General features: G+C 43.8%; 2 protein-coding genes and 1 long non-coding RNA gene across 3 annotated transcripts; 2 read left to right on the forward strand and 1 right to left on the reverse strand.

The window, feature by feature from the left end:
• Nucleotides 1-3812: 3812 nt before the first annotated feature.
• On the forward strand, nucleotides 3813-44519 carry arhgap5 (Rho GTPase activating protein 5). Its single transcript, XM_039009772.1, has 7 exons — nucleotides 3813-4041; nucleotides 5686-9590; nucleotides 11503-11653; nucleotides 30643-30720; nucleotides 32353-32484; nucleotides 40636-40741; nucleotides 42281-44519. The coding sequence occupies exons 2-7, from the start codon at nucleotides 5877-5879 to the stop codon at nucleotides 42606-42608; spliced, it is 4509 nt and encodes a 1502-aa protein (XP_038865700.1). The 5' UTR covers nucleotides 3813-4041; nucleotides 5686-5876; the 3' UTR covers nucleotides 42609-44519.
• On the reverse strand, nucleotides 44481-46495 carry LOC120060446. The gene is made up of 2 exons (XR_005478227.1): nucleotides 45447-46495; nucleotides 44481-44932 (listed from the first exon to the last, which is right to left on the reverse strand). It is a non-coding gene; the product is annotated as an uncharacterized LOC120060446 (long non-coding RNA).
• A 21301-nt stretch (nucleotides 46496-67796) lies between these two features.
• akap6 (A kinase (PRKA) anchor protein 6) lies at nucleotides 67797-237940 on the forward strand. Its single transcript, XM_039009773.1, has 14 exons — nucleotides 67797-68144; nucleotides 83481-83732; nucleotides 99164-100834; nucleotides 109494-109616; nucleotides 118888-118984; nucleotides 120743-120918; nucleotides 155312-155451; nucleotides 160707-160827; nucleotides 195170-195316; nucleotides 198748-198963; nucleotides 217682-217897; nucleotides 221363-224791; nucleotides 235035-235151; nucleotides 236768-237940. Exons 1-14 carry the CDS (start codon nucleotides 67797-67799, stop codon nucleotides 236813-236815), a joined length of 7101 nt encoding a protein of 2366 aa, XP_038865701.1. The 3' UTR covers nucleotides 236816-237940.
• Nucleotides 237941-254104: the final 16164 nt, after the last annotated feature.

The raw sequence follows: 254104 nt of genomic DNA on the forward strand, positions 1-254104 counted from the left end.
CACCTGGTCAGTCTATGTCATGGAAAGAGTAAGTGTTCTTAATGTTTTGTATACTCAGTGTATAGTGCACTACTTTTGACCAGGGTCCATCTACTTTTGACCAGGGCCCAATGGTTCACTATACATGTATAGTGAATAGGGTGTAATTTGGGATGCAGGCCATGATATCACAGAGAAGATTAGGCTTAATAAACAAACACATCAATACACCCAAGCTTATTCACCACCCACTACCATTTTTCCATGCCTTTACAGTGATTGCAGTGCCATTGAGGCTTGTGGGAATGAACTGTGTAATAAATCTGCATGCTGTCGTGTTGAGAAATAATTTAGCTGACAGGCTGTCTTCACTGATGTTATCTCAGAATAATTTATTTTGTTGGCCATTTGCACTTTTTTCTGTAAGAAGCAAATTGCACGTGTATACTAGCAAATGATAAGTGCATACATTTCCAGTTCAACATGGGAGGCTGTCATTAAGGCCTTTTAACATTAGTATCTCCCATAGCCAGCTGTTTCATGCCTTCTGGAGGGCACCCCATAGAGCATGGAAAACCTCTCTCACACTGTGACCAACTAGTTTTCAATCAAAGAGGAATTAATTATTTCCCCTATGATATCAGACAGCGAACACCACCCACCATCATTGGCTTGAAGAGGGCCAAAAGCAGTTTGTCACAGTTTATTTAAAGGGTATACTGTAGGATTTCAAACATGTATAACCCATACATACCACATCCATAAGCAGGACATGAGCGTTTCATAACAAAGACAAAACAACAAAAATGTCAATCTGCAGTTGTTGACATGATGTATTGCTTATAATTGTGGTATGAAGGGTTATGAATGTGTTATGTAGACCTTAAGTCCATTTTTTGTAAGAGGTACCAATATGAGTAAAAGGTGAGCTGAGACTTTACTTTATTAAAGCGGTACAGTTGTATACCTGCAGTCCCTCTCTGGCAAGAGCAGAGACATTTTGCATATCGCTCTAGAGGATGCGATGTGATCAAAGAGACAACAGTGAAGCAAGTAGGGGCTCGACAGCACCTGATGCAACGGTAACAAACACTAGCAACGAGCTTTAACTTTATACACATCATCCACCCATACCCTCAGTATTTGCGCTCTGCTATAATGTCAATCGGATCTGTACAACCGCTCAGTTCCGAGTTTGTCTTTTCATAAGGAAGCTTTTAGCAATAGATTTTTCCAACACCTTGTGACATTTATTGATCATAAGGGCTATGTTTGCATCCCAACTGGCACCCCATTCCCTATATAGACTCAGACTATATTGATTGTGCAGGGCTGAAAGAGAAGGCTATTACTAAGGAGGGTGTAAGGACCAATGGTTGAGATTCACAAACAACACTTACATTAGATGAGAACAGACACTACTGTCTGCTGCATCATGTCTATTTCCAGGTTGATACAGCATGATCTTCACACTTGCATGACATGGGAACCTCACACATTGTCTGCTCTTGGAACTGATTTGAATTTAACTATTGGCTTATAAAACAATGGTATTCAGTGTTATTCAGAGAGCGTCAGGTTACAAATAGGTTTCTGCTATCAGGTTTCTGGTAATCCATTGGATGCATAAAGTGCTCACAGATCACTGCACCTGTACATAGCCCATCTGTAAATAACCCATCTAACTACCCCATCCCCCATACTGTTATTTATTTTGCTCCTTTGTACCCCAGTATCTCTACTTGCACACTCATCTTCTGCACATCTATCACTCCAGTGTTTAATTGCTATATTGTAATTATTTCGCCACTATGGCCTATTTATTGCCTTACCTCCCTTATCCTACCTCATTTGCACACACTGTATATAGACTTTTTCTATTGCATTATTGACTGCATGTTTGTTTATTCCATGTGTAACTCTGTGTTGTTGTTTGTGTCGCACTGCTTTGCTTTATCTTGGCCAGGTCGCAGTTGTTTTTGAGAACTTGTTCTCAACTAGCCTACCTGGTTAAATAAAGGTTAAATAAATACAAATAAATTAAATAAATAAAGAATCGTGGTTTTGTTTTGAAAAGAGTAAAATCCGATTTTACTATTTCCCCATGACCTCTTAAATTAGAAACAAAACAGCAGGCATAATGACTCCAGGATCAAGTCTGTACTTAAAGTAAAAGCGTCATCCTTCTTTAGAAATATATTCTCTCCTCCTATTTTTACTACAAAACTTGTGCCAACAATGACACGGGGTTAAAGTTATGTTGATTGACCTTTGACATGTAAGCTGCAATGCTCTGAGCGAGCGAGATTGTGAGAGAGAGATATAGAGAGAGAGAGCTCTGAGTGTTTTAAGTTTGTAATGAACAGGCACTGATTCCAATGCCTTGTTCTTCATATTGACAGATGGAAAGGTGCCAATCCAGAACACTAGGATCCTGTGTGAAACAACTCCCACTTGTTCTCCGACATTCAGCGTTGGTTGGAAGAGAATGCGCACCTTCCCTAGAATATTTACGCTCTGTTTCAGTGTAGTTTGAAGGATAACATGAAAATATGAACACTGAAGCGACATAAACAATTGGACAAAGCTTCCTCAGCCTTCCTGCTCGTCCCTGGTGTTTTGTGTCACTACAATTGCAGAGGGACAGCTGAGCCTGAGCCCACACCCAAAACAGACCCAGACAATGGAGCTTGGACTCCTAGCTTCACTGTTAGAGATATTGCATTATGACTGACAACAAAACAGCACAGCAATGTTTGGATTTCCAACTCAATGTAGAAAAGGCTTGTCTTAAAGGGTTGATAACTTTGTGTCAGTTGTGAGTATCACATTTTCTTTGATACGATGATCAGTCCTCTCATAAACTTCCTAGCACATTTTAGCGTTTTACATGTACATTACAACACGCAAGTTGACCATCACATACCATGATTGCATATGGATGTTCTATCTACTAGCCGTCAATCCTTCTGGAAAGAACCAAATACATCAGTTTGAAATGAATTCTACAATGAATTTCCACTTCGATGACAAAAGAATCATCAACCGCAGACACACAAGTAGCAATGACACTAATGTGTATAGAACAGTGTATAGAAATATAGGCTATTGGTGAGTGAGAGACAAGCTGTAGTGGATTCCCCCTCCCCTCTAAGTCAAGATAAAAGCAAGAGCTTAGCAAACAAGGTTTGGCAAATCTGCTTAAAATCCACTAGCGGAGCATTGAAAGTAAAGGCCTTAGGGTGAGCAGCATACTATCTAGTATTAAAAACCTCGCATTGCATTGCTCCAGAGAGCTGCGCACTATCCTTGAAAGAAAATGTCTGTCATATAAAACCCTCATGGAATATTATTGTAATTCACATGGAATGTTAATGAAATTCTTCAGATTGACTATTTCGTGTGTACATATCCCAATAATGAACATGTTATAACCATGTAATAACATGGTTTGGCTCCACGTTACAACATAACCGCCAATATGTGTCCGTAGCCTTAAAAAGTCTACTGTATTTTCAAGTAAGAAAATCAGACAGGCCAGGCTGATGCACCATTGAAAAATATACCGTATAAATGCTACAGTCTCAATGAATGAATATGTTTATTCTTGTTGACAATGTGCCATCTCCTGGTGATGATCCCCAGTCCTCGGTATGTTATCAGTATCACACAAATAGGCACACCAAACATTCAGACATTAGTTAATACATTGAAATTCTTCATTTACACAATTACATAGCAACCATGCACGAGCGTCGCGCCCCCGCTTTGAGCACTAATGGAAAAGTTACTGAGAGCGATGGTGAGAGCATTATGTATCAGTCGCCATTACTGACTGGGATGAGAGGGGAGGGAGCAATGTCTCGGATTACACGCAGCTAACACCAATAACACTAAATATATGAAAACAATCACATTTTGAATAGAAAGAGTATACACCGAACGCTCCCTGTGATTTAAAGGACACGAGCCGTTGAGAAATCGAATTTGCTGGAGTAAAATAATACACTTGGAATGCTATCTTTTTTTCGTGGTCTCGGGAGCTGGGAGCGACCATGTTAGGTAGGGGAATGTAATTTGGAATGGACTGCATCGAGTTTCTTCATTAGCTACACTCTGGATAGCATTATCTGTGTCAAGTAAATTCCAAATGGTTATATTCACGATCAAGGGAGGTAACGAAATATTCCGGCAAGGTCCTTGTAGTTTATATTTTGCGCTCAGTGAAATGTATTGTTCGACTAACACTATCTTGCTAGCTAGCTAGCCAGCGTTAGCTACAGCTTGCTAGCTAACGTTAGCAGGCTAACCTCAGTCAGAGAGGACTGGAAGCGAGCATTTTTTTTGCGTGGTTTCGGGGCAAGGCCCGCGAGCTGGCTAGTCATTCTTTCATGCAAATATCATTGATGGGTTGTCATTGTCATAGTCATAGTTTCTGAATACAATGGCATAGTCAGACGGAGCCTTTTATTGCATGGGTTATTTTAATTGTACCAATATTGCGCAGATTAAGCACGTCAGCTAGGTCAATTATTAACTTGCAAGCTAACGTTACTGTCAAGCTAATGAACCTATCTATGATTGTTGCAAGATGATCGTTCATGTGTTGGTTACTCGCAAATTGTCTAGAACAGCGTTCTACTTTTAAATAACCTCTACATCTCCTGGTAGTGGATTGCTTCTAGTGAGTTTAACGTGTGCCTCTCCGGCGATGAAATTCTTGGTTGTATGTCATTATCATCAATGACGGGGGTTGAGTAGGGCTCACAGTTCAGAACGTAGTTAGCAGACCTTGAATGAAATGTAGCCAGGTACTAGCTACAACTCATAATGAAAGGAAGTCAACGACAGAGTGAAGGTGGCGATGGTTTGCTATTGGCTACCTTCTCACTTGGATACTGATATTCACATATCTCGCTAATAACTAGAACTGCAATAGCTATGTCATAATAGCTACATTCCTGTCTAATAAAAGCGTGGGACCGTTGTAGCTATATTATTGTGTCGGACGTCAATTTGACTGATTTACTAGTCTGTTTGCTATGTAACATGTCATGATGGGGTGTGTTGCATGATTCTTACGACCGTACACAGTGGAACAAATAATAGCCAGTATTGTTGTCAAAATATTCAATAGATGGCAGGTGCAACAGTAACCTGCAACAATAGTATTGCTTGGAGTAAACTGACACGTAATCCATATTGAATGATGATGAATAGTAGTTTATTTCAGTTTATTTCTAAGTTATTTGTGGGTCACTGGTCATTCAACTCAAAGTGGAAGAAATACGTTTTTTGTGGAGTTACCAATATTCTGTGGGGAAAAAATACACTATGAAAAGAGTCACTGACACTGAACATGGGGTTTATTTGTTGTTTAACTCTGACAGACAGTACAGGTTTTATCAAAAATGGTATTTGCTACTAACAGAGTCATTTCTGTAGGTTTGGCTTATGTGACACAGTCTCTAGAGAGGAAATAGCATACTGTTGCTGTTCAGATTTGATCATTAGGCCTGTGGACCGTTTGCACCATGACAATGACTCACTGCAAAAACACCAAATGCACCCTATTCCCTTCATAGTGCAAAAGTTGCGCACTATAGGGAATAGGGTGCCATTTCGTATGCAAACCATATTAGGCCTATGAAATCAGGTTTTTGGGGTTCCTATGTGTGTTTTTCAATAATACACTTTGTTTTTCAGGGAGGTGATAATAGGGGAGAACCAGCTTCCCTATCGCAGTACGAGGATCTAGGAGGAAAGAGGGATTCACCACTAAAGGGAAGAAGCCATGATTGTGCAACACTACCCTATCTAACCAATGGGAGTGGAATGGTAGCTGTGCTGGTAGAAACCTTTCCTGAAAGTGACAAAGCAATGACAGGGGGAATATAATGGCCAAGAACAAGGAGGCACGCCCCCTAACATATGCTGTCAGTGTTGTTGGCCTCTCAGGGACAGAGAAGGAGAAGGGCAACTGTGGCGTGGGCAAGTCCTGCCTATGCAACAGATATGTGCGCTCCAACGCGGACAGCTACTACACTGAGCACACTTCTGTGTTGAGCACAATTGACTTTGGAGGTCGCGTGGTGAACAATGATCATTTCCTCTACTGGGGTGAAGTGCCACACCGAAGTGATGACGGGCTCGAGTGCAAAATTCAAATCATTGAACAAACAGAGTTCATTGATGATCAGACTTTCTTGCCCCATCGCAGCACAAACCTGCAGCCCTATACTAAAAGGGCTGCAGCCTCCAAGATACAGTCTGCTGAAAAGCTGATGTACATTTGCACCGACCAGCTTGGCCTGGAGCAGGATTTTGATCAGAAGCAAATGGCCGATGGGAAACTGAATGTTGACGGTTTTATATTGTGTATAGACGTGAGCAAAGGCTGCAATAGGAAATTTGAAGATCAGATGAAATTTGTCAACAGCCTTTATTCTCAAATGGTCAAATCGAAAAAGCCCATCGTCATTGCTGCAACGAAATGTGACGAGTGCGTGGAGCAGTATCTAAGGGACCTTCAGGCATTCGCTGCAAGCAAAAAGAACCTCCTGGTGGTAGAAACGTCGGCTCGATCTAGCATCAATGTAGACCTGTGTTTTAATGCGTTAACCCAGCAGATGGACAAAACACGAGGCAAACCCAAAACCATTCCTTATTTGGAGGCCTACAAAGTTCATAGACAGTTAGTAGCCACAGTGTCCGACAAGTTTGAAAAGCGGATTGTACAAACCGTCAGAGATTATCACACAAGTTGGAAAATGGTGAGTAACACGTTGAAAAACCACCCTGACTATGAGGAATACATCAACCTGGAAGGCACCCGAAAAGCTAGAAACACCCTCAACAAGCACATAGAACAGCTGAAGCAGGAACATATCAGGAAAAGGAGGGAAGAATACTTCTTGAGCCTGCCAAAAATTCTCAATAACTTGCTCAACAACTTGGAAGAACTTGAGAACCTGAGCTGGTCAGAGGCTCAAAGCATCTTGAAGAGCAGGGCCGAGTTTCAATTCTGGTTTGTGTTGCTGGAGCACACCCCGTGGGATGAGACGGACCAAATTGACAAAGTCAATGACAGAAGAGTGCCCTTTGATCTCCTCAAAACGTCGGAAGGGGAAAAGATTTATCAGAACCATGTCCAACATCTGTTCTCAGAGAAAAGACGGTTAGAAATGAAGGATAGATTCAAGAAGACGTTGGATCGAGTCCATTTCATCAGCCCTGGACAACCCTGGGAAGAGGTCATGTGTTTTGTCATGGAGGACGAGGCCTACAAGTATATCAGTGAATCTGATCGCAGGGATGTTTACAGCCAGCATCAGCAGGAAATAGTTGAAAGGGCCAAAGAGGAATTTCAGGAAATGCTTTTTGAACACGCCGAGCTGTTTTATGACCTTGATTTAAACGCCACCCCAAGCTGTGACAAAATGAGCGAGATCCACACTGTGCTCAACGAGGAGCCCAGATACAGAGCCCTGCAGAAACTGGCCCCGGACAGGGAGTCGCTTCTCCTCAAGCACATCGGGTTCGTCTACCACCCCACAAAGGAGACGTGTCTGAGTGGACAGAGCTGCGTTGACATGAATGTCGAGCAGGTACTGGCTAACAGGCTAGTTCAGCTGGACCACAGTCGCTCTAATCTCTACTATAACAGTGCCAACATTGATAAAGTTAATCTGTGTCTCTTGGGAAGGGAGGGTCTCGCACAAGAACTCGCAAATGAAATCCGAGCTCAGTCCACTGATGATGAGTACACCCTGGATGGGAAAATCTATGAACTGGAGCTTCTGCCTGTTGATGTCAACTCAACGTTGCTCTTTAGCCATACATGGGCGTCGACCTTCAAACCTCATGGAATCTTCTGTGTCTTCAGCTCCATAGAGTCGCTAAATTGTATTGGCGACTGCATAGGGCGAATCAGGGGAGAGATTGCACAGAACAGGAGGGAGAGATACGCTCAGCCATTGCCATTCATTCTAATCCTAGCAAACCAGAGAGACAGTGTTTGCAAAAATATGCCTATCTTGAGGCATCAGGGCCAACAGCTTGCAAATAAGCTACAGTGCACCTTTGTAGACATACCCTCTGATACTTTTCCGCGGAAGTTTAATGAGTTACAAATTAAACAGGCTCTCAGAGGAGTATTAGAAGGACTAAAGCACAACTTTGATGTGATGAGCCCTCTGCCTTCCATCAAAGACATGTCAGAGACCGACTTGAGGATCGTTATGTGTGCCGTGTGTGGGGATCCATTCAGCGTGGACCTCATCCTTTCACCTTTCCTGGATTCACATTCCTGCAGCGCAGGGCAACCTGGCCAAAGTAACACTCTGATCCTCAACAAAATCATCGGCGACAGTCGCAGAAGAATACAGGTCACAGTCCTCTCCTACCACTCCTCCATCGGAATCAGGAAGGACGAGCTTGTCCATGGATACATCCTGGTCTACTCGGCTAAACGCAAGTCCTCCATGGCGATGCTCAGAGCTTTCCTGGCAGAGGTCCAAGACGTCATCCCTGTTCAAATGGTGGCCATCACAGACAGTCAAGCCGACTTCTTTGAGAACGACGAAATCAAAGAGCTCATGACTGAAGGGGAGCACATCGCTACGGAGATAACCGCCAAATTCACAGCTCTATACTCTCTGTCTCAGTACCATCGGCAGACGGAAGTCTTCACACCGTTCTTCAACGAGGTGCTAGAGAAGAAGAGCAGTATCGAGAGCGCCTTCATGTACGACAGCTCTCGAGACTGCATGGGTGCGAGCGAAGATGTCTTCCCCCAGTCTCCCCACAGTCATTCCCCTGCTTACAATTACTACCCTGACTCAGAGGATGACACCGAGGCTCCTCCACCTTACAGCCCCATCGGGGATGACGTGCAGCTTCTTCCAACGCCTAGCGAACGTGCTAAGTACAGGATCGATCTGGAGGGAAACGAGTACCCTGTCCATAGCACACCTCTAAGTGACCACGAGCGCAACCACAGAGTGCCTCCCCCAGTTAGGCCCAAGCCTATACTACCCAAGTCCAACGTCAAGAAGCTGGACCCCAATCTCCTGAAGACCATCGAGGCTGGGATGAGGAGCAACAGACGACAACGCGGCCCCATGGCCCACGGTGAAGACGTTGAGGCGTCCGACAATTACGCAGACCCCATAGACACTCTCCTGAAATCAAAAGGCTTCAGCGACGACATCTACGCTGTCCCGGAGGACACCCAGAGCAGGATTGTCAAAATGCGCAACTCGTTTGGAGGGCTTCACGTCTTGCACGGGGATGAGGAGAACGGCTTCGACCGCAAGGCACAGGCCAGCAGGAGGCCCTCCAAGTATAAGCACCGCTCAAAAATACTCTTCAGCAAAACCAAGATGTACCACAGACGTGTCCACTCCGACGTCAGCGACGATGAGTCTGGGCCGGCCATGCAGAAGAAGAAGAAGGGCAGGGCCCATCGGGGCAGTGAGGAGGACCCCCTGCTCTCCCCTGCTGACCCCTGGAAGGGAGGGATAGACAACCCTGCCATCACCTCCGATCCAGAGCAGGATGACATGAAGAAGAAAAAAAAGAAAACGCCAAAGACAAAGGAACCTAAAAAGGTAAGTGTTCTGATTCTTCATGTTCTGTGTAATCGTTTCTTATATCATTTTTTTTATGTTGTTTTAGATAGGCCTAATACTTACTGTAAAGAGAAATCAAAGCTATTGTACATGTTATATGTAATTGTACATTGTCTAACAGCTGGTCATACAGTCCAGTGATCTCAAGCACTACACATGATTACTATGAAAGAGATTCAGAATCGTCTGCACTCATGCAGTGAAGCAAGTCGATGTTTTATCTATCACACTGAGAGCAAACGTGACTTGCAATTTCTGTTCAATATTGCAACATCACATATTCCTGGCCAAACATGCACTCCCATTCCTCAGCAGTTAAGACAAGCTACAACACAAGCAGTGACAAGATAATCACGGTTAAATATGACTGCCATATTGCGGATAGCCCCTTCTGTTGTCATAGTTGAGGAGTGAGAGGAGATGTATGCAGTTGAAGAATATCTGGGCATCCCACTGTATTGTAGTCTGGTCTGGCTACAGTTGGCCAGGTGTTAAAGGCATTTGGAGGCAGGCAGGGTTCCCAGGGCTTGGAGGAAGTGTACTGAGGCATGAATCAGTGGACAGCGATTATGTTCAAAATGGCACCCTATTCCCAATTTAGTGCACTACTTTGACCAGAGCCCTATGGACTCTGGCCAAAAGTTGTGCAATATATAGGGAATAGGGTGACATTTGGGACATAAGGGAGAGATTGGCCTGTTAGACTATATTCTCCCAAACTTTATATTTTCACAGAAATACAGTAGGTAAACCATCACAATTACGTTTCAAAGAGCTTGCTTCATTCTTCATTTTGTAAATTATTTTGTCTGCATATAACAGGGCAATCTATCATACAAAAATGTTTTGGCTAAAAGCCAAACTTCATATACACTGCTCAAAAAAATAAAGGGAACACTTAAACAACACAATGTAACTCCAAGTCAATCACACTTCTGTGAAATCAAACTGTCCACTTAGGAAGCAACACTGATTGACAATAAATTTCACATGCTGTTGTGCAAATGGAATAGACAAAAGGTGGAAATTATAGGCAATTAGCAAGACACCCCCAATAAAGGAATGGTTCTGCAGGTGGTGACCACAGACCACTTCTCAGTTCCTATGCTTCCTGGCTGATGTTTTGGTCACTTTTGAATGCTGGCGGTGCTTTCACTCTGGTGGTAGCATGAGACGGAGTCTACAACCCACACAAGTGGCTCAGGTAGTGCAGTTCATCCAGGATGGCACATCAATGCGAGCTGTGGCAAAAAGGTTTGCTGTGTCTGTCAGCGTAGTGTCCAGAGCATGGAGGCGCTACCAGGAGACAGGCCAGTACATCAGGAGACGTGGAGGAGGCCGTAGGAGGGCAACAACCCAGCAGCAGGACCGCTACCTCCGCCTTTGTGCAAGGAGGTGCACTGCCAGAGCCCTGCAAATGACCTCCAGCAGGCCACAAATGTGCATTGGGGGTGTCTTGCTAATTGCCTATAATTTCCACCTTTTGTCTATTCCATTTGCACAACAGCATGTGAAATTTATTGTCAATCAGTGTTGCTTCCTAAGTGGACAGTTTGATTTCACAGAAGTGTGATTGACTTGGAGTTACATTGTGTTGTTTAAGTGTTCCCTTTATTTTTTTGAGCAGTGTATTACAATCATGAATCGGTGACAGTACAGTAGCACTACTGCCATGAAGAATACTCTCATTGTTTGAACATTTTGCTTCCTTTGATAATCAGGCAACAGAACATTAAACAAAGAACAAAATATTATTTCTTGCAAGGTGTTTTACACTTGTGGAGGATGACAACTCTTGAAGAATTGAAATTCAAAGGATTTACTTTTTTCTCTCTCTTGAAAACAATGCTGTAATGTTTTCTTTCACTTTGTGTTTTTGTGTTATTCACAGCCAAAATCCAAGCCCCCAAAGCCTTTGTACCCACCCACACGGAGGAACTGGGACAGCAACTACTTTGGTGTTCCCCTGCAGAACCTGGTCACCCCGGACCGGCCAATCCCCTTGTTCATTGAGAAGTGTGTGGACTACATTGAACGCACTGGTAGGTTACTTTTTATCAGTTCTCCCTCATCTCTGTTTTGGGTTGTTGTTACTATTTGAGTGTGTGAGCATGACGCTGTAGTTGTGAGTGTGGGCCATTTCTCTCTTGATCATAGGCAACCCCAAGTACTGTATGTTTTGCTATTTGGTTGGAATTCACTTGAGCTTTTTGTGACCGCTGCTAACAAAATGTGGGATTTATTCCTGCTGCCTTTTCACTACTAGCTGACAGTTCTTGGGAGTTCAGTTCTATGATAATACGATAAGTCCTCTCCCCCAACAGACTGGCATGACCTTTATGACAGACCATCATTGGGGTTTTGGTTATTGTTCAGTGTTTCCCCTATATTTATTTAGCAGCGGCACACCGCCACTGTTAAATCAGTCGCCACTGAAAAAAATAGACAAAAAAACAAATATATACATATATAGAGAGATTTTTTAAATTCTGCTGAGACGTGCTTTTAAGATCAGTGACAAGTTACAACATCCGATCCTCCGAGAAACCGCCAAGGTAACTAGCTAGCTAAATCAAATCAAATTGTATTGGTCCCATACACATATTTTAGCAGATGTTATTGCGGGTGTAGCTAGCTTGTAATCCTGGAAGTGTAGCCAACCCTATTAATAGATGTATAAATGTATGCCCCAGGAAGACCAAAGCCATCAACCCACCGCTGCTTAAAAAAATCCTAGGGGAAAGACTGCCGTTATTGCATTACAAACCACTGAATTCCAGGAAGAAGAGAGGATGGATTTATTAGAGCTATGGTGTAGTTCCTTGTAAGGGTCCCCTCCTGTTTGTATTGACTTAACCTTGCTTAAGATCTTCTGAAGCGCTTACTTAGCTCACTTGATCCTTTTAATTGTTGGATCTCATATAATGTTAGGGGTTAGTCTAGTGATTCATTAATTTGGCCCATGGGTTTTAAACAAGCTTATTCACTGAGATGCCCAGCTACATTTGTTCATAATCCTTTAGTAGTCAAACGTAGCATTGTAGCAATATTGTTTCCCTTTGCAATGAAACAAAGGTCTTGACCCGCCTTAATTTCTGCAACGTGTATCAGTCACCAGCTACAAGCAATGACTGGGGAAAGAAGACTCTGCTAACTGCTTACACACTCAATCGCGGTTTTCTTTAAACTTGTCCTTTTTCCTCAGTAATAAATTGCGTTTCAAGGGGGGCATAAGAGGGGAGGGCGAGCGACTGGGCATGGTGAATGATTAAATGGAATTTGATGTTGATGCATTTGGAAATCTCATTGGCCATTATTGTCTAAGCGAGAGATGCGAGAGAGGGCAATATTTTGAAGGCAGCAGCAGAAATCTCCCTCTAGGGTATTGGTTATGATATCTGATTTGTAAATCTGCAGTTCACAGTAGTGTCTGGAGCTGGAAACGATATCCTCTCTGAGCTTAGTGAACCCGCCAAGCAGCATTCGTTTTTTCCCTAGATATAAGAAAGTGCTTTTCCATAAATTTTGGGGGGTTGAACGTAATCTCAGAGCATATGTTAACCCAAACTGGGTAAAAAAGCTGATTATTTTTGTTTGCTTTGAAGTCAGTGGAGTAGAGTAAAAGTCTGAATTAATTCAAGTAGTAGTCATTGGAAACTGCCTGCTATTGCTTTCAGGGGCGTCGTGCCCCCCTACTTCCCTTTACCATGCTTTGTAGTTGACCACCATATTCAATGGAAACATTGACTGGTAGGCCTACTAATCAATACCCAGTGAGTGAGTAGCTTAGTAGTCGGTCTCAAACAAACCAACATGGTGGTGAATTTCACACGGGTCCGAGTAGCCTAGTTTGTGGCCAAAAGAGTTTGGTTTCTGTTGGTTTCTTATGACAATTGTGATGAGACTCAGACAGGGCCTGAATTTAGCTCTGGGGACCTTGGTTTCCACTGGACTGGAAGTCCTGTGCTAAGAAAATAGTTATAATAGGTGGCAGACTAACATCGGATCACTGAACATAACATACAACAGCACAGTGCTGCAGAGTGCAGGAAGAGAGTGGCTGGTTTCATCAAGAGCCTGAAGAATGCTGAAACAAAATGAGCAATCACCTTCAATTAACAGACACCCATGGCAGCCCATTTTCTCTCGCCATCTCTCCTCTCTCTCTCTCACCCTTTCTCTCCCCTGTTGCTATGGGCCCTCTCATCTCTCCACATCACAAAATGGAGGAAAGAAAATGAAAGAATTAATGACATGATGCATAAAGAAGCATGTTCAGACTGGCTTGCTGACTAGTAGCTAATCTTGGGTTATATATACAGTTCCAGTCAAAAGTTTGGAAGCACCTACTCATTCCAGGGTTTTTCTTAATTTTTTACTATTTTGAAGACATAAAAACTATGAAATAACACATATGGAATCATGTAGTAACCAAAAAAGTGTTAAACAAATTTAAATATATTTTATATTTGAGTAGCCACCCTTTGCCTTGATGACAGATTTGCACACTCTTGGATTCTCCTCAACCAGCTTCATGAGGTAGTCACCTGGAATGGATTTCAATTAACAGGTGTGCCTTGTTAATTTGTGAAATGTCTTTCCTTAATGCTTTTGGGCCAATCAGTTGTGTTGTGACAAGGTAGGGGTGGTATACAGAAGATAGCCCTATTTGGTAAAAGACCAAGTCCATATTATGGCAAGAACAGCTCATAAAGCAAAGAGAAACGACAGTCCATCATTACTTTAAGACATGAAGGTCAGTCAATCTGGAAAATGTCGCAAAAACCATCAAGCGCTAAACCATCAAACTGGCTCTCACGAGGACTGCCACAGGAAAGGAAGACCCAGAGTTACCTCTGCTGCAGAGTGTAAGTTCATTAGAGTTACCAGCCTCAGAAATTGCAGCCCAGATAAATGCGGCACAGAGTTCAAGTAACAGACACATCTCAACATCAACTGTTCAGAGGAGACTGTGTGAATCAGGCCTTCATGGTCAAATTGCTGCAAAGAAACCACTACTAAAGGACACCAATGAGAAGAAGAGACTTGCTTGGGCCAAGAAACACAAGCAGTGGAGATTAGACCAGTGGAAATCAGAGTACAAATTGGAGATTTTTGGTTCCAACCGCCGTATCTTTGTGAGACGCAGCCGTGTCTTTGTGAGACGCAGAGTAGGTGAACGGATGATCTCTGCATGTGTGGTTCCCACCGGGAAGCGTGGAGGAGGAGGTGTGGTGGTGCTTTGCTGGTGACAATGTCTGATTTATTTAGACTTCAAGGCACATTTAACCAGCATGGCTACCACAGTGTTCTGCAGCGATACGCCATCCCATCTGGTTTGCGCTTAGTCCCACTATCATTTGTTTTTCAACAGGACAATGACCTCCTGGCTGTGTAAGAGCTATTTGACCAAGAAGAAGAGTCATGGATTGCTGCATCAGATGACCTGGCCACGACAATCAGCTGACCTCAATCCAGTTGAGATGGTTTGGGATGAGTTGGACCGCAGAGTGAAGGAAAAGTAGCCAACAAGTACTCAGCATATGTGGGAACTCCTTCAATACTGTTGGAAAAGCATTCAAAGTGAAGCTGGTTGTGAGAATGCCAAGAGTGTGCAAAGCTGTCATCAAGGCAAAGAGTGGGAAATGGTAAAAATAAAGAAAAACCATTGAATGAGTAGGTGTGTCCAAACTTTTGACTGGTACTAGTACTGGTACGAGAGAGAGATTTGTTTCCCCAGGGATTCACAATAGTAAGGAAGGAGTAGCCTGCTCCCTTGATGCACTTTTTCCATTAGTGGTAATGGAGGCCTGTGATGTTCACAAACAGCCATGGGCAGATAAAGCCGTCTCACTGGATCACAGAGAAAGTCAACAGTCAAGTTAACTCACACCAGATGGATGAGGGGGGGTCACAATAAGGGATGACTGTCATCTCTGAGTGACATTTGTGTACATAAAATGTAGGCTATACAGTAAGTAAAGGAGATTAATGCATTGGTATTCTATGAGCAAACCAGTATTTACTCGTAGCTACACTGAACAAAATATAAAAGCAACATTCAACATTTTCAAAGATTTTACTGAGTTACAGTTCATATAAGGAAACAAGTCAATTTAAATAAATTCATTAGGCTCTAATCTATCAATTTCACATGACTGGGAATACAGATATGCATCTGTTGGTCACAGATACCTTAAAAACAAGGATCAGAAAACCAGTCAGTATCTGGTGTGACCACCATTTGCCTCATGCAGCGCGACATGCATCTCCTTCGCATAGTTGATCAGGCTGTTGGTTGTGGCCTGTGGAATGTTTTTCCACTCCTTTTCAATGGCTGTGCGAAGTTGCTGGATATTGGCGGGAACTGGAACAAGCTGTTGTACACGTCGATCCAGAGTATCACAAACATGCTCAATGGGTGACATGTCTGGAAGAACTGGGACATTTTCAGCTTCCAGAAATTGTGGACAGATCCTTGCGACGTGGGGCAGTGCAATGTCATCCTGAAACATGAGGTGATGCCGGCGGATGAATGGCACGACAATTATCCTCAGAATCTCATCACGGTATCTCTGTGCATTCAAATTGCCTTAGATAAAATGCATTTGTGTTTGTTGTCTGTAGTTTATGCCTGCCTATACCATAACCCCACCGCCACCATGGGCCACTCTGTTCACAACGTTGACATCAGGAAACCGCTCACCCACACAACACCATACACGCTTTCTGCCATCTGTCCTATACAGTTGATTTGTCCGTGAAGTGCACACTTCTCCAATGTGCCAGTGGCCATCGGAGGTGAGCATTTGCCTACTGAAGTCGGTTACGACGCCGAACTGCAGTCAGGTCAAGACCCTGGTGAGGATGACGAGCACACAGATTAGCTCCCCTGAGACGGTTTCTGACAGTTTGTGCAGAAATTCTTTGGTTGTGCAAACCCACAGTTTCATCAGCTCTCCGGGTGGCTGGTCTCCAATGATCCCGCAGGTGAAGAAGCCTGATGTGGAGGTCCTGGGCTGGCATGGTTACACGTGGTCTGCGGTTGTAAGGCCGGTGGACGTACTGCTAAATTCTCTAAAACGACGTTGGAGGCAGCTTTTGGTAGAGAAATTAACATGACATTCTCTGGCAACAGCTCTGTTGGACATTCCCGCAGTCAGCATGCCAATTACATTCTCCCTCAAGACTTGAGACATCTGTGGCATTGTGTTGTGACAAAACTGCACATTTTAGTGACATTTTAATATCCCCAGAACAAGGTGCACCTGTGTAATGAGCGTGCTGTTTAATCAGATTCTTGATATGCCACACCTGTCAGGTGGATGGATTATCTTGGCAAAGGTGAAATTTGTGCGCAAAATTTGAGATGAATAAGATTGTTGTGTGTATGGAACATTTCTGGGATGTTTTATTTCAGCTCATGAAACATGGGACCAACACTTTACATGTTGCGTTTATATTTTTCTTCAGTATACATTTGTTAGACACACAAGTAACTGAGACCAAATGATATTTTGCAATACTGACCTGGTTAACACTTCTGTATCAGCCTGCATGTTAAGCCCTCAACCCTCAGTATGTGTCCAGATTAGTTGGTTTTCCAATCGGACCACCGCTGCTGTACTTACAGATACCAGGCAAGAGGGAGCAGAGAGAGGACTCAGACCAACTCAGTGGGGATGCAGTTACAATAACCATGAGCTTTTTCAGCATTCAAAGTGACTTTATGTTGAGTGGAAAAGCATCCGTCAGCTCTGTCCCAGCAGTGTGTGTGCGTGTGCATGTTTAGCCCCTGGATCTGAAGATTGGGAGGGTGGCGACTGAGCCGCGGCGTCCTGTTTATCATTCTCCTCAGTCTCAGGGATTACTCTGCTCCTCAATGGGCCAATGATTGTCAGGCGCCAGCCATGCTAGTTTGAGTTACTCGCGCTAGCCGTCAATGTCAACCAAGACGAGGAAACGGATCTCGCTCTCGAGAATACTCACTGTACTACAGTCAATATTGAGTAGGAAAAAGTAAAAGATTTGTTGACGTATTCTAACTTTGATTAGGCCTCTTCTATTCTTATCTAGGTTTGTTTGTATGTGTTTATTACCTTTGTTTTGTTGAAGTCTTTTTCTGAGTGTCAGTTGAGAGGGAGGGATAAGGTGGTAATGCGACAGTAACAGTAGCGGCCATAATTAATCATCTTTCCCTTGTTCTTTTGAAGTGTCATCTCTGGTGAGCTGTGATACTGCATTGAAGTGTTGCCATCTCTTTCTTTCTCCGTCTCCGTCTGTGTGTATATTGCCCTGAGGTCAGTCACAGCCTGTTGTTCAGGTGATTTGTTAAGGTCAATCCAGGCAGGAGCTTTTAGCCAGGGCCTCAGTGAGCCAGGCCCAGGGGGAAAGCTCAGAGCTGGGTGGAGGTGCAGTAGTAGGGCCATGATCAGATGTACAGTATTAGTCAAGCCTCTTTTCAATCCAGCTCCAGCAGTAGTTTCGGGGTGGATGGGCGTCATTGCAGGCCCTGTGGCCCTGTGCTGTGTACTACTGGGGCATGACTTTGCCTTGTGGGGTTGGGCATGACATGGCAGGCCCTGTGCTCCAGCTAGCAACCTCTGGGGCATGGCTCTGCCCTGTGATGTGCCTCTAACTACCACCTGCCTGGCTCTCTCCCCTCCAGTCAGATGAACTATGACTCACTTACCCCCCCCCCCCCATGACAATGGGGATCTGTGTCCCTCCAGACTGACTGAATGATTCGTCAGTTCACACAAACAACAATCAGTTATGCATGGGACTTTGGGACACGCTCTTCTCTTTCTACAGCAATACTGGAACTGAGGGTCTGACCTCTGCTGTGCTGCTGTTGTGTTCTACTCTTCCTGCTCCACTCCCCTGACCGTTGTGACTCAAGCACCTTGCTGGAGGCCAGCTGCAACTGGGGAATTCTGTGATGATGTGGCAGACTGCTTTTTCAAGGTCTCCACGGACGGGGCGAACGCTTAGCGGTCCATGTTGAACAAGACAAAGTCCTGTTATTCCCTTTGGCAGCTTGCTCTGCTCCGCTCTCTCCCCTCAGTCTGGGGCCAGAAGATGTCACAGAGGGAGCTTGAGTGAGTTGGATATGACAGAGCTGTCGACTCGACACACATCAGGTCCTGTTCTTCTCTAGCTGTGGCTGCAAGCAGGCTGGGCTGGGTGGTATTAAGCACTCTTCTTCATCCTACGCCTCTTGCTCTTCTTCCTTTTCCACCTCCTCCTCCACCTCTTCCTCCTCCACCTCATCTTGCCTGGTGCTGGCCCTAAGAGGCCCCAGTGTTTTTGGGTCTGTGTATAACAGCAGGCCTGGGTCTTGTTCAGTAGAACACAGTGTTTGCAACGCAAAACAAAAATCTGTATTCTTATTGGAAAAGCTTAGGTAGTGCCGTCCTGTTTCACTCCGATTCCAAACGTTTTCTCACTACGCAACATGACCCTGTTCTGAGCTGCCTGCCAGTGCCACCGACCCTCCCTAGTGAGTCCCCACCACAGGCACCAGGGGTGGCCCTCCCCTTCCTCTTCTGCTGGCAGTCATGTCACATCAGCCTCACAATGGAAGAACAACACAACACAGCCTGAACAGAACACTCTCTGCCAACAGGCCCTAAACACTGTACTGGTTCCATCAACCATCAGCCAGCCCTACCCACCCCATAGCAAGGAGCTCAGAAGAGTTCCTATTTTCTGTTTATCAACACTTAACTGTTGGTATGGTAACCAGGGTCAAATTACCCTGAGTAATGCACTACTGACACACACCATAGGACATTACTTCTTGTTTATGTAACAGTTTTCATGGCTCTAGGCTGGCAGTTGATCGGCGCTGGCATAGTGGCTTGGCTTGTAATCCTCCCCACATCACAACGGCGTTAGTATGACAGCGTTAACCAGCGTAGCTACTACACCTTAGGTATTAATACTTCTCAGGGCTGCTGGAGTGAAGTGTTTGAATGAGCGGATCATTGTGTTAAGCCTCTCTAACACTCCTAGCGTGATTAGCCTGTGTGTGTGTGTGTGTGAGCATATACTTGGTACTTTTCAGAAACATTTTCTAGGCTGCCAGCAAAAACAAAAAGTATTGAAAAAGTTTTATTAAAAGAATGTAGGTAGCTAGCTGTTCCAATGTGTCATCACCATCAATATCTTTGGCTGATGTCGTCAAAGCCTGAAAAAGTCAATTTTTAAGAGTAGAATATCAGCACGGCCTTATCATATACACTGTGTTCCTATTAGTTAAACTTTAAACCGAATTCTTATTACAAGCCTGTTTTTGTTGCTGGCATAATCCATCACATTTATCTCATTATATTCAGGCCAGGATTTTTAATGGGCCTCGCAGCTGTTAATCTTTTACAATAAGGCAACTAATGTAGCTTTGCTCTGCTGCTGCTGTCCCTGGTGAGAGAAGAGAACGAGAGCGAGAGGAAACAAAAGGGAAAGGGGCAGGGGGGTGTAGGGAAAGTGATGTACATCTTTCTCATTTACTGTCACATGCACAGATATATCAACTATAAACTCAGCAAAAAAAGAAACGTCCTCTCACTGTCAACTGTGTTTATTTTCAGCAAACTTAACATGTGTAAATATTTGTATGAACATAACCAGATTCAACAACTGAGACATAAACTGAACAAGTTCCACAGACATGTGACTAACAGAAATTGAATAATGTGTCCCTGAACAAAGGGGGGGGGGTCAAAATCAAAAATAACAGTCAGTATCTGGTGTAGCCACCAGCTGCATTAAGTACTGCAGAGCATCTCCTCCTCATGGACTGCACCAGATTTGCCAGTTCTTGCTGTGAGATGTTAACCCACGCTTCCACCAAGGCAACTGCAATTCCGGACATTTCTGGGGGGAATGGCTCTAGCCCTAATCTACACACATTACCCCATAATGATAAAGCAAAAACAGTTTCAGACATTTTTGCTAATTTATAAGAAAAACACTGAAATATCACATTATACATAAGTATTCAGACCCTTTACTCAGTACTTTGTTTTAGCACCTTTGAAAGCGATACAGTCTCGGGTGTTCTTGGATATGACGCTACAAGTTTGGCACACCTGTATTTGGGGAGTTTCTTCCATTCTCTGCAGACCCTCTCAAGCTTTGTCAGGTTGGATGTGGAGCTTCGCTGCACAGCTATTTTCATGTCTCTCCAGAGATGTTTGATCAGGTTCATGTCCGTACTCTGGCTGGGCCACTCAAGGAGATTCAGAAACTTGTCCCGAAGGCACTCTTGCGTTGTCTTGGCTGTGTGCTTAGGGTCGTTGTCCTGTTGGAAGGTGAACCTTTGCCCCAATCTAAAGTCCTGAGTGCTCTGGAGCAGGTTTTCATCAAGGATCTCTCTGTACTTTGCTCCGTTCATCTTTCCCTCGATCCTGACTAGTCTCCCAGTCCCTGCCACTGAAAAACATCCCCACAGCATGATGCTTCCACCACCATGCTTCACTGTAGGGATGGTGCCAGGTTTGCTCCAAACGTGACGCTTGGCGTTCAGGCCAAAGAGTTCAATCTTGGTTTCATCAGACCAGAGAATCTTGTTTGTCATGGTCTGAGAGTCCTTTAGATGCTTTTGGCAAACTCCAAACGGGCTGTCATGTGCCTTTTACTAAGGAGTGGCTTCCGTCTGGTCACTCTACCATAAAGGCCTGATTGGTGGCGTGCTGCAGAGATGGTTGTCCTTCTGGAAGGTTCTCCCATCTCCACAGAGGAACTCTGGAGCTTTGTCAGAGTGACCATCAGGTTCTTGGTCACCTCCCTGACCAAGGCCCTTCTACCCCGATTGCTTAGTTTGGCCGGGCGACCAGCTCTAGAAAGAGTCTTGGTGGTTCCAAACTTCTTCCACTTAAGAATGATGGAGGCCACTGTGTTCTCGGGGACCTTCAATGTTAGTATCTCGACACAATTCTGTGTCGGAGCTCTATGGACAATTCCTTTGACCTCTTGGCTTGGTTTTTGTTCTGACATGCACTGTCAACTGTGGGACCTTATATATAGCAGGTTGAGAGCTTCAAGTTCCTTGGTGTCCACATCACCAGCAAACTAACATGGTCCAAGCACACTAAGACAGTCGAGAAGAGGGCACGACAAAACCTATTCCCCCTCAGGAGACTGAAAAGATTTGGCATGGGTCCTCAGATCCTCAAAAGGTTCTACAGCTGCACCATTTAGAGCATCCTAACGGGTCGCATCACTGCCTGGTATGGCAGCTGCTTGGCCTCCGACCGCATGGCACTACAGATGCTGGAGGAAACGGGTACAAAAGTATCTATATCCACAGTAAAACGAGTCCGATATCGACATTACCTGAAAGGCCGCTCAGCAATGAAGAAGCCACTGCTCCAAAACCGCCATAAAAAAGCCAGACTACGGTTTGCAACTGCACATGGGGACAAAGATCGTACTTTTTTGAGAAATGTCCTCTGGTCTGATGAAACAAAAATAGAACTGTTTGGCCATAATGACCATCGTTATGTTTGGAGGAAAAAAGGGGAGGCTTGCAAGCCCGAAGAACACCATCCCAACCGTGAAGCACGGGGGTGGCAGCATCATGTTCTGGGGGTGCTTTGCTGCAGGAGGGACTGGTGCACTTCACAAAATAGATGGCATCATGAGGTAGGATTATGTGGATATATTGAAGAAACATCTCAAGACATCAGTCAGGAAGTTAAAGCTTGGTCGCAAATGGGTGTTCCAAATGGACAATGACCCCAAGCATACTTCCAAAGTTGTGGCAAAATGGCTTAAGGACAACAAAGTCAAGGTATTGGAGTTGCCATCACAAAGCCCTGACCTCAATCCTATAGAAAATGTGGGCGGAACTTAAAAAGCATGTGCAAGCAAGGAGGCCTACAAACCTGACTCAGTTACACCAGCTCTGTCAGGATGAATGGGCCAAAATTCACCCAACTTATTGTGGGAAGCTTGTGGAAGGCTACCCGAAACGTTTGACCCAAGTTAAACAATTTAAAGGCAATGCTACCAAATACTAATTGAGTGTATGTAAACTTCTGACCCACTGGGAATGTGATGAAAGAAATAAAAGATGAAATAAATTATTCTCTCTACTATTATTCTGACATTTCACATTCTTAAAATAAAGTGGTGATCCCAACTGACCTAAGACAGGGAATTTTTACTAGTATTAAATGTCGTGAATTGTGAAAAACTGAGTTGAAATGTATCTGGCTAAGGTGTATGTAAACTTCTGACTTCAACTATAGGGGAAAATGTATGTCTAGGAGCTGATTGGTCGTCAGAATTGTGGAATAATACTAATGTTAAGGTAGGATTTGAATGGAGAAAGCTGATCCGAGAGCATCGCTGCCTTTTTTCATCCTATCTGTATCGACACATGCGCCAACGACACACTTAATGAATGTTCTCTCCGCGAGGTGTTCTTGTGACCCTAGGTAACATGATCAGCTTGTCAAACTTGTCATTATGGATTCCAATACCTATGTTTCTGTTCCTTCCTCTCATAATTAGCCCGGTTCTGCCCAGGTATGCTGTGTGGCAGTTAATACAGTCAGCCTGGCTACAATCCAGTCAGCACTGGAAGAGGAGGATCGAGAGAGGAGGGAGGTAGAGAGGGATGAGTGAGAAGGAGTTCATGTTAATGACTGTCCTCTAGTCAGTGTAGTAGCAGTGTTAGGCCTCAGTTGCCGTGCCTCCTCTCCTCCCTCCATCCCTCATTCTGCTAAGTCTTCTCGAGTACCAGGGGAGCTGCTTCTTACTGTCTGCTCTAGGTGTACACATTCTTGATGGCACCTTATGTCCACAGACAGACCGATACACAGACAGACTCCGCTCTGCCAACTGGGCTTGATGTCTATGAGCTCATCCTTCACTCTTTTACTCCTGGCCCAAATGCCTCTGCATGAAGGTAGTGCACTATATAGGGAATAGGGTGCCATTTGGGATGAACCCTGGGTCAGTGTGCTCACTCAGCCCCAGAGAAGAGAGGAGCAGTTATGTGTCTTGTCTAGAGTATCTACCTAAGCTTGTCATCAACGTTTACAGTATAATTGTTTAAACCCTGGCCTGCTGGCTTAAAGTTCATAGAAGGAAATCAGTCACTTGGAAGCCAGGCCCAGCCAATCAGAATTCGTTTCCCCCCACAAAAGGGCTTTATTACAGACAATTTTAGAGTGGCCTTTTATTGTCCCCAACACAAGGTGCACCTGTGTATTAATCAGCTTGTTGATATGCCACACCTGTCAGGTGGATGGATTATTTTGGCAATGAAGAAATGCTCACTAACAGGGATGTAAACAAAGTTGCGCACAACATTTTAGAGGAAATTAGCTTTTTGTGCATATGAAACATTTCTGGAATCTTTTATTTCAGCTCATGGTACACTTTTCATATTTTTATATTTTTGTTCAGTATGGTTAGCGATGGTATCCTACTGTATTATGTATTTCTCCCAAATGCCTACCTATTTCCTTTTCTTTATTACATTTTTTCATTTTTTTACCCCTTTTTCTCCCCAATTTCGTGATATCCAATTGTTAGTTACGGTCTTGTCCCATCGCTGCAACTCCCGTATGGACTCAGGAGAGGTGGAGGTCGACGCAATGCGTCTTCTGAAACATGACCCTGCCAAGCCACAATGCTTCTTGACACACTGCTCACTTAACCCGGAAGCCAGCCGCACCAATGTGTCGGAGAAAACACTGTACAGCTGGCGACCGGAGTCAGCGTGCATGCGCCCGGCCTGTCACAAGGAGTCGCTAGAGCGCGATGGGACAAGGACATCCCGGCCGGCCAAACCCTCCGCTAACCTGGCCGACGCTGAGCCAATTGTGCGCCGCCTCATAGGTCTCCCGGTTGCGCCCGGGTTAAAACAGCCTGGGATCGAACCGGGGTCTATAGTGACGCCTCTAGCACTGCAATGCAGTGCCTTAGACCGCTGCGCCACTCGGGAGACCCTTCTAGTGCACTACTTTTGACCTCGGCCTATAGGGTGGGCTATTTGGGATACAGACTAGTTCACCCGTCCCATCTCCTTTCCTCCTGCATTGCATGGGGCTGGTGATTTATGGGCACAGAGGGCTGCAAGGAAGGACAATTATTAATACACTAGGCTGGAAATGTATGAGTTGGCTAGGATGCTCTGGTCTCTTAATACAATGTAGTTAGTTACTGTTACCCCTGCATCCCAAATGACACCCTATTCCCTACATAGTGCACTACTCTGTGCTGTTGTCAAAAGCCTAGCACTATGTAAGGAATAGGGTGCCATTTGGGAAGTAAGCAAGCACTGGCCTGAGCCTCAGCCTCCCTCCACTGAAGATGGAATAGCGCCCTAGACTCCAGTTCAGACAGAGTAGGTACTAGTTACAAACGACCAGAACATTTCACCACCACAACAGTCAAGTTCATTTTGGCGATATTAGCTTCCTTCTTTTATTTCTCTGACTGAATTAGTTGAGTCCTTGTCATGATCAATGGGTTTAATAAAACACTGTTTATTTTGTTATTTTTGTGGAATATGGATGGGAATCTATGGCCTACTGTAGATACTGATGTAGGATAGCATTAGGTCAGGAGGATTGTGAAGATGGGCAATGATGGTGAAGTTCTCAACTCTCTCAGCTCTGCCACCTGACTGGTTTAACACGGCATATTTCTCATGCCATTGTTGCCTAGAAGAGTTTGGCTTCTATTTGGTTTCAATTGACAATTTTGATGCCAGAGGTCCTCAATGTTATTTAGCCTGGAAATTAAACTATGGGAAATACTGCCTACAGCAGGGTTCCCCAACTAGCATCAGCTCCAAGTGATTTTAATTTAGCAAATCTGTTCAAAAAGTATTCCCATGGATAATATATATGATTATATACAAATGTAAGCAAGGTTTGAATTAAAATGTTTTAGTCAAACATATATGTTAGGGCTTCTTGCGGTCAATTTGCAGTCTACAAATTATTTGTAATTATGTTTTGGCCACCTGACCATCCGCTCAAGAAAAAAAATTGGCGACGTGGCTGAATCTAGTTGATGATCCCTGGCCTGCAGGTTACCATATCTAAGCCTAAACTCGATCTTTGTGTTCAACAACAGTGTTAACTGTTAAATCTGATAACTAGCTAACTGCTGACCTTTTTGTACTGTCATCATGGGACAACCAGAGGCCAGGTGGAAGAGGTTTTTATTCAGTTATTGGATTTTATTGTTGCCATGGTAATAAAACGATCCTGGCAGCTGTCCAGCAGTTAAACTGAACACTGTAGTGGATCGTTCCACAGTTTCTACGGGGTTATGACTTCTGAGGAACTAACTGTCACACCCATCCAAAAGGATATCAGAAAAATGTATCTACCGCTGGAGGTTCCATTTAATCAGATTTTGAAATGCAAAGATTCCAGTGCTGCCATCAGTCTCCTCAGGTATTTCCTGAAGTTGTAGTTGTAGGGTGAGCCTATGTTCTGTACTAGCCTGGTCCCAGATCTATTTCTGCTGTCTTGCACCTGCAAACTCCATAGGAATTGGCATTGACAAGACTGCACAAACAGATCTGGGTCCAGGCTAGCTCCAACTTCCAGACCCAGACAGAGTGAGTGTAGTGTTGGTGGAGATGGTGGTGCTGAGTTAGAGTATTTAGGGAGGAGGACAATAGAACATCCGGCTTGTAGAACACATCTAAATTCGGATCACTTCCCCGTAGCACTTCCCTCCCTCACTCATTTGAGTTCATTTTGTTCTTATTGTCTTTGGCTGCAACCTTCCTCCCAGTCATTCGACTAAATAAAGCAGGAAGGGTCACGTCCAGTCAAAAGCCTCGACCCGTTGGCATACACACACACTAACACGCAATAACTAAAGCTGCATCCTGGTACAGATGAACTGGTGTCTAAATTACAACCATGAGGCGTGTGCATATATCAGCTCGACAGGACTGTTTGCTTGCCAGTCCCACAGTTTGAGGTCCGTTTCTCCTTAAAACCAGGGTCACACTCTTCTGTGAGTGTTGTTTCAATGATGGCATGGCAACAGTCAGAAAAGCCATGATGTGGGGTGGAACTAACAGGCGCTGTGACCATAGAAATAGAATGACTAGAACAATTAGGCTACATTCTATTTCTATGGCTGAGACCTGTGTCTATGTACAGTGCCTTCTCGAAAGTATTCACTCCCCTTTACTTTTTCCATTTTTTGTTGTTACAAAGTGGGATAAAAATTGATTGTCATTTTTTTTGTCAACGATATACATAAAATACTCTGTCAAAGTGGAAGAAAAATGTGAACGTTTGTAAAAATGAAAAACTCTTGATTAGATAAGTATTCACCCCTGAGTCAATACATGTTAGAATCACCTTTGACAGCAATTAGTGTCTTTCTGGGTAAGTCTCTAAGAGCTTTGCACAGCTGGATAGTACAATATTTGCACATTATTTTAAAAATTCTTCAAGCTCTGTCAAGTTGGTTGTTATCATTGCTAGACAGACATTTTCAAGTCTTGCCATAGATTTTCAACCAGATTTAAGTCAAAACTGTAGCTTAGCCCTCAGGAACATGCAATGTTGTCTTGGTAAGCAACTCCATTGTATATTTGACCTTGTGTTTTAGGTTATGAAAGGTGAATTTGTCTCCCAGTGTCTATTGGAAAGCTGACTGAACCAGGTTTTCCTCTAGGATTTTGCCTGGACTTAGCTCTATTCCGTTTTATTTTTATCATACAAAACTCCCTAGTCCTTGTCGATGACAAGCATGCCCATAACATGATACAGCCACCACCATGCTTGAAAATATGAAGAGTGGTACTCAGGGGTGTGTTGTTGGATTTGCCCCAAACATAACGCTTTCTATTCAGGAATAAAGTACATTTCTTTGTTACATTTTTTTTGCTGTTTTACTTTAGTGCCTTATTGCAAACAGGTTGCATATTTTGGAATATTTGTATATCATGTTAAACACCATTATTGCACACAGAGTGTATCCATGCAACTTATTATGTGATTTGTTAAGCACAATTTTACTCCTGAACTTATTTAGGCTTGCCATAACAAAGGGGTTGAATACCTACAGCTTTTCAATTTTAACGTTACAGCCTGAATTTAAAATCGATTACATTGAGATATTCTGTCACTGGCCTACACACAATAACCCATAATGTCAAAGTGGAATTATGTTTTTAAACATTTTTACAAATCCATTAACTTCTTACGGCTGAAAATCCATTAACGGGATCGATTTGACAACAGCCAGTGAAAGTGCAGGGCGCCAAATTCAAACAACAGAAATCTCATAATTAAAATTCCTCTAACATACAAGTGCTATACACCATTTTAAAGATAAACTTGTTGTTAATCCCACCACAGTGTCCGATTTCAAAAAGACTTTACGACGAAAGCATACCATGCGATTATGTTAGGTCAGCGCCTAGTCACAAAAAACACAGCCATTTTCCAGCCAAAGAGAGGAGTCACAAAAAGCAGAAATAGAGATAAAATGAATCACTAACCTTTGATGATCTTCATCAGATGGCACTCATAGGACTTCATGTTACACAATACATGTATGTTTTGTTCGATAAAGTTCATATCCAAAAATCTCAGTTTACATTGGCGCGTTATGTTCAGTAATGTTTTGCCTCCAAAACATCCAGTGATTTTGCAGAGAGCCACATCAATTTACAGGAATACTCATCATAAACGTTGATGAAAGATACAAGTGTTATGCATAGAATTAAAATATATACTTCTCCTTAATGCAACCGCTGTGTCAGATTTCAAAAAAGCTTTATGGCAAAAGCACATAATCTGAGTACAGCGCTCAGATACCCGCCATGTTGTGGAGTTAACAAAAGTCAGAAATAGCATTATAAATATTCACTTACCTTTGATGATCTTCATCGGAATGCACTCCCAGGAATCCCAGTTCCACAATAAATGTTAATTTTGTTCGATAAAGTCCATCATTTGTCCAAATACCTCCTTTTTGTTTGCCTGTTTAGTCCAGTAATCCAAATGCACAAGGCGCGAGCATTAAGTCCAGACGAAAAGTCAAAAATGTTCTATTACAGTTCGTAGAAACATGTCAAACGATGTATAGAATCAATCTTTAGGATGTTTTTATCATAAATCTTCAATAATATTCCAACCGGACAATTTCTTTGTCTTTAGAAATGAAATGGAACGGATCTCGCGCTCACGGCGCGTGACTAAACTAATGGCTTTCTGCCAGACCCGATTCAAACAGCTCGTATTTTCTCCCCCTTCACAGTAGAAGCCTGAAAAAACTTTCCTAAGACTGTTGACATCTAGTGGAAGCCTTAGGAAGTGCAATCGGACCAAATTTACACTGTATATTGGATAGGCAATCACTTGAAATACTGCAAACCTCAGATTTCCCACTTCCTGGTTGGATTTTTCTCAGGTTTTTGCCTGCCATATGAGTTCTGTTATACTCACAGACATCATTCAAACAGTTTTAGAAACGTTAGAGTGTTTTCTATCCAAATCTACTAATAATATGCATATCTTAGCTTCTGGGCCTGAGTAGCAGGCAGTTTACTTTGGGCACACTTTTCAACCGGACGTGAAAATAGCGCCACCAAGCCATAAGAAGTTAACATAACAAAATGTGGAAAGTCAAGGTGTGTGAATACTTTCTGAAGGGACTGGATGTAGAGCAAGTCATTAGACTGTGGTATTTAGCTTACCGCTGTCTTAGCATGCCTTCGGTCACCTCTCAGAATAGATCCTAACTTACATTGAGTGGCTTTTTAAATGGCTTCTAATGGTGGTTACAGGAAACATTATCTTCACATGAACGAGTGGTTAGAGGAAATCAGAGCATAAGTCAGGAATCAGTGGGAGTCAGTGTTACGCTCTATAAAATGGAAGCTCTTATCTCTATCTTATCATGCCATGGAAATGTCCTCAGTGCTGCTCTTGTGCAGTGTTTTCTGTGTGTGTGTGTGTGTGTGTGTGTGTAGCACGCTTGTGTTGATGCTCCTGCCCTGCCTGTGAGCTTACAATCTGCTGACAGTGTCAGGAGGGGCCTTACACCGCCGACCAGACTCACACACAAATTGCACAAGGACCAATTGGGAAAGGAAATGAATACTTTCCATAAGACATTAATGTCATAACTAAGCTAGAGCTGTGTCCCAAATGGCCCTATGGGTTCTGGGGCACTATATAGGGACTTTGGGACGGAGCCTAGTCAGTCCTGTGCAGTGTGTGATTCACCTGGATTGCCACCTGCCATTTATCTGGCTGCCGGTGAGCAAGAAATTCAGCTCCTACCTGTTCCTCTGCACCTGTACTGCTGTGCTACAGTATTATAGAGTATGAACCCAGTGTGTCATCACATCAGTCTCACCTTGAGTGCTGTAAGAAAGGACCTGCTCTGACATGTTACAGCGTCTCAGGAATATATAAGCCCACGCTGTGTGTGTGTGTGAGTGGGAGCGCCTGGCTATACTATAAACTGCCTCAGTGCTGCTGCTCAGTGTATGTGCTGCAAGGTCACACCCATTGCAGTTTGTCATTGCAGCGAGCACAGACAGAGTGCACATTTACTGCTTATACACACACACCCACAGAGCTTGCATTATGCAGCTGATTAGATGCTCCCCAAGCGCTGTCCTCAGATCAGCTGGTGTGATCTGAGGACATCCATACAACTGGAAAACCGATCAGGGTAGCCGCTAGGCTGCTTGTTGCTGCCTCCTCAAAGCATGGCCTCAGGATCCACAAGCTTTAACTGTGTCTGTCCCTTCCTCCCTGTCAACGTACACACGTGTGTGTGTGTGTGTGTGTGTGTGTGTGTGTGTGTGTGTAAGATGGTTCAGCCATGCTTAATGTGGCTGTGTCTGCATTTACATTTTTCTCTGATCTGAAATCACTGCTGGAGGGAAAACTGCTTTAGACTTCTCCTACCCTTTTCCCAGTGGAAATCAAACTATGTTGATAGCAGGTCAGCCTAGTAGGCTGTTTTTTTCTACTTCATAATATCTCTAAATATCTCTTATTTTGTCTTCCAGGACTTAATACAGAGGGCCTGTATCGTGTGAGTGGAAACAAGACTGATCAAGACAATATTCAGAAGCAGTTTGATCAAGGTAAAACACGTCTGCAACTGTCAATTCTCTTAAACTGTCAACTGCTCTTACATTATTTTCTCTTTTAAAAGCTAATTTTTCCCTTATCGTCTTCAAAATACCATTGTCCTGTCGATTATTGTTACAATGTCCGTTGGTTCGTGTGAGTACCTGTGCTGTGTGTTTTGGGCTTTCGTGCCCTTGTGGATTGCGCAGATGATTACGGCTCTCGTCCCGTGTGTTATTTATTGGAAGTACTCCTCGCTCTTTTGTTTGGGTATCAACCCTGTGTTTTTGTTACGTGTTTGTTTGGTCCCCGTGCCTTTACACGGCACGCCGTAATTTGGGTACAATAAAAAAAACTATTACGCATTCCTGCGCCTGTCTCCCGATCTCTTCATACCTACGTGACATTTTTGCCCTTAGTCTTTTTCTCTTGTTATTTATAAACTGAACACACATTTAAATCAAACTGGTTCATTAAGATGTCAGAAGGAAAGGGATTGGTTGAGAAAACCAATAATGACTGTTCCCAAGGACTTTAAATTTCCCTTCTAATTGTTTAAATTCAGCCACAAGTATTATGGATGTTTGTCCATGAAAGAGCTGGACTAGGTACAGTATTTGAGTGAATTACTGTGAATCAATGGGAGTCTTAAAACACACAGGGGAAGGCTGATTGTATTAACCTGCCAATTAGGGATGGATGGGGTATGTTGCATAATATGATTTAGAGTAGATGTTGATATAGTCACCACTCGGCTGCATAGAGATCCTTCTGCTCCCTTCTCTCGCTTGCTTGAAAAATACTGGTATATATATAGTGCAATTTGACCTGGACCGGGTCAAATTGACTTACACAAGCAATCAATTAATTGCATTTTTATTTTCTGTCTGGAATTGAATTACTGCATAGGCCCATCGGTTGGTTGTATTTCCCTGAGGGGAATGATGGCCATAGATTTAGTTTCTCCCGTCTGTAGCCCCATTGTAAGACCCGTTTCCCTTTTTGTTTTCATCCATCTTTCAAATCCAATACCAGTCAATCTGAGCCATCGAGCTGTGCAAAGGGGCTGGGTGGAAAAAATCTTCCTTCCACTGAGTGGCCAAATGACTTCCTATCCATGAGACACAGTTTGCCCAAAAGAGACACTATGGGCATCAATCTGCCTGCTGGCCCGGAACCATTAGTCCTCCTTCCACCCGCTCTTCTTCTTCCTGTCTCACCCGCCCCTTCTCTATTTCTCTTCCTCTCTCTCCTTCTTCTCTTCTCTCTTTCCACCACAGGAATTTGTGAATTAAGTGCATTTTTCTCCCTCTCTTGCCCTTTCTGCTGTCTGGGAGAGAGATCTACTCTGACAGCTGTCAGTTCACCTTAGGCCCTGTCCTGCCCTCACTAGCGCTTTCTCTCTCTCGGCCTCTTCCTCCTCTCACCACTCTCTTATCTCACCCCCCCTCTCTCCTCTCTCTTCTTATCCTGCTCTCTCTTACTCCCCCGCTCTCCTTCACTCGCTCCCTCTCTCTAATAATAATAATAAGTATTAATACATGATTTTTTTGTGGTTTTCTAAAACCCAAAGACGCTTTGTGAGTACTGTTAACTTTCTCCCCCTCACCAATCAAACCCTGTCCCTCTCTCTCTCCCCCCTGCAGACCACAGTGTGGACCTGATAGTGATGGACGTGGCTGTGAATGCTGTGGCGGGGGCTCTGAAGGCCTTCTTCGCTGACCTTCCTGATCCTCTCATCCCCTACATCCTGCACCCGGAGCTGGTGGAGGCAGCCAGTGAGTACTGCACTGTTAGTTACACATGCTCTGTCTGTCAGTCTGGAGAGCTGACCTGGGTTCAGATACTATTTAGTTTCTTTCAAATGCTTTTAGCTACGCTTGGTTGAGCTTGCCTAATTCAATACTCCCAAAAGTGGCAGAGCAAACCCCGCCAATCTGGCACTCTCAGGCAGGCTAAATTAAATGCGATTCAAAGAAAACAAATCTTATATATCAACCCATGTCTGGTCTGTAGAGGCCAGTGTCCTAACTCAGTAACTAACAGCTGCGGGGAGGGTTGACACCCAGCACCTCAGCCCTCCTCCCCTCAAATCACACCCAGCAGCTAGAGAAGACGAGGTCAGCCAGTTCTCTCTCTCTCTCGATGGGTTTTAACAGTACCCCAGTTTTTCCTTTTGTCCTGCTCAGTTCATTGTGTCGTTTATTTTACTGTCACATTTCAGGTGCAGCCTGTTCTGTTTTTGAACCTCAAGTGTACTTTAGCTGGTAGAATGTAGCAACGCATCATGATGTTGGATGTTTGCCAGGAAGAGTGATGGTGCTATATTCCACAGTTTATAACTACAAGCAGATGTGAACGAAACTTAGTATTACCCCGTGGCGTATATGCTTTATATTACGTCTCAGGCAGTGTTTCTCCTACCATTATACACTGAGTGTACAAAACCTACTCTTTCCATGACAGACTGACCAGGTGAATCCAGGTGAAAGCTATGATCCCTTATTGATGTCACTTGTTAAATCCACTTCAATCAGTGTAGATGAAGGGGAGGAGACAGCGGCAGGCCAGTGGTCGAAAACGGTCATTGATGAAAGAAAAGGAGGCTGCCACGAATTGTTCAGAGCAACAGACGGGCTACAGTTGAACTGCCAGTCCAGTACAACATTGGTGCCCAATGACTCATAAAAGAATGCACAACTCGTCGTACCTTGACACGAATGGTGTATGGCAGCTGACGACATTACAGAGTTCCACTACTTTGAGCAAAAAACAAGAAACTGCAGTTGCAGTGGGCTAAGGAACGAAAACGCATGACACTGGAAAATTGGAAAAACATTGCCTGGTCGGATGAATCCCAGTTCCTGCTGTTTCACGCTGATGGGAGGACTAGGGTATGGAGAACCACATGAGTACATGCATCCATCATGCTGCATGTCAACATTGTAGGCTGGTGGTGTGGTGGGATGTGTTTTCATGGCACACATTGGGCCCCTTGATAAAAGTAGAGCAATAATTAAATGCCACAGGATATCTGAACAACATTGCCAATTAGATGCATCCCTTCATGGCAGCAGTGTATCCATTTGCTAATTTACTTTTTCTGCAGGATAATGCCCCATGCCACAAGGCTAGGATTGTCTAGGAATGGTTCCACGAACATGACAGTGAATTCAGCTTAGTGCAGTGGCCTGCCCAGTCACCAGATCTCAATCCAGTTGAGCATCTGTGGGATGAGATGGAACGAGCTATTCGGAGTAGAGATCTACTACCAGCCAACTTGACACGACTGTTGGAAGCATTGGAGTCAACGTGGGACAACATCCCTGTGGAAGGCTTTCGACACCTTGTAGAGTACATGCCCCGACAAATTGAGGCTGTTCTGAGGGCAAAATGGGTGCAACTCGATTTTAGGAAGGTGTTCCTAATGTTTTGTACACTCAACATATATTAGGATTACCTCTGTCCCTTCCTCTCCCATCGAAAAGCTTTTGCCTTCAGTTGAACATTTTGGTTAAAGAGGCATTAGATGTTGATTTGGGGACCTTTGCGGCGTGTTTGCAAAATTATCAAGGTGAAAAACTGGTGCCAGGGCAGGGTATTTCACTACATTCGCAATAACATCTGCTAACCATGTGTATGTGACCAATTAAATTTGATTTGGTAGGGCAGGTCTGTGCCCCTTGAAGAACTAGTTGGTGAGTGGGTGTGGTTTCCTCCATGCCCCTCATAGTGTCTCCCTTAGTACCATCCAGTCACCTTCTCTCATAAAGTCAGCTGGAAGGAAAGCAAGAGATAAATAAGAGATGCTGCTGAGATACTCGCCCTTTCCTGTCAGTACAAACCGCTCACCTTCTCTCTGAATGGATGTATACACACTTGTCTCAGTGTTTCTGCTGTAGAACTACATGCCTGCATTAATATTCTAACCCCAGTTATAATTCACACCTTTAAGTCGCATCACACTCAGCTCACAGCCGTCTTCCTGAAAGACGAATTCCTGCCCAAGGATGCCAAAAGATTTTCATGCATCTGCATTATTTCCCCCCTGCCTGGTTGTTTCTGAGGGCGGCCCAAATGGCACCCTAGTCTCTATATAGTGCACTACTTTTGATAGGTCCTGGTCAAAAGTAGTGCACTAAATAGGGAATAGGGTGCCATTTGAGCCCTAAACTGTGTGTTGCTGTAGGATATCATCCTTGCTTGAGTCATCTAATCCTGGGCCTGCAGTAATGTATTACTGATCACTGTTGAAACCAACCCAGCAGCCTCCTTCCTCACTGTCTGTCTCGCTGCTGCAGATTAATGTCCCAGAAATAGGTCCCCTCCCTCTCTCTCCTCTCCCCTGGAGGAGAGAGATAGAGGCCATTGGTTGGTTTCAATGAGGGGGGAAGATGGAAGTAGACAGACCTGGAGCTTGTCTCTCGGGGGTTTGAGCAGCTCTGCAGAACTGAGCGTTTCCCTCTGATAATTGTGCAAGCAGCGTAATGTGGAGGTGTTTGGAGGACCTCCAAGTAAATAGCACCCTTTCCCCTATGTAGTGTACTACTTTTGACCAGGACCATAGGGTAGTAGTATCACTATATAGGGAATAGGGTGCCATTTGTTATGCAGCCTGTCTCAGTCCGGGCCAGCCTTGGTGCACCACGCTCAGTTCTGGGGCAAGTAGCACACACACTCATTCCTTTTGTGACGTTCTGACTTAGGGATCTTAACGGTTAACCACTAATCGGTTAGCCGCCAAAAACTACATTTGACCGGTCATGCTTTTCAGTCTAGGTTAATTTGCATAATTCAGTGGAATTAAATTGGCTCGTGTGTATTTTTGCTAGTCGTCATGCACACAGCATAGAGTCTAGTCTGAGGAGCGGAATGGCCTATCAGCTGTCAGTCAGCGCGAGACCAGCTGGTACTGGAGTGAAACGTGCTTTTATAAGCCCAGTCATTGCGCAACAAATAACAGTTCTAAATGCAGTTGCGTGTTAAGAATTGTTTTGATGGCCATGATTAAAAAGAGCTACTATTTCTCAATCTCAGCTCATAGTTAAAACACACTTCCCATTTGCCATGAGTGCATAGGCTATAGTCAACGGTAGGCAGGCTATCAGCAGGTCACCCACCACTTTACAATGGGAGCTTGAGGCTGTATAAATGTTTGAAACCTGAACTTAACTTCAAATAATGAGGAATGTCTTACCTTGCTTCAAAGTAGCCTAGTCCAAATCCAACCAGAGAAATGTGGACGCAAGACTTCCTCATGCAATTAACCAGCATTTCGCTCCTGTTTTATTGGTTTTCATATCAACTTTATTTTGTTGTCCAGAAGCCAAAGGCACCATCCTAGTCATATTAGCAGCCCATCCTAGTTGTTGCTATTAGATCAAATCAAATGTAATTTGTCACATGTGCCGAATCCAACAGGTCACCTTACAGTGAGTGACATGCTTACTTACAAGCCCTTAACCAACAATGCAGTTAAGAAAAATACCTAAAAAAGTAAGAAATAATTAAAGAGCAGCAGTAAAATAACAATAGCGAGGGGTACCGGTTAATTGAGGTAATATGTACATGTAGGTAGAGTTATTAAAGTGACTATGCATAGATAATAACAGAGTAGCAGCAGTGTAAAGGGGGGGGGGGGGGGGGGGGGACAATGCAAATAGTCTGGGGTAGCCATTTCATTAGATGTTCAGGAGTCTTATTGCTTGGGGGTAGAAGCTGTTTAGAAGCCTCATGGACCTAGACTTGGCGCTCCGGTACCGCTTGCCGTGCGGTAGCAGAGAGAACAGTCTATGACTAGGGTGGCTGGAGTCTTTGACAATTTTTAGGGCCTTCCTCTGACACCGCCTGGTATAGAGGTCCTGGATGGCAGGAAGCTTGGCCCCGGTGATGTACTGGGCCGTACGCACAACCCTCTGTAGTGCCTTGCGGTCGGAGGCCGAGCAGTTGCCATACCAGGCAGTGATGCAACCCTTTAAGATACTCTCGATGGTTTAGCTGTAGAACCTTTTGAGGATCTGAGGACCCATGCCAAATATTTTCAATCTCCTGAGGGGGAATAGGTTTTGTCGTGCCCTCTTCACGACTGCCTTGGTGTGCTTGGACCATGATAGTTTGTTGGTGATGTGGACGCCAAGGAACTTGAAGCTCTCAACCTGCTCCACTACAGCCCCGTCGATGACAATGAGGGCTTGCTCGGTCCTCCTTTTGCTGTAGTCCACAATCATCTCCTTTGTCTTGATCACGTTGAGGAAGAGGTTGTTGTCCTTGCACCACATGGTCAGGTCTCTGACCTCTTCCCTATAGGCTGTCTCGTCGTTGTCGGTGATGAGTCATGAGTGAACAGGTAGTACAGGAGGGGACTGAGCAAGCACCCTTGAGGGGCCCCCATGTTGAGGATCAGCGTGGCGGATGTGTTGTTACCTACCCTTACCACCTGGGGGGCGGCCCGTCAGGAAGTCCAGGATCCAGTTGCAGAGGGAGGTGTTTAGTCCCAGGGTCTTTAGCTTAGTGATGAGCTTTGAGGGCACTATGGTGTTGAACACTGAGCTGTAGTCAATGAATAGCATTCTCACATAGGTGTTCCTTTTGTCCAGTTGTGAATGGGCACTGTGGAGTGCAATAGAGATAGCGTTCATCTGTGGATCTGTTGGAGCAGTATGCAAATTGGAGTGGGTCTAGGGTTTCTGGGATAATGGTGTTGATGTGAGCCATGACCAACCTTTCAAAGCACTTCATGGCTACAGACGTGAGTGCTACGGGTCGGTAGTCATTTAGGCATCTTACCTTAGTGTTCTTGGGCACAGGGACTATGGTGGGCTGCTTGAAACATGTTGGTATTACAAACTCGGACAGGGAGAGGTTGAAAATGTCAGTGAAGACACTTGTCAGTTGGTCAGCGCATGCTCGGAGTACACGTCCTGGTAATCCGTCTGGCCCTGTGGCCTTGTGAAAGTTGACCTGTTTTAAGGTTTTACTCACATCGGCTGCAGAGAGTGTGATCACACAGTCATCCGGAACAGCTGATGCTCGCATGCATGTTTCAGTGTTACTTACCTCGAAGCGAGCATAGAAGTCATGTAGCTCGTCTGATAGGCTTGTCACTGGGCAGCTCTTGGCTGTGCTTCCCTTTTGTAGTCTTAATAGTTTGCAAGCCCTGCCACATCCGACGAGCATCGGAGCCGGTGTAGTACGATTCGATCTTAGTCCTGTAATGACACTTTGCCTGTTTGATGGTTCGTCAGAGGGCATAGCGGGATTTCTTATAAGCTTCTGGGTTAGAGTCCCGCTCCTTGAAAGCGGCAGCTCTACCCTTTAGCTCAGCGCGCATGTTGCCTGTAATCCATGGCTTCTGGTTGGGGTATGTACGTACGGTCACTGTGGGGACGACATCATCGATGCACTTATCGATGAAGCCAGTGACTGATGGGGTGTACTCCTCAATGCCGTCGGAAGAATCCCGGAACATATTCCAGTCTGTGCTAGCAAAAAACAGTCCTGTAGCTTAGATCCCCCCTCTTTGTACATTTCTCCCGGAGGTTTTCATCTCTGTCAGATGGAACCGCTCGCATTAGGTGTGCTGTTTAACAGTGGTTTCCTGCTAATAGCATTTTGGCAAATTACGTTTTATTGGCTGCTTCATTACAGTAGTTGCATGCTCAATAATAGTCTATAGCCTTTTGACTGGAAGACGATAGGCTTGCTGTTGTTGCGTGTGTTCATGAAAAATGTCCGTTCCGTGTATGCATGCATAGTATTTTCTGTTGGTCACGTAATTTTACTGTTTGGAAAAAATGTAACTGTTTGTTGACTGGTTAATGAGGGTCGGTTAGTCAGCAACAAAATTGACTGAAGTTTGCATCCCTAGTTTTGACAATATTGATTAGCTTAGTAGTCTCAGCCAGGTGACCTCCACAACAGTCCTGGGGTCAGAGTAGTCCTGGGGTCAGAGTTCTTGACAGGCTATGATAAGGTATAGTGGGGAGAACAAGTATTGGATACACTGCAGATTTTGCAGGTTTTCCTACTTACAAAGCATGTAGAGGTCTGTAATGTTTTATTATAGGTACACTTCAACTGTGAGAGACGGAATCTAAAACAAAAATCCAGAAAATCACATTGTATGATTTTTAAGTAATTAATTTGCATTTTATTGCATGACATAAGTATTTGATACATCAGAAAAGCAGAACTTAATATTTGGTACAGAAACCTTTGTTTGCAATTACAGAGATCATACGTTTCCTGTAGTTCTTGACCAGGTTTGCACACACTGCAGCAGGGATTTTGGCCCACTCCTCCATACAGACCTTCTCCAGATCCTTCAGGTCGTGAGGCAATACGGACTTTCAGCTCCCTCCAAAGATTTTCTATTGGGTTCAGGTCTGGAGACTGGCTAGGTCACTCCAGGACGTTGAGATGCTTCTTATGGAGCCACTCCTTAGTTGCCCTGGCTGTGTGTTTTGGGTCGTTGTCATGCTGGAAGACCCAGCCACGACCCATCTTCAATGCTCTTACTGAGGGAAAGAGGTTGTTGGCCAAGATCTCGCGATACATGGCCCCATCCATCCTCCCCTCAATACGGTGCAGTCGTCCTGTCCCCTTTGCAGAAAAGCATCCCCAAAGAATGATGTTTCCACCTCCATGCTTCACGGTTGGGATGGTGTTCTTGGGGTTGTACTCATCCTTCTTCTTCCTCCAAACACGGCGAGTGAAGTTTAGACCAAAAAGCTCTATTTTTGTCTCATCAGACCACATGACCTTCTCCCATTCCTCCTCTGGATCATCCAGATGGTCATTGGCAAACTTCAGACGGGCCTGGACATGCGCTGGCTTGAGCAGGGGGACCTTGCGTGCGCTGCAGGATTTTAATCCATGACGGCGTAGTGTGTTACTAATGGTTTTCTTTGAGACTGTGGTCCCAGCTTTCTTCAGGTCATTGACCAGGTCCTGCCGTGTAGTTCTGGGCTGATCCCTCACCTTCCTCATGATCATTGATGCCCCACGAGGTGAGATCTTGCACAGAGCCCCAGACCGAGGGGGATTGACCCGTCATCTTGAACTTCTTCCATTTTCTAATAATTGCGCCAACAGTTGTTGCCTTCTCACCAAGCTGCTTGCCTATTGTCCTGTAGCCCATCCCAGCCTTGTGCAGGTCTACAATTTTATCCCTGATGTCCTTACACAGCTCTCTGGTCTTGGCCATTGTGGAGAGGTTGGAGTCTGTTTGATTGAGTGTGTGGACAGGTGTCTTTTATACAGGTAACAAGTTCAAACAGGTGCAGTTAATACTGGTAATGAGTGGAGAACAGGAGGGCTTCTTAAAGAAAAACTAACAGGTCTGTGAGAGCCGGAATTCTTACTGGTTGGTAGGTGATCAAATACTTATGTCATGCAATAAAATGCAAATTAATTACTTAAAAATCATACAATGTGATTTTCTGGATTTTTGTTTTAGATTCCATCTCTCACAGTTTAAGTGTACCTAAGTTTAAGTGTACCTATACATGCTTTGTAAGTAGGAAAACCTGCAAAATCGGCAGTGTATCAAATACTTGTTCTCCCCACTGTATATCTGAAAGGTCTAATATTAGACTTTGTTAAATGCTTTTTGAAAGGTTTGATATGCTAATGCATGGTTTGTCCCTACGTCTTTTATTACTTGCCAATATTACATGGGAGTTAGGCCCACTTATCTAAGATAGTGCTGCTATTATTAAACAGATAGTGACAAGAAAATCACTGAGACATTGTGCCCCCAGATGATACGGACAATGCTGTATCTGCTTAAGGCCCTAGCTAGTGTTTTAGTGTGTTTGTTGTGTGGGTGGTTATTAGCAGCCCCCTCGCCTTTGTGCTATTCCTTTTCTTTTTTTCTTCTCCCGAAAGAAGGAATTAGTAAAAAGCTAACTCTGTTCTCCTCATTTCAGAAATTGTGGACCACATAGAAAGACTTCAAGTGCTGAAAGAAATAGTGAGGAAGTTCCCTGCCGTGAACTATGAGGTGTTTAAATACGTCATCACTCATCTGAACAGGTAAGAGACAACACTGTGAAACTGGATCAGAAAGTGTCTCAGGCTGTCTTTAACTGACTGATACTGGGTGGAATCTGAAGTAAGCTTTGAAGTATACACGATGTTAGTTACGTGACAGTAATCATGAAAACAACCATGTCATGTAGTTGGACCGAGTCGTGTTCAGTGGGGAGAATTTATGTTTGAAACGGAGAGATACTACCTGAACATCTGTTTTCCGTTGTGATACACTATATGACCAAAAGTATGTGGACATCTGCTCGTTGAACATCTCATTCAAAAATCAAGGGCATTAATATGGAGTTGGTCCCCCCTCTGCTGCTATAACAGCCTCCTCTCTTCTGGGAAGGCTTTCCACTAGATGTTGGAATATTGCTGTGGGGACTTGCTTCCATTCAGCCACAAGAGCATTAGTGAGGTCGGGCATTGATGTTGAGCGATTAGGCCTGGCTTGCTGTTGGCGTTCTAATTCATGCCAAAGGTGTTCACGTCTGGGCTCTGTGCAGGCCAGTCAAGTTCTTCCACACCGATCTCGACAAACCATTTCTGTATGGACCTCGCTTTGTGCATGGGGGTATTGTCATGCTGAAACAGGAAAGTGCCTTCCCCAAACTATTGCCACAAAGTTGGAAGCACAGAATCCTCTAGAATGTCATTGTATGCTGTAGCGTTAAGATTTCCCTTCACTGGAACTAAGAGGTCTAGACCGAACCATGAAAAACAACCCCAGACCATTAATTCTCCTCCACCAAACTTTACAGTTGGCATTATGCATTGGGGCAGGTAGCGTTCTACACCAAACCCAGATTCGTGAAGCATGATTCATCACTCCAGAGAATGTGTTTACATTGCTACAGAGTCCAATGGCGGCGAGCTTTACACCTCTCCAGACGACGCTTGGCATTGCGCATAGTGATCTTAGGCTTGTGTGCAGCTGCTCGGCCATAGAAACCCATTTCATGAAACTCCCGACGAACAGTTCTTGTGCTGACGTTGCTACCAGAGGTAGTTTGGAACTCGGTTGTGATTGTTGCAACCAAGGACAGGCGATTTGTACGCTCTTCAGCACTCGGCGGTCACGTTCCGTGAGCTTGTGGCTTGTGTGGCCTAACTCTTCATGGCTGAGTCGTTGTTGCTCCTAGACGTTTCCACTTCACAATAACAGCACTTGCAGTTGACTGGGGCAGATCTAGCAGGGCAGAAATTTGACAACTGACTTGTTGGAAAGGTGGCATCCTATGCCGGTGCCACGTTGAAAGTCACTGAGCTCTTCAGTAAGGCCTTTCTACTGCCAATGTTTGTCTATGGAGATTGCACGGCGGTGTGCTCGATTTTAAATACCTGTCAGCAACAGGTGTGGCTGAAATAGCCGAATCCACTAATTTGAAGGGGTGTCGAGATACTTTTGTATATATCATGTATATATTGTTCCGGAGACCAGGGTTCACTTCTCTGTATCCCACTCTAATTCTGTACCTGTCTAAATAAAGTACAACATAAGTAAGGTTGGAATAAATCAATGAAATTGTGTTTCCCCAGGGTGAGCCAGCAGAGTAAGACCACCCTGATGACGGCCGACAATCTATCCATCTGCTTCTGGCCCACATTGATGCGTCCCGACTTTGAGAACAAGGACACACTCTCTACCACCAAGCTCAACCAGTCGGTCATCGAGTCTTTCATCCAGCAGAGCCACTACTTTTTCTACGGCGGAGACATCCAGGAGAGCTCCAGCACTGAGAGCACCCCACCACCCCATCACTGTCACAGCATGGTGGAGGCCCTGCTGCCCCTGCAGCTGCCCCCTCCTCTCCAGCCCCAACAGATCCAGCACAGTATGTCCCTACAGCCTGACCCACTCATATAGACCCCCCAGAGCCCAGGCCCCACCACCCAGGCCTCGAGCCCCAGGATCGGAGGACCCAGGTGGGGTAGGGAGTAGGCTTGGCTGGGAGTGGTGCTGCCTGGTGGGGTTGCATAGGGTGACGTGTCCTCCCTTCCCCCTCTCTATGGAGTCCCTCTGACTACAAAACAACAACATTACATTATCACCTTTGTTTTCTGCTCCCTTTGACTGACTGGATTCAGGGGTGACTAACTGATATAGCTATCCCCCAGGAATAAATAAAAAATAGCATTTTTCTTCTTTCAGTGCTGTACCTTTACCCGGTTTCAGACAGATATGACATTGAGGGTTGAGACTGTCCACCCGTTACTCTGGTGATGAACACTTACCTTAATAAAGACACTGTATGCCTCCAGGAGAGGGGGGCACAAACATGTGATGCGGAAATGATTTGTTCAACTCTACACCTTGCAAAATATGAGGAAAATATATTTATGATAGTTGTTTTTTTGTTTTTGTTTATTCGATTAAAAAAAGAAAGTCTGACTGTCAAAAACCCTCCATTCATTCAAGTGAACTTGACATTACATGATGCACAATCTGTTATAATGCTTCTACCAGTGTAGACATTTGGCCATGATGATGATGGATTCTTGTTTTTTTAGCAGTATGATTTTTGTTTTTAAAGGGTTCGAGGGAAAGAAAGACAGTGAAAGTTAGCAGGCTGGTGCTGTGGTCTTTGTCTCTCGCCTGGCTCTCAATGCCTCGTAGGGGACTCTACGTGAAAGACTGACGGTGTCACTGATGCTGTACTGCACCAGGCTGGGACATAACAGACAGACAGACTGCCTGGCCTCCTCTCTATCTCCTATTGGAGCAGAACTCATGCAATTCCTGAAGCTTATGAAGGGAGCATCCCACTACTAGAACCCTAATGGCACATCTCTGCGTTAACTCTGAAACAAACGCATTACAAAGCAGTCTGGGGTCTTTTTCTTGTTCTGTTCTTTTCTAGGTAATTGTTTGTTTGTTTAATTGATTGAATGTCTCCGTGGTGGTGCTACCCACCGAAAAGAGACATTTGTGTTGTTGTTCTGTTTGTTGAAAAAAATGTGCATGTCTTTTTTGTCACTTAAAAATGACGATGATGAACGATTCAAAAAAGAAAAAAGACTGAACTTACAACTCAAGATTAACAGCTTTCATTCAGATCATATTTTTTATCTAACTTGATTGAGGGAACATTGAAACGGGGGTCAAATTGTATGTATTGTTAATTCATTATTTTTGTCATGCAAAGATGTCAATTCTTAATATCATATTTTGGTTATGTCTAATTGTTTCTCTTAAATAAGGGGGAAAGTATATATATTTATCAGCAAATAAGATTGCTGATATAGCAAAATACCATGGGGTACTGAAATTCTGTATAATCTTGTAAAACCTACTATAATCAGATTTCTTTGTTATGATAAACAAACATTTTGGGTTAGATTAATTGTACTTAATTCCCTTCATTTTATGAATACAGACTCATTGCTTCTTTGTAGATGGTACTGCATTTTGTTTTGCTGTAAGTAAAAGATGCTGCTTAGAAAGTTCTGGAAAGGAAAAGTTTAAGTTTTTGTGATGGAGTGAAACAGATTGACAGATAGAAGACATCTTCAAGACTATGCCTGTGACTGAAATGGCACACTATTCCCTACGTAGTGCACTACTTTTCACTAGAGCCCTATGGACCCTGGTCAAAAGAAGTGCACTATATAGGGAAGAGGGTGCCATTTCAGACGTATCCGATTGTTATTTTTCTCTATAGAGACACTCCAGATCTGGGGTTGGGGAGAGAAGGGATGGCGTAAAGAAGTGTGAAGCAGCTGCTAGGTAGAATATACCTTTTGTGTAGTTTCAATAAAAAGCAACTTTATTTGTTCATAAGATCTGCCTCATTCAAGCCAGTGTACAAACTCTTAAGATTTTAACATCTGCTATGTATTATAGTAAATAAATGATTTTGAGAGAAAAAAAATCAAGAGTTTTGTTTCATTTTTTCCCACCTTAAGTCTAAATGGTGTTGAAATATGCTTTTATGTTTCTAATACAGCTGGGAATATTATTACAGGGTTTGGTCAGTGCTGGACTGACATGCTATAGTATGAAGGTCATATTTGATAGCTGAAGAGCAATGCAACACAATCAACATATGACAGGACTAGAGTTATATTCATTCATTCTTCAAGCTGATATCTGTTTACTGCAGTGAGTATTGAGTTCAGCAGGTTCAGCCTAATTATTTTGATGTCCCGGTCACACAGCTCCCCAGGTGAGAAGTGATGAAAGTACGCCACCTAGTGGGGAAACATGTATTATATGTATTTTACAATCAAATAAAGTTTGATTTTCTCAGATTTAAATGTCTTTCAATAGAATGATCACAAAAAATAAAATAAAAATAAAAACTAGCAGCAACATGCACAATCTGTCTTTCTGGTAAACAGGTCAGTTTGGAAAGGTCATTTCCATGTAAATTGACTGAACAGTTCTCAGTTACATCAACAACCTGGGGAATAGTTACAGGGGATTTAGTCATAACACATTTTACTAGGCAAGTCAGTTAAAAACAAATTCTTATTTTCATTGAAGGCCTGGAAACAGTGGGTTAACTGCCTTGTTCGGGGGCAGAAAGACAGATTTTTACTGGCCCAACGCTCTAACCACTAGGCTACCTGTCGCATAACAAGCTTCTAGTCAACATTCCATAGCAGTCTGAACGGTAGCTACTATTGTGCCCCCTACAGTCTCCCTCCCTCCACTTCTCCACAACAGTCTTCCAAAGAAGTTTGCAATGAAATGTCCACTTACAATCGTCCACTCTCCTCCCCTTAGCAGTCGTCACTTCCGGTTCTCGTTCCAGTCTTCCAATAATCACTATTTTTCGGCATTGCCTTGTCCAGTTGTTAGTTGAATTTTACATTTTACAATCGAGGTATAGACACGTATAATGCTTCGTAAGGGAGGAAGAGGCAAAGCAAGAGGGATTCTCCAAAAGGGTTCAGCTGTGACATCATCTCTCAGAGCAGTCATCCCTCAGGGTCTCTATGCTGCCACCTACTGATATGTCATCTCTCAGAGCAGTCATCCCTCAGGGTCTCTATGCTGCCACCTACTGATATGTCATCTCTCAGAGCAGTCATCCCTCAGGGTCTCTATGCTGCCACCTACTGATATGTCATCTCTCAGAGCAGTCATCCCTCGGGAAAAATGGGGGTGTCGAAAGGTTTGGGCGTTTAGAAAGGAACCATATAAGGAGAAGTGGGGATTTCAAAAGGAGTATTTTAACACTAGAAGCACTGGAAGATAACTACTAGAACCGCCATGACTTGATATTTCAATTATTAGTATTATTTCAAATATTCGACCATAAATAAAATATTGTAAAATGAATGCATTTTTTATAAGTGAAGGTAGCTAAGATTAGCTAGCGTTTCCATTTACGAAAAACGTAACGTTACATACATGGCTAGCGTTACCGATAGGTAACGTTCAAAGACACAGCTCAAAATTAGTGAATATAATTTTTTTTTACTGTCATCTCTGCAGACCATGCCTAACGTCCGATAACCCAAACGACGTCTTGATTGGCACCTTTCGAAACCCCACTTTACCTGAGCGATGCAGTGTACTGAGCGATGACATATTCGTAGCTGGCAGCATACAGACCCTGAAAGATGACTGCCCTGAGAGCTGATGTCGCAGCTGGACCCCTCTCGGATAACCCGGCCCAAAATCTGTCTTCTCCATCAGGTGGCGTTTTTTTTTTGCTCACCAAGCGAGGAGTTTTTGTATGGAGGTTAATGAGAGTGTCGAATTGGGTTAACAAAACATTTCATGGCTTATTTGCTACGTGTGGTTTATTTGATCCTATTTCAGTTTTATAATGATTAAGTTGTTAAGAGTGTACTGATATAAGTAGGACACGTGACATCCTGGCAACTTCGAGAAAAAAAATACTTTATATGGAGTTGGGCCTGGTCGCCACTAGTTACCAAAAGCGTAAAGTCATAAACCCAGCATATTTCAAAAATGTACCTTCTTTAAAATGTGATTTCAAACCTAACCGTAACCACCCTGCTAACATTATGCCTAACCCTAACCTTAAATTAACACCAAAAAGCACATTTTGGTTTTCATTAATGTTTAGGATGTAGACAATTTGGACTTTGTGGCTGTGGTAACTAGTGGCAACCGTTGCGCCTGTTTTCCCCAAACGTTTAACTGCCCTCTCATTGGCTAGAATGGTCCCACCTAATTTGAAGACATTTCTTTTAATTATTAAATAGGTCACTAGAGTATCTGGTCAATATAATGTATATGTTATGTATTGTATTAATGTTATGTATTGGCCAATGAGAGGCTTTGAAGTAACCCGTCGGCCCTATTGGCACACCTCAGAAAAGCATAGGAATGAATGGAATTCTACAGTATTTCATTTAAATGTTTGTTGTTGAAGTATTTGTTGTTGTTGTAGTGGTGGACAGTAACATTAGTACTTTCTCAAAATGATCCTTTAAAGAAAAAACATGTATATATGTTTTTATGTTTAGCTCACATAATATAATTTAAAGTATGCATTAAGGTGTCTGTAATACAATAAATGTGGCAAAGACAAATGTAGAATTTAATAAATGCATTTCTATAGCTTCCAAAATACTTTTACAATGGTGGGGTGTCAAGATGGAGGCGCGGGGGCTTCAAAACAGCGCCCCCCCCCCCAAAAAAACCTGCGCAATTCGAGCTATAAAAAACGAAGCAAAATTGTAGTGAGTTTGCTGTTTTAATTCTAATGAGAGAAGTGTAAGAAAGGCACAGCTATAGTATTGTAACGACCCTGGGTTTATAAGCGCGGAATGTATGATAGCCAACATTTCTAATGTGCAGTTGACAATCCTTTTTCAGTCTTTATCGAGTGCGTGACAAGTTTTAAATATCGCCTAGCAGTAGTCCAACGTATGCAACATGAACCTTACGGTACAACAAGCAGGTAAATGGATTTAGACTTGTGTCCAAGTACAGGTAAGGATGGTTGATACAAAAAGTTACAGTTATAAAATGCAAGTATGTTACAGGAATAAAATGCAATTATACATATTTCATCGACACTGTAAAAGCCAACTCCACTTTTGAAATGTAAACCATGAACCACAAGCAGCATGATGGAAGCTTCTCTGAACAGTTGTTCCCTATGATATTCCTTGACGATAGCACATGGCCGCCATCTTGTGTATTGGCTTGGTATTGCCTCATCATTAGGGTATGAATCATGAATTGAAAAGCTTGATGCTTTTGGGATGAATATAAAATATAGAATACAGAATAGATATAGTAGACTAGAATAGATTTGTGATAATATTGCAATGAATAATTTTTATTTATTTTAAAAAAGCATTATGTTCCATCGCATTCTATGTCAATTATCACATAATATGGTAATGTACAAATTACTCCTACATTACCAAGGAGATGCAAAAAATAATATGTTGAACTAATATTATATATTTTTTTACATCAATTGTTTTTTGCAGATAAACTATTATTTTGCTGCATATGACAATATTTGATTCAAAATAAAATCCTTATACTGTAAATAAAAAATAGCATCCCAAGTCGATCTGTAATATCTGTCATAAACTATCTTTATCTTATTGTTCTAATGTAGGTCTATTGCACAGTGCAATTGGCAAATATAATTGCTCCTTTCATAATTCAACAGTTACATTAGACACATAATAACACATTTTAATGTATAATTTGGATAAATCAATCTATGCTTACTTTGAATAAGTGTTAGAAACAAGAACCATTCACCAGTGTTGTGTTCCATGCTGCTGTTACAGAGACAGGTGAGATAAGAGGAGGGGAGATGTGTTGTATTGTCTGTGCTGCTGCTAGATGAGGTTGTTGTTTTTACCAGAGAGATCACTTCCTCCTCTGACTAAAAAACCCAGCTCTTTTTATTACTCAGCCTGCTCTGTTTCTCTCCTCTATAGCCCCTCCCACCCCCAACCAGGGAGCTCCTGTGGGAGGGGGAAGCACAAGCACCACACTGCCTGGACCAATCATCATGCAGCACCACCTCTCCATTACATCTTAGTTTCCAAGGCGACAGGCAGGGCCTTTCTCCTGAAAGGCACCGCATCATCACCATCCATCCACCCAGGGCTGGTCGAGAGGCAGCAGTAGCAGGCAGCAAGCAGCAGCCCCGCAGTGGGTCACATCAGGCACCTCCCTCCTCCCTCTCTCTCGCCTCATGTCGCGCTGCAAATCTGTCTCCACCAACACTCAGGAAAAGGAAAATGGAGTAAGAAGAGAAGAGGAATGTGGTAGGTAGGTGCTGGATTTTTTGTTATGTCTGTGTTTAGCTATTTGTGTTGCGTTAGTGCTGTGTTTTACAGCGAGGCAGTGGGGAGGGTTTGTGTGCCTAATCCTCTCTAGCAGGCTGATTTAATGGGCTGTTTGCCGTTAGAATGAGAGAAGGAGGCAGTGGAGAAGGGGGAGCCCCTCTGCTTTGTTAAAGGGGCCTGGCCTGCAGAGCTAGGAGGCTGCCTGCCGCATACACAAACACCCCTGTCCCAGCCCTAGCCCCAGCCCTTGTCCCCAGCTGGGATGGACAATAGCCTGATCATTACCTCCTTTGACCAGCTACAGGCTGTAGCTATAGGCACTAGGTATATGTGTGTGAGGTAGTTGCCCTACCCTTCCCTTCCTTTCTGCAGCTGTATTGGAGTGTGTGTGTGTGTTTTGAGCATGACGAAACAAAACTCCCAGTGAGCGTTATTTAGTTAGTTAATACCCCCGGATCCACCACCCTTTCCTCTCCTCTTGCCTCGCTGCTTTTCAATCCCACCCTGAAAGGGGGAAGAAGAGAAAGGTTTGGCTGAATGTTGCTGCCCAGTAAATGCTGAGCATAGTGGGGTGGGGAGGGGATGCCTCGGTATCTTCATCATCATGGCTCTGGCTTGGCTAGCCTCAGACCTGGGCTCGTTTTTATAAACCATCTCATCCGGCTCACCTTGGATCAGGTTCCTCCTGTACAAATAATCATATTTATTATGATCTAAAAGGCTAAACTGATCCTTGATCAGCACACCTTTTCGAGACACTTTATTAATACAGACCCAGACCAATACAGACCCAGACTGTAGCATCTGTCATCCAGCCACAGCCAGCACAGCCAAAGAGATCTGAGAGGAAGGATGTCCATGTTCACTGTCAGATTCATTATCACAGCATGGGATTAGTACAGCCAGGTCACCCGTGATACAAGTTAGTATTTGATGTCCGTCCATGTCTGAGGATGTCGGGAGAAGATGTAGAAACCGGCCACTAGGTTTTGGTTTTGCTAGGGCGTTGTGGACTGCAATGGTGAATGGGCATAAGCATCTGCCTCTGATTCCACAGGTTGCAAGTTCAAATCCAGCAATAGAAAGTTGTTTTTGATATATATTTTTTAAGCCTATCCCAAACCTTAACCGTTACCTTAAAACCACTTGGAGTTAATGCTTAACCTTAAGAATTTGAAGTCAATGCCTGAACTTAACCCTCACCTTAAAAATTAGAGTTAATGGTTAAACTTAATCTTAAACGCTTCAAAATTTGACGTTTGGAACAACTTTGAAATTTGATGTTTGAGAAACATGGATGAACGTCTAATTCTGACATGAGAGAGTGAGAACTGGTAGAATTAGTATGGGGCCTGGCTCACTATACATGCTAGGATGCTGGGTTATTATTAGCCTAGCCCGTTGCGCCTTCAGTATGTGCTGCAGCTCCTACGTTGTCAATGTTACAGCCTGGTACAGGACTCGACTGTATGATGTGATTTGGAGGTGTGGTGTCAGATTCAGGAACCATTACCGGAGCGAGTCCCCTGTGTCCTTTTCTCCACCTCCTTCCTTCCTCACACCTCTGTTCACCACAGGATGGGAATTAAGTGTGTGTGTGTCGCCTGTGTCTGTGTGTTGGGGTGGGGTCTCACTTGAGGTGGGCTCTCTCTCTGTCTGTTTCCACCAGCCCCAGAATCCTATTTGATCCTTTCTGTTGTTGTTATTGTTGCTTCAGTCATGACAGGAAAGAGATTAGAGAATGAGTCTGCCATACTGTCTCCTCATCCTGTTGTAACTCTGTTTCCAGTAGCCTTTATCCTCTCCATCGTTAATTTATCAGATCACTGGGACTGGGCTGATAATGGACAACATTTAATATAAATAGCACCTAGGGTGTGGCAGTCACCACTGATCACATTCCTACCCTTTTTACACTATCGTGCTGACCCAAACTAAACCCTGCTGGCTTGCATATTCTCTTGACTTTTTCCTTTTCCAGCATATATGTTGCATGCGTAACTAGGCCAGCTCAGTACATTTTGATTTGGCTTGACTCAGTTAGGTTAATCACGTGATGTGTGTCAGGACACACTAGAATATTAATAGATGGATAGTAGCCTAAAGGAAGGGGTGATTGATTGATTGGCTGATTGATTGATTGATGAGGTCAGGGGTTAACAAACTATTGATTGAGATGAATGAAGTAAAGTTTAGACCTCGGGCCATACTATAAAACAACAGCCTGGTGACATTCTGTCAGAATATATACACACAGTGGTGGAAAAAGTAGCCAATTGTCATACTTGAGTAACAGTAAAGATACCTTAATAGAAAATGACTCAAGTAAAAGTGAAAGTCACCCAGTAAAATACTACTTGAGTAAAAGTCAAAAAGTATTTGGTTTTGAATATACTTAAGCATCATACTTAAGAATGCCCTGCTAAGCATTCAGAATGTAATGAGTACATTTGGGTGTCAGGGAAAATGTATAGAGTAAAAAGTACATTATTATTGTTAAATATAAATAGTAAAGTACAGACACCCAAAAACACTACGTAAGTAGCACATATTTTTACTTAACTTTACACCATTCCATACACAATATAAGTAGTATAGAAGAGTAACAGATTATCTGATTAAAAAATACATTAACACAATGCAAATTATGAGTAAGTAAATATGGTGTCTAGTGAGTATCTAGCCAATCTACTATTTGAGTCAGATTTGTCTGGTTCTGGTCAGTATTTTGGTCAAGTATTCACTAAGATATGTTGTATTTATATTTGGAGCTCTACACTGAAACAGTGAGAGTGGGTCTAATCAGTGATTCCAAAATAGCACCAGTCAGTCAGAGAGGGAGGAAGGACTGACTGGCCACCATTATCTCTGACTAATGAATTATTGAACAGTGACTGACTGATCCTGCACAAAGCAAAGCAGGCAAGCAGATCTCTGGTTGAGCCAAGCCTTGAAATAGCAGATCTGTGTGCATGCGAGTCTGTATGTGTGTGTATACGTGTGTGTGTGTGTGTGTGAGAGAGAGATAGATCTCTAAAATCATATTTGAAATTGTGACTTCCATGCGGTCTCCTCTCCTCCATGTCACAGTGAGCCACTCCCTCCTCCTACTCCTCCACTTCCTCTCTCAGCCAGCCTGGCTCCCTCTCTCAGCCAGCCTGGCTCCCTCTGCTAAGCTGAGCCCTGCTGGGAGGCTGAAGGGGTTTATACTGTACTGTTGAATGCTGCTGTACCACGACTTCAATTATCCATATGAGGTTACCTTATCTCTGCAACCGAGAACCACATCTTGTTCCTCAGAACCCTCTTATATTACTCCCATGTAACATTTCAATGCTTTTTGTTTGTTAGGAGAGACAACCTTAAGAGATTGCTCGTCATCCAAATATACAGTGCATTCGGAAAGTATTCAGACCCCTTCCCCACATTACATTACAGCCTTATTCTAAAATTAAATAAATAGAACTTCTCATCAATCTACACACAATACCCCATAATGAAAGTGAAAACCGATTTTTATACATTTGTGCGAAGGTATTAATATATAAAACAGAAATACCTTATTTACATAGGTATTCTGTTTCCATTGATCATCCTTGAGATGTTTCTACAACTTGGAGTCCACCAGTGGTAAATTCAATTGATTGGACAAGATTTGGAAAGGCACACACCCGTCTATATAAGGTCCCACAGTTGACAGTGCATGTCAGAGCAAAAACCAAGCTTTGAGGTCGAAGGAATTGTCCGTAGAGCTCCGAGACAGGATTGTGTCGAGGCACAGATCTGGGGAAGGGTACCAAAACATTTCTGCAGCATTGAAGGTCCCCAAAAACACAGTGGCCTCCATCATATTTAAATGGAAGAGTTTTGGTACCACGAATACTCTTCCTAAAGCTGGCCTCAGGTGACCAAGGGAGGGGACCAAGAACCCGATTGTCACTCTGACAGAGCTCCAGAGTTCCTCTGTGGAGATGGGAGAACCTTCCAGAAGGACAACCATCTTTGCAACACTCCACCAATCAGGCCTTTATGCTAGAGTGGCCAGACAGAAGCCACTCCTCAGTAAAAGGCACATGACATCCCGCTTGGAGTTTGCTAAAAGGCACCTAAAGACTCTCAGACCATGATAAACAAAATTCTCTGGTCTGATGAAACAAAGATTGAACTCTTTGGCCTGAACGCCAAGCGTCACATCTGGAGGAAACATGGCACCATCCCTACGGTGAAGCATGGTGGTGACCACATCATGCTGTGGGAATGTTTTTCAGCGGCAGGGACTGGGAGACTAGTCAGGATCGAGGGAAAGATGAATGTAGCAAAGTACAGAGAGATCGTTGATGAAAACCTGCTCCAGAGTGTTCAGGACCTCAGACTGGGGTGGAGATTCACCTTCCAACAGGACAACAGCACTAAGCACACAGCCAAGACAACACAGGAGTGGCTTTGGGACAAGTCTCTGAATGTCCTTGAGTGGCCCAGCCAGAGCCTGGACTTGAACCCGATCGAACATCTCTGGAGAGACCTGAAAATAGCAGTGCAGTGACGCTCCCCATCCAACCTGACAGAGCTTGAGAGGATCTGCAGAGAAGAATGTGAGAAACTCCCCAAATACAGGTGTGCCAAGCTTGTAACGTCATACCCAAGACGACTCTAGGCTGCAATCGATTCCAAAGGTGCTTCAACAAAGTATTGAGTAAAGGGTCTGAATACTTATGTAAATGTGATATTTCCATTTTTTTATTATGAATTTGCTTTGTCATTGTGGGGTACTGTGTGTAGATTGATAAGGGATTTTTTTTATATTCAATTTTAGAATAAGGCTGTAACGTAACAAAATGTGGGAAAAGTCAAGTGGTCTGAATAATTTCCGAATGCACTATATACAATATTACTATCCAAGAAATGTGAACATGCATTTCAAACATGGACTGGCTTAGACTCATCATTCAGTGATGCCAAGCCAGAGAAAACAACGGTGTGCCACATAAAAGGAGAACTATACTGCGTGCATTGTACAATCTATTCACAAGCAATAATGATGTCAGAGAGAGCTCTCAAGGTTAAAGCCTGCCCTAGCTAACCCATTGTCTTTGTACAGTATCTAGAGATACCACTCTTCATACAGAGAAATGTGCCATAATGACCTCAGCCTCTCGCCCCTAGGTCCCTGATCAGAAGAGATCTATCTGTCCGTCTGTAGAGAGAGTGAAGGAGGGAGGGAGAAAGGGAGAGAGAGAGTGGAGAGAGAGAGACGGAAAGAGAGCGAGAGAGAAGCTGGAACTACTCTACCTGATCCAGTGTGGGGGAGAACACAGCTTCCAACAGAGCTGCTGTTCCTGCTAGAACTAGGGTGTGATGTAGGTCACAGAGAGAATGACCTTTCCCATCACTAGCTACGCTAGCTACACACAAAAGTATGTGGACACCCCTTTAAATGAGTGGATTCAGCTATTTCAGCTACACCCGTTGATGACAGATGTATAAAATCGAGCACACAGCCATGCAATCTCCATAGACAACAAATCGGCAGTAGAAAGGCCTGCACTGAAGAGCTCAGTGACTTTCAACGTGGCACCGTCATAGGATACCACCTTTCCAACAAGTCAAAGCTGCCCCTGTCAACTGTAAGTGCTGTTATTGTGAAGTGAAAATGTCTAGGAGCAACAACGGCTCAGCCTTGAAGTGGTAGGCCACACAAGCTCACAGAATGTCACCGCCGAGTGCTGAAGCACGTAGCACATAAAAATCGTCTGTCCTCCGTTGCAACACTCCCTACCGAGATCCAAACTGCCTCTGGAAGAACAATAACTGGTCGTCGGGAGCTTCATGAAATGGGTTTCTATGGCAGAGCAGCCGCACACAAGCCTAAGATCACAACGCGTAATGCCAAGCATCGGCTGGAGTGGTGTAAAGCTTGCCACCATTGGTCTCTGGCGCAGTGGAAACGTGTTCTCTGGAGTGATGAATTGCGGACAAATCTGGGTTTGGCGGATGCCAGGAGAACGCTACATGCCCCAATGCATAGTGCCAACTGTAAAGTTAGGTCGAGGAGGAGGCACCTTAGTTCAGGTGAAGGGAAATCCTAACACAATCACATTCTAGATGATTCTGTGCCTCCAACTTTGTGGAAACAGTTTGGGGAAGGCCCTTTCCTGTTTCAGCATGACAATGCCCCCGTGCATAAAGCGAGGTCCATACAGAAATGGTTTGTCAAGATCGGTGTGGAAGAACTTGACTGGCCTGCACAGAGCCATGAACTCAACTCCATCAAACACCTTTTGGATGAATTGGAACGCCGACAGCGAGTAGTGTATCACGACCTGTGGCCCCCAGTATTAATCATAACCGTCACAGAGGGAACAAACATTGGATTCTACAATGACATTGCAGGGGCACAATCGTTTTGTTGTTCTTTAAATAACTTCAATTTCAATAGCTCTCCTATATTAGTATAACTAATTCTCATCGGTACTGCCAAACTATCCTGACCTATTTATAAGGAAAAGGAAACTTAGATTTTCCAAAATTTAGGAATAATAGTTCAAATCACCAACTTTATAGTAACCAATGCAAAGTAATTGAAGTTGCTAATGTTTTGCCCTCAACAATTGACATTGAATGAATCCTCTGTATTTGTTTAGGTGTTGGCCTACACAGCTGATGATCCAACCATACCAGTAGCTAGTGAGTGACAACAGTACTGGGACCCAGCTAGTACATTTGGTTCCTTGGAAGCTGTGGGAACGTATGTTTTTGGTTTCCAATTGGTTCTGGGGACGAAGCCATAAGTTTCCTGACCAGTAAAACTGAATGTTTTTTAAACGTTCTGAGAATGGAACTGAAAAATGTTGCCTAAAACATGACTTTTTAGGTAGCAGGGAGGTTCTGAGAACATTTTACTATCGTTCTCTAAATGTTTTCCTGGAAGGTATTATTAACGTTCTGAGAACAGAAATTATAGGATTTTGACATTTTTTAATAACTTCCTTTAGCTTTCACTGAATGTTTTAAAAATACTTTTAATAATACTGCTAGCTTATGTTAACTGTTTTGAACTCCAAGCACAGATAGGACACCTGGAAATTAATTTGCTTCGGCATTAATTCATGCATAAACCTGTATTTTTTTATTGTGGCACAGCGTCAGTAAGATTCAACCCTATGATCTTCTGGTAAAAATAAAATCCATACGTGATAAGGAAACTAACTTAATCCACCCAAATAAAAACAGTACACTGACAAAACAAAACTCCTACTGCTTCCAATTCTCCATATCTACCTTCTCAGGCTCTGGGCCTAGGGCCTGATAGGGTGGTACAGCTTATGACAATATTCCATGTAACTCCTTCGCCGAGAAATCTTTCAGCCCCAGGAAACGCTCCACAGCTTCCACAATGATTTGTATCTTCCTGGACTTTCTCTCCACCTTGGCAGTGCCATTTATCACCATAGCTATGAAGGCCACAAAGTCAACCTTCCTAACCTTTAAAAATGTCAGGATTCTGCTGGTGAAAGGCAACCCCTGCAGCCTGCAGTGAAGGCCTATCCACCACCATGGACTTCAAGTGCACCATTCAAACCCTCAACCTGTTGAACAACTGCTATGCTCTGGATAGCCTGGACTTTGGCCACTTCATTCTCTTTCCCCCTTGTGAGGCACTTGAAAGACGTGGCTTTGTGGTTCCCACCACAATTGCAACATGTCACATTTTCATCACTTTTATAACACGTGATATTTTCCACAACTTGAACATCTCGGCTTCTCCCTTCTGCAAACACTTGATACATGACCAAAAGCTTTACAATGATCACACTGCATTGGTCTTGGGATGAATGCTCTGACTCTGTAGTTAATAGACCCTAACTGCACTTGAGTAGGGAGACTCCATATAAAAAATAAAAAAAAGTAAGACAAAACACTTTTTCTTCATTCACCACACGATTCATCCGACATGCATCAAACACTCCAGGAATATTTTTCATCTCTTCAACATCTACTTCCCACGAGACTCCAGATATAACCCCCTTGAGGAGTACCCTGTTCCTAACACACACACACACACACACACACACACACACACACACACACACACACACACACACACACACACACACACACACACACGACACTTCAAACTTATCAAATCGGTTGAGACACAACACACGTTTCTTCTGATCCTCAGAAGCACAAAAAATCAAAACCAACCCGCCTCTCGTGATCATCACAGCCTTCACTCTACCCAGCACTCTCTCCACCAGTTTGGATATCTCAAATGGATTCCTCAAGATGGGTAATTCGATCAGCTGCTCCTCATTTACAAACCGTACTCCTACAAGATACGTTGTGACATTCTCATCACTGTACTCTACTTTGCTCAGTTTTCCTTTCTTTTGGACAATATTCCAATTCTCCTTGATTTTACCGCCATTAGATTCAGAATCCACTCCATTATCCGCTTCCGCCATCTTTTTTCCTATCCGAGCCATGTTCCTGTTTTTCATTTCAAGTCTATTCAAACAGACCCCATTTCAAAGTAAACAAGCACTCATTAAGATCAGGTGTGGCCAATTAGTGGGCACGGCTAACACACCTGAACACACTTAACAAGATAGAGGCTAGAGAGAGTTTGGTGACGCTGAGAACGGAATGTATATGTTTTTAAATAGCATTCTTAGGATTTTACTAATGTTTTCTTGTGGTTTTTATAGAAAGTTGTCTTAATGTTCTGAGAATATGACTTTAAAAAGAACCATGAGGAAACCTGCAGAAAACGTTATACTGAAGTGCTGAAGTGCCCACAAAAGAACGTTGTTTCTTAACATTCGCTGAACGTTCTGAGAACATGACTTTAAATAGAACCATGAGGAAACCTGTAGTACATTTTATGCTGAAGTACTGAAATTCCCACCTAAGAAACATATGGTTTTCAGAACATTATGAGCTAGAAGGTTCCCAGAACCTTTTGGGAAGGTTGTATGCAAAATAACCATAGGGCAACCATGCTCTCACCAAGCTCTAAGAAACATATCGGAACGTTTTGTGCTAGCTGGTTAGTAACTATACATGCATTAGCTTTGAAACAGTTATCCTCTGTACTGTGTTCAGCTATATTATAGCAAGCTACTGAAATATAATTTATTAAGGGAGCAACAAAACAACTGTGCCCTTGCATTGTCATTGTAGAATCCAGTGTTTGTTCCCTCTGAATGTTATGATTAATTTTGGGTGCCATAGGACATGTAACATATCTTCCTCATGAATAGTAAATGATGAATCTGTCCTGGACTGCCTGGGCCACAGAGAGATCCTGACAGGATAATAGTCACATTGTTCCCTGTGGGATCCCTATTCCCAACAGCTTGTGACCGGGTTGTGTTCAGTAGAGAGATAGTTTCGAAACGTAGTGAAACGAGGAGGTACTGCATGAATTGTCCAATGCAAATTGTTTTCTATTGCAAAATATTTCTCTACATTGTGGCCTATTGAACATGAGCCTGGTGTTACTCTCCAAGCCTGCAACAGTGTTCACTAGCTATTTTATTTGAAGGGGAACTGATGCCCCCCCAAATATCAATATCTTTGAATTCATTATGCATAAAATAAATTCAAATGTGTGGCCTTATTTCCATATTACCTCTAGAGTTAGATGTATCACCCATAAGTTTCAGTGTACTATTGGATAATAGGTCATGATGTGCCTGCTTGCTCACCACCATACTGAGCCATAGTCTCCTCTGCCTTGTCATACCCACTATGGCCTATACATCTCTGGGTGATGCTCTGGGAATCAGCCCCATATTACGTAACCCAAGTGATGCTGTAGCCATGCATTTGTGAATCATGGGTGGACTGGAAATCGGTTTTAAATGCAATTAAAGGGGCTTAATGTCAATGTTAAAGGCTTTACTGTAACTGCACTCTGCCGCTATTAAAGTCACCAGAGACATGGGTGATTCAACTCCCACCAAGGTGCTTTGGTGTAGGGTTTCTCTCATGACTCCAGGGTGGTTTTATGCTGCTAGAACCTATAGAGTAGAGGAAAAGATTCTGAATGCGTCCCTGATGGCACCATATTCCCTGAATAGTGCACTACTTTTGACCCTGTGGGCCCTGGTTGAAAGTTGTACACTATAAAGGGAATAGGGTGGTATTTGGGACAGTTTATGGCTGTTTGATGTGCAACTGTGCTTATTAATGGTATATACTGAACAAAAATATAAACCCAACATGTAAAGTATTGGTCACATGTTTCATGAGCTGAAATAAAATATCCCAAAAGGTTTATTTCTCTAAAATGTTGTGCACAAATGTATTTACATCCCTGTTAGGTAGCATTTCTCCTTTACCAAGATAATCCATCCACCTGACAGGTGTGGCAGATCAATAAGCTGATAAAAAAAAAAAAATCATGATCAGTACATAGGTTCCCCTTGTTCCAGTGGACAATAATATTCCACTCTAAAATGTGCATTACAAGCATTTCTAGGCATGTTAGAGAGCTTGCTGGACCTACATTTGTTCTCTATAGACTAAATCTGATCATATCCTGGTTATTGCTCTTGATTCAGTGTTAAATAGTCTAATACATGTGTGTGAAAGGTGTTTCAAGCAACCTTCTCTGTCACAGGGGTAATGAGTTATGATGATAGGCTTGTCTATTCCAACGCTGCAGTATACTGTTGTTATTGTTGGCACGTTGTTGTTTTTACCCCTCGGCTGATTCCATGTCACTGCATGAACACTGAACATGACAGGCCTGTCATTTGCATTTGGCAGAAGCCAGGGGAACGAGAGGGTGACACATTTAGGGACTGCTAATTGAATCATTAAGGGACAGAGTTTTGCAGATTAATCAGAAATGGTGATTAGGCCTAGTTTACAGTGACTGTCACAAAGAATAGTACTCTCACACTCACTCACTCACTCACTCACTCACTCACTCACTCACTCACTCACTCACTCACAAAGATTGTTGTTAGTTTTGGATGATTTGTAGCCTATGAAAGCATACACATTAAATTAATAACTATGAAATTGTAGTTTGTTCAAGATGTAAGGGCAACATAAGCAGAAACAAAAGCCTTATTGTATTCTTAATGAGACTTGGTAATTGTTAGTACCATGCCCACTGACTGCCCTGAAGGCTAATATGCTGCAGTGCTCACACTGGTTCTATCTATGTCCTCCTTTGTCTTTATGGCTGGCATTGGCAATCCTACTATACAGTAGTAAAACGAAGTTGCCTTTTAGATGCTGATCTAAGATCAGCTTTTGTTTTTAGTCCTTAACGGTTCAGATTTAGATTGGTGTTAAGGTAATCTAATACTAGATCTGTGGTTATGAGCCCTTTAAGAGGCTGAGGCTGGTAATTTCCTGACCCTGCCAGGCAGCATACAGCTCACAGCCCAGAGTGAGACAGGGCCTCATTCAGCAAATCAAGCGTAGTGATGATGATGATGATGATGGTGGTGGTGATGATACAAGTCTTAGCTCATAGACATCCATATGAATCACAGGGATGGAGTCAAAGTGGTCCAATTCTCATCCGGCCTAGTAAGACAGTAATAAAATGACTTAAATGATGAGGTTCTGCAGGCAGACAGGATGTCGGTGCCTGACCAATGATTAGCTAATAGGCTCTGATTTACAGACTCTATTTACTTTGACCCCCTTCCATGTTCTCGCTCCCAGTCAATATCTAGCTTAGGCTAAGGCTACCCCCATAACAACACAATGCCTGGTTTACAGAGAGAGGAGGAGAAAAGACAGGTATACATGAATACCAGTGAGTTCCATACTGTCCCCCTCAGCATCATCTCAGGGGTGTCATAATAAAGGCCTCGGCAGAAACCTTTGACCTGGGCTGTTACTGTCAAGAGGCAGGGGAGGAGAGAGAGATGGAGAGAGAGAGATGGAGAGAGGAAGCAGGGAGGTTTCAAATGGGAGTGGCTTGGACTTGCAGAGATTCTCTTTCTCTCACTCACTCACATTTACACGACCACATGGCTGAGGGCAGTGCTAAGCGATGTTTGTCACTCTGGCCTGGCAGAGAGGCAGGCTGACTGTCAGTCTGACAAACAGGGGGATTGGATACTCTTATCTGGAACCTGATGTTGCCTGGCCTCTCTTTATCCTCACATGGAACTCGGTGAGCTCTGCTCGACTTCTCATGGGATTTCCTTTTTTGGGCCGAGGATTTGAAATGAGGTATGCTGGGCCATATGGTCTGTGGACTTAGCACATCTGTGGTATGTGATCCCTCATTGTCGGCCTGGAATTCTTTTGTCAGGAGAGTGTGTAACCCGTGAACGGGATTGTGTCAGCTGCACTGCCTCTGGATGTTATTATGTGTGTGTGTGTGACTGTGTTTTAGCTAAGTGCTATTCTAGCTGCCAGTAATATGTGTTAACATGTGATGCTCAGTCGGGAAGGAGCGTTTCTCAAGGTGCTTTACTAATGTCCACATTGTAGATGAACCTCAGGGTGGAATGAAGAGCAAAATGGATGCTGTCAGACCAGAGGCATAAATTGCTGCCTGTGCAGTTTTTCGCGCATGAACAGGAGTGTTAGTATTGTACCATGTCTGTGTGAGAGATTGATGAGAGATGGAGGGGGTTAGACAGATCGTTAGAGAAAGAGAGAGGGAGAGAGAAGGAGAGGGAGAGAGAGAAGGAGAGGGAGAGAGAGAAGGAGAGGGAGAGAGAGATGGAGAGGGAGAGAGAGATGGAGAGAGAAGGAGAGGGAGAGCGAGAAGGAGAGAGAATGGAGGGAGAAAGAGAGGGAGAGAGAGAGAATAGAGAGAGAGGGAGAAGGTGAGCGAGAATAGAGAGATGAGAGAGGTGGATGGAATTGATTTATATTTACAAGGTCTCTCTGTCTGGCCCTGTGTGTGTGTGTGTGTGTGTGTGTGTGTGTGTGTGTGTGTGTGTGTGTGTGTGTGTGTGTGTGTGTGTGTGTGTGTGTGTGTGTGTGTGTGTGTGTGTGTGTGTGTGTGTGTGTGTGTGTGTGTGTGTGTGTGTGTGTGTGTGTGTGTGTGTGGGTGCATCAATGTGTGCACGCGTTTGTGTATGTGCTTGTGTGCGCCCGCGCGCGTGTGTATCAGTAGCAGCAGCAGTAATAAAAAGGCTTTGTCATCTCCAGAATGAGCAGAGTGATATTTCCAGATGAGACTGAAAGGTCAGGAGGGTAAAACAGATGCAGAATTGAGTCATTCTTTTATCGTGCGAGCTACTTATTGGTAGGTTGAGCCATCAGTCAGCGTATAATGATTTCTCATTGGTAGATGGGAGGCCTCTCACTGTAATAGTGTCATAATAAAGCAGCAGGATGCGTCTCCTCATCCAAGCCATTGATTTCCAGTGACGTACTGTAATGTTTCTCTATTCTATTAACTAATGTTGTTTCCAATCACACTGCTCTGCTGTACTGGTGTAGAGGAAAGTTTACCTTTTGGGCAATATTGTTAATCACTGCAACATGGACTGATGTGATCAGTCCATATAATATTTAGTTGTACATACAGTGATATAATTTGACGCTAGAGGATGTAGGGTCTCTGCTGTTTGTTGATGACCCACTATGTGAGGTTATGTACAGAGTTAGGAGCGTGGCTTTAAGGTGGGTTTTAATACAAGAAGAAATGGGTCATATACAGGAGCACATTGTTCCGGATGACTGGGATATCATTTAGTGCCTTCTATAGGTCAAATATATTAGGTATTAGATGTTAAGCCTAGAAATAATTGAGAGAGACGAGGTTCATTAGACCACTGAAGGAATGTGACCTTCCATGTAGGGATGTGCATCTTTCCCTTTCAAGATGATTCAATGCTTATCTAGATACGACACGATACAGGAACGATACGTTTTAGTTTGAAGTGATTTGGTTTGAATAGAGGAACGAATCGATGCGAGTTAATATAGCACTAACATTTGTTGCATAAACACATTCATTTTCCATTCTAAATTCAAATATTCGGCTCAGTGGATGTGTGTGTGTGTGTGTGTGTGTGTGTGTGTGTGTGTGTGTGTGTGTGTGTGTGTGTGTGTGTGTGTGTGTGTGTGTGTGTGTGTGTGTGTGTGTGTGTGTGTGTGTGTGTGTGTGTGTGTGTGTGTAGGCGCCTGAGCTGAGCCATAAGAGAAACAATACTGATTGTGTAAAGCAAAACTACCAAAACCATTGCTGATGGTGAAGCTGAACAATCATAATAAAGCCCCGAACAGCATGTAGCCTTCCTATAGCATGTAGCCTTCCTATAGCATGTAGCCTTCCTATAGCATGTAGCCTTCCTATAGCATGTAGCCTTCCTATAGCATGTAGCCTTTCTATAGCATGTAGCCTTCCTATAGCATGCATGTAGCCTTTCTATAGCATGTAGCCTTTCTATAGCATGTAGCCTTCCTATAGCATGTATCCTTCCTATAGCATGTAGCCTACCTATCGCCAGATGAGAGTTGTGTCTCTGGTGGTAGCTTAGGCTACTTTTATTCCGGAAAACACAATTTTCAACAGTGCATTTGATAAAAAATAACCTGGCAAATTATATTGGTTGTCGCTCAAGGAATAAAGCCTACTATTGCACAAGCTATTTTACAAACATTTGTATGCTGAAGGTGATGCGCAGATGTGCCAGATCAGGAATATGCCGACCTCTTGTTGGTCCATGTTTGACTAAGCTACTGATATTGCCTGGGGTTCTTCTGCATGCAAAATGACTTGTAGATCAATGATGTCAACATAATTGCATGCTTAGTTCAACACTGAAGGAGAGGACACAGTTGTCACAAAAGTTGAGTGGTATTTTCAAATGGTAGAAAGTACGTTTATTTTATTATTTTTTAATTAAAAATAAATAATTCTCCCCAATTTCGTGGTATCCAATTGGTAGTTACATTATTGTATCATCGCTGCAACTCCCGTACGGACTCAGGAGATGCAAAGGTCGATTTCCGTGCGTCCCCCGAAACACAACCCAACCAAGCCGCACTGCTTCTTTACACAATGCCCACTTAACCCGGAAGCCAGCCGCACCAATGTGTCGGAGGAAACACCGTACACCTGGCGACCGTGTCAGCGTGCACTGCGCCCGGCCTGCTGCAGGAGTCGCTAGTGCGTGATGGGACAAGGACATGCCTGGCGGCCGAACCCTCCCCTAACCCGGACGATGCTGGGCCAATTGTACGCTGCCCCATGGGTCTCCCGGTTGCGGCCAGCTACGACGGTAGAAAGTCATTTGAGCAAAAAAACTTTTGTAACGTTTGAATCGATTTTCAGACTGATGCATGCTACATTTGGATCAGTTTGAGGTCCCACAGTCTGATGCACTCATCTTAAACACTTAAACCGGGACCGATGCTTATCAGTGAATGTGATATCCCTACAGGGATTTTCTTGGGCTTCGACATTGTGTGATATAAGAGACGGTGATCTGAATGAACACTGACTGTGATTCAATCTCACATTCTCACTGCCTTTGATTCACCAACATTCATAGAAAGAGGCCTGAACCCATGATGTCACAGGTTCTTCAATGCCAGAGAACCAGAGATGCTTGAAGGGCACACCAACTCCCAACTAAGCTTTTCTTTAGATAGCATAGTTTTGCTTCAAGAAGCAGGGAGAAGCACTCGTCAATTCTAGTATACCATTACCAAATGTATTATCTGTTGAAGAACCACTGCCACTGCAGTACATCTAGGATGTGGTTTGGGAAACAAACGTTCGTGCCAGTAGTGAGGGGGTGAGGATGAAGTACTAGATCAAATGTCAATCAAATTTATTTATAAAGTCCTTCTTACATCAGCTGATGTCACAAAGTGCTGTACAGAAACCCAGCCTAAAACCTCAAACAGCAAGCAATGCAGGTGTAGAAGCACGGATTAAGGCGTCCGCATGCTTCCCAGCCGTAACATTTTGGAAGAGTTTGTACTTTATGACGACATTTTGTGACGTTTTTGTTAGTTTTGGTTGTTCCGGCACATTACATTTTTGCTTGAGGCAAGCCGAAGTCGGTAGCCGAAGTCTACGCCCCTTCGTCGGTGATTGGTCAACAGTAAGGATTCTTCAGTAAAGTCTTTGTTGTCATTCAACGACAGACGACTCGTTTTCATGCACGTTTTTTCACTGAGAAATACTGCACCAAACATCTTAGTTAGATGTAAAATTGCTCGACTATGATCTCCTCGGCAACAACGTCAAAATGAATGACAGATTTCTTGAGTTATCTTAGATTAATTGACTTGGACAAATAGCACTATTGACGCTTTTTTCTAGTTTTTCAAGCAAAGGTGTTTTAAGGGAGTATGAGAGCACACTTGTTCGGTTCGCCTAGCCGACTTTGGCTAGCCGCCAGCCAAACTGAAGCTTGCTGACGCCTTTACAGAGGAGGAACAGGAACCGGAATCTTCCCCTTATCCTGTCGATGCTTCTCCTCTCCTCCTAACAGCTGGGCACTCCGTAGCCATCTTAAACAGCTGGGGAGCAGGACAGTTACTGACTGACTGACTGACTAACTGTTTTTGCTGCCAGTACAATCAAAGAGAATTATAGAGGGGACAGTGATTGAAGATGCAGTCAAGGATCTTAAGCACAACAAATTCATAACATATTGTACGTATTGGATTCGTAACATAGCATACGAATTGCAAAAAAAAATATATATATATACAGTATACAGTGCCTTGCAAAAGTATTCATACCCCTTGGAATTCTTCACATTTCATTCTGGGATTAAATTGGATTTAATTGTAATTTTTTTGTCAACAATCTACACAAAATACTCTAATGTTAAAGTGGAAGAAAATTTGATTTTTTAAAAGTTTGATAGAAATTAAATAAGTATTCAGCTCCCTGAGTCAATACATGTTAGAATCATCTTTGGCAGTGATTACAGCTGTGAGCTTCTTGGGTAAGTCTCTAAGAGCTTTACACACCTGGATTGTGCAATATTAGGCCATTATTCTTTTCATCATTCTTCAAGCTCTGTCAAGGTGTTGGGTTGGAGATCATGGCTATAGACAGCAATTCAAGTCTTGCCATAGATTTTCAAGCAGATTAAGTCAAAACTGTAACTTGGCATCTCACTGTCTTCTTTGTAAGCAACTCCAGTGTAGATTTGGCCTTGTGTTGTAGGTTACTGTCCTGCTGAAAGGTGAGAATGCTGATCATTGACTACAGCTCAGCGTTCAACACCATAATGCCCACACAGCTCATTACTAGGCTAAGGATCCTGGGACTAAACACCTCCCTCTTCAACTGGTTCCTGGACTTCCTGACGGGCTGCCCCCAGGTGGTAAGGGTAGGCAACATCACATCTGCCACGCTGATCCTCAACATTGGAGCCTCTCAGGGGTGCGTGCTCAGTCACCTCCTGTACTCCTGTTCACCCACGACTGAGTGGCCAAGCACGACTCCAACACTATCATTAAGTTTGCTAACGACACAATGATGAGACAGCCTATAGGGAGGAGGTCAGAGACTGCCAGGACAACAACCTCTCTCTCAATGTGAGCAAGACAAAGGAGCTGATCGTGGACTATAGGAAAAGGAAGGCCGAACAGGCCCCCCATTAACATCGACAGGACTGAAGTGGAGCGGGTCGAGAGTTTCAAGTTCCTTGCTGTCCACATCACCAACGAACTATCATGGCCCAAACACACCAAGACAGTTGTGAAGAGGGCACAACAACACCTTTTCCCCCTCAGGATACTGAAAAGATTTAGCATGGGTCCTCAGATCCTCAAACAGTTCTACAGCTGCACCATCGAGAACATCCTGACCGGTTGCATCACCGCCTGGTATGGCAACTGCTCAGCATCTGATAATAAGGAGCTAAAGAGGGTAGTGCGTGTGGCCCAGTACATCACTGGGGCCAAGCTTCCTGACATCCAGGACCTATATACTAGGCGGTGTCAGAGGAATGCCCAAAAAAAATTCCAAGACTCCAGTCACCCAAGTTATAGACTGTTCTCTCTGCTACCGCACGGCAAGTCTAGGACCAAAAGGCTCCTTAATAGCTTCTACCCCCAAGCCATAAGACTCCTGAACAACTGAACTAATCAAATGGCAAACCACACGTTTTACATTGACCCCCCCCCCCAGCATATGTGGGAGGTCCTTCAAGACTGTTGGAAAAGCATTCCAGGTGAAGCTGGTTGAGAGAATGTCAAGAGTGTGCAAAGCTGTCATCAAGGCAAAGGGTGGAGTCTTTGAAGAATCTCAAAGTTGGATGAAGAAGTACACACAAAATGACCCGTTTTGGCTCATGAGCAATACTTTCAAAACTACTGGCTGAAATTATACAAACGTTCTGGAGCATCACTTTAAGCATAGGGTGTGACATAGGCAGGGATACTGTGTCCAACCAGATAGACAGACAGTCAGACAGTTAGACAGTTAATGTGGGTGGTTTGTGCACATTGTTGGGTCTAACTTTTCCTATGTCTTAAGATAATATTTGAATATGGTCATACGTTCCCCCACAAGACAGCGAGCTGAGCTGTCTGATTAAGAAGCTCTCATTGGTATCTGTAGCTCTGCTAATATTAGACGTCTGGCTGTAGAATGATGGCTGATTTATTCCCCAGCAGAGCATGAAAGGAACTGCTTATGGATTTGCATCTGAAATTACCCAATTGGCTTCTCTCAGTATAAATTAAACATTCTCTGGCAGCTCTACAGTTACTAATGAATGTTTCTGTCCTTTCTTCCTTCCCTCCTTCCTTCCGCCCTGTCCTCCCTCCCTCCCTTCATCCATCTCTTCCGCTCTGTCTCTCTGCAGCTTATTGAGAAGGGATCTAGCTGTTATTCACCATGAACGCTGCTGTGTCTCCCATGGCCTGTGAGGCTGTCTCGCCCATGATCACCTCCGTCACGCCCACCCTGGAGTCCATCCCTAAGGAGGAGGAGGAGGCAGGCCTCAGCCCCAGCCAGGGTGGTCTCTGTGGGGAAGGTCTGGCCAAGGAGAGGGACCCGGCCCAGAGGTATCAGAACAAAAAGCCCCCTCCCCTGCACACGGGGGCGGACTGGAAGGTGGTGCTGCACCTGCCTGAGATCGAGACGTGGCTGAGGGCCACTACTGACAGGGTCCGGGACCTCACATACTCTGTCCACCAGGACTCAGTCAACAAACACGTGGACGTGCATCTAGTGCAGCTGAAGGTGAGTGGGCCTCCACACACGATATACTCTCATCTCATATTCTGGTTTCAGACGGCCTAGTAGCAAGGAACTACCCTGAGCCCGTGGTCACAAAGTGTCTCAGAAAAGCAATGGTGATCTATGGTTGATTTTCCCTTTTGAATAAGATTATATGGACAGGGTTTGACCGGCAGGGATGTCCTTATCCCAACGCGCATTAGCGACTCCAGTGGCTGGCCGGGTGCAGTCCACACTGACACGGTCGCCAGGTGTACGGTGTTTCCTCAGACACATTGGCTTCCGGGTTAAGTGGGCATTGTGTCAAGAAGAAGTGTGACTTGGTTGGGTTGTGTTTTGGAGGACGCACGGCTCTCGACCTTCGCCTCTCCCGAGTCTGTACGGGAGTTGCAGAGATGAGACAAGACTGTAACCACCAATTGGATACCACGAAAAAGGGGTAAAAAATCAAATTAAAAATGATTTCTCCAACATCATGTCCCAGTATAATGACCCTGTAGGAGGAAGATGTGATTAGATGTAATGAGGGGAGCTGTACCTTCTCAATAGCCTTGGAGCTGGACTGGTGGAGCACTATGTAGGGAATAGGATGCCGTTTGGGACGTAGCCTCAGATCAATGTTGAGAATCCCTTCTCCCTCCCACCCCAGCACAGCCAGTCCAGGCTGGGGCTGTGGATGATGTGTGCTGATGATTTTGCAGATAGCAGCTATTTTGAAGAAGGTTTTACGTGCAATGATTGTTGTATGGTTGTTTTATCTGCCTTAGTTGAATGCATTGATTGTAAGTTGCTATGGTTTCATGACTAAAATATAAGGGTGAAAGTAGGCTACTGGGCTGATCAGTGACTGGCTGATCAATCAGCCAATGGTCTTATTGGATTCTGTTAGAAGGTCATGGTGGACCAGCCCTCAGCCCTCTAATTAAACAGGAAATGGAGGAACAGAATTAGTTCAGCCAGCCAGCCTCAAAGCACTGGGAAGGCTCAATGTGAGTCTCAAATGGCACCCTATTCCCTAGTGCACTATGGGCCCTGGTGAAAAGCAGTGTACTAAAAAGGAATAGGTTGCCTGTTGGGACATATCCTCAGTGAACATGGTGTGGTACTGTAAGAACTTGTTTTTAGGGATCAGTTTGGGATGAGATACTCAGTACTGAAAACCCTCTTAGTGTAAACATCAAACCTCTAGTGAAGTAATGATGTGAACATACAGTACCAGTCAAAAGTTTGGACACACCTACTCATTCAAGGGGTTTTCTTTATTTTTACTATTTTCTACATTGTAGAATAATAGTGAAGACATCAAAACTATGAAATAACACATATGGAATCATGTAGTAACCAAAAGTGTTGAACAAATCAAAATAGCCACCCTTTGACTTGATGCCAGCTTTGCACACTCTTGGCATTCTCTCAACCAGCTTCACCTGGAATGCTTTTCCAACAGTCTTGAAGGAGTCCCCACATATGCGGAGCAGTTGTTGGCTGCTTTTCCTTCAGTGATGGTTGCTGATAATGGGCCTCTATGTAGATATTCCATAAAGAAATCTGCCATTTCCAGCTACAATAGTCATTTACAACATTTCAACAGTGTTGAAAGCTCATCTGTGGACTGTGATATATATAGCTACCTTTGCCATCCCAGAAAGGTTTCTGTCAGTGTGCCTGCTCACTAATCCTCCTCAATAATCACCTCACCATAAGACGCCATTTGCGACACCACAGACCGTGATGATGTAGGCTAATGTTGGTATGAATGGTGCTAATAGGTGGACGTTACTTATCTCTTTTCAGCCTGTGTCCTCTCAATCATAATAGACCGTCTTCAGAGGGAGCCTTGTCACTCTGTACACTATATAGAGACTGAGTATGAGTATTAGATTGTATGAAGGATACAGAGGATACACAATGTGAATGATGTGATGTCTCAAGTAGAAAAGATGCCTGATGCCTGATGCTGTGTCTGTGTACACATTACTGAGGTGTTTTAGTTTCGAATCATCTCCATGAAGTGATGCATCATAGTAGGCTGCTACATTTACCTGAAAATATCCTGAAGGAGGATTATGGTAGATTTGGTTACATAAGTATACAGTATTCTATTTATTGTTTTGACAAAAGACGGTTGCCTTAGAATAGTGTTAATGGGGAGAACAGCATTACACCTGTGTTTATAGATGGATGTGGGCTCTGGTCAAAAGTAGTGCACTATATAGGGAATAGGGTGCCATTTGAGATTAATACTTGAGATCAAAGGCAAATGAAATGACCATGCCTAAATTGTTCAAACTGTATGTACCCTTCCATAATCCCTTCCTAACCCTAGTCTTGGATGATGTAATCCCTATTCAGTCAACTTTGCACCTTTCAATTCATATCACTTCAGCATGAATGGACAAATGGCCATCTCTCTTATCAATGCACTGATTAGGCCTATCTTTGAGTATTAACTTTTAGATCTACAGTAAAGTTGGTCCTTTGTTAAAATGCAGTCTTTGTGAACAGTTTTAGTGCAGTAGCTAATGCTGGTGTTTTTTATTTTATTTTTTATTTTTTATTTTTTAGGGGTGGATCAGCTTAATATTGCGGAAAGAATGTTGCTTCCAATGTAATTGTCTGCATCATTTCCAATCCCCCATATTTTTTGGGGTAAATATATATATCCATACACGTATGCATACATATACACATATATACATACACATACCTATATAGACATACATACTTTTTTAAAGAGTATACCTTTATTATTATTCCCCGCAAACCCTACCACCGATCCCCCAATTGGAGTAAACTGATAAACATTTCTGTTTTTACCTTCAATTTATACATCTTATACACATTTTACAGACACAGTCTACTTTATAATAGTTCTCTCTTGTTTGTTCTTAGTCCTTCCTCTATTTCTGTTGTCCATCCAGTTTGATTTCCACTTGTAACTGTGCTATTTCACAAAGGCTCCGCACCTATACACATTTCACAGATCCCGTATGCCCTACATTGTTTATCTTGTTATTAGTCCCACCCTTCAGCTCCACTCAACCCTTCCCATCTATCTTCCAACATCATCCATTTCGGATTTTTATTTGCCATATATTTTTCAACTGTGCTGTGATGCTTCACAAAAGATTTGAATCTTCCTATTCTCATAGCTTCCACGGATTGTAAATTAAAAATAAACATTTTTGCTAAAATAATTATTATATTATTGATTGATTGACTATGGCTTTTCAAATCCCCCAGTATTGCTATCTGTAGCGTTAGTTCTACGCAAATGTTGCAATTCTTCAACCATTCCTGGACCTGTGACCAAAAACGAGCTACATACGGACAATACCAAAATAAATGATCTAATGACTCTGCCTCCTCACAGCAGAATCTGCAGAGCTGGGAAGATTGTATCCCCCATATATATAACATTTTATTAGTTGCAAGAATTTTGTACAATAATTTAAATTGAAAAATTCGAAGTTTTGAATCCGGCGTTGTTTTGCGTATCAATTCATAAACCATGTGCCATGGAATGGGTACATCGAAAATCTCTTCCCAACTATTTTGCAATTTATATGGCACAGCTGTCAGTTTTTTGGTCCTTAAATTAAATTGGTATATGTTTTTATTTATCACACTTTTCTTTAACCATTTATGTTCTTTAATATAGGGCCGACATACAAGTTCCTTACTTTTTTCCCCTTCTACTTGCCTCTTCCATTTTTGTGGTAATGCTGCAATTAATTGGTTGTAATTTTGGGTAGAGCAGACATTTCCATATGTCTGTGTTAGCTGCATGTGTGACATTACTCCACCAGTCCTATTTATGATATCATTCACAAAAATTATACCTTTTTTAAACATTTCTTCGATAAATACAGTTTTTTTTATCAATTACTATATTTGAATTTAACCACAATATTTGTTGTACTATTTGTTCCGTCCTTTCAGGTGGATTAAACTGAAATTGCAACCAACTTTCTAAGGCTTGTTTAAAAAATAAAGATATTTTGGAGATTATTTCCTTTTCAAACAACCGAAAGTGAGCAGGTGTAATCTGAATAAAGGGAAAAAGGCCCTTCTTGAACATAGGATGAGACATTCGTACCAATCTACTAGAGAACCAGTTTGGATTTAAGTATAACTTTTGTATGACTGATGCCTTTAGTGAGAGGTCTAATGCTTTAATAACGAATTCATATTCGTTATATAAATAGGCCCTTTTAATTTTATCTGGCTTGCCGTTCCAAATAAAATTGAATATTTTTTGCTCATATAATTTAAAAAGCAGGTCACTAGGTGTAGGCAAAACCATAAGCAAATAGGTAAACTGTGATATGATTAAAGAGTTAATCAGGGTGATTTTCCCACAAATAGACAGGTATTTTCCTTTCCATGGTAGCAAGATCTTATCTATTTTTGCTAACTTTCTATAAAAATGTATTGGAGTGAGATCATTTCTTTCTTTTGGGATTTGTATACCGAGTATGTCCACATCTCCGTCAGACCATTTAATTGGTAAACTACATGGCAATGTAAAATGTGTATTTTTTAGTGATCCAATACGTAATATGGTACATTTATCATAATTTGGTTTTAATCCAGAGAGGATAGCATGCTGGTGTTTATTACTAGATTCATTATGGTACAGTGAGATGCTCTCCAGTGGCTAACCCCTGAGGCTTAATGCTGTGCTGCCTAGCTGGCTGGCTGGCTGGCTGGCTGGCTGGCTGGCTGGCTGGCTGGCTGGCTGGCTGGCTGGCTGGCTGCTATTATCTTGCTCATCCCCACCTGCTGAGATGTTCCCTCTAATCACTGGGCATATTTTATGTGGGATTGAGATTCACATCATAGATTATCATTGAGGCTTGTGCTGCACAAATGGGAGCGGCCCATGTCACTCTGATAATAGAGTGACAGCGCTCGAGATTACATTTCATTTATAGAGCATCCGCACTAAAGAAATAGCTTAGAAAATAGACGTGTTTATGCTATTTTAAAAACAAAAGTTTGGTCAGTGTGTGTCTCTTATACAATCACAGCTAACATTGAGACTTCTGCTGCAGAAATGGGAGAGAGGCGAGGCCCATGTTATTGTGCGACTAAGTGAAACACACAGAGAGAGTGGACGATGCTAGCTAGTCTCCCTGATGGTGTGAGGTCTTTATATAGCCCGTCCTCTCCTCTCTGCTGTTTCTGGATACTGTGAATAAAACATGCCTTTGGCGTGACAAAGAGAGGGAAGGCTTCCTGTTAGAGCACACACACACACACACACACACACACACACACACACACACACACACACACACACACACACACACACACACACACACGCATGCACGCACACACTGCAGCATCATCTCTAAGAGCTTTCACCTCTCGTAAGGTTACCTCTGTTTACGCACCGAAATATTCACAGGGAGAAAGAAAAGGCAGTAAGAGAGAGAGTGTGTGTGTCCGTGTGTGTGTGTCTGTGTGTGTGCCCCATTTGTCCTGTTAGTGCTGCTGAGTCATCATGTATTCCAGTTTTTGGACCAGTCAGAGAGGCGTAGTCAGTCCGACTGTCCCAACCTTCACGTTGACCTTTGGCATTATAAAGGACACACTGGAGACCTGAAACTTTGGACCCGTCCCAATCACCTTCCCCAACCTTTCAGTCGATGGATAGTCTAGCTGAACTCGGTGCCTGGGTCTGAAATGGCACCCTATTCTCTATGTTGTACACTACTTTCGACCAGGGAATGGAAGTAGTGCACTATATAGGGAACAGAGTGCCATTTCGGATGCACCCATGCTTGCTTACAGACAGACCTCTCCATTCTCTAGCTGAAGCTGTGCATTGTCTGTCTGGAGAATGCTGAACATGTGACATCCTGAGTCAGTGTCTGGTCCCGTATTCACAAAGCGTCTCAGAGTAGGATCGCTGATCTAGGATCGGTTTTGCCTTTCACGTCGTAATGAACAAGACAAGGAGGACCTGACCCTAGATCAGCTCTATGAGACGCATTGTGAATACAGGCCCTGGTTGTGAGAGTGAGTGACTGATCTCTTTGTTGCGGTGGTTGGCTTCCTATGAGAAAATGACACAGACAGGTTGACGTATTGCCTGGCCAGGGGTCCACTGCCTCTTGCTCTGTGTGTCATTGATAATGCTGTGTTCCCAGCTAAATATTTTCTCCTCAAACAAGAGTACAAGGGTCTTGCTGCTCTCAAAGGTGTCTTCCAACAGCGATGAAGACGTTGCGTTGTTGATATGGTATGTGTTTCTTGAGGACACCCGTAGCGGTGAAACTAGTATGCAGTTATGAAGCTGTAAATATATTGAATAGGAGTTATTTAAATGAGCGTTGTGGTTCAAATGTAGATGGCGGGAATTGCGGTTGATCTACTGTTTGATCTTGAGACAATCAGAAATTATCCATGTCATGCGTTTCTCTTTAGAGGCACTATCTTTCTCACTCTCAGCTGTTATAGGGGATGACATCATGCTTTTTCATCTGCCAATCCTGTTATTGGCCCAGTAGGTTTCATTTCCTCCTCTGTGCCTTTCATTCAAATCTCTTAATCTCCCTCAATCTATTTAAAACATACCGTTAGAACCCAAGACCTGGCCAACATCTCCACTGTAATCAATATGCTGTAACAACATCAGACACAGGACATTCTGTTATCTGCATTCTGGGGACTATTCCTATTTCTAACTGGGTCTTTCAGGATGAGCATGTCTGTTTTGATTCAATGTCGGTTTGGGTTCATTGGTAAAGTCTGCCATCTAGTGGGGTTTGGTGGACATGTTACAATGTTATAATATTCACTTTTCATCATTCCAGTAGGTGGCACGTCTGAAGACCGACAGACAATTGATTTTGACTGAATTTGAAACTTCACTTTGATATTTTAACTTTGAAATAGAATCATGTGTACTGTATCTGAATCGACTGAATTGTATTGTACACAAAGAATGTTGATGCTGAAATGTTTGTTGTCAACTACTGTTTATATGTACAGTTGAAGTCGGAGGTTTACATACACCTTAGCCAAATACATTTAAACTCAGTTTTTCACAATTCCTGACATTTAATCCTAGTAAAAATTCCCTGTCTTAGGTCGGTTAGGATGACCACTTTATTTTAAGAATGTGAAATGTCAGAATAATAGTAGAGAGAATGATTTATTTCAGCTTTTATTTATTTCATCACATTCCCAGTGGGTCAGAAGTTTACATACACTCAATTAGTATTTGGTAGCATTGCCTTCAAATTGTTAAACTTGGGCCAAACGTTTCGGGTAGCCTTCCACAAGCTTCCCACAATAAGTTGGGTGAATTTTGGCCCATTCCTCCTGACAGAGCTGGTGTAACTGAGTCAGGTTTGTAGGCCTCCTTGCTCGCACACACTTTTTCAGTTCTGCCCACAAATTTTCTATAGGATTGAGGTCAGGGCTTTGTGATGGCCACTCCAATACCTTGACTTTGTTGTCCTTAAGCCATTTTGCCACAACTTTGGAAGTATGCTTGGGGTCAATGTCCATTTGGAAGACCCATTTGCAACCAAGCTTTAACTTCCTGACTGATGTCTTGAGATGTTGCTTCAATATATCCACATAATTTTCTTTCCTCATGATGCCATCTATTTTGTGAAGTGCACAAGTCCCTCCTGCAGCAAAGCACCCCAACAACATGATGCTGCCACCCCCATGGTTCACGGTTGGGATGGTGTTCTTCGGCTTGCAAGCGTTCCCCTTTTTCAACCAAACATAACGATTGTCATTATGGCCAAACAGTTCTATTTTTGTTTCATCAGACCAGAGGACATTTCTCCAAAAAGTACGATCTTTGTCCCCATGTGCAGTTGCAAACCGTAGTCTGGCGGTTTTGGAGCAGTGGCTTCTTCCTTGCTGAGCGGCCTTTCAGGTTATGTCGATATAGGACTTGTTTTACTGTGGATATATATACTTTTGTACCTGTTTCCTCCAGCATCTTCACAAGGTCCATTGCTGTTGTTCTGGGATTGATTTGCACTTTTCTTACCAAAGTACGTTCATCTCTAGGAGACAGAACGCATCTCCTTCCTGAGTGGTATGATGGCTGCGTGGTCCCATGGTGTTTATAATTGCATAATATTGTTTGTACAGATGAACGTGGTACCTTCAGGCATTTGGAAATTGCTCCCAAGGATGAACCAGACTTGTGGAGGTCTACAATTTTGTTTCTGAGGTCTTGGCTGATTTCTTTTGATTTTCCCATGATGTCAAGCAAAGAGGCAGTGAGTTTGAAAGTAGGCCTTAAAATACATCCACAGGTATACCTCCAATTGGCTCAAATTTTCTGGAATTTTCTAAGCTGTTTAAAGGCACAGTCAACTTAGTGTATGTAAACTTCTTACCCACTGGAATTGTGATACAGTGAATTATAAGTGAAATAATCTGTCTGTGAACAATTTTTGAAAAAATTACTTGTGTCATGCACAAAGTAGATGTCCTATCCGACTTCCCAAAACTATAGTTTGTTAACAAGAAATTTGTGGAGTGGTTGAAAAATGAGTTTTAATGACTCCAACCTAGCTCCATGAATAATTATAGCACACAGATGCCCATTCATCATTCCATATCTAATGTTCTCTCCTGATTTTTGCATTACCCTTTCAAGCATTACCTTTGTGACTGTTTAAAGGTCTGCTAAAAAGACTACGTTCTAGCATCTATCCCCATCATCCCAGCCTGCGCTTCCTGCATCTCTGCCCTTGTCTGCTGTCTATATTTAGGAGGCCTGTCTTAGTCCTGACCTTGCCATTGTATCATGGAAGATTTATTCAGTTATAATCATGGGACATAGACCCTGGTGGAGCCAGCCCTAACCCTGTCAGAGAGACAAGGCTCAGGACATAAAGACTACATTCATGACAGTTATGATAAAGTTACAAGTAAATGATTGACCCTCTGTGTATAACTTGATTAAGTGGACCGCTTAAGCAATCTGTTATGCTACAAGACCTGACATCATGGTGATGGGTGAGAAATGAAGGAGGTTGTTACTATAGTGATACTTTCATTGTGTGTTTGGAAAGAATTCTGCTGTTAATGTAGACAATATGTGACTGAAGGGAAGTCGATGACTGCCCTTAGGTGTTACATAGCTGTTATATCACCCAGTCTAAGTAATAGAGCCTTGCTTAGACCTGGCGACTGCATGTAGCGTGTGTGTGTGTGTGTGTGTGTGTGTGTGTGTGTGTGTGTGTGTGTGTGTGTGTGTGTGTGTGTGTGTGTGTGTGTGTGTGTGTGTGTGTGTGTGTGTGTGTGTGTGTGTGTGTGTGTGTGTGTGCGTTTGTTTGTTTGCAGTGTTAATGTTAAGAGAGAGAAATCCAACTGTGATACAGCCTAGTAATGTGATCACACCCTTTCCAATATACACACACACACACAAACACACACACCGGTGCAGACGTACAGAGACGCCTCTGTGGGAGACAGTTCAAACTCCTACAGTTTTATTTATACTCTAGGATCAGTGTTCAACGAGGTGGCTTGCAGCTGTTTGTAAAACTGTATTTCTAGTGATGTAATCCCAGCGCCGCGGAGAATCCCAGGAATTCAACCATCTCATGTCTCGTCTCATGTCTCTCTGCAACAAGTGTGTGTGTGTGTGTGTATTTGTGTGTTTTTGCATGCAGATCTGGCTTTGTGAGGTTGTGTGTGCTTCCATTCTTGTGTGTCTGTAACGCTCGTCGTTGGAATGAGAGGAGGACCAATGCGCAGCGTGGTAAGTGTCCATATTCAATTTAATAACTGAACACTAAGAATACAAAAATAACAACGTGAATGATACAAAACGAAAACGAAACAGTCCCGTATGGTGAAAACACAGACACAGGAAAACAACCACAAAGGAAAACAGGCTACCTAAATATGGCTCCCAATCAGAGACAACAACTGACACCTGCCTCTGATTGGGAACCATACTAGGCCAAACACATAGAAATATAACCATAGAACAAAACATAGAAAAAACAACATAGAATGCCCACCCCAACTCAAGCCCTGACCAAACTAAAATAAAGACATAACAAAGGAACTAAGGTCAGAACGTGACAGTGTCTGTGTGTGTGCGTGGCTGGTATTGCTGGTAAAGGCTAGTTTGTGGAGTTTGGCTAGCTGAGTACCTTTACTTAGCAACATTAACACCCTGTTAGTTCAGGCTCCACAAAGGAAACGTAAGCTGTGACTACTGAGGGTGCCAATGGTAAAACATGGTAATAATGTTATTTGTAATTATAAACTGGGTGGTTCGAGCCCTGAATGCTGATTGGCTGTATACCACGGGCATGACAAAACATGTATTTTTACTCTTCTAATTACATTGTTTATAATAACAAATAGGGCACCTCGGGGGTTTGTGATATATGGCCAATATACCACGGCTAAGGGCTGTGTCCAGGCACTCCGCGTTGCATCATGCTAAAGAACAACCCTTAGCCGTGGTATATTGGCCGTATACCACACCCCCTCGGCCCTTATTGCTTAATTATAGCACGTACAGAGATTGCTTGCACAAACCTGCCATGTAGGATAAGAGATGTGTGCTGTCGCCTTCTACCGTTTTGCATTAACTTCTTTGCAAAGTTATGCAACAACATTTGAAACAAGTGATTTAACAAACAAGGACTAGAATCACAGGGCATTAGAAATGACTCAGATACCCTTGAACTCCCCCTACACCCCCTCTACACCCCACCCACTGCCCCCTGTGGCAGCTGCACCCACTTGGCGGGGGGGTTGGGTTAACTCAGAGAGGAGGGTGAGGTCAAAGCCTAAAATAGCCCCCCTAGTGTTGTGAGAGGGGAGGGAGCCCAACCCTGTCCTTCTCCTCCAGTGAGAGATTCAGGTCAGTGTGGATAGAGAGAGACACTCACACCAACCAGAACCTTCTACATGAGAGACAAGCTCTGATACCAGTAGTCAGAGGTACTGAACACAGCTAGACAGTACTGGTTGACTTTGCTTTGAATTAAACTTTCATCAGAATAGTGTAGAGGAAAACCCAGAGACTATCTCACGTCTGTGACAGGTAAGGCTGGCTAGAACTGTTGGATTTGGACAATATGTGAAGGAATTGTAAATGAATGGGTTGTATAACCACATGATCTTTGAACAGGATGTGTTTTGTAAAGAGACCTCTGGACAATATTTGATTTGGAATGGTCAGATAATCTTGATGGTGGTTACTGTGTTTGGGGAAAGTTAACGTTATCGCAATTACAGTGGACTTTATACTAGTGAACAAAGTGTGTGTGTGTGTGTGTGTGTGTGTGTGTGTGTGTGTGTGTGTGTGTGTGTGTAGGTGTGTGCTTTTGTCATCAAAGTCAGTCGTGAGCATGCTGCAAAGGGACAGCAGTACAATACCTTTAATTAAACAGCAGCGGTGAAATGTCAAGTAGCTTCAAGAAATGTTTTAAGAGGCTTCAATTATTCAAAATCTTTTAAAATGCTAACCAGAGCCATAGGGTATTCACTTTGAAGGGTTGCTTTTAATTCATGATGTTTTGTCTGTTATCTTGTGAATATAAATCTGCTGTGTATTGAAGACCCATACATAACTAATCGCATTGGATTTGTATGTCTTTTTAGCAATGTGTGGTTAGTAATAATAGGACACATTGCATAGCTGATAACACTGAGATATGATAGTTTCACCTCATATGCCCTATCGACAGGTTAGCTGACAGTTATGCAGATACTTTAATGGAGCGTTTACTGTGTTAGCTAGAGGTGAACTGCTGTTGAAAGACTTACCAGGAAATACATTTTATGATCCTTCCCTGATATTTATACCCATTCTTTATTCCCCTGTGACCAGTACTGTACTGTATGTTTATTTTGGAGTTGTGTGGAGCCCAGTCTGAGGGGGAATCGATGGTAGTGATGCGTTGGCTATGTGTTTGACCTACATTCAGAGATGCCGTGTTATTTAGAGACCAGGAAGCGACAGAGCCAAGATACCTCTGGCACAGGAACCACAGGCATATTCTGTTGTTAGACCTGTTGTCATGGAGACCCTGCCTGCCTGGCGCTGGGTGTAGGACAGGTCAAGAGCATGTTCAATTCCGTTTTTTCCTGATCTAAATAGAGCCTAGGGCTTTGGCGGTCATTACATTTTGTCAGCTGGTTATTGTCATGTAAAAGACTCTCAGTCTCACGGTAATTGACCGTTAATTAACATAAACATGTTTAGCATCTCCAGGCCTCCACGCTCACAAGCCACATACAAGCTTTTGGAACATCTACATTAAAAAAAGTATAATACATCAATTTATTATACACCATCACAATAAATCCATGATTAATTTTAGGCAGGTCTAAAGAGACATTAGGATAGGAAGAAAATAGATTTCAGAAGAGCAGAATATGAGTTGGGCTAGGTTATCTGGCTATGCGCCATGCCATAGGCTGTAGGCTTGTTCATTTAGCTGACAAGATATGCTAATAAGTCCTGTGACATTATTTTACTTTATATGATTTTTAGTAAGAAGAATATTATTGAACTTAGATTAATAAAATGGAAAGGATATTTTTCCCATTCCGGAGCGAGTGCGCATATGAAGTGGCTATGTTGAGCGTAAAAGTGGTCATTTGGAACAGGTCCTATATGCTAGATTTAGAGTTATTTGGCAACTTTGGCTGTGAATTATACAAACCTTAGAATGTCTTAGAAATCAAGACATATATGGGCTGCATGATGCGACTATAGACTATTGATGATTTGAGAAAGTTGCAAAAAAAGCTTGCTCTCTTAAAAACACTATACTGTTTTGATGATAAGTGTTGATGTGATTTTAGATTGCATTTTGCATTGATTTAAGAGTGGTTAGAGGGACAATAGAGCCATGAGTACCAGGCCATTAGGACCTGATGGTACTACCAACGTATGTCCAGAGTGCATAAAAGGAGATTACCGTGAACAGTCACATAGAATTTAACTGCGGTCAGCGGCCTAGCCTACTGCGGCATAGCCTACTGCGGCCTAGCCTACTGCTGTTATGATAATCTCCTCAATAACCTTCCACTCTGATGTAAACAACTTTCAGTTGTTTCCTAATGGAATCTGGTCTGGTGTTAGGGTAGGAGGGCATCTGTCAAAGTGTTGGGTAGGAAGGCATCTGTCATAGTGAGTCAGCAGCTGATTCCAACACTGTCCCCAAGTCTCACCCCAGGACTGGTGGAGGGGGTAAAGGTCAACCAGAGCCTGACTAAACAGATGCGACCAAACGTGTGCTGTGGTGCTGCAGTAGAAACTCATTTATTCAAGATGGCTGCCATAATGAAACCCCTTAGAACAAGGCTCTGGGGTGAAGTTGGCCCTAGGTACAAATCTAGGGTGAGTTTCCTCTCCCCAAATCCTAACCTTAACTGTTAGTGAGAGAATGTCAAAATTGACTCAAGATCACTGTCTTGGGGAAACTTCACCCTAGTCCTTGAACTAGAGGAAAGAGGAAGAGGAAGTGGCTCTCTAGGAGATGAGATGACTCAGCAGTATTTTCAGCAGCAGAGCTGAGGGTGAGAAGAGGTTTTAAACTGTGGTGGAGCCCAACTGTCTTCGTCTGGTTTTTAACGGTCGGTCGTTGGAAGGCTGAAATTAGCATCTTAATATTAAATGGCCCTGCCCACCCCAGCCTGCATTATGCCCTCAGCACCATGGTGACAGGGTGGGAGTTAGGCAGGCTTAGACAGACACTATTATCCTGTTCCTGAGATAGACCAGTATTACCCTGGGTGTCACTGCACTGACATGCTGCCAGTCTTCCCCTTCGTTTCATATCAAATATCATTCATCGTTAGCCTGTAATAAGTAAATGGGGCAGTATTGTGTATGATTGTGTTGTTGTAATGTGTAATTGGCCGAAGGGAATATATTTATTCAGTAACTTTTCAGTGTTCAGTACAGTATGTGAATCAGTTTCTCCTATCATCATTGCTACAGTATATCCACTGTCTGTCACTGTATATACAGTACAGAGGAGGCTGGTCGGAGGAGATATAGGAGGACGGGCTTGTTTTAATGGCTGGAATGGAAGAATGAATGGGTATGGTACCAAACACATCAAACACATGGAAACAACGTGTTTGACTCTGTTCCATTACAATGAGCAAGTCCTCCTATAGCTCCTCCTACCAGCCTCCTCTGGTACAGTATGAGTCTGGCTTGACAGTCCAGTCCTGGCCAGGCTGGGCCAGCAGCTGTGGTAGGGAGGGGCTGGGTGGGACAGGGTCAGTTGTCATGGAGTTGTCATTGTGCCGAGACTGACCAGTTAGGTCCAGATCAGACGTGCTGTCACTGGTACTGTAGTGGAATGACTCCTCCTCATAGCTTCATTGCAAAGAATATAAGTAATTTAAAAAATATAAAATTTCAATGTGAGGCTCATAGTCTCAAAGCACAGAGACACGTCGGTCTACAGTTCAATTTACAGGCCTCACATTTGGTATTCGCGCCCTATGAATGCTGACTATGTTCATGCAACCATGTTGTCAGTACTAACCATGCGCCACCTGCTTCTATTCAGGAAATGGTTAGCATTGGCTAAGAGTCATATGCTACTGTGGAAGTGGATGGTGCCATCAGTAATGGTAGGCCATGGTTGTCTATGTGTTCTCAAGGGTATCCATTTTCTCTGCAATGTGCACTATGTGTAGATATAAATACTCCATTCTTGTGAATTTGACTCATATTTTAAACATGGAACTTATGACTTAATCGTCACCTGCTTCTGCTTTTACTGTCCTGGCAGTGGCACTCACAATCCTAACATGTTTGTCTGCTCCGTATTGAGTCTGATAACTTCAAGTTTATTTCGAGATGTTTTTGTTGTTGTAATTCAGCATATACAAAGATTTCTCATCTCAGGATTGATTTCTCTCTGGTTCTCTTAAAAGATATGTGACATGCCGAGTCCACTTCAGGGTGCGTACACTGGCAGCCTATAGATACTTTGATTGAAATGTGTACGTTTGTATTGCGTGAAAAAGTGAGCTAACAGTTACTTTGGTGTTGTTATTCCTGTGTAATTACATCTGTAAGTACAGTGTAACAAGTATTGTGATACATAGTAAAAACTCGTTGTTATACTGTAAGTTTATTTTGTAGTTGAGCATATAAAAACACTTGTCTTTGTAGGAGATGTTAGGATTTCTTTCTCTCTGGTTCTCTTAAAAGACATGTTATCATAATCTAAAGATCCTCTCTCCCCTGTCTATGTGTTGTCTCCGTGTGTGTGTGTGTGTGTGTGTGTGTGTGTGTGTGTGTGTGTGTGTGTGTGTGTGTGTGTGTGTGTGTGTGTGTGTGTGTGTGTGTAGGACATTTGCGAGGACATCTCGGACCATGTAGAGCAGATCCACGCGTTGCTGGAAACTGAATTCTCCCTGAAGCTGCTGTCCTACTCTGTGAACATCATCGTGGACATCCGCAGTGTCCAGCTGCTGTGGCACCAGCTCCGTGTCTCTGTCCTGGTACTGAAGGAGAGGCTGCTGCAGGGCCTCCAGGACTCCAACGGAAACTACACCCGACAGACAGACATCCTCCAGGCCTTCTCCCAGGACCACGACCAGGTAAATAGTACACACAACCTCTGGTACAACACTACATGTACTACTACTGTACAGTTACACAACTATAGCTAGCCTGAACTACACCCGACAGATTTATATAGGCTACACAACCCTGGCATGCACTAGTCTACAATACACACAACAGCTTTTTGTTTGGGGGGGGGTCAATTGTTTATTGAATAAGCATAAGCATAAAGAACACTTGTACAAAATGATAATGACAAATTAAACAATTGATTGAAAGATACATTTGTACAGTATGATATCCAGTTCATAAATCTCTGTTCCTCTTCGTTATTAATGATCACCAGGTCTGCAAGTTTTGGCTTGACTGGTGACATCCCCCGGCGGTATAAGTTAATATACTAGACCAATAACAGAGAGTAACAAAAAACTAAAACTTAAACAAAATCACTTTTGCAGGTAAAATAAAAATAAAAGAGAGAAAGTTACAAACCTCTCTGCCAATAACAGCTAGTTTATTTTTCAGATTACATATCCCAGTCCCTCCCTACTCAGGGCATGCCCAGACAGTCCTAGCAAAATTATGGCTTGAGAAATAGATTCTTTTTTCTTGTGAAAGGGATTCAGTGATTCAGGCCTCACCTTTTTTCTCATAGTTTGTGTTGGGAACTGTTTGTGACTACTCTTTAAAGCAGAGATGGGTTTGAGGCTTGTTTAACTCCAGAGAGTTGGAACACAGGAGTGATGGTTGCTGATAATGGGCCTCTGTACGCCTATGTAGATATTCCGTAAAAAATCTGCCGTTTCCAGCTACAATAGTCATTTACAACATTAACAATGTCTACACTGTATTTCTGATCAATTTGCTGTTATTTTAATGGACAAAAAATTTGGTTTTCTTTCAAAAACAAGGAAATGTCGAAGTGACCCCAAACTTTTGAACGGTAGTGTATATGGGGGGCAGCTATGCAACAGACCTCTTAAATGGTCAATGTCGTCTTACAAGGGCAATGAAATGCTTTGTAATAGAAACAAACGAGCAAATATTTTTTGAATGAATAGTAATTCATAATGATGTGTACAGTGCATTCGGAAAGTATTCCAACCCCTTGACTTTTCCCACATTTTGTTACATTATAGCTTTATTCTAAAATTGATTAAATACACATTTTTCCTCATCAATCTACACACAATACAGCATAATGACAAATAAAAATCAGGTTTTTAGAAATGTTTGCGAATGTATTAAAAAGGAAAAATATAAATACCTTATTTACATAAGTATTCAGACCCTTTGCTATGAGACTCGAAATTGAGCTCAGGTGCATCCCATTTCCAATGATCATCCTTGAGATGTTTCTACAAACACCTGTGGTAAATTCAATTGATTGGACATGATTAGGAAAGGCACACACCTGCCTATATAAGGTCCCACAGTTGACGGTGCATGTCAGAGCAAAAACCAAGCCATGAGGTCGAAGGAATTGTCCGTAGAGCTCCGAGACAGGATTGGGTCGAGGCACATATCTGGAGAAAGGTACAAAAAATGTCTGTAGCATTGCAGGTCCCCAGGAACACTGTGGCCTCCATCATTCTTAAATGGAAGAAGTTTGGAACCACCAAGACTCTTCCTAGAGCTGGCCGTACCGACCAAACTGAGCAATCAAGGGAGAAGGGCCTTGGTCAGGGAGGTGACCAAGAACCTGATGGTCACTCTGACAGAGCTCCAGAGTTCCTCTGTGGAGATTGGAGAACCTTCCAGAAGGACAACCATCTCTGCAGCACTCCACCAATCAAGCCTATATGGTAGAGTGGCCAGACGGAAGCCACTCTTCAGTAAAAGGCACATGACAGCCCGCTTGGAGTTTGCCCAAAGGCACCTAAAGGACTCTCAGACCATGAGAAACAAGATTCTCTGGTCTGAATGCCAAGCGTCATGTCTGGAGGAAACATGGCACCATCCCTACGGTGAAGCATGGTGGTGACAGCATCATTTTGTGGTAATGTTTTTCAGCAGCAAGGACTGGAGACTAGTCAGGATCGAGGGAAAGATGTACGGATATAAGTACAAAGAGATCCTTGATGAAAACCTGCTCCAAGACCTCAGACTGGGGCGAAGGTTCACCTTCCAACAGAACAACGACCCTAAGCACACAGCCAAGACAATGCAGGAGTGGCTTCGGGACAAGTCTCTGAATGTCCTTGAGTGGCCCAGCCAGAGCCCAGACTTGAACCTGATCAAACATCTCTGGAGAGACCTGAAAAAAGCTGTGCAGCGACGCTCCCCATTAAACCTGATAGAGCTTGAGAATAATGGGAGAAACTCCCCAAATACAGGTGTGCCAAGCTTGTAACGTCATACTCAAGAAGTCTCGAGGCTGTAATCGCTGCCAAAGGTGCTTCAACAAAGTACTGAGTAAAGGGTCTGAATACGTATGTAAATGTTATATTTCACTTTTAATACATTTGCTAAAATTGATAAAAACCTGTTTTTGCTTTGTGATTATGGGGTTTTGTGTGTAAATTGATGAGGGAAAAAAACAATTGAATCCATTTTAGAATAAGGCTGTAACGTAACTGTAACGATGTGCGCTGAGAGTCGGGAAGCAAGTTCAGGGAGTGAGTGATTTAATAAATGAACACAACATAATACAAAATAAGAAACACGAACAACGCACAGACATGACACAGAAACAGAAACCATAACGCCTGGGGAAGGAACCAAAGGGAGTGACATATATAGGGAAGGTAATCAGGGAGGTGATGGAGTCCAGGTGAGTCTGATGATGCGCAGGTGTGCGTAACTATGGTGACAGGTGTGCGCCACAACGAGCAGCCTGGTGACCTAGAGGCCGGATCAGGAGCACACGTGACAGTAACAAAATGTGGGAAAAGTGAAGGGGTCTGAATACTTTCCGAATGCACCCTTACTTTTTAAAAATCTATTTAACCTTTATTTAACTAGGCAAGTCAGTTAAGAACAAATTATTATTTACAATGACGGCCTACACCGGCCAAACCCGGACGAAGCTGGGCAAATTGTGCGCCGCCCTATGGGACTCCCAATCACGGCTGGTTGTGATACAGCCTGGATTCGAACCAGGGTGTCTGTAGTGACGCCTCTAGCACTGAGATACAGTGCCTTAGACTGCTGCGCCACTTGGAAGCTCCACAGCTACTTCCCGTGACTGTAGCTGCTGGCAAAGTAATTCAAAGCCTATACTTCATCACTCAGGATTTAACTTTCCAGTGCTACTATTTTTGCCATATTATGTTGTTATTAAAACTAAATCAGACAACCCCATAGTAGAATAGCTTACCTATTTACAGAGTTGGCTTGTTGTGTGTTCTATGCAAGATAAATATTCCTCTCCGGCCGCATTCAAGTTGCAAGAGCCATACTGACAAGCAGTAAATGTACTACAATTTGTGGGAAAACACTTTTGTAAATAGTTTTGGCAAATGTATTTTGAAAGCAGTTTTGGCCTTTGTTAAAAAAGAGGGGGATCCCAGTTTTACATTGCTACCACGTTTATTTCTCTACTCCTTCAATTGCGCGTATGGCATCATTATACAAATGCAGTTTTACAAACTGTGTTTCAAGCATGGTTATGGGGCAGCTGTGCAACAGAGCTCTTAAAGGGGCAATATTGTCTTAAAAGGACAATGTCACTGTGTAATAGAAACAAAAAAAAACATTTGTGTGAATAAATACATTCCATGTAGAAAATGATCGATAATGTCAAAAGCTGCACTGAAGTCTAACAAAACAGCTCCCACAATCTTATCAATTTATCTCTGCCAATCATCAGTCATTTGTGTCAGTACGTACATGTTGAGTGCCCTTCCCTATAATCATGCTGAAAGTCTGTTGTTAATTTGTTTACTGTGAAATAGCATTGTATCTGGTCCAACAGATACGTTTTTTTCTCCAAAAGTTTACTAAGTATCGATAGCAAGCTGATTGGTCGGCTTTTTGAACCAGTAAAGGGTGCTTTGCTATTCTTGGTAAGCGGAATGACGTTTGCTTCCCTCCAGGTCTGACGACATAAACTTTCCAGTAGGCTTAGATTGAAGAGATGAGTCATTGCACCTCAAAAAGCACAAGACGATCTCAGATTGTTCTGAAATCATTTCTGTAGTTAGAAACAGATAAGATTAGCATTCCTGAAACATTATTTTATTGAAAGATAAATTGAATATTACGAAATTAAGCTAATTGATTGCACCCAAATTGGCCAATTAACTTTTCATTTTTAGCACCATATGGTCAGAACCTGGTAATATCAGGATGTATGATGGGAAATTAACCTAACAACTTCAATGACTGATTACTCTGAACAGTGGGGAAAACCATCACCAAATTCCCTGAAAATACATTGCATAGGTTGATTAAACAATTCTCCAAGTCGCAGCTTCATACTACTTGTCAAACATAGAGAACTGATACTGCATACTGGCCATTGGGGTGGGCTTGTGGTGGGGGGTCTATTGGTGGCTTTTAACCATTTATTCCTCACTTCTTAATCATTATTAAGAAGAGTTTTGGGCCAGATCTGAAGTTGGATACTATATTTATTGAATATTATATGCATCCTATAAATTGAAATGGCCAAGTTGGGTGCCATCAATGAACTTTATTTCTTAGAGTTCAAATTGTCTTTCAATAAAATAATGTTGCAGGAATGCTTATCTGTTTCTGTCTAACAACAGACACCATTTCAGAAAAATCCGAGATGGTGGGTGTGGCTTGCTGAAATAAAATGGAAAGACCCAGATGGCAAATAGGAGTGTCAATATAGTCCGGTAACATCCTCAGTAATTCTCCATTCAAGTTGTCAGTACCAAGGGCCTCATTTATCTACGTGCATGCGCACAAAAAATACTTTAAACCTTGCGCGTGCCAGTTTTCCGCAAAGGTTGGTATTTGTAAACGTTGAACTTGACGGGAAGTATGCGTATCTTCCACGCAAATCTAAAAACTTCGAGAAAGCTTGATCAACTGTATTTCAAGCAAATATGCGTATTGTTCGTTTGGGGGATTTTTATTTATATTTTATTTATTTTAATTTTATTTTTATTTCACCTTTATTTAACCAGGTAGGCTAGTTGAGAACAAGTTCTCATTTACAACTGCGACCTGGCCGAGATAAAGTAAAGCAGTTCGACACAAACAACAACACAGAGTTACACATGGAATAAACAAACATACAGTCAATAATACAGTAGAAAAAAAGTATATATACAGTGTGTGCAAATGAGGTAAGATAAGAGCGGTAAGGCAATAAATAGGCCATAGTGGCGAGGTAATTACGATATAGCAATTAAACACTGGAGTGATAGATGTGCAGAAGATGAATGTGCAAGTTGAGATACTGGGTGCAAAGGAGCTAAATAAATAAATACAGCATGGGGATGAGGTAGTTGGATGGGCTATTTACAGATGGGCTATGTACAGGTGCAATGATCTGTGAGCTGCTCTGACAGCTGGTGCTTGAAGTTAGTGAGGGAGGTAAGAGTCTCCAGCTTCAGCGATTTTTGCAGTTCGTTCCATTCATTGGAAGCAGAGAACTGGAAGGAAAGGCGGCCAAAGTAGGAATTGGCTTTGGGGGTGACAGTGAAATATACAGTGGGGAGAACAAGTATTTGATACACTGCCGATTTTGCAGGTTTTCCTACTTACAAAGCATGTAGAGGTCTGTAATTTTTTATCATAGGTACACTTCAACTGTGAGAGACGGAATCTAAAACAAACATCCAGAAAATCACATTGTATGATTTTTAAGTAATTAATTTGCATTTTATTGCATGACATAAGTATTTGATCACCTACCAACCAGTAAGTAAGTCGCTCTGGATAAGAGCGTCTGCTAAATGACTTAAATGTAAATGTAAATGTAAGAATTCCGGCTCTCACAGAAGCCCTCCTGTTCTCCACTCATTACCTGTATTAACTGCACCTGTTTGAACTCGTTACCTGTATAAAAGACACCTGTCCACACACTCAATCAAACAGACTCCAACCTCTCCACAATGGCCAAGACCAGAGAGCTGTGTAAGGACATCAGGGATAAAATTGTAGACCTGCACAAGGCTGGGATGGGCTACAGGACAATAGGCAAGCAGCTTGGTGAGAAGGCAACAACTGTTGGCGCAATTATTAGAAAATGGAAGAAGTTCAAGATGACGGTCAATCACCCTCGGTCTGGGGCTCCATGCAAGATCTCACCTCGTGGGGCATCAATGATCATGAGGAAGGTGAGGGATCAGCCCAGAACTACACGGCAGGACCTGGTCAATGACCTGAAGAAAGCTGGGACCACAGTCTCAAAGAAAACCATTAGTGACACACTACGCTGTCATGGATTAAAATCCTGCAGCGCACGCAAGGTCCCCCTGCTCAAGCCAGCGCATGTCCAGGCCCGTCTGAAGTTTGCCAATGACCATCTGGATGTTCCAGAGGAGGAATGGGAGAAGGTCATGTGGTCTGATGAGACAAAAATAGAGCTTTTTGGTCTAAACTCCACTCGCCGTGTTTGGAGGAAGAAGAAGGATGAGTACAACCCCAAGAACACCATCCCAACCGTGAAGCATGGAGGTGGAAACATCATTCTTTGGGGATGCTTTTCTGCAAAGGGGACAGGACGACTGCACCGTATTGAGGGGAGGATGGATGAGGCCATGTATCGCGAGATCTTGGCCAACAACCTCCTTCCCTCAGTAAGAGCATTGAAGATGGGTCGTGGCTGGGTCTTCCAGCATGACAACGACCCGAAACACACAGCCAGGGCAACTAAGGAGTGGCTCCGTAAGAAGCATCTCAACGTCCTGGAGTGGCCTAGCCAGTCTCCAGACCTGAACCCAATAGAAAATAACCTGCCCAGGGACTGCGGTTGAAAATTAGCCGGCTGGCTAAAACCGGCACTTTTACTGAAACGTTGATTAATGTGCACTGTCCCTGTAAAAATAAACTCAAACTCAAACTCAAAATCTTTGGAGGGAGCTGAAAGTCCGTATTGCCCAGCGACAGCCCCGAAACCTGAAGGATCTGGAGAAGGTCTGTATGAAGGAGTGGGCCAAAATCCCTGCTGCAGTGTGTGCAAACCTGGTCAAGAACTACAGGAAACGTATGATCTCTGTAATTGCAAACAAAGGTTTCTGTACCAAATATTAAGTTCTGCTTTTCTGATGTATCAAATACTTATGTCATGCAATAAAATGCAAATTAATTACTTAAAAATCATACAATGTGATTTTCTGGATTTTTGTTTTAGATTCCGTCTCTCACAGTTGAAGTGTACCTATGATAAAAAATTACAGACCTCTACATGCTTTGTAAGTAGGAAAACCTGCAAATTCGGCAGTGTATCAAATACTTATTCTCCCCACTATACCTGCTGGAGCGCGTGCTGCGGGTGGGTGCTGCTATGGTGACCAGTGATCTGAGATAAGGCGCAGCTTTACCTAGCAAAGACTTGTAGATGACCTGGATCCAGTAGGTTTGGCGACGAGTATGAAGCGAGGGCCAGCCAACGAGAGCGTACAGGTTGCAGTGGTGGGTATTATATGGGGCTTTGGTGACAAAACGGATGGCACTGTGATAGACAGCATCCAATTTGTTGAGTAGAGTGTTGGAGGCTATTTTGTAAATGACATCGCCGAAGTCGAGGATCGGTAGGATAGTCAGTTTTACGAGGGTTTGTTTGGCAGCATGAGTGAAGGATGCTTTGTTGCGAAATAGGAAGCCGATTCTAGATTTCATTTTGGATTGGAGATGCTTAATGTGGGTCTGGAAGGAGAGTTTACAGTCTAACCAGACACCTAGGTATTTGTAGTTGTCCACATATTCTAGGTCAGAACCGTCCAGAGTAGTGATACTGGACAGGCGGGCAGGTGCAGGCAGCGATCGGTTGAAGAGCATGCATTTAGTTTTACTAGCATTTAAGAGCAGTTGGAGGCCACGGAAGGAGAGCTGAATGGCATTGAAGCTCGTCTGGAGGTTAGTTAGCACAGTGTGCAAAGAAGGGCCAGATGTATACAGAATGGTATCGTCTGCGTAGAGGTGGATCAGAGAATCACCAGCAGCAAGAGCGACATCATTGATGTATACAGAGAAGAGAGTCGGCCCGAGAACTGAACAATGTGGCACCCCCATAGAGACTGCCAGAGGTCCGTACAACAGGCCCTCCGATTTGACACACTGAACTGTATCGGAGAAGTATTTGGTGAACCAGGCGAGGCAGTTATTTGAGGAACCAAGGCTGTTGAGTCTGCCGATAAGAACGTGGTGATTGACAGAGTCGAAAGCCTTGGCCAGGTCGATGAATACAGCTGCACAGTATTGTCTCTTATCGATGGCAGTTATGATATAGTTTAGGACCTTGAGCGTGGCTGAGGTGCACCCATGACCAGCTCGGAAGCCAGATTGCATAGCGGAGAAGGTACGGTGGGATTCGAAATGGTCGGTGATCTGTTTGTTAACTTGGCTTTCGAAGACCTTAGAAAGGCAGGGTAGGATAAATATAGGTCTGTAGCAGTTTGGGTCTAGAGTGTTTCCCCATTTGAAGAGGGGGATGACCGCGGCAGCTTTCCAATCTTTGGGGATCTCAGATGATACGAAAGAGAGGTTGAACAGGCTAGTAATAGGGGTTGCAACAATTTCGGCAGATAGTTTTAGAAAGAGAGGGTCCAGATTGTCTAGCCCGGCTGATTTGTAGGGGTCCAGATTTTGCAGCTCTTTCAGAACATCAGCTATCTGGATTTGGGAGATTTTTGATGCACGGGAATTATACAGTGGTGGAAAAAGTAGCCAATTGTTGTAACGGCTGTCCTCCTCCTCTTCAGACGAAGAGGAGGAGTAGGGATTGGACCAAAGTGCAGCGTGATAATTTGACATAATGAAGTTTATTAAAGTAAAAACGAAAACCGAAAACACTTCAACAAACTACAAAATAACAAAACGATGTAGACAGACCTGAACATGGAACTTACATAAATACACGAAGAACTCACGAACAGGAACAGACTACATCAAACCGAAACAGTCCCGTGTGGTGCAACATACACAGACACAGAAGACAATCACCCACAAACAAACAGTGTGAACAGCCTACCTTTATATGGTTCTCAATCAGAGGAAACGTCAAACACCTGTCCCTGATTGAGAACCATATAAGGCTAATTAACCTGACCTAAACATAGAAACACAAAACATAGAATGCCCACCCCAACTCACGCCCTGACCAACTAAACACATACAAAATTAACAGAAAACAGGTCAGGAACGTGACAGAACCCCCCCCTCAAGGTGCGAACTCCGGACGCACCACCAAAAGTCTAGGGGAGGGTCTGGGTGGGCATCTGTCCACGGTGGCGGCTCAGGCTCTGGGCGTGGTCCCCATCCCACCATAAAAAACCCCCGCTTTTTTATCCCCCTCTCAATGACCACCCTCCAAATAACCCCACCTAAATTAAGGGGCATCACCGGGATAAGGAGCAGCACCGGGATAAGGGGCAGCTCCGGACTGAGGGACGGCAGCTCCGGACTGAGGGACGGCAGCTCCGGACTGAGGGACGGCAGCTCCGGACTGAGGGACGGCAGCTCCGGACTGAGGGACGGCAGCACCGGACTGGATGGCGGATCCTGGCTGGCTGGCTCTGGCGGATCCTGGCTGGCTGGCTCTGGCGGATCCTGGCTGGCTGGCTTTGGCGGATCCTGGCTGGATGACGGCTCTGGCGGATCCTGGCTGGATGACGGCTCTGGCTGGTCATGGCTGGATGACGGCTCTGGCTGGTCATGGCTGGATGACGGCTCTGGCTGGTCATGGCTGGATGACGGCTCTGGCTGGTCATGGCTGGATGACGGCTCTGGCTGGTCATGGCTGGATGACGGCTCTGGCTGGTCATGGCTGGATGACGGCTCTGGCTGGTCATGGCTCGCTGACGGCTCTGGCTGGTCATGGCTCGCTGACGGCTCTGGCTGGTCATGGCTCGCTGACGGCTCTGGCTGGTCATGGCTCGCTGACGGCTCTGGCTGGTCATGGCTCGCTGACGGCTCTGGCTGATCCTGTCTGGCGGAAGGCTCTGGCTGATCCTGTCTGGCGGAAGGCTCTGGCTGATCCTGTCTGGCGGAAGGCTCTGGCTGATCCTGTCTGGCAGAAGGCTCTGGCTGATCCTGTCTGGCGGAAGGCTCTAGCGGCTCCTGTCTGGCGGAAGGCTCTAGCGGCTCCTGTCTGGCGGACGGCTCTGAAGGCTCATGGCAGACGGGCGGCTTTGCAGGCTCATGGCAGACGGGCGGCTTTGAAGGCTCAGTACCGACGGGCAGTTCATGCGGCGCTTGGCAGACGGACAGTTCAGACGGCGTTGGGCAGACGGGCAGTTCAGGCGACGTTGGGCAGACGGGCAGTTCAGGCGCCGCTTGGCGGACGGCAGACTCTGGCCGGCTGAGACGCACTGTAGGCCTGGTGCGTGGTACCGGAACTGGAGGTACCGGGCTAAGGACACGCACCATCAGGCTAGTGCGGGGAACAACAACAGGGCACACTGGACTCTCAAGGCGTACTATAGGCCTGGTGCGTGGTACCGGCACTGGTGTTACCGGGCTGAGGGCACGCACATCAGGGCGAGTACGGGGAGAAGGAACAGTGCGTACAGGGCTCTGGAGACGCACAGGAGGCTTGGTGCGTGGTGTAGGCACTGGTGGTACTGGGCTGGAGACACGCACCATAGGGCTAGTGCGTGGAGGAGGAACAGGGCTCTGGAGACGCACTGGAAGCCTGGTGCGTGGTGTAGGCACTGGTGGTACTGGGCTGGAGCGGGGAGGTGGCGCCGGAAATACCGGACCGTGCAGGCGTACTGGCTCCCTTGAGCACTGAGCCTGCCCAACCTTACCTGGTTGTATGCTCCCCGTCGCCCGACCAGTGCGGGGAGGTGGAATAACCCGCACCGGGCTATGTAGGCGAACCGGGGACACCATGCGTAAGGCTGGTGCCATGTAAGCCGGCCCGAGGAGACGCACTGGTGGCCAGATATGTAGAGCCGGCTTCATGGCACTTGGCTCAATGCTCAATCTGGCCCGGCCGATACGAGGAGCTGGTATGTACCGCACCGGGCTGTGCACACGTACAGGAGACACCATGCGCTCTACTGCGTAACACGGTGTCTGCCCGTACTCTCGCTCTCCACGGTAAGTACAGGGAGTAGGCGCAGGTCTCCTACCTGACTTCGCCACTCTCCCTTTTAGCCCCCCCCAAGAAATTTTTGGGGTTTACTCACAGGCTTCCTTGCTAGTCGCGTACCCTCATAACTCCGGTTCCTCTCTCCGGTTGCCTCTGCTCTCCTAATCGCCTCCAGCTGTTCCCATGGGAGGCGATCTCTTCCAGCCAGGATCTCCTCCCATGTGTAGCAACCCTTGCCGTCCAAAACATCCTCCCATGTCCACGAGTCCTGTTTTTTTTTCCGCTGTTGCTGGTTCCTCTCACGCTGCTTGATCCATGGTTGGTGGGTGATTCTGTAACGGCTATCCTCCTCCTCTTCAGACGAAGAGGAGGAGTAGGGATTGGACCAAAGCGCAGCGTGATAATTTGACATAATGAAGTTTATTAAAGTAAAAACGAAAAACGAAAACACTTCAACAAACTACAAAATAACAAAACGATGTAGACAGACCTGAACATGGAACTTACATAAATACACGAAGAACTCACGAACAGGAACAGACTACATCAAACGAACGAACAAACCGAAACAGTCCCGTGTGGTGCAACATACACAGACACAGAAGACAATCACCCACAAACAAACAGTGTGAACAGCCTACCTTTTTATGGTTCTCAATCAGAGGAAACGTCAAACACCTGTCCCTGATTGAGAACCATATAAGGCTAATTAACCTGACCTAAACATAGAAACACAAAACATAGAATGCCCACCCCAACTCACGCCCTGACCAACTAAACACATACAAAATTAACAGAAAACAGGTCAGGAACGTGACAATTGTCATATTTGAGTAAAAGTAAAAATACCTTAATAGAAAAGGACTCAAGTAAAAGTAAAATTAACCCAGTAAAATACTACTTGAGTAAGTCAAAGTATTTGGCTTTAAATATACGTAAGTATCAAAAGTAAATGTGTAAATAATTTCAAATTCCTTATATTAATAAGCAAACAAGACGGCACAATTTTCATATATATATATTTTTACCGATAGCCAGGGGCACACTCCAACACTCAGACATTATTTACATAAGAAGCATTTGTGTTTAGTGAGTCCACCAGATCAGCGGCAGTAGAGATTACCAGGCATGTTCAATTGATACTTGCATGAATTTGACCATTTTCCTTTCCTGCTACGCATTAAAAATGTAACGAGTACTTTTGGGTGTCAGGGAAAATGTATGGAGTAAAAAGTACATTATTTTCTTTTAGGAATGTATTGAAGTAAAAGTAGAAGTTGTCTTTACACCACTGGAATTATAATAATGGTAAACTAATAAAAACATTAAAACGTGGGCCTAATGATAAAACAGATGCATTTGCCATTGGTAAAGAGATCGCATTGCAGTATGTCGTCTGTTTATTTTACTTTTATTATATAGGCCTAAATCATAATCATATTGCAGTACATGTAGCTCCTTTTCTGACATAACTGGTTTAAATGATTCCCGCTACACAACAAATAGTAGGCTACCATTTATCAATCGCTCATTCAATAGCCAAGCTTGACTGTATTGGTAGGCTACAATATTGCTGTGCAATAGGATTAGGAGCGCGACATCATAGCCTATTTCATTTCAGAGCCTACACCAAGGCAGGAGATAGAAACACAATAATGTACTGATAAACAAAATATTGAACAACAATTCGTCTTTTGCATAGAGGTGTGGGCTGTAGCATTTACTTTTGAATTGTTCTAAATTGCGCGGCCAGTGTTTGGCACTCGCTTTGCGGCATGCATTTTTAGTTTGGAAAAGTCACTGCATCATTCTTTCCACACCTCAACAGATATATATATCAAATTTGCCTTCTTTTTTTTTTTACTATCATGGCCCAGTTCCAACATCTCCAAATCATACAGCAAATGAGGATGTTTCTATTACCATAAAAGGTGAATGGAGGGCGTTTTCCAAGCGAGGCTGTAGCACTCGTTCATGACCGCACAAATATAATATGGCTCTGATTTGTCATTGAAAACATTTGTACACTGAGTATACAAATCCAGGTGAACGCTAAGATCCTTTATAGATGTCACTTGATAAATCCACTTCAATCAGTGTAGATGAATGGGAGTAGACAGGTTAAAAGGAGGATTTTTAAATATTGAGACAATTGAGACATGGATTGTGTACGTGTGGCATACAGAGGGTGAATGGGTAAGAAAAAGATTGAAGTGCCATTAAACAGGGTATGGTAGTTGGTGCCCGGGCACCGTTTTTCACGCTAAACAGTTTCCTGCGTGTATCAAGAATGGTCCACCACCCACATGACATCCAGCCAACTGGACACAACTGTGGGAAGCATTGGAGTCAACATGGGCCAGCATCCCTGTGGAACACTTTTGACATCTTGTCCATGCCCTGATCAACTGAGGCTGTTCTGAGGGCGAGGGGGGGTGCAACTCAATATTAAGAAGGTGTCCTTAATGTTTTGTACACTCAGTGTATATGTTACTTGCGACAGTTTGCTAAATCAATAGAGGAAGAGGTGAAACAAGAGGGAAAACTGGGACCAAATCAGTCTTCTCCAGCAGGTGGAGTTTTTCATTTTTTTTACTTCACCAAGCGAGGAGTTTTTCTACGGAGGTCAATGACAGTGTCGAATTTGGTTAACAAAAAATATAATTGATTATTTGCTACGTGTGTGTGGCTTATGTAATCAAATAGAAGTTTTGTAATGCTTATGTTTTTACGAGTGTAGGACATTTGACATCCTGGCAACTTTGAGAAAAAACACTTTATATCAGAGTTGTGCCTGTTGTTTACATGCGTATCTGCCCTCTCATTGGCTAGAATGTTCCCACCTGCCTTCCATTTTTGAGGAAATGTATTTTCATTGTTACAGCGGCCACTAGAGTATCTGATCAATATAATGTATAATCTGTGATAAATCCCAATAATTTATCAATTCTAGAATCTCCACGTATGCCAGAATTGTGTAAGAAATGTATGCACGGTCGATAAATGAGGCCCCAGGTGGTTTGTCATTATTGATAGACAACAATACATGTTTTTGCTTCTTCCACACTCACTTTACAAAATAAAAAATGATCATGCTTGTCTTTCATAATTTGGTCAATTATGCATGGTTATGAAGGTTAAGTTTGTCTAAATGTCTAAATGTTCTAATTCTGCCAATGAAAAAGTAATTCAAGTAGTTGGCAATATCAGAGGGTTTCGTGATGAATGAGCTGTGTTCGTCTTTTCGCCTAAAATGTCATTTAAGGTGCGCCAAAGTTTTTTACTATCATCCTTTATATCATTTATCTTTGTTTCCTAGTGCACTTTCTTCTTCTTTTTGCTTATTCAATTGTATGCCAAACGGAAGGGTCATCAGTTAAAGCAAGTTTAGCTAAGGTTCTGAGCAGGCCTTGTTAAATGATATGGTTACACAGACAGAACAATGGAAGGATGTGTGTGTGTTCACTGGATCTCCTGGCCTGTCCACAGGACATGCTGTTCTCTTCAGTCGTCCACTGGATATCCTGGCCTCTACGCTAAGCTTTTGGTACATTTTTGTTGAGGAGACTAACTCCCACACACTGTGTACATAAAACACCAGGTAAATGGAGAGAAACATTTTGAGAGAAAGAAAAAATTGCCAAGTTGCACGTCAAAGCTTCTGTCCATCCAGTGTCTTTTACATAGAGAGTGCAGTGCACACCACCCCGTGGCCCATGCAGGAATTACTACTGATAACTCCATGGATGTGCAATTTGATTTACTGTAGTATAATGTAGACTCTTAGGAGTTGCTCCTCTTTTATGTTGGAAAACACAACCCCTTTTGGTTAATTAAGAGGCAATCTGCGATTGATACATAAATGCTTTTACTTTTCATTTCATGATATATGCAGCCTTTGATTATTGAAGAGTATAACGTATAAATCCCTCATGAGCTTAGTTCAACTGTCATACCCTATCAGAACCCAAAATATCAGCTTGTTTTACTATGTAATATAAGCAATTTTAAATAAATACTGTATAGCTTCAAAACGTGGTTAAAGCTATACTTTTGATCTAATGGATGGTCAGTCCTTGTATCCATATCTTTGTCTATGAATTTGGGAGTGGTTACATTTCTCCAGCTCCATCCCTCAGCTGTTTACCAAAACAGTAGCAGGCCGGCGCTTTGTTGTTGTTTTGAACTGCAGATTGTCCATCTAAGGCATTGTAACTTGAATATTCGGAGTTAACTTAAGTGGTGTGTTAATCATATGTTTCTCTCCCCTCCGTGTGTCCCCCCCCCCAGGCTCGCCTGGATGCTCTGACCGAAGTGGACGACTGTGGCCAGCTGACCATTAAGTGCAGTCAGGACTACTTCTCCCTGGACTGTGGCATCACAGCCTACGAGCTCAGCGACTACAGCCCCAGTGAGGACCAGGAAGGTACTAGGGGACCAGGCCAGGGCCAGGATCCCCGGTGTAGCTACCCCGAGCTGGAGAGAGACTTCCCAGAGCTCATCCAGAGTGTGGATCTCCTAACCATCACGGTCAAGCAGAACCAGAACCAAGGGGTCGTCCCAGAGCAGGAGGAGGAGGAGCCAGGGACTTACATAGAGAGACTGAGAGACACACTCTGTAGCGGAGGAGAGGTCAACAATCCTGCACCAGGACCCACAATGCACTGCGGTGCGCCCCAGAACGAGAGCACTCTGCTCTCCAAGCGCCCACTCCAGGGCAGCGTGAGTAACGAGGTGTCCCCCACCCAGCCCTCCCTGCCTAAGAAGCCCATGTACCTGGAGGGAGAGACTGAGACCAGCCTCAGCCTGAGGAGATCCACACTGCCTTCCTCTCTTCAGTTCCAGGCAGACCTGAGCCGGAGCACCCCCTCCCTCCTGGACCCTCCGGACCGCTCCAAGTTCTGGCTGGAGCTGGACGCTGTGTACCCCAGTAACGCCAGCCAGTCCTACAACAGCCTGCATGCAATGAATGACAGGAACCTGCAGGCCAGCAGACAGAGCGAGGCTGGACGGTACCAGAGACAGGGGGGCCCTGCTGGAGCTCACATCCCCCTGCAGAGGAGCTCCTCAGAGGCAGGGCGGGGAGGCCATTTCCCCCAAGACATCTCCCCCATCCCCATCCCCTTCTCAGGCACTGGGGAATGCAACAGGGACATGGATGATCCACAGACAGTCAGAGACACAGACAGCCCCCTACTTTCTCCCATGAGGGGGCCCTTGGACCACGAATCCCATGACGAGGCCTCCAGCGAGGACTCCAGTCCCCTCACCAAAGCAGCCGACTGGATCATCCAGCGCCCGGGGCCCCAGGGGCCCAAGCTCCACCACCAAGCTCAAGCCTTAGCCGAAGCTAGCCCTAACCCCAGCGAGGAGCGGTGGTTCGGGTCAGATGAGTTCTTGGCTCTGCCCGCACAGCTGAAGAAGACAGAGATGCTGGCTATGAAGCTGGAGACCCTGGCCAAGGCGCTGCCCCAGAGACCCGGCCACCAAGGACACCACGAGTCCATCCAGGATGTGGACGACTGGGAGCTGACTGAGGTCAACTCAGATTGGGAGGGCGACGGCCCGGGCAGCCCCAACCCCACTGTGGGCCTCCAACAGCCCTACAAGAGGCCCTTCCGGGTGGGGATGGGGCGTTTTTCGCCGACCTCGTCCAGCGACATGGCTCCGTCCCTGGATGAGAGCCTTGAGTCGGGCCCCCTCAGTGACCTACTGTCTGAGGACGAGGCCTGGAGCTCCGGGGAGAGTAGGATGAGAGACAACAACAGGGGCTGGAGCTCCGGTGAGACCCGAGGGAGCTCTACTGGCTCCAGAAGGAGAGACAGCAACAGGTTACCGCTGCAGCCCACCACCACTACCATGGCCCCCCACATAGAGACACAGTGTAAACCCCTCATCCAACAGTTACAGGATGACATCCAGCACCACGACAACCACCCAGACATATGGGGCAAGATCGAGGTAAGGAGAGCCACAGCTTCTGTCACAAACAGTTTTACTGTGAGGATGTTGTTGTTTCAAGCATTGGTTATTCTAGTACCTGACATTTACAGTAGATGGCTCCAACGTTCATGTATCCCCAACTAGAAAGTGTTGCTAAATCATTCCTGCTCATAATGATGGTGTCTATATGAATTCAAATGTCAACACATATTGACCCGTGTGGCTACGAAAAAAAGTCTGAAAGTGTATGAACTCACTACTGTAAGTCGCTCTGGATAAGAGCGTCTGCTAAATTGCTGAGATGTAAAAAAATTAATAAATATTCAAAGGTCAGTTGTTAAGTGACAGGTGCAGTATTGATGAAGTGATTTATGAACAGATCAATCATTGCTGTCACCCTGCGTATGGTAATATGACATTAGTACACAACATACAAGGAAAGGTTTCCTCCACCGTCAGACGGAGGATTGAAGTTATTTGACAATGCTTTAATACCTACACATCAGAGGAGACGGTTTAACCTGCTTTTGAGGATCATTCAGCAAATTGTTGCCAAGTAGAAAGCATACTGCATTCCTGTATCTTCTGAGCCAATTCTTATATGTACATAATCAAAATAATCAAACTTGACAACAAACCCAGCCAGCACATCAAAAGCTTAGTGAAACACTTGTCTTCTCTCTACTCTCACATAGAGTAGCCTCATAGAAACCACTAACCAGTGCATTGCGACCTTCCTTCTCCTGTCTGCCTCTCATGTTAATGTCTCCCATCCAACGATGTAATTAGACCATTAGGTAAATAATGAAGAGCATGTAATCAAGTCTCTGAAGGAGCTGGGAGCTAATTGATGATTTGATGAGAGTAAGAGACCCAGGAAACCTGCAGGACAATATACTCAGAGAGAGAGAGAGAGAGAGAGAAGTAATGAGAGAGAGAGGGGGAGAGAGAGAGAGAGAGAGAGAGAGAGGGGGAAAAAAACAGAAAACTAGAATGCTATTTGGCCCTAAACAGATAGTATACAGTGGCAGAATACCTGACCACTGTGACAGACCCAAAATTTAAGGAAATCTTTGACTACTGTATGTATAGACTCCGTAAGCATTGCTATTGAGAAAGGCCGCCGAAGGCAGACCTGGCTCTCAAGAGAAGACAGGCTATGTGCACACTGCCCACAAAATGAGGTGGCACTTCCTAACCTTCTGCCAAATGTATGACCATATTAGAGACACATATTTCCCTCAGATTACACAGACCCACAAAGAATTTGAAAACAAATCCAATTTTGATAAACTCCCATATCTATTGGGTGAAATACCACAGTGTGCCATCACAGCAGCAAGACTTGTGACCTGTTGTCACAAGAAAAGGGCAACCAGTAAAGAACAAACACCATTGTAAATACAACCCATATTTCTGTTAATTTATTTTCCCTTTTGTACTTTAACTATTTGCACATCATTACAACACTGTATATAGTCTTTATTCTTTTGGAACGTTTGTGAGTGTAATGTTTACTGTACAGTTTTTAATATTTATTTCACTTTTGTTTATGATCTATTTCACTTGCTTTGGCAATGTTAACATATGTTTCCCATGCCAATAAAGCCCCTTAAATTGACATTGAATTGAGAGAGACAGACAGAGACAGACAGAGACAGACAGAGACAGACAGAGACAGACAGAGACAGACAGACAGACAGACAGAGACTTTTGAGCTGTCATTCTTTAACACATGAGGGGCCCTCAATAGAGGCTGCTGCCTTTCAGAGATATTATATTCTCCTCCGTAGTCAGTGAACCTCAGGCCTGATGAGCCTCGGTCCTGAGTGACTCCATGGAATCCTGTTCATCCTCCCCAGCGGGTCTCTGCCATCACAGATGTCTGAATGCCATTTTCTCCACAGCCCTGGACAATGTCAATGTTGGTAGGGTTTAATAAGAGCCAGCCTGTGAATCCTACCTAAACATAACTAGTACTGTATAATCCTTTAGTATCAACATTCTCCACAGTATATGATTGAAGTTATATTGAATGTTATCTGTAGTTTCAGTCGGGTCCAGTCAGTAGTTTCCCACGGTCTGTAGCTATTCTGCCATGTAAATACTCTGTGTCTCAAATGGCTCCCTATTCCCTATATGCTTCTGACCAGAGCATTACGGGCCCTGGTCAAAAGTAGTGCGCTAAATAGGGAATAGGCTGCCATTTGGGACGCATTCTCAGTCTGTTGACTAGACGGTCTCTTCCTATTTATCTCCACTGTTAGTCAGTGAGTCACATAGTGAAATCTCTCCCGTTGGTAAAGCCTGATTAGCACAGTGGGGTTTTATTGCCACCTGCTGGCAGGAACGGAAAATTATGACTTTCTTCTCTTTGGGAAAAAAAGATAGAATTCACACGTCGTCTCCTCTACAATGCCCACATATCAATAGAGCAACATGTTGTTGCATATATAATGCGTTCATTTTATGCATTGAAAAAAAGGAATTGACATCAAATGATTGTTGTTATTATTCTGTAATGCATAACCCACCTTTTATCTTTCCATTGCTTATTACTGAGTGTTAGATACTAAGGTTGCCACTTTGGCGAATACATAGGATTATATGTACAAGACAGTCAGACATCTCCATGGTTCACGTACAATCTGAGGATTAGCATATCCTCTCCTCCTTCTCCTCTCTGTATCAGGATGGAAGGCTGAGGCTGAGGCGGAAGCTGATACTGAGGCTGATGCTGAAAGAGAGGCAGCCAGGCTGGGGCTGTGAGGCTGGGGCCGAGAGAGAGATTAAGACGGGCTGAGGCTGGGGCTGAGAGAGAAAGTTAGGGCTGGGGCTGAGAGAGAAGTTAGGGCTGGGGCTGATGCTGGGGCTGAGAGAGAAGTTGGGGCTGATGCTGGGGCTGGGACTGAGAGAGAAGTTAGGGCTGGGGCTGAGGCTGTGGCTGAGAGAGAAGTTAAGGCTGGGGCTGAGGCTGGGACTGAGAGAGAAGTTAGGGCTGAGGCTGGGACTGAGAGAGAAGCTAGGGCTGGGGCTGATGCTGGGGGTGAGAGAGAAGTTAGGGCTGGGACTGAGAGAAGTTAGGGCTGAGGCTGGGACAGAGAGAGAAGTTAGGGCTGGGGTTGTGAGTAGGGTTTGACGTATCTAGATTTTCATACCGTCATACCGTTTCTGTACCATACCGGGGTATACGGTATTACCGGATGTGCAAACAAGGGGCGCTATTTAAAACAAAATAATAGATGTATGTACAGTTGAAGTCGGAAGTTTACATACACTTAGGTTGGAGTCATTAAAACTCGTTTTTCAACCACTCCACAAATGTCTTGTTAACAAACTATAGTTTTGGCAAGTAGGTTAGGACATCTACTTTGTGCATGACACAAGTAATTTCTCTAACAATTGTTTACAGACAAATTATTTAACTTATAATTCACTGTATCACAATTCCAGTGGGTCAGACGTTTACATACACTAAGTTGACTGTGCCTTTAAACAGCTTGGAAAATTCCAGAAAATGATGTCATGGCTTTATAAACTTATGATAGGCTAATTGACATCATTTGAGTCAATTGGAGGTGTACCTGTGGATGTATTTCAAGGCCTACCTTCAAACTCAGTGCCTCTTTGCTTGACATCATGGGAAAATCAAAAGAAATCAGCCAAGATCTCAGAAAAAATTGTAGACCTCCACAAGTCTGGTTCATCCTTGGGAGCAATTTCCAAACGCCTGAAGGTACCACGTTCATCTATAAAAACAACAGTACGCAAGTATAAACACCATGGGACCATGCAGCCGTCATATTGCTCAGGAAGGAGATGCGTTCTGTCTCCTAGAGATGAGCGTACTTTGGTGCGAGAAATGCAAATCAATCCCAGAACAACAGCAAAGGACCTTGTGAAGATGCTGGAGGAAACAGGTACAAAAGTATCTATATCCACAGTAAAATGAGTCCTATAACGACATAACCTGAAAGATCGCTCAGCAAGGAAGAAGCCACTGCTCCAAAACCGCCATAAAAAAGCCAGGCTACGGTTTGCAACTGCACATGGGGACAAAGATCGTGCTTTTTGGAGAAATGTCCTCTGGTCTGATGAAACAAAAATAGAACAAAACATTGTTATGTTTGGAGGAAAAAGGGGGAGGCTTGCAAGCCGAAGAACACCATCCCAACCGTGAAGCACAGGGGTGGCAGCATCATGTTGTGGGGGTGCTTTGCTGCAGGAGGGACTGGTGCACTTCACAAAATAGATGGCATCATGAGGCAGGAAAATTATGTGGATATATTGAAGCAACATCTCAAGACATCAGTCAGGAAGTTAAAGCTTGGTCGCAAATGGGTCTTCCAAATGGACATTGACCCCAAGCATACTTCCAAAGTTGTGGCAAAATGGCTTAAGGACAACAAAGTCAAGGTATTGGAGTGGCCATCACAAAGCCCTGACCTCAATCCTATAGAAAATCTGTGGGGAGAACTGAAAAAGTGTGTGCGAGCAAGGAGGCCTACAAACCTGACTCAGTTACACCAGCTCTGTCAAGAGGAATGGGCCAAAATTCACCCAACTTATTGTGGGAAGCTTGTGGAAGGCTACCCAAAACATTAGACCCAAGTTTAACAATTTAAAGGCAATGCTACCAAATACTAATTGAGTGTATGTAAACTTCTGACCCACTGGGAATGTGATGAAATAAATAAAAGCTGAAATAAATCCTTCTCTCTACTGTTATTCTGACATTTCACATTCTTAAAATAAAGTGGTGATCCTAACTGACCTAAGACAGGGAATTTTTACTAGGATTAAATGTCAGGAATTGTGAAAAACTGAGTTGACATGTATTTGGCTAAGGTGTATGTAAACGTCCGACTTCAACTGTATGTAAGAATGCTGTTTATTGACTACAGCTCAGCATTCAACACCATAGTACCCTCCAAGCTCATCATTAAGCTCGAGTCCCTGGGTCTGAACCCCACCCTGTGGTGTGTATGAAAGGTCTATGTAAACTTCCGACTTGTAAACTGTATATAAAAAAATTTGGGATGCACAAAACAATTTAGGCAACAGAGATGTTTATCCAGGAGGGGATTGAATGTCTCTGCTGTAACCAAGAAGCTTGATCTTGACATCTAGCCACTTACCTAGCAAGTCAGCAAACCAAACGCATAGCAGGAGCCCTGAGATGGATATCATTTATTTGACACATCTTAGATTTGTTATAGTTATATTTAACTATATTTAACTAGTTATAAGCAGTGGCGTAGCACGCACCCCTGCAGCCCCTGAAAAATACTGTAGTTATTTCGAAATACCCGGTATACGGTATAAATGGTATATTGCCCAAGCCTAGTTGTGAGGCTGAAGCTCAGACTGAGACAGAGGCTGATGCTGAGAGAGAGAGACAGCCAGGCTGAGATTGGGGCTGTGAGGCTCGGAGAGAAGCTGAGGCTGTGAGGCTGAGTGAGAGACAGCTAGGCTGAGATTGGAGCTGTGAGGCTGGGAGAGAAGCTGAGGCTGTGAGGCTGAGTGAGAGATAGCTAGGCTGAGGTTGGGGCTGTGAGGCTGGGAGAGAAGCTGAGGCTGTGAGAGTGAGTGAGAGACAGCCAGGCTGAGGTTGGGGCTGTGAGGCTGGGAGAGAAGCTGAGCCTGTGAGGCTGAGAGAGGGGCAGCCAGGCTGGGGTTGGAGCTGTGAGGCTGGGGGCTGGGGCTGAGGCTGGGATTGAGAGAAAAGCTGAGGCTGTGAGGCTGAGAGAGAGGCAGCCATGCTGAGGTTGGGGCTGTGAGGCTGGGGCTGAGGCTGGGACTGAGAGAAAAGCTGAGGCTGTGAGGCTGAGACAGAGGCAGCCAGGCGCACCACCTGAGATGATACGTGTCACACAGGGAGGTGATTGATTACATTAGCATGCGGGCCTCTGGAGATGACTTCATCCTCATGGCAACAGACAGCTGGCAGCTGAAGGTTCTACTGGGAGCGTCTCAGGGGCCTAGTCAAGTGTGACGCTACTGACGAGCAGAGCCTTACTTCCCTCCATCCTTCCTCTCTCTCGGTCTCTCTCTTCCTCTCTTCTTTTTTTTTATCTCTCCTTTCTCCGCCTGTCTCTCTCTTTCTCTCTCTCTCTCTGCCTCTCTCTCTCTTTCCCTTGGAGAAGTTCGGAGGGGATAGATGGGAAGAGAAGGGATGTTGTTCATTCATGTTATTCATATGCTTTTCCTCCTGCCTGCCTGGCGCATTACACTGGCCCACAAACCCATTCTGTGACACGCTAGGCCCTGCCGTTAATGCTGTTGTGACCAGAGGCTGTGTATTCATCTTGGTTGAAAGCTTTACTGGTGGAGAGGGAGGATGAAAAGGAAACGCACATAATGTCCCTGTCCTGGGGGATTGTGTTCTAGTCTCAGTGTCTGTTGATTTCCATTGACTGGGACAATTCTGCTGTAATGTACCTATCTCACTGGCTAATATGAGCAGCTTACTGCTAGCCTACTGCACGCAGACAGGACATTAATGCAATGCATTTTTTTAAATGAGAAAGAGAGAGGGAGAGAGATGCAAGCTGAGCCTGAGAGAAATATGCAAGAGAGAGAGAAATATGCAAGAGAGAGAAATATGCAAGAGAGAGAGAAATATGCAAGAGAGAGAGAGATATGCAAGAGAGAGAGAAATATGCAAGAGAGAGAGAAATATGCAAGAGAGAGAGAAATATGCAAGAGAGAGAGAAATATGCAAGAGAGAGAGAGAGATGCAAGCGAAAGAGAAATATGCAAGAGAGAGAGAAATATGCAAGAGAGAGAGAGAGATGCAAGCGAAAGAGAGAGAGAGATGAGAGAGAGATTAGAGAGAGAGAGATACGAGAGTGAGTGATGCGAGAGAGAGAGATGCGAGAGAGAGATGCAAGAGAGAGAGAGAGAGATGCAAGCAAAAGAGAAAGAGAGATGAGAGAGAGAGATACGAGAGTGAGAGGTGTAAGAGAGAGAGAGAGGTGCAAGAGAGAGATGCGAGAGGGAGAAATATGCATGAGAGAGAGAGAGATGCACGCGAAAGAGAGAGAGAGATGAGAGAGATAAGAGAGAGAGATATGAGAGATGCAAGAGAGAGAGAGATGCACGCGAAAGAGAGAGAGAGATGAGAGAGATAAGAGAGAGAGATATGAGAGAGATGCAAGAGAGAGAGAGAGAGAGAGAGAGAAATATGCAAGAGGGAGGGAGAAAGAGAGAAATATGCAACAGAGGGGGAGGGATAGCGTTTGTTAGTGACTGAGATACTGTAGGTCCTGGGCTATGATCAGTCCCCACTACACTAACATCACCATCCAGGCCCTGCTATTGGGATGACACTGATGCTACACCCTATGTACCAGCCTGCCAGGACCCAGCCTTATCCTGCCTCAGACCCCATCCTGCCTCAGACCCAGCCCCACCCTGCCTCAGACCCAGCCCCATCCTGCCTCAGACCCAGCCCCATCCTGCCTCAGACCCAGCCCCATCCTGCCTCAGACCCAGCCATCCACAACCACATCAAAGCCTGTCTAAGAAGTCAGGTCCAAAAACGTCAATACTGGGGCTCTATCCGCGTCTGAAGAGAGGTCATTTATATCAATAACTTTGATTTTCATCACTGTCAAATAATGAGCAGGAGGCCTGCCATGGAGAGTGAGAGAAATATAATCATATTGAATTCTGGGGTCATGAATGCAATTACTGAACACCACTCAATGAGTCAAGGTTTACTGCATCTATACACCGTACACCAGGGGCTGAAACACTGGATGTACAGATCTGAGGTAGTAATTACTGAAATACCACGCTAGTTACCGCCCGCGCCAGCGCCCGCCACAGTCCTTGTCTCTGTCCTTCTGCTCAGGGAGAGGAAAGGAATGCTAGGGAGGAAGGTGAAGAGAGACCATTGTCAATCTGTGTTGGAATCAAGTTGCTTCCTTTCCTTGCCAGCGGATGGCAGTAGTCACACACCACACAGCAAGCCTCTCCTCCGTCCTCCCCTCTTTGACTAAGCACCTCTAACTGATCAAGGGCAATGTTACTGACGGGAAATCTCCCCCATCAACCCGTTGTTTGTGTGTATAAACTGATGTGTATACCCTCAACTATCAAATGTTCTCCTTTTGAAATCAAGTTTTGCCCTTGAATCAATTCACCCCAATGTTGGTAGTTTTAACTCAAGAGGTGAAATATCACTAAACAACAGGACTGGAGTCACTGCTGTAGATTGACTTTAGTGTCTGTGGATGTGGCATCACTGACAATCCTACCTCTCTCTCTCTTTCTCTTTCTCTGTCTCTCTGTCCCTTTCTCTTTCCCTCTGTCTCTCTGTGTCGCTCTCTCTCTGTGTGTCTCTCTCTCTCTCCCTTTCTCTCTCCCTCTGTCTCTCTGTGTCGCTCTCTCTGTGTGTCTCTCTCTCTGTCTCTCTGTCTCTCTCTCTCTCCCTTTCTCTCTCTCTCTCTGTCTCTCTCTCTCTCTCTCTCTCTCTCTCTCTCTCTCTCTCTCTCTCTCTCTCTCTCTCTCTCTCTCTCTCTCTCTCTCTCTCTCTCTCTCTCTCTCTCTCTCTCTCTCTCTCTCTCTCTCTCTCTCTCTCTCTCTCTCTCTCTCTCTCTCTCTCTCTCTCTCTCTCTCTCTCTCTCTCTCTCTCTCTCTCTCTCTCTCTCTCTCTCTCTCTCTCTCTTAGGGCTTTGTGAGCAAACTAGATGAGTTTATCTGCTGGCTGAGGGAAGCCCTGGAGACCACAGAGAACTGGACGCCACCCAAAGCTGAAATGGACAGCCTCAAGCTCTACCTGGAGACACACCTGGTGAGACATACACACACACACACACACACACACACACACTACCCAAAATATAGAGATCGAGACAAAATAGCATGCTCTCTCTGTCTATATCTCTCCCTCTTTGCCTCTCTCTCCCTCTCGTGCACACACATGCAAAAAGCAAACAGGCTTACAGAGATTAACGTACACAGTGCCTAACTGCATGTGGATGTAAACAACGAGACATGCTGCATCCTCGCAATCACTCACACTCTCAAGAGCAAACAAATGTGCAGGCGCGCACACACACACATACTCGTACATCCACACACACACACACGCACACACACATTCACACTTTCCACACACATTTGCATACATCCATAGAGACCAGCAAATATGTATTGGCATAGCTCCCTGCTGACTGCCTCTCTGCATATGTATACATGTATATATAAACATGTATATACTCTGTTCTTCATGCCAACAACATGAACACCGAGTACACACGCATTTGTATTTTATCACTAACCTTGTACAAAACTGTGTGTGTGTGTGACTGTGTGTGTGTACATACTGTATATCTCCACCAGCATCAGAGGTTTGTTGTGGAGCAGGGCAGCCACGTTTGTCATTTTGGGGCATGGGGAAAGAAGATGTAGTTATGTTTTACTGGGATGAGCTTCAAATGTTAGTATCGATTGAGACGGCCCTACCAGACGCACTTGTTTTCCTCAGTCAACCTGTGCTCCAGGGCCTCTGAGGGGAGCTGCTCCCAATTGAATGTTTTTGGGGTTGGGCTCCAGCTGGCACTTGGCGTTGTGGTGGGGGTTGGGTGTTCAGGGGAATGAGTCTTGCTGAGCGCGGCGGCGAGCTGCCCTGCTTTCCGGTGCCCCTGGGAGCACGGTAACGAGAGGTCTGCGAGCCCAGGCCGAGCGGACTCCTCTTTATAAGGCATTGAGAGATGGCGCAAAATGAAACGGCTATTGATTGAGCTTGATGGCCGATCCAGCTCTTTGAATCACATTAACGAGGCCACTCTGCACCGGTGGCAAATGAACAGTCAGGACAAGAGGCCCCCCAGTTAGAGAGAGGGGGTGGGGGGTTGACACTAGCCAGGGGGTGTCACAACCCTTAACACATAGACAGTTACACAGGAAAATATATAGATACAACCCCATCTCTCTCTCTCTCTCTCTCTCTCTCTCTCTCTCTCTCTCTCTCTCTCTCTCTCTCTCTCTCTCTCTCTCTCTCTCTCTCAGGAACCACTTGTATGTAACATTTCAATGTCATCACATTTAGCTATACGATACTCTACTCGAAAATATGCTAATGTAGATACATTTTAAAAATCTGATCAAATAGAATTGGAAATAAAATGCCAAGACACTTTTTTAGCTGATGTTGTTATTATGTTAGTAGCCAGGTATCTTCCTCTCCGGCTCCGAGTGAGCCGATTCATTTCCACATGTCTTCTAACTTAGCCTTCCCAACTCCCACCTCCCCTCCAACCTCTGAGCCTCGGTAACACCATCCTCCACTACACCTCCGCAGGCTTTAATTCCATCCCAACCTGTGTGTGCGTCTGTATGTGTGTGTGTGTGTGTGAGCCCTGCCCCTCCACATCTCCAGACGCGTCCAGACATGGCGGCGTTCTTCAACTCTCCCTCTGTCTCGGTGAGATGACGGCTCTGCCCTGTCTGTGTGTCTGTCTGTGTGAGGTGATGTGGGGATTACAGTCCTCTCGCCTCAGCCTAAACCATAGAGGAGCGAGGCGAGCAGAGTAGCGAGCAGAGGAGCGAGGCGAGGGGAGCGAGGGGCTCGAGTTCCAGCGGCTTCATACTGTAGCACATCTAGAGGTGTCAAATCAGCAATAACCCACCTGCCCCCAGCTAAATCCACCCAGAGCCCCCCAGTCTCTGCTGCTAAACTCTCTGGTTGCATCCCAAAGGGTACCCTATTCCCTATATAGCGGGCTCTGGTCAAAACTAGTACACAAATATGTTGGGAATAGGGTGCGGTTTGGGCCACATGCTCTTTGCTGCTGCACTGCAGTCTGCCTGCTCCACTGGACACATCATGGAATATATATCAGATCATATCATACAGCAAACACGGATACTGTCTGTATCACAGTATAAATAGAAACCCTATGATATTTTCTTCGTTTATATGGTATAAACATTTCATCATTAATTATTAAACGATTGGTACCAATTTTGAACAAGTACAGTAATAAAGGGAATTTCAAATAACTATTTATCAACTGTTTATGAACTATTTGTCAACAATTTATCAACAATGTCAGTTTCAAGATGTGGCATGCATAAAGCATAAACTGTTACCTTTTCTCATAAAAGATTAGACGGCCGGTCATCATCGACAACTGTCAATGTTTTATTATAAACACTGTAGACGTACATTATCTAGACAGCATGGTAGAGAGCTATACCCTATATCACAGTGTGATGGATAGCTTAGTGTTCTATTCTATGCCCTTCTACATTTTCACTTAATAATAACATACGGTTGAATCTCGGAATAAAAACGATATTATAATTTGTAATACTTTCTAATCTGTTGTGAAATACTTCAATGTGACTTCCTTCCACCAGTGGTAGATATCTAGTTATAATGTATTAGTGTTGACTTGTTCTAAGCTATCACAGAGCCGAGAGGCTATCAATCCCCTGTCCATCTGGGGGATCATAAATCCACCAGCCAGGAGATGTTACCTTGTCATCTCTGACGAATACCTTCAGGTGACCATCTGTCACAGGCCCATATCCCCTCATCGCTGGTGGCATCAAGTTTACTGGATTTTCTCTGTCTCATTTTAAAGATTGCAGCGTAGTACTTGAATCAGAGTATTATACATGGTACGGTAATTCACTCCCGTTATATCTAGGTAGGTATGTTTTTGTAAATTATGTCCAAAAAAGAATGGAAGAATCCACTTTAACATGAATACACTGTAAAAAAAAAAAAACGTCAAAAACACCCACAAATGTAGTTCTTTCAACTGATTATTATTAAGTAACTGGTTCCACAGCCTTTTTTTTGTTTAATCAACTTTTAGGTCCAAGTGTTACCTGAACTAAAAACTGTTGGCCCAAACTTAGCTCTAACTTGAGAACTTTGTCAAAAATGCAGTCAATTTAAAATGATGTGTTTGCTCAGCTTATCTCCTGTGTTCATTCAATTATAAATTAACAATTGGGCATCTTAACTAAAAAAGGCTGTGCAACTGGTTACACACGCACACACTCAAACTGTGCTTTTAACATACAATGTTTTCAGCCTACATATTTGACACACGTTGACATACATGTTCATTTATACAGTAATTATTATCAACATGTCATCACCTGGGATTTGAACTCGCAACCTCTTGGTTCATGGCATTCCTATCTTCCTGCTACGACACCATGTCTGTGTCAATTAATCTGTTAATCTGACTCTTCTCTCATCACTGAAGATTGGAATGCTTTTAACCAAGAGGTTTTGAGTTCAAATCCCAGGTGATGACATGTTGAATATGAATTACCGTATACATGAACATGCACAATGTAATCATGAATGTCAATGTATGTCAAATATGTAAGTTGAAAACATTACACACCGTGTGTGTAACTAGTTCCACTGCCTTTGTTTAGGTAAAATGCCCAAATAATAATTTTATAGTTGAATGAACATATGCGACTATTTGAGCAAATGCATCATTTTAAGTTGACAGATTGTTTTGCATACGTTTTGTCATGTTGGAGCTACGTTTGGGCCAACTCAAAATGTTAAGTTCAGGTAACACTTTGACCGAAAGGTTAGTAAACAAAAAAAAGACTGCGGAACCAGTTCCTTAGTAATATAACCAGGGGCACACTCCAACACTCAGACATCATTTACAAATGAAGCATGTGTTTAGTGAGTCCACCAGATCAGAGGCAGTAGGGACGTCCAGGGATGTTCTCTTGATAAGTGCGTGAATTTGATTATTTTCCTGTCCTGCTAAGCATTCAAAATGTAACGAGTACTTTTGTGTGTCAGAGAAAATGTGTAGAGTAAAAAGTATATAATTTTGTCAAAAATATAAATAGTAAAGTACAGATACCCTTCAAAAACGATTTAAGTAGTACATTAAAGTATTTTCACTTAAGTACTTTACACCACTGCATGGAGTAACAAGTCACATAAGTTGCATGGACTCACTCTGTGTGCAAAAATAGTGTTTAACATGATTCTTGAATGACTAGGTCATCTCTGTACCCCACACATACAATTATCTGTAAGGTCTCTCAGTTGAGCAGTGAATTTCAAACACAGATTCAACCACAAAGACCAGGGAGGTTTTCCAATGCCTCGCAAAGTAGGGCACATATTGGTAGATGGGTAAACATTTAAAAAGCAGACACTGAATATCCCTTTGAGCATGGTGGTTATTAATTACCCTTTGGATGGTGTATCAATACATCCAGTATTGCCGGAGAGGAAGGAAACTGATAAGGGATTTCACCATGAGGCCAACAGTTACAGAGTTGAATGGCTATGATAGGAAAAAACTGAGGATGGATCAACAACATTGTAGTTACTCCACAGTACTAACTTAAATGACAGAGTGAAAAGAAGGAAGCCTGTACAGAATACAAATATTACAAAACATGTGTCATGTTTGCAATATGGCGTTAAAGTAAAACTGCACAAAATGTAGCTAAGAAATTAACTTAATGTCCTGAATACAAAGCGTTATGTTTGGGTCAAATCCAATATAAAACATTACTGAGTACGACTCTTCATATTTTCAAGTATGGTGGTGGCTGCACCATGTTATGGGTATGCTTGCCACCGGCAAGGACTACAGTAGGGAGTTTTTTGGGATAAAAATAAACGGAATAGAACTAAGTACAGGCAAAATCCTAGAGGAAAACCTGGTTCAGACACTGGGAGATAAATTCATCTTTCAGCAGGATAGTAACCTAAAACACAAGGTCAAATCTACACTGGAGTTGCTTACCAAGACAACAGTGAATGTTGGCCTGGTTACAGTTTTGACTTAAATCTATGACAAGACCTGAAAATGGTTGACTAGCAATGTTTAACAACCAACTTGACAGAGCTCGAAGATTAAATAAAAAAATAATGTGCAAATATTGTTCAATCCAGGTGTGCAAAGCTCTTAGATATTTACCCAGACAGATTATCATCTGTAATCGATGCCAAAGGTGATGGTAACGTGTTGACTCAGGGGTGTGAATACTTATGTAAATGAGATATTTATCTATTTCATTTTCAATACATTTCAAAAATGTCTAAAAGCATGTTTTCACTTTTTCATTATGGGGTATTGTGTGTAGATAGGTAAAAAAAAATATACATTTAATTTATTTTGAATTCAGGCTGTAATAAAACAAAATGTGCAATACATCAAGGGGTATGTATGCTTTCTGAAGGCACTATAGGGAATAGGGTGCCATTATATAAGGAATAACATGCCATTGCTGACGGGGCCTTGCTTTGAGTGTGAACAACTCCATCTTGGCTGTTTTGCTGTCCCTGGATCAGCGTTAGAGCGAGTCAACGAGGGCATCTTTTAGTTAATGCGGTGTCCCATTCCCCTTCATCCATCTCGCCCAGCGGAGTAGAGCTGGGCCGCATTCTTTGCTCCTCTCCCTGCTTCCTCGGCGGCAGGCCGTCAGATACAGTTAGCCAGGGCTGTGTTGGCTCGGCACACCTTCAGCATGCTGGTCAGATCACACCAGGCCCTAATCGCCAGCAACAGGCCGGCCCAAGATCTGAGGAGATGAGAATCTAAGGCGAAGATGGCTCCAGGCGCCTCGCTGCATCACTCCCCTGGGACCCCTCTGCCCCCCCTCTTGATTCACCCCCCTCTGTACGCACATCCTCGACCCTCTCCAACCCCCACCTCCCTCCACCCCCTAACCACCCATCACATCTTCAAAAGCACAGCCCCACCTCCCTCCAGGTCCCAGCATAATGTTCTCTCCCTCTCTTTCACTCTCCATCTCTCTCTCTCTCTCTCTCTCACTCCCCATATCTCTCTCTCTCCACTTTGATTACTCTTAGCACCACGAGAGCACTCGGCTCTGCACCGGCTCCTTGGGTATTATCAAAACCAATCAACATGAAAGTTTTCATAGCAGCACCCACGGAGAGATGGGATGGAGGGGGAAGAGTATTGGGGGAAAGAGAGACGGGAGAGAGAAAGAGGAGTGTTTGGGGTATTTTTAAAGAGAATAACAATAGCGGAATTGAGACATCACAGTAATAAGGGCGCTTGGGGGAATATTGAACAAGTTGGAGAGTTAGGGGATGGGTGGATGATAGATCCCTTTAAGCAGGGTCGGCCCGCTCATTAGGCAGGATTAGGATGGCCGCCTATGGCGGCAGATTGACGAGGGCGGCATTTTGAACTAAACTGACTAAGATGTACCTTCAACAACACATAAAAATGCACATAATTCTGGCCAAAAACAATGACAATTTCTCTCAACCAGTGGCCTATGTGATTTTTAGGTGAGCACTGATGCTGCCCTATGATAAGCAGCTCCCACTTTGTCAAAGGCAGGGACGCAAAATATGTATCTTGTCCATTCCGAGCGCGCGTCTCCAGGGTGCTGTGGAAGAGATGCATCGCTGCAGTGCTCCACCAACATTCCGTCAAAAAAATGATCTGACATAAATCATGTATCAGATATAGCATAAGAGCATGTGGCCTTTTCTGTAGCCTACAGGCTGGAGATAAAATGTATGACAATGTAGTGAGACAGAAACTTTTTACATTGTGCAGGTTTCTACGATCAAATAGCCTAACCTAAATGGCGCCCGATCAAATAAAATATATGAAAATGTGCTGACATGTTAACAAACAACATATCCTAAAAACAGGACAGGTCAAAGTGAAATTGACAGTATGGAATGGACAATCAGGCTACTCACAACTGCTGTCCAAGAGTTTCATCCTGTGGGCTAAATTGTCATGATCAGTGGTTTCAAGTTTGTATCACTCATGTTTTACGAGCTGATCACAGCAAAAAAGAAAATACTTCTACATTTTCCCGCTGTGTAAACTCATTGCAAATAAGCTGAGGATAACTCAACTGATAAAGTTGGGTAGCTGATATTTAGAGCTTAAATTGATTAGTCACAGGAATAAGGACGAATATAGCCAATACAAACAGTGGGCCTACAACATGGATGGGCATTCATAAAATTCTATTGCAGGCCAAGATGGTAGGCTACACTCCATTAAGCATGTATTGACGCCAACGTCTTTTTTTGGTTCTGTCTGGATCGGCCATCTTTTTTTTGGTGTTTTACAAACAGTAGGCCTACCATATTCCTAAAATAACATTTCAGGCGACCATGTAGGCCAGGGGTGGGCAACTCCAGTCCTCTGGGGCCTGATTGGTGTAACACTTTGGCCCCAGCCCCAGCTAACACATCTGATAGTAATAATCAACTAATCATGATCTTCAGTTTAGGATGCAATTAGTTTCATCCGCTGTGTTGATTAGGGACGGCCCCTGAGGACTGGAGTTGCCCATCCCTGCTGTAGGCTATACCTCAGTAAGCACGGACCGACTTTTTTTTGTGCAGTCCGGACTGGCCTTGTTTTCCACATCCATGGACGTTGTTTTTTGGTCCGGTCTAGACGAAATCTGAACCAATTATAGATGTCTATGTTTGGGTCAAGTTTTGTCCAGTCTGGACCAGCCTTGATTTGGTCCAAACGTAGACGTCTATAAATTACAACTTTCCTTCAGAACCGAAAATGAACTTGATTTCAACGTCCAGAAAATATGTATTTTCATCGTCTGGAAAATACATATTTTCAACTTTCATTCAGAACCGAAAATTAACCTGATTTCAACGTCCGAAAAATAAAAATATTTCACCTTTCATTCAGAATATAAATTGAATACCTTCAACGTCTGGAAAATACGTATTTTAGACGTCTTTTCAACGTTATTTAGCTTACTGGGACTATTCTTGTAGGAACTGCATTTTTTTTGTCTCGCCTAGGGCAGCAGAGTAATCTGTTGGAAGAGGGGGATTCTAGAGCAACTTTGATGGGGTGTGGGCCACAAAAAATCTGAACTCATCATGAGGGGCCGCATTAGCTCGTGGGTCTGCGTACTCACATCCATACCCCCCACCTTGCGAGCAAAACATTTCCCCCCCATGACAGCGAAGAGAAAATATTTACGTTTTAAAGTTAATTTCTTGCAATTCTGAACAGTTTGCCATGGGGCATAGAGAAGATGTTGCCGTTTTAAAGCAAGTTTGTTGGAATTCTACAAATTTTGCCATGGGACGAAGAGAAGATTTTGCAATTTTACTGCAAATTTCCTGCAATTCTACACATTTTACCATAGGGTGGAAGCAAATGTTTGCAGTTTTTAACATGATAACTGATGGTCAATTGGCCCCACCCCAGTTGGTAACTCGACCATGATTACTACAAGTTTAGATAGCTGGCCGCTAGACTAACTTACCAATCTAAAAATGTTTTGCTGACATGGGCTAATTGAGCGACTGCTGATGCACAACCAAATTTTGAAATTGTATCTTGTATATTCTATTATTCTAACTCTCAACAGTAAGTTGAGACCCCGACTGAGTTCCTAAAAAATTTTAATAAATTGGTCCATGGGCTTAAAAAAGGGGAACCACCAGTTGCCCATTGCTGTTATTGAGGGAGAGGGGACTGTATTTTATTGAGAGAAGTGTAGCAGTGGGACTGTGGGGTTCTAGGGTTGTATTTTTTTAAAAGAGATTGTGAATCATCCCTTAAAACAAAACAAAAACTCAGTAGCCTATGTTGGATTTAGTTTTTTTCAATATGTTGGATTGTTTTTTACAAATACTAATATTTTCTGTCCCAATATTTCATGGACTTGTGGGATTGTACCAGGGGTGTTAAATATGAGTTTATACACTTGTGTGCTTTGTGTATTAGTGTGTGAATTAGTATTAGTATCATTTTCATGTTTCTTTTTTTGTTCTGATGTTCAAAAACACATTGCATGTGTTTATGCTTGAGTGTGTGTGGTATCTTGTTTATTATAGAGAGAAATGAACATGTAACATCTAGTAAGTTGACTGTTGTGAGGTGTCATCATGTGTGTCATATTGTGTCTGGTTGTACAGAGCTTTAAGCTGACCGTGGACAGTCACTGTTCCCTGAAATACTGTGTACTAATACGTTGTGTCTGGTTGTACAGAGCTTCAAGCTGAAAATGGACAGTCACTGTTCCCTGAAAGACTGTGTACTAATACGTTGTGTCTGGTTCTACAGAGCTTCAAGCTGAACGTGGACAGTCACTGTTCCCTGAAAGACTGTGTACTGGAAGAAGGCAGGCAGCTGCTGGAAGTCATCATCTCCCACAAATCAGGTACGGCTCTCACTGCTCTCAACCCTCACATTTATTATTAATGTTTATATTAACATACTGACCTTCAGAATGTATAAATCTTAAAGTAACCGCTTCTCAAGCAAGGGGAAGGGGGAAAGAAACGGCCTTTTTCAACATACATTACCAATGGCATTCTATCTGCAGTGGATTGAGCGAGTGAGTGAGTGAGTCCGGGCAGGCTGGGAGAGATTGGTGCTTGTGACTGGGTCGAGAAATGATAGAGAGGAGAGGTGGAGAGTGAAAGGGGTGGAGAGGGAGAGAAATGAAAGTGAGTAGAGAGAGTGAGGTGCCATGTACTGTATACGAAGAGAGGGAGTAAGAGAGAGAAAAGGAGAGGGAGGAGGCGCTGTGTATATGAAGAGAGGTGGAATTAGGAACAGCAGGACTTGAGTCAGAGGCCATCATCCAGACGTTCTCTCCTCTCTGCTGGGCCGATTATTCACCTAAAGCATCCAGCCAGCCAGCCAGCCAAGCGCTCAGCAAATGTACAAATCCGCTAAGCTGACCTCCCTGTTGGCGAGTTGTCTCCTCGCTGGCTCTTAAGCTGCCCACCATTAAAAATGCAGATGGCCTCCAGGATCCTGGAGCTGTTTGAAAAGCTCTGACAGGAGAGAGGAGAAGAGAGGAGAGGTGAGAAGAGCCCTACTGTGATTCACTAGAATCAGCTCTCTCTCTCTCTCTCTCTCTCTCTCTCTCTCTACCTCCCTTCTTTCATCCACATCTCATCTGCATTGGTTCCTAGTGCCTTCACTCGCTTACTATTGGACGCCACAATTCTTAGCAAATCTCTCCCCCTACTTCCCGCACTGCAGACACTAATACCGGTTTCCTAGCAACTCTGCAGATCAGTCATGATAATTCCACAGGTATGAGCAGTGTGTGACATTGTTGAGCAGCCAGTCACTCAATAGATACTACAGTCAGTGTGTTTGTGCGTGTACATGCATATGTGCGTGCCTTTGTGCGTGCGTGTGGATTACAGGGTCACATTCTGCCCTGGCTCGTTCATCTTGATTTGCACTTTTTAATTACTTTGAACAAACAGGATTTGGGTGAATCATGGCTGCTGGTAGAAAGACAGGGCTGGAGTAACATACTGATGGCTCTGCAGGTGTGGGAAGGGATTAACTATAAACCAGCGATTCATCACATGCAGTACACATACTGGTGTGTACATATACATTAGTGAACATAGTACAGGGCAGATCACGTAGGTATCTGTGTTCAGCATAGAGAGAGCATGGTGGACCACTGAAGAATTCATGGTAATATCAAATGAAGAGCCTTCCTACCTCACTCGGGCTATGGAAACCCTTTCTAAAGACCGATGAAGAAGGTATACAATTAGTATGATAATGGGTCAAATAGTTGATCATAATAAAATGCTAAATATCAGTACCTACAGAGACATGAATGAAGGATTTTAAGAGGGTTGGTTGGATAATCCAAAGACTGGATGTTGGCCATTCCTCTCATTTATCGAATCTCTCTTTTTCTCTCCTCTCTCTCTCTCTCTCTTTCTTTCCCCCGCCCTGCCTCGCTCTCTCTCTCGTTCTTTCTCTTTCTCTCTCTCTCTCTCTCTCTGGGTCTCCTCCATCCTTCCCTCTCTCTCTTTATTTCCCCCGCCCTCCCTCTTTATCTTTCCCTCTCTCTCTTTTGGTCTCCTACATTCTTCCCTCCCTTTCTATCTTTAATATATCTTCTCCCCCCCCCCCCCTCTCTTTATTATCTGTCCAGGCCTGAGGGACATGCTCCAGATGACCGTACACCAGTGGCAGGAGCTCCAGAGGCAGATCCGCCGCCAGCACAGCTGGATGCTGCGCACTCTGGATGCCATCAAAGCCCACATCCTGGCCACTGAGGCTGAGGCCTCTCAGAAGGCAGAGACCACGGGTCCACTAGCCAGCCCCAAGGTAAACTGGCTGCATGCAGTCTCCATTTCCCCCCTCATATCCCCCATTTCCCACCTCCCAACCGCCACCACCTGCCTTCCCAGCCCGCGTGCCTGTCCGCTTGCCACTGACTGAAGTCCACCCGCTCTCCCTCTCGTCTCCTCTTCCTCTAGCCCACGGCTATCCAGTGCTCACTCAGCAAAATAAACAAACAGAAGGGGGAGATGGGAAGGGTTGCTGCTATTAGCATAAGAAACAGCTAAAGCTTCCTAGTTAGAAGTTACTGGGCATGGGAAGGAGGGAGGGACACGTAGTTGTGCATGATGTGAATATGAAATATTTCATAAATGAACTCTAAAGCAATGGTGGTGGTAGCATGAATAATTTGACAAGACAAAATGCAACAAACGCACACACACGCACGGGGGCAACAGACACAACATTCACACACAATTATTTGTAGCTCAAAATGTGTGAAACCCAATTTATGTTCCTTGCATTTAATGTGTAATTACCGGCGTAGTCATTCTAGGTTACGATTGCTCATTGTTTAATTGCCAATTGTGATTTGGTAATTACGCTCAGATCTGATTTTGGTGGAAGGAGGCATCCTTTCCACTTACCCAGAGAGGCCCAGGCAGAGAGAGAGAGAGAGAGAAATGTGTTTGTGCATCAGAAGGATATGAGCAGCCATGTCAGAGCACCAGCACAGCTTGGCTGGATTTCCCAGGGGGCCGTGCGACGTGAAGGTGCAATCTTCACAGCATCGCTCCTCGCTCTTCCTTCTTCTGACCATAATCTCTTCTTCTTCATCTGAACCAAATGAGAAACACAATCCCCTTTTTCCTCCCATGCATAGCATAGCCAGCTGGCTATCTGTACAGTGTCTCCTTTTCTCCCCCCCCCCCCCCCCCCCCCCCCCCCCTCCTCCTCTCCCCTCCTCTCCTCCTCTCCTCTCTCCTCCTCTCCTCTCTCCTCTCCTCCTCCTCTCCTCTCTCCTCCTCTCCCCTCCTCTCCTCTCCAGGTATTTTACTTTAGTAGTGGGCACGTGCATCCCTATTTCCTCTTCGTAGGCGACGACATAAATAATCCTGCTGCTTTTAAATTGTTTTGTTGCAATTAGAAATCACCACAATCAGTGTGATCAGTCAGCTCTGACATCCATTAGCCGCTTGGTTACAGCAAATTAACACAGAGACGAGCCAGTGATTCATTATCCCATAGCTGTTAATGACGATCAGATGCATTGCCTAATTAGAGCGCGGCCATTGTGGTGGGGGGAAGGTCAGGGAAGGAGCCACAAATCTCCTCTCAGCACTGTGTGTTTAGACCCGTCCTGACTCTTTGACGAGGGGGCATGGGGTCGGGTAAATACCATAGGAGGATGTTGACGGGAGCAGGATGAGAGGTGTCATCTTCTGGATGGAGGGATGGATGGATGACGGGGTGACGTCATCCGCATGGTGGGATGATAAGTCACAGGTCTCGTCCAACAGGTCGTGTTTGTTGTTCATCCATCAGTCATTATCAACGTAGGAGGTTCGCCTGAAGTTCTTTAATGCTCTTTTAATGCGTGTGCTGCGGAGATGTTAGCTTGTTATAATGGTGGCTTTGTATACTTCATATAGCCCATGTACTTAAGCTTTATACGTTGGGAATTTATTGTGAAATCAAACATCAACCTAGTTATAATGGAGAACATAGGAAAATGGCTTCCTTCTACGACGACGATGTTTCTTTCCAGTGTCCCATTAATTCCTAATGTTCCTAAAAACAACAGGTGCTCTTTGAGGTCATTAATTCGAGCCTGTGTAAAAATGCCACATAGAAGAGCAATGCGACATGTCACTGGGGTAATAACGTGTGAGATGAAGACACTAACGTTGCCCCCACCACGCATTAAGGTGTGTATAAAGCAAGGTGCGTCTCTCCTGGCGGCCATAACGGTTTGTTGTTATTGCGGAGACCATATGCTCCTCTCTGCCGTCTCCCTCGTTGATGTTCCCGAGTCTGAATCATTTTCCATGGGACCATAAAGTTTTTAACATGGCTGGATGCTGGTCAAATGGTAATCCTGAGGGAACCCTGTCTTGTTTAGTTATTCTCCTCTAATTAAATTGTTGGGGAAGATCACAGAGCGGAGAGAAGAGAGGAGAGAGAGAGGAGAGAGAGAGGAGAGCGAGAGGAGAGAGGGAGGAGAGAGAGAGGAGCGAGAGGAGAGAGAGAGGAGAGGAGAGAGGGAGGAGAGAGAGGAGAGAGAGAGGAGAGAGAGAGGGAGGAGAGAGAGAGGAGAGAGAGAGGTAGGAGAGAGGGAGGAGAGAGAGAGGAGAGAGCATGTAATGATAAACAGCTCGGAGCTTCAACACTTCAACGCTTCAGTCTCAATAACAAGCTGCTGCTTCTCAAAATCCCCTGGCAAATAATGATACTCCAGAGTTGCATCCCAAATGGCTCCCTATTCCCTATATAGTGCACTACATTTGACCAGGGCCATAGAGTTTTGGTCAAAAGTAGAGCACTATATAAGGATTAGCGTGCCATTTGGGATGCACACCAGACTGTTGGTGTTCATGGTGACGAAGAAGGTAGCATTTGTATTTCATACAGTACAAGGCAAAGCTAAGCATGCTTTACACAGAGTTATGGAAGGACATAGTATCTGTACGTGATTCATGGAAATGTCACAGAATATCAGTTAAGAGGGGAGAGATTACTCTTACAAGATAACTTTTGTGTGTGTTCAGATTGTCCCTGTGATTTTAACATGGATTGAATATTATTGTGGAATAGTAAAGCTGTGTTCTGAGTCAACTAGGCCATATTGCAAATGGTACCCTATTCCCTATGGGCCCTGGTCAAAAGTAGTGCACTATATAGGGAATAGGGAGCCATTTGGGATGCTGCTCTACTCTCTGGTGGCGGTGGTGTGTGATGCGTTTCTCCCTGAGCCTTGGTGGTTTGGACCTGAAGAACAGTGCAATATACAAGAGCTTAGCAGGATACTGTCAGAGGATACTGTCTGTCACATTACAGGAATTGCTGTAGGCTCTGTCTCCATGCCTTTGACTCACTCTCTCTCACAGAACGGGAAGGTGTTGACCACACAAACAAACAAACATGCATGGACTCACGCACACGGATGCGTATACACACACAGGAAGTGTGTCCAATGTTCAATGTCCGCCGTGATTCTCCTTTCGCCTCCTCGTCATGCACCAATGGGCACACTATTCACGGCATGGCACAGCCATAGTTTAGCACAGCCTCAGCAGAGCACAGCCACAGCATAGCCCAGCACATCCACAGCCCCATCATCAACTCTTCCTCCATTTGCGGTTATCACTCCTCCTCAGGTGGAGAAGCTGGTGCATTCTTGTGGATTCTCTCTCTGAGACAAAAGATGATGCAATTTGAACATTTTCAACAAGGAGGAAATTTGTGAAAGTGCAGCAGAATTGTCAGCTAACATCATTGACATCCATGGAAAAAGTGGTGGTGTGTGTTATTTGTCCAAAATAGCCTGCTGTAGATCTTGTCAGTCAGTCAGTCAGTCAGTTTGTCCATCCGCCTGTCAGTCAGTCTGTGTCCAGAGTTGGAACGTACCATATCTCCCTGGAGGCAGGGGTGGTTGGACCCTTCTTCCTCTCAGTAACCCCATCACTCTCCCATTGATCCCTTCAGATTAGACCATGTTCGTTTGGTCACAGGGGACATAAATCCAGTTAACCAGCTTGACGAAACAGCCCCCAGTCAGTGACCAAACGACACCCGGCACTCTGGTGATATTTGGGCGATGTTGCCATTACCATGCCTCACATTACAGCAAAGTTTATCAGAGTAGGTGTTGTGTCCCCCTACCTACTGCTGCCTCCGTCGCCCCAAGTGATACAATATCTAGCTCCTCAGAGTGGGATTATTCAGGTCATCTGAGCCCTGCCAGGTGTCAGTGGCATATACTTATGCTGGCCTGCCTGTGTGTCTATGTATGTATGTATGTAAAATCAGTGGGGCCTTATCTGCCGCTGCTCCCAGACAGCTTGTCTGCCCCGAGGCCCCAATTTCAACCAGCCAGCCTGGCTGACTGCAGCGCAGCGGGGGAGGGACGTGGGGGGGGGGGGCATGAGGATGAGAGGTGGCAGGGGGAGGGTGGTGGGAGGGAGAATAACAGGAGGGGAGGAGGGCCCACCGTTGTCATCATCATCCCCCATTCTGCTCACTGGGCATATGTTAAGGGCCATGCCACACCAGTGATATGCCACACCACCATGCTGCATATGGAGTGGGTCTTAGGTATATCAAGGTACAGCACGCTTATAACTGACCCCAGGTTATTACTGCCTGGTGAAAATGTAATTAAAGGAAGTGGAGTGGCACTTTAAAGCAGGACAGGGCCATTTCCGGGGAGACTTTTTAGTCTGGGCGGACTGCTGCCTGGCTCCCATCAACCCCTTCTTCATCAGCCGGGAATTATGGGTAGATGTTCAGAGTTCACCCGGCTTTATGACTTAGTTTGTGTTGGATGGTGAGGCAGTAACTTTTCCATTAGGTATGACTATTTTGACTTTGTAGAATAGTTTATAGTGCGTTGGTGAGTTTTGCCAAGCCTTTTATTGTGGAGATAAGGTATTTTGAATATGATAATCAATGTTTTGTAAAATAAATCTAAATATGCATTCTGAAACAAGTGTCAGGAAACTGCTGTTTCATACCCCTTATAGTTGAGAATTCACATGCTCTCTTTTGACTGGTTTAAACCAGCAACTGTATTTCTATGTATGGATTGCTTTGGTTATTAACAATCTATAATAATGTATCAAATTATTAGACTCCTCTCTTGACACGTGCAGTGCCTTCAGAAAGTATTCATACCCCTTGACTTATTCCACATTTTGTTCTCTTACAGCCTGAATTCAAAATTGATTAAATATTTTTTGTTTTACCCATCTACACACAATATCCCATAATGACAAAGTGAAAACATGTTTTTAGAAATCTTTACAAATTTATTGCAAATTAAATACAGAAATATCTCGTTTACGTAAGTATTCACACCCCTGAGTCAATACTTTGTAGAAGCACCTTTGGCAGTGATTACAGCTGTGAATCTGTCTGGGTAAGTCTCTAAGAGCTTCCCACACCTGGATTGTGCAACGTTTGCCCATTATTCTTTTCAAAATTCTTCAAGCTCTTTCAAATTGGTTGTTGATCATTGCTAGTCAACCATTTTCATGTCTTGCTATAGATTTTCAAGTAACGTTAAGTCAAAACTGTAACTCGGACACTCAGGAACATTCACTGTCTTCTTTGTAAGCAACTCCAGTGTAGATTTGGTGTTTAGGTTAGTGGCCTGTTGAAAGGTAAATTAATATCCCTGTATCTGGTGGAAAGCAGACTGAACCAGGTTTTTTGCCAGTGCTTAGCTCCATTACGTTTCTTTTTTATCCTGAAAAACTCTCCAGTCCTTAACGATTACAAGCATACCCATAACATAATGCAGCAGTGGTCTATGCTTGATATGGAGAGTGGTACTCAGTAATGTGTTGTATTGGATTTGCCCAATACATAACACTTTGTATTCAGGCCAAAAAGTAAATTGCTTTGCCAGATTTTGCCACTATTACTTTAGGGCCTTGTTGTAAACAGCATGCATGTTCTGTACAGGCTTCCTTCTTTTCACGCTGCCAATTAGATTAGTATTGTGAGGTAACTACAATGTTGTTGATCCATCCTTAGTTTTCTCCTATCACAGCCATTAAACTCTGTAAATCAGGGTTTTCCCAACTGGCGGCCCACGAGCCCCTCAAGTTTTCTGTGGTATTTCAAATGCTTTCTTGTTGGATATAAAAGACTGTAAAAACATGAGCAGATCAGCTCCAAGTGATTTTAATGTTGGAAATCTGTTCCAAAGTATTCCCACGCAAAATAGAGAGATATATGTGATCGTAAACAAATGTAAGAAAGGTTTGAAATTATTATGTTTTCGTCAAATGTTATATCTGTTAACAAACTATAGTTTTGGCAAGTCGGTTAGGACATCTACTTTGTGTATGACTCAAGTAATTTTCCCAACTATTGTTTACAGACAGATTATTTCACTTATAATTCACTGTATCACAATTCCAGTGGGTCAGAAGTTTACATACACTAAGTTGACTGTGCCTTTAAACAGCTTGGAAAATTCCAGAAAATGATGTCATGGCTTTAGAAGCTTCTGATAGGCTAATTGACATAATTTGAGTCAATTGGAGGTGTACCTGTGGATGTAATTCAAAGCCTACCTTCAAACTCAGTGCCTCTTTGCTTGACATCATGGGAAAATCAAAAGAAATCATCCAAGATCTCAGAAAAAACTGTAGACCTCCACAAGTCTGGTTCATCCTTGGGAGCAATTTCCAAATGCCTGAAGGTACCACATTCATCTGTACAATCAATAGTACGCAGGTATAAACACCATGGGACCACGCAGCCGTCATACCGCTCAGGAAGGAGACGCGTTCTGTCTTTTAGAGATGAACGTACTTTGGTGCGAAAAATGCAAATCAATCCCAGAACAACAGCAAAGGACCTTGTGAAGATGCTGGAGGAAACAGGTACAAAAGTATCTATATCCACAGTAAAACGAGTCCTATATCGACATAACCTGAAAGGCCGCTCAGCAAGGAAGAAGCCACTGCTCCAAAACCGCCATAAAAAAGCCAGACTGCGGTTTGCAACTGCACATGGGGACAAAGATCGTACTTTTTAGAGAAATGTCCTCTGGTCTGATGAAATAAAAATAGAACTGTTTGGCCATAATGACCATCGTTATATTAGGAGGAAAAAGGGGGAGGCTTGCAAGCCGAAGAACACCATCCCAACCGTGAAGCATGGGGGTGGCAACATCATGTTGTGGGGGTGCTTTGCTGTAGGAGGGACTGGTGCACTTCACAAAATAGATTATTTGGAAATATTGAAGCAAAATCTCAAGACATCAGTCAGGAAGTTAAAGCTTGGTCACAAATGGGTCTTCCAAATGGACAGTGTTACTTCCAAAGTTGTGGCAAAATGGCTTAAGGACAACAAAGTCAAGGTATTGGAGTGGCCATCACAAAGCCCTGCCCTCAAATCCTATAGAAAATTTGTGGGCAGAACTGAAAAAGCGTGTGCGAGCAAGACAACAAACAACAAACCTGACTCAGTTACACCAGCTCTGTCAGGAGGAATGGGCCAAAATTCACCCAACTTATTGTGGAAAGCTTGTGGAAGGCTACCTGAAACGTTTGACCCAAGTTAAACAATTTAAAGGCAATGCTAGCAAATACTAATTGAGTGTAAGTAAACTTCTGACCCACTGAGAATGTGATGAAAAAAATAAATCATTCTCTCTATTATTATTCTGACATTTCACATTCTTAAAATAAAGTGGTGATCCTAACTGACCGAAGACAGGGAATTTTTACTAGGATTAAATGTCAGGAATTGTGAAAAACTGAGTTGAAATGTATTTGGCTAAGGTGTATGTAAACTTCGAACTTCAACTGTATGTAAGAATGCTGTTCATTGACTATAGCTCAGCATTCAACACCATAGTACCCTCCAAGCTCATCATTAAGCTCGAGTCCCTGGGTCTGAACCCCGCCCTGTGCAACTAGGTCCTGGACTTCCTGACGGGCCGCCACGAGGTGGTGAAGGTAGGAAACATCACCTCCACTCCGCTGATCCTCAACACTGGGGCCCCACAAGGGTGCGTGCTCAGCTGCCTCCTGTACTCCCTGTTCACCCATGACTGCTGGCCATGCACGCCTTTAACTCAATCATCAAGTTTGCAGACAACACAACAGTAGTAGGCTGAGTAGTAGGAGGTGAGGGTTCTGGGAGTGTGGTGCCTGGGAAAAAAACCACTCACTCAACGTCAACAAAACAAAGGAGATGATCGTGGACTTCAGAAAACAGCAGAGGGTGCACCCCCCTATCTACATTGACGGGACCGCAGTGGAGAAGGTGGAAAGCTTCAAGTTCCTTGGCGTACACATTGCTGACAAACTGAAATGGACCACCCACACAGACAGTGTGATGAAGAAGGCGCAACAGAGCCTTTTCAACCTCAGGAAGCTAAAGAAATGTGGCTTGTCACCTAAAACACTCACAAACTTTTACAGATGCACAATTGAAAGCATCCTGTCAGGCTGTATCACCGCATGGTACGGCAACTGCACCGCCCACAACCGTAAGGCTCTCCAGAGGGTGGTGCGGTCGGCCCAACACATTACTGGGGGCAAATTACCTGCCCTCCATGACACCTACAGCACCCGATGTCACAGGAAGGCCAAAAAGATCATCAAGGACATCAACCACCCGAGCCCTGCCTATTCACCCCACTATCATCCATAAGGCGAGATCAGTACAGGTGCATCAAAGATGTGACCGAGAGCCTGAAAAACAGCTCCTATCTCGCCATCAGACTGTTAAACAGCCATCACTAGCTGCTGCTTTTAGGCATAGACTAGAAATCACTGGCCACTTATCTGGCATTACTCATCTCATGTGGGGCGACGCACAATTGGCATAGCGTCGTCCGGGTTAGGGAGGGTTTGGCCGGTAGGGATATCCTTGTCTCAGTATGTAAAATGTAATGAAATGTAAAAAAAAATGTAATAAAAATGTATGCACTCTACTGTAAGTCGCTCTGGATAAGAGCGTCCGCTAAATGACTAAAATGTAAAATGTAAATGTGTATACTGTATTCTATGCTATTCTACGGTATCTCATTCACCTATTAATGTTTACATATCTTGCATTACTCATCTCATATGTATATACTTTTTCTATACTGTTCTACAGTATCTCATTCACCTATTAATGTTTACATATCTTGTATTACTCATCTCATATGTATATACTGTTTTCTATATTATTCTACTGTATCTTAGTCTGTTCCGCTCTGACATCGCTCGTCCATATGTATATAGTCTTAATTCATTCCTACATAGATTTGTGTGTATTGGGTACATGTTGTGTAATTTGTTAGATATTACTTGTTAGATATTACTGCACTGTCAGAGGTAGAAGCACAAGCATTTCGCTACACCCGCAATAACATCTGCTAATCATGTGTATGTGACCAATACAATTTGATTTGATTTGAACTGTTTTAGTCACCTTTGGCCTCATGGTGAAATCCCTGAGTGGTTTCCTTCCTCTCCAGCAACTGATTTAGGAAGGACGCCTGTATCTTTGTAGTGACTGGGTGTATTGATACACCATCCAACCTGTAATTAATAGCTTCATCATGCTCAAAGGGATATTCATTGTCTGCTTTTTTTTTTTACCATCAACCAATAAGTTCCCTTTTTTGCGAGGCATTGAAAAACCTCTCTGGTCTTTGTGGTTGAATCTGTGTTTGTAATTCACTGCTCTACTGAGGGACCTTACAGATAATTGTATGTGGACTACAGAGATCTTGTTACTCCTGAACGTATTTAGGCTTGCCATAACTAAGGGGTTGAATACTTATTGACTTTTCAGCTTTTCATTTTCATGGCATTTTTTGAATATTTCAAAAAGCTTGATTCCACTTTGACATAATGGTGGGGTACTGTGTGAAGGCCAGTGACAAAAAAATCTACATTTTTCATTTTAAATTCAGGCTGTAACACAACAAAATGTGGAAAAAGTCAATACTTTCTGAAGTCACTGCAATTGCTGCCACATTCGTAGAGATAAAATAGAGGCTGCTGTCCTGGAATTCATATCTATATCACTTTATCTAGGGCCACGTTCACGTAAATTCTTGAATTAGTTCAACTATATCAAACTCCTAAATAACCGTTATCTACCTCTCTAAAGTGTTTATGTCTTTTAAATGAGAAATGCAAATAATCAGATATCCAAATAAGAAATAATGAATGTATGCCAGGGTCTCTCTGGCAGTATTAGCATGCAAAGGTACTCCAAATGGAATTTACAAAGTGTGCTAAAATGACACACCTCTAAGTGACTTTTGCCCAAAGGCGATCTGACAATTGAAATTTCTCCCCAAAAAGTTAATGGTGCTATTTTTTCCCAGACATTTATCAAATATTTAATTACAAGGATGATAGAAATTAATATGCAGCAAAGCCTGCTGTCACGTCCCAGCGTTTGAAAAGGATCTGTGGCTTTTACAAAAAATACTAGCATAGGTGAAACGTTTATAGTAGGGCGTTGTGCTGTAGTCAAAGCTACTGTTGCAGCTCTGTACGGTCTGTTTATTGAGATGGTGAATTAAAATTTATCCATCCCCTTCTTCCCCTGGTTTCTTTGTGTAGCCTAGTTGTCTATTTCAGAAATGAACATTACTCTAATCTAGTACAATTGAAACACTTTCTTATGAACAAATTATTTCCCATTCATTCTGCTTCTAAATGTGAATGAAGCAACAATGCGAACTTCGCTGCTCAGCATCCACGGTGTGGCTGCATCTTTGATGGCACCCTATGGGGCCCTTGTCAAATGCAGTGCACTACCGCATAAGGAATAGGCTGCCGTTTCAGACGCAACCAATGACCCCGTCCGAGTGCTTTTGCGCGACTTCATTACTTTTCTTCTATCCCCTGGCTGTGTTATTGTGTGCAGCTGAAGTCCGCTAGAAAATCAAAACCAGATTTTATTCTTTTTTTCATTTGTATTCTGCCTTCGACACTTGCCAATCGGATCAAAGATTACCCAACTTGCTTGCAAATAAAAGCAACGAGGAGGCACTTCAGGCTGTAATTATTAGAATCAGAGTGAGATTTTTTTGTGCCGAAAATGCGGAGCTCTATTGGAGCCTATTAGTTTGATTCCCTTTGTGGTTTGCTGGGTGTCCACATGTCAGGGCTGCTAATGCCTAATGAATTCTATCAAACTAAATACAATCAAGTCCAATCTGATAGGCATGGATGGGGATATATGAACACAGTGTGACGGCTAGGCTCTTGATATTGCTTGAAGTGAAGAGCTCATGCAGCTTCGGCGTTAGAGAAAAATGATTGCTTTATAATGTGTTGCCTGAATAGTACAGCAGTGGTAACTTAAGTTAAAACACAGTGCAAACTCAACTGGTCTCAACTGTGGTTGCTGTCTTTGTACAATGAATGGCAAATGAAGTGCTTCAATGAGAATGTTCTGACAAAGAATTCTTAAAATAGAATGCTCTAACTCACCTGTGTGTTGCTATCTAGATTCATACGAAGGGGGTATATTACCAAATAGTAAACAGTGTTTACTCTTCAAACAATATGTTACACAGTCGACAGAGACACAGAAGGAGTTTTTTGGCTTACGGTATTGTTTGTTCCTCTCCTAACATAAGGCTTGCTCAGACGACTCTCATCCAACCGTAATCCAACAGTGACAATATTATTCACAGACAGGGATTTCTATATTCTCAAGAAAGCCCTGCCCGTTCCCTGGTGGAGAGAGAGCGCGTAATCCCTATTCTAGAAGTCAGAGCAGACCAACAGTATCTCGCTGTACAGTATGGTGACCATTAACTATCTTTTTAATATTTCATGTTTTGTTCTAATCAAAAATGAAATGGTTAAGCTAAACATGTGATTGGACTGTGGGAAGGGAGGGGGTGAAGGAGCTGATTGCATTGGATCCTGGGGCTATTTGCTAAGATTATGTCCCAAATGGCACCCTATTCCCTATGTAGTGCACTACTTTTGACCTGAGATCAAGGAATAGGGTGCCATTTGGGGCGTACACTAACAGCCCTTCTACACTACAGCCATCGGGCATCCGGCCTTGCCATCATCCATTGAAGGAATGCTTCCTTTGAAATCAATAGAAGCTGCTATACTGCCCACATTGCTTTGCGTCCAATGGCAGCATCGAAGCTCAAGAATCGCGCATGAATTCTATCTTGTGAATTCAAATAATGAGAAATAAAGTTGATTTTGGTTGGTTTCTGGGATTTCAGGTAGAACGTCACATTGACACAAAGCTGATGGCGATGCAGCACTACACGTGTAGTCTAGCTGAAGTGTAAGACTCCTCCTGAAGAAGTAGTGCGCGTTAATAACGGCATGGCTCTTTCTTTTCTTCTTCCTCCCTCCATTCCTCATTCCCTCCTCTCTCTCAGGACCCAGCAATTACCCTTAAGTCAGTGTGGAATAATTGTCAATGAATATTTAACAAGGCTTCAGTGGAAGCATAGGCATCAGAGAAGCATCAACTTCTATACTGTATTATTAATATAGGGAATTGTTACAGATACACTGTAGAGAGTCACTGGACCACACCATGCAGTGGATTAGCAATTGGGGAAATGACGAAGCAGGTTCAGGAATAAATAAAGTGGGCTTCAAAAACATAATGGAGCCAGTGAGTTGTCAGAGGCACATTATGCAGCTGCTGTAAAACATGACAGAAGATGTCTATGTCATTCAATCAAACAGATAGCGGAAACATCACTAAAGCATTCCATCAGCCCCACCCCAGCCCCAGTCAGAACTTTCAAGATCAAGTCCTCCCTCCCTGTATGTACCTACCTGATGTTCATTCTCAGCTGAATGTTCCAAAAAATATTCTAATCAGGAGTGCTTATAGCCAATCTGGTCAACATAAAACTGTCGGCAGTGTTATGAAATATGGGAGGTGGAATTACCTTATCGCTGTGATGATTTAAAATGCCTCACAGGTGAAAGACAAAAACATGTCCCATCAGCCATCACTCCCTCCCTCCCTCTGTCAGTCCTCAATGAATGTCAGACGAGCTTCAGATGGATCCTTTACCCCCCTCTCTCACTCTCTCTCACGTTTTCTCTCTCTCTCTCTCCTTATCTTCCTTCCTTTCTCTCTCTCTCTCTCTCTCTCTCTCTCTCTCTCTCTCTCTCTCTCTCTCTCTCTCTCTCTCTCTCTCTCTCTCTCTCTCTCTCTCGTTCTGTCTCTCCCTCTCTACCTCTCCCTCCCTACTTCTCCCTACCTCCTCCTTGAAGTGATATAAAATTCTAATATCTGTCCTCTGGTTCTGTCCTCCCTGAAATCTGGCCAAAGCGCCGAAGGAAAGATAGCTGCCATGCCTGAAAAGCAATGCACACAGAGGGGGGAAAAGCAAAAGGGGAAAGGACTCAGTCATGAAGTAACGTTCTATTCCTCAGAGGAAAGAGAAATGACATCCAATGAGTCCTATCTTCTGTATTCGGAATTCATGTATTCTATATGTACTTTACAATACAGTAGATAGACAGGGAAAGAAATAGTCTGCCACTGCGTTTTAGCTCTTTGATGATCCATAATGATTTCTCCTTTGGTTTTATAGCGAGCTTTGACAGATGCTCTGAGTAGTAAAATGTTATTATTGTCACAAACCTGGCCATGGTGATTAGACGCCTCTTTGTTTGTGCTTGAATCGTTTTAATGTAGACACCAGCAGGGAACAAGCAGGCAACACACTGTGTGTGTGTGTGTGTGTGTGTGTGTGTGTGTGTGTGTGTGTGTGTGTGTGTGTGTGTGTGTGTGTGTGTGTGTGTGTGTGTGTGTGTGTGTGTGTGTGTGTGTGTGTAAATCCCCATGACAAAATCCACCTGTGACAAGCATCCTGAAGTAAAATGATATCATATTGCTATATTATTATGATATCGTATACATTACTATGGTATTACAATGGCAAATCACTAGCTACAAACTCTGCATGAGAGCTAGCAGAAAATGTAGCCGGTTTGTAGTCTGATCTTCACCTGTGTGAGTACTATTGTTTTGGGGTTTATTCCTTTAGAAAGTTTCCAAATTCCTCCTTGTTCAAATGTTATTTAAAGGATTCAGCCCTGAATTCCCTCTGTTTCCTCCGTCTCCTCCTCGGCTGGTGGAAAAGCATTATTGGCATTGTCAACACAGCTGAAATGTTAAGAATTATTGTACAAACAGAATGGCTTGTCTCCCGGATTACTTTTGATTTATGTTCCAGCTTTGATATTGGAAATAAGTAGAAGGGTGTCCTTGAACACCACTGTTAGTAAAGCAAAGAGAAGAGATTACTTTGGAAGGAGAAGCAGAATAAATGGGCTCTATGTTAGGAGAGGAGGAATGTTTGATTCCCACGTCTAGTGGCTGTGGAGAATCAGGAGGACTGCTTAGTGCTCTGTTCTGTGATGTTTGATTCCCACGTCTAGTGGCTGTGGAGAATCAGGAGGACTGCATAGTGCTCTGTTCTGTGATGTTTGATTCCCACGTCTAGTGGCTGTGGAGAATCAGGAGGACTGCTTAGTGCTCTGTTCTGTGATGTTTGATTCCCACGTCTAGTGGCTGTGGAGAATCAGGAGGACTGCTTAGTGCTCTGTTCTGTGATGTTTGATTCCCACGTCTAGTGGCTGTGGAGAATCAGGAGGACTGCTTAGTGCTCTGTTCTGTGATGTTTGATTCCCACGTCTAGTGGCTGTGGAGAATCAGGAGGACTGCTTAGTGCTCTGTTCTGTGATGTTTGATTCCCACGTGTCTAGTGGCTGTGGAGAATCAGGAGGACTGCATAGTGCTCTGTTCTGTGATGTTTGATTCCCACGTCTAGTGGCTGTGGAGAATCAGGAGGACTGCATAGTGCTCTGTTCTGTGATGTTTGATTCCCACGTCTAGTGGCTGTGGAGAATCAGGAGGACTGCTTAGTGCTCTGTTCTGTGATGTTTGATTCCCACGTGTCTAGTGGCTGTGGAGAATCAGGAGGACTGCATAGTGCTCTGTTCTGTGATGTTTGATTCCCACGTCTAGTGGCTGTGGAGAATCAGGAGGACTGCATAGTGCTCTGTTCTGTGATGTTTGATTCCCACGTCTAGTGGCTGTGGAGAATCAGGAGGACTGCTTAGTGCTCTGTTCTGTGATGTTTGATTCCCACGTCTAGTGGCTGTGGAGAATCAGGAGGACTGCATAGTGCTCTGTTCTGTGATGTTTGATTCCCACGTCTAGTGGCTGTGGAGAATCAGGAGGACTGCATAGTGCTCTGTTCTGTGATGTTTGATTCCCACGTCTAGTGGCTGTGGAGAATCAGGAGGACTGCATAGTGCTCTGTTCTGTGATGTTTGATTCCCACGTCTAGTGGCTGTGGAGAATCAGGAGGACTGCATAGTGCTCTGTTCTGTGATGTTTGATTCCCACGTGTCTAGTGGCTGTGGAGAATCAGGAGGACTGCATAGTGCTCTGTTCTGTGATGTTTGATTCCCACGTCTAGTGGCTGTGGAGAATCAGGAGGACTGCATAGTGCTCTGTTCTGTGATGTTTGATTCCCACGTCTAGTGGCTGTGGAGAATCAGGAGGACTGCTTAGTGCTCTGTTCTGTGATGTTTGATTCCCACGTCTAGTGGCTGTGGAGAATCAGGAGGACTGCATAGTGCTCTGTTCTGTGATGTTTGATTCCCACGTCTAGTGGCTGTGGAGAATCAGGAGGACTGCTTAGTGCTCTGTTCTGTGATGTTTGATTCCCACGTCTAGTGGCTGTGGAGAATCAGGAGGACTGCTTAGTGCTCTGTTCTGTGATGTTTGATTCCCACGTCTAGTGGCTGTGGAGAATCAGGAGGACTGCATAGTGCTCTGTTCTGTGATGTTTGATTCTCACGTCTAGTGGCTGTGGAGAATCAGGAGGACTGCTTAGTGCTCTGTCCTGTGATGTTAGATTCCCACGTGGCTGTGGAGAATCAGGAGGACTGCTTAGTGCTCTGTTCTGTGATGTTTGATTCCCACGTGTCTAGTGGCTGTGGAGAATCAGGAGGACTGCATAGTGCTCTGTTCTGTGATGTTTGATTCCCACGTGTCTAGTGGCTGTGGAGAATCAGGAGGACTGCATAGTGCTCTGTTCTGTGATGTTTGATTCCCACGTCTAGTGGCTGTGGAGAATCAGGAGGACTGCTTAGTGCTCTGTTCTGTGATGTTTGATTCCCACGTCTAGTGGCTGTGGAGAATCAGGAGGACTGCTTAGTGCTCTGTTCTGTGATGTTTGATTCCCACGTCTAGTGGCTGTGGAGAATCAGGAGGACTGCATAGTGCTCTGTTCTGTGATGTTTGATTCCCACGTCTAGTGGCTGTGGAGAATCAGGAGGACTGCATAGTGCTCTGTTCTGTGATGTTTGATTCCCACGTCTAGTGGCTGTGGAGAATCAGGAGGACTGCTTAGTGCTCTGTTCTGTGATGTTTGGACCGTTGCTACAGTACATCATCTCCTTTGACTGTGCTTCTTAGATCCAGACCTGGGTTCAAATTGTATTGGTTTTCTTTCAGATATTTTAGCTGCGCTTGATTGAGCTTGCCTGACACAATGGAACCAATGGAATAGTACCAAAAGTGTAAACCCCGCACAGCTGGCACTCCAGGCAGGTCCAATGATAGATTGCTTCGCTTTAGAAATGGACCAATCTTGCTAGTAGTCCACCTGGACTAGAGTGAGTTACTAAGGACAGTCCAATTCATTACATATGCTCATTGGTCAATATGATGATTGAGATCTATTACTTATAGTGAGTATTTGTGTTGGTTAAAAAGCCCAACGTTTGTTTGGGACATGTTGTCACGTTCCTGACCTATTGTTCCTTTTTCTTTTATTTATTTAGTTGGTCAGGGCGTGAGTTGGGGTGGGTTGTCTTTGTGTGTTTTTGTATTGTCTAGGGTGTTGTATGGTTTAGGGGGTTAAGTAGAGTAGATGGTTTAGTGTTCAGTGTAGGTGTCTAGGAAAGTCTATGGTTGCCTGAATTGGTTCTCAATTAGAGACAGCTGGTTATTGTTGTCTCTGATTGGGAGCCATATTTAAGGCAGCCATAGGCTTTAGCTGTTGTGGGTAATTGTCTATGTGTAGTGTTTGTGTCAGCACTATTTATATGTATAGCTTCACGGTCGTCAGTTTGTTATTTTGTTAGTTTGTGTATAGTTGTTCGTTTCTTGTTTTTTCTCTCTTCTTTAATAAAAGAAGATGTATTTTGCACACGCTGCGCCTTGGTCCACTCTCTCACAAGAAGACGATCGTGACAGAATTACCCACCAATCTAGGACCAAGCGGCGTGTCAAGCGGCAACAGGACCCACCTACACAGGATTCATGGACATGGGAGGAGATACTGGATGGTAAGGGACCTTGGGCACAACCGGGAGAATATCGCCTCCCTCGTGAAGAGCTGGAGGCAGCTAAAGCCGAGAGGAGGCGATATGAGGAGGCAGCACGGAAGCAAGGCTGGAAGCCCGTGAGTACAACCCAAAAATTTCTTGGGGGGGGCCTTAAAGGGAGTGTGGCGAAGTCAGGTAGGAGACCTGCGCCTACTCCCTGTACTTACCGTGGAGAGCGAGAGTACGGGCAGACACCGTGTTACGCAGTAGAGCGCATGGTGTCTCCTGTACGTGTGCATAGCCCGGTTCGGTACATTCCAGCTCCACGTATCGGCCGGGCTAGATTGAGCGTTGAGCCGGATGTCATGAAGCCGGCCCAACGCATCTGGCCACCAGTGCGTCTCCTCGGGCCGGCTTACATGGCACCAGCCTTACGCATGGTGTCCCCGGTTCGCCTACATAGCCCGGTGCGGGTTATTCCACCTCCCCGCACTGGTCGGGCGACGGGGAGCATACAACCAGGTAAGGTTGGACAGGCTCAGTGCTCAAGGGAGCCAGTACGCCTGCACGGTCCGGTATTTCCGGCGCCACCTCCCCGCTCCAGCCCAGTACCACCAGTGCCTACACCACGCACCAGGCTTCCTGTGCGTCTTCAGAGCCCTGTGCCTCCTCCACGCACTAGCTCTATGGTGCGTGTCTCCAGCCCTTTACCACCAGTGCCTACACCACGCACCAAGCCTCCTGTGTGTCCCCAGAGTCCTGTGTGTCCTGTTGCTGCTCCCCGCACTAGCCCTGAGATGCGTGTCCTCAGCCCGGTACCACCAGTTCCGGCACCACGCACTAGGCCTAATGTGCGTCCCCAGGGTCCAGCATGCCCTGTTCCTTCTCCCCGCACTAGCCCTGAGATGCGTGTCCTCAGCCCGGTACCTCCAGTTCCGGCACCACGCACCAGGCCTACAGTGCGTCTCAGCCGGCCAGAGTCTGCCGTCTGCCCAACGGCGCCTGAACTGCCCATCTGCCCAACGGCGCCTGAACTGCCCGTCTGCCCAACGGCGCCTGAACTGCCCGTCTGCCCAACGGCGCCTGAACTGCCCGTCTGCCCAACGGCGCCTGAACTGCCCGTCTGCCCAACGGCGCCTGAACTGCCCGTCTGCCCAATGGCGCCTGAACTGCCCGTCTGCCCAACGCCGTCTGAACTGTCCGTCTGCCAAGCGCCGCATGAACTGCCCGTCTGTACTGAGTATTCAAAGCCGCCCGTCTGTACTGAGCCTGCAAAGCCGCCCGTCTGCCATGAGCCTTCAGAGCCGTCCGCCAGACAGGAGCCGCTAGAGCCTTCCGCCAGACAGGAGCCGCTAGAGCCTTCCGCCAGACAGGAGCAGCCAAAGCCTTCCGCCAGACAGGATCAGCCAGAGCCTTCCGCCAGACCGGATCAGCCAGAGCCTTCCGCCAGACCGGATCAGCCAGAGCCTTCCGCCAGACCGGATCAGCCAGAGCCTTCCGCCAGACAGGATCAGCCAGAGCCTTCCGCCAGCCATGAGCAGCCAGAGCCTTCCGCCAGCCATGAGCAGCCAGAGCCTTCCGCCAGCCATGAGCAGCCAGAGCCTTCCGCCAGCCATGATCAGCCAGATCCGTCAGTCAGCCATGAGCAGCCAGATCCGTCAGCCAGCCATGAGCAGCCAGATCCGTCAGCCAGCCATGAGCAGCCAGATCCGTCAGCCAGCCATGAGCAGCCAGATCCGTCAGCCAGCCATGAGCAGCCAGATCCGTCAGCCAGCCATGAGCAGCCAGATCCGTCAGCCAGCCATGAGCAGCCAGATCCGTCAGCCAGCCATAAGCCGTCCAGCCAGGATCCGCCAGAGCCGTCATCCAGCCAGGATCCGCCAGAGCCGTCATCCAGCCAGGATCCGCCAGAGCCGTCATCCAGCCAGGATCCGCCAGAGCCGTCATCCAGCCAGGATCCGCCAGAGCCAGCCAGCCAGGATCCGCCAGCCAGCCAGGATCCGCCAGAGCCAGCCAGCCAGGATCCGCCATCCAGCCAGGATCCGTCCCTCAGTCCGGAGCTGCCGTCCCTCAGTCCGGAGCTGCCGTCCCTCAGTCCGGAGCTGCCCCTTATCCTGGTGCTGCCCCTTATCCTGGTGCTGCCCCTTATCCTGGTGCTGCCCCTTATCCTGGTGCTGCCCCTTAGTCCGGTGCTGCCCCTTAGTCCGGTGCTGCCCCTTAGTCCGGTGCTGCCCCTTAGTCCGGTGCTGCCCCTTAGTCCGGTGCTGCCCCTTAATCCAGTGGGGTTAATGTGGAGGGTGGTCATTTGGAGGAGGCTACGAAAGCGGGTAGTGACTATGGTGGGGTGGGGACCACGACCAGTGCCAGAGCCGCCACCGTGGACAGACGCCCACCCAGACCCTCCCCTAGACTTTATGCTGGTGCGCCCGGAGTTCGCACCTTAAGGGGGGGGTTATGTCACGTTCCTGACCTATTGTTCCTTTTTCTTTTATTTATTTAGTTGGTCAGGGCGTGAGTTGGGGTGGGTTGTCTTTGTGTGTTTTTGTATTGTCTAGGGTGTTGTATGGTTTAGGGGGTTAAGTAGAGTAGATGGTTTAGTGTTCAGTGTAGGTGTCTAGGAAAGTCTATGGTTGCCTGAATTGGTTCTCAATTAGAGACAGCTGGTTATTGTTGTCTCTGATTGGGAGCCATATTTAAGGCAGCCATAGGCTTTAGCTGTTGTGGGTAATTGTCTATGTGTAGTGTTTGTGTCAGCACTATTTATATGTATAGCTTCACGGTCGTCAGTTTGTTATTTTGTTAGTTTGTGTATAGTTGTTCGTTTCTTGTTTTTTCTCTCTTCTTTAATAAAAGAAGATGTATTTTGCACACGCTGCGCCTTGGTCCACTCTCTCACAAGAAGACGATCGTGACACATGTATTATGTATGATTGTCTCTATTGAAGAAAAAATACCTGTTGTGTTGTTCTATTTGAGTCAATGTTGGCTTTGTATGTTGGTTCTATGGTGTTTGGTTGGTCCTCCCTCATTCCTCTTCCAGTTGAAATGTTATCTCTCTGGTGGTAAGAGCGTGCTACATGTGTTTATTCTGCCCACGCGTTGTTCTGAATCTTAAAGCCCTATTTATGTGATGCTTTGCTTTCCCAAACAACAGCAAAGAGAGGAATCTGGGATTCTCTCCACAACAGGCAGTAGTAGCTCTCCAGTCTTCCTTTCTGACATAGTCGCTGTCAAATTACACTTAATGGCTCTGAATTATACAAAATGCCCTGTAATTACCTCTAATTTCCTCCAGTGTTAACTTTTCTTTCCTACCACCCATGATGTAAATAAATGAGTATGACTGATCTAATTCTCTTGTTTTGGAGAGACTGCAGGATGATGGATCTGTGAGGGGATTCAATTGGTTGGCTAATTAGATTTTTCTATTGTCAGTGCTTATTCAGTGATCTACTTCGACCACCTTTAAAGATGATTACCCCACATCACATTAAATAACAAATACTTCCAACCAAACTTCGTCTATTTCTAAGCCACCCCCCGACTACTCCCTGCACGGATACACACACACACACACTCTGTCTTTATATTATTTTCAACCATTCTTATCCACATCCCGACCAGAGCAGAGCAGAGCCTGCTGAGAGGGCCCATGTGGACTATCTTTCGGGGTTTCTCATATGAATTCACTTCTAAATCATATTTGATTTCATGCATAATTAGTTTGTCCATCAGTAGGCCTGCGTCTGGCCCCACGCTGCTACGGTATCTGCAGCATCACACAGGTCTGATGACACTGTGCTTTGGCACAACAGACAATATGCATTAGAAGAATAGCACGGTTCCGAGCCACTGCCCAACATCAGCTGCATGGAAGTCATTCCATTTCCCCGTCCTGACTCTGGTAACTGTACCTTTGGAACAACATAAAGATGGCAGCAACACTGAACATTCAACCATTGCGTTGGCAGCTTTCAGTTTTGATAGAACTCCGCTACTCTCCTGCCCCACGGATTAAACCGGCCGACTTAATTATGTTTTAAAATGATATTTAAATTAAATATCAAGGTAAGCAGAAATGGATCGCAAAATAATTAATCAAACATCCCAAAAATGAAACAGGTTTTTTTTTTCTGCATGGGGCAGCAGAAAAGTAAGAAGCCTTATTTAGAGTCTGTTAGAGATTCAATCTAATTTAATTCTCTACCCCCTCTCTAAATAAACAGTTCTAAAACCTTTTTTTCATCTGGGGAGAGTAGAGATGATAGAGGTAATCAATATTTCTAGCATTTTAATTAAAACCGTTAGTGGAATAAATCCATTTAATTATCAGTTAATGAAATACAAGGTCATTTACCTGACAGCAACTTTGAAGGTGGCTTACTGGTTGGAATGAGCACAGCAGCCTAGTGTCAGGGCCGTTTAGCTGCTGTCAATTGGCAGGTTGAGATTCTCCTGGCAGGTTAACCCCTGAACGTCCTGTTGGCTCTGGCTTGGCTGGCCCGGTGCTCTGCTGAGGAGGAGGATTTAACAAGGATCTAGCTATAGCTCCTCTCCCCCCTCAGAGTTCAGATACAGGCAGGCAGACACACACAAGTATGCAGGAACTCATTCATGCACACAGTACACACACACACCCATACGCTGTTGATAAGGCGTCTTATGAAAATCAAGGTTATCAGATCCTCTGTTATTATGAGATTACACTCTGGGAATACCAGGGGCGGTACAGTAAATATGAGTTTCTAGGCTGCTATATTTTACCTTTCACTTCTTAAAATGGAGAGAGAGAGAGAGAGATTGTGGAACTTGATTATCCTTATAGTGAAGAGCTTTCAACATGGTTAGACGTGCGATATTTAGCCAAAGCTAACCTACTAGCTGAATAAGACATCCAACATAAATACTTGTACCATTCATTCTAGAGCCGTCTCTGATAGGGATCCCTGGTAGAGATTTTTATGAATCATCATAGGTAGACTGTGTGTAATATTGCACATCGACTGGAATCTGGTCGAGATTTCGTATAAGGAAACAAGGATGTCCAGAGCTAAAGGAATGAGCAATACTACCTCACCACAACCACTACTATAGCACCACCGTCCCCCATCTGGAACAAATACAACAAATAAGGAATAGAGATACAATGAAGCAGAGAAATCGAATCTAACTTGGCCCCAAGCACTTACACGGAATGTGCATATAATGGTCCTGGGCATTTGTCATTGTGAATCGTTCTGGAGTTTTGTCCTACTGTTAACGAAATAGTAAACTTGGCCTTGTGCATTATGTTCCAGCTTTATGTATCAATCTTTACAATTGCTTTCTTTGTCTTATTGCTGGAATCAATTTCTTTCCTGTGATTGCCAAGAGGAGCATTTAAAAGCGGTTGCTCCACGGTTTGTTTCTGCCTCTCTCTTTTCTCCCCTTTGTTGTCAATGGCTAAGAGGTGTGCTGTTTGTGGAAGGAGCCATGAAATATTAGCCTTGTTTCATCAAATAACTACTGAAGTAGGATCATCTTTTGATTTATCGGATATACTTGATGTGTAGCTCTTGATTGGAATCTAGTCAAGTGCTATGAAATGTAGGTGTTTACTAGACGTCGCTGTAGTATGACGTCGCTGTAGTATGACGTCGCTGTAGTATGACGTCGCTGTAGTATGACGTCGCTGTAGTGTGACGTCGCTGTAGTATGGCGTCGCTGGAGTATGGCGTCGCTGTAGTATCGCTGTAGTATCGCTGTAGTATGACGTCGCTGTAGTATGGCGTCGCTGGAGTATGGCGTCGCTGTAGTATGACGTCGCTGGAGTATGGCGTCGCTGTAGTATCGCTGTAGTATCGCTGGAGTATGGCGTCGCTGTAGTATGACGTCGCTGTAGTGTGACGTCGCTGTAGTGTGACGTCGCTGGAGTATGACGTCGCTGGAGTATGGCGTCGCTGTAGTATGGCGTCGCTGTAGTATGACGTCGCTGTAGTGTGGCGTCGCTGTAGTGTGGCGTCGCTGTAGTTTGGCGTCGCTGTAGTATGACGTCGCTGTAGTATGACGTCGCTGTAGTGTGACGTCGCTGTAGTGTGACGTCGCTGTAGTGTGACGTCGCTGTAGTGTGACGTCGCTGTAGTGTGACGTCGCTGTAGTATGACGTCGCTGTAGTGTGACGTCGCTGTAGTGTGACGTCGCTGTAGTATGACGTCGCTGTAGTGTGACGTCGCTGTAGTGTGACGTCGCTGTAGTGTGACGTCGCTGTAGTATGACGTCGCTGTAGTGTGGCGTCGCTGTAGTGTGACGTCGCTGTAGTGTGACGTCGCTGTAGTGTGACGTCGCTGTAGTGTGACGTCGCTGTAGTATGACGTCGCTGTAGTATGACGTCGCTGTAGTGTGACGTCGCTGTAGTATGACGTCGCTGTAGTATGGCGTCGCTGTAGTATCGCTGTAGTGTGACGTCGCTGTAGTGTGACGTCGCTGTAGTATGACGTCGCTGTAGTGTGGCGTCGCTGTAGTGTGGCGTCGCTGTAGTATGGCGTCGCTGTAGTATGACGTCGCTGTAGTATGACGTCGCTGTAGTGTGGCGTCGCTGTAGTGTGGCGTCGCTGTAGTATGACGTCGCTGTAGTGTGGCGTCGCTGTAGTATGACGTCGCTGTAGTATGACGTCGCTGTAGTATCGCTGTAGTGTGGCGTCGCTGTAGTATGGCGTCGCTGTAGTATGACGTCGCTGTAGTGTGACGTCGCTGTAGTGTGGCGTCGCTGTAGTGTGACGTCGCTGTAGTGTGGCGTCGCTGTAGTGTGGCGTCGCTGTAGTGTGGCGTCGCTGTAGTATGACGTCGCTGTAGTGTGGCGTCGCTGTAGTATGACGTCGCTGTAGTATGACGTCGCTGTAGTATCGCTGTAGTGTGGCGTCGCTGTAGTATCGCTGTAGTATGGCGTCGCTGTAGTATCGCTGTAGTATGACGTCGCTGTAGTATCGCTGTAGTGTGGCGTCGCTGTAGTATGACGTCGCTGTAGTATCGCTGTAGTGTGGCGTCGCTGTAGTATGACGTCGCTGTAGTATCGCTGTAGTGTGGCGTCGCTGTAGTATGACGTCGCTGTAGTATCGCTGTAGTGTGGCGTCGCTGTAGTATGACGTCGCTGTAGTATGACGTCGCTGTAGTATCGCTGTAGTGTGGCGTCGCTGTAGTATCGCTGTAGTATGACGTCGCTGTAGTATGACGTCGCTGTAGTATCGCTGTAGTGTGGCGTCGCTGTAGTATGACGTCGCTGTAGTATCGCTGTAGTGTGGCGTCGCTGTAGTATGACGTCGCTGTAGTATCGCTGTAGTGTGGCGTCGCTGTAGTATGACGTCGCTGTAGTATCGCTGTAGTATCGCGTCGCTGTAGTATCGCTGTAGTATGGCGTCGCTGTAGTATCGCTGTAGTATGACGTCGCTGTAGTATCGCTGTAGTGTGGCGTCGCTGTAGTATGACGTCGCTGTAGTATGACGTCGCTGTAGTATCGCTGTAGTGTGGCGTCGCTGTAGTATGGCGTCGCTGTAGTATGACGTCGCTGTAGTGTGACGTCGCTGTAGTGTGGCGTCGCTGTAGTGTGACGTCGCTGTAGTGTGACGTCGCTGTAGTGTGGCGTCGCTGTAGTATGACGTCGCTGTAGTATGACGTCGCTGTAGTATGACGTCGCTGTAGTATCGCTGTAGTATGACGTCGCTGTAGTATGACGTCGCTGTAGTGTGACGTCGCTGTAGTATGGCGTCGCTGTAGTATGACGTCGCTGTAGTATGGCGTCGCTGTAGTATGGCGTCGCTGTAGTATGACGTCGCTGTAGTATGGCGTCGCTGTAGTATGATGTCACTGTAGTATGGCGTCGCTGGAGTATGGCGTCGCTGTAGTATCGCTGTAGTATGACGTCGCTGTAGTATGACGTCGCTGTAGTATGACGTCGCTGTAGTATGACGTCGCTGTAGTATGACGTTGCTGTAGTATCGCTGTAGTATCGCTGTAGTATGACGTCGCTGTAGTATGACGTCGCTGTAGTATGACGTCGCTGTAGTATGACGTCGCTGTAGTATGACGTCGCTGTAGTATCGCTGTAGTATCGCTGTAGTATGACGTCGCTGTAGTATGACGTCGCTGTAGTATGACGTCGCTGTAGTATCGCTGTAGTATCGCTGTAGTATGACGTCGCTGTAGTATGACGTCGCTGTAGTATGACGTCGCTGTAGTATGACGTCGCTGTAGTATGACGTCGCTGTAGTATCGCTGTAGTATGACGTCGCTGTAGTATGACGTCGCTGTAGTATCGCTGTAGTATGACGTCGCTGTAGTATGACGTCGCTGTAGTATGACGTCGCTGTAGTATCGCTGTAGTATGACGTCGCTGTAGTATCGCTGTAGTATGACGTCGCTGTAGTATGACGTCGCTGTAGTATCGCTGTAGTATGGCATCGCTGTAGTATGGCGTCGCTGTAGTATGACGTCGCTGTAGTATGGCGTCGCTGTAGTATGACGTCGCTGTAGTATCGCTGTAGTATGACGTCGCTGTAGTATGACGTCGCTGTAGTATGACGTCGCTGTAGTATGACGTCGCTGTAGTATGACGTCGCTGTAGTATCGCTGTAGTATGACGTCGCTGTAGTATGACGTCGCTGTAGTATCGCTGTAGTATGACGTCGCTGTAGTATGACGTCGCTGTAGTATGACGTCACTGTAGTATCGCTGTAGTATGACGTCGCTGTAGTATCGCTGTAGTATGACGTCGCTGTAGTATGACGTCGCTGTAGTATGACGTCGCTGTAGTATGACGTCGCTGTAGTATGACGTCGCTGTAGTGTGACGTCGCTGTAGTATGACGTCGCTGTAGTATGACGTCGCTGTAGTATGGCGTCGCTGTAGTATGACGTCGCTGTAGTATCGCTGTAGTATGACGTCGCTGTAGTATGACGTCGCTGTAGTATGACGTCGCTGTAGTATCGCTGTAGTATCGCTGTAGTATGACGTCGCTGTAGTGTGACGTCGCTGTAGTATGACGTCGCTGTAGTATGACGTCGCTGTAGTATGGCGTCGCTGTAGTATGACGTCGCTGTAGTATGGCGTCGCTGTAGTATGACGTCGCTGTAGTATGACGACACATTGTAATGACTGACTTGCTGCTACAATATGAGTCAGAGACAGGCAGACAGGAAGACAGGCAGGCAGGCAGGCAGACAGAAAGTCAGGCAGACAGACAGCGTGGGATTCAGGTAGGGTTTTGTTACAGAACCTGCCCAGGCTCCTACTATGCTTGTTCTATCTCTCTCCATGCGTTGGCACTGATGTTATACTGCAATCTGCCCACCACTGGGTCTCAGGGAGAGGCAAACGTGAACATTACGCCAACTCTGATATCAAGGCTTGATCCTGCGCCTGTTGACTTATTTATTTTCCTCTACAATTCACTTTGAAAACCTTCACTCCTTTCATCCAACAACACCCCAAAAACATTCGTTTTAGCTCCCCGAACTCAAAGGAAGGCATGTTGTCGAGCAGCTAGCTCTGATACCAGCTTTTCTCCGATTTAGAATTAAGATCAGATTTTTTATGTTACTTAATTATTTCCTAATTAGTTTGCATGTTAATTAAATTGGTGGCTAATGTTAATTACCTATATTAATGCATTCTCAGTGTAACACCTGCCTGAAGCGCTTGGCTCTGTTTTAGAAATATCTTCATCTGAGCTGTTTGCCGGATGCCGCTGTGCAGCCTCTCCTCTCCATGTTGAATTGATCTCAGATGGGCTGCTAGGGAGGTGTACTGAGCCTGTGAAGGATTTCTGATTTCTCTTGTTTTTAAAGATAGGAAAAAAGATTTATGTGTATGAGCGCTAGGGACAAACACATATTTGAGTGCTGTCTAATACACTATATGGGCGTGTGGTTACTGGTTATCATTCAGTCATTAATGGTGTTTCTCACAGACATACGCTGTTCTCATTGTCTCATATTAATGCTGTTAAGATATGCCTAAAATAAACAAACTTTTCTTGACTGTGTGATGACTTCCGTGTATGCATCTCGATGTATTCGCTCACATGCTTGTTCAGATACTACATAGTCTTGTAGTGCAAACCAGAACCATATTAGATAGACGGTCAGTAGTCTGACTGTGTATTAGATAGACGGTCAGTAGTCTGACTGTGTATTAGATAGACGGTCAGTAGTCTGACTGTGTATTAGATAGACGGTCAGTAGTCTGACTGTGTATTAGATAGACGGTCAGTAGTCTGACTGTGTATTAGATAGACGGTCAGTAGTCTGACTGTGTATTAGATAGACGGTCAGTAGTCTGACTGTGTATTAGATAGACGGTCAGTAGTCTGACTGTGTATTAGATAGACGGTCAGTAGTCTGACTGTGTATTAGATAGACGGTCAGTAGTCTGACTGTGTATTAGATAGACGGTCAGTAGTCTGACTGTGTATTAGATAGACGGCCAGTACTCTGACTGTGTATTAGATAGACGGTCAGTAGTCCGACTGTGTATTAGATAGACGGCCAGTACTCTGACTGTGTATTAGATAGACGGTCAGTAGTCTGACTGTGTATTAGATAGACGGTCAGTAGTCCGACTGTGTATTAGATAGACGGTCAGTAGTCTGACTGTGTATTAGATAGAAAATGATGATCACACAATCAATAGTAGCCCTACCTCCCTAATCTATAGTGGGGGACATTGTGTGTGTGAGTTCCGCTGGTGTTGTCCTCTTCACACTGATGTGTCTGTCTGTCTCTGTTGCTGTTTAGACTTCTTGGAAGCCAGGGATCAGCGATTAAATGTCACCTTTCAGCAACAACATTAAATAAGAAGCAGCAATTTAGCTCCTAGCAATTGCTAATTTCACGCCCTGATAAATGTTGCAGGAGCTAAACCTTTCAAACTCCCCTAAGATATTTCTTAAAGGTGCAGGAGCATATGTACGTAGTGTAACCCATGGATGTTTATCACTGGGACTTCACCGTCAAGGTCAAAGTCCTTTTGGTGGAGATGCTGAATAAGTCAGCCAGCCCAACTCTGTGCCATTGCTTTATTTATGCAGACGTTTCACCCCTCTCATGTTGTCCAGTATGCTCATCATGATGATATAATGACACTAGTCAATGCAAAAGGCTTTCTGTTAAATCATTGCACTAAACGAGAAGAGGGAAATAACTGTGACCCTCATCTCAAAGAAACATGGAGAATCAATCATAGCAATCATAGTACAGTATACTGCTATTTATAGCCGTGAGAATCCCATATACTGTACGTAAGAGAGAATGAATGAATGAAAGGTGCACATGTCAGACCACACTTTTATAATAATAGTTATTTTTGGCAGTCTCATGATTCATGCCAGGAGACCATACTACATATTAAATCCAGACTTTATGGCTAGTGATTTGAAAGTAATAGTTTTCAAATGAGTTTCTTGTTTTCCAATGGCTCCTCAGAGAGCCACACTCTTGAAAATAATCCTCTACAGCATGTTTCAAATGGAAACAAATGGGAGCGTTAAAGAAAATATTTTTCCTGTAATTTTTTGCTGTTGCAGAAAACAAGGTGGATACAGTGCATGGAATTCCACATCACTCCTCTATTGATGATCAGGATTTCAAAATGGTGGCCTATTCCCATAAGGGTTGTTGGTTGTTTTGAAGGTGAAGCTTCACTGTTGTATGTGTAAATTTATGAGATACTTTAATGGAATCCTCAGCCGTTTACAACTCCTGAGTTCCAACCCCACCGCTCCCATCTGAATTTATTTTCTGAGCATGCTTCTTCCACCCTTCCATCTCTCCGTCCGCTCCTTTCTGATACAGCCTCAGCACAGCACATCAGGATGGCCCTGATGGGAGAAATTTCAAACAAGCCAATGTATGTTGTGGGTGTTTGAACACAAGTCGCGGGGGGCGGGGTGGTTGGCGGTGACTTCCCACAGTTTTCAATCTCGCCGCGATGCCTCTTGCATTCAGAGAGGACGATAAAGAAATAAACCAACCCAGCTTTATGTCACATTGCCTAAATATACAGTTTAAAAGGCGTGCTCAGACCTCGGCTCTACCGTTCCCGTACCGAGTAGTGTTCACCAGAGGCACATACTGTATCTCTCCTCGTTAATTTTGTATTGTTCCCCAGCTGGTTCAAATGAGACCAGTATCCTGTTTGCATTTCGGCCACAAAATTCCTTTTTTCTTTCTATCTCTTGTAGTTTTTTTGGGGGTCTCAGAAGAAAGACAAAGGGAAAAGCCGTTGTTGCACGATTCTGTTTTGATTATTTTGATTCAAATGAATTTGCTGGTGTGTTTTTATTCGAAACATCTGGTCCACCAAACAGCCCATGGACATTCTTCTAAGTCTGTGATTCTTCCCTCAAGTTTATCTCTGCCTTCAGTATCACAGAACTTTTAACTCCTAGCTCCTTGTATTTGCAGATGGCATTTCTATTTGTTTTATTGCTCTTTGATGGATATCTCATTTTTACTCTTTTACTTTTCGTTCTTTTTTGCATGTATTAGTGTGAATGAGAACTTTCATAATTTATTCATCCTGTATGTATCCACTCAGGATATCTTTTCCATAAGGAGTGCATTAAGTGTATGAATTTTGCCTATATGGTTCAATGTCTTCTATCTCAATAATATAATATATGCTATTTAGCAGATGCTTTCATCCAAAGCAACTTAGTCACGCGCGCATACATTTTACGTAGGAATGGAACCCACTTCCTGGTGTTGCAAGCGCCATGCTCTACCAACTGAGCTACAGAGGACCACAATAAAAATCAAACGAGCAAAGTCGTTGTTACTGTGACTGTCACGCCTGGTCTTGGACTTTAAATCTTCAATGGACTAAATGTTGAACCAATCAGCCGTTCTGTTGTTGCATGTTTCTTTGTTCGTTTGATTCATGCCAATTGTATGGGAAGGTCAACTCGATTCGATATTAAAGTTCAGGAAAACTTTCAGAACCACCAGCAAGGATGTGTCTACCTATCCATCTTTGAGCTATAAGCTATGTGAAAATATACAGACAAGACGTATTGTAGACAATATGCATCACTGTTTCACCCTAATCATACTGCATTACAGCCATATTGATATTTTCAAAGGGAGTATGTGAGTGCTGGGAGCTACGGTTGTATACATCACCACATATCCATTATTGATGACATCATCATTATCCTCTCCTGCCTGGTCTGATCAATGAGAGCCTATAGCAGAACCAATAATTGAAACAGTATGTGAAGGTAACAGTATCTGAAAGCAGAGGAAACAGGTGATGATGATGATAGAACTCTGACTGCTTGGATGGATGGATGGATGGATGGTTGATTGACAGTCGAAGCAGCAGGGGTTGCCCCTGGAGATATCTGGCTCTAGAAAGTAGTTCTGAGGCCCAGTATAGTAAATTGGCCCTGGCGTGTAAACAAAAAACACCTAAAATGACTTGATTCAGCAGATCCTCATATCTGAGTCTGCCCTCTGTCTCCCGAGACAGACGTAAGTATTCATCAAATGATCAAAATTTATATTGATTCCTTTGCACATTAGCAGTTTAAAGGCAGGAGAGGAGTGTTTTGACAGAGTGAGCGAGTGTGCGAGCAGCGCAGGTTTGAATGATTCTGTTTGAAATAAGACTACAGGATGCAGCACTCCCAATCCCCATGTCTGCATATCTGAATAAGCAGAAGTTTAAACAGGCTGAAAGGGATTGCAAGAAAATCAAAACCAACCATGCCGTCCGCAGTTCACAGGGTTATTCTCTATAGAGATTTTTCCTGGCAAATCACTGCTCAGAGATGTTATTTTCCAGAAAATAAGTAATATCAGAAGGTTGATGGAAATCACTGTTGATGTGCGGTGTTGATGTTTGCTTTCTCTATCTAAATGGTGAATTGTCTTTTTTTTTTGCCTAACTGTTGGAAATATCAACACAAAGCACCCCTCTCCATTTTAAGACTGGAAGGAATTGTTGCTCATACTATCAATGTGATCGGCGTTTTGTGGAGCATTGATTCCTGGGTTACTAAGGAAATAATGTTCAGGCAGATCTGGTAGAGTTAGTCATTATGGTATAGGCTTATGGTACAGGTAATCATTATGGCATACTGTCAGGTACAAAATTATTGGCACCCTTGATAATGAGAAAAAAAGACTATGAAATAAATAATACAACTACTGAGCTAAATTGTATGCAAAAAATATTATATAATTTTATACTAATAAAATTGCTTAGAGAAAGAGATTTTGTTCAACAAGTAATAAAACTAATTTTCAAAACGATAGGGGTAAAAAATGATTGGCACCCCTGTTTTCAAGACCATTCAATGCCTCACCTTGCGTGGATAACGGCACTGAGCCTTTCTCTAAAATGTTGTAAGAGATTAGAGTACATATTGGGAGGCATCTTAGACCATTCCTCCATACAGAATCTTTCCAGATCCTTGATGTCCTTCGTCTGCGCTTATGGACTGCCCTCTTCAATTCAAACCACCGCTTTTCAATGGGGTTCAAGTCCTTTCGAGGATAAAGACTCCGTGCCATTATCCTCGCAAGGTAAGGTTTTGAAAGGTATTGATAACAAGGGTTCCAATAATTGTGACCCTTATCTTTTTGAGAGAAAAAAAGTATTACTTGTTAAGCAAAATCTCTTTCTCTGAGCAATTCTATTAGTATAAAATAAAATTATTTTCCCATTTGTTTGCGTGAACTCCAAAGGTATTGGGACGGTGACACATTTGGTTTGTTTTGGCTCAGTACTCCAGCACTTTGGATTTGAAATGATACAGTGCAGACTGTCAGCTTTAATATCGGGTGAACCGTTTAGAAATCACAGCACTTTTTTTGACATAGTCCCTCCAAAAGTATTGGGGAAAATTGCCTTATACACTGAGTATACCAAACATTAAGAACACCTGCTCTTTCCATGACATTGACTGACCAGGTGAATCCAGGTGAAAGCTATGATCCCTTATTGATGTCACTTGTTAAATCCACTTTAATCAGTGTAGATGAAGGGGAGGAGACAGGTTGAAGAAGGATTTTTAAGCCTTGAGATAATTGAGACATGGATTGTGTATGTGTGCCATTCAGAGGGTGAGTGGGAAAAACAAAAGATTCAAGTGCCTTTGAACGGGGTAAGGTAGTAGGTTCCATGCGCACCGGTTTGTGTCAAGAACTGCGGAGCTTCTGGGTTTTTCACGCTCAACAGTTTCCTGTGTGTATCAAGAATGGTCCACCACCCAAAGGACATCCAGCCTTGACACAACTTGACACAACTGTGGGAAGCATTGGAGTCAACATGGGCCAGCATCCCTGTGGAACGCTTGACACCTTGTAGAGTCCATGCTGACAGTCTGCCCTTTAACCTCATAGTCATTGTATCATTTCAAATCCTAAAACAACAAAACATGGCTCACTGTCCAAAGTCTTTTGGAGCTCACTGTAGCTCAGTATTTGGTATATTATTTGGTCCCACTTTATCTGGATAGTCCTATATAGATGATCTACAGCTGGTTGTACTATTAGTCCTCTCTTGATACTACTCAGATAAAGTGATACCAATTCTGTTTATTTTATACAATCTTATTTGCTCACCTTTATTAATGGTACCAATATTTATATTATAGATATATGGTATAGTTATACAATTATGATATAGGTGATCATTATGGCATTGCCTTACTAACTAGCACTTCCCTACTACTGTAGCCTTATCCTGTTTTCATCAATTCTAAATATAGCCTGCATAAATTCATAGACATCAGTATTGAAATAGAGCTGTATACTGAGATGTCGTTTGGGTGGTCGACCGTTCTTGATACACACGGGAAACTGTTGAGCGTGAAGAACCCAGCATCGTCACAGTTCTTGACACAAACCGGTGCGCCTGGAACCTACTACCATACCCCGTTCAAAGGCACTTAAATCTTTTGTCTTGCCCGTTCACCCTCTGAATGGCACACATACACAATCCATGTCTCAATTGTCTCAAGGCTTAAAAATCCTTCTTTAACCTGTCTCCTCCCCTTCATCTACACTGATTGAAGTGGCTTTAACAAGTGACATCAATAAGGGATCATAGCTTTCACCTGGATTCACCTGGTCAGTCTATGTCATGGAACGAGCTTGTTCTTAATGTTTTGTATACTCAGTGTAGTTCTGGCTAGTTTGAGAAGGACATAACAAAACTTCTTCAAGATCCTTCAAACTGGGAAGCCCAAAAGAATCATGGAGAGTCCTCATACATTCCACGGATGATACTCTCTTCTGGGCCCCGGCCGCATGCACTATCTGTCCTGTCCTCCAATTCAAGGTGGCTGGTGCTAAATTGCTTTTGTCTGTAGTCTGCATTAGTCATTATTGTGTGTGTAAGCAGCTCCAATGGGATTGGGTAATTAGGATCCTGACACGGCGTCCGTGAGCGGGCTGAGTGAATCCGAAATGAAGGCAAATGAAAGCAAATTCCTTCGAGGGGGACGGAGAAGGAGATCTTGCCGCCACAGTTGCGCCCGCTAATTTTCTTGGAGCTCCTAGTTAGGTTCATTTCATTCTTCCCAAATGAACAGAGCGGGTTTCATAACACACACACACACAAATAAATGAGAACGAGAAACCAAATGCATCTATCTGTTGATTTACTTGTTTATTATCGAGTGTGTTTTTGATAGAGAAGCAGTTTGCATTCATGGAATTGTTTGACCTTTGTAGAGGCATCTGCAAAATAGACAAAACGGTTTTGACAGCACACAAACAAAGACAGTTTATACAGTGTTAAGGAGGAATGAGGAAAAACCAAGCAGGGTGGGGCCGGGGAGTCGTTCATTGGCACAGCATTGGCTTCATCTCCATATATTTTGTATGCAATTACAGATCCACTGCAAGGCCTGCACAGCTTTCTGATTGTCTGATGCTCAGAATCACTGATCTTAACAGAAGCACTTTGGTAATGTTGCCGTATGGTGGGATTTGATATTCCTACAGTACAACGGGGCGTTTGTCTAGTGGCCAATCTGTTGGGCTCTTGAGTATGTCCATCATCTTTAATGCATAGGACATCTTATTCAAGTAACCATCAATCACAATTGCTATATCAGTAACAGGTGTTTGTTTAAAGCTAATAACTAATGTTGTGTTGAGAATTATACACTCATATCAACATAATATCTGACAATATACAGAACGACCTTTGTTTTCCAGAATGTCCTTAGTTTCCCAGTGGTAGGTCTTATTCAGTAAGTCACACTGTAGCAAAATGTTTCCAAACATTCTGAAACAGAAAACAAAAATGAGCATTTCTTATTGGCATAGTAACGGTGGTCCGTCTCTATTTTCCTCTCTTTATTGCCAAATGAACATGACCCTAATGTGTCCTTTGATGTGTTGTGTTATCAGGTGGAGTTGCTGCAGAGCCACCATGAGGCCCAGAGGGATGCCCTGGACGAGCTGAGCCTGAAGCTGAAGAGCCAGCAGTACTGCACTGGCACCAACAGGAGGACTGGGAGGGAGTACACACAGATGTCCAAGAACAACAGGTAGAACGCCACCATTGACCCTTAGGGCCACCATACTTTTGGGGACCCACTTGGTTATGTTATACAGACCCAGAATCAGACCTCTTCGATTTAGGTAGCCTACTGTATGAGCCAGCCCAATCTGGTATTTTATCTTGAAAATTGGTCTTTTATCTTGAAACGGGGTCTTTTATTTTGACATGAAATGATTTACTGAGTTGAGAAAAATATACAGGAAATGGAAGCAACTCAATGATAACTGTTAGTCACTGAGGGTTTGTTTTAGCTACCACTATAACTACTAAAGCTTGGGGACAATGTGGTCTCTTGCAAAGAAGAAGAAGAAGGCTTTCTCTTTCTACAAGAGAAGTTGCTCTGTCAATTTAAGCATTCTGTTTATTCACAGTGGAATGAGATGTCACACACACTTTTATAATTTGGGGGTCACGTTCTTAACATTGTAATCTGGCGTGTACAGCACCACTCTTTGTCACGGCGCTTTTTGACTGCTTCACGCCTTACTTTGATGGTCTCTCTCCCCCAGTGGTTATCGCCAACAGACAGAAGCTAGCTACTGTTTACAAGCTTCTGCTCCACTCATTGGGAAAGACGCACTTAAAAGACTAGGAACTGGAGAGTCATGTTCGTTGTCCTAATGATAAGCAGTGGAAGAGTGAGTGGACTCCCAAGCACAGTGCTATTGTTGTTTGGTAACTGTACAGTACAACATTTTAGAACAAGGATTCTATATACAGTTGCGGTCAAATATATTGGCACCCTTTGCATGATTCACTATTTCTTATCAAATAAGTTGGGAAAAAATTAAAAATAAAATTGTGTTCACATGTGTATTTGTTTGATTTACAACGTCACAGGACCCAAAAATTATAATCTTAACTGAAATTGAGATTTTTTTTACTTCAAAGTCCAAAAATGGGCTGGACTAAATAATTCCATATTGAAATTACGTTGGTTGGAGGCACGGGATTCTCGTTTAGTGTGTTATTTATCTCACCTGTGGTAAATTGCATGTGTCTAAAGAGTAAAAATAGCCATTCAACCACTTCTGGTGGTTGAACTGCAAGGGTGTCCATATATTTGACTGCAACTGTGTCATTCGAAAAAGTCCATGTTCGTCAGTGAATGTTAAATGGATTATTCGACCACAGATTATTCAACACAGTACCCTCAATGGTAGGTAGCAGAGGAGGCTGGTGGGCAGAAATATAGGATCAAACACATAGTATCTGTAAAAGGTACCATTCTATTTATTCCACTCCAGCCATTACAATAAGCCTGTCCTCCGATATTTCAACCCACCAACCACAACTGTTAGGTAGGTTACGTTTCAGTGTCTCCTCCCCAGTCAGTCCTGCAGCAGACAGAGAGTGAGTCAGTCTCTGTAACTCAGGAGTCCAGACCTAGCTGACTCCCCTCCCTTGGCTTTGAATCAAGCCTCCTTTTAATCCTTTTAAGCCTCTCATTCTAATGATTTATTTGGTAGAAAACCATAATGATCCTTTGAATTTTAATGACGGCTGCCTGCTCAAGGATTCATTGTTTTGACTCTTTGGCCCTTACCTTTAAATGGAAACGTCTTCGGGAAGGAGCTGTCGAAATCTATAGCCAGGGCTGCCTCTCCTCTCTTCTTGCTTGCTAGCTCGCCACCACCGCTGCGTTTTCAGGCCTGTCGGCTCACTAGCACACCTCTCAACCTTGATAATTACAGAATGGCTGCCAGTCATTGAGACCGAAGCTATTCCCTGTATAGTGCACTGCTTTCGGCCAAAGCCCCATCCTATTCACTATAAAGTGTACTACTTTTTGCCAGAGTATATAATCCCTATATAATACACTACTTTTGGCCAGAGCACTATATACAGTTGAAGTCAGAAGTTTACATACACCTAGGTTGGTGTCATTAAAACTCGTTTTTTAAACCACTCCACAAATTTCTTGTTAACAAACTATAGTTTTGGCAAGTCGGTTAGGACATCTACTTTGTGCATGACACAAGTCATTTTTCCAACAATTGCTAACAGACAGATTATTTCACTTATAATTCACTGTATCACAATTCCAGTGAGTCAGAAGTTTACATTCACTAAGTTGACTGTGCGTTTAAACAGCTTGGAAAATTCCAGAAAATTATGTCATGGCTTTAGAAGCTTCTGATAGGCTAATTGACATTATTTGAGTCAATTGGAGGTGTACCTGTGGATGTATTTCAAGGCCTACCTTCAAACTCAGTGCCTCTTTGCTTGACATCATGGGAAAATCAAAAGAAATCAGCCAAGACCTCAGAAACTAAATTGTAGACCTCCACAAGTATGGTTCATCCTTGGGAGCAATTTCCAAATGCCTGAAGGTACCACGTTCATCTGTACAAACAATAGTACGCAAGTATAAACACCATGGGACCACGCAGCCATCATACTGCTCAGGAAGGAGACGCATTCTGTCTCCTAGAAATGAACGTACTTTGGTAAGAAAAGTGCAAATCAATCCCAGAAGAACAGCAAAGGACCTTGTGAAGATGCTGGAGGAAACAGGTACAAAAGTATCTATATCCACAGTAAAACAAGTCCTATATCGACATAACCTGAAAGGCCGCTCAGCAAGGAAGAAGCCACTGCTCCAAAACCGCCATAAAAAGCCAGACTACGGTTTGCAACTGCACATGGGGACAAAGATCGTACTTTTTGGAGAAATGTCCTCTGGTCTGATGAAAATAGATGGCATCATGAGGCAGGAAAATTATTTGGATATATTGAAGCAACATCTCAAGACTTCAGTCAGGAAGTTAAAGCTTGGTCGCAAATGGGTCTTCCAAATGGACAATGACCCTAAGTATACTTCCAAAGTTGTGTCAAAATCGCTTAAGGACAACAAAGTCAAGGTATTGGAGTGGCCATCACAAAGCCCTGACCTCAAATCCTATAGAAAATTTGTGGGCAGAACTGAAAAAGTTTGTGCGAGCAAGGAGGCCTACAAACCTGACTCAGTTACACCAGCTCTGTCAGGAGGAATGGGCCAAAATTCACCCAACTTATTGTGGGAAACTTGTGGAAGGCTACCTGAAAAGTTTGACCCAAGTTAAACAATTTAAAGGCAATGCTAGCAAATACTAATTGAGTGTATGTAAACTTCTGACCCACTGGGAATGTGATGAAAGAAAGAAATGCTGAAATAAATCATTCTCTCTGCTATTATTCTGACATTTCACATTCTTAAAGTTATGATCCTAACTGACCTAAGACAGGGAATTTTTACTAGGATTAAATGTCAGGAATTGTGAAAAACTGAGTTAAAATGTATTTGGCTAAGGTGTATGTAAACCTCCGACTTCAACTGTATATAGAGAATAGGGTGCCATTTCAGGTTTAAAGATATCATACAGGCAGGGATGTTAGATGTTAATTTCCCTCGTTAGTAGCGGGTGGGATTAACACCATCAATTAAAGGGGCCTTTCTATAAAAGTGTCACTTTAAATGAGATGTGAGGAGTGTCAATAAGGCGTCCAACCTTTCCTTCCTATTGCTCAGAGTGACATGGCGGCTCCAGTGATGGGCGGTGGTGATGAATTAGGTACAGTAGCGCTGCTCTCATATCAGCCAGCCAGCACTCCTCTGAGTGGGGGAGATTGATGTTAAATGGATGTGAAAAGAATAGAGGACGGAAATGCATCCATTTCAGACGCTAGCGTGTCTGTCAGCTAGGCTGGGGCTGTAGTGTGCGGCACCCACCCATCCATCCGCAGAGCACAGACCTAGCATCCCTACGGTTAACAGGGTAACATTTACGCATGTCTACTTTCATCGGAGGGAGGGAGGGAATGATCTGGGAAGAGTAATGCCAAAAGGGAGGGTTTGAAGGTTTAGTTTAGTTGAGGAGACATACAGACAGTACTGTATGCTTTGTACACAACCAAGGCAACTGATAGAGAAAGATTCTGACAGATCAAAAGGCTATAATGTAGCTCTGCTAAATGGATCCTGCTGTGTGAGGCTTGATTTTATTCCCTTATTTGTTTGTTTGGTTAGATGCCCGCAGAGATCTTGTTCTACAAGCATTTAGTTTTGTATTAGTGAGGAAAAAACAATATCGCGGAAGGAATATTGTAACGTATTTATCAGTTTAGCTTACAAAAGGCCTACAGCAGCCGCCGTATAATGAGTTGCGGAGTTTAATGCCTTAGGGTGACTTCCTCGAGCTTTACTTGTCACACGGTTTCTCATTTTCTGTCTCCCCTGTTTTGTTATGATCAGTGACTTCTGTATAACAAGGACTAATATATTCATATTTTCCCTAACGTCATTTTGTTTCATCAATGTCTGCTTGAAAATGCTAATACATACAGCTCCACCATGCTTGTTGAAATTACATATGTAGTACTAAGCCCAAACTCAATCCCGCTCCTGTGTTAACTTTGTTGCTGCTATAAATTAAAATAAAGAGGGTGTTGATATTTCCCACCAGTTTGATGGTTATTTATGTAATCTCATTCATAGTCGTTTCTTTCTTCAGGGACAACTCAGTTGATTGCTTTGTGAATGGAAGTCGAGAGAAGGGACGGGAACGTCATCGGCAGCCTGACACAACTGTCAAAGTGTCCAGAGCAGCCCAGGCGAATTCCAAAACAATTTGAACCACTAATGTTTATAAACATGTAGCCACCCGCCGAGTCTAAAAAACCAAACCAAACCCCTGACAGTAATGTGTATGTTTGAGCAATTGCCCTTGTTCCTTTCATAAATATTTGATGTTATTTCATGTCAGGGGCTGGGGAAGGGGAAGGAGGGGCTGGGGTGTGACGGAGGTAGGGAGGAAGGAGAGTTGAAGTCATGTTTAATTAAGATGTTTCTGTGCTATAGAGATAGGTGTCACTCACCAGCTGGGTCAGAGATTCAGTATGCGTCTAACCCTGTTCACACCTTCTGCACCCTCCTGAACCCAGCATTCCACTGACGGGCCATGGTAATTACCAGCGCTTGTCAAATATTCCCTCTGTAATGTCCGGCTGCCTTTCCCTCTTTTCAACCTAATGGTTAAGCTGAGGAAGAGGTGGGCATTGGGGGGTGGGCGTTTAGCAGGGGTTTAGTGGGATATTTCACAGGGGCATCGTCTCTAACCCCAGCTCTTCCTCCTTGTCTTCTTCTCCCTCCTCCCTTCTACTCCCTCCCCCTCTCTCCTCCCTCTTCCCATCTCCTCTTCTCCCTCCTTCCCTTCTCCCTCTCCTCCCTCCTTCCTCTCCTCCCTCCTTCCTGTCCTCCAGTCTGCAAGAGTTTGAGTCAGACTTCCAGGAGCTCTGGGATTGGCTTATGGACATGGACTCGGTGGTGACGGACAGCTACAAGCTGATGATGTCAGAGGAGCAACAGCAGTATCTCTACAAGGTGAATGGCTATTACTGGATGCCTGTTACTGTATGGATGTTACTAGCTGGCTGTAACTGGATGTTACTGGATGGCTGTATCCTGTTAATGTATGGATATTACTGGATGACTGTTACTGGATGCCTGTTACTGTATGGGTATTACTAGCTGACTGTTACTGGATGGATGCTATTGGATGGATGTTTACTGGATGCCTGTTACTAGCTGGATGTTACTGGCTGGCTGTAACAGGATGTTACTGTATGGATGTTACTGTATGGATGTATCCTGTTACTGTCTGGATGTTACTGTCTGGATGTTACTGTATGGATGTTACTGTATGGATGTTACTGTATGGATGTATCCTGTTACTGTATCGATGTTACTGTATCGATGTTACTGTATGGATGTTACTGTCTGGATGTTACTGTCTGGATGTTACTGTCTGGATGTTACTGTATGGATGTTACTGTATGGATGTTACTGTATGGATGTATCCTGTTACTGTATGAATGTTACTGTATGGATGTTACTGTATGGATGTTACTGTCTGGATGTTACGGTCTGGATGTTACTGTATGGATGTATCCTGTTACTGTATGGATGTTACTGTATGGATGTTACTGTATGGATGTTACTGTATGGATGTATCCTGTTACTGTATGGATGTTACTGTATGGGTGTTACTGTATGGATGTTACTGTATGGGTGTTACTGTATGGATGTATCCTGTTACTGTATGGATGTTACTGTATGGATGTTACTGTATGGATGTTACTGTATGGATGTATCCTGTTACTGTATGGATGTTACTGTATGGATGTTACTGTTACTGGATGGATGTTACTGGATGGATGTTACTGTCTGGATGTTACTGTATGGATGTATCCTGTTACTGGATGGATGTTACTGGATGGATGTTACTGATGGATGTTACTGTATGGATGTATCCTGTTACTGGATGGATGTTACTGTATGGATGTTACTGTATGGATGTTACTGTATGGATGTATCCTGTTACTGGATGGATGTTACTGGATGGATGTTACTGTATGGATGTTACTGTCTGGCTGTTACTGGATGGATGTTACTGTCTGGATGTTACTGGATGGATGTTACTGTATGGATGTTACTGTATGGATGTATCCTGTTACTGGATGGATGTTACTGGATGGATGTTACTGATGGATGTTACTGTATGGATGTATCCTGTTACTGGATGGATGTTACTGTATGGATGTTACTGTATGGATGTTACTGTATGGATGTATCCTGTTACTGGATGGATGTTACTGGATGGATGTTACTGGATGGATGTTACTGTATGGATGTTACTGTCTGGCTGTTACTGGATGGATGTTACTGTCTGGATGTTACTGGATGGATGTTACTGGATGGATGTTACTGTATGGATGTTACTGGATGGATGTATCCTGTTACTGTCTGGATGTTACTGTCTGGATGTTACTGTATGGATGTTACTGTCTGGATGTTACTGTCTGGATGTTACTGTATGGATGTTACTGTATGGATGTTACTGTATGGATGTTACTGTATGGATGTATCCTGTTACTGTATGAATGTTACTGTATGGATGTTACTGTCTGGATGTTACTGTCTGGATGTTACTGTATGGATGTTACTGTCTGGATGTTACTGTCTGGATGTTACTGTATGGGTATTACTAGCTGACTGTTACTGGATGGATGCTATTGGATGGATGTTTACTGGATGCCTGTTACTAGCTGGATGTTACTGGCTGGCTGTAACAGGATGTTACTGTATGGATGTTACTGTATGGATGTATCCTGTTACTGTATGGATGTTACTGTATGGATGTTACTGTATGGATGTTACTGTATGGATGTATCCTGTATGGATGTTACTGTCTGGATGTTACTGTCTGGATGTTACTGTATGGATGTTACTGTATGGATGTTACTGTATGGATGTTACTGTATGGATGTTACTGTCTGGATGTTACTGTCTGGATGTTACTGTATGAATGTTACTGTATGGATGTATCCTGTTACTGTATGAATGTTACTGTATGGATGTTACTGTCTGGATGTTACTGTCTGGATGTTACTGTATGGATGTTACTGTCTGGATGTTACTGTATGGATGTTACTGTATGGATGTATCCTGTTACTGTATGGATGTTACTGTATGGATGTTACTGTATGGATGTTACTGTATGGATGTATCCTGTTTCTGTCTGGATGTTACTGGATGGATGTTACTGGATGGATGTTACTGTATGGATGTTACTGTCTGGATGTTACTGGATGGATGTTACTGGATGGATGTTACTGTATGGATGTTACTGTATGGATGTTACTGGATGGATGTATCCTGTTACTGTCTGGATGTTACTGTATGGATGTTACTGTATGGATGTTACTGTCTGGATGTTACTGTCTGGATGTTACTGTATGGATGTTACTGTCTGGATGTTACTGATCTCCGGGTGGCGCAGTGGTCTAGGGCACTGCATCGCAGTGCTAGCTGCGCCACCAGAGTCTCTGGGTTCACGCCCAGGCTCTGTCGCAGCCGGCCGCAACCGGGAGGTCCGTGGGGCGACGCACAATTGGCATAGCGTCGTCCGGGTTAGGGGTTAGGGAGGGATTGGCCGGTAGGGATATCCTTGTCTCAGTATGTAAAAAATTTAATAAAATGTATGCACTCTACTGTAAGTCGCTCTGGATAAGAGCGTCTGCTAAATGACTAAAATGTAAAAATGTAAATGTACTGTATGGATGTTACTGTATGGATGTATCCTGTTACTGTATCGATGTTACTGCATGGATGTTACTGTATGGACGTTACTGTCTGGATGTTACTGTATGGATGTATCCTGTTACTGTCTGGATGTTACTGTCTGGATGTATCCTGTTACTGTCTGGATGTTACTGTCTGGATGTATCCTGTTACTGTATCGATGTTACTGCATGGATGTTACTGCATGGATGTTACTGTATGGATGTTACTGTCTGGATGTTACTGTATGGATGTATCCTGTTACTGTCTGGATGTTACTGTATGGATGTATCCTGTTACTGTCTGGATGTTACTGTATGGATGTATCCTGTTACTGTATCGATGTTACTGCATGGATGTTACTGTATGGATGTTACTGTATGGATGTTACTGTATGGATATTACTGTATGGATGTTACTGTATGGATGTATCCTGTTACTGTATGGATGTTACTGTCTGGATGTTACTGTTTGGATGTTACTGTATGGATGTATCCTGTTACTGTATGGATGTTACTGTCTGGATGTTACTGTATGGATGTTACTGTATGGATGTTACTGTATGGATGTATCCTGTTACTGTATCGATGTTACTGTCTGGATGTTACTGTCTGGATGTTACTGTATGGATGTTACTGTCTGGATGTTACTGTATCGATGTTACTGTATCGGTGTTACTGTATGGATGTTACTGTTTGGATGTTACTGTATGGATGTTACTGTATGGATGTATCCTGTTACTGTATGGATGTTACTGTCTGGATGTTACTGTATGGATGTTACTGTATGGATGTATCCTGTTACTGTATCGATGTTACTGTATCGGTGTTACTGTATGGATGTATCCTGTTACTGTATCGATGTTACTGTATCGGTGTTACTGTATGGATGTTACTGTTTGGATGTTACTGTATGGATGTATCCTGTTACTGTATCGATGTTACTGTATCGGTGTTACTGTATGGATGTATCCTGTTACTGTATCGATGTTACTGTATCGGTGTTACTGTATGGATGTTACTGTTTGGATGTTACTGTCTGGATGTATCCTGTTACTGTATCGATGTTACTGTATGGATGTTACTGTATGGATGTATCCTGTTACTGTATCGATGTTACTGTATCGGTGTTACTGTATGGATGTTACTGTTTGGATGTTACTGTCTGGATGTTACTGTATGGATGTTACTGTATGGATGTTACTGTCTGGATGTTACTGTATCGATGTTACTGTATCGGTGTTACTGTATGGATGTTACTGTTTGGATGTTACTGTATGGATGTTACTGTATGGATGTATCCTGTTACTGTATGGATGTTACTGTCTGGATGTTACTGTATGGATGTTACTGTATGGATGTATCCTGTTACTGTATGGATGTTACTGTCTGGATGTTACTGTATGGATGTATCCTGTTACTGTATCGATGTTACTGTATCGGTGTTACTGTATGGATGTTACTGTTTGGATGTTACTGTATGGATGTTACTGTTTGGATGTTACTGTCTGGATGTTACGGTCTGGATGTTACTGTCTGGATGTATCCTGTTACTGTATGGATGTTACTGTATGGATGTTACTGTTTGGATGTTACTGTACGGATGTTACTGTATGGATGTATCCTGTTACTGTATGGATGTTACTGTATGGATGTTACTGTCTGGATGTATCCTGTTACTGTCTGGATGTTACTGTATGGATGTTACTGTCTGGATGTATCCTGTTACTGTATGGATGTTACTGTATGGATGTTACTGTATGGATGTTACTGGATGGATGTTACTGGATGGATGTTACTGTATGGATGTTACTGGATGGATGTTACTGTCTGTATGGTGGTGCTCTACAATAATGGATGGATGGTGGTGCTCTATGCCCCAGAGGAGGGCCTGGCCCCATAGCTTGTAATCACATTCTCCTTAGCCGGGCACTGGAAGAGGTGGTGTGTGTGTGAGGGGGGTGTTTAGTAATCCTTTTCATGCACCTCCCTACCTCTGACCCCCCACACCATAGCTAACATCCTGATTGCCAGAAAGCTCCCATTATCACATTCCATTAGGTGTAATTTCATAAAAGTCGAAAGATCTCTGGCGATGAACGGAAACAAAAGAGAGGGAGGCATTAACGTTTTACTGCAGTGGGCTAAATCAGGGTCACACAGAGTGTTTCTTGGTCTTAAACAAGGCTACTTTGAAACCCAAGTATGCACCTCACACACATGGTTCTGGGCTTAAAAAGAGAGGACACCTGTACCATGTCAGATATAGAGTTGAAATGTATTACATTTTGAGTCTGCAACCCAATATTACACTTTATATACATCACAGAAAACCGTTTGACATAGAAACACCAGATTTTCAGTCGGTTTTTTAATGTTATGCAATTCTGAAAAATATGAATAACATTCCGCCCATGAGACCACTAGGTCATTTGACTGCAGGAAAGGGCTACTGACCAGACTGCAGCCAAATGAATGTATGGGAACGCACAGGTTCCTATTTTGTCACAGCCTTTATAGGCACCTTGTCTCAATGAATTTTTATTAGTGATAGATAAAACTGGCCATATTGTGTGAAGTCAATATGTTTGTTCCTGATTAAAACAAACTGATTTGGGCCCTGATATTGATTTAATTTCCTCCAATGCTAATAAATATGTACTACACTGCCCATTTGTTATACATTTCTCCCTACACCTGCACTCTGTTTTTTATCTGGCTAACACTGGATTGATTGAAAAAGGTAAGTGTGTGTGTTGGTCCTGTGTTGCTGGCTGGCTGGCTGGCAGGCAGGCTGTTGTTTGCCAAGGCTAGGGGATTTTATCATAGGTGAGGGAGAGAGGGCTGACTGCTGGGAGGCACAGGCTGTAAATCAAGCTCATTTAGGCTATTTTTATTACTGTACTGATTCTGACACTCGTCATCCTTGAATTGCTTTGAGCATATGGCATATTTCGAAAGAGCAGATTGTGAATCATAAAGAAATAAAATTAATAACCACCTTCAGAACTGGAAACAACATAATGACAAGAAAGGGCTCCCCAACAGCCTTCTCCTCCTCTCTGCACACATTTTCATTTCCAAACTGCAGAAGGTCACAGTCAAGGTCAAAACTAATCTTCTCTCATCTTGCATATTGACCATTAGTCATATCTTAAGTGATAAAGTAGGAAATATCACACCATTTCCTTTTCTTTTCTACTGTCATTATATGAAAGAGCCTTTATACTTTCAGAAAATGGTGCCTAGCCCACAATTATATCTATTATACTCTCCTGTAGGAAATTTAACAGGAATATCTGAGATCGTGACAGTTCCCCCCACTACATTCCTACCCATCATTGTCTTCTTTATTTTTCAATTTAGAGAATTTGAGCTGTGCCATTTTTCCCACGCAAAACATTAAGAAAAATATATGATATTTTCTGTCACTTTGCACGTCAAAATCCACATGAAATGGATAACTGATCACACAATCTACATTTTCCAATGGCCATCTCAGTCCTCCGGACTGGAAACCCATTGAAAACCTGTTGTTTGAATTGAAGAGGGCAGTCCACAAGCAAAAACGAAGGATATCAAGGATATGGAACGATTCTGTATGGAGGACTGGTCTAAGATCCCTCCCAATGTGTTCTCCAATCTCAAATAAAAACATTGAGAAAAAGGCTCAGTGTTGCTATCCTCGCAAGGGGAGGGTGCTAGAGTATTGACCCCCAATCTTTTTGATTTTTTTTTTATTACTTGTGAAACAAAATGTATTTCTCTGAGCAATTGTATTAGTTTAAAATAATAATTGAACATTTTTTGGAGCATACAATATACAGTAGCTCAGTATTTGTATTATTTATTTTAAACAGTCTTTTTAGCTCATCTTTATCAAGAGATCCAATCATGTTGGACCCCCCTGTAAATATCCCTTAGTGGCATCAAGTGCTGAGCTGGTGTTGCCTTGGTGTCTGTGTTGCCCTCTTTATGGTTTAACCATCCACATCAACACTACAGCGGTGGTGGTGATGCCCTCTCAGTTGACTTCTGACACTCAGAATACATTTCACTTAATCTGCGCTGATCAGAGAGCCACTTCTTTAGAATGAGCCACTGCTGAATATATGACAGGAGTGTAACCCCGGCCTTATGGCATCGTATTTTCAAACATTTGATCTCTATTTTGTGGCTAGATCCATCGCAAAAATGTTGTTCACAGGGGCATTGCTTGCTGCCATGTACTCTGCAGACCGTGTGATGATTTTCACTGATGATCAAGCTACAGTTGTGGAGTGTAACTTTATTTTCTGACCCTTTCGTCTGGACGTTGTCGACGGTGTCCGTCAATGACAATCACCTCCAAATTATTGATTAGCTGAAAGAGCAGCCTAATTCGTCCATTGGAGATTAACTAAAATATTCATCTGATCATGAATATTCATGAAGGTGATGCATTCATGAATATTAAATAACTTAAGAGTTTTTTTATGGGCCAAGTTCTCTGTAAAATATTGATACATTCTCAACAATGTATCTCCTCTCTCTCATAGTATTTGTGCTCTGTTGGTAGAACACAGAACATTTGTAGATTAATGGTACATTGGTTAGGTAGATCGAAACATGATCTGTATTGATCTTCAAATTCTTATTAAAATCTTCCCCTATTTGACTTCTTAGTTGCATATGGGGTGGCAGGTAGCCTAGTGGTTAGAGCATTGGACTAGTAACCGAAAGGTTGCAAGATCGAATCCCCGAGCTGAGAAGGTACAAATCTGTCGTTCTGCCCCTGAACAAGGCAGTTAACCCACTGTTCCTAGGCTGTCATTGAAAATAAGAATTTGTTCTTAACTGACTTGCCTATTTAAATAATGAAAAATATGTATTAGTTCTATAAAATCTTCTTTTATATTTATTCTATGTGACTTCTCATTCGAACTTCCGGGGAGAGAATATGGCAGCATGCGGTAGTGAGATTACCCATTGTAGCCTGTCTGTGTGTGTTTACAGTTCAGGACTCCTCTCCACTCCCTCATTAGACTTTTCATCTCTCTTTACCTCACGTGACAGTTGACAGCTCTGCTCTGCTCAGTATGAATTTTACAGCCATTATCTCTAATCCTCCATATAGAACACAGAACAAATGGAAAACATAGCTAGAACACAGTATTTATCTGAGGGAGAATGACAATCAGAATGTTGATATCTAGACTCCTGTTTATTAGAGGACTGCTCAGATCAGTGAGTGCCGAGGAAGTGGAGCGTGTGTGTGTGTATTGGTGTTAATCTGCATTATGCCTGGCTACATGCGTGTGGGTGGTTAGGCATGGTGGAGCTACAAAGGCGAGGTGTGTGTGTGTGTGTGTGTGTGTGTTTGTGTGTGTGTGTGACACAGTGCTGTGTTTTATGTATCTGGAAGGAGCAGGTGGTGTTTAATGTGGAGATTCAGCTCCATGGGGCTCTCTCTCTCCAGTCACTCACTGTCAGACACAAACACTACACACACACACAGACACACACACTGTGGAGGTGATACTGCTGGAACCATCCACACATTCATTGTTGAACACACATGCACACACACACATGCCTGGCTGCATTAGTAATTTTCAATAATTCATAGTGAAGGCATAATGAGAGTGGAGAGTTAATTTGTTGACACTGTGTTCCATGAGAAGTAATGCAGTAGCTGTCTGTAGTTTAATTCAAGTAATGTTTGACTCTCCTCCCGTGTCATTTTAGACGGTCGTCGTGAGTCACTTCACCATGGGAGAGCAGGGAGCAGAACAGTTTCCCTCAAAGCTGCCGCTTGAATTGACCAGAATTAATAACAAGCCCTTCTTATCTTCGCTTGCGTACATTCTCGCCTTTTTGATAACAATTTTATTTTCAATGACAGTGTCTCTTGTTAAAATGTGGCCTGAATCAAAACCCTGCTGACGGAGTACCATGCCTGGCTGTCTGTATCTTCTAATGAAGTTGTGAAGTGTTCTCGTCCTTGCCACCTCAGTATGAATAGATTGACCGCAATTAAAAGTTTGTGTTTCTAGAACACTGTGATTCAGCCCATCTCCAGGGCAACCAGTGTCACTTCCAAAAGTAAACAAAATATTTTTAGGAGGCGGAGACTCTACAATTAATTAAACACTTCCGGGAGGGACAGTTTGCAAGCGAAGAAGTGACTGTTCATCGAAATCACATGTGGACAGGGAGGCACTCGGGGTTGAGGTGAATGTGTGTGTGTGTGTGTTGTGTGTGCGTATGTAGAAGGTTTCATTCTGATTAAAGGGAAACATTTCATCCATCCATAGATGCAGTAGCTATAGAGAAACATCATAATGACATGGTGGGGTTAGTGCTGGCACTGCCTTCAGTCAGCTAACAATCCTCCATTGAGTTGAGTGTCCCACTCCTGGGCTCCTTACCAAGTGGCACAGAATGACTACCCCTCACCAGGCCAATCTTTCACATCTCGCCTCTGTCTACTCTGTCACACCTCCTGACTCTTGGTTCACCTCCAACCTAACCCACCACGTTTCCTTCCCAATACAGCCAAGCCAATACCCCCCCACCCTGCACCCCCCACCCTGCACAGCCAATACCCCTTCACCCCGTATCACCCCTTCTATCGGCAGCTTTGGGTCAGATGCCAGTGTTGCTATACAAAGACCTCTGTGTTGGTTGGGGAGGCTAATGTTTGCTGCTGCTTTGTGTGTGTTTGTGTGTGTATGCACATTTATGCGTGTTCGTGCATTATTGCGCTTCTACGTTCTGTGAGTTTGTGTGTGTGTGTGTGTGTGCTTGTACATTGTGTATGCGTGTACCAGATGGCTGCTTGCGATGCGAATGGGCTCAGAAAATGGGAGTCATACCACAGGGGAGAGATGCAACACGCAGCAAGCCTTGTAGTTATAGAATGGAGAATCAGAGATCAAACTATGGCCAGCTGCCCCTTCTCAGTGCTGGGATCTGAGGGCAGGTCTTCCTCTTATAGCCTTAAGTCATTCTGACAGGCGGAAACACAATACCCAGCATCGGAGTTGAGGGAAGGAACAAATCTCTTTGTTACATCAACAAATCCGTCACATTTTAGAAGAGAAAAATTGTATAGTCACAACCTTTTACTTTTGAAAAGGAAACATGTTCTTTGTAGCTCTAATTATTTCCTAGAAACAAAATGAACACCAGTAACTACCTTGATTGATTGTTAGATTGAGAGGATTGGATGAGCAAAGCAGACCTGGAAAGGGAAAGAGGGGGAGAAAGAGAGAGAATGGAGGATAGGAAACAATAGAGTAGAAAGAAGCAGAAAGAAGAGGGGAAAGCCTTACTGTTTGAGGAGGGTGTAGTTGTTAGGCTCTTAGAGGGTGTAGTTGTTAGGCTCTTAGAGGGTGTAGTTGTTAGGCTCTTAGAGGGTGTAGTTGTTAGGCTCTTAGAGGGTGTAGTTGTTAGGCTCTTAGACGGTGTAGTTGTTAGGCTCTTATTAAAGGGAAACTTCACCACTAGACATTATTTGGGGTGTTCTTCCAAGTCTTTCTACATCATTATGAGTTATGAGAGGTGTTTCAGACATAATTATGTACCGTAGCATATTTTTATGCCGGGAGAGTTCAAACAATGACGTCATTGGTTGATTGAGCCTGCTGTCTGATCTAGAAATTAATGGAGTCATGTTTTGTAGCAATTATTGTGGCCTTTGTGTTTCGTGGATTAAACGATCACGCTAGCAGCGAGTAGATATGGTTGTCCTTGTTCAATAGAGCCATTGGACTTGTCACAGTGATGTTCCTATCTGCCACGACATTGCAGGATTTCTAGGTTTACTCATTTTCCCTGGCTTTGTGAATACTACAGTCTGACGGGAGCTCTACTTCCTTGTCCAATTGTGTTCCCACCCTCGAAGGCAGTCTTTTCAAAATGGGGGTGGTACTAGTTTCTCCAGGTTCACGGGAAGAGGAGTTGAGACCAGCAAGCCGCAATGGGGAGCCACGGTCAGACTCTGACTGGTGGTGCCTATGCAGGTGCTGTCCAGACATGCCAACAGAAGAGGAATGTCTGTGCTGCAACAAATTTGATGGCAGACAGTTCTTATTGGAGAGGGTCACTGTAGACCCCATGGATCGTGTGTGTGTGTGACAGACCATTGACGCTCATATGGATAGAGGGGTGCTGGAGACGTTCTTCAGAACGTTCAAGACTGGCGGCAGCAGCCTAGACCAGCTGGACAAGGAGGGAAAGTGACAAACAAGTTGGTTGTTTTGCTGTCGGTAGCTAGCCAGCAATATAAGCTCTCTTTTTACACAAGGCAGTGTTGTACAGTACATTATAATTGAGCTAATGTACAGTAGTCTAACATTATAGCTAGCTAGCTAATGTTAGCTAGCTAGCGTCAGTGCATCTCATTAGGAGCAAAACTGGAGAAATGTTTTGATGATGATGATGATGATGAAGAGTAAATGAATGACTTTGGCATATTAGTCTTTGAGTACCTACAACTATGTGTTGTAGCTAGCTAGCTAACATGTACCTGTGACATGTGTAATATTCTGCCTCATGCTGCTACAGTAGGAATACAGACAGTACACAATGATTGCCCAAGAAAGTCAAATAGTGTTTTTGTCATTCTCTTACAGACAATACTGCTGGGTGGCCTAAAGATTATTTTGGGAGTTTGTGTTTGTTCTACGTGGGGAGAAGCTAGGCAGAGGACACCGAATCCCCTTGCCTGCATGTGCTGTTGGGGCCATTTGAGCAATTTCTCCCTCACACAGTATGTTGGATACAAAGAAGTTGATGACTCAAGAGTAGATGTGATAGGTCCATAACAACAATCTCCCCAAAGTGACTACAAACACCTCGTGGCACCCCCGAAAAAACATAATATGCAAGTATTCCCTTTGTAGAACTGTAGTATTTATTATACACGTTAGTAGTATATTTTTCTTCTACTGTATATATGTCATATATTGCCATGATATATGGATCCTGAGTGGCGCAGCAGTCTAAGGCACTGCATCTCAGTGCTAGAGGTGTCGATGATCGGGAGTCCCATAGGGCGGTGCACAATTGGCCCAGCATCGTCCAGGTTAGGGCTTGGCTGAGGTAGCCGTCATTGTAAAATAAGAATTTGTTCTTAACTGACTTGCCTAGTTAAATAAAGGTTAAATAAAAAATACAAATAAAATAACTGTTCCTGCATACTGCTTTGTAAACTCACCTCGGTCTCCAGAGCAAATGAAATTTGTCTTGAATATAAGCCATGTCTACTTATTTGCTACATTGATTAACTAATCTATTATTTTATTGAAACATTTTTACTTGCCAACAAATTAAAGTTGAAATGATACACCAACTCACTGCATATATTTTTTGGGCAGTAAGATTGTAGCAAGTTACCTCCAAGTACATTTCATGAATATCACAATGAATTGATCCAGAAGTTGAAGTCAACACTTTATTGGTTTCTTATGTAGCTGGAATCATTTAGTCACGTGTCAGTACACTTGTGAAAAAGATTATAGAAAACATTTAATCAAACTCAATTAAATACATATCTACAATAGCTAGCAATATCTATAACACAGTGCATTTGTGAGCATACCAGGCATTCTATATTATACTACAACATCAGTCTAACTGAATGTGGATGTTGTGTTGACTGTATATTCCAGGCAGGTTCAAGTCAAATCAAATGTTACATTCCTGAATGTTCTTCCGCTGGTGAACCTTGTGTTGGGCAATGGCAGCTGGTCTGGCAGGACTTCATGAGCTCCATGACGTTGGACTCATAGACTATACACATTGTCTCTTGCCAGCCCCATGCAGTCTTTTCTTCTTCCGAGTCAGATGATGTTAAGCTTGAGCTTGTTCCCGGCTGAAAGATTTCATCCAATGGGTCTACAGGATCTGTACTACTAAAGCTGGTGTCAAGGTCATCATTAGAAGCAGCATGATTAGTTTGTAGGACACACACTAGTCAGTGATTAGTCAATATTTTACTACTTTGTCCCCATCAATACACACTCAAACAAGGTACCATACCCACACATCCCCCTCGTGTCAATACTAACCTTCACACACAACACCCACCCCCAGCAGACACGAGTCAGTCACCCATACCATCCCCTCCTTACTAATAACTCTGATTTTTTTTCTCCCAAGCTTTGCATCAACAATCAACTAAGCCTGCATAATACACAGAAAACTACAGTAGAAGTTCTAGCCTACTTATAAACACACCAACAATGACAACAAGAGACGGACCATGTTTATGCCCAACTCCAGTATATTTATTTGCTCATATTGGAGTCATGAAAAGATTTAGCAAATATAAAAATATTGCCAACGTGTGGAAATCCACCGAATAATCTGCAACACTGCGGGATTCCTGCCGAAGCTGGAGTAGCTTCCGGGCAGCGTCTCTTCCGGACAATGGGGCATCGAAAACCTTCTTGACCTCCACCATGAACTCCTCCAGACTGAAGCATATGGCAGGTTGTTGTTCCCATACTGCCGTAGCCTAGGCGAGAGCCCTTCCGGACATCAGCGTGATGAGGCACGCTATCTTAGAGCGGTCCGCGGGGAAGGAGGAGGGCTGAAGCTTGATGATGAGGGCACACTGAGCGAGAAATGCCCGACAGGTGTCCCAGCTCTCCATCGAAGCGTTCCGGGGGAGGTAAGCGGGGTTCCCGGGAAACTGGGATGACCAGTGAGGCGGCGCCGCTAACAGCAGGGCTACTGAGGGACTGTGAGATTACCGTCGTGGTAGGCTGCCTCCCAGACCACCCGCTCAATTGCTACAGCAATGAGTTCAACGCTTGGTCATGGCGTTCGGCCAAGGTCTGGACCCCTTCCACAAGGCCACGAAGCAACTCCTCATGCATACCAATGGTGGCTCATTGGGAGGAGATGGCGTTGCGAAGCTGGTCCGCGTCTGCTGGGTCAGTCATGGCCAGTTCGTACTATCACGTTTAAGGTAAGACCCAGGTGCAGACAGTGTCGAAATAACAAAAGTTTATTATTTGGACAGGGACAGGCAAAAGGACAGGTCAAGGGCAGGCAGAGGTCAGTAATCCAGATAGGTGGGGCAAGGGTACAGGGTGGCAGGCAGGCTCAGGGTCAGGGCAGGCAGGAATGGTAAAAACTGGTAAACAAGAAAACAGGAACAATAGCAAAGACAGGAGCAAGGGAAAAACCGCTGGTAGGCTTGACGAACAAAACGAACTGTCAACAAACAAACAATGAACACAGGTATAAATACACAGGGGATAATGGGAAAGATGGACGACACCTGGTGGGGTTGGAGACAATCACAAAGACAGGTGAAACAGATCAGGGTGTGAAAGTTTTGGTTCATTGTCCTGTTGAAAAACAAATGATAGTCCCACTAAGCACAAACCAGATGGGATGGCATATCGCTGCAGAATGCTGAGGTAGCCATGCTGGTTAAGTGTGCCTTGAATTCTAAATAAATCACAGACAGTGTCACCAACAAAGCACCCCCACACCATCACAGCTCCTCCTCCATGCTTGACGGTGGGAACCACACATGCGGAGAGCAACCGTTCACCTACTCTGCGTCTCACAAAGACATGGTGGTTGGAACCAACAATCGCAAATTTGGACTCATCAGACCAAAGGACAGATTTCCACCGGTCTAATCTGCATTGCTCGTGTTTCTTTGCCCAAGCAAGTCTTTTCTTCTTATTGGTGTCCTTTAGTAGTTGTTTCATTGCAGCGATTCGACCATGAAGGCCTGATTCACACAGTCTCCTCTGAACAGTTGATGTTGAGATGTGTCTGTTACTTGAACTCTGTGAAGCATTTATTTATGAGGCTGGTAACTCTAATGAATTTATCCTCTGCAGCAGAGGTAACTCTGGGTCTTCCTTTCCTGTGGCGGTCCTCATGAGAGCCAGTTTCATCATAGCGATTGATGGTTTTTGCGACTGCACTTGAAGAAACTTTCAAAGTTCTTCCCGGATTGACTGACCTTCATGTCTCAAAGTAATGATGGACTGTCGTTGCTCTTTGCTTATTTGAACTGTTCTTGCCATGATATGGACTTAGCCCTATTTGGTAAAAGACCATCTTCTGTATACCACCCCTACCTTCTCACAACACAACTGATTGGCTCAAACGCATTAAGAAGGAAAGAAATTACACAAATTAACTTTGAACAAGGCACACCTTTTCATTGGAATGCATTCCAGGTAACTACCTTAAGCTGGTTGAGAGAATTGCAAGATTATGCAAAGAAGACAAATGGTGGATACTTTGAAGAATCTGAAATATAAAATATATTTAGATTTTTTTTAACACTTTTTTGGTTCCTACATGGTTCCATATGTGTTATTTCATAGTTTTGATGTCTTCACTATTATTCTACAATGTAGAAAATAGTCAAAATAAATACAACTTTTGACTGGTACTGTAAAAAAATAAACACAGAACATAGAACAGACAACAATCAAAGCTATATACAGGTGTCGCCAGATCCGGAGGCCATGAGAACAGAATTAGAAATGGTCCTTGAAAGCTTCTCTGAACAGCACGGTTTTGAGTTGTGCCTTAAAGGAGGACAGAGACTCTGCAGCCCAAATGTGCCCGACCACCTCGATTCGGTCTTATGTAACAAAATTTGAAATTGTGTTTTTTACATCAGATAAAAGTAGAGACTCCGAAGCTAGAAAATGGTATATCATACACTGCAGTTGAGGAACAATGGGAAAGTAATTCTGCTTTGAAAGTTGATAAACTTGTAACCCCACTTTTGAGAAAATGTCCCTTGAATGTTTTGGTGAACCTACTGGAAAGCTCTTCTTTGTCTACGCCCATTCAGCATCGTTCACACCCTCTTAAGCCTTAGCACCACCCATCTCCTTAAAGATTCACGTGAGGCCATGTGCTAAACAAAGTTAGTATTTTAGTTAACAACCAAAGATTTCAAGACTAAAAGTGGTAAAAGTAGTAGCCTACAATAACGAAAAACTCCAGGTAAAAATTCACTTTATCTTGTCCTTGGCCTATATCCTATTCTGACTTTGGTGCAGGTCATGTTGTTCTTCACATTGCCGTCTCTGGTAAACACACACTTTATCAAATAAAATCTACGTTTATTTGTCACATGCACAGAATATAGAAGGTGCAAATGGTACAGTGAAATGGTTACTTACATAGTAACAATATCAGAAACAGAAAGTGTCCAGATAAAAATATTTTATAAATATTAGATGATGCTTACCCAACACATTTGTTTAAATTGATGGGTCATGTGAAGGAAATGCTATCACCCCCCCAGCCACATCTAGCTAAGTGGATGGGTCACTGTTGTCTAGACATGTTCAATAGATGGCCGTAATCACCCCCAGACACACCTGGCTAACTTGATGGGTCTTGTAATCATCTGATGAAGTGGAGTCTTTTGTTTAGACATGTAGTTAGCTAGCTAAACAATGAACCGGCATAATCCCAACCTATACTACCAATACAAACATTGTCATAGCTGTAGTATGAATATGCAGGTAGCTAAAGAGCTAACCAAACTAAGTTCAATTTTAGCTCGCTAACATTAGGCTATAACTAGCAATGCAAATGGATTTCTGATTTGAATAATATTACTACACTGATCATACACGTAACGTTAGCTAGTGAGCCAGCAAGCTAACGTTCACTAGCTAGCTAACAGTATGCTTTAACTTGCAATGAAAACAACTTTCTAACAAAATTAGAAACTTATAATATCTGAAAATGCAGCAAGACTCTTACCCGTATACATGGATGAACGCTTCACGGCAGACTGGAACCATTTAACTCTGTTTTGTTTGCAGCTACATCTTGTTTGGCCAACGTTGTATCAAGTCACTCTGGTTCACACTGACCGTGGCGTGTTCAGACAGTAGCCCGTCACTTTTTTCAACTGATCTGTCGATATCGCCTGATCAATGTTGTTGAGGAAAGTAGAAAAACTTTTGTGGTACTCGATGGCTAACGTTATATCTTTCAAAAACGTCACGGTAGAACGGAGTATCAACACATACTGAGCAGCTAATGTTATAGACAGAAGCATGCTACATGGCAGACCAATCCAAACTCATCTCCCGGCATGTCCATTATCTCAGCCAATCATGGCTAGCGGGAAGGTTCCTGGCTTTTTCCGTGGCTAAACCAACTAGGCTCGTAATTAAAAAATGTTAGTCTTATTTACGGATGGAATACAGGTTTGTTATTAAAGCACATGAAAGTTCAAATGTACCTGAAGGCATTTCTGCCAAAAAACACATTTTGATAAAAAATACATGTTTATGTTCAAATGCCTCTCCTGTGAAGTAGTGATGTGCGACATACAGTGTGCCTAGTTTCCTGAAAGGTCACAAATGGTGTCTGGAAGTGTGTTCCACAGCTATGGAGCCACGCAACTGAAAACCCTGTCACCCATAGTTTTTAGTCTGCCGCGGGGCTGCTGAAGGGAGACGGACCTGGAGGAGCGAAGGGTGCGTGTGGGGCAGGAGTGTAGAACGAGGTCAGACAGGTACTTGGGTCCAGAGTTGTGGATAGCTTGGTAGGAGTGAACCAGGATTTGGTAGTCAATGCATGAGCATATGGGGAGCCAGTGGAGGTTGAACAGCACTGGAATGATGTGCTCGTGGGGGGAGGTGTGCGTGAGGAAATGTGCAGCACAGTTATGGACATATTGCAGCCTTTTTAAGCACTTGGCAGATGCGCCAACAAAAAGGGCGTTACAATAGTCCAGACGGGATGAAATAAATGAGTGGATGAGTCGCTCAACTGCAGGTTGTGATAGCATAGGTCTTAATCTGGCAGTGTTCTTTAGATTGAAAAATTTGACTTTGGTCACACTCTTGATGTTGGTTTTCAACGAGAGCTGACTGTCAAATATCACACCCAGGTTGGGAACCTCACTGGAGGGGAGGACCTTGACACCATCAATATTGAGGCTGTAGCTGCTGGTGTTGTTTTTAATGGTGCGAGTGCCAATCAGGATGTCCTCTGTCTTTCTGCAGTTTTACTGCAGGAAACTCAACTGCATCCATGCTTCAATGTCCTGTAGGTAGCTGACCAGGAGTGCAGTGGCATTGACAGTGTTTGTGGAAGCATACAGCTGAGTGTCGTCAGCATAAACATGAAAGCCCAGTCGGTGTTTCCTCAAGATGTTTCCCAGTGGCAGCATGTAGATACAAAACAGTAGTGGCCCCAGGACCGAACTTTGAGGGACCCCCTGTGTCTAACCTACTAGGACCGATGGCTACAAACTGGTAATGATTAGTGAGGTAGGACCTGAACCAGTCCAGTACAGTATCTGACAGGTCCAGGAGCTTCTCCATGCGGTCTAGCAGGATGGCGTGGCTGACCGTGTCGAATACTCCACTGAGGATCAGCAGTATGAGTATGCTGGCAGCCCCAGAGTCAGCATTCACGAGGAGATCATTGGTGATCCTTACCAGGGCAGTCTCGGTGCTGTGTCCAGCTCTGAAACCCACCTGGTGACTTACACAACTGGTGACTTACTCACTGGTGACTTACACTAGCTTGATGTTGATTCCGCTGCGAATGTTGATTGGATCGGACTCTGTAAATAGAACACATAGGACAGTCACTGTAGCCTTTGTGGAAGTTAGCTAGCTAGCTAACGGTTAAAAAATGATTATATCACAATAGTCGGCTTCACCAAAAACAAAAATCCTGTCAACAAAAGTCATTGTATAATTTCTAGGAAATCTACTTATCATACATAAAGTGAAATGTGTCCCTAGCAATCAAATAAATGTCAGAATCCAACTTGTGTCCAAACCGCACCATATTCCTGCTGTGTAACCAATGGTAGGTTCCGTGGTAGGAAGTCTCACGTTTAGAGCGTGGTCTAATGGCAATCCGCCGTCTAACTCCTCAGGATTATGATTTGGTTTGGACAAAAGTTGGATTCTGATGTTTATTTGACACATTTCACTTTATGTCTGGTAAGTAGAGGTCCTAGAGAGAATACATATGCTTTTGTTGACAGGAAACCTTTTTTTTGGTGAAGCCGGCTATATTGTGGCATGGTTATTTTCCGCCGCCAACCACCAGAATACATAACACATTGGTTATTAGGCTCTGCCAGTTTTGACGTCACTTTGCTTAACCAATATGGGGTAACCCTATGAAAGGAGCTATTTACCTAGCTATACACACATATGTTTGATCATGTGGCTGATCTTGTCTCTCTGTAGGGGGGCCTGACATAGACCTTCTGGTCCAAACGTTGCATGCAATATGACAGTGTTCAACAGTGTGAATATGAGTGTTTATTTCCTGTTGCCTCTGCAACACTACCGTTCCCACTCCTCTACTCTATCTCCTGCTGCTACCTACAGTCAAGGTCAAATTAAAAAGCCCATTTGTATCTCTAATTCTCTCAATGGCCAGAGTTAAGAGATGCTCCGTAATGGATTGGACATAAAATAAGTGTTTTCCTCTCTAAACGCACATTAGAGACTGAGCTAGTCCCCAAACAAGAGGCCAGCCAGCCAGTCAGCAGCGAGCTCCAGCTGTGCCATCACCCGAGTCCCCATACCACCCAGACCAGCTCACACATCTCTCTCTCTCTCTCTCCCCCTCCCTCTCTATTGAGGGCTCTCTCATTCTTGCTTTTTCGTTCTCCCTCTCTTTCTTAATCTTTTTCTTTCACCCTGGACTGAAACTCAAGCAGAGGTGTTAAATTGATAGTTATTTTAATTTGACTTAACGAGCAGAGCAGGCTTGACTGTATATAAACGTGAAAACCTTAGCTAGCTACTTTCAGCCACCCTGCCCCTCCATCTATCCTCCCGCCTGCCTGCCTTCTCTCTCTCTCTCTCTCTCTCTCTCGCTCGCTCTCTCATTCTTTCTCTGCCTGGCCAGTGTGCCCTGTGGATGGTTCCATTGGAGTCCAGCTAATTACTGTGGTTATCTAGGACTCCCCCACCGCTAGATTCTAATTTCAAATAGCCCATGGTGCTTGGTGGTAGACGCAGCACACAGGGCTGAAGCGCAGGCAGGCAGCACGCCACGTAGCAACGCATGGCCCTTTCCATTTCAGACACCTGCTCATTAACGTTGCCTCCAAAACCAATCAGCCCGACGCTACATAGGTAGGCCGGATCCTATGGAGCTCTCCTCGCGTGACACCACTGATTTCTACAGCTCATTTTCAACAAAAACACCCAATGATCTACTTAACACACGAGGCGTCTAATGCATGGTGAATTGAATGGACGGATGGATGCTGAACGAAATCTGCCTGGGACCTGTGGGTAGGTTCGTACCGTAACAGTAACAGCCTTGTTGTGAGCTGATCTCTTACCTTCTGTGAGGTCTCCTACAGGACCTAGACTTCTCTGTATCATTTGTGGAGGTGAGAGATATTCAAACAGTAGTTTCAGGCCAACAATTAGGCTTGGGAGCATTGGGGAGACGCTCAAAGAGAGACGTGAGCGTGTCTAGTAGACGCTGCAGACAGCCGGGGCCCAGCCGGCCCTGGTGCAGGTAAAGCCCTGACATGTAATTTAATATGTGGAGAGACGAGAGCACTGGGACTCTCATTATTGATCTGCAACACTGTTTGATTCACTGGAGTTAAGTTCCATGTTGCCATAACAACACTTGAAAGAGTAGATTGTAGTTGGTGTGCGTCTCCGTGCATTTGTGTTTGGACATGGGCAGAGAGGAGGAGAGGGTGGTCGAAGTGGGATAGGAGGATTCTGCTCTTTCTCCTGCCATGCTGGTCTGGATGACACTGAAAGAGGTGGAGGAGGGAGAAGGAGGGAGGATGGAACACATCAGGAACATTATAGAGGGACTTGAAGGGCTTGTAACAGAGAAAGAGAGGATGAGAGAATGGATCTTTCTTGAGCTGGACATTTTTTATGTTTGGGTTAGATAATAAAATATTAATTTGTGGGTGCTTATATTTGTCGTATTTCACACATGTACAAGTGTGTATTAATACACATGTGTGAAATGGAAATGTGTTTCTTGGATATCCCACCTCGGAGAGTGGGGTCACGGCCAAGGGTCCAGGGTTCCGGTCTTGAAGCACGGTTTCGACTGCTCCTACAGTCTTGCTTCGTTACTGCAGTTTAACTAACGCCCGGGCCAGAAAGACAATTTCCATAGACGGCCACATAGAGAATTCAGATTTGAAGGCCGATTTGAGGCCGACCCCCCCCCCCCCCCCCCCCCATCACAAGCTAGGTTTCCATCCACTTGGCGACAGATTTCCATGTGAATATACTACAATCAGCTTAAAAACTAATTTTCCCACCAGAGATGTGTTTCCATCGAATTGACATGTTGGGGATAAAAGGCTGTGTCTGATGATGTAGTGCACATACAAATACCTTTTGTGGTTAAAAACCCATGTACTGAATAAAAAATACCAGTTAAATAGGTTTCTACTGAATGTTTTCTCACAAAAAATAAATTGCATTATATAGCTAGTGTGCCCGCTGGTATTAGCCAACAGCTCACAGATACAATGCAGGTATTTTTTTATTTTACCACGCAAGTCAGTTAAGAACAAATTCTTATTTGCAATGACGGCCTAGGAACAGTGGGTTAAACTGCCTTGTTCAGGGGCAGAACGACAGATTTGTACCTTGTCAGCTCGGGGATTTGAACTTGCAACCTTTCGGTTATTAGTCCAACACTCTAACCACTAGGCTACGCTGCCAGATGAGATTATTATGGACAAATGAACAAAATAATGTTTTTTTGTCAAACGGCAGTCAAGCATCGATGATCATGTCACCAGAATAAGACCCTCGATAAGTTTTGATAAGGAGCAGCAAGCTCATCACCTTGCACTTTCACCACCCTGTGAAGTTCATCATAACTTATTTCATCTGTAGCTTAATAAACTGCATGCTTTCCGGATGAGTCGTAGTGGGAGGACCACACATGTCATCGTGTGACTCCAAGTTTACTTCGATAGGATGGTTATAATATCAATATTTGCACGTAATTGCATTTCCACCAACATGTATTGCATAGTTCATTTTACCAACACAAAAAGATCCAACGTTGTCTAGCGTATTCTATTTTGTCGACACATGTTCTGTTTCCATCAGGCCTTTATCCGACACTTTACTCGCATAAAAGGGTTGGAAGGAAACCCGGTTACAGCCGAAGATATTCATATTTTATATTCATCCAATGTCTGCCATGTTTTTGGATGACTTTATGATATCGCCGCTGCTCGCGCTACTCCCTGTGCACACCGAGTGCTAATGTGCATGTGAATTTGGGCCATATAAAGCAGACGCAACCCCGATATAGACAGGCCATGAATCGGTTTATGCGAACGTGAGTAGATTACGTTGAAAACAAAGCTTGGATATGTTGGACAGTCTCTAGTTCTTTTATACCTCAGTGGTCACGGCCAGCGTCTGCATTATCAACGGCGACCCTGGAGCAATCCGTTACTTTCAGTTACTGTCCCAACGCTAGCCAGCTAGCAATGAGGGAGCGGCCCTCTTCAAGGGTGCTGGAACTGATTGATTGAATCGGTGTCGGACTCGGCCAGGAATCAAAATGAATGACTTCCCAAAATCGGCCCAAGTACATCAGGCCCTTTCCGTCTACCGGAATTTATCCGACTTTGCCGGCATCTTACCAGAATCCCCCCAGAAGTGGCCGATGCAAATTTAAATAAATGTATACAAAATTACCCGATTTAGTCATTTTAAATGTTACTATTATACATTTTATACATACAAATCCACAAAATACCATCCACAAAGTTTTCGTAGGGGGGAGGTAAAAACGTCAGTGCAGCCTTGGGAGAGGCGAAGGTCGAGAGCCGTGCGTCCTCCGAAACACAACCCTGCCAAGCCACACTGCTTCTTGACACAATGCCTACTTATCCCGGAAGCCAGCCGCACCAATGTGTCGGAGGAAACTACGGTGTTTCTGGCAACCGTGTCAACGTGCATGCGCCCTGCTCGCCACAGGAGTCGCTAGAGCGCGATGGGACAAGGACATCCCGGCCGGCCAAACCCTCCCCTAACCCGGACAACACTGGGCCAGTTGTGCATCGCCTTGCACTGCGATACAGTGTCTTAGACCGCTGCGCCACTTGGGAGTCCCCATCCGCAAAGTTTTTCATTCTGATAAATTGCCTTGCACAAAGTATCAAAATACTAAAATTCTACTTAAACAGGAAAGACTCTTAAATCATTTAATTTAAATGTAAATGTAATTTTTTTGATCACAGAAACAATAAGAAAATATGGAAAAATAAATAAATAATGAAATGGTAATTATATAAAGCAGCCCGTGTAATCATCTGCCAGAGAGTAGCCACAATCGCCCCGAGCCCCAAGTAATACATTTGGGCCAGATAACTCACACCGGAATTTGTCCGAGCTCAATTCCAGCATCCTAACCATAAATAATACTGCTGAAGGCGGGCCACACTCGGGCCACATGAAGTCAGCCGGAATCGCCCCAGATCTACTGTGCTAGCTGGGTACTGTTGGCTTAACCAGTCATGTTCTGTGCACAGTATACATACAGAATACATCAAATCACATCAAATGTATTTGTCACATACACATGGTTAGCAGATGTTAATGCAAGTGTAGCGAAATGCTTGTGCTTCTAGTTCCCGACCATGCAGTAATATCTAACAAGTAATATAACCTAACAATTCCACAACAACTACCTTATACACACAAGTGTAAAGGAATGACTACAAATATGTACATAAAAATATATAAATGAGTGATGGCCGAACGGCATAGGCAAGATGCAGTAGATGGTATAGAGTACAGTATATACATATGAGATGAGTAATGTAGGGTATGAGAACATTATATAAAGTGGCGTTGTTTAAAGTGGCTAGTGATACATTTAATTACATCAAGATGGCAAGATGCAGTAGATGGTATAGCGTACAGTATATTCATATGAGATGAGTAATGTAGGGTATGTAAACGTTATATATAAAGTGGCTAGTGATAAGTTTATTACATCAATTCCCATTATTAAAGTGGCTGGAGTTGAGTCAGTATGCTGGCAGCAGCCACTCAATGTTAGTGATGGCTGTTTAACAGTCTGATGGCCTTGAGATAGAAGCTGTTTTTCAGTCTCTCGGTCCCCGCTTTGATGCACCTGTACTGACCTCGCCTTCTGGATGATAGTGGAGTGAACAGGCAGTGGCTCAGGTGGTTGTCACAAACTTTTACAGATGCACAATCGAGAGCATCCTGTCGGGCTGTATCACCGCCTGGTACGGCAGCTGCTCCACCCATAACCGGAAGGCTCTCCAGAGGGTAGTGAGGTCTGCACAACGCATCACCGGGTGCAAACTACCTGCCCTCCCTGAGGACGTGGCCGGGGATGCCGTCTGGGCCTGCAGCCCTGCGAGGGTTAACCCGTTTAAATGGTACTTTCTATAATGTATGTATATTTATATATGCCCCTCTGAATGAGAGCAGGTTTGATGAGAAAGAGTAGGTCTTGTGTGGTCACTAAACAGGATTGGCATCTGAATCCACGCCCAGTTTTTTGATGTTAGAATAGAGACTCATAGATTGATCCAGTCAGATTGTTGAGGTGGGAGAGAGGACCTCCGTTTCAGACGGTACTCTGAGCCGGCCACCAGATGGCACACTTTCTCCCATCAACCAGCCAGTCACTTTACATGGCAAGGTTAGACAGTGGGAGGGGAAAGTTTGGGTAAGAGACCTCGAACCAGTGCTTTGTGACCCACCCTGAACATATCCTTGATCACATAGAATTACACAAATAGTCCATATAGAATTACATATAAAATAAGCTACATATAGGGTTATAGGATCTGCAGTATGCTCAAAGACCTGTGTATAATGCTGTATTTTGCCAAATATTAGGTAAGCTAATTGGGTTTTTGAAGGCTTTCTTGTGTGTGTTTGTTTGTTTATTCCAAGACATCAGTAGCAGGCCTAAAATGACTTGACAGATAACCTTCTACATATCAAATATAGGCTTCGTTGGCAGTTCATAAAATCTAGGCAGGAAGTAGGGAATTGAAGCCCTTGAGATTGTGAATTTTGTAGTTTCCAAATATTTTGTTGTCAGCACTTCTGATGGAGTCCCATTATACCATATGCATAATTCAGAAATATAAATATCTTTGTTGACAAGAGAAAAGCATATCATTTACAAGTCTGTCTAGTTGGGCTAAATTCAGGCCTGGGAATTAGGAGATTAATTAATAAAGCATTGCCCCGACCGGCTCGTTGCTTTTTCATCAATAACACTGCGGTTGAACGCAGCCCTAGTGATTTTCACACCCAGGAGAGAGACAGGGCTATGAGAGAGAGAACACAGTGCTGCTAATGCAAAGGTTAGACTCTCAGAGAGAAGAAGAAACATCCCCTTCAGAAATGATCATTTACATGTATTCATGTTGAATGAGAGGGGGAATGATAAATGAGGTCCAGACAACACACTACATTGGGTCACACATTATTTGAATCGTCTGGATTGTCCATCTTTACATGCTCTACAGATGGTCATACTATCAACAAACAATCTGTTGATAAGCAACTGCTTGCTAAGGTTAAGGTTAGGTTTAAAATAAGGTTTAGGGTAAGAGTTAAGTTTAGGGTTTTGATTAGGGTTAGAGCTAGTAGATTGTTTGTTGAAATGTTACTGATAATGTGTAGATGGTCTGTAGAGCATCTACAGATGGACTATCCAAATGAAGTGTTACCATACATTGCTATCATTTTAGAATACAGTATATAAACCTGCCTGTAATTCAACATGCACTAACGGTTGGTATTTCATATCCAATCCTGGTGAAATAGCATGTAACCCAGAAAATCTGACTCAATTTGTCTGCAATTCATACAGAAACCAACCATCCATGTTCAGTATTAGTGATGTTTTAAAGTCTATTTGGTCTTTTACTCATAGAACGGCAAACAGGTTGAGTCAATATGCTGAGAGCTTTGGTGGCTGGCAGGCATGACAGACTCTCTGAGAGGGAGTGGGAGAGTGGAGGGTTTACTGGATAGTGGATGGGGATGGAAGGATGGAGGGATAGATGGATGGATGGGGGGCTGGTGGTTTGGTCACTGACTGGTATGGTGGTGGCTAGACCCCGATACCCAGGGAGAATTCCTAAGCCTGTTGTTTCTTTTCTGGGCCATGCCTCTGAAAACTAGTAGCAGCTTATGTCCTATCTCTCTACCCTTCTCTATGCTCTATCCCCTGTCTTTTCTCTCTCTCTCTCTCTCTCTCTCTCTCTCTCTCTCTCTCTCTCGCTTTCTCTGTGAGTCTCTTTAGTCCTCTCTCTTCTCTCTCCGTCTTGCTCTCTCTCTACCCCTCTCGTCTCTCTCTTCACTCTCTCTCCCTCCTCTTTCTCTCTCTGTTAGCCCATTGAAAGAAAAAGAGCATTTCCCTGTAGCTAGGCAATGGAGCAGCATTAGCATTTCATCCAGAAGAAGCACTGTGGGAACTTTGCAAAGTTTACTCATACAGCATGAAAGCGGTGGGGGGTTGGGCTTGCTACTCTAATTGTTAGCAAAAACTTCCATGGCACTGAAGTTTGCAATGGGCAGAGGGAAAGGGAGAATGCACTGTGGCGGTATACCACCAACATATTAGGGGAGATATTAGAGATGGTTTGCTTGATTTCGGATTGCTTTTAGGCTGAAGGATGATTTTAATGGCATTTTGATGTAGTGATGTAATCTTGGCCCTCTTTCATTACTCCTGAAGAGAACTGTTAGCTGCCCTGAATGGCAAGGCAAACAACACGGTTGTCTCTTTTTCCTTTCATTTTGTTGGCCACGCTCCAAAACGGTGGACAGAACGGCCAAGCAAGGCCTCAGAGTGCGCAGCTAGCCAGTAACAGACAAACACCTGCCCTATAGACTTCCCTGCACTTTCTGTACTCACTCTCTCTCTCTCTCTCTCTCTCTCTCTCTCTCTCTCTCTCTCTCTCTCTCTCTCTCTCTCTCTCTCTCTCTAGAGATGGAGCCCCTCCCCAATTCAATAACAAACAACATGTAGAAATAAACCATGAAGCATACTGCAGAAACAGAGCTACAGTGTGACTTTTTCCAGTATATTTAAATATCAGCAAGTTTCCCAAGGTGCTGTCTGCTGCTGCTGTATTCATTGTTAGCCACCAAGTCAGCAGTGACATTCTAATCAGGGTGGGGACGGCCAGCCTTCCTTCCCCACCCTGAAGCTACTATAGGAAGACGATGGCAGGCTCATTACAAATAAGAGTGTAAACCTGCCGGTCTGTGTCTGAAATAACACCCTATTCCCTATATAGTGCACTACTTGGTGTCCGGGAATGACACCCTATTACCTAAATAGTGCACTACTTTTGTCTAGAGCCATATGGACACTGGTCATAACATAGTGCATTACAAAAGGACCAGGATGTAGTCCCAAGCAGACGTATCCTGTATACAGAGCACCACTACAGGGGTACGCCGATTCTGTTGCGAAACATTTATTGAACGGAAGAAAACAAAATGTGGCGGGACCTAACTGAATTTGTCCAATAGAAACTTGTTTTAGTTGAAAACATTCAGTTTTCCAACTGCTTGGACTAATGATTACACCCCAGGATTAATCTGCCAGCCAGATCCCCCGAAACACTGTCTGTATGCATCTCATATGGCGCTTTATTCTCTATGTAGTACCATGGCCCATAGGGATTTGGTCAAATGTAGTGCTCTATATAGGGAATAGGGAGTCATTTGGGATGCACACTCTGTCTTCCACTTAAAGTAAGCTCCAGCCAACCTGACAGTCAGACACACACAGAAAAATGATACCAAGCCAGAGAACGGAGAAAACATTCCTTAATTAATGACAGATTACATTTCCATGCTTCAGAACACAGAAATTACACAAAGCTATGAGCCGATCCTAATTTCCAATGTAATTGTTGCATCATGTTGCTCCATCCTCATATAAACATTTCAACATTTTCATTGTTTTTGTTTCTTTTATTTTTTGGGGCGGGTTTTGGAAAAATACCCCAAAAAACTGTGATGGGTTTTAACATTTTTAAAAACACATGGAAATGTTAAATCACTTTAAGCTCCCACATAAAAGTGTCAGGGCTTGGAACTTGTAATACTCTAGGTGTATTGGGGTTGTGAGAGTTTCAGTTTGGAGGTGCGTTCTCTGCTCTGTGAAGTAGTTTCCCCAGCTCTGAGCCAGCATTGCAGTGTTGTAGAACTCCTCAGGGACGCCCTCTGTCTCACCTGCTGTTTGAGGAAATGTGTAGAAGCAGCTCCAGCAGTCCTTCAAAGACACTCACTCAGACTGAGGAGAAATATTGAATATAACACTACCAGGGTCAAGTAACAGCGTTGTAAAGAATTTTTTGGGGTCTTTTTCAACGCTGTTCTATTAATCAGGATTTCATCTGGTCCTAGGGGGATGTTGGTGGTGCGTTTAGAAGGTTTTGTTCTGTCAGTCATCATAAAGGGAAAGCAGGCTTCGGTGATTCTGACTCTAACTGTTCTGTGTTAGCTCAAGGTTCCTGTTGTATCAGGGGTTTCCATGCATGGATGGATGGTGTTAGACCTATTTCCCCTTTAGCTGAAGCATATTGCCTCCTAGAAGTATAGGTCCATGTACTCTATATAATCAGTAGATATATGACTATATGAGCAGTGAGCAGACATTACAAAAATAGCCACATAAAATACTTTATCTTTTCATTACTCCATGCTGTCACAATTCACGGTGATTTGTTTGCGTCTTTGACAATGTATTCATTTTCAACCATCTGACTTTTATAAGACACATTCAGTATCTCATTAATAGAGCACTGTGACCCTCAGTGCTCGGCCTGTCAAATACCTTAGGCACAATCCCAGCATAGATGTCCACGGATGTCCTCTTCCCTTCCCAGACATTACAGCATCGTCTTCCCGTCCATAGAGTCCCTCCCTCCCAGCCGCCTCTTCTCCAACCCCCCTGCCTCCACCCTGCTCCCTCCCTGCCAACAGCAGGCCTTTTTGTATAGGGGAATTCACTCTGGATTTCACTCTACAATTAATGTGAAAGCAGCATAATGCCTGCGTGACTCCCGGTGCCTAGTGGTGCGCCATTTATCATCACAGTTTTACATTGACCTTGACACCCACTTCATTAGAATAAAGATTGTCTACCATTTAGGTTACATTGTTCCTCTGCGCACAGAGCCCATGCAAATTCTGGCTGCCAGAGAGACGGCGAGAGAGGAGGGAGAGAGACAGGAAGGAGTGAGAGTGAGCGAGGAGAGGAAAGAGAGGAGCGGCCACTCTGTCAGAGGTCATCTGCATTAAATGATTGCAGCTATTTTCCAACTGCTTCTTTTCATTCGGTTCAATTCAGCCCCCCCCCCCCCAACTCTCTCTCTCTCTCTCTCTCTCTCTCTCTCTCTCTCTCTCTCTCTCTCTCTCTCTCTCTCTCTCTCTCTCTCTTTCTCACTCTCCTCCCCCATGGATGGACAGGGCTAAAAGGAGGAATTTAACTGTTTTCAGTCAGCCGGGCTCCTAGCCGCTCCAAGGAAGGCTTTTTAATGATCTTTAAATAGGAACACTTAATTGTCTGCTAAGAAATGCTTGGTTAGGACTGAGACAGAGAGAGAAAACGGAGGGAGGGATTTTTCTCCGCCCTCTCTCTCACTCGTTCCCCCCTCTCTCTCTCCATGGTCCTCCTCCACAAAATAAACTTTCTCTTGTATTCTGTTGACAAAGGAGTCACTTTTCTAGGGGCTGCTCTGTATCAGAGAGAGAGCTCCTCAGCCTGCGTAGGAGACTGGTCTTTTTCAGGGAGGACGCAAGGCGTCTAGAAAGAGGACCAAAGAAAAAACGTCTCTCTTCCCTCCCTCCCTCCCTCCTTCGCTTCCATCATTCCATAGGGTCTAAATTAATCTCCATGATTCCCCCACATCAGTCACAATAAGACGGCCCCACTGGACGGAGAGGAGAGGAAAGCAGAGGAGAGAATAGGAGAGGAGAGGGACTGTGAAGGGAAAACCTTCCACATGGATATATAAAATGTCTGCTCCATTGCAGCGCAGACCGCTGGTGATATAATTACAATTCAATTATTAATGAGTAATACTTAAAAAAGATTGTCTTATGATCTTCTATTAGTGGATTTGCAATTCATTTTAATATTTGTCATTTAATTTATATCATGGATAATGCAATAAAGGACCAATTAACAATGCATGGGCTATGTAATATGATTTCTCAGCTAATGCAAATGGAATAAGCTAGAAGAAAGAAACCCATTCAAAATCCTCAAATGTAATTTACTCGGCCAGTTCTGCCAATTTCAAATGACACTGCAGATTTTAATTTTTCCCCCCATCTCCATCAAAGGTAACACATTTATACTGATCAGGCCAGTGTGATATTCATTTACATGGCAAATTGTGAGGCAAAGTTATTACAGTATACTGCTCTTATGCAGTGTTTTACCCTGAATGATTATCTATTAAACTACACAGGTGGCAGTTTAACAACCCTCCCAGTGTGTTCTGCTGGCTGGTTTATAGTTTCCTGTAGGATATGCACTTGTGATTAAACAAACTGGGCTGCTTAGCGATGCCTACCACCCAGCCAAACACTCCTTCTTGGCCTTGTCACTGAGGTCCAGCCAGGCAGAGCCAAAGCTCCATAGCCATCCATGGGTTTTTTTCTCACTCACTAAAACATTGTGGTCTTGGCTGATTGCATTGTTTCCTGTGTTTGTCTGGTAAAGAAAAATCTGGTAAAGAAGAGAGAAAAGAGAGGAGTGGAGCGGCGTGGGCTGAGGTTTTGAGGACCTCTCTCCCGCCCCTCCCCTCTCTCGCGCTCTCTCAGATTCCTCCACACTGCATGCAGCTGAGCTTAGGACCCAGGGCTGGGATAAAGACTGTCTTTGTTTGTCACTGAATGGCATTAGACATGGGCTGCCTATGGGGTCACCACTGAGAGAGAGAGAGAGAGAGAGAGAGAGAGAGAGAGAGAGAGAGAGAGACGTAGGGACGTAGGGACAGGACCAACGATTATTCAACAATACACGTCCAACTGAGAGCAGTTGTTAAAAACAAAAGAAGAATATTATTTTGACCCTGATCATAGAATTGTAAAGGAGAAGCTATTGTAACCCCGTACATGTCCAGCAGCAAGTCTTTTTTTCTAACATGAAACATTTTCTGTAAAAGAGCCCGCTGTTCCTTTTTTCTTTTTTTCAATCTGTGGGCTGACTGGGCACTTCTTTGTCTATTGATCCTCTTGTATTTCTCATTAGCACTTTGGAAATCTGTGTAATGCATCCTCTTTGGATGGAAGGAGGGAAGGAGGGAAAGAGGGAGGCAGAAATGTCTTGAAACTGCGTGTCTGCTCGTCTATTGTTATCACCACTGTCCACAGTTATGACAGGGCCAGAATTCCCTTGGTTCCTTGTGCCTATAGCATCCTACTCTTGACTCAATCTTTTCTCCAAATTCATGGTTCCCTGAATGATCATATTGTTTGTTCAATTTGTTTGCTCCTTTTAAAATGATTTTCTTTTACGATGTAAAGGTTTATTCTTCTCTTGTGTGTCTCATTAAAAACAGAAAGATTCCACACTAGATGAAATCTGGAATGGCCGGTGGAAATTCTCCTGTGTCTGTAGCTGACCCCAGAGTGACTGGGCACCTTGTTCTTAAACACTAAGCAGGGAAAAAAAGAAAAATGCTTGACTCACTGTGAGCTCAATGTGAGCCTTCTATACCAGTTGTAAAATGGCTTATTCTTCTGGTCACCATGGTGACAATTAACAGTGTTTCAAGGCCTTTTGTTCCAGACCCGTTTGAGCAGAATTTTTTCAACGGGGTGATTTTCAGTACACACACACACACACACACACACACACACACACACACACACACACACACACACACACACACACACACACAAAACAACTCAACAACTTAGTGCTTCCATTTTGCATAAACAGTCTAGAATTATATCTGAATCAAGGGTTTGATGTTTTCCTTTTTCTCTTTAAGTACACACTGAATATTTCTTCCTGTTCTTTCATGGCTGGAGCTTGTCTATCTATCAGGGAGACAGAGCCCCTCTCTCATCAGCTGTAGAGGCTGCAGTCTCTCTCTCTCTCCCTCTCTCTCTCTCTCTCCCTCTCTCTCTCTCTCTCTCTCTCTCTCTCTCTCTCTCTCTCTCTCTCTCTCTCTCTCTCTCGCTCTCTCTCTCTCTCTTCAATGGAGGATTTCTCTCTCCTCTCCCCAGCCCCTGTCTTCCTCTCCTTTGACACTGTCAACAGCAAATTGTAGGTAGTGAGGATGCCCCCCACCCTAAATTGATGAAGTAATTATCATATTTGTCTGCTTTGTTTTCTTAAGGCTTTGTTGGTTAAAGAGAACACATTCCCCACTGAGGATTCTCTTGAGTCAATCTCTACCACCACAGCACACTATTTTATGAGTTAGAGGTGGCCCATTCCATTGCTAGGCTTTATAAGCATTGAGATTTACAAGCTTAGTATTTACAAGCACTGGAATATGTGAATATTCTGTTTTATTAATGTCATCTTTATGATTTAATATGTGGTAATGTTTCACCTTTAAAAATATATATATTTAGATTGTATGATGATGTATATGCACAATACACCTGTTATTAGTGTGTTATTGTTGTACCAATAAACAGTATATTGGTATGATTTTGGCAGCTAGCTGCAGAGTCCATTGTACTTTGTTGGATGTTAACTGTGAGTTTTCATAGAGGCTGGTTTGTGGTGGCTGGCAGTAATGTGTTAACTATATAACTGTGTATAAATTCATTTAAATACGGAGGCATCCGACTCACTTCATGGAGTCTTACTTCTGTTGTCTCAACACGTTACAGACTCTGAACAAACTTTAATTTAATGGATAAGATGAATCTACAAAAATGCATTAAATGTTTTCATGTATGACTGCATTTCTGCTGACATTTCCAGTCTTTCGTACTCATTAATATGTGGAATGAATTAAAGTTATGATTGCTTGTTGATTTTCCTCATCTATTTTCATGTGACTCTCTTTTTTGGAGAGCACACAGTTCTTTTCCATTCCACCCCCCTACCCCCCACTTCATTCCACCACGCCCCCTCTCTCTCTTTCTCTCAACCCCTCAAGGACCCGTCACTCCAACTAAGTTAGACACTATTTTCTTAAAGCGCGGCCTCATCTAGCACCAAGTCATGAAAATGGGCTTCAATGTTGTGTTCAACACAAAAAAATGGAGTATAATTTCACATCACGACAGCAATTGTACAGGCGTACTATGTTACATGTTTCATAACTTCCTCCTATGATCCTACCAGAGCTATTTCACAAAGTTAAGGTATGCAGATCCTTGGCTATTCTAGCTTAGACAGAGACTGGAGGCTATAACTCACCAGTGCGTTCAGTGTATTTGATCAAAGATCCTTCTCAGCATTAATCTCAAAGTTCTGGATCTCATGCATTTTAATCACTTATCTACTTTATTCTCCTGTAATGTTTTGACTTTCCATCAATGATGTGCCATTTTTAAACAAAAGAAGACTCGGAAAATCAATATTTGCTGTCAACAAATAAATTGGATCATTTCCTGATAGTTAGATGGTAACACATTTACTTTTACATGCGGCGCTATTAAAAATCTGAAAGGGATGAATGGCTTCAGAGGAAGTGGGATACCATCTCCATCAAAAAAAAAGCAACAATGAAAAATGGTTTCTGGACTGATGACAGTTAAAAAAAGGAAAAAACAGGAGTACATTTAAATATTTAAATGTGGCTGGGCTGTAATGATAAATGACAACCGAAAACTAGAATCAAGTAGCTATTGATGCAGAAAATGAAACGGGAGGGGAAAGAGAGAAATTAACCAAAAATATGTGAGATTGAAGAGTGTCAATTTTGTACTGTTACAGTAAGCTTTTCTTCAGCCATTTAACTGAAAATGTCAGTTCCGAAAACATATTCCATCTTAGAATATTATAGTTTATGTACACTAAATATGAGTTCCGTGCAGTTGTAATGCTGTTGAAAGAATTTCGCTCTGATTTCCTTCTCTGAGTAAGATACCTTGTTGGTGGAGAAATAAACACAGACCGAGAGAGAGAGAGAGAGAGAGAGCAACAGACAGAGAGACACTCTCAGTTTATGGCGCAAAATATCAGAGCTTTTTTATTTTAAATATCTGTTTGCCTTTGTGTGCAGCAGGGGGGCTGCACTGCTGTGTTCACCAGTTTAATGAATGACATAGTCAGTGCTGGGGATTGTGAGCAACTCTACAATACACTATGTACTCCAATGTGTGCCAATTGTGTCTCAAATAGCAAATAGCCTTTTCACAACGGACATCTTTTCCTGCAATTAACTAGCTCTTTGCAGGTACCGGTTTCTGTATGAATGGTGGAAATTAGGGCGGTTAAAATGTACTCTCACCCACGTCTCTGTGTTTGTATCTCTATGCTCCCCGGTGCACTAGATGACATGCATGTAGTTAGTGCTGTGTATCTCTCCTCTACAGTACGTCCTGTAGTGTGCAGACAGTGTCCCTCAATGTCTCACCCATGTCTCTCTCTCATGTGTCTGTCCCCAGGGGAACAGTGTAGAGATGACTATGTGGCACCCTAAGAAGACACACCTCCTGGGCTGGGCCGAGAGCCTGCGGAGGAGCGGAGCACAGCTCCCCCCGGACTTTGACGAGCGAGTCAATGCCATGACACAGAAGTGGGACCAGCTGCAGGTGAACACACACACACACCCCGTAACACTACTCCACCTTCTGTACTGTTAATACTCCGGATCCAGAAAAAGAGACAGAATGGGTCAACATGATGATATGACCTTCTTGTTGGGAGCTCATTGTTATCTGCATAAATAAAACAGTTGTTCTGCTGTTTTTAGGTAAAAGCAAAAGGAACGCGCCCCAGGCCCCCACCCTGCCTGTCCCCCAGTCAGTCCCGTTCAGACTCCAGTGCACTAATGCGGGTCAATATCCCACCTGAGAGCCTGTCTGTGTCTCAAATGGCATCCTATTTCCTATATAGTGCAGGGTTCTGGTCAAAAGTAGTGCACTATATCGGGAATAGGGTGCCATTTGGGATGCTGGCCCTCTCTCGGTTAGCAGGGAACCCTGTGGAGATGGAGCTGGCTAGCAGCTCAATTGAAGTGAGTGAATCAGGATAAAGCCTTGCTGCTACGCCTCTGAAATGATGAACAGGCCTGGGGCTCCTTCTTCCACCCCCAAACCCTCTTATCTATGCAACACATGAACACTACACCAAATACAGTACAGTAGCTAGGTACCCTGCCTTGTCTACCCCCCACCATCCACCCCCACCGCCCTGCATAGTGGGGGGCAGCTCAGCTATATCCCCATCTTGGATATCAGCCAGGGAAGCAGGAGATGGTATCGGATCGGAGACGCCTGCCTGCTCTAGTCTTGATGATCCTGTTAATGGTACGGTATGGCTGGCTTGTTGATCCTTATCGGACCGACTGGGGTTCAACTGTGCATTGCTCTTAGAGGCTAATTTTAGGTTAATCACTGTTCATCTAATCTCTGAACATGAGAAATATAATTGCTGGTCTCTCAATTACCAGGACGTATCCCTGTCCCAGTAGTACCCCAAGCAGCTTCTGCTCATATCCACCCTCTCGCTCTCCCTGGGATTGACATGGTCTGCATCCCAAATGGCACCCTATTCCCTATGTAGTGCATTACTTTTGACCAGGGGCCCATAGGGACTATGGACTTCATAGGAAATAAGGTGCCATTAGGACGCAGACATGCACAGATCTAACAACATAGAATGATCAAGATGCCAACAACTCAAACACATGTACCTGCTGTCATTTCTGTAATGTGTGAGTTCCAAGACATATTTTCGCTATAACACATGAATATATAGACCTAAAACAATGCGTACTGTCGCATAGAAGAAATGTGTGTGTGTGTGTGTGTGTGTGTGAGTGGGTTGGTTTCAGCTAGATAAACATATGTATTCCTTTCCCAAGCTAAAGAGATGCTGTTTGGAAATTAAACAACAAACGAACACGTTTTCTTTTCCACCACAGCAATCAGCGCTGATTAAAGTTCTACTGAGATCCCAAATAAATGTGTGACGTTTGAACAGGATGCTCATGCATAAACAAAGTTCTGTTTAGCGAAGGAATATTTCTTTGGTCTGTGGTGAGTGGCATCGGGCAGAGAGCCGCTAGAATGAAATGGCAGTGGTGCGGGGAGTTTAATCTGCGAATTTCTGCTCCCTGCACTGCACATTACGCCGTCTCAATTGCATATTAAACAACCCTATCAAGTCAGGCATTGGCATCTGCTGTGCTGACACAAATTGTGAATTAAATGAAATTGATGTCCTCTGTCGTATATATTTATGAAGACAGACCATTCTCTGAAGTATTCTGCTTATGAAGAATTTATGATTGCAAACTGTTCCAGAACAAAATAAAGTGGCAATAAATTCCTTTTTTTTGTATCCCTGACCCTCCAAGGGCATTTGGTTTCACCTCTCTCTCTGCAGCGCTCTGTTCATCACAGGGCAAAAACAATGGCTATATTTGGAGTTCATTGAGTGCTTTCAAATTATCGATATTCAAACGAGGAGAGGAGAGAGAGAGAGAGAGAGGGAAGAGAAAATGAAACAGAATGAGAGAGAGAGAATGTTAGGGAGGGATTCTTGTTAAGGGAGGGAACAAATACGATGCTCTTTGCTGGGAGGCAGCCACTTCAGTAAGCCCAAAGGACACTTATGGAGTTGTGAGGTACAGATAATCAAAGTCGAACGCTATTGGAATCAATATTGAAAATCCCAATCAGTGGAATTGTTTAGGGATATGTGTGACTCATATCACCTCACTGACAATATCTTAAAGCTAGGTGTCCTCTCCTATTTTTCACTTCCTACTCCATCATTTCACATCACACCACTGTAGTATTACGTGCTCATTTGTTTCTCACAGTGACTCTAAAACATGCAAGTCAAATCCATCTAGTCATAGACTCTGGTCTGCCATTAACATGTTCTCTGACAGCCACACAGGTGTGGAGGCTAATAAAGAAGGAGCTATAATGGAGGATCAACACACACAGTGTTTAATTGGTGCAGCCAGCCAGCGATCTAGCCCCAAAATGGCCACTTCATTGCTGACTCACTCACTCATAATCACATCTGTTTCCATTACAGCTTGCAAAACATCCACCAGCACACAGCACCAACACAAAGGACTGCCAATTAAACCAACCAGTGTGTGTATTAATTGGATAATGGAGTGTATTGCCACTCTACAATTGGGCTCCTCTGCATACAGAGTTCAACCCCTGTGTGTGTGTGTGTGTGTGTGTGTGTGTGTGTGTGTGTGTGTGTGTGTGTGTGTGTGTGTGTGTGTGTGTGTGTGTGTGTGTGTGTGTGTGTGTGTGTGTGTGTGTGTGTGTGTGTGTGTGTGAGACTCAGACACTCTGGCTCCAAAAGTAGCTATAGCGTAGCTCTCATTTCCCAGGCAGGTGGGAACTCACTCACATGTCAGTGGCCGAGTCCCCAATGGCACTCTATACCCTTCATAGTGCCCTAGTTATGACCAGGGCACTGGTCAAAAGTAGTGCGCTATGTAGGGTATAGGGTGCTATTTTGGTCACAACCAGTGTCTGTCAGGCTGAGGCTATACACAGCGTGGTGCTGTTTGCTCTGTTATAGAAGGAGGGGGAAATTGCTCAGCAGAGTCCTATTTGGGAAATCGTTGGAGGGTATTTGTGCTTCTGATTGTTATCTACTCCTTTCTGTGTGATTCTCTGAGCGGCAACGCTGAATATACGGCTGTACTGAAAATAAGTCCAGAATTAGCTGCCTTCATCTTTAGAACGTAGCAATAATCGTGGTATGATCAGCACTGTTTGAGACTTGTTGACAGTAACAACATCTGCACATTTATTTGCTTATTGAAATGGACGACTTCATGAGCTGTTTGCTAGAATGTCGCATTGCCAGGAGGGAAAGAAGTGTCAAACAGAGAGAGCTATCAGATCACAATAATGTTGCAGTATATTTCCCACCTGCTGTCAGTATATTGATACAACAGTACTCTGTATCTCTCTGAAATGATTGTACATACTGTCACAGTCTCTAACTCTCCTTCCTCCTCTCCTCTTGGTCTCCTCAGAAGATCCTGGGGGAGTCTGTGGGGAGCACCAGCCCATCCCAGGACCCTCGCTCTGCCCTGTCCCCTCATACCAGCAGCCTGCTGGGCCAGCTGGAGGGCAGGATCAAGGATCTGAAGGTGTGGCTGAGAGACACAGAGCTGTTCATCTTCAACTCCTGTCTGAGGCAGGAAGCAGAGCAGGACCTGCAGGCCTCCACCCAGCTGCAGCACTTCAAGGTAGAGACTGAGCACTGCGCGCACGCACGCGCACACACACACACACACACACACACACACACACACACACACACACACACATACACACACACACACACACACACACACACACACACACACACACACACACACACACACACACACATCCAGAGTAGATGAAGGCCCCCTGGGCATAACACTGTCATAACACTACTACTGATCTGGGTCTAACTTTCACCTGGTCTGGGCTGTAGGGACAGCTCCTTTAGAAAGACACTGACTACTACGGCAGGGGTCTTCAACCTTTTCTTTCCCAGGGACCCCAAGCAAACTGGCGACCCAGGGACCCCCATCATGCGTCAGCCCAAAACATTTGTCCTCGTCTTGTCATCAGGTGAATGATAAAGGCAATGCGAAGTAATCAGCATTTTAAAATGAATTTGGTAGATGGTGTTTAATTCTTTTACACCCCCAAAATTATACTGGGGTATAAGTATAAGCGCTAACATAGCTAACTATTAGCTAGAAAGGCACTGCATCTCTAAACAATATGTTGACTAATACAGCTGTTGAGCTGGTTAAACAAAGGTTAACCATGTGTTGGTGTGACCGGTGGAGATGACCGAAGGGTCAGGGTTGGTCTTGATCGTTTCCTCTCTGATAATGACTGTCACGTTCCTGACCTGTTTTCTCTTGTTTTTGTATGTGTTTAGTTGGTCAGGGCGTGAGTTGGGGTGGGCATTCTATGTTTTGTGTTTCTATGTTTAGGTCAGTGGTAATTAGCCTTATATGGTTTTCAATCAGGGACATGTGTTTGACGTTTCCTCTGATTGAGAACCATATAAAGGTAGGCTGTTCACACTGTTTGTTTGTGGGTGGTTGTCTTCCGGGTTTGTGTCTGTGCACCACACGGGACTGTTTCGTTTGTTCGTTCGTTCGTTTGTGTAGTCTGTACCTGTTCATGCGTTCTTCGTGTTTATGTAAGTTCTCTCGTTCAGGTCTGTCTACATCGTTTATTTGTTTTTTGTAGTTTGTTGAAGTATTTTCGTGTTTCGTCATTACTTTAATAAATTCATTATGTCCACATTCCACGCTGCGCTTTGGTCCAATCCCTACTCCTCCTCTTCTTCCGAAGAGGAGGAGGACAACCGTTACAATGACAGGAAAAACTTCCAGAAACAAATGCTGTGCCGCCCTTATACGCCAACTCCTCTGCAAAGTTCAAATGAACAACGAAAGGGGACATGAATAGCCATGCCAGCCACAGAGAAAAGTACAGTAACTAGCTAGCATGTAAAGCATTCCCAAATCAACAGATAAAAAGTTAATAGATGACTGATGTGCATATATATCACACTAGAATGGTGGGAGACCAATATAATACACTGGCAATGACCATATAAACTCATTGAGAAGTGTTTTAACGTATTGATAATGATAATGATTTTCATGGGACAATTTTACAGTAGCCTACCACTTCCACAGGGATACCGTAGAAAGGGAAGAGGTAAGGGGGGCATGGGATGTTTATGAGGGAGAATAGGGAAGGAGAAGACGTGTGCGCCATTTAAAAGGGGCACTCACAACAACAAAAATAATGTACACTAATATCAGACATGGGAACTATTCTGATTTTGCGTAATTATATTACATGAAATTCAACACTTGTTACATTGGCAAAAACCTTATGTCCAAGTCAAGAAAGCTTACCAGTAGCCAGCGGCACTTGCTGCGATGGGTACTCGCGGGTGCTTTTTCAAAGACTATGTCAGATACTCCAGTGAGTGTAATTGGCTCGAATGAGTGTAAATTTCTCAATATTAGGAGTTGAGAAATAAAGTTGACATCGTTGGAAGATATTTTCCTCTTTTCTACCACTTCTTTTTTAAATACAAAAAAATATTCAGACACCTTGACTTTTTGCACATTTTGTTAAGTTACAGCCTTATTCAAAATGGATTAAACAAATTATAAAAAAATATCATCAATTTACACAAAATACCCCATAAAAGAATCTCAAATATAAAATATATTTTAATTTGTTTAACACTTTTTTGGTTACTACATTATTCCATATCTGTTATTTTTTTGTTTTGATGTCTACACTATTATTCTACAATGTAAAAAATAGTAAAAATAAAGAAAAAACCTTGAATGAGTAGGTGTGTCAACTTTTGACTGGTACTGTAAGTATTCAGACCCTTTACTCAGTACTTTGTTGAAGCACCTTTGGCAGCGATTACAGCCTCGAGTCTTCTTGGGTATGACGCTACAAGCTTGGCACACCTGTATTTGGGGAATTTCCCCCATTCTTCTCTACAGATCCTCTCAAGCTCTGTCAGGTTAGATGGGGAGCGTTGTTGCACAGCTATTTCCAGGTCTCAAGAGATTTTCGATCGAGTTCAAGTACAGGCTCTGGCGGGGCCACTCGAGGACATTCAGAGACTTGTCCCGAAGCCACTCCTGCATTGTCTTGGCTGTGTGCTTAGGGTCATTGTCCTGTTGGAAGATGAACCTTCAACCACAGTCTGAGCACTCTGGAGCAGGTTGTCATCAAGGATTTCTCTGTACTTTTCCCTCAATCCTGATTAGTCTCCTAGTCCCTGCCTCTGAAAAACATCCCCACAGCATGATGCTGCCACCACCATGCTTCACCATAGGGATTGTGCAAGGTTTCCTCCAGACATGACGCTTGGCATTCAGGCCAGAAAGTTTTGGTTTCGTCAGACCAGAGAATCTTGTTTCTCATGGTCTGAGTCCTTTAGTTTTTTTTTTGTTGCAAACTCCAAGCGAGCTGTCATGTGCCTTTTACTGAGGAGTGGCTTCCGTCTGGCCACTCTACCATAAAGACCTGATTAGTAGAGAGCTGCAGAGATGGTTGTCATTCTGGAAGGTTCTCAGGATGCACCTGAGCTGAATTTCGAGTCTCATAGCAAAGGGTCTGAATACTTATGTAGATAAGGTATTTCTGTTTTGCTAAAATGTCAAAAAAACTGTTTTCACTTTGCCGTTGTGGGGTATTGTGTGTAGATTGATGAGGGAAAAAAGTTATTTAATCCGTTTTAGAATAAGGCTGTAACGTAACAAAATGTGTAAAAAGTCCAGGGGTCTGAATACTTTCCGAATGCACTGTATATACACTATAATATTTTTCCGCAGACCCCCTGCACTAGAGGTCCACGGACCCCAGGTTGAATATCCATGTACTAGAGTCCTAGGTACTCTGAGGACTGCTACTGTAGGTATGAAGAATGAAGGTGGGAATTATCATATATCATATATCATCACATATCAAGGAAACACCAATGTAGTGTCATAATAGGGCGTTGGGCCACCATGAGCCAGAACAGCGTCAATGCACCTTGGCCTAGATTCTACAAGTGTCTGGAACTCTATTGGAGGGATGTGATACCATTCCTCCACTAGAAATTCCATCACACACACACACACCCTTTAAACCCCCTATGCTCCTTTGAGACCCCTCTTTCAAAGTCAATGATATCTCTTCTTCTAGCCATGGTAGCCAAAATAATGGACAACTGGGCATTTTTATACATGACCCTAAGCATGATGGGTGTTGATTTTTTAATTAAAGATGTTCTCTGGTATTTTTGTACACTTTTTAGCCAGTAGTTCTGAATGTAGTGCCCACGAGCCAAAAGTGGTCCCTGAAAATTGTATATATGTGCACCACATCATTGTTCTCTCTCTGGCTCTGCTGTGTGTGTGTCTTGCTCACTTAAATGACGTAGCGCTGAAGCTCATTAGCTGAAACTCGAATTGCTAGGTGTCTGGCCCAGGTGTCTGGGGGTAAATGTAGGTAAAATGGCGCTGCACAGCTTCCAGAAAACAGTCGCTTTCAAACTAGGGATTTTGTGGCTAATTGAGGTAAAACAGTAATTCTGCTCATATATTATGCATGTATGAACTACACATTGACACATCCAGCCCAAAGCGGGAGGTTTAAAAAAGACTTACTATTCGCCAAAGTACCAGAGCATGTCTTTAACTCAGGAACCACACCTGTGTGGAAGCACCTGTTTTCAATATACTTATCCCTAATTTACTCAAGTGTTTTCTTTATTTTGGGAGTTACTGTACCTGTACCTAGTGTCAAATACTCCAAAACAGGCAGCTTTGAGTGTCTGGTTTTCACTTCAAGTACAGTAATACTGTATATATATATTTGTAATTAAACTAATGCTTGAGAAAATAAATACAATAAAGATATTTTGACTCAAGCAAATCTCGAAGAAACTATTATTTGACTTAAAAAGCTTGAGGAACAACACAGGATATTAATCAGGCCGTGTCACAACACAGGTTGTGGAGTTGAGATTGCTTTCATCCCGCTGAGTGACTACTAGCGATAGAGGGAAGAAACCTTAAATATATACGGAGTCAACGCTGAGAGAAATAACACTTTATAAAAGAAGACTTTTCTTTTGATAAGATGTCACACTGCACAGAGGGGAAGCATTGATTTCTTGAGAAAACGCCTGAGGAAAAAAGATTAAAATATTGATAACTGCAATGTGTATGGACAGAGGAGCCATAGGACTAAATAGAAAAAGAGATACAAATACAAAATAAAAAGAGAAAGAGGACCATTTAATGATCATCTATCTGTTTTGGGCAATTCTGCTGTAAATGGATTCAATATCCAGACTTGGCCCCATTACAGTTGGGCTGAACACATCCCAGCAGGAGGCAGAGCTCAGTCAGTCAGTTACATACAGTACAGTTCTGTAGTCTCTAGAGTAGAGGCTCAGTCAGTCAGTTACATACAGTACAGTTCTGTAGTCTCTATAATAGAGGCTGTCAGTCAGGTACATACAGTACAGTTCTGTAGTCTCTAGAGTAGAGGCTCAGGCAGTCAGATACATACAGTACTGTTCTGTAGTTCTCTAGAGTAGAGGCTCAGGCAGTCAGGTACATACAGTACAGTTCTGTAGTCTCTAGAGTAGAGGCTCAGGCAGTCAGATACATACAGTACAGTTCTGTAGTCTCTAGAGTAGAGGCTCAGGCAGTCAGATACATACAGTACAGTTCTGTAGTCTCTAGAGTAGAGGCTGTCAGTCAGATACATACAGTACAGTTCTGTAGTTCTCTAGAGTAGAGGCTGTCAGTCAGATACATACAGTACAGTTCTGTAGTCTCTAGAGTAGAGGCTGTCAGTCAGATACATACAGTACAGTTCTGTAGTCTCTAGAGTAGAGGCTGTCAGTCAGATACATACAGTACAGTTCTGTAGTCTCTAGAGTAGAGGCTGTCAGTCAGGTACATACAGTACAGTTCTGTAGCCTCTAGAGTAGAGGCTCAGGCAGTCAGATACATACAGTACAGTTCTGTAGTCTCTAGAGTAGAGGCTGTCAGTCAGATACATACAGTACAGTTCTGTAGTCTCTAGAGTAGAGGCTGTCAGTCAGGTACATACAGTACAGTTCTGTAGTCTCTAGAGTAGAGGCTCAGGCAGTCAGATACATACAGTACAGTTCTGTAGTCTCTAGAGTAGAGGCTGTCAGTCAGATACATACAGTACAGGTCTGTAGTTCTCTAGAGTAGAGGCTCAGGCAGTCAGATACATACAGTACAGTTCTGTAGTCTCTAGAGTAGAGGCTGTCAGTCAGATACATACAGTACAGTTCTGTAGTCTCTAGAGTAGAGGCTCAGGCAGTCTGATACATACGGTACAGTTCTGTAGTCTCTAGAGTAGAGGCTCAGGCAGTCCGATACATACAGTACAGTTCTGTAGTCTCTAGAGTAGAGGCTCAGGCAGTCCGATACATACAGTACAGTTCTGTAGTCTCTAGAGTAGAGGCTCAGGCAGTCAGATACATACAGTACAGTTCTGTAGTTCTCTAGAGTAGAGGCTGTCAGTCAGATACATACAGTACAGTTCTGTAGTCTCTAGAGTAGAGGCTGAGTCAGACACATACAGTACAGTTCTGTATTCTCTAGAGTAGAGACTGTCAGTCAGATACATACAGTACAGTTCTGAAGTCTCTAGAGTAGAGGCTCAGTCAGACACATACAGTACAGTTCTGTAGTCTCTAGAGTAGAGGCTGTCAGTCAGATACATACAGTACTGTTCTGTAGTTCTCTAGAGTAGAGGCTGTCAGTCAGATACATACAGTACAGCTCTGTAGTTATCTAGAGTAGAGGCTGTCAGTCAGATACATACAGTTCAGTTCTGTAGTTCTCTAGAGTAGAGGCTCAGTCAGTCAGGTACATACAGTACAGTGCTGTAGTTCACTAGACTAGACTACTCTCGACCCACGGTAAGTATCAGTGGTGTGAGTTTGGAACAATACAAGGAGACTGAACAGTATACAGTGCATTCGGAAAGTATTCAGATCCACATTTTGTTATTTTACAGCCTTATTCTAAAATTCATCAAATAATGTTTTTCCCACATTTATCTACACACAATACCCCATAATGACAAAGCGAAAACAGGTTTTTAGAAAATGTTGCTAATTTATTACAAATAATAACAGAAATACCGTATTTACATAAGTATTCAAACACTTTGCTACGAGACTCGAAATTGAACTCAGGAGCATCCGGTTTTGATTGATCATCCTTGAGATTGTATCTACAACTTGATTGGAGTCCACCTGTGGTAAATTCAATTGATTGGGCATGATTTGGAAAGGCACACACCTGTCTATGTAAGGTCCTGACAGTGCATGTCAGAGCAAAAACCAAGCCATGAGGTCGAAGGAATTGTCTGTAGAGCTCCGAAAGAAGATTGTGTCGAGGCACAGATCTGGGGAAGGGTACCAAAACATTTCTGCAGGATTGAAGGTCCCCAAAAACACAGTGGCCTCCATCATTCTTAAATGGAAGACATTTGGAACCCCCAAGACTCTTCCTAGAGCTGGCAATCCTAGAGCTGGCAAACTGAGCAATCGAGGGAGAAGGGCCTTGGCCAGGGAGGTGACCCAGAACCCGATGGTCACTCTGAAAGAGCTCCAGAGTTCCTCTGTTGAGATGGGAGAACCTTCCAGAAGGACAGCCATCTCTGCAGGTCTCTACCAATCAGGCCTTTATGGTAGAGTGGCCAGACGGAAGCCACTCCTCAGTAAAAGGCACCTGATAGCCCGCTTGGAGTTTGCCAAAAGGCACTTAAAGAACAATCAGACCATGAGAAACAAGATTCTCTGGTCTGATGAAACCAAGATTGAACTCTTTGGCCTGAATGCCAAGTCTGGAGGAAACCTTGCACCATCCCTACGGTGAAGCATAGTGGTGGCAGCATCATGCTGTGGGGATGCTTTCAGCGGCAGGAACTAGGAGACTAGTCAGGATCAAGGGAAAGATGAACGGAGCAAAATACAGAGAGATCCTTAATGAAAACCTGCTCCAGAGCGCTCAGAACCACAGTTTGTGGCGAAAGTTCACCTTCCAACAGTACAATGACCCTATGCGCACAGCCAAGACAATGCAGGAGTGGCTTCGGGACAAGTCTCTGAATGTCCTTGAGTGGCCCAGCCAGAGCCCGGACTTGAACCCGATCTAACATCTCTGGAGAGACCTAAAAATAGCTGTGCAGCAACGCTCCCCATCCAACCTGACAGAACTTGAGAGGATCTGCAGAGAAAAATGGGAGAAACTCCCCAAATACAGATGTGCCATGCTTGTAGCGTCATACCCAAGAAGACTCGAGGCTGTAATCGCTTCCAAATGTGTTTCAACAAAGTACTGAGTAAAGGGTCTGAGTACTTATGTAAATGTCATATTTCAGTTTTTTTTTAATTAATACATTTGCAAATTTTTCTAAAAACTTGTTTTTGCTTTGTCATTATGGGGTATTGTGTGTAGATTGATGAGAAAAAAAAGCTATTTAATACATTTTAGAATAAGACTGTAACGTAACAAAATGTGGAAAAAGTCAAGTGGCCTGAATACTTTCCGAATGCACTGTATATCAAAATCATTATTTTTTGTGTGATTATACTTATTTGTTTTTCCAAACACAGAAAATCAAAAACAATATTATGGTACAATTTGAACCTGAAAATCATTCTAATGGTTCTAGAGCAATAGTCGGTTGGAATATGGCAAATGTCAACCCGAACAACACGTGAACTGGTCCCCATGTCTGATGCAGTGATGTCCAAAATACTCCATTTGGGATCTTTACCTAATTATCCTCTAGGAGAGTTTCTTCTGGGTGCATCACAAAGCATTAACCATCTCCCATCTAATCTTCACAACAGGATTACCGCCACACTTAAAAACTAACGCACCCAACCAAAACGCTTAAACACATTCAACTAGCAGTGGATCCCACTTTATACCCTCCTCCATAAAATGAAAGATACAGCTGTGAGGATGTTGAAGAGGACGTAGCTAACACCTTATGAATAACACCCATTCATCCCCACTAATGGGAGAAAGCAAACAAATAACCTCAACATAATACTAATGCACTCAATTAGGGTATTTGTGAGAGACTGTCAATGTAATAGGGGCTATTCAAACTGGTCAGACACCAGAGGTATGTTCAAAACTAAAAACGCTGGGTGGGTCCGTCCGGTGTGCGTGTCCAGTAATGAGTGTGTCGTTCCAGCGCCGTCACCTGTCTGCTCCCCATTAAGACCTGATGAGAATCTAACGCTGCGTTTGCTCTTCTCTCACATGTGAAGCTACGCAATCAGACAGCCCCTCTAATGTGGTTAGCACTTGGCAAAGAACAGGAGTTCTTTATTCCTAATCATGGAGAAACTATTGATATTATATCTGGGCTGTCATATTTTATTAGCGGGACGCCGGCCACAGTAGTCTAGACTAACCTAGCGGCTCAGAGTGGGGGCTGTGCTGTAGGGAGGAGGTCAGTCAGAGAGAGGGGGTTGAAGGGTGTAGATGGACCCAGACCAGGCAGAGAGATGAGAAGAGATTGGGCCTGACCCCCCAGGTGAGATCCCGGCCCCACGTTGGCTTCTAGATAAAAAATAAAAAACAAGGTAGAAACTGACGTTAGAGCTGGTATCTCTAAATCTATGGTGGCATCTCACTGCTCTCAGAGTGTGGAGGAGATAGGGGGAGGTCACTGCAGTCTGTCAAACAGAGAAAGAAACTCCACTTGGAACAAGTCGGTAATCCATTTCTCTAGTAGAAAGAGACTAAAAATAGAAATTAGGTTCTGGTGAGAATTAATAAATGGGATGGTTTGATTCTTGCTGCACGAGCCAAAGTTTGACCTCAATGAAAATTGGGGCTTCTTACAGGGGGAGATTAAAACGAATTAGCTCTCTTTGCTTGAGATGGTAGGAGGGAGCAATTCAATGTGAACAGGAGGAGATAATTGTGAAATAGAACACTCCACGTCTTCATCTGTGACATATTATCAATCTAATCCTTCTTTAAAACATTTCGTATTACAACAGATTATGAGGGAGGATGTTTGGTTTGTGGGCAAAATACTCATCCCTTAATGCCAAAGCTTGGCATGTAATCTGTGGGAATGTTTTCTAACTGATAGGCAATGTTTAACCTTCAAAAAGAAGCAATATGGTTGAGAGACAGTGGTGGGAGAAAGGTATTATTAAATGGAAGCTGTGACTAAATTGAACTGTCTGGCCCCCCAGAGCAGTCCGAACACAAAGAGCCTAATTTTAGTCCCCCTCTGGGAAGTCTGGTATACCATATCTTAAAAGCCTTTTAATTCAATTAAACTGGGGTTATAGTATGGCTACATTATGAAGATGTCGTCTACTGGTTTCTCATTAATGCTGCTGTATGTATGTTGACAGGCGAAGAAAGGCTGGATGCTGGGATGTTGTGCACTAAACTACTGTGTTTTGGCTTGCTGGTCAGTCCTGTTTGGTTTACTTGCATTGAGGCATCTTCAATTCACCTTAAGCACAAAGTCTTGCCTTCCTACACCATCTTCAACCACACTAACAACAAGAGTATTTTGATGATATAGTGGCTATGCCATTATGCTTACTTGAGATTCCATGTCAATATAAAATAGTACTTGTTGTCATAAGAAATCAAATCAAATCAAAGTTTATTTGTCACGTGCGCCGAATACAACAGGTGTAGTAGACCTTACAGTGAAATGCTTACTTACAAGCCCTTAACCAACAGTGCAGTTTTTAAGTAGAAAATAGGTATTAGGTAAACAATAGATAAGTAAAGAAATTTAAAAAACAGTAAAAAATAACAGTAGCGAGGCTATATACAGATGGTACCGGTACAGAGTCAATGTGTGGGTGCACCGGTTAGTCGGGCTATTTGAGGTAATATGTACGTGTAGCATTAGTTAAAGTGACACAATGCATAGTCCGGGTAGCCATTTGATTAGCTATTCAGGATTCTCATGGCTTGGGTGTAAAAGCTGTTGAGAAGCCTTTTGGTCTTAGACTTGGTGCTCCGGTACCGCTTGCCATGCGGTAGCAGAGAGAACAGTCTATGACTGGGGTGGCTGGAGTCTTTGACAATTTTTAGGGCCTTCCTCTGACACCGCCTGATATAGAGGTTCTGGATGGCAGGAAGCTTGACCCCAGTGATGTACTGGGCCGTACGCACGACCCTCTGTAGTGGCTTGCGGTCGGAGGCTGAGCAGTTGCCATACCAGGCAGCGATGCAACAGGATGCTTTCGATGTTGCAGCTGTAGAACTTTTTGAGGATCTGAGGACCCATGTCAAATCTTTTTCGTTTCCTGAGGGGTAATAGGCTTTGTCATGCACTCTTCACGACTGTCTTGGTGTGTTTGGACCATTCTAGTTTGTTGGTGATGTGGGCACCAAGGAACTTGAAGCTCTCAACCTGCTCCACTACAGCCCCGTCTATGAGAATGGGGGCGTGCCCGGTCCTCCTTTTCCTGTAGTCCACAATCATTTCCTTTGTCTTGTTTACGTTGAGGGATAGGTTGTTATTCTGGCACCACCCAGCCAGGTTTCTGACCTCCTCCCTATAGGCTGTCTCGTCGTTGTCAGTGATCAGGCCTACCACTGTTGTGTCGTCTGCAAACTTAATGATGGTGTTGGAGTCGTGCCTGGCCATGCAGTTGTGGGTGAACAGGGAGTACAGGAGGGGACTGAGCACGCACCCCTGAGGGGCTCCATTGTTGAGGATCAGCATGGCAGATGTGTTGTTACCTACCCTTACCACCTGGGGGCGGCCCGTCAGGAAGTCCAGGATTCAGTTGCAGAGGGAGGTGTTTAGTCCCAGGATCCTTAGCTTAGTGATGAGCTTTGAGGGCACTATGGTGTTGAACGCTGAGCTGTAGTCAATGAATAGCATTCTCACGTAGTTCCTTTTGTCCAGGCGGGAAAGGGCAGTGTGGGGTGCAATAGAGATTGCATCATCTGTGGATCTGTTTGAGCGGTGTGCAAATTGGAGTGGGTCTAGGGTTTCTGTGATGATGGTGTTAATGTGAGCCATGACCAGCCTTTCAAAGCACTTCATGGCTACGGACATGAGTGCTACAGGTCTGTAGTCATTTAGGCAGGTTACCTTAGTGTTCATGGGCACAGTGACTATGGTGGTCTGCTTGAAACATGTTGGTATTACAGACTCAATCAGGGACATGTTGAAAATGTCAGTGAAGACACTTGCCAGTTGGTCAGCACATGCCCAGAGCACCCGTCCTAGTAATCCGTCTGGCTCAGCGGCCTTGAATGTTCACCTGTTTAAAGGTCTTACTCATGTTGGCTACGGAGAGCGTGATCACACAGTCATCCGGAACAGCTGATGCTCTCATGCATGCCTCAGTGTTGCTTGCCTCGAAGCAATCATAGAAGTGATTTAGCTCGTGGCTGTGCTTCCCTTTGTAGTCTGTAATATTTTGCAGGCCCTGCCACAGCCGACGAGCATCGGAGCCGGTGTAGTACGATTCGATCTTAGACCTGTATTGATGCTTTGCCTGTTTAATGGTTCGTCTGAGGGCATAGCGGGATTTCTTATAAGCGTCTGGGTTAGAGTCCCGCTCCTTGAAGGCGGCAGCTCTACCCTTTAGCTCAGTGCAGATGTTGCCTGTAGTCCATGGCATGTACGTACAGTCACTGTGGGGACAACGTCATTGATGCACTTATTGATGAAGCCAGTGACTGATGTGGTGTACTCCTCAATGCCATCGGAGGAATCCCGGAACATATTCCAGTCTGTGCTAGCAAAACAGTCCTGTAGCTTAGCATCTGCGTCATCTGACCACTTCTTTATTGACTGAGTCACTGGTGCTTCCTGCTTTAGTTTTTGCTTGTAAGCAGGAATCAGGAGGGTGGAATTGTGGTCAGATTTGCCAAATGGGGGGCGAGGGAGAGCTTTGTATGCGTCTATGTGTGTGGTGTAAAGGTGGTCTATAGTTTTTTTCCCTCTGGTTGCACGTTTAACTGCACGTTTAACTGCTGATAGAAATTAGGTAAAACTGATTTCAGTTTTCCTGCATTAAAGTCCCCGGCCACTAGGAGTGACGCCTCTGGGTGGGCATTTTCATGTTTTCTTATTTCCTTATACAGCTGACTGAGTGCGGTCTTAGTGCCAACATCCGTCTGTGGTGGTAAATAAACAGCCACGAAAAGTATAGCTGAAAACTCTCTTGGCAAATAGTGTGGTTTACAGCTTATCATGAGATACTCTACTTCAGGCAAGCAAAATCTAGAGACTTCCTTAGATTTCGTGCACCACCTGTTGTTTACAAATATACCCCCCCCCCCCCCCCTCGTCTTACTGGAGTGTGCTGTTCTATCTAGCCGGTGCAGCATATATCCTGCCAGATGAATGTTATCCATGTCGTCATTCAGGCACGATTCGGTGAAACATAAGATATTACAGTTTTTGATGTCCCGCTGGTAGGATATTCGTGATGGTACCTCGTCTAATTTATTGTCCAATGATTGTACTTTGGAAAGTAACATTAATGGTAAAGGCCTATTTCCCATTCGCCGTTGGTGGATCCTTACGAGGCACCCCGCCCTGTGTCCTCTATACCTGCGTCTCTTTCTCTTGCCAATGACGGGGATGTTGGCCGTGTCGGGCGTCTGAAGTACATCCTGTACGTCCTGCTTGTTGAAGAAAGAATCTTTGTCTAATCCAAGGTGAGTTATCGCTGTCCTGATATCCAGACGCTCTTTTTAGCCATAAGTTACGATGGCAGAAACATTATGTACAAAAATAACTTACAAATAACGTGAAAAAAAACACATAATAGCACAATTGGTTAGGCGCCCGTACAACTGCTGCCATTTCTTCAGGCGCCATTTGTCCAAACTTCCACACTTATAAATACAATGAACATTCCAATGATGTATTATTGTAGCTTTTAGCCAACAATGTACGTGTGAACATTTAGATTGGAATCAACAGGGGGGCAGTTAGTTAGGATTTTAAAACGACTGTAATCTTTGTATTTATTACGGATCCCCATTATGCAGCAGATACTCTTCCTGGGGTCTAATTAAGATTAAGGCAGTGACATCACAAAATTGTTTCAATGAAACAGTAGATAATACAACACATTATTACACCACTAATCTACCACTACATATCAACAATATAAAATGTATAATACCACAATGTAACAATATTACAACATTACAATGTACAGTATGTGTGTGTAGAAAGTGTGTGTGTTAGCGTGTGTGTCTCTTCACAGTCTGCGTTGTTCCATAAGATGTAGTCTGTTTTTTATCTTGATTTTATTGCTTCCTTGAGTTACTTGATGTGGAATAGAGTTCCATGTAGTCATGGCTCTGTGTAATACCATGCGTTGTCCAAAGTTATGTTCTGGACATGGGGACTCTGAAGAGACCCCTGGTGGCATGTCTTGTGGGTTTTGCATGGTTGTCTGAGCTGTGTGCTACTAGTTTAAACAGACAGCTCAGTGCTTTCAGCATGTTAATGCATCTAACAAATACAAGTAGTGATACAGTCAATCTCTCCTCTACTTTGATCCAGGAGAGGTTGACATGTTATTGATGATAGCTCTCAGAGTACATCTAAGGGCCAGCCGTGCTGCTTTATTGCCTATGTCTCTCTTTGTGGGCCTTGACCATATGACTGGACAGTAGTCCAGGTGCGATAAAACTAGGGCCTGTAGGACTTGTTTTGTTGATAGCAATGTGAAGAAAGCAGAGCAGCTTTTTATTACAAACAGACCTCTCCCCATCTTAGCTACCGTTGTGTCAATATGTTTTGACCATGACATTTTATAATCCAGGGTTACACCAAGCAGTTTAGTCACCTCAACTTTCTCAATTTCCACATTGCAAGATTCATTGCAAGATTGAGTTGAGGTTTAGCCAGCTGCCCTGGGGAATGCCCAACTCCACCTTGATTACGTTGGAGAGGCTTCCATTAAAGAACACCCTCTGTGTTCTGTTAGACAGGTAACTTTTGATACATGATATAGCAGAGGATGTAAAGCCATAACACATCTGTTTTTTCAGTAGCAGTCATTTGCCGTATATGTTGAGTACCCTTCCCTATAAGCGTGTTGAAAGTCTGTTGTAATTTGTCCACTGTGAAATAGCATTGTATCTGGTCAAACACCATTTTTTGCTAAAGTTTACTAAGGGTTGGTAGCAGGCTGATTGGTCGGCTGTTTGAGCCAGTAAAGGGTGCTTTGCTATTCTTGGGCAGCGGAATGACTTTAGCTTCCCTCCAGGCCTGAGGGTACACAGGTTCCTGTTGGCTTAGATGTATCTCGTTATACAACCCCCTAACTATTTGTCAATCAGTCTATTACCCAAGCTAATTCCCTGTCAGACACTCAGGTGTCTTCCTAGTGTTGTATGAGAGAGAGAGAGAGACAGAGACAGAGAGAGAGACGCTGGCAGTAAGTGACAGAAAGGATTGAGCTGGAGGCAGTGAGTCTAAACTATGGGAATATGTGTGTGGGAACAAGAATTCATTACACTCATTTGAGATAACAAGTGCTTGTGGTTTTAATTGACTTAATCAACAAATAGAATTAATCAGAGATTTCTAATTAATGGTAATTGATTGAATATCCACTGGGTCACTGTCAGAGTTAAATCCCTGTTTCTGTTCCTTTCAACTGGAGGGCGTCTCGTTTGTCCTTGTCATCGCCATCTTGTCCACATGTATTAAAAATGGACAGACTGAGGATATAAAGGATAGAAGGAGAGCTGTCGATATGTTCTTTTAGAGAACAGCAACAACATTTTGCGACATACACTCTGACCACAATTTCTCCCCTAGTCTTATTGAACCACTGGCTGTAGAAGGGGTTATTTTGAGGTCTCTTTTTATTTTTTATAATGTCATATCATGGAGTAGTACTTCTCTCTGAAAATTATAGTGGATTTTATTAGGGGAAATGTAACCAAAATCTCGTCCTTGAAGGTACCAGTTGTAGGATCTTAATTCGCAGCAAGATAATCCTGCTGCAACAGGATTTGAACGTTTAGTCCATAATGTTGCTTGATCTGTGGTTAGGCTATTAGCTGGCCAAAATGATCCTACATGAAATATGCAATGCTGTTAATTTATCCGTGTGTTAGTGTGGGTTTTCAGTAAATTTATGTCAATCATGAAGCTCATCTGCATTTCCTGCCATGCAGGAAAATTCTCCGCAACAAAAGTGATCAAATTAAGATCATACACCTGTAGTTGTCACTCCCTGATCTGTTTCACCTGTCCTTGTGCTTGTCTCCACCCCCTCCAGGTGTCGCCCATCTTCCCCACTTATCCCCTGGGTATTTATACCTGTGTTTTCTGCCTGTCTGTGCCAGTTCGTCTTGTTTGTTCAAGTCAACCAGCGTTTTGTCTCTGCTCCTGGTCCTCACCCCTGTACCTGCCCGCCTGACCACTTTCCCTGTCCCTGAGCCTGTCTGCTGTCCTGTACCTTTGCTCCACCTCTGGATTACCCACCTGAGCCTGCCTGCTGTCCTGTACCTTGGCCTCTACTCTGGATTATGGACCCCTGCCTGCCTTGACCTGTCGTTTGCCTCCCCCTGTGGTTACAATAAACATTGTTAACTTCACACAGTCTGCACTTGGGTCTTACCTTGATTCCTGATAGTTGTTGCATAGACAGTATGGTTTTAATATCACAGATAGTCAAGTTCTCACAAGTTTTCAGTATGCACTATACCACTGTTTTTAAAACTCATTTAGGCCAGGTTTCCCAGTTCCAGATTAAGCCTAATCCAGGACTAAAAAGCATTCTCAATGGACATTCTCAATTGAAAGAGTTTTTTAGTCCAGGACTAGGCTTAATCTCTGTTTAAATTAAGCAACCAATCCCATGTTGAATGATCAAATTAAGATCCTACACCTCTACTGTAGACCTGCTTTTATGTAAAGAGGATGCATTGAGAGACAGAGATGCGTACTTGGGAGGTCCCCATTTGCCTGTGCCGTGATTACTGTACCTGCTCTAATAGGACTGGGTCTGCAACCTACTACAGATGAATACAGTACACAAGATGGATCATGCCCTGTGATAGAGTCCTGACTCCTGAGGAGGATGTGATGAGCTCTGAATAGCCATCTCTAATAGTCATCTCTAACAGCCTCTAGATTGTGTTTCCAGCTTGACCGGGGCCGCATATTACCAGACAGCTGATCTTAAGATTCCTTTATTAAAAACCATCTGATAGGTGGGCTTGACAGACCAGTTCATTTGAGAGATGGCCGTTTTGGTTTTTGTTGTGGTTTTTGGTTGGGCTTTGTGGTATCTGGATAAGGACAATAGAGCGTCTTGGAGAGAGGCCAGTTTTTTAGCAGCACTGACTGGTAGCCCTTCCCAACGCTCGGCTTGAAACGGACTCATTGTATGGTTCTCTGTCTGCATACAGGGGGAATGCAGACAGCCCACTCCACTGCTCCATGCATTTGGAAAAGCTTTTTAGCAAATATTGGCAGATACCCCTAGCCTCTATGTCAATAAGGCTAGGACTCAATCAGGAGGGGAAATCAGTTTATGAAACGCAGCAATGCAGAAAGAATGAGGCCGAAAGAGTTGTGAGGGTGTTTGAAAATGTTAAAAGCTTGATATTCCAGTGCCCATTTAGCATGATGCTATTGGCCATAGTTGTAGCTTTCTAATCTAATAGTGTGGCGTAGTACTGTAGCTGATATTAATATGAGATGCATTTGCTTGCCTTGACTTACCTGTAGGTACATAAGAACCAGTTTGAGAGAGAAATAAGCAACTTCAGGATCTACTGGTTCCCATTGCAATGAGCCTGTAGTGTGTCTGAGTGTGTATCTACAATATGGCTGTATCTCAAATGGCAACATGCGCCCTGGTCAAAAGTAGAGCACTGTATAGGGAATAGGGTGGCATTGTGGATGTAGTTCATGTGTGTATTTTTCAGTAATCTGTCAGTTGTTGAGGGGCTACTGACTCTCTAAACCCATGGCTATTGTACAGGGTAACTTTATCACTGACAACAACCATCCCCCTTCCTCTCAGAACACAGCCATTGCATTTTGCAATCACATTACCTGTTTAAAAAGACCAGGGAGGGCTGTAAATATATGCTAAAACGGGGTGGAAACTGCTGAGAAAAATCCAATTTAAATGTAATAGTGTTTAATATTTATTGGAAAATGTAAAGAAAATGTAAGGGAATGCTTTGCAGAGCAAGCAGGATTTACATAAATTGTTCTTCCAATGTTTTTGTCCTTTTGCACACAGACAGGAAGGAGCATTGGTTCTCTAGTCACTATGCCATCGCTGCATATTTAAAAAGGGGGTCTTGGCCTGGGCCACACACACACACATTGGTGTTTCACTGTTTAAGAAGGTGTTAGTATGTGTTGTAGTTGTTGCGGTTCCATTACATGGGACATCATACCACCACACGCTGCAGCAGCTAGCGTATTGAAGTAAAAGCAGCCTACAGTGGGGGCTTTGCCCTTTTAATGTTGAATATTTCTCCTCTTTATGGCAGACATAAAAGGGGGTAGGAGCCTGATTTACATGCAATCCTGACAGGGCATATTGTTGTGGAGACCTCATCAGTGGCGTAGGGGGGTAGTCAGGGGTGTAGTGAGGGTAGTCCCTGGTCGCCCCTGAAGTGTGGCTGTGGAGGGAAAAGGAGAGGCTGGGACTGTATCTCAAATGGTACCCTATTCCCTAAACAATGCACTACTTTTGACCAGGGGCTCTGGTCAAAAGTAGTGCACTATATAGGGAATAGGGTACCATTTGAGACACTGCGGGGTCTGGGTTGCATTAAGCCACATTTAAGCAAAACAGCAGCAGTAGTAGGAGCAGTAGGGAAAAGAAGCACGGCTTTAAAGAGAATAATAAAATGCTAATTTTAAAAATCACACATTTGTAGGCTTTACAGAGAGGAAAAATATACGATAGCCATATTCAATTAAGTTCATTAGCAGGTTTTTGGCGGTTAATGGTTTGACAGCTTCGTCTAACTCTTTGAACTATAAAGACTCGTACACACATGCTGGTATTCATGACTTCTTCTCCTGAGTCCCCCACTCCCCACCATGGTGCCAATTAATATGGTTACAAAGGCTACTGTAACTAGTCCTCTTAAAACCTACTGTACACTATGAAATGTGCTCTAAAGGAGTATTCTGAACTTTTTACATTTTTATGTTGACTTTCTCACTTTCTCTTTTTCTCTCTCGCTCTCTCTCTCCCTCTCCGCCTCGCCCCTCTCCTCCTCTCTCACTCTCCTCCCTCTCTCCGCCTCACCCCTCTCCTCCTCTCGCTCTCTCCTCCTCGTCCCTCTCTCCTCTCTCCCTCCCTCTCCATGCCCCTCTCTCTGGCCCCCCCCTCTCTAGTCTCTGTGTCTGGAGGTACGTGGAAGGCGTAAGGGCGTGTCCTCTGTACTGAGGTTGTGCCAGCGGCTGCAGGAGCAGCAGAGTGGTTCAGACTCAGACCAACAGGCCCTGCAGCTTCAGCTGCTCACCGTCAACCTGGAGCGCCGCTGGGAGGCCATCGTCATGCAGGTGCTGCAGTGGCAGACACGCCTCCGCAGGGCCCTGGGGACAGATCAGGTGAGACCTCAGACATGCCTTGCATGGCACCACTTGGTTCAAATACTGTTAAGATACTGACCTGACACAATAGGGGACCTCAATGGTATAAGCAATATAGAGTTTATACGATATATAAGGTACCTCTCAGAGCAGATGAGACCTCAGCCCAGCCTGGATGGCACTACTCGGTTCATGCAAGTCTGACTGTAACGATACCTAGTCCAGGGATGGGTGACTCCAGTCCTCAAGGGACCTTGGGTGTCTGCTGCTTTTCTCACTTAATTGCAGAATTGACCACTTAGATACAGCTGGTCACGTGGATATACTTTGTACACAGGGCGGCAGGTAACCCTAGCGGTTAAGAGCGTTGGGCCAGTAACCGAATGTTCGCTGGTTCGAATCCCCGAGCTGACTAGGTGAAAAATCTGTCGATGTGCCCTTGAGCAAGGCACTTAACCCTAATTGCTCCTGTAAGTTGCTCTGGATAAGAGTGTTTGCTAAATGACTCAAATGTACATTTATATACTATACCTTCCGTTTCAGTCATAAAAGTTCAGTTTATACCCTCTAAAGAAGCCCCAACTCTAGAATGACCTATTTGTGAATTGTATTATTCCTCTCAAAGTGAGCTGTCCAGGATTAAGTTATTTAGGCCAGAGAAATAGAAGATAATGCAGTGCCTGGTAATAATGTAGTGCACTGTAACTATAATGGAGTAATAATAGTGATGTATACGGCAGGGAAAGTGGCTGTGGTACATTTGGATATATGGGCTACGTACCAAATGGCACTCTTTTCCTATAGTGAGCTACTTTTGACCAGGGCCCATAGGAATAGGGTGCCGTTTCCAAGTCAAATCAAACTTTATTCGTCACACGCGCCGAATACAACAAGTGTAGACCTTACCGCGAAATGCTTACTTTTGGTACGCAGCCTTGGATATATGAAAGGAGGGGGAAGGGCGGCTGGTTGGAGATGGTCCCTTCCCATCTGACTGAACCCAGCATTGAACTCACTCCATCAGCAGGTGGTGTCGCCAAATAATCATTGACTGATGTTAATGTGTTAAGTGCGCCATTCTTCCACGAGATATTCCATCATTTGGTATTTTGTTGATGGTGATGGAAAATGCCGTCTCAGGCACTGCTCCAGAATCTTCCATAAGTGGTCAATTGAGTTGAGATCTGGTGACTGAGAAACACACACACACACCCTTTTAAAATCCCCTATGCTCCTATGAGACCCCTCTTTCAAAGACACTGAGATCTCTTCTACTAGCCTTGGTAGCCAAAAGAATGGGCAGCTGGACATTTTTATACATGACCCTAAGCATGATGGGATGTTAATTGCTTAATTAACTCACACCTGTGGTTCACACCTGTGTGGAACCACCTGCTTTCTATATACTTCCCTCATTTACTTAAGTGTTTCCTTTATTTTGGCAGTTACCTGTATGATCTCAAGGCATGCATTCACAATGCAACTCTATAGCCATTGATTACATTCTACACACTACATAGGCTCAATCCCAGCCGTTCTACATTTCTACAGTGTGATATCTGGCAGTGTGAGACTATTCTATACACAGTCCCCATTTTGCTCATGAATGCGTAATGGCACAAGGCTCAGCTCCAAATATTGCAAATAGAGGCTTGTTAAAAAGTGGTTTGAGTAGTACATGAGAAGTTGCTCTGTAAGGTACCGGTGTTTCCATCAGTCTGTTTGTGTAATGTGGAGAACAGATGGAATCGCCGTTAAATCTGTAACTCAGTAGAATGGCCGCCACAACCACCACCTCTTCTATTCTCATGTAGATTAGATGGACATCTTCACACATAGTCCATAGTCTCTCTCTCTGTCCTCTCGTCCGCATTCCTGGAGGACAGCAACGTGCTACTGCGGACCGGGGTAGGGGTTAATCCAGTCAATTCGGGAGGTGAATTGAAGTACATGAATTAAAGTGAATTGAAAAATGCCCTTAGAAAACTATCCCCAAAGAAAATCACCATAGAAACCGAAATGTAACGTTATGAATCACTACCTGACCCCATCCCTGCTGTGATGGAAGCTCCATCCTCAGCTCTGGTACAAAATCCCAATGCAGGCAGGGTTTTTGGGTTGGTTGGTTGTCCACTCTGTTATAACCACTCCAGTGCAACAGGAAGAGAAGACAAATAGCAAAAGCAACTAGAAATCTGACCTTGCAGGCTGAAGTGCAATTTCAGCGGGAGGATGTGTTCAGAATAGGGGAGAAACGTAAAACATATTCGCTGGGTTTGTTTATAAATGAAATAGTGTGCCCAATGATAAAACGGCTGTGGCCACGACAGTCCCTTCTTTAGACACCGGCCCCACACTCTGAGACATTGCAGGCTAGCAGGGCTCGCCTTTTCTAGCGTGTGTGAAAATGAGAACGCTTTTCAACTTGGGTATTTTGAGAGCTCTCCTCTGTTACCATTCCATGTGGCGCGGAGGTGTGTGAAAAATATCATGTTTAAAGGCAATTATTCTCCCGTCAGTAAGGGGATTCTTGTCTTATTAGTTGCTCATAAAGTGCCCAATAAGACAGCCTAGCCTGTGTTCCTTGTGTGCTCCTTGTGTGCTCCTTGTGTGCTCCTGGTGACCATTTAGTTCAATACTATATGTGTGTTATTAAGGTGTGTCATTAATGCTACAGGTGACGGCTTTAGTTCAGATATCTTCTGAGCACTAAGATCATCTTAAAGGGGTAATCTGCAGTACAGACAACAACAAAGCGGACACTGTACCACGTTTTTGGTAAACACTGGCAGAGGGCGGACGAACAATGGTCGTGGTGGAAACTCACCCCTGATTAGTTAGTTAGGTAGTTGCTTGGTGCAGCGTTTAGTCGTGTTGTCTAGGTTAGCTGAGGCAGCTAGCGCAGAGATAATCATTATTTTGATTTGATTAGACTGATTGATTGTTCTCACAACTGAAGGTTTTATCCTGCATTGGCAATCCCAGCTTAGAGTCATTAGGATTTCCCTTATCAGCAAGTAAAGAATAAACAGAAATCTAATAAAAATTCATTACACCGGGTGTGCCACATAGCAAGCGTTAGATTTACCACTTTATTAGATTAATGAGATAAAAATGGCTAATATAAATATGCCCTCTCTCTTATATTAACGAGATGCCAAGCAATTTGTATAATTGTGTCCTCCTTAGCAAAATGTCTGTGTCTAAGCACATTTCAAGACAATGGCACTTTGTTTGAGAGTTGTGCTATGGAATGCATTGCTTTTTAAATACTCTGATTATGTGATTTAGAATCCCGCCTAAAATGTAAAGTACTGTATGCATAATATTTTTCAGAAGATATCATTTGATTTCAGTTATTAATCCAGTATTAAAAAAAACAGGATGTATTTTTTATTGATTTCAGAAGAGAACCTTGTCATTTCAATCATTTTGAACCATTTAATTTGAGCTTCTCCCTTTTATCTCTATGTCTCTCTGAAGGTCCCGGGGAACCTTGTAGAGGCTGGTCTCATGGACCTCCACGGCCCAGCAGAGGACTCCTGGGAGTGGGATGAAATGGACATGACCATCGTGGAGCACATAGAGCCACAGGAATTTGATGACAAACAAAACGCTGATTGTGATTCAGGTCCAGGATCCCCCGGGGCCAGTTTAGACTATGACAAGTCCGAGGCGAGCCTGCATGTTACTCAGCGAGGAATATTCTTGAGCGAATCGTCCAGAGTGATGCCTCTGTCTTCTCAGCGTCCCAGTGTCTATCAGGTGTACAACCTGCATAATGTAGAGCTCTACAGACAGCCTCAATTCCCCTCTGTACACAAGACCTCTTCTCCATCCAAAGCTGGGAGGAAGCAGCCTCTTCTGAAGAGCCTGAGCAAAGACTCCTCCTTCTCATCTGTGGAGTCCTTGCCAGACCTCCTAGGGGGACTGCTCGGCGGGGGGAAGCATGGGGGCCGCGGCGAGTCCGCCCGCAGATCAGAGAGTGAGAGCGGGATAGTCAGCGAGGGCGACACAGAGACCACGGCCAACTCCGAGATCTGTCTGGAAGACCCCAGGAGAGGGGGCAGCACCTCCCTCACACCACCCACAGGAGACAACTCTCCTGGGGAAAAGGACGAAGAGAGGGACAGGGTGTGTGATGAGGACATTGACAGGATCCTGGAGCGGGCCAACAATGTAGCTCTGTATGGGAACTGTGTGGCTGTCACGGCACTGAGAGAGATAGACAGAGACCAAAGTAGATCCAAAGCAGGGAAGAAGAGGAGAGGAGGAGGAGAGGAGGGATGTGGAGAAGGGGAGAACTGGAGGAGACACAGGAGAGAGCCTAATGTGGAGATCCTGATCAACGGACGTGGCTTCTGCCCTGACACCGAGGAAGGTGAGACTCACGATGAGAGGAGAGTGACAGGAGGGAATGGCCGTAGAGACGGAGAGATTCCCCATCTGTCCCAGGGGTCGTCCCTGGAGTCCCTATATGCAGCGGGGGAGCTATTTCCATCCGGCAAAGACACTCTGCAGCGCTCCATGTCTCTAGAGAGCTGGCTGGCCCCGTGTAAGAGCTGGGAGAAGGCAGAGGGAGAGGGAGATGGAGGCAGCCAGGGCAGCCTGAGGGAGCTGGGCCTGGGCATCGGAGCCATGGAGCCCACAGGGGAACTGAGCCGCAGGACTCTAGAGCTCCTCAAACGCCTGGAGAACATCCAGACCCCTCTACACGACCTGAAAATGACACGCAGCATCTCTGACATCACCCTGCTGAGCAGCAACTCCCTGCGCCTCCCGGGGGCCGGATATGGATCTGGGGGGCCCGGGCACGCTGGGCGCCTCTCCGGGGGCCGGGGTGGTCCCCCCTCCTCAGTCAACGAGAGCTCGGCGGCGTCTCTGACGGAGCTGAGCAGCACGGAGGACTCGTCAGTGGGCTCTGAGGACCTGGCTGTGCTTAGGAACCGCTGCTGTCTGCTGGACTCCAATGCCTCCTTCAGGAAGCACAACCACCGGGCCCAGCCGGGAGGTCATCATGGAGGTCACAGGGGTCACGACGAGGCGGACGCCAGCATCAGCATGGTGGTCAACGTGTCGTGCACCTCGGCCTGTACAGATGACGAGGACGACAGTGACCTTCTGTCCAGTTCCACACTGACCCTGACTGAGGAGGAGCTGGGTATCAAGGAGGACGAGGAGGAGGACTCTTCAGTTACCTCTGAGGAGGAGTACACGGAGGGCTCCTTCGCCCTGGGCCTGGAGTACATGAAGAACGAGTTCCACAACTGGATCCAGAAGCCCTCCCGCTCCCAGCAGCAGTCCCAGTCCGGCTCCGGCAGAGACAAGAACCAAGGGGATGACCCTCTAGGGGACGAGCTGCAGTGTGGCACCCTTTCCAGAGATAACACTAGCAGGCCGTCTGTAGGCAACGAGCGCCGCTCCTTCCTGAGCCCCTCGGCGCTGAGGCTGCTTGAGTCACACACCAACAGCATCGTGAAAAAGGAGTGTCTCCAAGGGCGGGACGTGGGGGACACCAACAGGAAGAACGCCACAAGGAGCTACATTAGCCAGTTTGTAGATGACATGGAGAACGGGAACGTGGACAACGCTCATATCAAAGGGAAGGATGAGGACGATGAGCTGTTGAGAGAGGAGGGGAGCCTCTTCACCATGAAAGGGGAGTCCTTCAAAGAATTCTATGTGAACGAGTCATCGATGAATGGAGGGGGGGACCAAAGAGGGGGTATGATCACGTCCACCACGCCGTCTTCATGTGAGACGCTGTCCCAGCTCCAGGCCAAAGAGTCATCTCTGGAGGGCCAGCTCCGAGGGGAGATCCCCTGCCACAGCTCCAGCCACCCTTCCCCCTCTCTCTCTCCCCTGGAGGACTGCCGGGGGTCCCACCAACACCACATCCTGCAGAGACCACCACACTCTGGGAACAACAGCCAGGAGAACCTCTTCTCCTCCTTCCTCAGTGATGTCCACACCCAGCAGAGCAGGCGAGAGGCCGGCTCCAACCTCGGCCCAGACCCCAACTCAGACCGCCCCTGCTGCAGCCACCCCCACCCCCAGCCTCCCCCACGCAAGGACCAGAAGAGCCAGGAGAACGTGCACAACTTTGTGATGGAGATCATTGACATGGCTTCTGTGGTTCTGAAGAACAAGGAGAGCCAGGCGGAAGACCAAGAGAGACCTGGACAGACTGGAGCCCAGATCAGGGACAAAGTCCTGGAGCACTCCCACCGGCCCATTCACCTCCGCAAGGGAGACTTTTACTCCTATCTGTCCCTCTCCTCCCACGACTCAGACTGTGGAGAGGTCAGCGTCTGCTTAGACAGCAAAAGCACCACCCCCTTACTGTCGACTACCCCAGACATCCGGGACGAGGAGATACTGTTCGAGGCCTGCACTGAGGAAGTGTACCTGGGACCTCCTCTCTGCTACAGCATGGCCATCACCAAGAGGCCCAGGAGGCACAGTCCCAAACTAATGGACTACTATTCCTCCTCTCCCTCTGCCCAGAGTCAGAGCCAAGCACCTCTGCCTGCATGCAATGAATACCAAAAAGCACATGGTATTTCTCCTGGAAGTATAGCTGAGAGCCAGCTACAGTGCCATAATGAGGCTTCTTATCTTAATCCGTTACCATGTGAAACCCTGATAGACACTGTTGAATGTTTTGCAGATACTAAAATGCTTGAATCCAATATTTCCCCTGTAATGACTAAGATAAGAGTCTCTTGCTCCAGTACAAATCCTTTAAAAGAGGAAGGCAGCCTCTGTATTAATCCTAAAATTAACTGTCCCCCGATAAGAAAGTGTGATAGAGATGAAAAAGGGCCTTCTTCACAGTGGATGAAACAGAAGAGTGCCAGGAAAGGCCACAGCTCTCTTCAGGAAGTCAAGTCAACTCATAAACAGCAACAGGTGAGTTTAGACATTATACCCACCCTTCTATCTCGCGGTAATGGGACTGGCGTGCATTTCAGTCTGTATGTATTCATATCTGGGACTACATATTGAAGAGGTATTTTTATTCACACCTTCGTTCATCCCCCGCTCCGTCCTCCGCCTCTTCTTCCCCTGAAGTGTCGATGTAAGAGGGATTTGCTTAGAATCCTCCGGTTAAGAATGTTAAGGTCTACGGAACAGAATAATCATAATCAGTCAGATTATATTTTGATTCATAAGCAAGAATTCCTGGCGAAGAATCATTACTTAATTTCATGACTGAATTAGCATGTGTTTGTGTTCTTTTAAGCGGTTTCTCTATTTCATATGCTAAGTTGCCAGGGCTCTGGCTGCTCTCTTCAGAAACCTGATGCCTGGCCTTCTACCGCACCATTCTTTGTCTGTGTCAATTGTTGAATAATGAAGTGATTACCTTGTAAACTGCCGTCATTATAAAAACATCCAACAAAGGAAGCTAAAAGGTGGGGTAGTTTGGGCTGGTGTAGACATAATGATTCTTCTACAGGCAGGAAATGTAATTGTTACACTGATCTTTACAAACAGATTCTTCAAATCTATTTTTTTTTGTCACATGCGCCGAATACAACAGATGTAGACCTTACCATGAGATGCTTACTTACAAGCCCTTAACCAACAATTAATTTAAAGAAATAGAGGCTAAAAATAACGAGGCTATATGCAGGGGGTACCGGTACCGTGTCAATGTGCGGGGATACAGGTTAGTTGAGGTCATTTGTACATGTAGGTAGGGTTAAAGTGACTATGCATAGATAATAAACAGCGAGTAGCAGCAGTGTAAAAACAAAGGGGGGGGGGGCGGGGACAATGTAAATAGTCTGGTTGGCCATTTGATTAATTGTTCAGCAGTCTAGAAGATGTTAAGGAGCCTTTTGGACCTACAGTGGCAAGAAAAGGTATATGAACCCTTTGGAAATTCATGGCTTTCTGCATAAAATTGTAATAAAATTTGATCTGATCTTCATCTAGGTCACAACAATAGACAAACACTGCTTAAACTGATAACACACAAACAGTTATACGTTTTCATGTATCGATTGAACACATTGTGTAAACATTCACAGTGCAGGGTGGGGAAAGTATGTGAGCCCTTGGATTGAATAACTGGTTATTGCTGCCTCCTTTGGCAGCAATAACGTCAACCAAACGTTTTCTGCAGTTGCGGATCAAACCTGCACAACGGTCAAGAGGAATTTTGGACCATTCCTCTTTACAAAACTGTCTCAGTTCAGCAATATTCTTGGGATGTCTGGTGTGAACTGCTCTCTTGAGGTCATGCCACAGCATCTCAATCTGGTTGAGGTCAGGATTCTGACTGGGCCACTCCAGAAGGTGTATTATCTTCTGTTGTTGTTGTGTTTGGGGTCGTTGTCCTGCTGCATCATCCAACTTCTGTTGAGCTTCAATTGGCAGACAGATAGCCTAACATTCTCCTGCAAAATGTCTTGATAAACTTGGGAATTGATTTTTCCGTTAATGATAGCAAGCTGTCCTGGCCCTGAGGCAAGGAAGCAGCCTCAAACCATGATGCTCCCTCCACCATACTTTACAGTAGGGATGAGGTTTTGATGTTGGTGTGCTGTGCATAGTGTTGTGTGGTCCTTCCAAACAACTCAACTGTAGTTTTGTCTGTCCACAGAATATTTTGCCAGTAGCGCTGTGGAACATCCAGGTGCACTTTTGCAAACTTCAGACGTGCAGAAATGTTTTTTTTGGACAGCAGTGGCTTCTTCCGTGGTGTCCTCCCATGAACACCATTCTTGTTTAGTGTTTTTTACGTATTCTAGTCTCGTCAACAGAGATGTTAGCATGTTCCAGAGATTTCTGTAAGTCTTTAGCTGACACTCTAGGATTCTTCTTAACCTCATTGAGCATTCTGCGCTGTACTCTTGCAGTCATCTTTGCAGGACGGCCACTCCTAGGGAGAGTAGCAGCAGTGCTGAACTTTCTCCATTTAAAGACAATTTGTCTTACCGTGGACTGATGAACATCAAGGCTTTTAGAGATACTTTTGTATCCCTTTCCAGCTTTATGCAAGTCAACAATTCTTAATCTTAGGTCTTCTGAGATCTCTTTTGTTCGAGGCATGATTCACATCAGGCAATGCTTCTTGTGAATAGCAAACTCAAATTTTGTGAGTGTTTTTTATAGGGCAAGGCAGCTCTAACCAATATCTCCAATCTCGTCTCATTGATTGGACTCCAGGTTAGCTGACTCCTGACTCCAATTAGCTTTTGGAGAAGTCATTAGCCTAAGGGGTCACATACTTTTTCCAACCTACACTGTGAATGTTTAAATGATGTATTCAATATAGACAAAAAAATACAATAATTTGTGTGTTATTAGTTTAAGCACACTATGTTTGTCTATTGTTGTGACTTAGATGAAGATCAGATCAAATTTGATTCCCAATTTATGCAGAAATCTAGGTAATTCCAAACGGTTCATATACTTTTTCTTGCCACTGTAGACTTGGCGCTCCGGTACCACGTGCCATGCGGTAGCAGAGAGTCTATGACTTCGGTGACTGTAGTCTTTGACAATTTTTGGTGCCTTCCTCTGACTCCGCCTAGTATATACTGTAGATCCTGGATGGCAGGAAGCTTGGCCACTACAGCCCGTCGATGTTAATGGGGGCCGGTTCAACCCTCCTTTTCCTGTAGTCCACGATCAGCTATTTTGTCTTGCTCACATTGAGGGAGAGGTTGTTGTCCTGGCACCACACTGCCAGGTCTCTGACCTCCTCCCTATAGGCTGTCTCATCGTTGTCGGTGATTAGGCCTACCACTGTTGTGTCGTCAGCAAACTTAATGATGGTGTTGGAGTCGTGCTTGGCCACGCAGTCGTGGGTGAACAGGGAGAACAGGAGGGGACTGAGCACGCGTGGCAGATGGGTTGTTGCCTACCCTTACCACCCGGGGGCGGCCCGTCAGGAAGTCCAGGATCCAGTTGCAGAGGGAGTCCTTAGCTTAGTGATGAGCTTTGTGGGCACTATGATGTTGAACGCTGAGCTGTAGTCAATGAACATCATTCTCACATAGGTGTTCCTTTTGTCCAGGTGGGAAAGGGCTGTGTGGAGTGCGATTGAGATTGCGTCATCTGTGGATCTGTTGGGGTGGAATGCGAATTGGAGTGAGTCTAGGGTTTCTGGGATGATGGTGTTGATGTGAGCCATGACCAGCCTTTCAAAGCTCTTCATGGCTACCGACGTGAGTGCTATGGAGCGGTAGTCATTTTGGCAGGTTACCTTCTCTTTCTTGGGCACATGGACTATGGTGTTCTGCTTGAAACGTAGGTATTACAGACTCGGTCAGGGAGATGTTGAAAATGTCAGTGAAGACACTTGCCAGTTGGTCCGCACATGCTCTGAGTACATGTTCTGGTAATCCGTCTGGCCCCGCGAGCTTGTAAATGTTGACCTGTTTAAGGGTCTTGCTCACATTTTTTTATTTTTTATTTAACCTTTATTTAACCAGGTAGGCCAGTTGAGAACAAGTTCTGCAACCTGGCCAAGATAAAGCAAAGCAGTGTGACAAAAACAACAACGCAGAGTTACACATGGGATAAACAAACGTACAGTCAATATCACAAAAGAAAATCTGTATACAGTGTGTGCAAATGAAGTAAGGAGGTAAGGCAATACATAGGCCATAGTGGCGAAGTGATTACAATTTAACAATTGACACTGGAGTGATAGATGTGCAGATGAGGATGTGCATGTAGAAATACTGGTGTGCAAAAGAGCAGAAAAAAACAAAAAACAAATATGAGGTAGGTAGTTGGTTGGATGGGCTATTTACAGATGGGCTGTGTACAGGTGCAGTGATCAGTAAGCTGCTCTGACAGCCGATGCTTGAAGTTAGTGAGGGAGATACAAGTCTCCAACTTCAGTGATTTTTGAAATTCGTTCCAGTCATTGGCAGCAGAGAACTGGAAGGAAAGGCAGCCAAAGGAGTTGTTGGCTTTGGGGATGACCAGTGAGATATACATGCTGGAGCGCGTGCTACGGGTGGGTGTTGCTATGGTGACCGTGAGCTGAGATAAGGCGCAGCTTTACCTAGCAAAGACTTATAGATGACCGGGAGTCAGTGGGTTTGGCAACGAATATGTAGAGAGGACCAGCCAACGAGAGCATATAGGTCGCAATGTTGGGTAGTATATGGGGCTTTGGTGACAAAACGGATGGCACTGTGATAGACTGCAACTAATTTGCTGAGTAGAGTGTTGGAGGCTATTTTGTAAATGACATCGCCGAAGTCAAGGATCGGCAGAATAGTCAGTTGTACGAGGGTATGTTTGGCAGCATGAGTGAAGGAGGCTTTGTTGTGAAATAGGAAGCCGATTCTAGATTTAATTTTGGATTGGAGATGCTTAATATGAGTCTGGAAGGAGAGTTTACAGTCTAGAGAGACACCGAGGTATTTATAGTTGTCCACATATTCTAAGTCAGAACCGTCCAGAGTAGTGATGCTAGGCGGGCGGGCGGGTGCGGGCAGCGATCGGTTGAAGAGCATGCATTTAGTTTTACTAGCGTTTAAGAACAGTTGGAGGCCACGGAAGAAGTGTTGTATGGAAGGGCCAGATGTATACTGAATGGTGTCGTCTGAGTAGAGGTGGATCAAAGAATCACCCGCAGCAAGAGCGACATCATTGATACATACAGAGAAAATAGTCGGCCCGAGAATTGAACCCTGTGGCACCCCCATAGAGACTGGCAGAGGTCCGGACAACAAGCCCTCCGATTTGACACACTGAACTCTATCAGCGAAGTAGTTGGTGAACCAGGCGAGGCAGTCATTAGAGAAACCAAGGCTGTTGAGTCTGCCGATAAGAATATGGTGATTGACAGAGTCAAAAGCCTTGGCCAGGTCGATGAAGACGGCTGCACAGTACTGTTTTTTATCGATGGTGGTTATGCTATCGTTTAGGACCTTGAGCGTGGCTGAGGTGCACCCGTGATAAACTCGGAAACCGGATTGCATAGCGGAGAAAGTACGGTGGGATTCGAGACGATCGGTAATCTGTTTGTTCACTTGGCTTTTATAGACTTTTGAAGACTTGGGCCAGTTGCTGCGGGGGGTGCAGAGCTGTTGGCCAGGGTTGGGGTAGCCAGGTGGAAAGCGTGGCCAACTGTAGAGAAATGCTTGTTGAAATTCTCGATTATCATGGATTTATCGGTGGTGACAGTGTTTCCTAGCCTCAGTGCAGTGGGCAGCTGAGAGGAGGTGCTCTTATTCTCCATGGACTTTACAGTGTCCCAGAACATTTTGGAATTAGTGCTGCACAGGATGCAAATTTCTGTTTGAAAAAGCTAGCCTTTGCTTTCCTAACTGACTGTGTATATTGGTTAATGACTTCGCTGAAAAGTTGCATGTCGCGGGGACTATTCGAAGCTAGTGCAGTGCGCCACAGGATGTTTTTGTGCTGGACAAGGGCAGTCAAGTCTGGAGGGGGCTATATCTGTTCTTAGTTCAACATTTTTTGAAAGGGGCATGCTTATTTAAGATCAAATCAAATCAAATGTATTTATAAAGCCCTTACATCAGCTGATATCTCAAAGTGCTGTACAGAAACCCAGCCTAAAACCCCAAACAGCAAGCAATACAGGTGTAGAAGCACGGTGGCTAGGAAAAACTCCCTATAAAGGCCAGAACCTAGGAAGAATCCTAGAGAGGAACCAGGCTATGAGGGGTGGCCAGTCCTCTTCCGGCTGTGCCAGGTGGAGATTATAACAGAACATGGCCAAGATGTTCAAATGTTCATAGATGAATTAATAATAATCACAGTCGTTGTCGAGGGTGCAACAGGTCAGCAAATCAGGAGTAAATGTCAGTTGGCTTTTCATATCCGATCATTCAGGGTATCTCTACCGCTCCTGCTGTCTCTAGAGTGTTGAAAACAGCAGGTCTGGGACAGGTAGCACGTCCGGTGAACAGGTCAGGGTTCCATAGCCACAGGCAGAACAGTTGAAACTGGAGCAGCAGCACAGCCAGGTGGACTGGGGACGGCAAGGAGTCATCAGGCCAGGTAGTCCTGAGGCATGGTCCTAGGGCTCAGGTCCTCCGAGAGAGAGAAAGAAAGAAAGAAAGAAAGAAAGAAAGAAAGAAAGAAAGAAAGAAAGAGGGAGGGAGGGAGGGAGGGAGGGAGGGAGGGAGGGAGGGAGGGAGGGAGGGAGGGAGGGAGGGAGGGAGGGAGGGAGAGAATTAGAGAGAGCATACTTAAATTCACACAGGACACCTGATAAGACAGGAGAAATATTCCAGATATAACAGACTGACCCTAGCCCCCCGACACATAAACTACTACAGCATAAATACTGGAGGCTGAGACAGGAGGGGTCGGGAGACACTGTGGCCCCATCCGACGATACCCCCGGACCCGGCCAGGATATAACCCCACCCACTTTGCCAAAGCACAGCCCCCACACCACTAGAGGGATATCTCCAACCACCAACTTACCATCCTGAGACAAGGCCGAGTATAGCCCACGAAGATCTCCCCCACGGCACAACCCAAGGGGGGGGCACCAACCCGGACAGGAAGATCACGTCAGTGACTCAACCCACTCAAGTGACGCACCCCTCCTAGGGATGGCATGGAAGAGCACCAGTAAGCCAGTGACTCAGCTCCTGTAATAGGGTTAGAGGCAGAGAATCCCAGTGGAGTGAGGGGAACCGGCCAGGCAGAGACAGCAAGGGCGGTTCGTTGCTCCAGTGCCTTTCCGTTCACCTTCATACTCCTGGGCCAGACTACACTCAATCATATGACCTACTGAAGAGATGAGTCTTCAATAAAGACTTAAAGGTTGAGACTGAGTTCTCGTCTCTCACATGGGTAGGCAGACCATTCCATAAAAATGGAGCTCTATAGGAGAAAGCCCTGCCTCCAGCTGTTTGCTTAGAAATTCTAGGGACAGTTAGGAGGCCTGCGTCTTATGACTGTAGTGTACGTGTAGGTATGGTGAGGAAGGTGATATGAGGAAGGCACTTTTGAAGAACAACCAGGCACCTTCTACTGACGGGAGGAGGTCAATATCCTTCCAGGATACCAGAGCCAGATCGATTAGAAAGGCCTGCTCGCAGGAGTGTTTTAGGGAGCGTTTGACAGTGATGAGGGGTGGTCGCTGAGATCCTGGTTGAAAACAGCTGAGGTGTGTTTAGAGGGCAAGTTGGTCAGGAGGATATCTATGAGGGTGCCCATGTTTACGGATTTGGGGTTGTACCTGGTAGGTTCCTTGATAGCTTGTTTGAGATTGAGGGCATCTAGCTTAGATTGTAGGATGGCCGGGGTGTTAAGCATATCCCAGTTTAGGTCACCTAAAAGTACGACCTCTGACGATAGATGGGGGGCAATCAATTCACATATGGTGTCCAGGGCACAGCTGGGAGCTGAGGGAGGTCTATAACAAGCGGCAACAGCAAGAGACTTATTTCTGGAGAGATGGATTTTTAAAGTAGTAGCTCGAACTGTTTGGGCATAGACTTGGATAGTAGGACAGAACTCTGCAGGCTATCTCTACAGTAGATTGCTACTCCGCCCCCTTTAGCAGTTCTATCTTGACGGAAAATGTTGTAATTGGGGATGGACATTTCAGAATTTTTGGTGGCCTTCCTAAGCCAGGATTCAGACACGGCTAGGACATCAGGGTAGGCGGAGTGTGCTAAAGCAGTGAATAAAGCAAACTTAGGGAGGAGGCTTCTGATGTTAACATGCATGAACCCAAGGCTTTTCCGGTTACAGAAGTCAACAAATGAGAGCCGCTTGGGGACACACAGGGCCTGGGTTAATCTCTACATCACCAGAGGAACAGAGGAGGAGTAGGATAAGGGTACGGCTAAAGGCTTTAAGAACTGGTCGTCTAGTGCGTTCGGAACAGAGAGTAAAAGGAGCAGACTTCTGGGCGTGGTAGGATAGATTCAGGGCATAATGCACAAACAAGGGCATGGTAGGGTGCAAGTACAGTGGAAGTAAACCTAGGCATTGAGTGACGATGAGTGAGGCTCCATCTCTGGAAGCGCCAGTTAAGCTAGGTGCGATGTCCGCATGTGTGGGGTTGGGGCAAGGGAGCTAACCGAGGCATGTAGAGCGGGACTAGGGGCTCCGCAGTAAAACAAAACAATGAGAGCTACCTTAAACAACAGTATACAAGGCATATTGACATTAGAGGGAGGCATAAAGCAATCACAGGTGTTGATTGGGAGGGCTAAGACAACAACGGGTAAACAGCTAAGACAACAACAAAGGGTAAATGGTGATGAATGGGCAGAGATTTTCAGTTAGCTACACACAGGGCCTGAGTTCGAGGCTGGGGCCGACAGATAAACAAAATGAAGTACCGTGTTAATGAACAGTCCAATAAGCATCAGCTGTGTAGCCGAGTGATCATTGGATCCATTTAGCAGCAATGGACAAAACAGGCTGGGCGAATGGGAGTCACGTCACTTAGAGAGCCGGGGCTAGTAGCTGGGTCCTCACGACATCAACGACGCAGAGGTCGGTTGAGAGCACATCGGCCGAAACACGTCAGCAGACCAGTCGTGATGGATGGGCGGGGCTCCGTGTCGACAAAGGGTCCAGGCCAATTGGCAAGAGAGGTATTGTAGTTGGTGTACTTCGTTTTGCTAGCCGGGGGAATGGGCCTAGCTCGAGGCTAACTGGTGCTTGCTTCTGGACAAGGGTGTTAGCCACGATAGCCACTCGGTAGCAGCTAGTTAGCTGCGATGATCCGGTGTAATGGTCCAGAGCTTGCGGCAGGAATCCGGTGATGTAGTGGGGGAAAAAAGCAGTTCGATATGCAAGGGGCTGATATCGCGCTGTGCAGACTGGCAGATATTATCCGGGCTATCCGGGCTAAAGCGGCTGGTGTCTGTGCTAAAGGTAAAGACTGCTAGCAGTAGTTAACAATGACTAAATAACTAGAAGCTATGGAGAGCGTGATCACACAGTCATCCGGAACAGCTGGTGTTCTCATGCATGCTTCAGTGTTGCTTGCCTCGAAGCGAGCATAAAAGGCATTTAGCTCGTCTGGTAGGCTTGCGTCACTGGGCAGTTTGCGGCTGGGTTTCCCTCTGTAGTCCGTAATAGTTGCAAGCCCTGCCATATCTGATGTGTCAGAGCCGGTGTAGTAGGATTCAATCTTAGTCCTGTATTGACGCTTTGCCTGTTTGATGGTTCGTCTGAGGGCATAGCGGGATTTCTTATAAGCGTCCGGATTAGTGTCCCACTCCTTGAAAGTGGATGTTGCCTGTAATCCATGGCTTCTGGTTGGGATAAGTCACTGGGGGGACAACGTCATCGATGCACTTATTGATGAAGCCGGTGACTGAGGTGGTATACTCCTCAATGCCATAGGATGAATCCCGGAACATATTTCAGTCTGTGCTAACAAAACAGTCTTGTAGCGTAGCATCCGCGTCATCTGACCACTTCCGTATTGAGCGAGTCACTGGTACATTTACATTTAAGTCATTTTCACTGGTACTTCCTGCTTCAGTTTTTGCTTGTAACCAGGAATCAGGACGATATAATTATGGTCAGATTTACCAAATGGAGGGCGAGGGAGAGCTTTGTATGCATCTATGTGTGTGGAGTACAGGTGGTCTAGAGTTTTTTTTCACCTTTGGTTGCACATGTGACATGCTGGTAGAAATTAGGTAAAACGGATTTAAGTTTGCCTGCATTAAAGTCACTGGCCACTAGGTGCGCCACTTCTGGGTGGGCATTTTCTTGTTTGCTTATGGCCTTATACAGCTCATTGAGGTGGAAAATATACAATTACGAATAATATAGACAAGAACTCTCTTGGTAGATCGTGTGGTCTACAGCTTATCATATTTTCAAAGCTATTAAGGCAATTCTCAATAAAAAGTATTTAAAGGAGAGGGGAATTGTTTTCCATTCGTTAGTGTGGTTTGTAGTTATTTACCCTAACCCTATGTTATTTCCTCATCTCTGTTTGCTATGCTCTGTAACTAAAAGATGAGTGGATTATAAAATACTACAGAAAATATAACACCACCAACAATTCAATTCTAATGTGTTTTGATGTATTTTCTCTCCAACCCTCTCCCTCTCTTTCACCCCCTCCCTCTCTCCGCATCTCTCTATCTCTTTCCCTCTCTCTATCGCCCGCACCCACATATCTCTCTCCCTCTCCATCCTCTCTCTCTCCTCTCCTCAGTCTCCAAGGTCAGGCGAAGGTTGTGGGGAGGTCGGGGGCCGGGGCCCCCAGGGTAGTGGCCCTGTCTCTGACGGCTCATCTGCCTCAAAGACTGGAACCGCCAGGCCCCAGGTCAGGGTACGTATGATGAGCACCGCCACACGCACACACACACTCTCACACGCCCATGCATGCATGCTTGCCCACATAGACACACACACACACACACACACACACACACGAACGGACCCCCTTGGGCTGTGTACTCTACCTGGGAAAATGGCTAAAGGGGTTTCTCCCTGTGATCGTAGCGTTGCATTGCAAACAACACATTTTCCACCTCATTCCATTCTGCAAGTAAGCACATTTAAAAGAAGATTTGCCATTAATTCAAAAGGTGAACTAGTACTCTATTTCTTTTCACCCGTCTCTGCACTAAATGTTCTATGATAGGACATAAAAGCTTATTTTTGGCATTCAGGACTCAAATGCCTCAGTCTAGTAGTCAGACAATGTTATGATTCAAATGACAGGAACTCTAATCTCCACGTGGTGGCACCTTTACCAGCAAATTGGTTGGAAAAGTAGCTATTATCTAACAAGGGATATATATATATATATATTGGCTGGGGTTAGCCGTTACAAAATGCCCTTTCCTCACTCTCTTTCATGGCCTCATCAGAAAGTGCTGGAAGAATGAGAGCCTTTGCTTGGGTAGTCAGTCATCCTCCCTTATGAAATACGTATTTCACAAAGATGAAGAATACATCAATGACTTCACAGTTTCATTCCATTCCCTTCTGGGAGTCTCTGAGCAAGTTCACATGTACACATTCACATGTTCACAGCACGCATTTAACCTTACCCACGATTATTTTAATACAGTATATATTTATTTTCCACATTTAGCCTTACTCAACTAGAAGTCAGTCACCACAAAGGCAACTCACCTCAGAACTATATATATTCATGGCTCTGTATCCCTCCCGTGGTATGAACAAACTGTTACTGAAGGGAGAGTTGCATTTAGTGATGTAGTGATGTCATCCCCAAATAGGCACCCCTGGGGCTAAACACTCTGCTGTCTCCCCTCTGTGAGTCCCCCCCTGTCCCACCCCTCTCCCCCGCTGTCCCCATGCTGTCCCATGCCAGCCCTCAGGGCAGGACACGTGAGCCCCAGCCGAGCCCCGGTAGTCTGTACACACACACACACTCACACACCGCTGCCGCAGGTGAGCCAGTCATGTCCCCATGTGAGTCCCAGCCTCAGAGAGCACAGAAAACTACACACAGTAGTCAGATACACAGCTGTATCCGTAGCACCGCCTCGTCTGGCCCACTTGATCAGCCCTGCTTCACGCCACAACACTTTAAAAGGGGAACAGGCGCAATAAGGCCAATGATGAATACAGACTATGAAGCACCGCTAGATGAATCAGTGGTCTGTGGTTTAGAGACTAATGTAACTAGTAGTTTTGTTGTCTATACTGCAGAGGTATTGTGTCACAGCGTTGTTTGTTGAAATACTGTATGTACATTGAGGACAAATGTTTCAAATACTCACCCTTCATATTGTGTTTTTGAGAATATGTGACGTTGCATTGTAACATCACTGGCAGTGTTTTTGTGAGCTGGTCACTACAAAATTAAGGGGAATTTTTGAAAGGTTAAAATAGGTATAGAACAGTAGTGTGTTATGATAACTTACTAATTCACTGACATTGGAACGGATTGTTGTGTTCTTTTGTTTCCAGAGACTATCAGGGAGTGTTTCCACAGCCACCTCCAAAACCCAGCTGTGAGAGAGGAGTGAAGTGCCTGTGTGCAGTGTCCATCCTGGTGGTCTGTGGCCTGGGCTCTCTCCCCTGGTCCCCCTGTTCCCCTGGTGCATGGCTCTGCCCAGACTGCTCTCCAGCTTCCTCCTCTTCCTCCTGGCTGCTGTAACGCTGACCCCTGACCTTTGACCCCCACCGTCCTTTGCTCCTCCAATCCTGTCCCAGACTGGAACTGAGCTACCTCACTGCTCTGCCGACCACCATGCAAACCCCACGTCCATTTCTCACCAAACACACACACACACACACACACACACACACACACACACACACACACACACACACACACACACACACACACACACACACACACACACACTTATTCCGCCAGTTTGCATGGCATTTCTCACTATCTCACCGGTACTGTACAACCAGCTGCAGATGTTATAAGCCCAGGGCACAAGTTTTCCTTGTTTGCTGCATCAGAACAAAGTAATGGGTCAAATTTGAAGAGGACACATGGAGTGGAGGGATCCTATGAGAACAGCACTGCTGAGAGTTCCACGGAGTTCTGAGACTTCCAGCTCCATGACAACGTGTGTTAAGAAAGAGAGAGAAGAGAGTGATTGTGTTGTCGCTCAACTGATGAAGGAAATGGAAGTTGGACCGATGTCATAATGAAAGGCAAAAGCAAGTAGATCTATCTATGCAACACGGCCCAGGTTGGAAACAGCTGAACAGTGTTGTGTAGTATAAGATTGATGACGACTGTTGACTTAAATTCAGTATCTATCTACCATTTCCTTTTTTTTTATTCCTAAGACATAGAGGAACGGTACGAGGGAAGGTTTTAAACGTAAAAAACGTGTGCCTTGCTATTGTTGTTTCTTATACCTTTTGTTAAAACACTGCTTACCCAGTTAGGTGTTCAAAAGATGTAGAGAAAGAAAAAAAGGACAACCGGCAAGGTTGAAACAGGCATCTGTTTCTATGTATACGATCTCCGACCTTGACGTATAATGATGGTGTACATGCTTTGTGTTTAGTGTAAAACTGTACGCGTTCTGTGATGTGGAATATTATGGGCCTTAAAGTGCTAGACTGCATGGTTAATACATATACAAACATGTTGAGAAATAAACGTTATTCATTGGAAACCATTGGATTACATGCCTGTTCTGTATGTGATTCACCTTAAACACGTACAAGCACCTTTCAGCGTTGATCATTTCTCCTCTTCACACTTCAAACGCAAAAGTGGAACAGTAAATGCGAAATAAGGAAGGTGTGTCTGGGTCTAGGTCATCATTGGGGATTCGAGGAGTTAGTACTATGGAAAGCAGGTGATTGACAAGACTGATTGAGGTTATATGAAAACAGATGTTTAGGGATGTCATTGAATGTTAACTACAAAGAAAACTACATAAAGTGTATGCCAGCATCCTAAATGGAACCCTATACCCTATATAGTGCACTACCTTTGACCATAGCCCTATGGGGCCTGGTCAAAAGTAGTGTACTATAGGGAATATGGACACACTGTATGTTAGCAAGCGTATAGGCAATACATTGACCACGGTGCGAGTGTGGCCTGCCACGCAGACACAGACATTAGCATGAGTAATTGGTTGTTTACAGGAGGTGTTGATGATCCTGAAGACGATAGGACAGGAGAAATTATCCTCTGGGCCCATCAGCCAATCAGCTGCGGAGGTACATCCCCGACGCGCTTATACACACACACACACACACACACACACACACTGCTCAACAACCAATCAACTTTTCCCTGATTGCTTATACTAGCCTTGATGACAAACCCTTTACTGTAATCGTCTATTTGGTCTCATGGAAGATGTTAGTTTGTTGATGAGTGTGTTCCTACATCAGATTAAATCAGACAGAAAAAGGGAATAGTATTCATTGTTTATAAAATGACTATGTATGTGAATATTAGGTAAAACAACCGTTTCCTCAGCCATCAGTTGCCATGTTACAGGCTCTTGATCGAGCAAAGTGCAGAATACAGAATAAAAACACTGCATGTTATATCACATTATGAGGTATTTGATTACTGTTGCTTTCCTTGTACTTCTATCTTATTAATAGGAAAGTTGCCAAACAGTTTTTTATTCTCATTGTTGCTGAAGGGTTTAGACTTGACTGATAGGATTAATAAATTAGAATGGAAATGCATTCCTACACTGTCCTCAAAGAAACATAATGTGGTAGAAAAAAAGAAAAGAAATGTGCCTTTTTGCAATTATCAAGATATTTTTGTAAGAAATGGAAATAACTTTAAAGGGAATAAAGGTCATGTGTATCGAACCATTGTGGCTTTGCAATTACCACCAGTCAAAATGTTGATTTGGGGTCTTTGCTTAAGCATGGATGGCAAAATGAATAAGATGGCTGGCTACTCTTTGTTGAAAAGATCACACATGATTACGCCACATCAAAAAGACAAGAAGGGAAATCATTTTTCTGTGTAGAAAGTTAGGAAAGGGAGGGATGAAAGAGTCCTGTTATTTAAATGTCACAAACTTGGGGGAATGTTTCGGGGCGTGGTTGTTCTGTGCGTCAAGTTTTTTCTCTAATGAACTTAGGATAGTAATGAGTCAAGGCAAAGGTTTTACATTGCAGTCTGATGTAAAACCTTCAAGTATTTTAGTAGCATTCAATAAGTGTCCGTCATCGTTGATGGCCTTGTGTGCTTTTGAGAGCTTTCACGGTCTTCCGTTCATTTCCAGAGATGGATAGAATAATTTCCTCATCATCAAAATGCCAATGTACTTTAATCTGGAAAAGGAAAAGAAAATGGGGGTACGAATTGAAAACAGATTCGCTTAAGCTTGTGTGCTACATTATAGGCATATGTATAGCGAGGCTATTAGAGACTCCCACGTTGTTCACTATGACAATCAATGTGAGCGATGACAAGCCTATACATTGGCACACACACACAAAATAACAAAATGTGCCATGTCAAAGTCATATGCTGAACAAAAGTTGAACAATTGGAAAAGAGCTGTGAAAAGAATGTTAAAGTGGGCAAAACAAAAGACAACCAGGTGTGAGTTGATCATTGTGGTATGCAGTGGCAGACATCAGCTGTGTGTGTGTGTGTGTGTGTGTGTGTGTGTGTGTGTGTGTGTGTGTGTGTGTGTGTGTGTGTGTGTGTGTGTGTGTGTGTGTGTGTGTGTGTGTGTGTGAGGGTGCGGGCGATGACAGGGGTGCTGGCCCCATCAGTGGACCAGGGATTGTGCTGAGTGTGTTCATGTAATTTGAGAGGTTTAGGTGATTGCATTTCAGACATGTCATCAAACCGCATTAAGAAACAATTTGATATGGAATCACATAGGAGTCTGAAAGGGCAGTGCGGGAGCTTATAATCGAGGATAAATAAAAGCAAGGATGTCATCTCCACTTGGACATTCCGATCAATCATTAGCATATTGAAAGTATTTTTTCCTGAATGTCCCATCTGTAATTCCTCACAACAGTTAATTTATCATTTCTCTTGAGCCAAGAGTCATCTTCAAAACACAGGGAAGCAATATTTCAGATTACATTAGGGTGGCTGAGTAAAATGTGAGTGTTTTCCTTGCCCTATGCCTCCCTGGCTTTTAAAATTCACAAGCTAACCTATCCATCAGATTGGACAATGGAAATTAAGTGATTAAAGTAAGAATACGATCAAAGGTGATCTTTCACCACATAAAATGACCCTTACTTTACAGTAAACATGGGATGGTTGCTTAAACAGAGATTAAGCCTAGTCCTGGACTAAAAAGCTCTTTCAATTGAGAATCTCCATTGAGAATGCTGTTTAGTCCTGGACTAGGCTTAATCTGTGTCTGGGAAACCGGCTCTAAATGAGTTTTAAAAAACGGTGGTATAGTGCATACTGAAAACTTGTGAGAACTTGACTATCTGTGATATTAAAACCATACTGTCTATGCAACTACAGGTGTATGATCTTAATTTGATCATTTTTGTTGCTGAGAATTTTCCTACACCGCAGGAAATGCAGATGAGCTTCATGATTTACATAAATTCACTGAAAACCAAAACTAATACACGGTTATATTAACAATATTGCACTTTTCAGGTAGCCTACTTTTGGACAGCTACAGTAATAGCCTAACCACCGATCAAGCAATATTATGGACTAAACATTAAAATAATGTTGCTGAAGGATTATTTTGCTGTTACAATATAGATCAAATTAAGATCCTACATCTGTATTGTCCTTTAAATCCATTTTGAAGTTGGATTTCCCATTAACACATATCTCAGACCAGAACCCAAACAGTGCTTTATCCTCTCTAAGACATTACAAAACAAGTCACATCCCAGACAAAAGAGAGAAATGTATGAATCACCTATAAGACTTGGATCTTTGGTAGTCACAAAAGAAAGATGAAATTAGGATTCTGAGAAGCGGCTTCAATTATCCACTTCTGATGCAAGAAGGAATGATGACCTCTGGAATCACAGTGTTATCATATGGAAGGCTAACACTCATTCTCAACCAGACATTCTAAAACAGTGTTATCACATAGAGACAGCTCACTCTCTCATTCTGGAGGAGACATGTTAAAACACTGCAAAGTTCCGATAAGGCAAATGACTCACAACGACTTGTAGAATTGCATGGTATGATAGCATGTCCTCCAAAATGTGTCCTTCCTTAGCTTCATCCAACATGGATCTTGTGGGATTGTTATCATGAGTCAGTCACTCTTTTATGAAAAGAGAGGAAAACAAAAACTAGCAGAATCGAATAAGTTGAATAGGTGTTAGTGATGGACGTTAGTTCTGACCTCTGCAGACTCTGTGTTGTGTTCTGTTTGAGGTTGGCAATATGTGATGGAGAGAGGTTGAGCTAGCTAACAGCAGGGCTTTGACAGTATTTATCCATCCTCACATTATTAAGCTAATTGGTCAATATGGTACTGGGAAAAAAATGTCAATTACTTGGTCACTGGTCCTTGGTAAAGAGATTGCTTCCTTGTCCTTAATAGCCTATACCTACCAAAGTATGTTGCCCCCCCCTAAAGGGGAATGATTAAACTTGATTTTAATGTTTCTAGAGAGAGCAAGAACCATTCTTATTGAGAAACATGTTACGTCGTCTGAAATCAGATGCAGGATTGTCCTTAAATGAATACTATTCAATTAAGCTCCGTTAAAAAAGCACAACTGTTTTTGCTACACTGCTCTATTCACTGTAAGGTACCTCGTTACTTCAAGTGCCCATGCAGAATGAAGTGCCTGGCCCTAGTTGTATACAACATACCATTGATTATCATTATTTTCTAAGAGCGAGAAAGAGAATGGTGGAAGGAAAGAGAGAGGAGAGAGAGAGAGAGAGAACCACTATACCTGAAATGTCATGTGGGAGAAGAGGAGCAGTTGCAGCTGCCCCCAATCTGTCTCATGTACTTTAGCAAAGAACTGTAGACAAATAAATGCAATACAGAGCCCTCCAAATAACTGAGCAGGTAAACAGCAGCAGAGACTGTTCATCTAATTGTATCAGGAGCCTGCAATGTAGGTTTAAAGCCTCCAGTGCAATTCATTTGATTTCATTACAGGGAAAATACAGCAAAAGGAGGCTAGCCATTTTCTGGACCTCATTCTTAGAGCAGTTTTATTAGACATGGTTAGAGAAGCGATCCAATTTTAAGTCTCAGGTGAAGAGCTTTGATTGTTTTTTTATTGGTGTCTAATCCTCTGGATTGGTTTATGTTTAGAGGATCATTTAATTGCATAAGAGTCTGCAATGTAGTTCTTCTCTTCAACTTTCATTATCTAAAGGTGTCATTTTATAGACCAAACATGTATATGTGTAAAAAGGACAGAATGCTCCTACTTTAAAGATTAGAATTGTTTTTGCAAAACCTTCATTAGGCAACTTTGGGTGGGGGCCACAGAAAATCTGAACTTATCATGAGGGGCCGCAGTGGCTCACGGGTCTGCATACCCACATCCATACCCACACATGCAGTCAGAGCCGGCTCTAGCCTTTTGGGGGCCCTAAGTGACATTTAGTTGGGGGGCCTCCACCACCATGTAAGAAAAACATTTAAGCAGCCCCCCCCCCCCCCCCCCCCCCCCCTCTTGACAGCGGAGAGAAATCTATTTAAGTTTTTGAGTTCATTTCCTGCAATTCTACACATATTGCCATGGGGCATAGTGAAAATATTGCAGTGTTAAAGCAAGTTTGTTGCAATTCTACACATGTTGCCATGGGGTGGAGAGAAGATATTAAAATTTTAACAGCTAATTTCCTGCAATTCTAAACATTTTGCAATAGGGTGGAGAGAAATGTTTGCAGTTTTTAATATGATATTTGAGTGAGAGTGACTATCAAAATCAGTGGGGGCCCCGGTCGGTAATTCGACCATGATTACTACAAGTTTAAATAGCTGGCCGCTAGACTAATTTAACAATCTAAAATGTTTTTGCTGACATGGGCTAATTGAGTGACTGTCAGTGACTGACATAACAAGAGAAAAACTGCTGATGTACCACCAAAAATTTGCAACATGTGTATTCTACTATTCTAACTATCAACAGAAAGTTGAGACCCTGACTGAGATCCTAAAACGTGGATACATTTTGGGGGGGGAATTGATCCTCAGGAGTCGGGGTAGTGGCCTGTCCCTGATTAACATGGTATACATATGTTTATTAACTATGCATAAGCTTCTGCACTTCTGAGGGGAGGACATTATGCTATAGAATGTATCATGTGTTATGGAAATTTGAGTTGGTGTCCTCTGCAAGCATTAAGTTCAAGCAAACATATAGGCTTAAATGTAAAATCTTAAAAATAAAGTGAAGATGTTTTCATAGCAAACTTGTCTATATAAAATTATGAAGTACTACTCTTCATCTGTTTTACCTGTTCTTTGTCTAATTGTATCTAGTTTGTACTGGCTGTACTGTATATGTCAAACACTTGCACTGTCTTGGTGTGAAATGGCTTGATGGTATGTTCATTTGTGCTTTACCCGCGTAATGAATGGTTATAGTTTCAATGGAATCGAATTTACCCGTCTCCCGGGCTGCAATGGGTTACCGCTGCTGCAGCATCCTTTGCGCGTTCCTGTCATGGTCTTTGATTGGCTGGAATGGGGCGGCGCGCTCAGGCATCGCTTGCGCGAGGCATCAGCAGCTGCTGAGGCCAAGTTCATCAGCTCACACGCGCTAGGAATGGCATTGCTGCACACTACCAGATCACACAACAACACAGTCTATGGGAAAATTCACACAGACAGCAACACGCTTATTTACAAATTATCCGATGCACATTAGGGCATAGCAAGTTGAGGAAACCTGTACCGGAGACACCTCACAAAAACAACAGCACATACAGATAGATAGAGCACCAGTCAGTCAAGAGGAGAGGGGGGTTTAGTCCTTCAAAGAAAGATAAGAAAACATCACACTTCAATTGTTGGAGAAAAACTGAACGCGTCAGCGTTATTTGGAAGTTTTTTTGAGCGATTTTTTTTGCATACTGGCCTATCATCACATCTCGGCATCCTTACAAATAGCATCGGTCCACTTTGGAAGTGACGAGTGTGCCAACAATAGTGGTAGGGCATAAGATCATTTTTTGCAATCCTCTCATTCTAATCTAGGTTTAACGATTTGGTCAGCGAACTATTGCTAACTTTTGTTGTGTCTATGGTGTAAGTCTAAAACGTAATCCATGTCAAAACGTTAACTTGCATTGTTTTGTTCGTAATAATAACAATTGGATTGGAATTTTGGAAAAAGATGCTGTGCGCACCGAGAATGGAAACAGGTCCGCGATTGTGGCTTTAAGCCCTTTCTTTTTCTAATATCTTAACAACCAGTATTTTATTTGATTATCTTACAGAGATAAAACTTCAGTAAATTCAAAATAATCTTATTGGTGAGCTTTTTATTGGTGAGCTTCGGTTCCCGAAGAAGCGCCTGTCAGTTTGTTCTCCTGTTAACTTTGTAGGTAGCCTAAAACTTCCTGACCGGCTGTCACTTCTTATATTTCAACTTCTAGATCACCAGATATCAATAACTCTAATCAATGTTTCACTTTTACATATAGGAAATGCTAAACTGAATGGATACATCTAATTTCTGAATAGATCAGAAATATAAGGCTTGACTTTTCAACATTTTACGCTAGAATTACGCGTGATAGTTGCAGTAGGCTATTTGGCAAAACATCATCAACATTTTGTCATTATATCTAGATAAAGATAAATAACAATATTCATTTATCTTTCCACGGTCTCCAACCTACACACCCCTGCGTAGAGGACGCGTTTCCTGCCCCTCACACCACCGGCATCAATGTCATTGCTAACCTCCTGAAAGCTGCAGTTGTCTCGTCGCTGATACAGAGAGAAATCCAGACATAGAATGGCCGATGAGCTGGTAACCATCACTCATGGGATTGTGGTGTGACTTGTTCGGCTGGAGGGAAGACTGCTGATATTCTTTGAAAAATCTTCATAGACTCAGTGCGTGTTCAATCTACCAGAGCAGGGATGATCAGGATCTTCCCGGATTTCAGCGTTCAGGTGACGGCGGCAGGTGGAGGAGCCGGGGGAATGCCATCAGGTCCTGCGGTGGGGAGAATCCCCGGTACCACTAACGGGAACCCGCAGAACGTCCAGGGGATCACGTCCTATCAACAAAGGTATGTTGACCTGACCACTGGGGAAATGTGTTTTGTATTGTTTTATTTCACAAATTATTTAATTCAGACACGGGCACAATAATAGTCTTATGGATATGTTATAAGTCACTGAACAGTTTGGGTTGTTTAATGGTCATGGACAGGCCTACCACGTTTATAACATATGGCATTATCAAGTTTCACATTATGCCATTTAGCCTATGCAATATAGGCCACATGGATAACAACAATAGTTCAATTGGCTACAACCTGCAAATGTAGTAAGTCACTTTACATGAATTTGCATGTTCAATGTGATGCATAAAACATCACTTGGCTAGACAATCAACTTATTCTGAAAGACTTAAATTAGGCTACCCATGAGACATTTAAGCGAATGATCATGAAAATGCCCATATTCTGAGCGATCATTCAATAGACTATTTTACAATCAATAATTAGGGTAATATTTAGTCTACACTGAATGCTTTACATGCTACTTGATCGTGAAGGGCTATAACGCCTATCAAAGATAATTAAGGTAGGTATATGTTATATAGGCCTATGCTAGTTTCTCAGAACATACCAAAACAACAACAGAGTGTAAATAAAGAGACTTAATGGCTGGCAAAAGTTACCACATTGACATTACAGGCCTGAATTAGAAACTAATGTATTCATGATTAAAAGCTTTTGCAACCCACAGTTAAAATCACAAGTATTTTAGAATGACTCATTATATTTTATTAAACATGTTGGGCAGCTTATATTGTTTCAAGTAAAACAAATAGGCCTATAGATTAGCCTATAGCTACAGGCCACATCAGCTGTCTGAAAGAGAACATTTGAATGGCAAACAGGGACATGCTAACCTGTTCAAATATAAATGTTTAAAGAAATTGGCTGAGAATAATAATCCATGGCACTTTTTCTAAAGCAATTACATTTCTTTGATCATATTTTAGCCAATATAATAAAATAACTTTTGTAGGCTATATTTTCAAAACAACCATTTTGTTGTGGTTAGCTGTATTACAGATGAAATCTGAAAGAGCAGAGAGTTTTAAAAAAACTTTAAAAAACTATAAAAGTATATAACAAAACAAGAAAAAGTTAACACAATTAAAATCCACACTTTGTCTGCATTTGCAATGCTACATCAGGACGTTTTGGGTTTATTCTAGGCCTTTTACCCTAAATCAGAATATTACCTTCCTGAAGTTTGTATTTGGCATCTGGTAAACCCATTTTACAAACAAACAAATAAAGTTACACAATTATTTAGAGCATATGACCGGTCAGTGACCTTGACCAGTCATTGATTGAAGACTAGTTTTCAACTCCATCATTCTTGTTTATCTGATGTGACACTCGAATGATAATTCATTTAAATGCAAATGCTTTAACAATTAGGCTAATGCATGGGTGATTCATATGCTATGTTATATTACACTAAAATAGCTTGCTTTTTAGATCAGACTACAAAAGTTAATCACAGCCAGACAAATGAAATAATAGGCCTACTTAAAACAGAGATACAACCGTATGTAGGTGGATATATTTTTATTTCAATTATGAATATTGATGTTGTTAGTGATATATAGTCACGTCCAATATCTGCAAAACTATTAAGATGATCAGAAACAGTTCATTTAGTGAGAAAACGTCATAATGCAAAAATGTATAGATACTTCCAATTGCAGAACAAAAAGCAATTCCAAGGGAATTTGCGTATTGCAACCTGTATAACGCAAAAAAAATAACTGTTTCCAACTACAACTGAGTGGCGTTGTTGCGCCGGCTGGAGAGAAGATGTGTCCCTTTTCACATAGAGCGAGCCAGGAAAAGCTGTAAAATGCACAGACAAACAGACTCAGAAAAATCCTTTACGAAGCAACGAAGACAAGAGGCTCTTGCGGAAAAATGTAAAGATAGGCTACGATGTTCCCGTTTATAGTGTAGCAATTCCACTGTTACAACCCGAGCTCCATATATCAGGAGAGCAGCTGGATTTGAGAAGCATCCCCCGGTTTCCACTCACTTTCTTGGCATGCCTTTGGAGCTCGATCTCGGGTTTTTTTGCTCCGTTTTTCACGCTCATGAACGCCAATACACGGAGACAGGGGCACGGCTGGTCCACATCAGCGCTATGGCTTTGTTTAAATACACCTAGTCTACATGACGCATTGCTGTCAGACGGCACGGCTTTATGTCAAAATAAATCTGAAGAAAAAAAAGTAAGAAATCAAATAATTGCAGGAAGATGGCGCCCACCAAACCTAGCATTCAGCAAGACCCTACAAGAAGAGAACGGTAACGCTTGGATTGTTCTTTTTCTATATGAAAACGTTGACGCTTATGACTAGATGCTATGCAATTTTGAGTGGAGATGTCAGAAGTTTCGATGTTGCCCTTTTCAGCAGGAGTGCATCTGATAATTGGGGACCTTGGCGTTCGGGTAACAGGTATAGACTGAGAAGGCGTATGTTATAGGCTACTACAGAACAGCTAGTGCTGGCCAGCAATGCAGGCACTTTCGCATTGTTTATGTGCTAAGCAAGGTTGTTAACTGTCGTAAACATATTCATTCATCGATGACAATGCCGCTGTTTGTTTCTGTGTAGATGGAAAAGCTGCTTGCTAGGCCAGGCTGTGTGCGGTAGTGGTGATTCTCTGCATGCTGTTTTGCAGCGGAACCTCAGTCAGTCTGAAGCTTATGTGAGAGCGAAATTAGCATACACCAGCAACCAGCTGTTGAGGAACTTTAAATGTAGCACATGGATTACTCTGTATTGTCAGATCAGAAATCACCCTCTGGTAATGGTTGTAGTAGACTTGTAGTTAAGGACAACACTGTGGCTGCGACAGTCAAATTGTATTATAGTCCATTTGCATGTTTTGAAAAACAAGCAGGTGATTAGATTGAAATGAATTATGGTATGTTAATATCTGGAGTTTAAAGTGGCTCTTGAAGGCAGCAATGAGTTGTATTTTCACAAATAATATAAACATTAATTATGCTATAGCTACGTCCTTATGCCCCCCCCCCCCCCCCCCCCCACCACCACCACCACCACCACCACCACATCGAACAAGTTAGAAATAAGCTTTAGGATCTGAGTTTATTACAAACACTGACAATGTCAGAGCAGACAGTTTTAATCCATTCCGAAAGTATTCATCCCCCTGACTTATTCCACATTTTGTTGTGTTACAGCCTGAATATAAAATGGATTAAATAAATAAAACATTCACCCATCTACACACAATATCCTGTTAATGACAAAGTGAAAACATGCATTTAAGCAAATTTATTGAAAATGAAATACTGAAATATCTCATTTACATAAGTATTCACACCGCTGAGTCAATACATGTTAGAATCACCTTTGGCAGCGATTACAGCTGTGAGTCTTTCTAGGTAAGTCTCTAAGAGCTTTGCACACCTGGGTTGTACAATATTTGCACATTATTCTTTAAAAAATTCTTGAAGTTCTATCAAGTTGGTTGTTGATCATTGTTAGACAGCCATTTTCAAGTCTTGCCATAGATTTTCAAGCCGATTTAAGTCAAAACTGTAACTAGGCCACTCAGGAACATTCAACGTCGTCTTGGTTAGCAACCCCAGTGTATATTTGGCCTTGTGTTTTAGGTTATTGTCCTGCTGAAAAGGGAATTTGTCTCCCAGTGTCTATTGGAAAGCAGATTGAACCAGGTTCTCCTCTAGAATTTTGCCTGTGCTTAGCTATATTCCGTTTCTTTTCATCCTAAAAAACTCCCTAGTCCTTGCCGATGACAAGTTACCCATAACATGATCCAGCCACCACCATGCTTGAAAATATGATGAGTGGTACTCAGTGATGTGTTGTGTTGGATTTGCCACAAACATAACACTTTGTATTCCGGATTTAAAGTTAATTTCTTAGCTAAATGTTTAAATGTTTTTCACTTTAGTGCCTTATTGCAAACAGGATGCATGCTTCGGAATATTGTTATTATTTACAGGCTTCCATCTTTTCACTGTCATTTAGGTTAGTACTGTGGAATAACTACAATGTTGTTGATCCATCCTCAGTTTTCTCCTATCACAGCCATTCTTTTTTTTAAATAGTTATAGACTCAAGACATTTCAGCTTTTCCTTTGTAAGTTATTTGACTTTTTTTTGGTACATTATTTCACTTTGACATTATGTATGCCAGTGACACAAAATCTCAATTGTATCAACTTTAAATTCAGGCTGTAACACAACAAAATGTGGAAAAAGTAAAGGGGTGTGAATACTTTCTGAAGGCGCTTGTGTGTTATTGAATACACTGCGAGTGCTTTTATTGAATTGAACCAAGGGGTTACAATGTATCAATGTTTACTGGGGTGTAACTTGTTAGGACACATTGTATCTAACACATGATTGTGCTGCATTGTAATGATACATTGCTGTAAATTCTTCTCTAAAAGGAAAAGAAGGTTAGCTGTCATTCAAGAACTATAAGCTTAATCAGGTACATTGTTATGGGTTTGTGAGGAAAAGAAAATATAGCGAAAACTTGACATGGACCATTATTGTCAATAGGCCTACTTGCTATTATGAATTACTATTATTCTATACACATATTGTTAATAACCCTAATTAAACATTTACTAACTTCCTGGTCTGAGTGCACCCTGCTATTTCACTAATTCACCATTTCATTCACTACATTTACAATTGCAGCAGCAGCATCCAGCCAGCAGCAGCAGGGAATGTTTATGCTAAATCAGTCTCTAGTAATCTCTCTGGCAGGAGCATATTTGTGTGCCATTCTGGGCTATATCTGAGAGATAGGAATCTTGAAGATGGAATTAATTTTGAGGGGGGAAACTTCATAGCCTGTGCATGAGTGCTTTCTTTATCACCTGTCTCCTATTGCCAGTCTGCAGAAGTAAATCAGACTCTGATCTGTTATTCTGCTCCACTTGAGAGTTGAACTTAATAACACTTGGGTCTGAGAATTCTGATTGAAGGACTAGGTGAATATATTTAATTTAATGCCCCTCTTAATAGCATCCTGATGTTTGCCAGAGTGTGGTGGGGGGGGGGGGGGGGGGGGGGGTGTTTATAGTTGTTGCTGTCCTCAAGGTGGTGTAATCTGACTAATGCCATCCTGACTGACTGACTAGGGCAAACAACTCTGCTGGCTGGATTAAGTGGTGAAATGTAAAGAGAGAGAGAGAGAGAGAGGGAGGGAGGGAGAGAGAGAGAGAGAGAGAGGAAGGGAGGGAGGGAGGGAGGGAGGGAGGGAGAGAGAGAGAGAGAGAGAGAGAGAGAGAGAGAGAGAGAGAGAGAGAGAGAGAGAGAGAGAGAGAGAGAGAGAGAGAGAGAGAGAGAGAGAGAGAGAGAGAGAGAGAGAGAGAGAGAGAGAGAGAGAGAGAGAGAGAGAGAGAGAGAGAGAGAGAGAGACGGTGTTGGCTTGAGTTCACACACAACAGAGTAACTAACCGCAAAGTTGGCATTCTTTCACAAACCATTTCCCTCCCTTTGGGCAAACAAAAGTGCTAAATTGTCCTATTTCCTATTCTGTTCACTTCAGAAGATTTATAAAACATAATTAAGAATGAGTATAACTATGATTGCTATAGTCTGGAGAATGGAGAGGGGAGCAATGTGATGGTGTAGTTGCTGTAGGCAAAGCATTCGGCTATGTTTAGTTGAAAATGATGCCACATTTTACTTTTATTTTGATGGAATAACAGAGGGAGCCAAGCATTTTTTGCTAGTGGTCTCAAATATTAAAGCATTGCATTATTTTACCCTCTGCCTTTCAATGTCAATATTTGTAAGAACACACAAAGAAATGAAATTGTTTCAGTACATAATTATTGTTTACAATGATAGAGGTAGGCCTTACTGTAATTTTCACTTGTCATACACGACTTGAACCAGGCAGCAATGTACATATAGGTTTATTGTAAAACATGTTTCTACTCGTCTTTTAAACCATTTTCATGTCAACTGAAATAGTAGAAACATGTTAGATGAAATTGCCTTTTTTTGTGTGAGGGAGAGCGTTGTACCAAAGCAAATGTTCAAGGAAACAGTCATGCCAGAAAGGAAGACTAATGCGTTATTATCGGAAAACAATGTTTGGACCTTATTAAAAATATATCCCTTCCACATCACAGCCACAGTCCTCCTTATTGGTTGTTTTCATAACGATGGCGATGGTGCACTAGATAGAGTGTGTTGCTGTAAAACCATGGTACAGAGAACACACTATCCAATCCTATCGATTGGATATTGAATAGTTAGAGAACAGAGGTGTATAACTCTGTTTATTTATCACAATTAGGATTGATTTCTGCTTTCTGGTGTGTGTCTCTCTTTCTGGCTGCACACGTATGGTCCCCGGCACTGTTGATTACCGTTGTTCTCCCTCTTTCCTCTCTGTGTGTGTGTAACTGCATGGTTACTGTGAAGGTCAGAGTAGAGAGCGAGAGATGCGTAAAGAAGATGCATCCTGGGTAAAAAGGTACAACGGTGCAGCCAACGGGTTGGAGCTGCTGCATTAAAGCACAACAAGGCTTGTCTACAGAGAGAGATGTGTTTTATTACTCACTTCATGATGCTGCTCAGCACACACTGCTTTATTTTTTTTATTTTTTTTGCTGTGTAGTTTTCAGGCGTGGCTGGCTGACTGACTGGCTGGCATTTGTATCATCTTTAGACTGTGTCATGTGTACTTTAAGTGGTAGTGTTGGGCTCATAGAAAAACACCTGTTATAGTGCCCATGGGCCAGCAGGCCAAATTTCACATATTTGTCCACTTTGGGGTGGCAAAGTCTAATGATGATTTTCATTAAGGTTTATGTCTGTGGGTTATATTTTGGTATGATACCCACGTATCAGAGGTAGCTAAATGTGGTTAGAACTGCATTATATGTTATGATCCCTATGCGGTTAGTTCGGCCAACAGGATTGAGGTTATGACATTTCATTTTGTATTATAAAGGAGCAATCTTCTCAAACTTAGGCAATTTGGTATGTTATTAACTTCATAATATAACACATATTAAGGTATGAAACAATTGTAATGATAATTACATCTCTAGGGGCCCACCTTGGGGGGGTCAAAGGTCATACATGTAAGAATTTTGGGGTATATCGAGCCAGAATGGACATTATTATTGTGATGTGCTCTGTTATCACATGGTACCCGAGATGACAACTGCACCAAATTTCACACAGTACAAGGATAACCATTGGGGAAGTTATTTTATCTCAGCAAAATTCAGTCACCATAAATGTTGTCTATATTCAGTCCCAGCAGCCTATTTTCAAGATGGCCGCCATTGATTTAGATGGGGAGGAACTGAATTTATTGAGCATGGCCATAACTGAATAAATCATTGGTGTAATAACACCAATAATGGCTTAAATTGTGTGTTACAATCAGTAAAACCCAAAATGATGGCCCAAGTATGTTAGTAATATTTATTTAGGTAAATATTAGCAGAATAGGTCTACTGATGGGGCAGCTTCTATGCATAGTCACTTTAATATCTCTACCTACATGTACATATTACCTCAACTAACCGGTGCCCCCACACATTGACTCTGTACCAGTACCCCCCTGTATGTAGTCTCGCTTTTGTTATTTTACTGCTGCTCTTTAATTACTTGTTACTTTTATTTCTTATTCTTATCCGGGATTTTTTTGCCATTTCAAAAATATTACATTGAAACGCTTAGAAAATCTTTCAGAAGCATTCACTGATGTCTATTGATTAAAACCTTTTCCTGCATTCAAATGACTAGTGGCCTCATGGGTGGAATGTTAATAATTTTTATAATTTCATAATTCATATATATATATATTTTTAAACAACCTGAAAATCTGGTGTTTCTATGTCAAGCGGTTTTTGTCTTCTGTGATGTATACAAAGTGTAATATTGGAATGCAAACTCAAAAAAATTTCATCTCTATATCTGACATGATACAGGTGTCTTCTCTTTTTAAGCCCAGAACCATGTGTATGAGGTAGAGGTCGACCGATTATGATTTTTCAACACCGATACCAATTATTGGAGGACCAAAAAAAGCCGATACCGATTAATCGGCCGATTTTTTACATTTATTTGTAATAATGACAATTACAACAATACTGAATGAACACTTATTTTAACTTAATATAATACATCAATAAAATCAATTTAGCCTCAAATAAATAATGAAACATGTTCAATTTGGTTTAAATAATGCAAAAATAAAGTGTTGGAGAAGAAAGTAAAAGTGCAATATGTGCCATGTAAGAAAGCTAACGTTTAAGTTCCTTGCTCAGAACATGAGAACATATGAAAGCTGGTGGTTCCTTTTAACATGAGTCTTCAATATTCCCAGGTAAGAAGTTTTAGGTTGTAGTTATTATAGGAATTATAGGACTATTTCTCTCTATACCATTTGTATTTCATATACCTTTGACTATTGGATGTTCTTATAGGCACTCTAGTATTGCCAGTGTAAAAGTATAGCTTCTGTCCCTCTCCTCGCTGGGCTCGAACCAGGAACACATCGACAACAGCCACCCTCGAAGCAGCGTTACCCATGCAGAGCAAGGGGAACAACTACTCCAAGTCTCAGAGCGAGTGACGTTTGAAACG

Source organism: Salvelinus namaycush, chromosome 15, assembly GCF_016432855.1.
Source record: "Salvelinus namaycush isolate Seneca chromosome 15, SaNama_1.0, whole genome shotgun sequence".
Taxonomy (NCBI): domain Eukaryota; kingdom Metazoa; phylum Chordata; class Actinopteri; order Salmoniformes; family Salmonidae; genus Salvelinus; species Salvelinus namaycush.

What these genes read in the sequence shown, in the direction of transcription:
- arhgap5 (XM_039009772.1), top strand. Translation starts at nt 5,877, where the DNA reads ATGGCCAAGAACAAGGAGGCACGCCCCCTAACATATGCTGTCAGTGTT. An exon ending in GGACTACATTGAACGCACTG is followed by an intron (nt 11,654 to 30,642) that starts GTAGGTTACTTT and finishes TTTGTCTTCCAG; the next exon opens with GACTTAATACAGAGGGCCTG. An exon ending in GGAGCTGGTGGAGGCAGCCA is followed by an intron (nt 32,485 to 40,635) that starts GTGAGTACTGCA and finishes TCCTCATTTCAG; the next exon opens with AAATTGTGGACCACATAGAA.
- akap6 (XM_039009773.1), top strand. Translation starts at nt 67,797, where the DNA reads ATGAACGCTGCTGTGTCTCCCATGGCCTGTGAGGCTGTCTCGCCCATG. An exon ending in TGCATCTAGTGCAGCTGAAG is followed by an intron (nt 68,145 to 83,480) that starts GTGAGTGGGCCT and finishes GTGTGTGTGTAG; the next exon opens with GACATTTGCGAGGACATCTC. An exon ending in AACAGCAGTATCTCTACAAG is followed by an intron (nt 160,828 to 195,169) that starts GTGAATGGCTAT and finishes GTCTGTCCCCAG; the next exon opens with GGGAACAGTGTAGAGATGAC.